Source organism: Artibeus jamaicensis, unplaced genomic scaffold, assembly GCF_021234435.1.
Source record: "Artibeus jamaicensis isolate MK-2021 breed Jamaican fruit bat unplaced genomic scaffold, CSHL_Jam_final contig_354, whole genome shotgun sequence".
In the NCBI taxonomy this organism is placed as follows: domain Eukaryota; kingdom Metazoa; phylum Chordata; class Mammalia; order Chiroptera; family Phyllostomidae; genus Artibeus; species Artibeus jamaicensis.
This window is the reverse complement of record NW_026521803.1, coordinates 33,263,663-33,552,020: the sequence shown is the minus strand read 5'-3', so window position 1 is coordinate 33,552,020 and position 288,358 is coordinate 33,263,663. Positions and strand designations below refer to the sequence as shown.

Sequence of the window (288,358 nt, the reverse complement as noted above, 5' to 3'; positions counted from 1 at the left end):
CTTTTTGTCTGGGGAAGATGCTATTGACTTGACCTTCCCAGAGACTGACCCCGTGCAGAGCATCCTCCAGTCATTACCTCTGGGTAGGCTGATGACCTGTACCCTCACATTTCCCCCAAGAGGTTGACAGCTACTTTTAGCTCATCAAAGAACTAGATTTTGCTGACTTCTCCAGGTTCTTGTTTCTCTGCCCTTGTCACCTGATAGTCAGTGTCAGTGTTTTTGATATGTGCACACCTACATTGTGCAGAATTCCATGCAACACCACTGATCATATTCGGTGTTTTATGATCGCTTTGGAACATGGAGCTCTTCTGAAGATGGCTTTCCTTATTTGCCATGGTTGATAATATGAAACTTCCAGTTGGCTTGCTCTTTCTCATTCCTTCTGTTTTCCTTCAGTAGGGTCTTTCCCCCTTTGCCTCAAATACGCTGTTGCTGTTGCAGTTGTAAACTGCTGTTGATTCCTGGATGTTATTCCACCTATGGAGTCACTTGCATCTGTACTGGTTACTACTGTTTTGCTTGCTCATTAGTGCATCAGGGTAATTCTCAGGGAGTCTCTTCCTTTGGTATTGCTCTAAGTATTGCATTTCCTTTAGCTCTCATGTTCTGTATTCTTTCCTCATTCTTTATATTCTTTTGGTGATCTAGATGTGATAGCAAACTTGTTCTGCAGAGGACCAGGCAGCAAGTATTTTAGGCTTTGCTGGTGAAGTGGTCTCTTAGCAACCTCTCAACTCTGCCCCTGTAGCACAAAAGCACCATGAGCAATATTTAAACAATCAGGCACAGCTATAGACCAATAATATTTTATTTACAAAAAGAGGGAGCATACCGGATTTAACTTGTGGGTCACCATTCTGGACTGCCGCCTGTCCAGCCAGACTTATTGTTATCCTAGGATGGTTTGGACACATGAAGAATTTATAAATGCTTTCATGCACACTTATGTTAATTATCAGCCATAAGAAAACCGTGATAATAATTATATTGTATGAACAATTAATATGCCCTAGATACTACATTAAGCATGGTACATGAATTAGCTCATTTAATTTGCCCATTGGCCTTATAAAATTGATTCTAAAATTAGTCTTATTTTATAGATGAGGAAATCGAGGCACAGAGAGGGTGAGTATGTTGCTCAAGGTTAAGATACTTAAAGTCTTAGAGTCAGTGTCAATGTTTCTGATACCTGTGAAAAAGCATCTCATCAAGAAAAATAAATAAACAAAAAATGATAGACACAGACAACAGTATGGTGATTGCCAGAGGGGCAGAGGATGTAGTAAAGGGTGGACAGGATCAAATACATGGTGAAAAAGGGAGATTTGACTTTGGGGAGCTGACATACAGTGCCATGGACAGATGAGGTATCACAGAATTGTGCACTTGAAACTGGTATAATTTCATTAACCAATGTCACCCAAATACATTTAATTTTGCAAAGGTATTCAACTAGCCTACCACCTACTCAACTAGTCAACTAGTTACCACTAGTAACTAACCACTGTTCAGTATTGCCATCCATACCCAGGCACAAATGACTCCAGGTGTGAAGACTATATGTCCAACGTGGTCATGGCGACCATTTGAGTTTGTTTCAACTAATTATGCTAAAAAATATTAATGCTGCCACCAGTGATCACCTGCTCCTCCGTGACACTACATGTTAGGTCCCACCACCTTAGACACCCCTACAAAGCATTTTAGACAAGACAACTTCCTTTTTTTTGCTGCCTTTTGATTGTCCACAAGCATCAAGGCAACGGTGTAACTACTGGGAGAGAATAGATTTATTCTAGGGAGCACCGACATATTTCTTTAGTTTTCCCAGTCACACAATTAACATCAGCAGCAAACTGGAACACTTCTAGCCTTTGGCAGAAATTTGGGGCCGAAGTAGCATATCCCGCAGTTTACTCAGGTGGACCCCTGAGTGGCAACGGCATCGGGTCCTTGTTTGCTGGGTGCAAATGGAGATGCTGCCCGATGGGTCAGTCCCCCATGTTATATCTGCCAGTAAACCTCTTGGCCTATGTCATCAATGAGTATGTATTTTTTTAAACAATCATAGTCTGTGTAAGAAAGCTATCAAAAAGTAAAATAGTTCAAGAAGAGCTTGTGTGTGGTCATGCCCTCAGAATTTTTTGAGTGAATGTTTTCATGCAAAAATGAATCAATGAATGAATGTCCTCTGGGTGTCTATTATATTAAACCATGTATTTATTACTTAGCATGTAACAGGCCCTGTTAACTGAGGGATAAATGTGTACCTCTCATACAAGTTTAAATACTCCAACGACTTTATAAAAACTTGATTGTTAAAAAAAATGTTCACTGTAGAAACTTGAAAAATAAAAGAAGGAAGGAGGAAAGCATTTAAAATCTTGTTTAATTTCCCCGGAAGAGAACTATGTTACCAGTTTGAGGTGTTTTCTATTTCCCTCACTTGTCCTACATGGGAAACATTTTTAAAATAGATCCAATGATCTGTGTTTCCCTGATCACTGTTGGAATAGTACAGGATATAGCTTTACATTTTCTTCCGCCATTCAGCATCACAGACTGAGTGTTTTCCATACCATTAAATGTCACATGTGTGAATCATTCATGTTGTACAGTACACTCTAATTCCTGCTCACCAGGTAACAGGATTTCCTCTTCACAATTATCTGGTACTCACTTGGAATCCTCATCAGGATGGTTTATTTAAGACATGAAGGAAGTCAGGAGACATGACTTCTTAAGGCATGAGACCTTTCCATTAAAATGGTTCAAATAAAATTTCATTGATTTAATTTTGGTTTCGTGGAAAGGTCACCTATGCAAAAACTTATAATGGTGGGTAAATGAGCTGTTAATGAATGCACATCATGTCTGGTCCAAAAACGTCCTTCTACATGACAGAGTAGGATCACTATCCTTTAAGCTGATACAGAGATGTAGAGGGCATGGTACCAATAAAGATGCACTTTGAAATGAAAACCCAAAGGGCAATAGGTCAAGCAAAAAGTAACTTTATTACTTGGCGAAATTAATTAATATAAATAGTTACAGTAATTCACACATTCAAGATAATTTTTTCCAAATTAACATTTTTATCTTTGCTATTCCTCTTCCCTTCAAAATACATACATTCATACAACACGTCAAACTCATACATGCTCATGAACACATACATGCTCACAAATGCACATCCAGATTCCTGGGTCAGTCAGTCAATTCTCCACTTTGCTATGAAATTTAACTGTAAGATTTAGTGACAGATATCTTTCATATTTTGTCACATCTCATGTGAGTTTCATACACCTGGTGAATTTTTGTGCACGATCAGGACCAGATATTTTTCTAAAGTGCCAGTCAAAACATTTCGATCTTTCACTTAATGTAAGCAATAAAACCCTTTGCTTTACCTTTTTTTGGTAACTTGGTAAAACATGATTTGGAGGGTGGGTAGGAGTTGGTTTCACTATATCAAAAAAAATCTTGAATCTTTCTTCCTTTTTTCCCCTCCTCCTCGAAGGTTCTTCAACTTGGAATGCAGCTCAGAATCTGCATCTAACTAAAATTCAATTTAGTTGTTAATCCCATAAGGGGATACGATAGCTGCTACACATTCTGGCAGATGCAAATATCTACAAATTTTTACTTTTAATAATGTTTTCCCTGTCTCTAATTTCCTGTGTAAGAAAACATTCTCTTGGACAATTACCCTCATAATAGCCTTGCCAGAATCAATTTCAACTTTAGCTGTCTCAGAGAGTTCAGTAGCAGCCTGAGATTTTTTTCCTACAATTTTTGTTTTGTTGCACAAGAAAACTAAGTTTCTTTTTTTCATAGCCTCCCCAAATGCTTTCACATATTGTTAAATACACATAGGACATATATGTATTGACATAATGCATTATTAGGACAATATTCAGGTTGTTTCCAACAGACAAATGGGCTCTTAGAATCATTTTGTCCATTATTCGAAGCATGTTAGCTATACATCTCCCCAGAGAGACAGTGGTAGCATTAAAGGGAAGATTCCAAGAAAAACAAAAAATAATGCAAACCATAATGCATCAGTGTAAAGCACTTTAAGCAATATTTTAATGGCACCTTGCCACGGAGATAATAAGAAATTCGTTCTGAATTTCAGTAACAGATACCAGGAACACTTCGCTCTCCATTCAGTGATGTCTCTGCAGGGGACATACGGAATGGCATGTGGGGTTAGGATAGCAAGGGTGACATAGACATAAATAATCCCCATGCCAATATCTTGTTAACACTCTACAGTTTTGAAAGGAAACACACTTCTCCAGATAAATCACACCCCAGGGGATCCAAAATGAGAATAAAAAGGAGGGATTTATCCAGAAGAAATGGGTGCCGTAGTCTTTAATATATTCATTGGCTTGGTGTTTGTCTATCAGATTCTTTTTTTTTTTCCCACTGGAAACGGGGTAATTTTTTTTGGAAGAACTTAAAGATGTAATGAAATTCAACTTGCATTCCATTGGGAGCTCAGAAGCTAGTCTCAGATCATGGATGAAAGCATTACTTACTTAGTGAACACGATACCATTGAGGGACGAAATCACAACTTTGTGGCAAATAAGCAGCCACACTACTTCTTGTACCCAGTTGGGGTGTCACCCCTCAACTGCCCTGCTGCTGTCTGATGAGACTGAAAGAGGGTTCACCATCTTTTCCTACAATGGCACCACGTTACTTTCACAAATAAAGAACATGTCAAAAATCAACCAAGGTCATCTGCCTGTTATCACACTAAAGAAGAATAGGCACATGATTATAACAAGAGATGAAAAAAAGCATCAGACCGGAGTTATTCATGATAGGAAAGTGCTCTCAGCAAGCTAGGAACAGAAGGGAATTTCCCCAGCTTGGTAATATTAGGAGAGTTTTTCATAGACAAGTACCCAGAACTCATTCACGGTCAGGAACGGGACCTGGTCCTCCGGCCGGACTGAAAAACTCACGGCTGCAAACCTCCTCAAACTGATAAAGGACGTCTACAGAAATGCCACAGGTAACATCATATTTAATGGTGAAAGACTCGATACTTTCCCTGTAAGAGCAAGTAAAAGGCAAGGGTGTTGCTCTCAACACTTTAATCCAGCCTTGTTGCGGAGGTTCTAGCCAGCTCAGCACAACAAAAAAATAGAGAAACAACATCCCAATTTTATAATATTTTTTATTTTTGGTACTTATCAATACCTCAAAATTTTATTTTTTATTGTTGTTCAATTATAGTTGTCCCCATTCTCCCCCATCACTCCCCCCAGCTCTACCTACCCCACCCCCTCATCCAATCCCCCTAATTCGTCTTCATGCATGAGTCCACATCCAGATTTTAAAGACAACTTTATTTGCAGATAACAGGATATCTATGTAGAAAATCCTATGGAATTTATAAAACAAAAGACAATGGAACTACTAAGTAGGTTTTGTAAGGTAGCAGGATAATATAAAAGTTAATTGACAGAGTAACAATGAAAAATCAGAAATACATCACTATAAGACACTTTAAAAGACCTAAGCAATTGGAGAAATATATTAATTGGCTGGAAGACTTACTAACACTAAGATAGCAATTTATCCCAACTTCACTTATCGATTCAATACAATCCCAGTTAACATGCCAACAACCTTAGTAGAAATTGGCAAGCTGGTTTTGAATATGGAAAAACAGAATCTAGAACATTTTAAACTATTTTTTAAAAAGAAGAGCAAATGTGGAGAACTAACACCACCTGATTTTAAGACATTATACAATGTCTTAATTAAGAAGGGTGGTATTGGCATAAAAACAGATATATTGATCAATGGAATACATTAGAGTCCAGAAGTAGATCTGTACATATGTAGGCAAATGATTTTCAACAAAGGCACAAAGTCAATTTGCTGGTGAAATAATCTTTTCAGTAAAGATGCGGTAACAACTGATTATCTGTGTGAAAAACCAAATAAAAAAACACTCTAGTCCATCTCCACACCATGTGGAGATGACATTAACTCCAAATGGACCACAGACGTACATGTGAAACCTAAAACTGTAAAGCTACTAGAAAAAATCACAGGAGGAAATCTTTGTGACTTTGGGGGAGGCAAAATATTTTTAGATTATGAGGCCTAAAACATGACCCATAGAGAAGAAATTGGTAAATTGGATTTCATCAAACTTAAAAATTTCTGCTCTTGGAAAGACATTGTTGAAAGAATCAAAATCAAAATACAGGCTGTGATAACATATTTGTATATCATGTATAAGACAAAGGATTTATATCCAGAATATATGAGGTTGAGCAAAAGTAGGTATGAGTGAAAACATGTAGGTTATGTATATTACAATAGCTCTAGTAACTTAAAGCAATGTCACAATGGCACAATAAACCTACTTTTGCTTATCCCTGTTTAAAGAACTTTTAAAATTTAACTATCTCAAAAAATATTCTTTAATGGGAAGAAGGTTTAAACACACATTTCACTAAAGAAGATATATAACTATAGTAAACTCAAAGAGATGTTCAACATCATGACTCATTAGGAAAATGCAAATAGACACCCTCATTAAGAAATCTCGCTACACATAAATAGAGTGGCTAAAATTAAAAAGTCTTATATACCAAATGTTAGCAAGGTTTGGGACAAACAGGAAGTGAATGCTGGTGGGCATATAATATGGTATCACCATTTTACAGAACTTCGGGGCGATTTTCTAAAAGGTTAAACCTACTCACACCACAGGATTCAGCCATTCCACTCTTAGGTTTTTACTTAAGAGAACTGAAGTGAAAATCCATACAAAGTGCACATACAAGGCATATAGCAGCTTTATTTGTCATAGTCAAATACCGGAAGCAAGCCCCATGTCCACCAACAGGTTAGCGGATAAACGAACTATGGTGTATTTGCACCATAGGATACCAGTTAGTAACAAAAAAATAAATAAGTGCCACGCTGAACATGAACAAATTTTAAAATGATTTTTCTGAATGAAAGCAACAAAGGAAAAAGAATACATACTATGTAGCTCCAGTTATCTAAAGTTTTTTTAATGCAAACTAATCTGGAGTGACAGAAATCAGATCCTTGGTTGCCTGAGTGCCATGGGGCAGGACTGGGGGGAGGAGATTACGAATAGGTGTAAGAAACTGGTGTTGCACAGGTGTATTCATACGTTAAAATGTATCAGACTGTACATTTTGAACATGTGCAGTTTGTTATGTATTGGTTATACATCTATAAGTCTGTGAAAACACTAAAAACTAAGAATAATCAACCTTACCAACTCTTATTCAGTCCTCTGTAGAAGAAGCCAACTGGATGGGTAGTCCATCTTCATGCCAGGATGGAGTATTTGTGTTCAAGAAGGGTTTCTAAACAAATAGGAGGTTAAAGGGCTATTGTAACTGTCCAACCCAGCTACTTTTATCAAACTACATTAATCATTTTTTAAAAATTTAAAAGGGCTATTCTTTGGTACTAGTGGAGAAAAAATAGCAATTGTAGAATGATGTATCTGGGCTTCTCCACTTCTGCTATCAAGATGGAAGCCTCTGAGATTCCAGGCACCCAGCCCAGGGGTGAGTGGTGAGCTCTGGAGAGCTCTCTTGGACCATTTGAAGCTCCCAGCTGGGAAAAGGCATCTCTCCCCTCCCAAACTCAGCCTCTTACCCTCGGTTGGCTAAAAAGTTCATTTGGCTTTTCCCATAAGATGGCTCCAGTAGTACTTCATTGCCTTTAACTTCATTCAAAACAATTGTGTTAGATTGTACTGTGACTGCTGTCCTATCAGCATGCATTTTTTAAAAAACTTATCGAACTTGGTGAATTTTTGTGCAGCCATTTTAATATTGAAGATGGAAGGAAATATGCAACATTTTTGGCATATTGTGCTTTATTATTTTAAGAAAGGTAAAAACACAACTGAAATGCCAAAAAAAAGATGTGTGCAGTGTATGGAGAAGGTGCTGTGACTCATCAAATGTGTCAAAAGTTTGCGAAGTTTCATGCTGGAGATTTCTTGCTGGACAATGCTCCACAGTCAGGTGAACCAGGTGAAGTTGATAGTAATCAAATCGAGACATTTACTGAGAACAATCAATGTTCTACCATGTGGGAGATAGCTGACATACTCAAAATATCCAAATCAATGAAGTTATTGGTGAAAATGAGAACTGTGTCCTTTATTTTAAACAGACTTGTGGTCCACCCCAATCTCTCTCTGGTCTGTATGACCCAGGCCACTCCTAACTGCTCCTTCTTATTTATGGTAAGGGCTCATCTCTTCACCTGACCCATTTGTGGAAAAACTACAGATCCCAGTGCCTTACCCTGTGACGGGAGAGAATTTAACCAGTGTGTGGGATCCCATCATTGCTAATCCAAGTCTTGTTCACCAGCACAGAGTGATAGCTGGGTCACATGCTAGATAAAATACAAAATCCACGCCCAGTCTACAGGCTTATGCCTTTCACTGCTCCTACTTCTCCAGGTGAGAAAATCCTAAACAAAGCAATATACAATGTAAAAAAATTCCTAAAAAGAGCTTAACTCACTCTCCTTTCCTCACCAGTCTCCTTTCCTCACCTTTTCCTCACTAGAGACTCTTCTAAACACGAGATGGCTGTATGAGCGTAGGCACGTCACGACGTATCAGCCCTTGACTTCCCAGCTGTGGGAAGGGAAGATGACGTACACCCACCTGGAAGGCCTCATTCAGTTCTGTGCAGACAGACACATATGTTCCCAGGCCTTCCTGGGTTTGCAGTCTGGGAGGAGTGGAAGACTAACCATCCTGAAAACAAACAAACAAACCAGGAAGCATTACTAGAAAAAAATGCAATTAAGGGCTCAATTATGTGGTACAGACACTGAGTGTTCCAAGAATTTGGCGCCCAGTCATTCTGGAGGCCGGAGAAACAAGTCGGGGCTCCGTGGAGAAGACGTGATGTATTAGCGTGGTGATTCCAAAATCCGTTGGGGCAGTGGCTAATTTTCCGGGCAGAAACTGTGTCTTCATAATTGTACTTTTTCTCCCTAGAGCTCCTTGTCTACACCATGAAATGTCACTCCAAACCCAGTTTGTCTTGTCCTCTTTAGTGGGGACCCATGCATGCTAGTCCAGGCACGCCGTAAGTGCTTTGAGAGCCTGGCCACTGCTCTGTAGTTCTGGGTTCATAGGTGCTGTGTGTCAACACCAGGGCCGATTGTAGTATTTATTACACAGCCCTTTCCGAACTCTTTTCATAGAACTGAAGTAAATATCAAGTGCGTGGTAGGGGCAGAATCCAAAGGAAAAACAGGGGCTGGAGAGAAAGCTCAGGAGACTGGAGAGGAGAGGACAGTGATGGTGGTACATACACACCACAGCACACATGGAAACCTGCATGTGTGCCACTCTTTGTGGTCCTCAAGGCTTTTGGTAGTTTTATCTGCTCATCTCTAAAGAACTTCTAATCTGTTTGCTGTCTTTTAAAAATCCTTCCTTGACTCTTTATAATTTGGGGTTCCCCTTGCTGAGGTCATTAGAAAATTGAGTTCAGCATGGAGTGGGGCATAGATGGATGATTTATAAAATATTTCTTTATCACTTAAATTTAATTTTCCTCGAAATGTTATTCGCCATATTTACTACTGTAGTATCAAAGTTCAGAGCATGGTTAATGCTGGTGTCATAGCTGGCTGAGGCTAGAGGCCCCAGTGAACACAGACCTGCCTGAACAATGTAAAAACAGGGGACGTGATGGCTCAGGGGACTGGAGCTTGGAGCTTGAGTTTGCCTTCTGATTAGGCTCTGTGCAGAGCAAGAAAAATGTAGCATGGCATTAATGACCCCAACCATTCTTCACTGCTTCCTCAACCTCTGCCCTTTGCCGTGTGATTTTGCAGTTTGAGTAAAGAGGTGAACTCTCTTTCCCCTCCGCTTGAATCTTGGCTGGACGTGTACTTGCTTTGGCCAGTTGAATACAGTGGAAATAACAGTGTGCGCTGTCAAGCTGAAGCTTTGGGAGGCCCAGCACATTCCTGCTGGCTCTGCTCTGGCTCTTGCTCCTGCCCCGTGGCCAGGAGGATGTGCCTGGGGCAGCCTGCTGGAAGGTGAGCCATAGAAACAGAGCTGAGACAACTGATCATCCAGACCAAGGCCAAAGCAAGCCGAAGACTCCACGTGTGTGCGAAAACCCAGCCAAGATCAGCGGAGCCCGGCCCATGTCGACCGAATCCCAGAAACTCGAGAGCCCCCTAAGTGCTCATGGGCTCATGCCACTCAGGTGGAGGTCGCGTGTTCTGCAGCACCGTTGTGAGAAGAAGTCACTCATGCTGATGGTTCACGGGGGCCACAGAAGGGGAGGCTGGTGTTCAGCTGTGGCTCCCGGTCACCTTGACACCCTGGCGTGGGGGGGAGTTGTCAGAGTTCACGCTCCTCCCACTTGTCAGTCCTCTCTGACTTCCTGGGAAGCGGAGTTGGCCTCTTGGGGCTGACAAAGTTCCCAGAAGTTCTTAGGTGAGTGGGGGGCACTAAAGTCCTCGAGGTCAAGATACTCTACCTCCTGCTAAGAAGGGATGTCTTTTTAGGGATGAAGTGATTCATTAGAAAAACATAAAAGAGATACAAGTATATTTTATAAGTAGGCTATGCGGGTTACACTGTATTTTCAGGAAACCTGGGGAGGTGTGTGTGTGAGGGGGGCAGAATAAAACAAAACCAAAACAACTAAACCTAGTGTAATTCCTCTCCTAGATGTGGTCACATTTGGGTCTCATTCATGCAACAAGTATTTGTTCAGCAACCACTGTCAGCCAGACAGTCTTTGGGATATTGGAGCTACAACAGGAACAAAATTCAAAAACTTCCTTAACTGTGGAGCTTCTGTTCTAGTGTGGGGAGAGGTGTAATAATCAATAAACATAACAAGTAAATCAGACAATATGCTGGAAAGTGATACATGCTATTGGAAATAAAAAAATAGCATCAGGAGCACCGACTCCCAAAGAGGGTTGGGGTTACAACTTGAAGGTGACCCTTAAGCAAAGACTTAGGAGCTGAGAGATAAGTGTGTTGTGCAGAGATCTGAGGAGAGGGTCCAGGCAGAGGCAGCTGCTGAAGTTCAGGCCATCGTGGGATCCTGCCTCATGTTTACAGATTAGCGAGAGGCCAGTGTGGCTGGACAATGTGGTGGGTGGTGGAGGAGAAAGAAACAAGTTCCCAGGGCAGCATTGTCTCAGGTCTTGAAGGCCTCTATGAGAACTTCACTTTGAACTTGGGGAGAAAATGGCAGTCTTCAGAGGGTGTTGAGCACAAAGACTTCATAACCTGACTCAGCTGTCTGCTGGGGGCAGTGAGACGGCTGCAGGGGTGGGGACAGCCAGTTAGGAGGCCACGGTGGCTTGGTCACTGTACCGATGGAGAATGTGGTGGGAAGGGGCATGGATTACTGGTATATAGTAAAAGTACAGCCAAGAGAACGTGTTGGTGGATGGGATGTAAGGACTGAGAGAAACAGGGTCAAGGACAACTGGGCTCCAGAGATTGGAAAAATGGGGCTGCCCCCCAGCTGAGACAGGGAAACCGTGGGATGAACAGGGTTCAGAGGACAGACAAAAAGGTCTGTGTTATATACATCAGCGTTGAGCTGTCTGCTTGATGTCCAAGGAGAGGTAACTCTTTATCAAGTGACACTGTGCTGGGACCCAGCTTTCTGGATTCAGTGAAAAAAACAAGGTTCTCCTTTTAAAAACATACAGGTGAACACAAAAAGCCATGGCTTCCTTGTATTCTAGAAGGCTGATGATGATTAATAGCTATTTGCTTTAATTTGCCCTTTAAGTTAAATCTCCATTTTATTGACCTAAAGCTTTGCATACACGATTTAATTATTCTTTATCAGGATACACCCAGTTACTTTTTCCAAATTAATTTTATTTGGTGACAAGTTACCCATCAATATCACAAAAATCTCTCAAAGCACCCCCTACATCATTTCAAATGCAAAGTAATGACAGTGAGGAAACCAACATAACATCAAATTGTATATTTAGTGTTTTAATTTTCGTTAGACCTAAATTTATTTTATTCATTCAACAAGAATTTGTTGAATAAATGCCATGAGCCTGGGACTGTGCTAGATACCAGAGTCCAGAGATTTCATGAAAACAAACCAAGCATGTTTTGTTTCCTTTCGGAGCCTGGAGGAGACTCTGGTGGGGAGTAAATGACTAGCCTGAAATACTCACTATGACAAAACCAACTGCTACAAATAGGGGTGGGACGATCGCTGGGGAAGCACTGGAGGGACGTGCCGTGTCTCTCTCCTTTGCTCCCCATGCGAGTCCCACCTCCAGTTTTGTGGTTGATTCCTTGAGTTACGATTTCTTAGATTCCACCCTTCTTCCTTCTACAAGAGGCAGAAATGGGTTCATTAGATCACAGCTTGTGGGTTGCCCTCCCAGAGAGCAACAGCGTTTCACCCCAAACCAGTGACCGCTCAAGCTCAAATCTGGCAGCACCGGTGGTTGTTGGGAGTGAGCCTCCTCAGTTCCACATGAGTATGGCTGCCTTCTCCCTCCCAATACGGATCACACTGTGGGCCTCCTCTTGCTTTCTTTCTTGGACGCCTGGGCCTGCTCCTAGTATTGTATGCATTCACCAAAAACCATGAAATCACCCCCAGATGCCCTACTTTATAAAATGAGGTCCAGTCCCGAACACGTGTACATGGTAAACTGAGGCAGGTGTCTGTTCAGAGAAGGACCTAGGCTCAGCATCCAAACCTCAGCTCCACATCTTGATACCCAGTGCCTTAGGTGAGTTGCTTAATTGTCCTCTGCCTTGGTTTCTTAATATGAAAAAGGGTTTTATATTAGTAATAGGGTGACCTTGGGGATTATAGGAGATAATCCAGGTAAAGTTTGACACAAATAGGTACTCACTAAATTTTAGGAATTTCTATCTTCTGACTTTGATCCTGGATTTTTACAAATCAAAATAGGGTGAATCTAGAGCTTAAGCTGATCGTGTGATACACAAGAGCTGTGTGGAAGGCGTCCAGGTAAACCCCCAAGAGCTACCTTTCATGATCCTAGCTCCACAGTATATGCGGCATCAGGAAACAGAATATCTAGAAATTTCACAAAATGACCACTAGGTGGCAACATGTTGTCGTAGTTACTGTCTTCACTGTCTAAATTTGTGATGAGACTCCTCAGAGGTGTCATTCACCTTCTCTGATAAGTAAGATGTTATCACCAACAAAAATGGACTGGCAATTGTTATCATTTGAAGGGGAAATGCTCCAGTGGCTTGTTGTTTAAAAAATAACATTTTGCACATGTTATTCATGTGTTTGAATCATTTACACTTGCATCGAATGTTAACTATTCCACTCTACCATTTACTCTCTAATCAAAGTCTCTTATGTGTTTGATTTTTAAATGCTCAGATTTAACTTGGTTGCCTAAAAAAGCTGAAGAATTTAAAAAATGTTCATCTACAAGATTCAAAAATTTTGTGGTACGCACTGTGTTCATTTGCCATACTACCAGCTTAGGGAAGACAACTAATAAAGAAGGTTTTCATTTTCATGGATTTTATATTCTTAGGTCAGAGACTCAATAAAGAAAAAAGTCAGGAATAGCATACTCATTATGTAATGAAAAATTGTGGACTTTCCACAAATATCAATCATTTTTCTAAAATAAACTTCTATTTTACTTTTTTGGTTATTCATTACATTGGTAATGTGTTTATTTGGAGAAGCACAAAAATGAGTGAAAAAGAAGTTGATAAATCTGGGAAGCAGCTATCAATGAGAAAATGAGGAGTGAACGAAAACAAGTTTCTGCCTGAGGAAGAAAACATTCCTAGTGATGGGACCGGCATCAAACAACTCTGTCCTCAGGAAGGTCTTACTTAGGTTTGAAAACAATTAATTATATATCAAAACCACCATGGGGACAGAATTTGGGAAGTATTTGGGTGAAATGTTGTTACTTTATTTAATATCCTTTTGAGCGCATTATTGAAAATGCCCTCACCCAATCGGTTGCTTACTTACATTTACCATAAAGCATTTAAATGAATGGGGAGGAGCTGATGTTAACGAGTGAAGTTCCAGAACAAGTGTGCGCCTTGCTCCTGAAATCCCATTGGCTACAACGAAACAGTATACTCCTAATGTACCCACAGGCTAAATCTTTACTTTTTCATTACCACAGTCATTAACAATCCAACTACTGCCTGTAAATTAACCTGGGGCCTATTATGAAATTAGCATTCTCAAACTCCTGTTTTACAGCAACCTTTCACAATCTCTTTTGCTGTTGGTTAGTCACGGTGCTGGGTCCCTGTTGGAAAGGAGGCTACACTGACTACAGAGCATGTTACCGAGGAAGGCCCACCCAGCATAAGACTGCGGTTACACTGGGAGTCACCCTGTGGCAATGTATAAATATTTGTAAAAGTGGCAGAGTAGGGTTTTATCTATTTGTTTTGCAAAGAGTACACTGTCAACACATGAATGGTTTATTTTTTTTTAAATTTTTTTTATTGATTATGCTGTTACAGTTGTTCTATTCCCCCTTTCATTCCCCACCACCCTACCCCCCCATCCCCACCATTACCCCCCCTTTAGTTTATGACCATGTGTCTCAAGTCCTTTAGATTCTATATTTCCCATGCTATTCTTGCCCCCCCCCTTATATTTTCTATCTACTGTCTATGCTACTTACTTTCTGTACCTTCTCCCCCCTTCTCCTCCTCCCACTCCCCTGTTGCTAACCCTCCTTGAGATCTTCATTTCTATGTTTCCACTCCTGATCTAGCTGTCCTTCAAGTTTGCTTTCGTTTTAGGTGTGTTTGTTAATAACTGTGAGCTTGTTGTCCTTTCACTGTTCATGTTTCCTTAACTTCTTTTTCTTAGATAAGTCCCTTTAACATTTCATATAATAAGGGCTTGGTGATGATGAACTCCTTGAATTTGGTCTTATCTGAGAAGCACTTTATCTGTCCTTCCATTCTAAATGAAAGTTTTGCTGGATAGAGCAATCTTGGTTGTAGGTCTTTGGATTTCATGACTTGGAATACCTCTTTCCATCCCCTTCTTGCCTGTAAGGTCTCTTTTGAGAAATCCACTGACAGTCTGATGGGGACTCCTTTGTACATGAATGGTTTAGAACCATTTTCAGGAGAGTTGCTGAGAGCTGGGAGCATAGCCTTAGCAAGGACAAAGTGCATCATCGTTCACCAAACAAGTATTTATTGACTCCGCGACACGGGGCTCAGGAATTCACTGTCGATGATTCCATCAGACTTCGTCCCTGCCCTCGCCACTGCTCACACAGTCCAGCAGGAAAACACACAATAAGCAAACAATTGCGGTGTGTGTGGTGATGACGGGCCAGCAGACAAGTGGAAATTTAAGACACAGGAGGATGGTTTACCCAGAGCACACGCTGAGATCTAAGCCTACTAACAAAATGGCTTGAACATGAAAAACAAGGAAACACAAACAGACCCTAACTTATCTCATGCAATGAATTAAGGATTTTTTAGATCATCAGCAAACAGGTTGCACTACCAAGTTGCTGGCACCCTGCCACCTGCCAGGTAGCACACAATGGATTAAAGACACTCTTTATCTGGACCCCACCTCCCTGACTCACTGAACTGAAGCTCCAGTGCACACCCCGTTGCTCACGCCTGTGAGCAGTGCTCACCACCGCTCGGTGCCGCGGTAGGAGGTACCTCTCTAGAAAGCCGAGGCACTTCTGTGCAAACTAGTGAGTTGTGTGCTTGTTAACTATCAATTGCATTATTTTTCCAAATCTGTTTATGCCAGTTCTAGTCTACATTTTAGTTTTGTAATTTATTTAAATACTATACACACTAATGCAGCACAGAAATGAGTAGTTGTTTTCACGAAAAATATGTTGAATGTTTTGCAAAGACTCAAAGGTTAGTAGCGAAAATATTGTTGCTTTCAAAATAATAGGCAAGAAAACAAATGAATTAGTAAAGATCTAGAAGGGACCTGCACTTAGATCGTTTCACAAGCCTGAGGTTTTCCTTTTCATTAAAAAAAACTGAATGTGGACATTTTAGGCTATTCGTATTTTAGTGTGTTTATCTAGAATCAAGGTGATGCACTAGAGTCAGCCACTTACTCAAAGACCTGGGCACTGCCTCCAAACACTGATGCATAAATGTACACTTAATACTTTACGTTACAGTAAAATGTTTCAAGTATTTACATACCATTTTTTATAATTCAGCCATTTAAACTAACTTTTTAGATTCCACCACAGTTTTTATTCACTGAAAGATTCTTCAAAGAGTGGTCAGACATCCCCTGCTTCCATTTCTTTGCGTTTCTAACCCCTTGACGCAAGACTTCAGCGGCCTCAGACCACTGCCCTGGAAACCTAACCCTGTTGCCTGCTCTCACCTGTCATTCCTTTCCTTTCCATTCCCTGCTCAACCCAAGTTCAGGCCCCACATTTTGCAGAAGCCTCCCAGCCAGCCCACTGCCTCTGGTCTGCCCTGTGCATGGACACCAGACTAATATTCCTCAAGCAGCTTGGTTCAAGTTGTACAAGTCCTACCTGAAAAGTCTATGGGGTCTATCAGGAGTGGGTTTGACTAAAGGGGTGGGCAAGGAAAAAATGATAGGGAGGGAGATGCATGGAAGGGCTTCACAGCCCAGTTAAACGAGCCACGTAGACCAAATCTGAGATGTTAGCAAAATATTCCAAACTGTGCTCAAGGGGAATCCAGGAAACCTGCAGCCACATGTGAGGAATGCAGGTTGAAAGAGAAGAGGAAAACCATAAAGGGAAATAGGATGGGAGGAGGAAATGTGGAATATAGCACTGGATGTAGGCACAGTGATAAGAAGATCCTGAATAGCAAGGAGGAGGGCTGGGGTTGGCTTTCTCTGGGCTATCCAGTCTGTGGCCAGGGGTTGGGGTTGAGTTTAAAAGCTGCAGTGCCTTCTCGGTCTTCTTTCTATCTTAGGAGACTCCTTGCATGTACTCTGCATGGGACTGTTGACCAGGATGCTCTTTCTATCGGCCAAATGATGAGCATTTGAAACATGTAGACCAATGAGATTTTCTATCTTGGAAATCTGAACCTCAGCGGGGAGAGTGAGACTGCCAGAGTCGAGTCACTCCAACATCAGTACCGTGGTCCTGCTCCTCGGTCTCATGTCCAGTAGAGCCACCCGATTTCTCCTCTTTCTGAGACCTGGTTCAGTCTTTCCTTTGATTTGTCACCTTTTGCAGTTAATTGACCCAGTTAATTCTGGTTGGGGCAGTTTCTGGGGCACGTTACCTGAGAGCACGGACTGACTCTTCAGCTTGGAGACCGACCCCGCCCTATGCCTCAGGAGCTTTTCTGTCCAAGCATTCAATGATCCCCTACAATTTGGAAAAAGAACTACACATTCCTCACCACGAAATTCAGGCCTCCGAAAATATAAGAGCAATCGATCTCTCAAGTTTTATTTCCTACCATTTACCTACATACATCCTGCTGTCTAGTCAATAAATTACCATCTGGGGTAAATTGTTATAGTCAAGACTGACAGTGAGTCCTGCCTCCTGGTACCCATGCCTTTGTGGGGTCGCTTCTGCATTGACTTTGGGCTTGGCCATGTGACCTGCCTGGCCAAGGGGACAGACATCGGTCAACATGACAGAAGCAGAAGCTTGAAGAGTCCTTGTGCATTGGGGCTTCCCCTCTTAGAACATTGCTGCCACCCTGTGACGAAATCCGGCCTAGCCTCTTGGAGGGTGACAGAGCGTACCCACCCTGGGAGAGACCCAGCTGTCCCGGCCCCCAGCAAGCCTGCAGCTGAATCTTCACGAGCATCCCAGAGAATCAAATTTTGAGAACTGATAAATAATTGTTATTTTAAGCAACTAAGTGTTAGGGTACTTTGTTCCATAGTGATGGATAACTGAGACAGAAATTGTTCCCTTCTCCTTAGTCAGAGCTACAGGCTCACGAGATCCATTGTTTATCTTCCAGCCACCAGTCTGCCCACCTGTCTCACAATGACAAAACATGGGTCTGCGGCAGCATCCTCCCAACTTCCTGCCACAGGGTCCTTGCTGCCTCTCCAGGCTCCATTAGCTTCCTCACTGCTCCTCTAGCCACTGCCTGCTGCCTGGTCACAATGTCACGGCCACATGGCTTCCTTTCTTCATTATAGCAGCACCTGCATAACCAATTTCCATCTCTTACAAAATACGACCATCATATTTTTTTATGTAAGGCAACATTTCTAAAAGATGACTGTCCATGCCACCTGTTCTGTGAACTTTTCCTCCAGTACCAGATGGGCTTGCTCCCTTGTCTGAAATCCTTGCAGAGCTTTGAGCCTCTCTCTTGGTGCTAATGATCTGCATCATATTCTTCCCTGCCCTGTCGTTGTCTTCTGGGTGGCCTCCCATGTGGCCTTTTACCAGATATTAGGGTGCTCGACTCTGATGCTCCAGTCCCTGTGCGTTCCTCCTCAAAGGGGGTCCCCATACCAGGAGCAATGACATCACTTGGGAGTTTGTTAAAAATGCCAACTCTCAGACTCTATCCCAAAAGTATTTAATCAGAATCTGCATTTGACAAAGGCCTCCAGGTGATGGGAATGCATGTCAAAGTTTCAAAAGCGTTGCTTTGATGCAGTGGCTGATGTGCAGCTGCATATTAGAATAATGGAGGGACTTAATAAAAATACCCCAATGCCTGGGTATCGCACCAGCTGAACTAAATTAATTTACAGTCTGGGTTGAGACCCACTGTTCTAAAGTGGAATTGGCAGATTTAGCAAATTAAAATACAGGACACCCGGTTACGTTGGAATTTCGACAGTAAAAACCTTTTAATATAAGCATGTCTCAGGTATTGCATGGTGCATACTTATAGTCAACAATTCTTTGCTGCTGACCTCAGTGTCTAATTTAATTGAGCATCCTAGATGCTATCTGGCAGCTCTGCTCTAATGCTCAGTCCAGGGCGGTGAGAAGTTTTCAAATACACCGTGCAGCAGAATCACTTTGCAAGGCTGATCAACACAGAACCCTAGGCCCCCATCCTCAGAGTCTCTGGTTCAGGGGAGCTGGGGGGAGGAGCAGAGAGTTGTATTCCTGACAAGTTTTCTGGGTGAAACTTTTGATCTGGGAAGCACTTTTGAGAACCAGTGGTCTAGCATTAGATCTGTCTGAATGGCTGCCTTAAAGGCATGCAAATGAGTGACTGGAAGAAAACGGCTGAGCATATAGTGTGCCTGTCTTCATCAGCGGCAATGAACAGGAAAAACACTGTATACTGGAGATGAGGATTGTGATGAGGTCAGGTATCTGGATGAGAATTTCCCCGTTGTCCATACTGAGCTTTAGGGGCACTGCCCCGCCCAAGGTCAGTCTGAAGCCTGGCTCATCCCTGTCTAAGAATACGACTCTAAACTGGAGCTGGCCCATAGAAATGAAATGTGAGCCACAAGTTGTTTTTAAATGTTAGAAGTTGTATTGCAATATTTAAAGAAATAGGTGAATTAATTTTAGTAACAGGTTTTAACTCAATATGTCCAAAATATTATCATTTTAATCTGTAATCATTATAACTACCCATAAGATCATTTACATTCTTTTTTTTTAATCCTCACCTGAGGACATTTTTTATTGCTTTTTTTAGTGGGAGAGAGGACAGGAGCGAGGAAGAGAGAGAGAAACATCAATGTGAGAGAGAAACATTGGTCAGTTGCCTCCCTCCATGCCCAGACCAGGGACTGTGCGCACCAGGACAGGGGCCTGTGCCCTGAATCAAACACAAAACCATGCAGTTACCTGACGACGCTCCAACCAGCCACACTCTCCAGGGCTACATTCTTCTTTTTTTCACACTAGATCTTTGAAATCTACTGTTTATTCCATGCTTATGTCACATCTCAATCCAGACTAGCCATTTCCAAATGCTCAATAGCCATGTGTAAGCCAGTGGCTGCCTTCTAGGGAAAGGTGCTGCTTTGAACTATTGCCTGACCCTGAACTTGAGGACATGGCCCAACCTCGAACTTATTACCTGGTCCAGGTACCTCACTCTTCTCTGACCACAGGCCACACTGGAAGAAGAAGAGTTGTCTTGGGCCACACATTGAATACACAAATACTAACAAAAACTGATGTGCAAAAAGAAGGTTTAAGTAAAGTTATGATTCCCTGTTGGGCCACATTCATAGCCACCCAGGGCCTCAGGTGGCCCGCAGGCCGCCAGTCGGATGCCCCTGCAACCCCAGAGCTGTGCTCTCTGTTGTGATGTGGAATTAGGTTTGAGGGCCTGAGACTTGGGTTAAATTTAACCAGGATCATTAACTAGATGAATTTTCGGCTAAGATTTCCACTGTAAACAATCTGACAGGGTGATTGGCAGCCTCTCATTAGAGAGGCGTACTGATTAATTAACACAGAGCTTAATTAATTTTGTAAGGCAAAGAACAGTGTTCCTTTGCAGTGAAAATCAATATTGGAATACTTGGAACCCGTTTTCAGAGTTAATTTCACTCAAGTATTTAACTCACTTTAAATTCACAATTCTTACTAAATGTTATCTTCTTCCAACTATTAAGGTAATTGGGAATATTTATGATAGTCTACCTGAAGTTATTTTGGGAAGACTGTGAAGTGTAAATAAATATATTCTTTTTATTCTTGCATTGATTTCAAAAGCATATTTCTATTATTGTATTTATCAGAATGTAAAACTATATCGTTAAAGGCAAAGATGCATAGAGAAAGTGGGAAAATCCCCCTACCAGCACCACTTTGGGGAGGAATTGTCTCAGTGTTGTGCTCAATGAGCATTTAAATCATTTGCCATTGTCAAAGTCTGGAGAATTGTTTCCTTAAATATTGGAGTGAGTCTTAGGGGCTCCCAGAAAAAAGTTCCTTTCTTTGGCATATAATTTAGTGGTAATCTAGACTCAAAATAAAGCAAGAACGGGAGATTTTCTGCAGACTGCAGAAGTAATTTACTGGGAAGGTCTGAAGAAAGCTCAGAGGTTGGAAACTGGAAGGGCTTGGATTCTCCCTTTACCTGGGAAAGAGATGCGATTTCAGCCAAGAAGCTCCCAGTGGAGACTGGGCAACATGGTGGCCTCTTGGACCATCTGAAGTCTGGGCTCAGACAACAAATGAAGATGTCCAGTTCCCAGAGGAAGACCATGAGGAGTGTGATTTTGACCAGCTGGGCAGCCCAGAGATACACAAAGAGTTGGGACAAAATGGGAGTTGTCCTTATAAGAAATGGCACTCTAGGACAGTCCTGTAGAGGATGTAAGAACTTACTACAAGACCAGAAGCCCAGGGAGGACTCAGGAGCATCTTCTTTTTTCCTCTGCTAAACCAAGAGCTAGAACATAGCTTGAAGGGTCCTAGCAGGGCAAAGTGAAGAGAGCAGAAAGGAAATGACTCTGCCCTGAAAGGGTCAGGGCGGGCTGTGGGAAGCAGGCTCCGGACTAACTGAGCGTCCCGCCCCACCTGTAACCCATGACACGGGGACTCTGCATCTGTGAGAACTGTAGTTTACTTTAGCTTGCAGAACAATTCTGTCTAAGGTGATTTAGTAGTTATTTGGTCAACCAAGTGTTTATGTAAATATCACTCATTTAAGACCCTCTTTAAGGCATAGAGAGGGGAGTGGTATCTCCTTAGGGCTCAAGTGTAAGGTAGTCACTGAGCCCCAAAGTCCAGGGAGAATCAGTGATGTGGGACCGTGGAGATGGGGTACCAGAGGGAGAATTCCAGGGTCAGCTGTGGATGCCCGAGGCCCTCTGCCCACTTCTGCCCCTGCAGTCGGCTGAAATGTTACCCCCCAGGTATCTGTGCCCACTTGATACCACACATGCAAATCTCAAGCACACAAAGGGGACTTTTCTTTGCTATTAAAGATAAGATGTGACCTTTGGTCACTCACTGTTTTCAGGAAAAAGATGCAAATTGATTCCATTCCAGATTTTAAACTGATTCACCTGTTCAGCCTATCCTAAATATTTTCCTGTTTGATTTTTAATAAATTTTTATTTCACCCTTCATCGTCATGAAAACATATATATGTACATTTTAAATAGTTCCATATGAGTCATGTTCATTATTTGCTTAGACTTCTGGTTGAATCTTATATCCATGGCAGTACAAAACTTACAAAGGAATCCGAGACTTCAAAGGCTATGTACATTGTTTTTCTCCAAAAAGCTTCCCTGTTTTTTCTCACACTCTGCTACCTCTTCCTTTTCTTTCTATCATCTCAATATTTTATATGTCTACACTCATTCCTTTGCTTATTTCATCCAGTTCTATGATTTCCTTATGCCTTTGATAATTCACATATTTATTTATATACATTTATATCCAGCTTTGAACTCCGGACTCACATATGAAAGTACCTCAATGTGAAACCTCTCCACTGGATATCTAGGAAGCATTTCAGTCATAAAAGTTTGAAACAAAATGCTGCCTTTTCCTCTAGAACTTGATCTTTCTTTTATTATTCTATAAAGTTAAGGTTGGAATTACAGTGGTGTGAACAGATTCAAGACGTAGATAAAGAAAGTTCAGCTTATGTGGCTTGACAATACATTAGGTTTTCTCCTATTTCAGCAGACGCCAAACAAAAGAAAACAAAAAGGAACAAAACAAAACTTGCGCTGCTGATATCGTCCTTCCCAACCATGGGCAGAGCAAGGATGAAGGGGGAGGAGTGGAGCAAAGGGGCTAACACCAACCCCTCAGGCTTTTCTAACACAACCTTCCCACGGCCTTATTCTAGCTTCGCATCCCTTCTCTCGCCATCGAAATACCTGAATGAGGTGTTTAGAACAGACATCTCAGCTCTCACACTTTCCTCTACCTCTATCTACAGGAAGGAAAGGGTTCACAACACAGAGGGAAGTGACCTGTATCATCCCAGCTACTGCTAAATCAGAGTGGACGGAGCTTACGGCAGAGAGAAACGTTATGAAAGTCAAAACATCGTAAGTCCAAAGGAATATACCAAACTGCCTGCTTTCAAAGGGTATTTTTGAGAGAAAGAGAGAGAGAGAAAGAAACATCTGCTTTTGCCCAGAGAGCAGCAACAGTTCCAAAGCATGATGTCCAGGGCTGAACTTCAACTGGTTTACGTTGGCTCATCTACACCAGTTGGTTATGCCTGGCAGCTATTCTGCTCGGTTGGTGCCACTGTTCAAACCAGTAGGGACATATTTTGAATGTCATCCTAGTTTATGTCATAGTTTCTGTATCTATTATGTGAAAGGAGTCTTAGAAAAGATTCATGTGATCGGACAGACTTGAATAGACAAGCAGACACCCATATTGTTCACAGATATTCGCTAAGTACTTTACTAATGAACTTATAACAACAACCAGAGTTTCGTTTCCTACGTCTTCTCCTTTCTCTCTTAGCAGAGATGGACAAGAAAAATATATTACCTGAAACTTTGTCTGCTACACAATTTGCTCCCACCTCTCTGCTTTGTCTCCCTTTCTATCCTGTGGTCCAGCTGGACTGGTCTACTTGGTAGCTCCCCAGTCTGTCTGAACAGGAACTTGCTTGGAGACTTCCTTCGTCTCAGCTCCGCAGGCTCCCATGCTCTCCCAGGATAATGCAGTGCTTATCCTGAAAACCCAGCTCTCCTCCTACCCACTCTGGAGCCTTCCTTAGCATTATCAACCAACTGTCAACATTCTCTCTTAGTCATCTAGTACTTACTAGCTCTCCTGCTACTCACTGATGGTTTGTTGCTGAGGATATTTTAATTTATTATGCAATTGCATTTATCGTTATCTTCTATGTGCACGTGTGATTTAAGTGTTTAAAATACAAATTCACTGAAACTTAAAACTACAAAAGTCAACCCCAATGGCCAGCACTGCAGCTCACATAGAGCAGATGGATTGCTCTCCCAGGAGGGCGAAAGACTGTTAGATACGCTGCATCTTCCCCAGCTCAGAGTTTGGTCTACAAGACTCAAGGGCCCATAGAGGTCCATTCTGTCAAGATCAAATGCCTTGTTTTTCGGATCTGCATTCTCCTCTCAGTCCTACAAGTGCCAGAAAGCATAGGAAGGCTGTAAGTTTGGGGGAGAAGGAAGAATTTGGATGACCGTCCAACATCAGGAATCCTTAGGGTGGCTTTGTGCCACAGGAAGAAAACAGAAAAGAAGAGAAAGATGGGCAGACACATCAAACAAAAGAGAGAGAGAAAATGGACCATGTCATCTTCATCCTTTTGCCATGCCTTCTTGATTTTATGACTTAAACAACGAAATACATAATAATAAAACCTCGTTAATGTTTGAATTATAAAGTAATTGAGTAGCACAGCTGTGGTAGGCAGAGTGAGGGCCCCTCGAAAATGTCCATGTCCTAAACTCAGAGGGGGGCTGTGAATATATAGTCTTACATGGCAAATGGGCTCTGCAGATGTGATTAAGTTTAGGATCTTAATAATCCAGGGAGATTATCCTGGATGATTCATTTGGGGTCAATGTGTCCACAAGGTCTTCCCACAAAATGTTCCTTATGGTGCATGTGGTCATAAGTTAAAAAGGGAGAGGCAGAGGCAGAGAGAGATGCTGCTGGTTTTGAAAACGAAGAAATGCAGGCAGCCCCTAGGAAAGGATGGAGAGAGCGAGAGAACAGGTTCTCACAAGAGCCTCCAGAAAAGATCGCAGGCCTGCTGAGGTGCTGCTGATGTTGGCCCAGCGAGTCCCTGGTCAGACCTCTGACCTATGGAACTGCAAGATATTAAATGTGGCCACTTGCTACAGCTGAGCCGCCATAGGAAACTTAGGCAATGACATGCGCTATTGAGCGTCTTGTGGGAAGACCTAAGTGGGCGTCCAGTGAGAGTTGGGGAGTTCAAGGTAAGGATTCCAGGTGTACACTGAATAAAGTGAGACAGATTTCTAGGGCAATGAGGAGGGGAAAGGGCACTCCAGTCTGTGGGGATAAATGGAGAAAAGAGAGTGGGTTCGCGACACTGCCAGACAGCCCACCCTCTAGCCAACAACACGACAGCATGATGGCAAGAGGCGAAGGGGGAGGGTTGGCTTCTCTACCTTGGGGAGGGGCTAAGGCTTTAAATCTAAGGTCATGAGGTTACGAGGGGGCACTGATGATTAACAAATGGTGGAGGTGGAGCTGTGTGTGTCCATCGTATGTGTTTGTGTGTATATATTGAGGGGCTGGAATGACACAGCAAGATTTATATTTAAAACATGTATCACATATAATTTCCCTTTAGCAAATAACTCCCAAGCAGAAATAAATGACAATAATCTCAAGTATGAGCCCCAGTCTGAATGTCACAAGGTAGAGGCTCTTATGTGGCCCCCAGATTTACAGTCAGGGTTTCTTTCAGCCTGGATGAAAGTGAGCTCCAGGGCGGGAGACTTCTGGGCCTAGGTCCCCCTCTCCGCTAGCCCCTCCAATCAAGAGGGCTTACTCAGGGGGCTGCAGATGGTGGTTGGGGGATGCTTTAGTCCCTGCACAATCTCCACCAGGCCTGCCCAAGCCATCGCAAAAAATGCATAATTTGAATACTTTATTTTAAAATATGATGACCTTAGGTAAAGTGCGAGGAAAAGCAGCTTCAAAGTCTTTGGCTATTTAAAATAATGTGTAGGCATGCTGTCATGAAAATAGCGATCAGCTGCTAGAGTATAAGAGAAATCCATACACGTCAGTCCCTTTTGCCCCAGTTTCCAACTTCTAAGGAACTTCACTGGAGTTTTGTATTGCAGGATGGTCTATGGATTCTCCCAGGCAGCACTGGGTAGGTTGCTAAGATTTCATAACCCCACATTCTTGTTCATCCTGAATAGTTCCCAGTTCCCCTTCATTCAAGATGTACTCAAATTACCTGGGGAGCCGTACATTTGCAGGACTAGGAAACAAGACTTCACACTGATTCGAATTCCTACTTTCAGAGAGTTTTCCATATGCCCCCACAAAAGTGCACAAAAATCTCCCCTTCACCTCTGTTCTTGTCAATTTCTTCCGGGATACGATGGGGTTTAATACAAAAATTTTCACTTAACCATTATTACTTTTAGTAACTTTATCAAAAAATACGTGAAATACCGAAAATCACTTAGTTCTGTGGGGGCTGGAGTACTCACAGGCCATTATCCTGTGTTTACCTGAATTAATGGGGCACATGTTTTTCTCCAAGAGAAGCGCAGGCCAGGCAGAGAGGTGACGGGGTCTGGGAGAGCGGGCTGAGCCACAGGCCAGCTCTGCAGGAGGAAGTGCTGTGTTTATGGGACCAACTTGCAAATGCAAACACAAGCAAACCAAAGCAATGTTAACAAAGGACCCTGGACAGCTTGATTTCTCCAGTGTTTACAAGGCATCCCAAACATCCAGGGCTTAGGAACATGGGCTGTGAGCACACACTTATCTAGTATTTACTAGAACCACAGGGGTAAGTTCACCAAAATTTACCTAAGAAACATCAAGTTTTTCTTCTCCACTTGGGCCCTAATCCTCAAGTTCATCACACACCCACACCATTTCTTTTCCTCTTATGAGCTTGGGACTCAGTAATCATAGGATTCCCGGTAAGATTCTGAAAAGCTATTGGATGATGGGGTCAGCGGGTGGGTTGCAGTTTTCCAACTCTGTTCAATGTAGGGTGGGCAGAGCAAATAATTAGGGAAGTCGTTTTCCTCAGCCCTAAAAGTGAACGAACTTTCAAAGGCACACCGGAGCCAGCCCAGAAGAGTTCCCAACGGTCAAAGCTAGAACAATTTGAGCAACAAAATAATGTAGTACTGAATTCTAGCTCAAAGTATAAAATAAATATACATGAGTCCATACTGATATAAATAAATGATTGAATAGATAAATAGGGGGACAGAAGGAACAAACCTTCCTTGCAGAATAATTCCAAACAATATACGTAGCTACCCCACCCCACCCCTCCAGGAGTTTTACTTTGCCCACCCTCGTCTCTTGAGTGTGGGCTGAACTTAGTGACCTTCCTACAAAGAAGAGAGTAGGGAAAGGGAACAGCAGTGACCCCACCTCGGGGAATCCTAGCAGGCTGTACTTTAACTAGGTGACTAAGGTTAGCATCACTTGTACCAGATCACGTTGTTACCACGCATCCCCTGATAGATGCTGTGAGGAGAAGCGCACTTGACCTCTGTGGTCTTCTTTCCCCAAACCCATAACTACAGGCTAGTCATGAGGAAAACATCAGACAAAACCAAAGAAAGAAATCCACAAAATAGTTTATCAGAATTCTTCAAACCCATCAAACAACTAAACAAACAACTAAACAAAAAGCAGAGAGGGCCAACGAGATGCCACAGACCAGAGGAGCTTAACCAGAAAGGACACTAAATGCAGAGTGGAATCCTGGATGAGATGAACAGAAACATATTAGGGGAAACCAGTGAAATATGTGAAAAGATGAGTTTAGTTAATAGCTACAGGCAATGTTAAGTTCTTGGTTTTGGCAAATGTACCATGATGATAATGGAAGACAGGAGTATCAGGGGGCACCGGCTGAATGGTGTAGGCAACTCTGTACTATCTCTCTCTGCACCTTTTTCCTAAATCTAAAATGATTCCAAAATAAAAAGTTTAATTATAAACAAGAGAAATGCTACTTTACGAACTTAACCATCTCCCTTGTATTTCTCCTGAGAGGCGTGTAGTGCTTGCGACTTGAGTGTTGGAAAGCACGGAGCGCACCCGTGCTGCGTGGGGCAGGCAGCGTGCGTAAGGCGCGGTGGGGGCCCAAGCTCCTCCCTGAGTCACCCGGACGCCGGACTTTTGCCCCAGCGCGCCCTGCGGGGGCGGAGTCCAATCTGTCCGGGACAGCGGAGCTACCAGCGCCCTGCGGGTCCACCCAGCGGGAGAGCCCAGGGTGGTAGCAGCGCCTGGACCCCGCGCGCCCTGAGCGTCCTCCAAGGTAGGCGACCTGCGACCCCGCGGCGCGCGCCAGTTCACCCCCTCAGAGTGAGTGGGCGTCCAAGGTGCCCTTGGAGCCCGTTCCTCCAGCGCAGCTCGGTTCACCAAGGACCTTGCCTTGTAAACAGGTGGGGAGATTATCCCTCCTGGTGAAGCTCTCTTCTGCGCTCTGATTTCTGGGCGAGGAGTTTCTGCTCCCCTGGAAAGAGAAAGTCGTCCCCCGCCCCCCTCCCGCGCACTCCTGGAGAAAGGATCGCTCCTCATTCGCCTGATGCACCCCGGGTTATCTAGGTTACGGCCGTGCAGTCCCTTTGCCGGAGGACCCCACGATTTCCCCTTGCTAAACTCAGGGCAGAAAACTTGCTGTCACCTGTGACTTCCCTCGTCGCGGCTCCGGCCGGTCACTGCGCCCGCCGTGTATAAGAGCACTGACCAATGAATGGATGAAGGTGCTGGCTTCTGTAGCTGCAGGTGTAGCCAGAGAACTGCCGGTTGGCCGTCGGTGCTCTACCGTCGTGGAATGTTAGAGCTGGGAGTTGTGCAAGGGGCAGTGTTGCCTTACTGAAGGCAGGGCAGGGCAGGGGGTGCGGGGGCTGTTTTTAGATGAGATGGTGAGGTCGCTCTGGTTTTCGGCCTTCTTCGTAAGGAAAATAAACATACAGGGGTGGGCAAAAGGACCTTTACTTTGCCGTCGTGATGTCTTTTGAGCAAAGCCTATTGTAATAATCATAATCTGCCTGTCTTTTTTCCATACGAACGAACAACTGCAAACCTACTTTTGCCCACCCTGTGCATATATGTGGATCAGAAGAAGCAGCGGGCCCCGCACGTAACTGAAGCTGTATCTCTTCACTTTGACGCTACCACTGTTTTATTTTATGAATCCATGCCTCCTTTACTTTCTTGGTATCTGTGGCCTAGATGAAGCAGCTAAATACAGAAGGGAATGACTATATTCTGCATTTGCTGTAGGGACTAGATAACCTGTCCTTTTGATTTTACCTAATGCTAATTAAATATTCAATTCTGTAGAAGTCTGGCTTTCCAGAAATCTGAGATGAGCTGAAGTCTCTGGTACCTGGGGACAGACACAATGGGTGCTGTTGTTTCCTGTTGCTAGGCTGTCCCCTCCCCCTCCCCCAACTCAGAGAGTGAAGGTCATTGACCCAGAGGAATTTGTGCCTAAGGCAGGCAATGCCCTTCCTTCCCTTGGCTCCTCAATTTACAGAAAGAAAGAAAACAGTTCACACTTCCTGTGACCCAGGCAAACTTCCCAAGAAGGAGCCTGCCTTTGTGATTTGCTAAATGACTTACACCTGCTCCAACTACAAAGCGGCTTTTGAAATCAATAGACACTATTTAAATTGTGATATTCACCTCGATGATTCCATGAATGTATAAAACCATGTTATTGATTAGCTTAGTAATTTACAATGTGCTGGACAGCGAGTGGGCTTGAGCCGTAATCCAAATTCTGGCCAAAGATGAAAAATGTAGGCTAGGTTTGGCCAAAACTGAAAAAAAAAAAAAAAAAAACAAAGGAGTTGTATGTTTGTCTTTGGAATCAGTTTCAAATATTTTGAACTGAGATATTTACCTCAAAATTATATGGTCATGTATGGACTGAAAAAGTTTGATGGCAAAATGTTACTATCAGTTTAATAACACGATTAAGTGAATGTACCAGTGCATTTCACTAAGCACAAAAAATCTGCCTGCGTTTGGAAGGCAAGAACCTGTGTGTGTTTCCACTCAATTTTAGAAGTATTCGGTGCCCCTGGGTTTTCAGCTTGTTCATGCATTCGTCAAACCCATGTTTGTGGAGCGTGCTTTGCACGGAGCACTGTGCTCTGGGTTGGAGACACAGGGGGATCCAGCCCTGTGTGAATAATGCACACCCCTGTCCTCACCGAATTTACACGACATTGGAGTCCCAAACACACAAGACCGCAGATTAGAAAACACATCAATGATCATCAGTTTGACAGTGACTTAAACCACATTAGTTTCAAACCACGTATTCTCTTACACTGATTTCAACAGTCAAATCCACAATGAAATTGGTAAACAAACTCGTATGTTATTCTGGTCAGTGTTCTCACTTAGGTTGTGGAAGAATTTAGGAGTCCTATGTGTCCTGGGTTTAATATTATGGGATATTGAGATATTAAATTTAAAATAGCTAAATTTCATGCAAGTTACATAAAAACTAAACTTTTAGCAGTGGGTGCCAATAATTTAGAGGAAAAAGTAAATGAATGAAAAATTTCAAATTGAGAAAATTCTATTTGTTATTTTTTCTTATACATTAAAAAAAACAACTGCACTTTCTTTGATCCTGGAGGAAAAAGGTAACTTTATTTAAGGCATTCTTGCTTTTTTTTTTTGCTGTTTTTAATAAATAACTTTACTAGAGCAGTAATTTACATACTGTAGAATACTCTGAAGTGTATAATTCGATGGTATTTAGTAAGTTTACAGAATTATACAACCATTACCACAATCCAGTGCTAAAGCATTTGTAGTACCTCAAAAACATCCACGTGTCTGCCTACCGTCCCTTGCCCTTAGCCCCAGACAGCCATGACTCTACTGTCTGTCTCTTTAGACTTGACTTTTCTGGACATTTTATACAAATGGAATCATACAGCCCTGGCTGGTGTGGCTCAGTGGACTGAGTGCTGGCCTGCCAACCAAAGGGTCACCTGTCTGACTCTCAATCTACGGCACATGCCTGGGTTGCAGGCCAAGTCCCTGGTCAGGGCATGCGTGAGAGGCAACCACACATTGATGTTTCTCTTCTTCTCTTTCTCTCTCCGTTCCATTCTCTCTAAAAAATAAATAAATAAAAATAAAAAAAACAAATGGAATCATACAATATATGGTTGTTAGCATCTGGCTTCTTTCACCTAAAATAACGTTTTGAGGTTCATTCAGGTTGCAGCATGTTTCAGGGGCTGGTTCCTTTCAGTTGCTGACTGATGTTCATTCCGCTATATGGTGGCAACTCGTTTTGTTCCCCACTTGGCGGATACGTCTGTGATTATGTGGAGGTGGTAAGACAGATACATTGGTCTGCCTTCCACAGCAGCATAATGAGAAAATCACTGATGAGAGCCAATCTCTGATTATGTTTATGAAAAATGTATTCCTGGTATGAATTACTGACCTTTTCTGAATGGGTCATAACTGTGATCTCTCTGCGATATTCCCACGAAAATCGTGAATAGTAAATCTCATGCTGATGGAAAGAAGCATCAGTCACTTAGTCTTTCAGGTTGGACTTCGAAGATGTTTAACTCTTCACATTAATATTTGTAAAAAAGATTCATCTCCTTTGCTACATTTTCATCCCGAATGTATACATTTAGAATAAGGGAATTTTGATGATTATTAGGCCCAACAGTGATAACTGAGTTACTCTTCAAAACATGAGCTCTTCTTGGTAACACATTTTAGTGGCGCAGTTAATATAAAGCATGAATCAATCTGTACCCTGCAGCTAAAAATTAAGAGGGAGTGTATCTGAATGAATATGTCTTTTAGTTTTATTACTCTGTTATTTTCGTGACCTAAAGACTGAAACTGATGTAACTATTCATTTATTGACAGAATCAGGCACTAGTTTGAGCTTTTAGATTACAGAAAATCCAAAACCAAAGAAATGCCACACTTTTTTTTCTCTGCGATATTTTTAGGAGCTAGGCCAAAGTTATAAGTTAGCCAGGTTCCTACGAGGGGTGCTGTTCTTCTGTGTGCAGTCTATAGAGCAAATACGCATTCTCTAACACCGCGGAAGCGCTGACTTTTGTTAGGTGTCCCTCTCTCAGCAATCAGGACGCTTGAATGCAGTTCAGTCAAAGCTGTTTGCTTATGCACCCCCATCCACCCTGCTCTGTGCCAACTACTAAGAGGCAAATTCATTTTTAGGAGGTGACACTTGACAGCTTATGCTTAAAGATCTCCTTAAGGAGATTTCTCGAGTTGAGGAGAAACCTTCTATAAAAAAGCTGGCAGATTCTGGGAAACCAAAGAAAAGACAATATGTCTCTGAATGTCTGTAAGTGATGGCTGGAGTTGCAAGTTCCTATAGGGAGGGGGTGCACTAACCGAACTTGGAGGTCTATTTAATCAACAACTCGGTGTGCAAAGGATTTTTATCTTTAAATTTCTAAAATTCAAAACCAAGGGAGTCTAGGTTAAATAACACAGTTTTCCAACACTGACTCTGCTTCTTTGGAGATGAGTTTTCTGTTGGAAATATCAGAACAACTTGCTGGAACTACTGGGCGGGAACGCTCCTCTTTTGATTATCTGTTTGGGTGCATTGATCAGTCTCTGCTGGTAACTTCTTTTTTCTAACTCGGTACAGATTTGAACATTTCCAGGACAGGTGCATTTGTGAAGTTACACATTGACAACTTCATTCCGACTGTGTTCTAAGTCGTATGCCAGTCTCAGGAATCCATCTTCATCATTTCCACTTTCACAGACATTGACATGGGTGTAGACCTAGGAAAAGACTATATTTGCATGGAGCTATAAGCATCTTCTCATTGTTTTGATGAGCTCACTTACCATAAAATTGGTTCACCTGATCCATTCAATGTAAGGAATTTGGTTTTACTCAGAACTAGAATCTACTTCACACCCTTGTATTTTTCTAGTATCACCTGAATTTTGGTGGAATGCTACTCTCGGATAAGTGTGTCATCTTCCTGGAGCGAGAGGGTGGGTGGAGGCTGCCAAGTACAAGGTCCAGGATCCAGGCTGTTTGAGGCAGTGGCCACCTTGAGTGGACTCTAGCCATTGACCTGATTGATGGTCTGCATGGAAAAGGGCAACTGTGAAGAATGGCCACATGCTCTGCTCTAGATCATGAGTAGGAGAGCAATGGGTTGGTGAAACAAGTTCTAGTTCACGAATTGCATTTAAATTTTGTTGCAAATACTCTTATGTGCTTTTTAGATATTTCCTCCTACTTTTCCACCTTAGTAAATAATAATTATAATGAACTTTCTTAAGATGTTTAGATCTCCTTTGTTTCTATCTCCATATTGAATACAAAGCTTCATTGACTATTCTAGTAGCAGTAATAGTTCTGCCTACCTATCGGCAGCTCAGTTACCTGCGTTTTAACAATTCTGATTCCAACACTTTTTTTTTGCCATAGTTACTTGTTTTTTGGGGTGAGGGAGTCAATAGTTTGAACAGAGGAAAACAAATCCAGCTAATCGTAACTTCCTGTTAGTTCTGATAAACTCAGTGAACGTTCTTTGATTCTGGAATCTCAATTGTATTTTGCTTTCTCTATGGTACTCCTGGACTATAATTTTTAAAACAAAAGTATATAAATTCACCCTTTTTTAGTGTAAAGTTCTGTAGGTTTTGATAAATGGTTACAGTCATGAACCGCCTTCACCATCAAGTTATAGAACAGTTATATCACCCATCCCTCCCAAAATAAGTCCCCCCGGCTCCCCTTGGTAACTTCTCCCCAGTTCCTAGTCCCCCAGGTAACCGCTGGTATGTTTTCTGCCCCCACAGGATTTTCTAGAATGTTATATAAGTGGAACTGTAGAGTAGCCTTTTGGATTTGGCTATCTTCAGTCAGCCTGATGCATTTGAGATACATCTGTATTGTTGTATTAGTAGTTCATTCTTTCACACTGATGAGTAGGATTCACCTGTTGAAGAATATTTGAATTTTTTCTAGTGTTTGGCAATCATAAACATTTGTGTTTTATGGAACAAACTCTTATTTCACTTGGGTAGACCCCTGGAAGTGGGATTTCTGAGCTGTGCGCATGTGCCTGTAGGACACTACCCAAGTGGTGCCCTACCTGGCGGCATCTGTTTCAGTCCCACCAGCGACACACAGGAGCTCCAGCTCCACAGCCTCACCCGCACTTGATATTGTCTGTTTGCCCCTCGCTGTATACTTTCTAAACCAAAGTCAATTATGGTAAAGCTAAAATATTCCAGGATGAGTTTAGGAAGTTATTGCTATTGTATAAATTCCTGAGCTTTTTACTTTGAAAATATTTTATAAAGCCACAAAAGAAATTTCCCAAAGGGCAATTTGGGAAATTGTCCTTATAAATGTTACAAATGACCGAGATATATGGCTCTGACATCTGCTTCTCTTTGTATGTTTTTCACTGACAAGTCATTGGTGGCTATTGAGTTGATTGTCAATGGAGAAGGTCAAAGCAGGAGGAATAAGGGACTGATTGGTGGGGGTACAGGAGTCACGTGGAGACAACTGAGCTTATCATTGACACTTTCAAATGGTGTCCTATAAGCACATGTACACAATAAGTTATGAATTTAAATCTCTTAAATTCTTTAAGTGGGTCAGATACTCCAAGTGAGCATTTTTTGTGTTAAACCCATTAGCCCTCATAGAACTCTATGGGGAAGTTACCATCATCATCTGAACTTTTCAGTTGAGAAAGCTGAACCCAGAGGAGTTAAACAACTTTCCCGAAGCCACCCAACTAGTGGGGAAGGAGAACAAAGTCTTGTGGGCAGCACCGACGTCGTCCAAAGCCCCTGTTTTTAAGCCATGATCCACACTACTTCTGCTCATGAAGCAGATCTATTAGGGCAGCAATGTCTGCTCAGGTCCCTGAAGGACACAGCTAGGAGCTCACATCAGGAGGTACTTGACTTACTAAGGAAAACTCTGATGACTAAACTAGCCTGAGCCCAAGAAACTAGGCTTGGATATCCAATCAGAATGCGGCAGGAGGCGAGGTGGTGAGTAGGGAAGAACCAAGAGACTCACTGGTTGAGATCCAGGGCCATTATGAACTGACTGCCTTTGTGTAGTTGTGCTGAGCCTCGTTTCCTCATCTGTAAAGTGGAACTAATACCCTCAACCTCTCAGGCTGTTCGCGAGGATTATTAAAGGGAGCACCACTGGCCTACGTGTGGTGGGCACGCAACAGACCCTGGGCCCTCTTCCCCACCTTCCCAAATGGGAAGGGGTCTATGTGATTCCCTCCAACCCAGCCTTTGCAGTTTAGTTGCTTTAGGAGCACTGGGTGAAACCTTCGGCTTTTTTTTCAAAATTATACCCATGAACTGTGAAGATAGATCATTTTATTACAAAGATACCTGGATTTGGGATCAGTCCATCTGGGTTCAAGTGATGAAGTCAATTTATGACCTTAGAAAACTTGAACCACTGGTCTGTGCCTTGGGTACATTATATATACGTGCATAGGGATGGAAATGGAGATATAGAGATAGTAACTACAGACAGTGTATTATAATGATTGATTCTGAAAGTGTGTGGAAAGTGATTTCTTGGTAAATGACACAGTGCTTTATCACAAGTCTACATTTGTATATTTTTTATACCCATATTTCAATACTTTTCCCCCCAAACTAAATCACTTTTATTTCATATTTAACAACTTTCATAGCACTGGCTATGATATAAATACGTGTGAATATACAAATGAGTAGCATTTGCAAATGAACAAAATTAATTCCACTTTTAAGATTTAGATTATTACTTGAAAACCGTTATTAATTGGTCTCAGCATTACCACGCATGTCTTCTGACATCTCTGCATCACTTTTCAGGTAAAGCGCACAGTCACCTGAGATTTAGCTAGCTGACACTGGATGTCACCATTGTGCTGTGAAATGTGGATGCAGAACAGGTATGCTCTTTACTGTTCAGGAGACAGTCTCTTCATGGGTTTGGAGATGTGTTAGCTTTGTCCCCTTTATAACCTAATTACCCTTGTAGCCCTTTCATGGTAAACTGTTTCAGTTTCTGATGTTTAAGCTCTATATGGTCGTGATCAAGAATGATGAAACAATATGCAATATTGTTTGCTCAGAACTGAGAAGCTGGAAACTCAGGAACGGTGTGCAAATCAATCAGGGCTCTCGGTTGCAAAGCTGAGTAATTGATTCTGGCTAACTTAAGCAGAAAGGGAATTTGCCGGAAGGATATGGAGCAGCATCCAGAATTGGTGGGAAAACTCAGTTTGGAAATGGGAGAGTCTGGTGTGCTGGTCCCTCGGCAAAGATCAGGCTGTAGGAAAAGCAGGTGTTCCTGCCACTGGACTCAAAGTACCACCCTGGGCCAGCCCCCCTCTCCCCAGAATAATCACAGGGCTTTCACTGCCTCCGGCTTCCACAAGCCCAATGGCTGATCCCTTACTGGCCTTTCCAGGTGAGAGTACTCAGTTGGCTGGGTCTGAGGGTTGTACTTGTGCTTCCAGGGAGGGAGGGAGGACAGGTAAGGGACCTTTGCTGCAGAGACTCCTACAGGTGGGGATTCCGTGTATCTGGGGAGGAGATTCAGGTGCCGAACAGTGAAAACATGGGGAGCATCCACCAAGGGGCTTATCTATCAGCACCCATGGAAGTGAGTTGAGAAGGCTACTGTGCAGTCGGCGGCACTTGGTGGCCCTTCCCTGGGCTGGCCTGGAGTCCCTTGTTCTTGCCTTGACTTGCTGAGCTCAGCCTTCCCTTCAGCCCAAAGGCCTCCTTTACCAGCCAGAGTGAGAGCTGCTTTAAATGGCGGTGGAGACAGCTCCTCAGGCAAATTGGAAATCTTACATTTCAAGCCATTTGAAAAAAAATCCCTGCTACATTAAAAGAAAAAAAAAGGTGGGCCAGGCTGTGTTCCTCTTTCTTAGAACACTAAGCAAATTCCAGCCTCTGTTCTTGCTCCTTCCCCCTTTGCCTGGAATCCTCTTCTCCCATATGGCCACATGGCTTTGCCTCTCTTTATTCAAGTCTTTGTTTAAATGCCACCTCTTCAGATCAGCCTTCCCTTATTTAGCACTTCCTTTTGTTCTGCTCCCCTGTTCTGCTTTCCCTGGTGACACTTGTCATCACCTCTCATTGTGCTCCCTGTGTCCTGTATTCTTGTTTTGTTTGATGTCTGTCTCCCAGCCTGTACTCAAAGTCCCTGTACATGAAGGCAGGGTCTCTGGCTCACCTCTGCAGCCACAGCCCTTATCACAGCTGTGTTCTGTGAACACTGACTACGTGAACCACTGAATTAAGGATTAAATAAAGAAAAGAAACACTTTGGTTAGAATCTCTAGGATATAAACAGTGCCTGCATTAGTGTCCTAGGGCTGCTATGACAAAGGCCACAGAGTGCTCTTAACAGAGTCATTGCTTGTCTCACAGTTTTGGAGGCCAGAAGTCTGAGACAAGTGTTGGCAGGGGTGGTTCCTTCTGAGGGGTGTGAGGGAGCATCTGTTCCAGGCTTCCCACGGTCAAGCTTCTCGTGGTTCTCTGGAGCTCACTGGCATTCTAGGGCTTGGAGAAGCATCGCCTTGATCATTGCCTTCCGCTTCACCAGGTGTCTTCCCCAAGTCTGTGTCCTCCCCAAGTCCATGTCCTCCCCAAGTCTGTGTCCACACTTCCCCTTGTAATGAAGACACATGTCATACGGGATAAGGGGTCCACCCTAACTGCGGGATGACCTCATCTTAACTAATCACCTCTATGGTGACCCTATTTTCAAATGAGGACACATCTTGAGGTACTGAGGGTTAGGACTTCAACACATGAATGGAGAGGGAACACAATTCAGCCCATAACAGTGCCTTGTATGGGTTTATGGTGTACCGGGTAAATCATTCTTCTATCATGAAACAGACGAGTAGGTTTATTCTGGGTGACCAGTGGTGTGTTACTTTATCACAATCCACAATAATGTGTGTGCATTGCTTTGTAAATTGTGAAGTATTAGATGATAGGATAATCAGTTGGGGATGTTGATGGATGATTGATCTCTTCTCAAGAAAGAACCAATATCATGCATTTTCTAGTCTCAATTCCCCGAGACAGATTTTCTTTTATAGCCCAGCTTGGTCTGCACACCATTCAAAAACATTACCTGATGCTTCTCTGGTTTCAGCCTAGTCACTCAATTGACAAACACATACAAATCATTTATTATGTGTTAGGCACTCTTGTAAGTGCTTGACAAATGTTACCTCAGATAATTCCATGCAGTTTATTGTTTACGTTATTTGTTATTAATGTTACTGATAGTATCTGAAATTTACTGCTAAGGAAGCAGAGGCCCCGAGAGATGAAGGGCCTGGCTCAGTATCACACATCTTCTGAGCAGCAGGGTCCGGCCACGAAACCAGATAGTCCAGCTCCAAACCTGTTCTTGGTAGAAAGCTCTTTCTTCACAGAGAGTCTCATGGAAAAATTCACTATGTGACTGAACAAAGCCAAGCTGCTTTGGTTCACGAGGAGCCAGCAAAGCTCTGTGGGCTCAGCCCCCACCCCCGCCCCGCCCAGAGTCCTGTTTGCAAAGCCCTGGTCTAGGAAATAACGCGTCTTGGACGGAGGCCACTTGTAAGCCGTCTTCAATCCACTCTAGCATAAAACAAATAAAATTTGTTTCTCACTTTAATTAACTGATTGAGTTTTATTTTGGAAGTTTTATCTGCCTAATCTACTTCTGGCAGAAATAAAATGCTAAGACGGATTTTCCCCAGGATGGTAATGCCATATGGCAATTTGGACTTTGTGGGCTTCCGTTCCCCTTGGGTTTCTTTGTATAAATCGAGGACTGTGGTTGCGCAAGTTTTTCTGAACCAAAGAGAGACAGGGAATTTGATTTTATATGAATAGGCGGGGTTATAAACTGTGCAACCAGCTAGGTATGAACTACACTCCACCGTTATGGGCGGCTTATCTTCTGTGGTCATCAAGGGTTAGCAACAGGGGAGTGGGAGGAGGAGAAGGGGGGAGAAGGTACAGAAAATAAGTAGCATAGACAGTAGATAGAAAATAGAAGGGGGGGCAAGAATAGCATGGGAAATATAGAATCTAAAGGACTTGTGACACATGGTCATAAACTAAAGGGGGGGTAATGGTGGGGACGGGAGGGTAGGGTGAAGGGGAATGAAAGGGGGAATAGAACAACTGTAACAGCATAATCAATAAAAAAATTTTAAAAAAAGAATATTAAATAATATAAGTAGCAATATCAAGTTACTGTCAGCCGAGTGCCTTCTACAAACGGGTGAAAAACCCCTCATGTTTACAACTCTAGGTGTTCCCACCCCTATGTTACAGGTATGTAGTTGAGGCCAGGATTTTATGGAACTTGTTCGAAATGGCCCAACAATGAGCAGAAATAGCAGCGAATAAGGAGGTGCATTCCTGGATATTAAGAATAAAGGACACAAAAGAAAATATATTTTTGGTTATGTAACATGAGGCCCGTTGTGATTTTTAGGTTATGAAAGACTGAGAGAAATCAGTGGGGCCTGTTCTTAAGAGCATTACCTGCTATGATGAAATGCCTCTTATCATTTGTTATATACACGTTATATAACATAGTAAAAAAAAAAACCCAAACGAGGTAAATCCATCCAATGGGACTACAGATCAAGAAGGATTGAACTGGAGAACAAAAAGCAACTCAGACCAAACTGATGTTTTGCTTGCCTCTGTTTTCCCACTGGTTTTGCCCCCACCCCCTGCTGCACCCTCACCTAGGAGATTTAGGGGAAGGACCAGATAATGGTACATAGATGAAACGTCACTTGTCACAGGTATCCTGTGACGCAGCTACTCCACTCTGCCCTTGGTAGTGTTAAAGCAACATGGACAGTATGCAAATGAATGGCCAGGGTGGGAGCACTATATACTTTATTTATGGACACTAAATTGGAACTCTATATAATTTTCATTTGTTGTGCAATATTATTCTTTCGATTTTTTTTCTGAATGGTTGAAATTGAAGAGCCATTCTTATTTCATAGGCTGTCTAAAAAAAGACAGGAAGCCAGCTCGGGCTCCTGGGCCCGGGTGTACTGACCGCTCCACCACTGGTTCCAAACACCTGGCTGATTGTCTCTATGGGTATTTCTGTTTTCTCTTTTAAATTTTTTATTAGCGTCATTGAGGGCACCCTGGTTAATAAAATTATGTAGGTTTCAGGCATACAGTTCTGTAATTCATCATCTGTATATTGTATTGTGCGTTCTCCACCCCAGGTCAAGTCTCCTTCTATCACCATTTATCCCCCTTTCCCTCTGGTTATCACCGTACCTTTGTCTGTGTCTATGAAGTTTTCTTTTTCTTTTTTTTTTTGCTTAGTCCCTCCACTCTTTCCACCCAGCCCCTAACCCCCTCCTGTCTGAGAGCTGTCAGTCTGTTCTCTGTACCTACAAATCTGTTTCTATTTTGTTTGTTAGCTTATTTTGTCCTTTGAGCATTTAAGTGTTGTTTTGGACCAAGAACCTCATCCCGGAAGACACTTAAGAGGACCCAGGAACAGAATTACTTCCACTCACATTCTGCACAGCAGACGTGCAGCTGCCAAAGCAGCTTTGGCCCAAACAAATAGAAGCCATCACGGCTGTCTAAGAAGAGGATTTAGAATAAAATGGAAAATTCTTGGCATAGTCTGTCAATTTCATTGAAGATTAGAAGATCAATGCAAAACTCTGACTTATCCCCAGAAACTCTCTAGTTGTAAAATGCTAGTAAATATGAAAATGCTTTGTGTGTTTTAACAGCACAGGCTATTGCTAAATTTTAAATATTTTTGTTTGTTATTTTTTTCTCACTAGGGAAGCCTGCTTTGTTGCAATGGAAACACCCTTGAACTTGGTGTCTGAAAGATAAAGGTTTGAGTTTCAGCCCTGTTAGTTTTACCGTGATCTTTGGTAAGTTAACATCGCCTTTGGGAGTCTTGGTTTCTTTATCAGTAAAATGAGATTAATAATCCTACCTTGCAGGACTTTTTGTGTTATTTTATTTTTTAGTTCTTTACTCTTTATTATGGAAAATTCCCACAGAAACAAAATAGGTGGAAGAGTAGGAGGAAGCCCAGCTGCCCAGTTGTAACAATTGCTGCCATTTCACCCAAACTTCTTTCATCTATACTCCACCCATTTTTCCTCTGTATTAGAGTATTTAAAGCAGTTTTAAACGTAATATTATTTCACCTGCAAATACTTCAGAATGTATGAGTATGTGATTAACAGAAAAGATTTTTAGTTAAAGACTGTCATAAATTCATTATCTCACCTGGTAAAATTACAGTGATTCTTTAATAGCCTCCATTATCCAGCCAGTGTTAAAACTTGCCCAGTTTTCTAAAAAATGTTTTTATTTAGTTGGTTTATTTGAATCATGAGCCAAAGACGATTTATATATTTATATTTGGTCATTTGTCTCTTAGGACTCTTGATTTACAGCAATTTCTCTTCGCTTCATCTTACTTCACATAATTAATTTGTAGGAGGAAGCAGTTATTTGTCCTAAAATATTTCATATAATCCGGACTTGGCTGATTGCCACCTTTACCCTTGTAGATTCATGAAACGTTTTCCTCTTGTTCAGATAATTACTGCTGTTCAATAGAGGCCTGATTAGATTCAAGCTTGCTTTTAAAAATATCATATTTCATAGGTGATCCTTTCTGTTGGTGAATGTACCCTATGTAGAGGACAGAATGTCTGGCTGTGTCTTTTTTACTTACACGAAGACTGACTAGTGGGGTCCCTCAGGTTAACGCATCCTTCATCCGCCTCTCACCTGGTGTTTTTAGTGCTGGTTGATAACTGTTGCTTAGATATCTGTTGCTTATTTCATAGGAGTTGCACAATGTAGGTTTTCTAGTTCTATCAATTCCTCATATACGTTAGCAGGAATTACAGTCCACACGGTAAAGGCAAGATGAATGCTTGTTGGTGACCCCCCACCCCTTTTGGGGGGCTAATTGTTTGTATAATGGTTGGTCCACCCCCACTGAGCTGGATGGTGAGGACCAGTGTTGCTTTCTCTCTTGTCCTTATGATTTCAGGAATTTAAAAAAATTGAGACAACTCGACGTGAACAATAATAAAGTTAAAAAAATTGTAAACATACTATGAATTTTACTATATAAAAATTATATAAAGATGCATAAAAAAGTAAAAAAAAAACCCAAACTGTTAGAACTAGTAAGCAAATGCAGTAAAGTTGAAAGATAGAAAATAATTTTAAAAATTTAAAAAATTTTCTATGTTTCAGTTCCTTACAGTCATTCCTCTTTAGGTTGGTATTTTCGGTGTTTTATTCAAGCAGGATTTGATTACTTCTTTTGCTTTCTGGTATGACAGGGTATCTCGGGCTCACCTGATCTATTTCTTGCCCCAGATCTGAATCAAGAAGGCCTGGTTTCTTTTTAGTAGAAAATGGTATGCTGAGGCCACAGTCTGGGCACTAGGAGTGTTAATTGCTATTTTTCAGTGGCTAGATCTAGAATATACATTTTTAAAGGAAAAGTAATTATTATTTTGTATTCATAATTTCAGTTTGTTATAAGGCTTTTATGTAACATTTTGTATTCTAATTTGTGTATTTTTTTTACTTACTCTAAAAGTCTTGTTTCATAGTGATGTTAAGCCAGTGACTTCTCGGCTTTATTACGCATTTGTGTGGGTGAGTGCAGGCACATGTCTGCACATACATGTAAACATTTCAAAATAACAGTATCAATATTTCCACTAACAATATTATTAGTAAGTGTAGTTTCAGATCCTTTTGCTATTCTTTTTGTTCTTAGGACCCTGCACACCTGGGACAAATAGTCCCTGGTGTGTGTTTGAAAGTCCCTTCAAATAATACATGTGGATATGCCACCAATTTGATATACAGATATTTCTTATTCTGAAGGATTTTTTTCATGTTCACTTTATTTTATTTTAAAAATAGGTAGAATAATTGCATTGTCCAATGTTAAAACTATAAATCACAGATCATCCCCTTCCATCCATCCCTTCCTTCTTATAGGAATTATGATGCTCTGTATCCTGTTCTGCACCATGCTATTTCACTGAGCAATGCCCCCCAGAGAAGAGTTTGTAGCTGTAGGCAGTCTCTTCAGCCAGTCCGCTTTTTGTGGGCATTTGAAGTTTTCTTAACCTTTTACTATGACAAATAATGTTCAGTAAATGGCTTTCTAGGCTATTGAGAGTTAAATCAAATGTAGTGTATAAAAGCTCTGTGTTAGGTATAAAGTGATATACATGTATATATATATACATGCATATAAGTGATATATGCATGTATATATATAATTTTGTTATATTATTTTAGTTCCACAGATATTTATTAAGCCCTTACTATGTGCTAGAATATAAAGATGAAGAAGACGTGGTCTCTACGCAAAGTTTTATAATCTAATATAATGTGGAATAAAAAGCAAAAAAATTATGTATTTCCTTCCCAGATTATATTGAAGTTTCTAATCAATGACCGTTTTAGCAGGTATTGCTTTCATATTAAATTAATGCCTGGATTTATTGATACACAGGTGTCAATCATTAAAAACATTTTCTACTCCACAGTACGTGACGGCAATGCCAACACAGTTTACACACCATACACTCACATTATCAAAAGAGTCCGTTTGTATAACCCATTTCTGTTTTCCTAGAGCCGGAATTCACGATGACGACAGTAGCCGTGACCACAGAGGCCCCCTCAAGGGGTGAGACAGAAGATAGTTCTTCCCCATGTGAGTCCTCATCAGCTCACGTTATCGAAGAAACCGAGTATGTGAAAATGGTATGTGGGTGCCAGACCTCTTGTGAGCGTGACGTGACGGTTTGCAATCAAGTCTAGTGCAGGTCACTGGGCTTTGCTTCTCCCTCCAGAGAACATGTGAGGAAGAACAAACCGGCTGTGGCAAAGGACAGTCTTGATAACTGAGGCTGAAACACATGTTTGGCATTCTCTGCACCTTAGCATTTGGGGTGAAATTGAAGAAGGAGACAGGGGCTTTGGAGCTCCTAACAGCACTGAGTTTGTCCCACACGGTTTCCCTTGGCACTCCCTATGTTCGACATTGGTTTTTGGTGGTTTCGTGAGTGTTGCTGCCGTGTTCCCTAGTAGAAGTTTGCATTTCTTGCCGAGTTTCTGTCTCTTCTGACCTCATTTCGTCTCCTAGAGCAGGGTTGCTATCTGCCAATGGCTACATATCGGCATGTTCCGTCATTAAAAATGTGAAATCTTCTAAGAATCCAGTGGTAGTGGGTAACAGAACATATATTCTTATGAACTGTTTCTTAGAACAGATAAAAAATTTTGATATTGATGTTTGTAACATTTGTTTCTATTAATTCATCTTTGAGTATCTTACAATTCCAAAGGTCACCAAGACATAGGGTTTATCATTTCATGCATAAATTTGTATGGTCTCCACTTAGTAATTATTCTCCAGTAATGACTAAATAGTAATTATTTTATAGTAATTACTAGGTAGTAATTATTTTGTGGTGATTACTAAATAGTAATTGTTTTATAGTAATTACTAAATAGTAAATTAGTACTAAATTACTATATAGAAGAACAACTAAATAGAATTGAATACTAATTACTAAATAGTAATTATTTTGTGGCATAGTATTCATTCAGATTATATTTTGTTTGACTGAGAGTTATAAAGACCAAGTGCTCATTTGCTACACTCTAAACAATTTAGCCTTAATGCAAGTTAGATTGATGGTAGTTATTTAAATCTGAGATGGGTATATATTTATTACTCTCTGAATAAATCAAGTACACTGCTACTGGGATAGAAAATAAAAGTGATTTGACATTTGGAAAAACATTTTCTTCTCTTCTAGATTCGAACTACCCTGGAAAAGATCCGAAATCAAATGTTTAAAGATGAAGCCGGACATAACAGTACAAAGCACAAACTGGACGCAAAGGTAACGAATTTGTCAACATGTACTGGTTTTATTTCTTCAGTAAATAAGCATAAAGCCATATAGAAATTATTCTCTTTAAAGCTTTGAATGATGACTATTAAATATTTTATACATAGTTAAAGTATTTAAATATTTATATTTAAAGACCTAAGTACTTAAAGATGTTAATGCATGAAATATTTATGTATGAAATATTTAACCCTGGACCAGACCTTACCTGAATATTTGAAACTGGGCTTACTTATCTAAAGTATATGGGAAGATGTCAGCCCAGCCAAGATACATAGCTGCAGCTTTTCCCAATGACAGACAAAGGTCCAAGCTTTTACGGTTGCCTGAGTCACAACATGGGCATGCAGTTAAAGCCATTACCCTGAGTGATAAGACAACTGCTAAGTTTAAAGGAATCCTGCCCCTCCATGGCCAGCCTCATATTCTTAAGGTTGAGGGATCTGCACTCAGCCTTGCCTGGATTGGGCCAAGTTCAACTTCACCTGAGCCAAGCGCACATTGTCAATACCATGTAGGATGGTCATGGAGAACACCAAAGGTAAGGTGTGACACATAAATATAGTCTCCTTTATTATTTTCAGCCCCCCAAAACGAACACAGCTAGCTTCATTTATTTTCTTTAAATTAAGTGTTCTATGTTCTGAAACTGCAAAAAAATTAAAAAGCGGCTAATGTTTGTGAATGATGGGAGAGGTCAAAAATTCAGTTCTGGTTCTGTTGAGTTATTGGACCTTCAAGTGGAGGTTTCTAGTCGGTGAGCTGGCTTTCTGGTTCTGGAGTTGAGGGTAGAGGTCTGGGCTGGAAGGTCCAGGTGTCAGGGTAGAGATTTTGTGAGTAACAGTGGTACTTGCACTTCTGAAACTGGAGATCACCACGCATGTGAGTGCGGACAGAAATGAGGGACAATCTAAGTTCTGAGTCCTGAGATTTCCAACATCGAGACGTTGGGAAGAGGAGAAAGAATCATCACAGGAGACTGAGAAGAGAGTCTAGTGGATTTAGGGGGATGTACAGGACAGAACAGAGTCACAGAAAACAAGAAAAGGTTTTCAGAAAGTGGTATGGGGCCACTGGGTCAAACGGTGTCCCTGGGTGAAGTAAACTGAGGACTGAACACTGACCACTGGTTATAAGAATGGGGAGGTTTGGGGGACCCTGACAGAAATAGCTTCTTGGGAAGGGAGATGAATTGTGTTGCCAGTGTCTCCGTTTGGCCATCTCAAATCGAGCATCAAAACACCAGCCCCTTCCCCGTCAGTATCTGGGTGTTGTTGCAGCAAGATTTAACTATAATGACCTAGGGCTCTGCTGTTAAAGAACGGAAGTCTGTACACCCAAAGCCTTAAAGTGCCAAAACTTCAATCGTCCGAGTTAGGAGTAAGGAGGAGTTTATTGACCGAGAAGGCAAAAACCGAGAAGGCAGAAGACCTGAGGCACCTCAAATCTGTTTTCCGAATGTATGGAGTTCAGGCTTCTTTTAGGTCAAGGGAAGGGAAATGAAATGGGAAGACAAAAGTTCTTCCATCAAATATTCTTTAATAAATTTTTTAAAGAAAGGTATGGCTACTCTGTATATGGAGAGTGAAAAGGTGGCAGGGGTATCAAACTCATTTTCACCAGGGGCCACGTCAGCCTTGCAGCTGCCTTTGAAGGGCTGACTGTAACTTTAGGACTGTATAAATGTAACTGCTCCTTAACTAGGGGCAAGGAGCTCAGAGCTGCCGCTGGGTAGAAACAAGATACAAGATGCCTGGCTGGATGAGACAAGGCGGAGGGCCGGATTCGACCTGCGAATCTACCCATGTTGTTTGTCCATTATGATTGCCACCTGTGCCCTAGGGTCTGAAGTAGAAAAAACAAAACCATGACAGTTACTGTAACTCTTTATATGCACTAAATTATTTTAATCTTTTATTTCTGTAAGTATAGCGTGTTTGTTGTACTAGAAAAGGTATAGGCTTTATTGTTAAACAAACTGGGATTCAAATCCTGGTCCTGGCAATTATTTCGGGTACAACCTTGGCCTTGTTAGTTAAACTCTCTAATTTTCAATTTCCTCATCTGTATAGTGGACATAATACCTTCTACTGTTCTGCGTATTCAGACAAAGGAGTGTATATAACACAGCTAAAAGATTATCTCACACATAATAGATGCTTAATAAATAAAAGTTATTATAATTATAGGGGATATATCCCCTATATATTAAGCATATATATATATATATATATATACACACACACATACATATATATAAGCAATTACACACACACACACACATATATATATATATATATAAAATTGCTTAATAATTCCTTAGTCTGTCTTGAAATGATTTGGAAGAGCAGAAAGAGCCCAGGGTGGACGACCAGGAGGCTATATCCTGAGCTCTCCCACTCACTTGTTATGTGAACTTGGGCTCCGCCCTTCAGTTTTCATATCTGGAAAACGGATGTGATCAGGTTAGATGGTTTGAAACCTGAAACCTTTCTACTTCCACATGTCTTTGATTCCAAGTGAGATTTATTTTGTGCTACGGTTATATTTCCAGTGAGCTAGAGTTTACATAGAGTTACAATGGTAGTAACATTCAATTCTGACATCTCTGATTGGGAATTTAAAAGGATGATTACAACGAAGCATCATTAAACACTGAGTATTGTTAACTACTGTGTCTGATTGTATTAGTTGGTAATGCAATGTAACCAGAATTCACTTATGGATATAACTTAGATTATTTAAACAAAACTTGCCTTATAGATATTACTTATTTCCTAGAAAGGACTTAATGGTAGAATTTATTTAAAACTATATGGAATATAAAAGGCATAAAAGATGTACTCCTGCCTATTCTAAATATAAGAATCTATTCAAGTTTAAGCAAAGACAGAGGCCAGCTGCATCATCTAGACATCCTTACTGATATGTGAGATTCAGAAGATTTATTTGTGCTGACGGGAATCCCCCGGATACAAGTGGTGCGGACCGATCGTTACTGTTGCCAGCGCTTGTACAGGAAAGTCGGGTCTATGATTTTCATGCTTGCTCATTTCAGTGCTGTCGAAACATTCAAAATGGCTCTGGCCCTGCTGTGGACCCCTTGTGTTGCAGTCTGAATCTGCTCATGGAAAGAATGAGAGGCAAAGACCTACAGCTCTTAGAAATGAACAGAGAGAACGAAGTCTTGAAAATCAAGGTATGACCATAAGGAGTCATTTCTAACTTTGTAGTTCAAGCCTTTTTTAAAAAAATTTATTTATTTTAATTGTTTTTCAAGTACAGTTTTCTGTCTTTTACTCCCATCCCAGCCCACCCTAGTTCAAGCCTTTGACCCAACAGTGGAGATTCGTAGGTCCGTGAAGGCAGACACCCACACATCCACAGAGCTGCACCTGTGCTCATGTGACATAGAGAAGTGCTTGACATTTCATACAGTAACTCTCACTGTTTTATTGGGGAGCCTACTTTCACCATTAAAAGATCTTACAAAAGTTCAACAATGACAAACTTTAAGTTGTGCCAGTCGAATGATATCTAGAGATTTGCTGTACAGCATAGCGCCTCTACTTAATACTATATGGGACTCTTGAAAATTTGTTAAGAGGGTTGATCTCATGTGAAGTGTTCTTACTACAATAAATTTTTAAAAAATCTTCACATATTTAATAAATGTTAATTAGGCCATTCATATTCATGTCTTATTATTTTGTTTAATATATTGTTGAATGCTTTATATTTTCCTTTTTACTATATATTATATATTATGCACACATTATATATAGACACATACTATATATTATATAGTCATATCCTGTATATTATGTACAGCATACATTATATTTATGCAATGTATTGTATATGTACAGTCCTGCATGACTGTCTTGTTACGTAAATCTTTGCAGCCATCCTTGGTTATTTCTTTAGGTTAAATTCTTATAAGATTCAGGACGCTTTAGATTTATTGCCCTTAATGCTTCGGTCTTATCTATTTCAAGCACTGCTATTTCAGGAAAATACATCTTACAGTACTGTCATGGACATGGATGATGAAATGTTTGCAAATGACTGTTTACGCTGATGGGCACGGTTCCCTGGGAGCCCTGCATGATGGGCCCTCCCCAGTTCTTGTCTCGCTGACGACAGATGAATTCATGGGAGAGATGATAGAAAGTTTGTTTATGAAATGCACTTGAGCACAAAGCTGCGAGTGGGCACCCAATTAGTCCGGGTGCCCTGACCATTGGGATTTTATGGGTTTGATGCTTGTCCTTGAATATTGTGGAATATTGAATATCTAAGCCAGCTTCTAGGTTCCCCTCGCCTTCCCTTCTCCAGACCTTGGGGTTAACATGCAGTTTCAAAGGCTTTCTTTCCCAGACAGTGGAAATGATACGCACAGAATTTCAAAGGCTCCCCTCCTCCTGTGCTATCATGGTTTTTCTTGTGATTTTTGGAACACCCGGTGACCCTATCTGGCCAGGCTCAGGACAGCTAAATTAATGGGTGAGACATGTCTCCCTTCCCCTCCCTGTCTTGGTTCACTATCTATGCTGCCTAACAGGCACCGTGGAACTCTTTGAAGGGCGAGGTCTATACAGGCAGGGCCCCGATGTGCGTGGAGCTCTGGTTTGGCCTCACAAAATAGCCCCACTGGAGGCGGGGTTTCTTGGTTTACACTTTCCTCTTCCTAGTTAACAGTGTCTTTTCTGCTGCCCATCGTCCCCATCCATGAGAGTGCAAAGGAGACAGTTACGGCCTCTGTGTTTTTAATTGCTCATCAACCTGTTCTGCCTTTAACCCCTTTCACTGTAAATGTCAAAACAGGCACAGTGACCTTTTTTTTTCTCCCCAGTTGGAAGCCTCCAGAGAAGCGGGGGCAGCAGTCCTGAGAAACGTGGCCCACAGACTATTTGAAATCTACGAAACACAGTCTGAAGAAGTTAAAAAGAAGCATGAAGACAGTAAACACTCTCTCCAGGTACTGAGCTAGCAACTTGTCTTTTGGAAAACTGCCCCCAGCCGGTCATGGCCCTCTTTTTGAGGAGTTAGAGGTGAAACAAGTGATGGCCACGTGACTTGATGAGCCCTGGGAAGGGCAGGAACCTGCTGGGGCCCGTCTGCCCCCAACCTCTGCTTGGCCAGCACCCAGGTGTGGCCATGCTGCTGTGAGGCACCCTCACCCAGAGCCCTGCCGGGTTCAGGTGGCAAGTGACCATGCACCCTGCCTGGAAGTCAGGGCTGTCCCAGGGGTCTCTGGCCAGTGCATTCTCTTCTGGTTCTGCCCTTGACCGACTAGCTGACTGAGGTTGCATTGTTCCACCTCGCTGGACTTGGATTTCCTTATGTCTAAATGAAAGAGTTGGGCTAGATAAGTACGGTTTCAACATATTTTTGACCCTAGAATACATCTCTCAGATGAAACAAATAAAAAACACGTGTGTGTAACCTACCTATTTTAACATATATTAAAATGATACATTTCCTATTTTAACGTATAAATTAAAATATAAAAACATCAGGGTGGGTACGCAGGTATATATGTATGTGTCTATCTGTTGCAGACACACACATATATTTTGTTCCTTTTTAAATTTGAAGTACATATCCCAGGGCCCATAAATGTGTATCTGAAGAATGTATCTAGGACTGGAAAAGAAAAAAACTGTGCGTGCGTGTGTACCAAATTGGGAAGCCCGTCCGTGCTGGGCTGGGTGCCTGGGTCTCCGCCAGCTCGGGCCCTAAGGAAACGCACTGGGGAGCACAGTGGGAATCCTTCTGTGGGGAACATGCCTTCCTGCTTCATCTGTGGGAGCTCCGGTCACACACTCCCAGGCAGGCAGGGTGCCACAGGCACCTGAGGGAAGGGAGCAGGCTGGTGAGGAGCCCGGGGCTGTGTGAGCCGGGAGCCCATGTCCCCTGCCCAGGGGACTCAGCCCCAGCCTGGGGTTGCCTGGCAGAGATGCCCACCTGCTGTTTCAAGGGAACCCAGGCACTGGTTTCAAACTGCACACTCTCAAAGTCTTAAATACACACACAGAGGTGAGTGTGCGTGTCAGTTAGGAGTCGGCCGAAGCACGCCCAGGTGTGGCCTGTCGGCGGCCGGTGAAGATGGTCTCCGGCACAACTGCTACCCGCCTGTATGCAGCGAGGATAATTATTCTGCTTTTCTGACCCTTTGGATGAAAAGTAAACCATTGTTTCCTTAGACATACAAGATTTTATTTTTGTTCTAGACAAGTTTTGTGAACAAAAGGTCACAAATGTTGCTTTTCTTAAATCCATGTCTCTCTTTCTCATACCAGGCCAGCTAGTGTGCTTTATAGCAGCAAATGTAAATGTTCCAGGGACAAAATTTGTATGTTGTTAAGTCTCCATTAAATATACATTCTCCATGTATAATATTAATTCTCCATAAAACCAGTCTGCCTGGTTTATGTGGAAGTCAACACTGAATTCAGATAGGAATTCTACAACAAGTGTGAATTATTCATTTGGGGGGTTACTCAGGAAATTGTAGAAGAAGATAATATCTGTACAGGTTTAATAAATTCATAGCCTGACAACTGTTTTTCTGACCACAGGTCAACAGACTGGAAAAAGAACAGGAGTTGAAACAACAGCTTGAAAATCTGAACCAAGCTGCAGAAAAGCTTGAAGAAAAGCAAAATCAAGTCGCAGCGTTGGAGAACCTTGTCCAGAGAATGGAAAAGGTCAGGCTGGGAGAACAGGAGGGGTTTCTTCCTGCAATTTAAAAAACAAAAGCACTGAGATAAATAAGGTGACATGAAGGAGTTCTTTTCTCAGCTCTTAAAACTTTAGGAAGTGCTCAGTGATGTTAACTTCCTTCCTGACACATATAATCCGTTCTGTACTGATAGGAATTGACCTTTACGAATACAGATACTGACGTCATCACTGTTACTTTCTCCTTTTAATACACGTGGGATCGAGAAAGGGGACCCAGCAGAGGCTGTGAATGAAACAGTGGAAACCATCGCAAAGTCTGGCTGTTACTAGTCATGATCTAGTCGGTGGGTCCCTGTAGCCACAGCATTTTTATGTGGGAGAGTCAACCAGGTGCCCATCTTGGGCCACCCCTGGCCCCTTCAGGTTTGTAAAAGCTGGTGGCTTAACCAGGACAGAGAGAGTTCACATTCAGAAACGACATTTTACAAAACTGGAACTTTCAAAACAGGATTTAGAGAAAGTGTTTGATAATAATGGGAAAGGCATATATTAAAAGTTGTTACAGTGTTCCTGCCCTGGCTGGTGTAGCTCAGTGGATTGAGCGCAGGCCTGGGAACCAAAGGATTGCGGTTCGATTCCCAGTCAGGGCACATGCCTGGGTTGCAGGCCAGTTCCCAGCAGGGGACGCATGAGAGGCAACCATACATTGATATTTCTCTTCCTCTCTCCTTCCCTTCCCCTCTAAAGATAAATAAATAAAACCTTTAAAATAAGTAAAAGTTATTACAGTGTTCCTAAATTTAAGTAGCTCTTACTCCAAATATATATAAAAAGGGAGCATGTAAGCTTAGTAATACTTGCCTTAAAAGTTAGAATTCAGAAAAATCAAGATATACTGGTTTGTTTTTTTTTTTACTAGTAGCAAAACAGACTCAGAAAATTGGCATCTCTGAATCTGGCTTGAGGGTAGATAATAACATAGGCACTGGCGTCTAGTACATATTTTCTAATAAATTTGTAATACTTACTATATTAATCCCTTGATTTGCCTCTGTTCTTTTCTGCCTTGTTTTATTTTATGAGCCTTCCTGAATCGGTGCCATTTCAGGAAAGTCACCTTGAAAGCATCCCAATTTGGTGTTCACATTTCTTGATTAATTTTTAAATATGTCTCAAGAATTTAATTTACAACACGGTGTATCTGGCTGAATTTGTAATCTTAGTCAATGTCTTATGAGTCAATCATGAAAAATAAATAAGCCCAACCCTAACTGAATCTAATAACAGTAACATACAGCCACATCTGTGTTGCATAGTGGGTCACTGAGTGATATACTTGAACCCGAGTCACTGGGCTGGAAGGTGCTCAAGTGTGACCGTTTACAATTATGATGTTTTGGGGAAGTTGCAATATTTGGATGAATATTCTGTAGCGTTAAAATATTTACCGTGTCATAAATAGTTGAACCACCTAAGATACACCAAGAATGCTTGCCTTAGCAAAGAAAGACAATTCTGGAATGCAAATAGAGTTGTTTAACCAAACAGCTTGATTAGCTATTTATTTAATTATTTATTTATTTAGTTAGTTAGTTAGTTTTTAGTCTTTTTCATACCTATTGCTTTGATTTACTTTAACCAGTTTGACATTTAAATGGAGACTTGCAGTCACCTAAAATCCAGTTAACACTGGGTCCGATTTAGCAGCCAGCTGGCAGTCCCCCAATATTAACAAAAGAACAATGGAATACACTTTTTATTTCCTAGAAACCCCAGGGAATCTGCACTTAATGTGAGTGGATGTCAGAAAGCTGGAATACCCTGGGGTGCTTAGGGATGCCCCCCTTCCCCCGCTCCTGAAGATAGTGGGTGTACCCCAGTGAAAGATGAAGAGGCTTGGGTATTGGCAGATTTTTTTTTGACAAGCAATGAGCACGCATTTGTCTTGACATTGACCCATCACGGTGGGCCGCCTCCAGGAGTGCTGTGACAAGGCGCTCCACGGTTCAGCAAGGCCTCGAAGTCACCTTCCGGAATCCCGGTTCAGTGACTTCTTAGAGTGCAGTCTATTGGGATGTCTGGGAGGCAGGGATAGGCAGCGAGGGAGTGGAAGGGCAATGTATAGGAATTTTTTTAAAGATGTTTAGTTCAAAGGTACTTTATGTTTATAAAACAAAGATGCAAATAAGTGAAACTTTAAGATGCAAAGCAAGGCAAACAGCCTCTTGGTTTAAGGAGATTCCTAGACTATAGGCTGTGATGAAGGTTTTCTCTGGTGCAGAGCCAGTGTCAGACTGAGGGAAGGGGGTGCTGAGACTTTTGTGCTGATAGGAAAAAGACAAGAGTTCAACAAGGAAATGAAAATTAGAAATGAACACGCACAACAAAGGCTGATAAATATGGCCCTGGTAGCGGGTGTCCCCCTGGAGAAGGACTCATTTTCTACTCACCAGTAAATAGCCATTAGTGGCATGAGGTCTGGTAATGAACACATTACTTAAACCTTCACCATCTGTCCCACTTCAATCAGGAATGCAGCGAGAATGAATTCCATAAACACAGCGATAAGCCAGCAAAAACGCCCAGTAAGAGCCTTTTAATATGGCATATGTTCCTTTTGCAGGCAGTGCAATTCAGTTGCATCGTATTTGTTTTCTAGTGTCATTGATTTAGCCCTATTAGAATTCCGGAGCTCAATGGCGCTTTTGAGATTGCCTAGTTCTCCATCATCATTTTTGTAAATGAGGATGGTGCGAACAATGACCCGCTCCACAGTCGTTCAGTTGCCGGTTTACAGTCCTTTCCATTATTCCCCTATCTTCTTTGGTGCTGGATAAAAATGGCATCCTTGGTTCCTAAGTCACTGAGATGTTAACATTCGGCCAAGATTTAAATCTATTCTGATCAGTAGGGCCAGGGATGCTTCTGCTCCCCAGAGGTGTGGTTTGGGAAGAACGTATTGCCCACTGGGTGGCGCTGTGAACTCCTTTACCTTCCTGGAAGGCACTGTCCCTGAGATGCTGGTCTAGTGCAATTTTCTGTGTTGCCGAAGAGGCAGCATTAAGACCCCTCACCAAGGCAGAACATTGACATGTCCAAATTTCTGGTCTGCTTGCACCCTGGTTACAAAGATCCACTATTCAAGTCCATTAAGAAGGATGCTTGTTAAACACCATTTTCCTCCTTACAAATTCAAAATATACTATTGGCGACGTGTTTCCTAATAGGCTCACAAGGCATATCTGTGCTCCCTCAGAAATAATTTGACCACAACTAGGGCTATACTGGAAGAACTCTTATGTCACAATTATGCTACAGAAAAATTTTTGAAAAAGTATAAATCTTAAAAGTAACTGCACATAAGGTATAACATGCTTGGCACCTTCAGATTTTTATGTATTGAAATCCTAATATGGTCCAGGTAAGTCTGAAGGCCTTTCACATGTATTATCTTCAGTCATTCCAGCTTTCAGTATAGCAGTTTTATTCCTGTCTTACTAACTTCCCAAGAACCGAAAATATGACTCGTGCAAATATAGAATAAATACGTGTCAGGTGTTGAAATCATGAATTAATGAGGGAACCAGTAAAATGGTAAAACTGATGTAAATAAATTGTTTTGAGGAACAGTGCCTAAGGAGAGATGACCAGGGGGCTTGCGTTTGGAGAGGGGTGGAGGGAGGCAGGAGATGTTTATTATTTGATTAGTAGCCTATGTGTCCCTTTGAAAAAAAGGGACATGGGATAGGATTACTAGGTTGGATCCCTTGCTGGTTAATACACTTTAATGCAATTAATCCATAACCTTTGGGATTATCTTTCAAAATGGCAGACATCTATAAATTAACACTCAACTTCAGAGTCTCGGCTCTAATCAAATAAAAAATAATGAAAATCAAATGCAGGGAAATTCTCCAAGAGCATTAAATAATCTTGGGTTAGATTATTAAACAGTGACCCAATATGACATGCAAACCACATGCTGTGTATTACTTTGATTTCTAAGTTTGGGTTGTTTTTCGTTAGCAGCAAGAAGGCCCAGAGTGATGAAAGCTTTTGGCAAAAAGTACACAGCCACAGAGTTTCCAAACCAGCTCAGTGCTTGTCCAAAGTTGTTCCCATGTTTTGGCTGTACAGCCTTGCCTTGTATTTCACCCACAGAAATACTGCAGCAGGAAGGAATTTAAACAGCAATGTAAAACAATTTCTGACTGTCAAATATAAACAAGAACACAGTTATCCCAGTTTGGTTTCTCATGGACTTGTCTCTTTTCCTTTGGGATGGAAAGAGTTTGGCTTAATAATGACATTAAGGCTTATTCTTTCTCAGTGTCATTTCTCTTACATCCTAATTAGGAAGAGACTTTATCATTTGTGACCTTGACCCTTCACTAAAAATGTAGCTACTACTTTTCTACTATTCGAGCAGGTAGGTGTCACGCTGAGGGCAGTGGTGTCCTTGGATCCTGACCACTCAGTCTAAGGGGAACCCCCTGTAATGGCGGGAGAGCCGGTGCGGAGAGATGCAGCGGTGGGTGGGTGGGGGGACTTCAGGGAGGGGTGCATTTGGACATCCAGGCAGGTGAGGAGGGTGAAGATGGCCGGAGAAGATAACCTGATGTTGAACTCCCTGAAAACTACTGGGGCTGGTCGTAACAGCCCCTTATAAAGTTACCTCTTTAGCTGAAGATACATTTCTGTGATTGCAAGAAGCATCTTTTTTGAACAGTTTGCAAGAATGTCTTACCACATACACACATATTGAGAGAGAGAAAAAAGGAGGAGAGGAGAGAAGGGGAGGGGAGGGGAGGGCAGAGTAGGGGAGGAGAGGGGAGAGGAGAGAGAGAAAGGTATAAGCAAAAACTGTATCTTATTTTCCCCTAGGAAAAGAGCACACTGCTAGAGAGAAAACTGTCTTTGGAAAACCAGCTGCTGCAACTCAAATCCAGCAAGACATGCGCTAAAAGGTTTGTGAATGTGCGCCCTAAGCAGTGGAGGTTCCTGGTATCTTTTCTCCTTACAGGCAGAGCAGGCCTGTAAGTATAGGGATGCGGAGAACTCTCAGCATTAGCAGTTGTACGCCTCCCCTTCCCCACCCACTGAGAAATGGGGGAGGGGCGGGGTTCACTGGGGCTCAGGGGAACTGTGGGCAGGTCAATCCTTCTGAAGGCTGAGGACAGCCCCAGAAGGTGAACCTCTAAGAGAGTTTCGTAGCGCTGCACCTTTCTGTAGGGAACGAAGGAAATGCTGTGGAAGACATCCGTAGGTCTTCAGAATTACTTACATATAACTTCATCCTAAATAAATCTTCCACTCATGTTATTTTTTTTCTTAAATAGAAGACTTTCATGCTAGAAAACTCCAGGCTGATATAGTGAGCCTTCCATTAAGAGTTCAGACAGTCTGGGTTTGATTGTTTTCTTTAAAAACATGATTTTTTATTGATAATAAGGTTTTTTGTTAGTCTTTGAGCCGAAAAACTGTAGTCATTTTGAAAACCAAACTGATCTGTTCTTCCTGCTCTATCATGTGGGAGAAATGGTTATAAAGAATCCTCCAGAAGTTCTTAAAGAGGTTTTAGAAATATCTTGAGGGAGATGGATGTTTTGTGTTTACAAAATAGCATTTGAACATCCAGGCTCAGGTACCTCTCACAGATTTGTAAGAATCCCAGGTATTCATCTTACTGCTTTTTCTGAGCTGGTATTCACTTCTCTGAGCGACAAGACCATGAAATCAGTGTGAACCAGCCTCTTCTGGTCCAAGCAGTGGGGACTCAGGGAAGCCACCACAAATGGAGGTGACCCTGCTGGGTTAAGCCTGGAGAGAGGTGACCATAGAGAGCTTATGCCTCTGGGAACACGAGGGCTGCTCTTCAGCCCCTGATTCGGTTTTTAGAAGCCAGAGTATTTTGTTGCTCCCGTTCAAGTCATGGGCATGTGCAGTTTCTCTCTTTTCTCTTTCTTCCTATATGATTCATTAACTTCCCCCCATTTCCACCAGCTGCTTTATAGTCTCTGTATTTTTCTTTCAGAATCCAGAGAAAGAGATGGGCCTCGTACTCCTTCCTGTACTGGGTGGGTCAGTCGTGTTGAACGACCAATAAGCTTGGGCAGGGACCCACGCCCAGTCCCGTGGGCACCTTCTCCTGTGTCCCTGAGCAGGACAGTGGGCGCTTTGGTCTCCTTGGCCAGAGATGGTGGGTTCGGCAGGACTCACGACTTTCTCAAATGGCGTTTGCTTCATTCTGCCATTTTGATGAAAACATTCAGTAGGTTCTAACTTGAAATTTCTAATGTTAAAAAACACCTCTGGGGAATGATATAACTCAACTTCTGTAATTCAGAAGAAAATGACAGGTTTCTTTCTTGCATATGGATATGTCTTTATCATAATGTGTTATGCTAATCCTCGCAGTTACCACCACCTCCCACTGGCACGTGCAGAGTGCCCTTCGGTTTGTAGTGTAACTCTGGCTTCCTTGTTTAATCTGATCCTTCCATCGACCCTTCAGGAAGGGAACAGAGCCTCACACTGGTGAAGTGACTGGTGAAGTTTGCTCAGCCTCTCAGAGCCCGGCTGGAGAGTGGGGAGCTCTGGCTCTCTGATGGTCATCGCAGAGCCTGGGCTTGTTCTGCTACCGGAAGGACTTGACCTTCTTCACCTCATTTCTGGAGGCCTCTGGAGACCTTTCTCAGACTGGTTTCCTCAGTCCCCTGTGTGACTGCCCGCAGACCGCTGTCTTCCACTTGTCTCTCTGCTCCGTGACAAACACACGGGCCCATTTTATGGTTGTCCTCTGGGGAAACACATTGGATGTTTGTAAACATAAGTAGTGTGTTGGCTCCTCCATATATATTTTTAAGGATGGCAAACTCCTTAGAGAAGAGAAAAGGGTGTCTTGAAGCTGAAGCTGCATGTCAAAGCGCATGGTTACTACTTAAATTGTGTGTTTACCTGTGATGGCTTGGATGGCTCTCTCAAGCCCTCCATTTAGGGTCCACTGTTAGTACTGAAAATAATAGCTTTGTTGAAATGTGAGCACTACATCTTAGCTTCTTCTTCCACCTTGATCTTGTGGTTGTGATCCTCAGTTTTCCCCTCTTCCATGGGGCACTCACATTCAGTGACAGCCACCATAACACACCATTAAGCATTAGATCCTAAAGAGCAGGCTATCGGAGTCACTGTAGACTCTAGAAGATTCTTGTACAGCTTCGCAGACGTGCTAGGATGTGACCAACCTCACTATCTTCTCTCTCAGGTGGGGATTCCGTACAGTGTCAGTCATATTCCCAATGCCGGGGAAAGGTATAACGTGGGCAGAAGCAGTAGCATCTTAGGACAACCACGCAGTTCCGCTGCTGCTTTTATGGAGTTCTTGTATCTCAGTACCTAGCCCTTTTCATTTCTTCTGGAACTTTCATTCCTGTAAACATCATAATGCAAAAATCCCTGGTGATAAACGCACTCTGTGAACACTGGGAAGGGTTGTGTTCCAGGATTGTGTGACTATGGCCATCCTCATGCTATCCATCCCCTTTAGAATTCTGTATTTATGTCCTCAGAGTGCTCAGAAAATGTAAGGTTGTCTATTAAAACTCCATACAGTATGACATGATTCGTTCAATGGGAAATAAGTTAGACGACAAAGTCAGGAAGAGAGAAGAACAGGCATGTAACGAGGCTGGCTCACAAAACTGTACCATGAGGCGCTGTGTACCTGCTAAGTCAAGCACTCTGTTTTCAGTTTTCTGGCAGCCAATCCAAAAAGGAAATTATGACTATCTTTGCAGTTTATGGTGTCCATTTGACTAAAGCCAGTCAATTCTTTGGGAGAAGTCCATTTCTTTTTAATATATCTGTAAGGCCAGAGCAAAAATTTTCCAGGTTATTTATGCTCATAACAAGAGCCCTGAAGAATGTCTTCCACTGAATCCTTATGATACACACAGAAGCTGTACCTCAGAAAACCCTTTAAAAAAGGATCGCACAATGCCAGTCAAAGTCATTAGAACTGAGGAACAGCGGACAGCATGGTCAAGCTCGACGGTGCTACCCTCTGATGGTGTCGCTTAGCCCAAAGGTAGATCGTAAAGTGTCCTGACGAGCGGACGGAGAGACAGTCCTCTGTGAACGCAGTCTCCCTTGATCAAGTCTTTACGCAGAGGGATTGCACTCGCCTTTTGCCGAGTGCAGGCTCCATGATCATCCCATGTTACTAGTTAAAGGGAGCCGCTCATTTGCACATTTTTGCAAGTAAAGATATGGTTGGCTTTCTTTCTTGAACGCTAAGGAAGCTGATGGGAAGAATTCCAGAAATGGTGCCCTGTTCACTCTCCCTGAGGACAGAAGGAAGACGGGAGACGCTCAACCCTTTCTTTGCAGGGCCAAGATTTTTCCCTTTGGGGGACAGAGGGGTGGATTTCTTTTGTCTGCCCTCTTGGTATTTCCAGGATTTGGACTGTTTCAGCTCTACTTCTGGGAACTGCAAGGCGAAAAGAAAACTCGTGGAAGTCACCATTGTGTTGTTCTTGGATTCCAAGGTCCCAAGCTGGTCTCCCTTCTCCTCCCCACTTTCCAGAGTCTTCTCTTGCTTGTTTAGATATAATCTCCACGTGAGTGGGAATCATAGGGAAAAATACATCTTCTACATCTTCCCGGAAGAAGTTGCTCAGTTCTACTTTAATTTCGACACTTACTTTATGTGTCTACTGACAGATAAAGCATGAATCCCGGATAAAGATCTTTGTTGGAAGAGCTTGTTCTCTGCCAGGACTGGCCTTTGTTACCTTCTGCCAGCTGTGTTCTCTAGTGCTGCTTTGTTAAGACTGAGTGCTTTCACTGAAAGATAAATAACGAAGACTAAAGGGAGCTCTAATGGCCGCTTACTGAGCTATAGTCTCCTATTCAGAGACCATAAATGGATGATGAGGTTTCATATTTATTCAACAATCCTCAGATTTCCTGCCCCTTCCTCTAGTCCCTGACTAGTATACCAACGCAGCTAAGTCAGGGAGCCCGTGTGTTCAAGAGTGCTTCTACAAATACTTCTCTTCCATCTTGAGACCTATTTCAGGTTTTTATTTACTTACAGTGACTTTTATGGTAATACTCTCATGGAATACACAGGGACATTTCCTGAGCTTTGTATTTGGGGAGCATAATATCTACCCCCTTCCCCACCCCACTGTCCTAAAACCACGTTACGTCCCTTTGGTTCTCAAGTGTTGGGTCGTCACAGGACACAGTGAGATCATTTTGCATACCTGCCTTTAATATTTTTGTGAAATTTTAATTTTTCATCAATGTGTGAATTTAAGAACATGTTGTGAATTCTCCAAGCTGGCCTGCCGTGGCAAAGCACCCTGAGTTCTCTCTCATCATTCCCCGGTGAAGCTCTGGGTCTGGAAATCCTTTCTTCTTTTTCCTTCCTCCCCAGAGCAGTGATTAGCCTCAGCACCAGCAGCGGGTCACATTTCTGTTGGCCTTCTGTGCTGTTTTGATCCTCAGGTCTGCAGTTTATCTTTTTTGTGAAGTGTTTCTTCACATCAGTTTCTTATTTTTCTACTGGGATGCCTGTTTTACTGGTTTGTAGATGTTCCGTGTATAGTATGGGTACTGTGTCTTTATTAGTCATTTGTTTTACCAATATTCTGAGGGTCCCCCATTCATGCTTATTTGATGACTAGAAGTTTTTAATTTTGTCTGGTCAAACATACCATTATTTCTGTTTGTGGCTAATACTACTTTAGTTCTGCCTTTAAAGAAAAACTCTTATTCCAAATTCACAAAGATGCTCTTCGGTATTGTCTTCCGAAAGTCTTTGTGTCCCCAATTGTATTCACAACCTACATGGGGTTTTTCTTTATTATGTGGTGAGGAAAAGATAGATTTTCCCCCTTTTTTAATATGAATATCTAGTTGTTTCAGTACCATTTGTGAAAAGACCATTCTCTTTATAACATTCTGCAAAATCATCTTTGATATAAATCAAGTCTATCGGCCTATCTCTGTGATATATAGGTATCTGTAAAATGAAAATGGCAAAGGCATCGCATGATTTGCTTAATCAGTCTTCTACTGATGTTTATTAGATTGTTTTAACTTTTTGTTCTGTGATAAATAATGAACTATATTTTACATGTATTTTGTGACATATATTGTGTAATCGTACACTGTTCTTACAGTATAAATTATTTCATTTCATAGGATAAATAGTAATGGCTACCATATATCATTTGTACTTATGCAAGGATTTCTATGGTTTTATACAAACTAATGTTTTTCTACAGTAAAACAAACTCTTTTTGAAGCCTTTTCATGCAAAACCAAAGGAGGGAAGAATTAAAAGACTATCTTCGATATTGCAAGTTGGCCACGTTCATTACTAAAGCTATTGAGACAACTTTGGGGTTTAGTGCTGTGTCACTCAGAGCATTGGGGCGTGGCCTGCAGACCAGCAAAATCATTGGCAGCACCCAGAGCATGCTGGGAATGCAGAGTCTCCAGCCCTACCCCTGCCTTCTGGGTCAGAATATGCATTTTAACAAGATCCTCGATGCATATTAAGTCTGAGAAGCAATTTTCAGTGCACGATGTGAGATAAATGGAGACTTTATTTTTTTCTAATGAGAACACGCTCTGTAGAGTCACGTGGATTTCCATGACCTTTGTAATATTTGAGAGGCTGTGAAAATCAGAATTGTGATTGCACTGGATGTTGGCAACTAATCGTAAAACCTTAATAAGTGAAAATAATATTAATATATTACTTTGTAAAGAGCTCATTTTCCAAAAGTACATTCACATTATCTTTCACGTCTACAGGGTGCAATTTTGCAAAGTAGAAGAGATAGGAATTATTACATCTATTATACTGAGGTTTAAAAAGTGTATGACTTCCAAGTCTCAGCGTGCCCAGGTTCGGTGGTCTTGCCACCATGCATGTTGCCTCAAAACTCAAATACTATGGACAAGGAAGAGAAATATTCAAGAGATGTACAATCAGTTTTAGTTACCTAAATAGAGCGTTAGGAAAGTAGGAATGACCTAAATTCAAACATCACTCATCTTTTTTCACAATGGTGGCTGCATACTCAAAATATTATCTGAAATTTAATCTCCTCCCCCCTTTTTCCCTTTGCCCTGCTTATAGGTAGCAGAATTACTAAAAGTAGGAAGCCAAAAAAATAAAAACACAAATATAGGCAATTCATAACATATACCAACTCTATCATTGGAAATCGGTTTCTGATACATATATACATATATGTACATATATATGTGTGTGTGTGTCTGTGTGTGTGTGTGTAAAGTTGTCATTCCCATCCCCATGTTCTGACCCTGCTATCCCCCCTGAATTTGGTGCATCCTGATGGGTGCTAGGTCTGTGGGTGCTGCACCTGGCCTAGTGCAACTTGGCTCCACTACCTGCTGGTAGGAGGAGAGCCACAAGCAGCCAGAAGGGAGCTTTTGACATGAATTGACGTTCTGATTCAAGTTTATATCAGAGCTAATCAGAGGCTGCCTTGTGGCTGCCCCAGTGTGTGGCATGTGGGGCCCTGGGCATCTTACAGGATGCCCAGCAGCAGGGTAGTGAGTGAGGAGAACCTGGTGGCACAGCTGTGAAAACAAAGCCAAACAAACAAACAAAAACAACAGCATGTGATGCGTTAGCGAATCTTTCACTCTGGTTTTTCCTTTGCCTTTCCAGTTGCCAGGATCTTCAGAAGGAGATCTCCGTTCTCCAGGAGCAGATCTCGCACCTGCAGTTCGTGATTCACTCCCAACACCAGCACCTGCGCAGAGTCATCCAGGAGGTCAGGTTACTCGAGCACATTTCTCTGGTAGCTGGTCGGTTAGCAATGAGAAGACTGAGTGCAGGCAGCTGGCCTGGGCTTGATGAGCAGCGAGAATCTCCTCCCCACGGAACAGCTCCTTTGAATTCCCCTCCAACGGGGCTGTGTCCAAAGCCGTGTTGTGCCTGTCATGCCAACACCTGGAGAATTCTCAGCTGAGGAGCTGGGGAAATTGTGTCTAACTGCTCTTCAGATATTTCAGTGATTTTCAAAGAGTGTCCTCAGCCAGACACTGGCTGGGCACTATTTTTTAGAGGATTTTGTCGATTTGGAGACTCAGCCTTTTCTTAAATGTCTTCATCAGTTCCATGTAAATTTACCAAGGAGAAGTGTCAGGACAGGGGTGTCCTCTGGCCCTTCTTCTCTGGGAGCCTCCTGACAAGTACGAGAGAAGACGTCATTGTATTAACAGCAAGATAGATGGTGGAATCTATACTCAAATCGTTTATGCCAAGATACGTGTCGATTTGGTTTGGGGGGTCTGCTTTAGACTTAAAATCTGACTGTCATTCTTTTTTTTTTTTTTTACTGCCTAATAGTTGTTCCCAAAAGGAGTCTTCCTAAATAACTCAAACACCTTCCTGGTGTAGCATTTGTGCTTGCTAGGCTAGGATCTCACCAGGAGAATTGACTCATGGAAAGGACTTAGAGGCATCCTGTGTCCTCATTTGACAGATGAAGAAACTGAGCCCCACAGTAGTTAGATGACAGCCAGTGGTGACGGAGTTGGCCATAGCATCTGCATGTTTCCTCTCTTCCTGCACCGTTCTGAACTGTATCCCGCTCCCCGGCTCCATGTTGCCTCTTGGCTGATGCATTTCTTCCCAAGCAAAGCGGGCTCACCAAATCATGCTGCTGGTTCACCAGCTCTCTGCCTAGGTCGCTTCCCCATGCTGGCAGTGGCCTTGCATCTTGTCCACTGGCCTCGGTATCTGCAGGATGAAAATGTTATCTGGCTGACACATAAAAGAATGAGCAGTCCTGCTTTCCACAGAGGCAGTCCTGCTCATTAGGTCTAAACAGGCTTCCCAGAGATTAAAATGTTTCATAGCACTGTCTGCACGAGCTCATCCCCAGGCGCCAATCTGGTCTGCTCTTCTGTTTGGCCTGCTGAGTCTCCTGATGCTTTGGGATTTAACTTTTTTCTATTGAATCAACATGATTTGACCACAGAAACCTGCACAATTTCTGATTTAAGTAACCATTCCCTTTGGTCTAACAAGATTTTTCCAACTGTGTTTTCTAATTCTTAGATGGAAGGACTAAAAAATAATTTAAAAGAGCAAGATAAAAGAATTGAAAATCTGAAAGAAAAAGTTAACATATTGGAAGCCCAGGTAAGCAGAGAATCTGTTTTGTATGTCAGTGTGAATGTGACTGTGTGAGTGTGTCAGCTCTGAGCCTGTGTGTGAATGTCTGTGTGTGTGCTCATGTGTGGTGGTCTGCCATGGTGACACCGTCTGAGTGTGTCTGTGTGTGCATGGCGTGTGAGTGTGTCTGTGCATGAGTGTGTGTGACCATGCCCAAGTGCTTATCTGTGAGTGCGTGTGCATGTCTTTGTTTATATATGAATGTTTTCTGTGAGTGTGTTTGTGCCTCTTGTGTGCATAAGAAATTACAGCTTTGGGGACAGGTGCTCTTCCTGAATTGTTATTAAAGTGTCAACTATTAAACATTTCATAATGTTATCGAATTATGAATATTAAATATTAATAAATAATTGTTAAAAGTCCATCCTTTATTTTCAGAACACTTTCTGACTTGGGGAGAGAGAGGGCATAGACTGGAATTAGAAGCCAGGTCAAAGCCATGCTGGGTGAATTTAGACCTGGTCAGGTGGCCCGATTGCTGTCCCCAGTCTCTTTTTCCCTTGCAGAGCCGTCCTCTCTCTTCCTCCAAGCTTTGCCTCAGGGCTCACTCAATTCAAGAAGCTTCTTGTTGTTTTCTTATTTTTCAGTGTTTTAAAACTTAGCATAAGACTTTATAGTTTATTGGGATGAGACATGTTTTTCTATCTGCCCACTATTCCCCCTTAATGGGGGAAGCCCTTTTTAGTTTTTCAGCTGCCACCGGGGCCTGGCAGTGCCCCTGCCTCACAGGAAGTACAGCAAAGCCCCCACTGAGGTTGGGGTACCTGCAGACCCCACAGCAGCCTCAGCTCCTCCCCTCCTGCCCAGGGCTACCCCTCCTGTCTTTGTCCAATGGCTGGTGGCTGACTGCCTGGACCTGGTCACCTTTTCTACATCAGCCCTCGGTATTTTGACTTCCTGCGTGCTGTTGTCTCCATGCTATCCAGCACTGTGGACCTCAGATTTCCACTGCAGACCTCCCCTTCTCTGGGGGCCCTGCTGCTCCCGGGACGGGCCTCAGAGGGGCTCCGGGAACATGCTGCCAGCTCGCCCGGCACCACCCCTTCCACCGCCGTGTTCTCTCTGCTTCCCCCATCAGAAGAAAAAATTGTAAGAACAGAGAGATGTTGTAAATAGTTTTCCATCTTGATTTTTGTAGCCATTGCCCTGTTCTGCCCCTTCTACCTTCCCAGAGGACACTGTGCTCTTTACACTGGAGGGTGAACTCTTCCAGTCTCAGGCTTTCCTTAGATTCTCACCTTCGGTGGGTCGTGCGGGCCTGTTCGCTCGAAAAACATGACGCTCACAGCTCTGTCCAGCTGAACATGCGGTGACTGTGGAGTAGTTGGCTCCGAACCAGTGTCCACTCTGGTGCCCAGTAAGGGCCGCCCAGTGTACCTTGGAGGCCTCAGATGATGTGACCCGTGTCACCACTGGGCCTCTTTCTTCTAAGAAATGCCTTTAAAGGCATTTTCTCACAGCCTTTCTTACTGGCCTTTTGCCAAATACTAGTTGATAAAATATTTTATTGTATTCTTTTCACATAGCTAACATATTTATTCTATACAAATTAGGAAATATGGATAAGCAGATAGAATAAGAAAATCATGCAAATATACCGTCAGTGGACAATCACTCAGCACATTTCATAACCAACTGCCTTTAAGTCTTAAAAATCAGCCAGACACTGAGCTGAGTTCCTTGCATATTTTTATCTTATTTTAGAACCTGTGAAGAAGAGACTATGATTACATCTATTACACTGATGAAGAAATCGGGCTCAGGGAGGTTAAGTGACTGAATGAGGTCACACAGCTGGGGAGTGTGTGGCTCCCCAGGTGTTAGTGACTCTCTACTGGCCGAGTTCTGTGTTCCGATCGATAGAATGACTCGGACAGCAGGCTTGCTGCCGAGGACTGATGTAGGGAGGACCAGGAGCACTGAGCATGTGTGGCTGATGCAGGTGCTAGCTGTGTGACCTCTGCATTCTTTTTCAACTTTAGAATAAAGAACTAAAAACCAAAGTGGCACTTTGGTCTGAAACTCCTAGGACAATGGTGTCTAAGGCCGTGGCTACAAGGTAAAGTCTGTTTTCTGTCCCCATGTCCCTTCACACCTCTGTTGAGCCTTCCTGGATCCCACTGGAGGAAGAGTCCCGTGTATTTCTGCTTATGTAGTCCTTTGTTTACCATTGTTTCTCAGCTTTTTATGACTAGGAACTGTGTTAATCTTCTTCACTGCTGAATCCTCAAACCTAGCATATAAATTTTTACTGAGTAAATGAAGTAATAAATTCAGATATCTTTGCTCAATCCTTCGAGGTGAAACAAGCCCAATCTGGGCTTCAGCACTTTCTCCAGACAAAACAGGTCGTCTCCCCTCTTGTCCTTGTTCTTGCACTGCTCATATGTTCTGTGCCATCCACAACTATTTTAACCACGAATTGTATATATTTATTTAAATGTCATGTCTGAGCCCTGGCTGAGCCCTCAGTGGATTGAGTGCAGGCCTGGGAACCAAAGGATCACTGTTTGATTCCCAGTCAGGGCACATGCCTGGGTCGCAGGCCAGTTCTCAGCAGGGGACACATGAGAGGCAACCATACATTGATATTTCTCTCCCTTTCTCCCTCCCTTCCCCTCTGAAGATAAATAAAATCTTAAAAGAATAAGTCATGTCTGTGCCACATATCAAAGGGATTGTAAATGTGGAGAGGGCAGGAGTAGTTTCTTGCGTTTCCCTTTATTTGTCGCATTGCTAAGGACAAGTGCCTTCAATAAGCACCTAATAATGAGTGAACACGCCATCCCTGATAAGGACCCACCAAAGCAATGGAAGGGATAGTTGGCACCATGAAGCTCACTTTCTAGGTTCACAGAATCCAAAGTGACAAGTTGTAGAAAGAAGAAAAGACTTCTGGTCTCAAATCTGCCTTCCATGACACTCTATGAAATTATTACTCAAAAGAAATCACTGCCTGTAATTCCATGAATCATTTAAAACACAATTAAAAACTTTCTGTTCTACCAGCTTTTGAGTTTCCCAGTCCAGTGGCTCTGGGCAGAAGCCCATTTCCTGAAACTCTCTTCTGCGCATGCCTGTGCTGAGCACCCACCCCTGTGATTATTAGTGTCAGGCCAGGAGCTCGGGCCGATGCATCTCCTACTTCAGAAGTCCCACCGCAGGCCGGCTTCCCATGGCTAGTGATATCTGTCATCACAGGCTAGGGAGGAAACCGTCGTGAACAAGTCTTCGAGAATCCTTGGGCCTCAGGCTACATTCTCAACGCTTTGGCCGCCAGTCCTGCAACTTCTAATGAGGGAAAGAAAGTGTGTCCCTGCAGTATTACAGGAGGCAGTGAAATGCTCACGTTTCAGAAGCAGCGAGAGAGGTAGTCAATTCAGAGGGTGGGGAGGAGGGGGGTTGAAGAGTTTGGGAGAGAAAGGCAAACAGAACTTCCTCAGGGAAGGGAGGAGGGTCAGTGTTTTGACCCCTTACCAGGGTCAACTTAGGAAACCTCCAAACCTGTAGAGAATTTTTTAGTTTATTTGAGCCAAACCGGCCACAATGACTGGGGAGCAAAATCTCAACAGATTGAGAAAAGGCTCCCCGGAGAATGGCAGGTTTGCAGCTCCTACACAGAAGAATCAAAGGAGGAGACTTAATTAATTAAGGGGGAACGGGTTACATGAAATTCATTGGTGGTAGATGAGGGAGGTGGGACATAAGCAAAGTGGGGAAATCTCTGACATTGAATAAAGAATAAGACAGAGAGTCAAATTCTCTTTTACATTGGTGGGTACAGGATAGTTAAAATTAATGTTTAGAGCAAAAAAAAGCCAGGATGCAGGAAAACAAGAGAACAGTGAGGGGGTCCATGCCCAGCTCTGATGGGAGATTGTGTCCTGGGGGGTCTGGAAAAAGGCACCAACCCCAACATTTCAAAGGTATGTATGTTACTGTAGATGCGAAAAGAAAATAGACCGGCTGAGTGAAGGTGAGGATCGACCTTTGTCAAGGAAGTCACTGCTCTAGGACATGACTACACACCATGACTCACTTTTAGTTATAATGGTTTTAACTTCGCACAATGCGAATCATTCTGTGGGGTTACTTTCTGCCTCTGAGTTTGTAAGGCCACCGTGCAGGCCTCCTCTGAGCTTGTCAGGGTTCTGTGTGGCCCCTTGTCCATCCAGACCAGACACCATTCCTCTTGGGGTGGTGTGGCCAGCATCCGCTGTTCTGACCCTGGAGGGAACGGAGGTAGACGGAAGTTAATTAATTAGCAGCTGCAGTTAATTAGTAGTTAAAGGTCTTTTAGTTTTAAAGATTTATGTTCTTTCTGTGACTTGGGAAAGATCACATGGAAGCATTTTCTAATTGCAGCAGGGAAACTGGACTAAATATGCCCTTTGTTTTATGATTTTTGATAGAAGTTGCAGTGTTAATGGTATGTTGGTAATGTGGGTATTCTGGGGGGGTGGGGGGCTCAAGGATCCATAACCCACGGTGTGTTTTTAGCTTCACACAGGAAAGAATTCAAATTCAAGTCAGCATAGAGTTTAAAGTGAAGTTTATTAGTGAAGCCTAGAGTGTAAAGTGCAAGAGAGTTTATTAGTGAAGCAGGATGGGGAGCAGGCTTCTCTGCAAGCAGAGCAGCCCCTCACTGGTGGGATTTACTTCTTTTATCGAGGCTCATTTAATCAAGGGGCAGAGCATTCAATAAGGGAGAGGACCCAGGATTTTTCCAGGGTGGAGACTTCTCCGCAAGAGCTCCCACCACTGGCCATGTTGTGTTTTTACACTGGCCTTTTGTTTCTGTGTGTGGCCATTGGGGGGGGGGATGTCGTTTAGCACGCTCAGGTGTTACGATGAGCATTATAATGAGGTGTTACAGTGAGGCTCGGGGTTACTCCAGGTGGGATTGCTCATCCTGTGGGATTCAGCTAGTGGTCTGCAGGTGCTCAGCCGTAAATCCTCTGGGGTTGCTCTTTGCATCTCTGTGATAGTCCTTGCAGTTCTTATTTGTTACAGCCATTTCACCACATGCCCTCTCTCGATGGGAGGTCTCCTGTTTGCACAATGAAATAGGATTAATTGGCTGCTTTCAGAATGTAAGTGGTAGTGTGGTTTGATAAGTTTGTATTCACCAACATACAATGGAATTATAACTCTAAGGAGAGATTGGAGTTTAAAAGGCAAAAAGATATACATTTAAAAATTAATCTAGGCAAGTCTCATATCACCCATAGAATCTGTTTCTATGCTACCTGTCACAGTGAGTACAAAAAAAACGTTTTTTTCCCTTTTCTTCATGCATTAGAACATATAGATGTTTCTTGGGTTGAACACCAGAAGGAGCAGCTTGCTGGAGATTAGGGGTCACATTAGACAATGACAATAACAGCAACAACAACATACACACATATACACAGATGTGTGTATGCACGTGTGCACGGGGAGGAGAGGAGACCAGGCTGTGCAAAACCCGCAGAATTACAACGTCCTGAGGGACCGCTGATGTGTTCCCCATGTCCAAGTCACCATGGGGCGTGTCTTCATTGAGTGGACTGCTAGACACAGGCTCTCACTCTTGTCCTCATACAACTCAGTGAATTAAGTTGAAGGCTTCCACCAGGTGATTCTCCTTTGTTTCTTGGGGAATTACAATTCATCGATTAACTGCCACCTCTTAGATGAAAGCAGTCGGTTCTGATGGGGCCGTATAGGGTGATGGGGATGGTAATGGTGGTGGTACAGCAGTTACATCACTGCAGGTCAATGCACTTGATCTTGATGACTATGTGGTCTTTTCCACAGCGAACTGAAGACTGAAGGCAACACCCCCTACTTCATGTTGGTTAGGCTACGGAAGTGAGCTGGCTGGCTGAAGATCGCATGAGAAAGAACACTACGTGGGTCTTATTTATTCCTTTAAACACAGTGGAAACTTGCATGTTAAAAATGGCTCAATGCCAGTATTTCATGGAATTCATTATACATCAATAGCTTTACAGGAAGATGACATTCCAGGAAATCGAACAAATATATATTCGAGGGAAGGAAATCTTTCTTCAAAACTTAATAAATGGGTGAAGAAACCAGGTGCCTTATCATGATGAAAGATGAATTCTATTTTTAAGTTTTAAAAATCTGAACCTTTTTTTGCCTAAGGGAGTGGTTTAAGGTTGTCAACTTTGACCTTTTGATAGTGTTTTCCATTTATTTAAATAGAAGAAAGAGTTTTTATGTATATGAATGGATGTTGTATTTTAAAGTTGACTTTTGAATAATAAAAATACCTTACCATGATTTAAATTCATCTTCTGACCATTGTTAGAGGAACAGTTATTTTCTATTGAAGTATGAGCTGGGAAAGTTCCTTTTTAACTAATGCACCAACACACACAACCCTCCCAAATTGAGAATCATGGTGAGCTCCCCACACCTGAGGAGTTGGGATGGCAAGTTGGTTGCTAAAGGCACCCCCCCTCCACACACACACACATATAAGTACAAAGGAATGCACTTTACGACTCATTTTCTTTTCCATAGTCATTATATTATCTAATGTTGTTAGCTCACACCTCCATAAAAATACATGTATCATGAGTTCAAAGAGCAGTGGCTGCTGTCTGCAGCCAGGAAGAATTGGACTTCATGAATTAAAATCACGTGTCCAGAGCTTTTGTGCTTGAATTTGGATAGGTGCTTTCATTACAGGTGTAGTTTATGATTGCTGTCGAGCCAAACTCCGACTTGGAGAACTTGCAGATAGTGACCCTCAGGAAGACAGAGTGCTCGTTGACTAAAGGAATAAAGGGAGACCTTAGCCACCCTACAGGCTGAATTGCTCTAAGCCTTTTGATCATCCTCTCTGGTATATAACTACATACATTTTCTCAGGAAAGATGCTGAAATCCTTTCAGTGTGGAATGTGAAATACCAGTATTATCTATGAAATACTTAAGGGTATGCACAAATGAGGTGAAGTAGTGGATTTATAAATTTATCAAAGGATGGTAACCCTTGAAATGTTACATGGCTGTGCACTAGAGAAATTTACCTGTAACTCAGAGATTGTGTGGGTTTCTCTGACCCCTCGATCATTATGCTGGATTATAGTAAACTCGAGATTTGTGAATGAACCCATCTAACTGAGCTAACGGCCTGGATGGTTTCCATTAGAAACCTGTATTTTAAAGTCAAAAATGGAAAGACACTGTTAGATATTTTTTGGGTTTACCTATATTCATTTTTTATACAGAAGGACAGTTGGACGGAATAGAGATAGGACCTTCTCAGGGAGTATCCAGGTCCACTTTGGAAGCAATGGTCATTGGATCTTCTGAGTATGCAAATAAGCAGTTTCAGGTACCTAAAGAGATCTGAACTCTTCAAACACAAAAGTATTATTTTAGTAGCATTGGGATATTTATTGGTCATATGGATTACTTTCTGGAGCCTAATTATTTCAACTTATATCACTTGAAATACTATTAAATAAACATTTCTGAGTCATAAAACAAATGATTACAGTGAAAAAATTTCTTAGTCTAAAATTAGTAGCACACAGGAAATACACAGAAACACTAGTTCAATTGAGTCAACATAATTGTAATTAGAGTAACTAATATTTGATAAGAAGGTCTGAGGTGAGCCTTGAAGTGAATACATGGAAATTTAGTTTCACTTTGATTCCATGTAGTGTTATAATTTATTATTAATAAATGTTTAAACAATTGATACATCTTTTGAATAACTGCTTATACCTTACAATAAACTTATAGTTTATAAAAGTTTTATTTTTATTTCTTTTAACATTAAAATTATTATGCATAAATGAATTGACTACTTTTTATTTGACCATTTGTGGTAATATCATTAATAATAAACTAATTTTTTTATCAGTAAAAAAGATTTATATAGCTCCCTGAATTTTCTGCTGATATTCCCTGGATCCAAATCAACGGCAAAAGTAACCTATTATGTTTTTATTCTAAATGTGAAAAAAAAGTAGTGTCATGAAATTAAAAGCAAACTTCTAAAATTCTTTCATATCTCTTCACTTTGAAAATACAGCGTCCTTTAACATCAAAGTAGGGATCCAGTTCACCAAAAACTGATCATTCATTCCCTCAAGTAAAATCATAATCATTGTAATTCTCTTCCTTTCTTTTCTTTCCTTCTCTTATTTTTTGACTAAAAATATTAAGGATAAATAAAGATTTAAATTATTAAATTTAATTGCTTTGTCATTAAAGTATATACTTATGTGTTTAAAATTGTAGTAGAGCCCTGGCCGGTGTGGCTCAGTGGATTGAGCACCAGCCTCCAAACTGAAAGTTCGCAGGTTCAATCCCTTGTCAGGGCATATGCCCGGGTTGCTGGCCAGGTGCCCTGTTCGGGGCGAGCAAGAGGCAACCAATCAACATTTCTCTTTTTCTCTTTCTCCCTCCCTTCTCCTCTCTCTGAAAATAAATAAATGGAATCTTTTAAAAAATAAAATTGTAGTAGAAATAGTGAAAATTAGGGTTTGTGCTAGGCATGCAAGGTTGACTTAGTCATGTTCAATGTGTTGATAATGGTAATGTTTTCATGGGCAGGTGTCTTCACAAAAATCAATAAATGATATAATTCAAATATTGAATATTTGCTTCAATAAATTAGTAAAAATCGAAGTTAGCACTGTTATTTTGCAGTCCACCCAATTTGTCATACAGGATATCTTAATTTTTTGGCAACAAATATTTATTGACTGTCCCCTCTGTGCCAGGCCCTTATCCAGAAGTCAGGGTTCTAGCCGTGAGGAGGGGGAAGGCGTGCTTGTGGACAGGAATTTTTTAAAAAAGAAAAATCTCCACCTTCATATAAATGTACTCAGTGATGAGGAACAGATAATAAAGTTAAAGATGTTCATTGACTGTGAGGAAAACTCCAGCGGACTCAGGGATCCAGAGTTACCAGGGATGAAAGGCTTTGGCTACAGTTTTGAGTCAGGCGATACTTGCAACTATGGTAACCACAGACTGGTCATTCAGATAGGACGGTCATCTTCAGTAAGAACTCACTTACTATGCTGTACACCTGAAACCAATACAGAATCATATCGAAAGTAAACTAATTAAAAAAATAAAAGAGTGAAAGAACTAGAATGTTACAAAGCATCGCTTCTGGTGCATTAAAAAATATAGAACTCTCTCTTTAAAGATAACGTTTGAACAAAGACAGGAAGAAAGGGAAGCAGGTGGAAGGAGCTGGCATTTGGTGGAAGAGAGGTCCAGGCGGAAGCAGGCACAGGTGCACGTTCTTTGCAGGATGTAGGCCAGGTGTGTGCGGAATAGCCAGGACGTAAGATAGACTGGGAGGTGAAGAATAAGTCTCAATATTTGCTAAATAATTTTCCATGCAGCATATTCTTTCATATATGTTTTTTTTAAATTTCATTTATTTTTAGAGAGGGGGAAGGGAGGAAGAGAGATAGGAAGAGAAACATCAATGTGTGGCTGCCTCTCGCTTGCCCCCTACTGGGGACCTGGCCTGTAACCTAGGCATGTACCCTGACTGGGAATCCAACTGGTGACCCTTTGGTTCTCAGCCCACATTCAATCCACTCAGCTACACCAGCCAGGGCAGCATATTCTTTCATATTTTTTAAATTTATTTTTAGAGGGGGGAGGGAGAGACAAAGAGGGAGAGAAACATCAATGTGTGGTTGCTTCTCAAGCACCCATATTGGGGACCTGGCCAACAATTCAGGCACGTGCCCTGACTGGGAATCGAACCAGCAACCCTTTGGTTCACAGGCCATCACTCAACCACTGAGCCACACCAGGCAGGGCCATTTTTTAAAATAAATCCTTCCTTCATTCAGTCAGTCAGTTTTTCCTCCAGTTCTTCAAAGTCTGAGCAGTGGGAACCAATTGACTCTTAGAAATCTGTATCCCAATCCCCAACTTGGTCTGTGTTTTTCTAATTTACTGAGAAAGCCCATGTTCTCTGGAAGGGCCACTGAAGAGCAAAGTGCTCTTAAAGGTTCAGTTGTGTGGTCTCGTTTTGACCTACCCTCTCTGCCTTAGAGGACTCATGAGAAACTGCTTTTGGCATTCAGGAGCAAGGCGCCGTGTGTTCGTATTTAATACGTTAACTAGCGCTACTCAAGTCTCTCCCCTGTTTCACGTTTTCCATGAGCGTGAATGAGCTCCTGGTGTCCGTCTCTCTGGGGAAGCAACCAAACAGATTGAAATCGCCTGTTGTTAACCTTGCTGTTCTGCGTCTTTTTCTTTTTTTAACCCTTTTGGTACAGACGAGTCTTTCTCTCAGACACCTATGAAAATGGTGCAAAGTCATGATCATCTCAAAGATCTGATTACTATCACGAAATGTTTCTGCTACCTACAATATAGCCTTAGTCAAATTATAACTGGTGTGTTGGTTTCCTAATCCATAATGCAAGTCATCTAAATGAGTTTCTAACAGAACAGCAATGCTCACACTCAGTCCAGATTAGAAAAAAAATTCCTTGGTAATGAGAACAGTGAATAATAATATCATACACAGTTTTAAAACAAGAAATCCTATCAGTCCAGATAGTGAATGTTTAGAAGGTCTATTTTTTTCTCAATACAGGGCACATTATGTTTATGTACAAATATGCCCTGGCTGGTGTGGCTCAGTGGATTGAGCGCCGGCCTGCGAACCAAAGGGTCACTTGGCTTGATTCCCAGTTTGATTCCCGCACATGCCTGGGTTGTGGGCCAGGTCCCCTGTAGGGGGAGTGCGAGAGGCAATCACACATTGATGTTTCTCTCCCTCTCTTTCTCCCTCCTTTCCCCTCTCTAAAATTAAAATATATAAAATCTTTAAAAAAAACTTATAAAACATTAGGAAAAGCAAGTCACTGATAATTTATCTTGAATTATTTAAGATGAAGCCAGACACAAAGATTCTGCCCCTGTGAAACTGCACTACTACTACCAGGGAGGAAAGTTGAGAAAATGGTGCTGAGCATTTATTTGCTTACAATGGGAACGTTGTTTTTATCTTCAAATGAAAAATACATTACTGTCTTAACAACACCTATCTGAGTAACATGTGGAGGGAGACCAACTCTGGGAACAAGGCAGCCTTTGTAAACGAACATTTAAGTGGAAGCTGTATAGTTGTGGTCTTGAATTTGCCTTGAACAATAATGGTCTATTCACGAGCCCGTGACTGAGGGAGACACCACCACGTCTCAGCATTTTGTTATGGGGAAGAAATAGATTATAACGTGAAAATACTGTATACTGTAGAATACTTCAACAATGTTAAGTGCTAATTTTATACATACATCATCTAAAGCTACGAGAAAACTTCCCTTGCAAAACTCAGTCTTTCTTTAAAAAAAAAAGCTTTTATTTATTTATTTTTAGAGAGAGGCTAAGGGAGAGAGACAGAGAGGGAGAGAAACATCAATGTGTGGTTGCCTCTCACACGCCCCCTACTGGGGACCTGGTTCACAACCCAGGCATGTGCCCTGACTGAGAATCAAACCAGTGACTCTTTGGTTTGCAGGACTGTGCTCAATTCACTAAGCCACACCAGCCAGGCTTAAATTCAGCCTTTAAATAAATAATAAATGAGAAAGTTTAGAGAAGTGGATAGAATCACTTGACTGCCCCTAATGGGTGGCTTAGCTTTTTAAAATTGAGATATAATTGACAAAACATTATATTAGTTTCAGGTGGATACTGTCTTTAATATGATGCACGTTTCCCATTTAAACCTATTTACTGTTCCCGGCCCATCACATTGAACTTCAGCACCGAAATAAGGTTGCTCTGACTGCAGAAAATGATCAGTAAAAATGCATTTTTATTTGAAAAGTGTGCAGTAACAATCACTGTATACAGTTCTCAACCGTAGTATTCAAACCCAGACACCACAAAATCATTGGATGCTATGATTTCTGAAGTCACCGGAACTTTGGTACAATAGGATGATGACCCAACAGCATCTGTCAGGCACTGCAGTCTATCCAGGGGCATCGTTTAAAGTTTTAACTTACAGCCAGAGCGCTAGACAAAACAGATCTATGTAGCTGACAAAGTCGCATGAGCTTAGCCTAGCAACGACAGTATCACATGAAGACAGACCATTGGGATATGGTGAAGCACATCAGTGTTATGTCAGAACATTGTCTGCTTTTGACACATTAAGCAGGACAACTAACTTTTATTAAATAATTGCAGATACAAGTATCTTTTACAAGGCCATGGACACAAAAGCCCTATCGGTACAAGGAGTATTTTGACCAAGTTGTCATATACAATCTAGAATATAACTGGACTCCTTGAAGGAAATACAAGTTGACATATGAAATGAAATAGAACTCGTATTTTTTTCAGGAACTTCAGATATATTAAACATTTCAATCAAATACAATAACCTCAAGTCGACTACTCATTGACGGTTTCCAAGACACCTACTAAAATGACTTGTTTCCCTGCTATGACACTTCTATGCACAAATGGTTCAGATGACGACTTTGACTCTTGGTTAGTTCTTAGTCTGTGCTAATAGTGTCTGTGTATGAAGTGGAACATAATGTGAAAACTGATTTCTTATATATGTTCACCACTGAGCCTGATTATTGAGTCCCTCACCTTAGGAGGCACGTGGGGTTGGTAAGTCCCACACAAGGAGAAGCCACTATGAGAGTTAATAACAGACACATGGTCCCCAGCTGGTTCTTTCTGGACACTTTCTATTTCTAGGCTCCCTCTCAAGGAGCATTTGAAACAATAACCTGGAGAACAGAAGATTCAGAATAAGTACTGTATGTTACTCCACATTGCTAGGGACCCTATTTTGAGGTGTCAACAGACACATAGACAACTGCCACTGGTTAAATAAGGGCCCACTAGGTTATTAAGGACAGACAAACCAGCTCCTACACACTTTGTTAAAGATCCTTAAAGACTAAGCTGAGAGCTATTAGCCATGACTTCCATGGTCTGTGAGAAAGAGAACCGGAAAACATTTAAATGACTCACTCCCAAGGCGATTCATTTGTGTTTTTTTTTCTTCAAAAAATGGCACCCTTTAAAATAACCCACCCTTTGGGCACAGGTGATCATTCCCTCTGTTTGTGAAGTTGGAGAATCTCCCAACAACCATAGGCAGCTGGAGCAGCTCTGCAGGAAAGCGTCTGTGAAGCTACTCCAATTATCAGAAAGAGAGTTTCAGATAAAAACATTTGTTTCCAAATTTTTGATGCTAATAATGAAATATTTTAGCTTAAATATTTTTATTAGCTTAGTTTGAAGGCTATAATTCTCTACTGGGTAGATAAAAATGAAGAATAAATATTTGCCATGGGTCTAGTTACAAAAACTCTTTCTGGCAATCTTCTTTTTCCTACCTAAAAATCTACCTTTTGGGGATGAATGCCTCCATGTTCTGTGATATTTAAGAACTCTATTTAGAAACTTCGAACTCTTAGCTCTCCTTGTAGCTCTTGCTCACAATGTCATTGTAGTTGATCTCCACCCAAGAATTCTAAGGCAATAAGTTTAAAAAATTCCTGCTGTATCTAGCAATAATTTTTTTATCAGTTCTACTTTATGAGACAAATATTTTCATAGATTTATAAAGCATCGAGACAACACCCATCTCAGATAATATTCTCTATCTACTTTCCATGTTAACAATTCACCACTCTGCCCAGACATAAGTTCAGATCATCTTGGCCAAAAATTAAGAAAAAAATATAATTCTTGATAGATTTTTAGACAACCTTTTCAAATATAGACAGCATCTTGAAAAAATAATAAAGCTTTCCCTAACATACTTAAATATTCTAGACTTCTCTTAATGCTTTAAAGCTAGGTAGTAGAGGGTAAAAGTGAACTTTCAAAAATCACTTTGGTTAACATCAGTTCTCAGAACTTCCTCTTAAAGGGTCATTCTGTGTCTTAGGAATTAGAAACTTCAATATTATTTCTTTAAAGGTTGAGTTTTAAACTCCAAAATTCTTATGGATGAGGGTTTCCCCCAGATTTTTAGTGTGGTACACAATGAGAACTGAATCTGCGCTCCCCATCTTTTTATCCGTGTGAACAGGGATACAGCGCGGTCAGTGATCTGTCCCACAGACACAAGATTCCAGGGTATATACTGTACCTAGTCCTACACTTTCTCTATTGCACCTATTATTTCTCTAACTGCTGTATTCACTCTACAGGTGAAAATGAGCTTCATCAAATTTAGTGATTTCCAGCAGACTCAATTTACAGTTTAAAGGATATTTGACTACTATTATTTTTTAAATGTAGTCATGTCCTTCTCTATGGTCAAGCTTCTCTCCCTCTCACAAAGACTGATTAAAACTCTTGCCCAGTTCATCTGACCTGTACTGATTGGTAGAGAACACCTTACACTAGAAGTCTAAGAAAGACAGCCCCTTTCCCCCATACACAGCATGGCCCATCTGATTAAAAACAAGACAAAATATTTACTTTAGAAAATGCTGGATTTGAATTTTTTGCAGTGTGGTAGCTGGTAATATGGGAATGGTACCAAACTGACTAGAGTGTGACTTGAAAGAATTTTAAAACTCTTATGTAGAGATCCACCAGCTCAACTCCCAGAATTTAATACTTTCTTTCTCTGCTGATTCGTGGCCTGTTGCCCTCATCATACCAAGACAAACACTGCGTTCTCTCAACTATTTTTGATACATTTTTCAAAGAATTTTTTTCTTTACATTTAACAATAACTCTGTACCTAATTAGTTACAAGTCTCAAGTAATGCTCACTCCATGAGACATGAGCTAGGAGACCAGGAGATGGTGGTGATGACCTCCAGATTCTGATGACGTCCTTGAACCCTTTGCTGAAGACATCAAAGACCTTTGGCTGCATTCGTGTCTCTGGGAGGCCTCCCTATAATGGATTACAGGGTGAGCTATGTGGTCACAGAGGCAGATTTGGCCACAGAGGTCCCCGAGGCACTGGGTTAGAGCAATGCAAACATCAAAGCAGAGTGCATGCCCCAGAAACCATTTCTCTATTAGAAAGGAATTTCATGCACCCTTTAAATAGTTTTTCAAAATGCAATTTGGTTTACTAGAGCCTTTGGAAGATAATTAGCAATAAGACTCATCTTGGCTAAAAATACATGTTACTGTGGATTAGAGGGACTATGCAGTTCTCCAAGGCAGTCTGAATACTTTGTGGCCCAAAATTGGTAAAATAAATAATAAAGAATATTAATTATGTGATAATGAGAGGAGGAATTGGTATTAACGTTTACATAGAATTTGGGGTCAGGTGTCAAACTTCACAGAGAGAAATATTTTTTTAGATCAAGTTTTTATAAGTAGAATACAATTATAAATTACTTTTCATGTCTGCTTTAAGTTTTGTTGTTCTTGAGATTATTACCCAATAATTGTTCTTTTCACAGGCGTAGTTCTATAATTATGGACATCATCACCCTCTGCTTCACGCTGCAACTATCAAGTGACAATCTTAAAATAGACCCTGAACAAATGCTTGTTAAATAAACTGACAATGACAGAATCTTGGCATAAGTAAATCAATCATATAACTGGAAAATTAAAAGAAATAGAAAGACATACCCCAAATAGAATACCTTTAGAATTTTATAAAGGCTCAACATTCCATATTGTGGAAATGCAGGGGAAATCACAATTTGGATCCAAATAAGAAAGTGATATAATGACCTCAGAAGTTCACCAGATTTTGCCTACAGCAATAGTTACGCTGTTTCTGTTCGCTTTTCCAAAAGAAACACGTTTCATGTTAGCTAATAGCTTTCCATCTTCATGGCACAGGTACTGAGGTCATGAGAAGCATCCTGGAGAAAAACACCTTTGCAGGCAGCACCTGCCTGTGATCCATCTTAGAAGCTGGCACTGTGTGGCGGAAGTCAGGGGAGGTGGGCAGTAAATGCCAGGAACTTCATGGAGGGTGAACTCATCAGAGCTTCCGGATTGCTTTCATTCAGGTGCATTTCTGAGCCCAGTCCACACTAAGATCATTATGTCCATAGACATTCCCCTGGATCTAAAAATGACTCGATATCAGGTAGAGGCTGGTAGGCAGAGGTGGGGGACGGGGAGCTGAGTTTAGGCTTTGCAGCATCTGTAACTTAACAAAATAGGCACCAAGTTGGAAAAAATGAAGTTTAACCAACAGTAAGAGGAATTATTCCATTGAAAAAATCATATAACTCCTAATAAAAAAAGAAAGCTTAAAGTGTAATGCCTTTGTTATTAGTAAAATTCACTGGAATATTTAAATAATAGTTTAATAGGAGTTGATTGTTAATTTAGACACAATGATAAGAATAGGCCAATGAAAAATACTTTTTGAATCATTTTTAAAAGAAAAGGCAGCTTCTTATGAAAAAAAAGTGAATTACCAATTTTTGGTGAGATAAAATCCCCAAATATAGGTCAACTATGGGCCTTTTGCCTTAGGCAAAATAAAAACAAATGCTTAATATATTATAATATGGCATGAGTTACCGTCAATTTTTATGTGATGAATGACATGAAAATTCGGAGTTACCGTTAAAATTGATCCATCATTATTCTCAAGTTGGTCTACAAAATGACACACCTGTATTTTTACAATTGATTCAAAGCCAGGGGTAGGTGTGGGTTAAAAGGGAGAAATGTTATTTAGCGTTTCCAGTGCTTTTGTAAATTGAAAAGAAATCCACAATTAATAGTCACCTTTTGTTTCACATCCACCAGCATATTCACCTAAAAGAAATTAGGTTGAAATAGGGTTTTTTTTTTACTGTCTTTAAAGAAAGACACTTAATAAGCAGCAATTTTAATTTATCTTTGTGACTATCACCATTTACTTAGGGAAAAAAATGAAATGTGAAGCTGAATCCTGAACCTATTTCTAAAATGTTGTTTCAAATGGAAACTTCTGAATCTTCTCTTAATCCCCACCGACAATGTCCACTTCTACTTGGCCAGAGTGAAAGCTGCCTGATAACTCTTCCAGACACCTATAACAGATACATTTCGTTTCATTTGTCCAAATGCTGTGTTCCCCCACTTTCATTTTCTTCCCGGGGCATTTCCCTTGTGTTTTGTAACTCACCATCTTGTTCTTGTCTTTCTGACATTTATTTAGAATATAAAAATGGCATTATTATACAATTGCCCACATTTTAGCAGAAGTCTGACATTCATTCCCCTGCAGCCTCATCACTAAATTAGTCTTTCTGGTACTAGTTTATTGGGGAATATCATTCTTAACGATCCATTTAAAATTCTTTATTGTGTATCTATTTTAACTAATATGTTTTCCCAATGCAAACCTAAAAGTAATAATCATATTCTACATAAGAAGTAAACTCAGTCTTTAAAAAAATAATCTTTCTATGTTCTCCCTTTGGTAGCCTGTCCCTCTCTCCAGTGCAACAGGGTAGGTAAGTCTGGCTCTGATTTAAAACTCACTCTGATTTCAGCTTGTGTACTCTCCTGTACCCTTGTCTTCTTTTTAAGAAAAATGAACCGGGCACCCACGTTGGTGAGGGCACACTGCAAAATCTTTGATTTTGTTTGAAGGGGCCTCAGAAACTACTGGTCGATTCTTTTGAATGCAGTTGACTATTTGGGTTTCTTGAAATAGATTTTCTTGCAGGAAAAGACAGACATGCCACTATGCATGGCAACAATGTCCTGGTTTGTCGCTGACCGGGCGGTGATGTCAGGTTGGGGCTCTTGGCGATGAGGTCCTGTGCAAAGTCTAGCAGGCACATCTCTTCTCGGCTGCCTTCTCCCCATCCAGCTTCCCAGAATTCCCACCATTGACAGCGTCGGGGACTTGTGCCTTCTCCACACACTGTTCCATCCGCTTCATGATTAGGTCCAGAAGCATTTCCACGGCTTTCTCAACGTTCTGGCCAGTCGCTGCGCTGGTTTCAAAATAGGGGATGCTAGCATGGAAGAGAAGACAAGTATTTTTGAGAGGAAGAAACTGGAAAAGATACAAGATGTACAAAGGAGTCGCACATACAGGGATGTGGCCAGCAGAGACTGCGCCTGCGCAGTAACCATGGCTTTGCGAGACGCATTGGAAGGCATCCTTGTTCCTCGGAGTAAAAACTGGTGGCCACTCGCCAGCGTGACTATAAGCAACACTGCGGGCAATGCAGGAGGCACTCGTAAACTCGAAGTCAAAGCACTATAACCATTTTTTTCAATTTTAAGTGGGTAAAAATGCCTAAATGGGTGATCAATATGATTTCCCTCCCAATCAAGTATCTGGAAATCTGATTTAGAAATTAGGTAGGTGCTGAAGATGCCATTCCTGTGAATAGTCTACACCCATTTGGAATCAAACATTTCAAGAATACATGTATATTTTTAATGCTCTCAAGGAGAGTCCAAAAAATTGGCAATGTGGTGCTTTGGAAATCAACTTGTCATTGTACAAAGCGTTTTTAAATTTGTAACCGGCCATTTAAACTCCCCTAGGCTAAAGACTGCAACACTGTGTCCAAATCAGGGGTCACCTTTAGAGCAGGGGTGTCGAACTCATTTTCACCAGGGTCCACATCAGCCTCGCCGTTGCCTTCAAAGGGCCGCATGTGATTTCAACTCCTTAACAGTGAAGGGGTCGTTACATGCATACAGTCCTGAAATTATTTCAGCCCTTTGAAGGCAGCCACGAAGCTGATGTGGCCCCTGGTGACAATGAGTCTGACGCCCCTGCAGAGGCTTGTGGCTCATCACTGAGAGGCAGCAGAGTGTGTGGGGGGAGAACACGGGTCCTGAGCTCAGACTGCCGGGGTTGAATTCAAGCTCTGCCACTTACCAGCTATGGGGCGTCCCATCACCTTTCAGTCTCTCTGTGTCTCCGTTCTTCACACATGAAAAGGACGACTCTAGACTCCTACACACGGTTATGAGGGATTCAATGAGCTAAAGTCTAGGGACAGTTGCTAGCACATGATAAGTACTCTGTAAATGTCAGATGCTTTCACCACTGACTGAGTATATCGCCCTTGTGCCTCTGGAAGATCTCTTAGTTCTGTGCCATTCTTCATTCAGGGAGACTCCTCCCAGCATCAGCCCCGAGCCCCTGACCCTTCACTAAGCAGCCGTGTAAAAGGTCAGAGGACATCACCACGTCACCGGCTTACCCGTATTTGTCAGCCATTTCCCGGGCTTGCCGTTCGCTGACTTCCCTTTGGTCTGGCAGGTCTGCCTTGTTGCCAATTAACACTATATCCGGGTTTTCACAATAGGCGTTCGCTTGCAGTTGACCTTAGAGAGAAAGCAGGTGGAACCAGCAAGCTAGTTACAAACAAGTGATGTCGAATGACTGCTCCTAACAGATTCCTAATCTAGTTGTCCATCTCCAGCTTTTTACATGTATTAGCCAGGTTATTGAACTCTTCTCAGCTGTGGGTTCCTCATCTGTAAAGTGGAGATAATGCCTCCCAAATTGCATGTTCTCAGGATTAATGGCAGTTTACATGCAGCGCCTGTATGAAAACTAGTGCTCGTCTCCATCTGGGGAAGTGCCCTCCAGACGGACACACTGCTCATACCACTGGTTTCTCAGACCTACTTGGGGGTCAGAGAAGTGACCGTGAAGCAAAAAAGTCTGCTGCTTCCTTTATGAGACCGCTACAGTTCCATCCCCTGGGAGTCCAAGGTGATGATGTATAAGAGCAGAGCACTTTTCAACCACAAATTCATGCATAAACAATTTTAGGGCAGGAAACTCGGTTTTCTCTTTTCTGCAGGAAATATTGAGAGGGAGGGAGATGGAGGGAGAGGGGAGAGAGAGAGGAGGAGGAGGAGGAAGAAGAAGAGGGAGGAGGAGGAGGAGAAGGGGGAGGAGGAAGGAAGGAAGGGAGGGAGGGAGGAAATGATAAGAAATCTGTCAACCTGAGTTTTCGAGGTCACAGGGATTATACTAATGTTATCTCAAGGCATGCTGCATGCAGTTTTGCCAAGGAAGAGGATAAGGCTTACCCTATAACATGAATTATTCAGGAGTGAGAAATCAAAGTATTATTAGATATAAAAATTAATTATCTTAAATCCCAATAGTATCCTTCTGAAATTTTTTTTTAAAAGAACAAGGGAGAGTCTCATCTGCCTTCATAAAGGATGAAGAAATAATTCTCTGAAAGTATCTAATAATCTTATCTCTTTATCTCCTCAGAATTTAATAATAACACCGAAATTTAAAATATGAAAATATCATAATAAAATAAAATTGAGATAGTTCCTAAGATAAACACTCATTTGGAGAAGCAATATTTTTCCCTGTGGTAGCAACTATATCACTGAACTCACATTTAAAGCAGTTGTATAAGTAGCTATGAATAATACATAATAGTAACTGTATAGAGAATAACGGGAATATATAAGAACACAGAGAGAACATCTTTTCTGTGCCACACACTCGCCCAGGCTTTGGGCTGTTACAATGGAACGCAACAGGCAGAGTCTGAACGTTTCCAGAGCTCACTGTTAGTGGTAGAGCATCAACGTGACAGGAAACAAAGAAATACATAATATAACATAATATCATGTCAGGTGGAGGCAGTGAGGGAGGGCAACAGGAAGCAGACCTAGGCGATATAAAAAGTAACACGGAGTAGTATTTTAGGTGAGGTGGTCAGGAAAGGCTTCTCCCAGAAGATAAACAGGGTTCAAACAGAACCTTGAAGAAGACAAAAGAACTTGCACACTCTGGCAAGAAAGAACAGAAGTCCAGGCCCAGGGATCCGGAAGTGCAAAGGCTCCCAGGCAGGACAAGGCCTTCTGTCCCCTCCTCCAAAGAGCAGCGGAGTCATTGGGCTGGAGGCCTGTGAACTGGGGAGACAGAGCAAGAGAGAATTCGAGAAGAATTTAAGGTCTGGTCACCAGGGCCTTGTGGGTGGATGAAGAATTCTGGGGTTTATTCCAAGTGAAATGGGAAGTCTCAGAAAGAAGGACTTTGAGCAGGGGAATAACGTGACCCAATTTTCAACAAAAATATCACTCCGGCTACAGACAGCCTGACAAATCTAGAAATGATGAGACTGTCACCAGTGCCATAGGATTCCATGTATATCCCATAAGAATCAAAGTTTATATTTGTAATAAGATGCAAATAAAATATTCTCTTTGCTGCTGTATAAATTAAAAAATTTAAAAATCAGATACTACTCTTCTGTGCTGACATATATTATTCAGGCTTTAATGACTGAATAGGTGACTTTTAACTTCATGCTATATTTAAATTGTATAGATTTTTCTATACAAGGCTTCCTCACATTTGAGTATTTTTTGTAAAAAAAAAAAGTAAAATTTCACTGTGAGCGGACTGACTCACACACTGCACCTGACCTTCACGTGGTGGTCGGTCTACTTTGGAGCCGTTTCTTGCCTAATTCACCAGTTAGTTAATTAACCCATTAGTTAACCCAAGTTCACAGAAACACATTTTAGGAGCCAGTGTACCCTCTCAGAAAATGCAGCCCTTTTTCTCTGGGCCCCTCTGTGTTTTTTTAGGAGGTGTAGAAGCTCACACTATTCTAAGTCCTTCAAAGTGAACTGGACAAGTGGAATCAATGACCTTATGATTGCAAAAATAAAGACCTTAAATACAGATGGATAAGAAGCCACATAGGCTTCTCCTAAGAGTGTCAAAGGCAAATACAGTTCCCAGCCACCTTGCGTGATCCACAGAATGGCCATCACTTTGAAGGCGACACAGGAAACACTGAACTCATGACTTCCCAGGGTTCATCTGTGGTACCCAGTCTGGTTCCCTCTTGTGTGGCAAACAGAGCTGTTGGGCCCCAAAGTGGTCAACACAGATTACTCGGTCCTACTTACTCATCCAGTTTCTGACATTTAAGAAGCTCTGCTGACTGGTGAGGTCAAACATTAATAAGAAACCCATGGCATCTCTGAAAAATGCGGTCGTGAGGCTCCGGAACCTGCCAAGTAAGCACAGTGGACAGATGGGAAAGTTAGTCCACAGACACATTACGGTGGCAATACGAACAACAGCGTAGTATTTCCCTCTCAGGTATGAAACCCCCACGGCATTCCTCAGGGTTTACCCCACAGAACGGGAGACTACTCAGCATGACGGCTGCAGGGCCTGGGGAGACAGCTGGTGGTAGATCCACCTTAAGACCATGGCCTGGATTTTTGCTCCGTAGCCCTTACACACATCTAGTCACACACTTGCTCACAACACCCCTTGGCACGTTGGCTCATGGGCCTCCTGTGGTCCGTAATTAAAATGTGAGCCACTGTAGAATACTGGAACTTTAGCTTATACTTTTCAGACATTCTCGTCTGTGCCCAGAAGAAAGTTTGGCACATGGTAGCTGGAAAAATGAGTACTCAGGATCACATGCCAAAAACCGCAACTTTGTCAGCAGCTGGAACGAGACTTCTTTGGTTGGGAAAAAGAAAGTTGGTGAGAATGCTCTTTGATAGGCACTCTTTGCAGTGGAAGAGTAGCATCCATGTGTCCTGAGCAAGAGGGAAGACAGCGAAGAAGGGAGGAAGAGGAAAATGACTACAGGAACCGGGAGAAGGCGAGAGAGACTCAGCCATTGGAGAGAGAAAGCAAGACCCCTCGTCTATTGGGGGGTTTCGAAGAATATGCTCTGTCACGGGCAGTATGTCCTCCCCCTGCTCCTTCCCCCTCCACCTCAACATCCTCAGTGACTTGGAAGATGTGGCCAGACCCACTTCAATGTCAGGAATGGGCAAAGCCAGAGACCACATTTACGGACCACAGAAGGTTGGGTTGTACCAATACAGAAGGGCAACTGGCAATGGATTTGGAGAAAAGCACATAACTTTGAAATTAAGAAGAATATCCCTTCCTTTCCTAAAGGCCCTAATTTCTGGTCCCCTGTTTTAGCCTATTTGTAGATTCTTTGGTTTCCAGGGGGCTCTATTCTCAACCCCATCTTCCTCTATGTGTGTCCACTGGGTAATCCTGTCTACTTCTTCGCTCCATGATCACCGGCGTGTGGAACCTCAAATTTATGAACACAGATTGCTCCTGCCTCACATGTGCACCCAATCACTTGCTGGATATTTCCACTCGGAGGAAACTAATCTACCTGACATCCCACTTGTCTAAAACCAGACTGGCCTCTCTCTCCCCTTGACTGCTTTTCCTGACAGTGGTTTCGCCACCTCCCGGTGGTTGCCATCCTTCTTTCTTCTTCACCAGTTGTACACAGTCAACAACCACCTCCTGACCTTGGCATTTGTGTCCCTCTACCTTGCCACTACTCCAGTGTTGGGTCCAGTACCTTTCACCTGGATAACTGCAACCGTCTTCTCAATCGGCTTCCTGCCTCTAGTTTTGTTTGGGGCCCTCCCCTTCCCTGGTTTCTTCCCACTGATTATAAAAACCCTCCACTAAAAACACATTGGTGATGATGCGTTGCTCTTAAGATAATGACTGATCTCTTTAATAAGCTGTCAGGACGCTGCGTGAACCGACTCTTGCTCATCTAGCCCGATTCACCTCTGGAAGACCCACAGGCGTGCTGATCTCCTAGTTCTTACAAAGTTCACTCTCTCCTCTGGGCTTTCGCACATGCTGTTCCTTCTGTGGGTAACCTCACCTTACTGCTTCCTTCCCCTCCAACCCTCTAGCCGGAAGAAGACTCACTCATACGTTGTGCATGAGTGTGTGTTTACATATATAAAATGACATCAAAGGAAATATCGCCTCCCTTGGCAGTCTTGCCAACAGCCACACCTGGATGATGGGCTCCTTGTGGTGCACCTGCCTATCACCCTTTGGTTTCCTGTTACTGTCCTAAGTCTCCAAGAGCAAAGGAGCTGCGTTTCTAACTGGGTGTGCATTAGGTTTTCATGGCCCTGAACACAGTGATTCCTTACTAAATGTATGTCAAATTCAGGGAAAGAAATAAAGAGCATAGCCAGGAATATAAAACTAGCAAAGACTTGAATGACTTCAATAAAGAATAAAACTTTTAATACTAAAGCAAGGGGAAGAGATAGTTAAATGACTATGTATTTCCAAATGAGTATACTTTTGATGGTTATAATCAACATAATCATGATAATTATGAAATAACAAAAATTGTCCTTTTTTTTTCTTGTGGGTTTATTCCTCCCAGTCACTGGAAGAAAGCTCACGGAGATTATAGTGCTTTCATTGAATGAATCCCTCTCTTTAGGGACAAGTTGTCCTCACAAGATTGTCTCCTACTCAACCACAATAGTATGGCTAACTCAACCACAACAGCCTGCTCTCTTTCTGTGTGTGTGTGTGTGTGTGTGTGTGTGTGTGTGTGTTTTATTTGAAAATAAGAGTGTGCTGCATTCCCCTCTCATTACCCACAGCACATGACAAAGTCACTTAAAAACATGCTTGTTGTGTGGAGCTGATTGGGGCAAGTCCTTCTGCGTCCACACCATTGGGGACAGGACACTCTAAGTCTGCAGCTGGCTCTTCCCCTCAACCATTCTTCCCCAGGACCCTCGCTGTCCTCCATTCTTCCCAGGACTTATTCCAGGGGGAAGGCAACTGATTTCCAGCTTCGTCCATCAGTCTCATTCTGTCCACAGGACAGAGAGAGCGGAGACCCCATACACACCAACAGATCCCAGGAGCACGTTATGCCTCGTTCTCCCTCACTGGGAACTAAGGCTGTGTCCTGTACCTCTTATGCACACATAAGGGGTGTTACTTTCACCTCTTTTCCATCACATCATTAGCAACCATTGTCTTGTACGAGTTATGCCGCCAGGAGTCCTCACACAGGGTGGAGGTGTGAGGGATTGTTTATCGTGTGGCTTAGTGACACCTTACCTTTGCAGAAGGCAAAATTCTCCAGGGATGAACAACCCCATTGTCACCAAGACTGTCCCTAGTCTTCCCCATTTCCCTCAGAGAGCAGCTGTCGGGAGGGGACAGACGAGAGAAGCCTGCCATCACGCGAGGCTGACATATCATGTGCGAAGACATATGGGAACCACATTTTCTCATAATACTTCTTCAAATATGAATCAAACTGGTCTATAAAACACACATCTTTGTGACAACCAAACTGACATATGAGCAGAGATTCTTGTGAGGAACGACTGTGGCAGCGCGAGCAAGCAGTGTTGAAGGATGTGTGCAAATGGGATTCACAGTCAAAAAGCTAACGGAGACGGCGGCCCGGCACCTCTCCCGGCGCTCCCACTCACTGAAAGCGAGAACACTTTGGACGCATTTCAAAACCCACAGTGTTTACAAGCATAAACAGTCAAAGACATGCAATGTAGGATTTGGAGGTATGTGCCTTCTAAATATCTCATCTTGTCAATCTATTGCCAATTTTCATTTAATCTAATATTGAAGAGCTTCATTAGCTTGGGGTCTTGAGCACTTTGAAATCTTGCATCTCAAAGAAATACATTTTCATCAGATAAAATAGCACCTCCATCTCTCAGCAAGCAGCACTGTCGTCCACTGAGCTTCTCTTACCTGTGCTCTCTACCAGATACGACGCGAAACCAACCACAGCCTCGGCTCGTATAAATCTGACAGTTTTGCTGTGGTGACAGGGCCACAAGTGAATCAAAGAGCAGCAGATAGAGACAAAAATAAAAGATCTCCTTTATTACAGGTGGTAAAAATTAATTAACTTAAGGGATGGTAGACGAGGGTTCGTAGGATGCCAGAAGGAAGAGGCGGCTTGTTGATGTCGGGGTGTCCAGAAAGCCCCAGGGAGGTGGAGTACAAGCCAGGCCTGGTAAAGGAGAGGGGCAGGGAGGCGGGGCAGGGGTGGGGCATCCCCGCTGGAGGGCAATGCTGTGTGCAAGGTCTGAGGGAACAAAGTCGGTCAAGTGGCACAGGACAGAGAGGCTGTGAGGAAGAATGGAATCTACACACCGCTTCCTTCAACTCTTTCTTTGGGGAACACTTGCAGCTGTATTGATTTCTCACCTTAATTCAATTCAATTCAGTTCTGGGGAAGTTTTTATTTTTCTCCCTCTCATGAAGTACAATGACGATGTAAAATAAGAATCTTTATAGAGATTTTTGAAAATCTGATTTTTGAAATCTGATTTTTGAAAACCCAACACGCTAGTCATGGTTAATTAACTACAAACAATTTATTTTTGCTTCAAGGTACGAATGTCTATTTTGAATCCAGAGGAAGAGTTGCAAATAGTGTGGTTCAGTTCTTCCCCATATACCGGAAACCAATATGAAATACTGAAAGCAAACTACAATGAAATACGAAGAACTATACAACAACGCCAGTTTTTCTGAGCTACTTGTAACTGGAAACAAAGAAATGCACGTTACCGCTCTTGTCCTGCGGTGTCCCAGAGTTGCAGGTGCACCTTGAACGTTTTCCCTGATGATTCACTGGGCCCCTGCGTGTTGTAAACCTGAAAGAGATGGTTTTCATCCGTTGACAGTGCCTTGGGTTTTGTCAACATTCAGATTCTCTGGGTTCGCTCAACATGTTTTTTTCTCAATTACTATAATCAAAGTTCATAGTGCAGGATAAATATTTGCTCTGGTTTTTTTCCCAGCAGTATCACATATACTCTCACTTTTAAATGTCAAGTACAAGTATGATTTTCAACACAATTTAGGCATACTGCAAACTTAAATTAGACACCTTCTGTCACTTCCTCGGAGAAGCAGCAAACACTAGATTTAGGACCCCAGTTCTGGGTTCAAACATCAACTCTTCATTTAACCTCTCTGAACCCTGTTTTCCTACCTGAAAACTGAGACCCATTCTTTCTCCCTGCTTTACAGAGTCATTATCAACTTAAATGAAATAGCAAGTGTGAAGGAATTTTTACAACAGTACAGTGATTTACAAATACCTGCACATATTTTACTGGGCTCTGGACTTTCAACATGACTTAGCCATGAAATATGCGCAAAAAATTTTAGTAAGTTTACACAGGACATTTTAAGTCTTTCTTTATTAGTCATTCCTTCCAAGGGATTTTAAGAAAAGCTTAATTTTTTAAAATTGTAGTCTTTGGACTGCTGATTAGGCAAAGCATAAGAATTTTCATATTTCCTCAGCTCCCTTGAGCACAGCTCAGTGAAAATGTTTTAAAAGGAACATGGCAAGGACTTATACATAGATCAGTAGAGGGTCTAGGGAGGGAAGACTGCAAGAAAATCCGGTAGGGGCTAGAAGCGAGTCTGCTAAGACTGAATTGCAGTTTATCAACTTCCAGGTAATGGACAGGATAGAATGATAAACCATGGTTTAATTTCTCAACCCGTATTTTCTTTGTTGTTTTTTCCTCCATTCTCAAGGAGTGAATAGATCTGTGACATCAGTTGGGAGCCACAGCCATGTTAACAACCAAGAACACCTGGGTGTGTGGCAGTAAATCTGGTGAAGCTTCTGTGCCTATGTTCCCCGTCTCACATGTCACAATATCTCCATCCCTGTCATTAGCGTCTAGCATAGGAGAAGGAAGTGGTTGCGATTCTCACTTAAACTCCCTTATCTTGGAAAATAGCACGGATCGGTCTCACATTCTGCTCATAATCAGCCTGTGATTGATGGCTGAGTCTACACATAAATAAAAATGCAGCAAGAACTTACAGAGCTCATGTTCCAGTTATTTGCCAATCACTCTTCCAGCATCTTTCCGAGGAGCAGGAAATGTACACTGTTCTTACTGAGAAACTCGACTCTGATTAAGAGTTAATGTTTTTAGAGCCTGAATAATTCAAGTTTTCAAAGATTCCTTAAGAATTCATAGAAAACACACTGTATAAACCCATAAATTATTTATTTTAGTGGCCCTGTATGCTTTTGGAGACAAGCAATCATGTCACTCAACATTTTCCTATGCAAAATGTTATTTACAGTTGAGCAAGTAAAAAGTAATATGACAGGTTATGAATTTTACGTGATAAAAGACAGATGACTTGAATGCAATAAACATAGCTTCTTAATTCTTATTTTATCTGGGGGTGGGGGTGGGGGGTGGGGGCTGGGATCAGCTATAAATTAAACAGTATGGGTAAGAACTCACCACACGTTTTTCCCGAAAGTCTATTCCTACTGTCGTGATGAACTTGGGATTGAATTTATTGTCTGTGTATCGATAAAGAAACGTCGTCTTCCCCACCCCTGAGTCTCCAAGGGCCAGGAGTTTGATCAGATAATCGTAGTCCCCATCGGTCATAGTGATGGTCTTGTGGGGCCTGTGGAGAAGAGGAAGAAGAGTTGTCATGATGAAAGCTGGGTTTCCTTCGTATTCCTTCACAACACAACATAAATGTAGGTGTCGAGGTTAAAAAAAATTGAATGGGCTCATTCTGCCAAATTCTCAATTAACTTATTCAAGCAGCTTCAGGGGTAAGGGCACCTCTATCCTTTCACTCAGTACAAATCTTTTTACAGCAGGCCCATCAATATAGAGCAAAACCTATACAACAGTCACACTAGCCACGGCCCCAGCAACAGGAGAACTTACGAAAGTCATCACTTTTTGTTTAAAGCCAGTGCCCTTTGCAGTCAGGAGGATGGTGCTGGGAAGAGGAAAGAGTCATGGAGGGAACAGAGAAACCCAACCAAGGTGGTGCAGCTGCGCCAGAGAGACACCGGGTGCGTGCCTGCGCGGTGGCAGGGAAAAGCTGAGAGGGCTGCCCTGCATCTAATCATACAAAATGAGTTTTCTATTATGTGTGGACAAAATATCCCTTTCTAATCTTAAAAAATTAACAACTGGTGTGACAACCTTTAAAAACACTGATTGGAAGTCCTTTCAAAAGCTATGGTTAAAAATCTCCTGTTTTGGAATACCAAAGCCTCTCTGTTCTCTAACAGAAAAATTGCAATATTGGGCAAATCGACTAAATATTTTCCGGGTCTTAAAAAGGAGGAGGAGGCCCTGGCTGGTGTAGCTCAGTGGATTGAGTGCAGGCCTGGGAACCACACGATCACGGTTTGATTCCCAGTCAGGGCACATGCCTGGGTTGCAGGCCAGTTCCCAGCAGGACACTCATGAGAGGCAACCATACATTGATATTTCTCTCTCTCTCTCCTTCCCTTCCCCTCTAAAGATAAATAAATAAAACCTTTAAAAAATAAAAATAAAAAGAAGGAGAAGGTATTAAGAGGCATAATTATGGTAATTCTGCTAATGCTTTTCCTGAAGGAAAGAACAATGTCACTTACCATTTCTTTCAGAGCTCTAGCCTCTCCTGCCTCAATCTTATATATATTTTTGTTGTTACAGCAACTAAGAGCCAAGGGCCAAAGCCAAGTGCAGCTACTCTGGTAACACTGAGAACACTGCTGCATGCATCTGAATGTTGCCATCATTACTGAACTCCTGGCGAAGCTTCCAATCCTGAGTTTGGGACAGTGCTTTGCTATTCTGTATAACTTTCTGACTGATGGTTATAGACATGGTTTTGCCATGAGCTTGTATAGAGGGAGGCCTATAAAGGCTTTGCTGGCATGGGAGTGTCTCTTCCTTCACTACGTGAGAAGGAGGAATATTTTCCCACCTCTGCAATCCCAGAGTCATTGCGCTCTTCAGGGGTTCTGAAGTGGTTAAAATAGAATTCATTAAATTTCAACTACAAGCTATTCTATGGCCAATCTAAAAATAGTTAGATAATCCTAAAAATGTTCTACATGTAAGAGAATGATACACATGTTCATCAATGCAAACACATTTTTTTACATTGTCATTTTGGTTAGTAGTCAAAACTGAAAGATTTTTTGTCTTTGGATAAATAATAGTAAAGACGATAATCAGGTACTTAGCAAATCAGTATCATTACATCATTTGAAAGGTTTGCAATTTTTTACATTAGAGTTTTCTAAAATTTGAACTGTAATGCTGCTAAATACTACTACATTCAATATGGATTTATGTTTTTATCCATAAGGGTATGGATTTAATCCCTATGGGTTTACGTAATCAATGCACGTTTTTTGAGCAATGGTGTTTTATGAGTTGCCAATACACAAAGTTTGGCAACTTTGTGTAAAGTTTTCTTTCCCTATGTTGCGCCTTCTTCACTAAGTTAGGACTCTCAGGGTGGCTGTTTACTGACCATGAATGCTTACTTTTTCTTTTCTACTATCTATACAAAACATAATCATTGCTCATGAGGAGAGGCCATGAACAACCAGCCTTCCTTAATAAGAGAAAACAGGTGTCTCAACGACCGAGATAAAATTCTTCTTTGAAAACATCTGCACTGGCTGACCGCCTGGCAGCAGGTAGTTCTGAGCATGGGTGGTTCCAAACATCTCACCGGGGCTTTAGCTGAAGATGCTGCGGCTTCCAGTCTTTGTGTCCAATGGGCAGTAGAGGATGTTGCTGCTAGAGTCGTGATTCCCCCATTTAAGGTCTATCACCTGACCCACCTCGCTATGGTTGGCCCCATCCCCCAGACTTGCTCATGGAAAGCTCCTTCAGGGAGTGAGAGTTTGTCATTGCACTGGTGGAACTCGACGAAACTGCTAATTCTCGTGGGAAGAGAGAGATTAATGTTTACTCTAAGACATAAATGACCACAGCCAATTTTTCCCTGGACACAAACATTAATAATCCGAGGAAGAAATGAAAGCCTCTGGCTGCCTAAATACAAGCTTCAGTTGGACAATACTGTGGCCTGCTGGAAAGGTGAAAATAATGTCATCAAGAAGGTGTGTGAGCATACTTTAAAATTGGGCTGCAAGTTAACTATGTATTTTTGCATTATTTTTGTGACTGTATCAGGGAAGGCTGAATCTTGAGCAAATCTGATTAAATATCTTCAATATATAGTATCAGGTTCAAAGAGAAAAATTCAAAAAGTATAGTTCATAATCAAGTTCCAGACAAGGCATGCATATAATTAAAACTTAAATAAGGATGCAAGACAAAGCAACATACCTTTATAAGATGGAACATGATTAATTGATAAATGTGTTTTTACTTTAAACAGAAAGGTGGACTTCGGTGGTTGGAGCAGATTTTGTAGAGGACTCCAGAGCATCACAGCATGAGGAGAGATTACACAAACAAGGGGTGGAGACACAGGACCATGGAGGAGACATTAGCTCCCACGTGTAGAATGAAACTGTCATTAGTTGCCAACTGCAAGACCACCAACCACATGTATTCCTGATCTGAGTCCATTTGTTCTCTGTGGTTTGTACATAAACCTGCCTGGGCAATACAAGGGTTGCCTCCCAGTCAGGCTTCAGTGCAGAGGAACTAATCTTGGCCCACGGGCATCAGTTCCACCGTGGCCCACACCAGCTCTTGCCTGCAGGTAAAGGGGTGTGGACACAACCCTTCACACAAAGTCCACCTGAAATGAATGCAATGCGTGGCACTCTGGAAAACCTTTATGTAGTGTCTCCAAATGACTAAAGAAATTGGCCTATTGGATTATCCGTCTCCAAGTTTCTTTCTAAACAAATTTTAGTTTTCATTTTCTATGACGACTCGTATCTATATCTATCTATATATAATTCTTTTGAATTCAGTTTGGTTCCTATTTTATTACCCTGTGGTTCTCTGAGTCCTAAAATCATATGATCACAATATTCTATTCCTAGCACAGCAAATACAACACCGCAAAGGAAAATAAAAGTCTTGGCAAGACTCCCTCTCCCAAGAACTGAGCTTAAAAAAAAAACGATCTGGGAAGGATCAGAAAGCCGACAAGTTCAGCAGCATTGCTTATTCCTGCTCTTGACAGCTCTTGGTTCTATGATCTAAAAGGGAGGAAGGGGCCCGGAGACCACTGTGTTTCAGGAAGTGTGTCGGACTCTCCCTCACTATCACTGTGTCACAGGCTGTACCACACAAGCCAGGAGGTCTTTTAGATACAGAAACTGAAGCATCATCCCGAGAGGCCTTCTTGGGATGGTATGGGTTGGTTATGGGGCTGGGAAGAGTAGGGAAAATATGCAAACACCCATAAGGCTCTGTTTAATGAAGAGTCTTAAATGTACAGGGAAATCTGAGTAAATCATGTGGGCTAAGCTTCAGTTTGCAGATAAGGCATGTGATCTGTGGCATGACAGTTTCTAACGAAGGGAAACCCAAGACTATTGGTCATTACAATTTGAAATGAAAAGTGGATTAGATAGGTAGGAACTAGAAATATTTTATTCTATGGAAGAAAGGAACTCCCCCCTGGGTATTAACAGGAACATGATTCTCATTGTTAGAATGTCTCAGGGTTGTTAATAGTTTTTTTCCATCCCCCCCCCCCAGCGATGCTCCATTCTTGTTCAATGTAAATTCCATTAGCTCAGGAACTTAATAGCCTCTGTCCACTGCTGAATCTACAGAGCCCAGGACAGCGACTGGTGTATAGTCAGAACTTAATATGTGTATGTTGAGTGTCCAAATGTATTTAAGCTTCTCAGAGCTGTGCAAATGTCATGATTAATCAATTCATCTCAGAGCAGCCGGTGGAAGGGGTGTCCTTCCACATTCAGGACTTGTATTCTCCTTCCTTCCTCATTTGGAAGTGAATGTTTAGATTAAGTGATTACTTGGTACTTCCCAGGCCTGGCTTCCTGAGCTCATGTTTCAATTTTTGGTTGCACAAGAGTACAAAGCAGCCTCTCAAACAGAATATTTATTTACGTCTTCAGAGGAGCTATTCCAAATAAACTGAGAAAAGATAAAGTACAGGAAACTATAGTTTTTGAAAGTGAGATTTGTGCTGACAGAAGCAATGAACTTGTAGTTGTGCAGGTCAGGGCTCAGAAAACAGAGGTGATCCATGGAAGCCTCCACTCACCCATCCAAGGCCCACTTGTGGGCCCCTCTTATTTTGCACGACATTTGCACGGTTCTGAGGATACACTCTGCTTTCTCCAGGAGGAAGCTTAACAAATGCTACAGATACATATGGATGACTATTACACAAATAGTCATCCATAGGTGTAAAATGGGCAGAAGTTTAGTATGCCCTCACTTATCTTTGATTGGTTTGTGTTGGGCTCCAACACAATGTATTCGTACATGTATTTAAATGTATTTGTAAATACATTTCGAAGTCTGGGATTCTCATAGCAAGCACTTCCATTGCCTGAATGACAGCCTGAGCATGGTTCTCATTTCCTGACATTGAAACACTGCTTCCCAAACCACATTCATGTTCTGGGGTTGGAATTAAATTATAAATGGCTGAAGTCTTCTAGGGGCTTTCAGGCTGTGTATCAGTAGAACAAAAGGCATTTTCTGGAGGGAGGGGATAATTTTTTTAAAGAATATTTTTGTGTATTATTTACCATTTGGTTCTGTTAGACAGGTTTATTGAAGATATTTTTCATTTTGATTCTTCTTAAATGCTATTTAAGACTAATGGATCTGGGCCCATATGGAAGATTTAATCCCAATTGCATATATAAGTCAACATCAAGTTAATTGAACAACTTTTATTTAAGCTCTGACCATGCTTAATGTATCTACTAAGGCAATCAAATATATTTTAAAAAATAAAAGTGTCCATTTTGTTTCATTCTGTGAATCTAATAACATAGAGATAAACCAAGTATTTGTTAAGCTAAATTTCAGCTTACTCACCCTGAAAATAAAGTGTAAAAAATCTAACACAGGTCGGTTTTTAATTGATTTATTTCCACTGATATAACATACTCACACTGTGAAATTCTAAGCCAATAAATATGCTTATTTCTTGAAAAAAATTTTCAAAACTAACAATTTTTCTTTGGCCAAATTATGTGGTATCTTTGGAAACTATATGAAATTTCTTTCTTTTTTCCTTTACCATTTATTGCAAGAAATTTCAAACATACACAAATCTTGAGGGAATAGCAGTGCACCCTTCTGTACTGCTCACTCAGCTTCTGAATTACTAGTGTGTAGCCAATCTTATTTCAAGTAACCAACACTCTCCCTCTACCAGATTCTTTTGAAGCAAACTTGCTTTTCATAGAAAATTTAGTACATGTTTTTAAAGATTATTCAATTTAGCTTGATTGATATTGTGCCTTTCCATAGAGAAGGTGGTCAAACATTTCGCTGTTCAGGTATTTGATAGGTCAGAAATCATATGTTAATAATGTTCCAGCCTCTGTTGCTCTTACACTGATTAAGATCAAGCATATTTTCCTATGTTTAAGGGTGATTTGTGTTCTTTTTCTGCAAACGAAAGGCTCATCTCTCTTGTGCATTAAAAATTGGTGTATCTGTTCTATTTTTAGAAGCGATTTGTGTATTAGAAATATTAAAACTTGGTTATGTAAGTTGCAAACTTGTTTTCTTATTTGCCTCTTTACTTAGCTTGTGGTGTTTATACCACCCAGAAGACTTATGGTTGTTCTTGACATTGCATTGGGGAAGGAGAAATCAGACCCTGAGTCACAGTTTTCAGAAGGTTTTCCTACCACAGGTTGGAGCAGAATTGATTCATGTGTTCTTCTGGTACCTACACAGTTTCAGTTTTACACTGAAATATTTCACTCAACCGGAATTTATCATAGTGCATGTTATAAATTATGGATTCATTCCACAACAACTTACATGCAAATTCATCTTTTTCATCACTGATTTGAGAAGCCACCTTTATCATACAGTAAAATTCCATATAGAATTGGACCTATTTCTGGAATTTTCTGTATTCTGCCAAGCTGTCTTTTTGTGCGGCACCATTTTAAATGTGATTATACATAAAATATTTAACATCTGAAAGGGTTATCACCTCCTCATTATTCTCCCACTCTTGACATCTCTGTGATACTGACTTTGCTGTCCAAACGCGCACATCTTCCATGTGGACAAGTCATCTCTTGTGACTTTCAGGATAACTCGAAGGTTTTTCTCATACAGGTTTTAGATATTTGTAGTATGCTTACCTCTAAGTTTTTTTTCATTTTTCTTTATTTGCTTTTGTTACTTGGGACTCATCTGTCATCTACGGTTTGCCATTATTTTACTGTCTGCATGAAGATTATTTACTTTGGGGTAATGGTTTTATTATCCAACACTGTCAAATTTTCTTATTATAATGGTTTATCAATTCACTATTTTAAATGTTTTGAATGTGTGATCATATTGTTCATTATGAGGTATGGCATTAATTCTCCCTTTCAAATTTTCATTCTTCTATTCCTCTTCTCTTGTCTACTTTTGATATCTAATACTCCACTATACAACTCACGAGCCATAGACAGAGTGAGTATCCTTGTTTTTAGTTGTAAATCCTCTATCATTTCCCCACTAAGGAAGGTGCTAGCTGCCTTTAACACTGGTGGATACTGAGTTTGCCAATAACCCTTTCTTCTTCTATTGAGATAATCTTCTGATTTCGCTCCTTAGCTTGACTTTTTATTAATAGATTTCCTTATGTAGCAGCCTCTTCACATTTATAAAATAAAATTCACTTGTTGATAATGTATTATCTTTTAATGTGCTTCTGGGTTCTGTTTCATATATTTTATTTACTGCATTTTGCCGTGTATAATGAGCACCCATGGTTTTAGTGTTCATTATACATGGGATTATTATAAGCATTATTATACTCATGGCATGTAAGCATTATACCCACATATAACGTGCATCCTTATTTTCCTCTCAAAAAATGTGGGCAAAAAAAGTATGCATTATACATGCCAAAATACAGTTAATTTTTTATCAGTTGAATGAGATTTGTGTTGTTGAAACAATCTTTGCTTTTGAGCTTTACATTATATTAATTTCATTGGAAGAATATAAAAGATTTTCTTATTTTTCTGTGCTCTAGAGTAGTCTAAGTATTATTAAGATTACTTATGTTTAAAAGTTGGAAAAAAATTCCATGTGAAACCTTTGTCCTGGTGATTTTGTGTGGGGGTGTTTTTAAATTATGTTCTCTGTTTCTTCTTTGGTAATTGGTTTATTTAATTTTGTCCTCACTAGGATCAATTTTGCAAACCTATAATTGTAGAGCATTAATCATTTCATCTAGAAATCCAAATGTACTTTTTGGAGTTGTATAATCTCTTTTTATATAAATGTTTAGATTTCTTCGGTTTTGATATTTACTTTTCTACTTGATATTTCTAATTCTATGTCTTTATACTTATTTGTAGAAGGTTTTAGAAAAACCAGCAAAAGTACTAGTCTTATTACCTCAAGAGTTTATTTTAATTTACACACTGTAGCCCACAAGCCAATAATACTGTTTTTTACTCTAATTAATTTTCCCCTTGGAATGTTCTCTACCCCTACTCTTTATCTTCTAAATTCTACCAGATCCACAACTTCCCTATTCATGAATTCTTCACCAATTTTATTCCAGTTTCAATATACCCATAAGGGACAGGGTGCTGTAGAATCAGTTCTAGTCGACCTTGAGATTCTGAACTTGAAATTGCTGAAACCCAAATTTACCCAAGGAGTATTCTCACTGAGAGCCCTGTAGCTTGCCAATAATCCTCATAATTAGGGTCAGGATAGAGCTACTCCCTGAGCAGACATTTTTACCTGAAGTGGAAGACCTTTTAAATTACTCTGCTTACTACCATCGATCCATTCGTGTGTTTCCTGACTATTGGATTATTGCAACTCAGCAGCAGCCAGCGAAGCACAAAACTATTTGTCTCCAGTTGTAACAATATTGACAGGTGCTTTAAATGGAATCTTGCTGAGAAGAACATGAGAGCAACGGCCTAGCATTATTCCTGAAGCTTGGTTGAACCCCTGGATAGAAAGAAAGCCCCTAACTGGTATGTGCTCAAAAACAATGTTTAGCAGACATGCCCAAAGTCTCAGGGTTAGTGAAAAAAATGCAGGCGTTTGGCTTCAGATGAGTGAAATGATCAGTCGGAACAAAATGAAGCAGCTGTTTCAGATTCTGAAAAACCTCCCCGAAGGCTTGAACTTATAGGTTAAAGGTAATTGAGGAATATTCCTAAATCCTTATAAACTGAAATACCTAACTAAATGCATTTCACAGCCTTCTTGGAAACTTAAATGTGACTAATGCCAAAGTATATCCAGGAGGGTCATGCTGTAGGTGCAGGCCTCAGAGCTCACATACGTTGCCACTGACCTATCAGCTCGCCTTGTTGGCACAGGAAGAAACGATGGATGTGCAGTTTCTCCAGCTCCCACAAGACCTCCCAGTTTAGCTTCTCTGAATCCTAGGAAGGTGTGTGTGCAGCTGCATGGTAAAGGCACAGCCCCTTCGACAGGTCATTTGTACCACAGAGGTCAGAGGTGGTGAGAGGCCTAGGCAAGTTCCAGGGGTCCTCCTGGATCTCAGCTTGTTTATGTGGACTCTTGTGGGACCTTGCTCTCCCCCACTTCATGCCCATCTTTCCTTCCTGGTTCTGCTGACTCAGGCACAACACAAAACAGAAGAGCAACAGGCTTGCACAGACTGCCTAGCTCCCACAACTACATGGGGTGGACAAAAGTAGATTTACAGCACAGGTGGCAGACACAAGGCCCGCAGGCCGAACCCGGCCCTTCACCTTGTTTTATCCAGCCCAGCACCTTATTTCTATCTGGCAGTGGTGCCAAGCTCTCACTTAACTGTTAAGGAGTAGTTACATTTATACAGTCCTAAAATTACATTTGGCCCTTAGAAGGCAACTGCGAGGCCGACATGGCCCCCAGGGAAAATGAGTTTGACACCCCTGCTCTATAGTTACGAGCACATGAAACACAAAGTTTATCCTTGTAGTATCATTTATTAATTATTGCGTTACTTTCCATACCTACTTTTTCTTTACCCCTGTACATCTCATGTTCTGTAACATAAAGGGATTCTCCTTTTCTTTTATTTTTGTTAAAAACTTCACTGATATAAAATGCTAGAATGTTAAGAATCCCACTTCAGGGTATGCCTTTATTTTTTAATGTTTACTAAATTAAATAATAGACATAGTTATAGCTAAGATAGTGCCATGAAAATATACCTATTTCATGGCAGGTTTCCTACATAACGTAATTCATCTCTAAATTCCAGTTTTGAAAGAGACCTGCACAACACACACATGGAGGATATAGCCCAGATGCCCTGAGAGCCAGCTGAGAGGACCTTACAGTGAACTGGCCTACGCTGAAGTGTTCGTGTGGGTTCCATGGCAGTATTTCCACGTCCCTGCAAAATGGTTTGCAAGTAACCAATGAGCAAGTAAATCGAACAACTTTCACTTTCCATGTACACATCAGCCTTCAGCTCAGATGGATGGCTTGCTTAAAGGGGGAAAGTTGGCTTTTAGCCCGATTTACAGTGCATGAAGCCAATAGGAGAATAATTTTTTTATGGCTTGGAATAAGAGCATCTCTAGAGAGTACTCATGAAATTCAGAAATAGGAACTAGAAACTTCACAGATGCATCTATACAATGTTACAATCTAGGATTTTATGGTTGCTTCTTCAGAGAGGTAAGAATTACACTCAGGCACTTCTAATAGAATGTAGCAATTAACGAAATTTTCACATAAATATAACAACCTTTACCAAAGGAAAAAAATCTGTGATTATGAAAGGAAACATGTCACATACAAGATAACTCAGTTAAAAACGACAAAAGTATCAAATTATTAGGATGGGATATTTGAGAGAACTGAAAGAACAGAAGGATCACTAACAGCACTTACATTGCCTTATTATACATCAGTAGCTGTTCTAAGCACTCAGTACTAAAGACTACTGCATTTCATCTTTAAAAAAGGCCAGAAAAACCTGGGTTCAACTCGGTCTCTATCAAAATCTAGCTGCCATTGGGCAGAAATTATAAACCGACCCTAAAATTCTTATGTAAATGCAAGGAACACACAATAGCCAAAATAACCTTGACCAAAGAAGAAAAAAGTTGGAGCACTCATACTTCTCAATTTCAAAACTTACTACAATCACAGTGACCAATGCAGCATATCGCTGGCCTAACGGTAACCATGCAGTTCAATGGAATCAAAGTGAGAGTCTAGAAAATAACTCTAACATTGATGGGCAATTATGACAAGCATGTCAAGACAATTCAATGGGTAAGAATAGTCTTTTCAATAAATGCTTCTGTGGCAACTGGGTAGCCACGTTAAAAAAATAATTTTAAACTGCTGCCTTACACCAAATACAAAAATTAATGAAACATGCATTATAGATATAAATGGAAGAGCTTAAAATATGAAACTCTTAGAAAGATAAAAATATCCAGAACCTTCGATTGTGGGATGGTTTCTTAAATATAACACCCAACAAGCCAGTGACAAAAGAAAAAATAGATAAATACATTTCATCCCAATGGAAAACTTTTGTGTTTAAAAAGACATGTCCAATAAAAAAAACATGTCCAATACAATGTTTGGCCATGTACAATGTGCACTTTTTGCCCAAATTTTTGAAGGAAAAATAAGAATGTGCATTATACATGGGCGGTACTAATTCCATAGCTACATAAATAATTTTAATTCTTTCATTTATGTTTATGCATTAAAAGTGTAACTCGAGAAAGCAATAATGGTATCTGTATGTAAAATAACACCTTAGAATATGATACTTGTTCAATTGTTTCTAATATAAATAAGTTAAAAATTGAGTTAAAAACTTTAAACAAAAGATTGTTTTCCTGAAAGTTTGGGCTAATAACATGGGTGCACATTATATATGGCAAAATACAGTAAGTGAAAATATACCCCCAGACTAGGCAAAAATATCTGTAAACTGTGTATCTGATAAAGGACTTGAGTACAGATTACATCAAGAATGCTTACAACTCAAAAATAAGATGACAAATAACCAAACTGAAAAATGGGCAAAGGATTTGAATGCATTTCTCCAAAGACCATATACAAATAGCCAATGAGCATGTGAAAAGATTCGAAGACAGCAAGAGTCATCAGCAGAGTTCAAATCAAAACCACTATGCGATACCACTGCACACCCAGTGGCATGGCTGTGATCAAAGTGTGAACAAAGCAAGTGCTGGCAGAGGTGTGGACAACCAGTGCTGTCCTATGTCGCTGATGGGATGGAAAATGGTGCGGCCTTTTGGAAAACGGCGTGCAACTTTCTTGAGAAGTTAAACACAGAGTGACCCTACGACCCAGCAAATCTACTTTCTCTATATCCAAAAGAAATGAAAACATATGTCCACAAATGCTTATAACACACCCACTATGGAAATCACCCAAATGTTGATGGACGAATATGCAAACAAATACGTATTCATTCATTGACACGTAGCATATCCACACAACACAATCATGTACGGACACGTGCTATAATGTGGATGATCCTTAGAAACATTGTACTAAGTGAAAGAAGCCAGAAGCATCGGGCTACATATTTTATTTTCCTATTTACACGAAAGGTCCAGAATAGACAAACTCATAGAGAAAGAAGGCAAACTAGTGCTTTCCAGGGGATGTGAAGAAGAGGAGTGGGAAGTGACTATTAATGCATATGAAGTTTTTTTTAGAAGGATTATGAAAATGGTGTGGATTCAGACAGTAATAGTAACTTATTTTTGTAAAAATACCAAAACCCACTGAGTTATAGATACTTTACCGTGGTGAATTTCATAGTACATGAATTAAAACTCAATAAAGCTATTACTTTTAAAGCTCAACAATGTAAGAATGCCACATTTCATTTTAAAAGGAATTGATTTGTCCCAGAGAGGTGTTAATTCATACTTCTTTACAATGAAGTCTCTTACCAGTGTTGTCCTCAGTATGCAAACAACACCCACCTAAAACCACCCGAAATGCATGCAGAATATACTCTGAGCCCCATTACTACAAATAAAGTAATTTATTATTTGTGAAAATACTTATTATTTAACAGGGTTCTGAGAGCCAATGCATACTGAGCTAACGTGCTCACACATCAGGACGGAGTAATTGAAAAATCTCTGAGAAGCAGCAGGGCAGATGGGTAACCAGGACCCTGTGAAATGACACTGGAATGAAACTTGACCACACACATTATCTCTGGGGACCCAATCCTGGCTGACCATCAGTGTTCCCTGCTGAGCGGTTACCAATACGAATTCCAGGGCCCCTCCAGAGTAGCCTACAGAATCTCCACGGGCAGACGCTGGAACTAGGTGTTTATTCTTCTAAGTGACAAGAGAAAGCAGCCAGGGTTGTGAACTACTTCCTCCATCCTCATTCCTTATCTCGTGGTGCATCTTCCTGAAGGTTGAGACTTGTACCCGCCTGCAGCAACCCGACTCATTCTAGGACAGAAAGACCCACTGGTCAAGAAAGGAGGTAGTTTAGCTTATTTGATGCTGTTACAGTTAAGAACAGCGGTTTCCAGCCCGTGCACCGCAAGAATTGAAACCTGAAACGCCTGACTCCTTCCCCAGGTGCACTGACCTCTCTTCCCCTAGACTGTCAAATGAATCAGGACAGCAGCCAGCACAACAACAGGCAGCCAGTGTGAATGAATCAGTTATACCTATTTTTTTCTGTGTGTCAGATTGGCAAAACACGTATTTTTTGGTGTACTGCAGAGTTTTAGTCACAGTTTATGTGTGCCAGGAGATGGAAAAGGTAGAAAATCGTGGGTTCAGAACAATTTCCTCTTGCTCATTGCCACCAGCCAAGTTTGGCACGCAGCTTGTGGGTTTCTTCTGCTGGAACCCGTTAGGACAATGCACTTAATGGGCCTTCCCAGCTACACAGAACTTTGGTTTCCTCGCGTATCATAAATTTTGTTCCCCTGACAATTAGTAGCTCCCAAAAATGTTGTTCTACTCTAAACACATGCACAAAGGTGTTTCATGAATGGATGGATGCATTCGATAAATTAAGTTTCAAGAATTTTTTTAAAAATTGAGTATTTGACCTGAAAAGCTTTTCTGCTTGTTTTTATAAAGGGGCTGCATGACTTACTTTTTATTTTTTAAAAATGTTTTCCTAGGTTCTTTTAGCCAGAACTTCAGCTAGGGAACAAGAAAAAGAAATGCAGAATTCTTGAATTTCTGCAAAGCCTTATACCGAAAGAATCTTTGATACAAATCATATCTCTTCAAGGCTGGAAAATCTTCTGATGGAATAAAGCAGATTAGGAAGTCTCTACAAAGAGGCCAAGGCCTTCTTGAGATCAATCAGTTAGAACAGAAAATGGGTTTTTCCAGCTTAGTATTTCTCAAGCTTGGATGATTTTAAAACTCCTTAATGCCCAGGCCACACCTCCAACCAAGTACATCTGAATTCTGATGGGGAGGCAAAAGCACTAGTAGTTGTCGACGCTCTCCAGATGATTCCAATATGCAACCAAGTTTGAGAGCCATGGCCCTATCTCCTAGCCCAGATAATCCTCCCTGCTAATGATGGCTCCTAGTTTGAACAGCTGGAGGCAATGTCATTTTGACATTATAACTAATGGGAGTGAAGAATGGGCCACATGCATGAAGACAGCTTCTCCTAAGACAGTGGCGGGTTAGGAAGATAGTTTTTTTTTTCCTGGCCATAGTCACCTGCCTCAATGAGCCAACCAGCCCAAGTTCCTGGACAGGTCCTTCCCAGCCCACCCATCTCTTCTGTCTGCAGAGTTATGTGATACACGCAAGGATATTAAGTGTATATAAGAAAATGGAAGCATCTACTCTTAAACAATGTCTCCACATAAAAAAATGTTTTAAGTTAAAGAGATGCTTGTTTAAAATATGTTTTGCTACGTTTTCAGATGTTGATCTAATCATCTTGCAAACTGGGTTCAAGCTCCCGCTGGCTGCTGCTTTGAGGAAGTCATGCCAACTTCTACCGCTTTGTTTCATTATCTGAGAGAAGACATATGAATCCAAATATCTGCCCACGAAGTCTGCCTCTCTGAGATGTAAGGAAGCCAAATTAGATAGCATCTATGGATTGATTCATAGGCACATGTCTGTGAAAATAAGATGAGCATCATATATTACAATGTTCTCAGTTACACATAATTTTATGTAACTCCAAGAATAAGGAAGATAAGAAATCCAAGACCTCTTTGGGAAAAGAATCTTGGCTGGTTATTGTTTTAGCTGATATTTAACCTCCAAAATATTTTATGAGCTTAGCAAATGCTGGATAAGAGAGATTATTTCTACCCCAAAAATGGAGTTAGTCCAAAAAAGTGCTTATTTGTCTCACAGGTCTCTTTCTACATTATGTAGATGCTTATGTTATTTGAAATTTCTAAATTAGAATTGTATTTCTGTAATATGCATGATTGAGGGGGAATGAAACATAAGGAAGGCTATTACACAGGCTTCTAAAGCCTTGTGTGGTTGGGGAGAAAACAAACAAATGTTAAGTTATTCTGATCAGTTATTTAAAATGGGCTCTACACCAGAAATATAGACACCTTTATGTATGAAAGGTGTTTAGAGGAGAAGAAAAAGCTCATAAAGAATGAGCAAGTGGGAACAGAAGTAATCAGGAAGGCTTCATGGAGGAGGTGAGATGAGGGCTGGAACTTGATGGGGAAAGGGAAAAGGAGAAACTGGGAGGAGCAGAGCAGTGCCACTGGCTATAGGCAACTTGGCTTAGATGGAAGCAGGGACACACTCTGCAAGGCCTTAGCAACTGAGGTTGGATCTGCAGCAACAAGGGTTGGCAATGCTACCATGGTAAGAGGCAGCTGCTGGAGCCCATAGCCCTGGGTTTAGACATTCATCTTTAGTCATTTACCCAACATGTGGCCATGGGCAAATTACTTAACCCTTGATTCTTGGGCTCTTTATCTGTCATTGTAGGTATGTGAAATACTTGGCTCAATGCATTCTATCAACATGGATTCCCCTTCCATTCTTAACTTGCCAAGAAATAGAGAAACATTTTAAAAAATTGTAATGAAAACACAAAATAATTAATCAATTAGCATAGATTACTTCATAGTCTAAAATGAAGGTACCACATTTATCAGAAAATAAACAGGTGTTCTAAAAATCCAAAGGAAAAAGAATGGCTACATTTTTAAAAGTTGGTTTTACTTCTTCATAACAAAGAGCTACATTATTTTAGTCACTTTTGTCCCCTCCTGGAGCCCTGATTAAAAATAAAACATGTCAACAATGACTAATTACAGCTTTAATGAGTCTACTGTTTACTCCTTGGCAGTAATCTAATAAATCGACCGTGTCTTAAATTCACCTAGCATTTTCCAATATAAAACATTTATAACTTTGTCTTTGACAACTTTCACCCCCAGCTGTTACTGATGAGGAAAGAAAAGTCATCATTAGCACAAAGACATTTATAGCTGTGCCCACCCTTCCCTGCTGCTTGGTACATTTTAAAGTCTAATCAGAACAGGGCAGAAGACAGCTTCTTGGTGCCTCAGGAGGAGCTCACTAAGGTTGCGATAATGGACAGAACCCCAGCGTACAGAGTGTGGTTCTCCCCACGACAGTATTCTTTAACTGTAGAGCTGGCATACAGTGTCTGCTTAATAACAGTGTGGGGCTGAGAAAGCCATGAAATGTTCAAAAGTGTGCCTCGTTTACTGAAATTACACTTACATAAGGCTGCTACATAATCACGCATTATGCTCTTGTCCAACTTTTCCGTGAGTTGTAAAAGGGACTTGCGCGTGGAAACGTCCTCTCTTTGACTGCTCCAACCCACAGGGACTGTTCTTACCAAAAAAGAATCATGAGTTCAGCAAAGAAATGAATGCCAAGACTTGGAGTTTTTTGTAAACTAAGATTTATTATGTGACAGTTCTTACGAAATGAGCATTGTCTGTATTTTCCAGTTGATCTCCATTGAGAGGAAAGCTTGTGGCCTGCTGTTAAAGCCCGGTTATATAATGCGTTTCATTTCTGCAAGAGCACCTCCCTGCACCCTGTTCCTGTCCACGGAAAAACACCACATTTTCCATTAAAGATTTACATCTTACTTTCCGGTATTTTGCAACAAATAGACAGAAAGCAGAATTTATTACATTAAGTCAAAATACCGGGAGGTAAATGCTAAGACCTTGGTGGGAAAAGAGTCACAAGGTATCTGCCACAGAGAATACATTTGCTATACCTGCCACTGTTCACTTCATTAAGGTCTGCATCTCACAGGTATTCTTGGGATCATTCCATTTGTTTGACAACAGAGAATGCTCTTCCTATATCATTTCATCCATTTTTAAAAAGAAAAATCTAAATATCTTTCACCGTCTTGTTTCCTAAGGTTCTAGTGACCTTAACTAAATACAAGACGGAGTTTCCTTGTGGCCAAACTGAAGGTTTTCCTGCCAAAATCTGGGCCCATCTTGGTAAATATTATTACAATAAGAGGCAAAAGTATGAAAGGTAAATGCTCACACATTAACTGTTAGGAGATAGATTCCAGTGACACAGATAAACAATATAGAAGTTTGACATATTTCCTGTCTATATATTTCGGTTAAATACATTAAGGTAAATACACCTTTGACTATCAGGGAGTTTATACTTCAGAATAAATTGTCTTGCCCCTCCTCTGATAATGTCTGCAGTTAATCTTCTAGTTCATATTCACACAACGACAAACAGAGGCTAATACTAAATCCATTTTATTTCCCCCAATTAAGCAGAGGGTGGGACTATGATATTCTCCACCTGAAAATCTTCCAACGTCTGGAAGAGCTGACTCTCCCCGGGCTCTAAAACAGAAACTGGCCCTATAAATCCAACTACAGGAGGGTCTGTGTGTTGGACACTTGGATAATTTTGCAAATGTCAGCGAATGACATACTGTTTCTCGTGGTGGAGAAGCTTACATGTTCCCAAGCAACCCAGGTAAGTAGGATAAGAAGTGAGGAAGGAGTCCGAGGGTGCAAACTGGAGCACTTTTCTCCAGCGGAACAGCCCTGACTGGCAAACATCAGGCACTGATCACAAGTGATTGGCAAGGTAGGTCATAGCGAGCACACAGGCATAGTCATGTGTGCACACACGCACACATGTGTGCAGGTACCTCGAGCATGTAAAGGTCTTTCGGCTGTGCATCCCCTCCCGAAAGCCAGTCTTTTATTTAACCCGATCTTATCAGAAGATGAGTCTACTTGAATGCTCATGGAGTCAGCCAGAAATATCTATAATTTACAGTACAAATTTTATAAAAATATACACTCTTGAATTTTCCTATGCCCATAATTCAAAGTAGGAGAATGAGATTCTCTTTTTCTGTTGGGAATTGGATGCAAGTTTTGCAACATGCCAACGCTACTCTAACCTGTAAAGAGTGGGGTGGGCTCCTTCAGAAATGCTGCCAGCTCCCTTTCCCTGGGAGTCAGGTGGTCCCAGTTTCTTGGACGGGCAGAAGAGGATCCAGAAGAAAGTCTTTGTGTAAGAAGTGAGTGGTAGGCACATTTAGCGCGCCACATAGCATCAGCCTTGTTAAATGAACACTGACAGAACACCCAGGCGGAGGCCTTCTGAAGTTGGGCATTAAATGTGGCCCAGGGTGCCTCAAAGGAAAGATCAAAAAGTTGCCTGGGGACTCTACACTGTCAATGACCTCTCCGATTTTTGCTTTTGATGAAAACTAGTACAGCAAACGCATTTACAGAACCTCTGTATGTAGAACACTGAGCCCAGGAGAGAGGAGGAAATGAAGGGAGAAAATGGAAATACGTGAGGGACAGCTTAGAAACGTTTAAAAACAAAGATAATGAGGTAGCTTTAGGTAAGAAATTTGAGCAACGGCATGAGTTTTATAATCAAAATTAGACCTCACGTTATAGCTAGGTCTCAGTTAACTTGCAGTACAGCTCCATTGAGAAAACAAGGATGCTAATCTCCTCCGGGCTCATTCATCTACTCACTCACCCAGCAAACACTTACCAGGTGTGTAGTATGCACTGGGCACATAGGGTTTATTGTGGGTCTAATGAAATGGCATAAAAGGTTCCACTACCCTACCGACAAGTGGAATGACTAAAGCAGCCCTGTATGCTCACCACGGGCCCAGTTTTTACCTCCTATTCTACAGATAGCGTCTCCTTCCATTCTCAGAAGGCTCCTGAACTGAACAAACTGTAGGGTCACCGCGATTCCTAAGAGCCTCCTAACTTGTCCTCATGCCTCTAGTTTTCCTCTATCCATTCCCCATGTAACAAGCAGAGGTATCTTTTACAGATGTAAGTTAGACCACATACTGCTCTGCTTACTATTTTACAGTGGCATCTCATCACACTGAATGAAACCCGAAGTCCTGTGTCTGCCTCACGAAGCATGTGACCCGGCTGACAGTTCTTTACTAACTCTCTGTTCCTTGAAGCCGTGTTTCATCCTGCCTTAGGGCCTTTGCATTGCCAGGTCCCTGCCTATCACCCTTCCTCCTCCCCAGTTTTCACAAGCCGTCTCCTTGTTATCGTTCAGTTCTGAGTTTAAATGTTCCTTCATCAGGCAGATCTGGTAGGGCCCCCAAACCTAAAGAAAACTACTCACTTTCTATGGCATCACCCTACTTTAATTTTTTTGTATTGCCCTTTTTACCCAGCTGATATTTGTCTTGGGCAACCTGTTGCCTTAGACATCAACTTTGGAGGATCCATATTTTAAATAACCTGTGTTTCTACTAAAATCAAGAATCATATTTTGAAATGCATAAAAAATGACAAGTGTTTTAGGAAAATTCCAGAAAGCATCATCACCATGGGATGCAAATAAAATTCACATTCTCTGTAAATTGAAGGATGAAGTTTGCTACAGATCCCATGTTTTCATGTTGCACTTGACCCCTGGACAGAGGGTAATTAATTGCTCAGTCAGACATGGGACTCTGGAGGCAAGTCTGCCTGGGGACAAATTTTAGCTAAGGCAAATTCTCAGAACATGCTTTACAGAGATCTTATAGAGGATTAGAAAAAATTTTAACCTATTCGCTTTATTTTTCAACCTCTCTACATTTTAAAAATAAAGTTATAGTTGATCTTCCCCTATGTGACACAAAAACAAACTTCTAGAAAACCTTTTATTTTTCCCTGTATTTCCCCCCATAATTGTTCTGTAAAATGGACTCTGTAGACAGTTTTTTTAAAGATTTTATTTATTTTCCAAGAGAGGGGGAGAGAGGGTGAAAGAGAAAGAAAGAAACATCAATGTTCCAGAGTAACATCAATTAGTTGCCTCTCTCAAATGCCACCAACTGGGGACCTGGCCCACAACTCAGCCATGTGCCCTGACCAGGAATCAAATCAGTGACCTTTTGGGTTGTAGGATAATGCCCAACCTACGGAGCCACACCAGTCAGGGCATAGACAGTTTTGTTTGTTTGTTTGTTTGTTTGTTTGTTGGAGTACACAGACTTTCTGGATCCCAGCATCTGCTCAGCCACAAGGCCTGAAGTCCTCATGAAAGCCCCATGCAATAGACATTCCTTATGGGTCTAGTGAACAGGAGTAATGTTAACTGTATTAGGGGAAGATGTTACAAATTCATTACCTCCCAGCCACCTAAAACTAAGTCTCCAAAACAAGTTTTCATTAGTAAAGCAGGTGGTATTTAAAAAGACAACATATTTTTTTGACTGGATTATGAAAAAAGGCAGAGATTAGAACAAGGCATATTTGTATTCATGACATTCCTGAATGGGAAGAGAGTGAAGAAACTTCATAAAATAAGGTCAATGAGCAGAGGGAAGGACACTGACAAGTGGGGGGGGGTGTCCAAAGTCAAGCCCCACCCCAAGATGTCATAACACACTCTAAATACCCATATTGTGACTGGTCTCAGCCCACACTTGTCAAGCTCTTCAGATTCTAAAAGCTATCATGAATAATTAACTTGGACAAACCACTCTGCCCTTTCCCAGTGGCATTTAATTGAATATATAATAATCTGCATGTTTGCTAATACACCAAGTCTAAAGCTTCATGTTGAAACAAGATGCAGTAAATTGGTGAGGAGTAAAGGGGAAATAACAAATTGTTCAGCTAGAATTTACAAAGACATATTTGCATCACTTGATTCCAGAAGTAAAAGAAGCCACAGGCAAAAAGCTGGCAAAAAAAATCAAACGAAAGTGGTCTAGAGAAAGATGAAATAAGGTGAAAATATTAGGAGATAATGAAAAACCTGGGAAAGATAAAGGGGAATTTTATAGACTCCTGACAAGAGCTATGTATCTTTCTGAGCTTATGAAGGCTAGTCCTTCAACCAAGATAAAGTGCTCACAGTAAGACCCTTGAAGAGAAGCCATGGTCTGGTCCAACAGGCTCAATAGTGATACTTTGGAAAGAGGCAGAATCAAAACACTTCAGACCAATTCACAGACTTCAGTAAAAACATTAAGAGAATTAATAAAACATCAAGAAGTTGGCCTGGTTTCCATTCCTTTTCCTTCTTTCATAGTCTTTAGAGAAAACTATACTTACAATTTTTTGTTGCTATCACAGCATTATTCTTTGGATCCTGGGCCAAAACCCAATTCCAAACTGCTGGAATCACTCAAATTGTGGGTTCATGGATGTCTCTTTTTTTAAAGTGAGTTCACTTGCCTTGGACTGCCAAGCATGAAGCTCTGTCTGAAAGTCACTGGACCTTAGAAAGCTCTTTCTGGTCAACTTTTTACTGAAAGTTAGGACTTCAGGTTAGTCAGTCCTCTACAAATGCTCCTAGATGAGTTGACATTGTCAGAGTTAAAAGATCCCAGTGAAGCTCTATGGTCTCTGAATTCATGAAAACTGTGCTGGCAGACTCACCCATGGACACACCACTTTGCCAAACTACTCAGAACACAGCCTAGCCTCAGTTTTAAAAGAGAACATCCAGACAGTTCAACAAACATTTACTGAAGATGAACTGTAGGAAAGAAATTCTTATCAGTCTTATAAATATGGAGACGGATGGAAGAAGCTAAGCCAGGAACAGAATCCAGTTTCTACTCTGTGAATCAGCCCCAAATTTACTGAGAGATCTGATTACCAGGAAATCACCTTGAAACAGATACTCACATTGTGTTCTCTGGTGCAGAAACTAGAATGGTTTTGTGGTCTGTCTCTAAATCATGCATTTCCTAGAACATGTCCATAGAGAAAGAAAATATTTGGCATGTGCAGGAAGAAGATATCCACCGCTAGTGTTCCAATTCAGTTCCTCTTCTTAGTCACACACCAAGACATGGGTATGACAGACACACAGGACTTGAGCGGAAAGACAAGGGTAATTAGCAAAAGACACTGCTTCCCTTCCTCCTAAATAGAAACTCGTAATTAGGTCGGTTCAACACTTTCTTCATAAGCCCTTTTTGCTCAGGTGATCCAAGACAGGTGAACAAATACAAAACCCAGAACTATCTTGTAAGGGCTTCATAGAAATTAAAGAAACTTGAGCCCAAAGGGTCCTTGCCTGTTTGGTTTCTCTTGCTGGTTCTCTCTACAAGGCATTTTGGCTGAGAAAGTCGTCCACTGAGAAACAGAAACAGCTGTCCTGAATCTTATTCAAAAGTAAAAACAGAGTCTCTGGATCTTGTTGCAAAAGGTGGATCCTAAAATTAGGCCAGATTGGGATGTAACCCTAGCAAGACTTGGGGTCAGACATGGTTCGAATCCCAGCTCCTCTAATTTCTAGCGACGTGGCCTGAAAAATTTATTTAACGTTGGTTCCGGATCCCTCTTGGATAAACAGGTCATACACTATATATGTGTAAAGAGCCTGGCTTACCATGCAGCCAATGCATGTGCACCTGCAGATAATTTCTGGGTATAAAACACTGTTGGCAACAACGTCTTTGCAATGTCCGAATTTCTTTTTAATTAGTGTTGCAACCGCAAACACTCATTAGTAACATTTCTCAATTTGTACATTAAACCTACATAATGACTGCAATAAATGACTCTGTTTCTACTTAACCTGTATTTATCTGAAACACTTATAAAAGGGCTCAAGTCCTATGAAGAAAAGTAGCATAGAACATAATGCGTGCTTTAAAGGGTTTATACTTTAAGAAATGTTTCTTGGTGAGGAGTACAGGGGAAATAACAACTCGTTCAGCTAGAATTTACAAAGTCGTGTTTGCATTACTTAATTCCAGAAATAAAAGAAGCCACGGGCAAAAAGCTGCCAAAAAATTTGAATGAAAGGGGTCTAAATGTGGCCAAAATATCTCATTAAGTAAAAACAGGTATATGCATTTGTCAAAGAGCATTGGACTATGTACACTTAAAATAATGTGATTTTTTGTGTAAATTATTTCCCCATTAAATCACTGAAAAAATCACTGAAAAAATGCTGTTGCCCAAGTAGAATCCCTAGACATTCTGATGGAACTGGACTGGAGTGTGTGGCTTGGACAAAGGAGGGTTAAAAGCATCCCAGGTGATTCTAATATGGAAAAAAAAATCAAAAACAAAAAGCAGACAAACAAGATGCCAAACAGTGGGAGGGTAAGTTAGCGATGCCAGAATTAGCAAATAAACTTCAGGGTACTCATTTAAACTTGAATTTCAGATACATCACCAATTAAATTCTTAGTGTGAGTCCCAAATATTGTGCATTTAACTGAATGTCATAGTATTCATTTGACAACCCTAAATAGTATGCTAACTTTTGTGGGGGGGAAAAAAGGACAGCGCTGGCCGGTGTAGCTCAGTGGATTGAGCATGGGCCTGAGAACCAGAGGAGTGTGGTTCGATTCCCAGTCAGAGCACATGCCTGGGTTGCAGGCCAGTTCCCAGTAGGGGACCCACAAGAGGCAACCATACATTAGTATTTCTCTCCCTCTCTCCTTCCCTTCCCCTCTAAAGATAAATAAATAAAATCTTTTTAAAAAGGACAGAAACAAGAAACTGTGTATCTTCTGTTTATATATGTGTAAGTTTTGAAGATTTTCTTCTGCGGGGGGCAGGGGGAGCTGGACAGGAAACAAGGAAAGGAAGGATACTTTTCACTATATACTTTTGTGCCTTTTGAATTGTGAACCACATAAATGTACTATGTACTTTCAAACAAATATTAAATTTAAAAATAAATCATTTCAAATAGGAGTGAAGAATCGCCATAGGGAGACAAAACTGATACGTACGGTTCACTTAGAAAACAAAGCTGATAGGAATTTGCCCAAATACTTGACTCTGCTGTACGCTGGTTTTTTAGTGTAATTAGATGTAAGTAGAATATTAACAATCATTTGTTGAGTTGCCAGATTAGAACTGGAACTGATGTTAACAACCTCCTGTGTTGTTGCTATTATGCTAAGCCAGCACTTTTCAACCGGCGTGCGGCAAAACTTTTAAAGCCGGAAATACCTGACTATTTAGTCAGGGGCACAGACCTCTTCTTCCTTAGATTGTTAAATTAAAAAAAATAAATAACAACCAACACAATAGCCTTCTGGTGTGAATGAATCAATACTATACCTATTTTTGTCAGATCGGCAAAATATTTATGTTTTGGTGTGCTGCAGAATTTTAGTCATTAGTTTATGTGTGCCACGAGATGACAACGGTCGAAAATGGCTATGCTAAGCCCTTTACATACATTAGTTCATTTAATTCGCACACAAGGCTTTGGGGGTTTTGCAGATGAAAAGTCTGGAGCACAGAAAGGTGAGTCAACTGGCCCAGAGCCCCACAGCTCCTCAGTGGCAGGCCTGGAGTTTGAACCCAGGGCTGTCAGAGTCCCCGGCCTGCTGCTTTCAAACACCACAGCTGTAGTGTCATTCAGAACATGCATGTCTAAAGTCAGAGAATTTGTGTTTGGGCATGGAAATCAATGCAAAAAAAGGCGGGGAGCAGTGAGGAACCGCTTTTCTACACGAACATCAGTCACTGAGCTGTGATTCATGACACACTGGGAAGCACTTTCTTCATTTTTAAGCAAGTGACCAGATGTACTCGCTTTATGTGGCACTTGTGTTCCAGATCTGTTTTCATAAATGACACTTACGCAAATGTACGTGTGCTTAGAATAAACTGGGACTCTTCTTTGAAAGCAAACCACTGAATGCTGTTTTAGAAGAGAAGACGCCGTTGTAATATGGCTGAGCTCTATACCACTGTTGGCCAGAGTACAAAATGAGGCAGCCCAGGAGCCTGCGAATTGCCCTCTGGAGTTGAGGGTCTTAATAGAATAAGTGACCAATGAAGGCCTCGGTGTGAAGAAGACTCTGCTAAATTACAAAGGATGGAACTAGTTAAGTTTCTAGCTTGAGTCTACCTTTAGCTAATTTATTATTGAAAAAGTATGAGTACACATTTGTCAGGGAGAAGCAGAATGTCACTTAAACCAGTACTATTTTCATAGCGTATCAGAGACAGACTATTTAGAGGGCTGTTGAGTTTTCTTTTGTGAATGGTTTTTTAAATATTTCCCCGAAACTTATTTCGGCCCAGCCATTCTATACATTCCCAGTGGTCCTTCTGCCAGGGGTGGGGAGTGAGAGGGCAGGGGATTGATTCTTTGTTCGACACGACCATGGAAAGCTAATACTCCAAGAGTCTTTAAAATTAGTAATTGTGAAAACAGTGGGCCAGAAGCTATGTTCACATCAAGAAGAGGGCCTCAGCCTCCCTGCGCAGGTGGTGGGGTCTCGGTCAGACGTTGAGACGTTGGGAAGGGAGTGGCAGAAAGACAGGGAGCCCCCTCCCCCGCCCAAATGCACCCAGAGCAGGGCATACTGAGGTCAAGGCAAGCCCTGATGCCCCACATTCAAATCTCCCGTTACACATCAAGCCCTCTAAGAAGCCAGTAACTACAAGTCCAAATTTACACTTGTCATAAATCGACCCAAGAGTGAGGTTGAAAACCGAGCCCCAGAGACGCTGTTGGCCAGGCTACGGCCCCGTTTGCCAGCTTCGCATAGTAGGGTTTGTACCCTCACCTAAACATTCTACGTATTTTCTTCCCTAATCCTTATAAAAGGAAGCATTTTCTGTTAAAGAACAAAATTAAAGAATGTATATAAAATACTACCTCTACACCATCAAAGATTACGTCTAGAAAGCTGTGGGTTATTGAGGACTTACACCATGTTTGGCTCCCCCCCCACCCCTTGTCACCCCGCACCAGGCCATAACAGCTATTTTGTTATATTTTCACATATACTTGGTGCAAACGATATTTTCCAGAATGTGTTACATTCTGGTAAGTTACTGCCAGCATCTGCATAAAACTCATATTATATCCAATAAATCAAACTGCATCTCCATTTAACTGGATTTGTTACATCTGAATCAAGTTTTTTGTTTTCTCTTCTTAATTTTGAAATTACAGAAATTGAATTGTTTATGTCTTTTATAAACTCTGATGGTTAAAAAAAATTTCCCTCAGTTTCCTCAAGACTTCCCTTTTTCCCTATAGGTTGCCAGCCTGTTCTTAGTTAAATGTCTCCTAATCTAGAGTCTGTAGAAATATATATACATTTATTTATTCATAAGTTCCATGATTTTCCCATTTAATATTTTAGCAATATGAAGACCCAAGACTCAATCTAAAAATCTCTGTACAAAAGTTGCTGATAATGCAGATTTACAAAACAGCCACACTTATTTTTATAAATTCCAACAAGAATTGCATTAAAAATCAAATCAATAAAAAAATCAGGACAAATTAAGCTCAAGAATTTGGTTATTAACAATCAAACCACAAAGTGGGAAAGTGTGAAGGAGTTTATAAGTTTTGCTGAATATTTTTTTCTTTACATTTCTATATTCACTACAGTATTAGAATGCATACTTTATATCTTCCTCCAAGTCTCATCAGAACATTCTTAGTCCCAGTGGGAGGATAAGTTATTAACTGAACATGAGCATGGGCTTTCAAAAGGGTGAAGGCTTGCAGGGGGCAGTTTCAGGTCCATCCAGGTAATTAAAGCTGTCGGGTGTGCACAGGAAGCTACAGTCTTCCTCATTCATCTGGGCAGCCCCATGTCGACTGTCCAACCCACAGGCAAAGGTAGACGTCCTCTTCCTGCAGGGATTTTAGGGGCAGCCAAACAGCAGCCTGATCAAACGTATCTCCCCCCACAAGGTACCAGAGGACCGGGTAGTCCCACCATTACAGTAATTTCATCAGAGCTCTTCGGGAATGTAAATGTGTGCACAGTGTCAGAGCGCTGCATTCTATGTTGGCGTTCCAGCAACACACAGACTTTGGGTCCCTGCAGAAATCCTCATAAAACACCACAGGGATGCTATCGGTGCCTTGCGCTTCGCTGTTCTCAATGTAAAGGCAGTCACGTAAGGGCCACTTCTCCATCATTTCTAAAGCTCTAATTAGGAACATTATATATTATATATCATGTGCTTCATGCTATAAAGTTACTCTAAGAATGATAGAAAAAATGTCTCTCCCAATATATTAATACACTATTTTAAATTTGATAGGAAAGGCTATCATTCGTCTGTTTTTGCCTTTGCTACCTGGAAGGTCAGAACTCAGAGGTCTGCTTAAATGTAATAGGCACCCAAGGTTCTCTGGTTAAGGAACTTGACCTTGTCTACTTCTGGACAACATCATTCCATGCTTGCTTGCTTATTATTCTTCCTTTAGTTACCTGACTACATTTTTATTTCTAAACTATTCACAGTTGACTCTTCTCAGCCACAGCACTTTTATTCTGTAGCGGCTGCAAACACTGATTCAGGGAACGCTGTGCTCCTGGGGAACGGAGGGCGAAGTTCCTGTGAGACCCTGGTCACAGAGTTTGCACCACCTGAGCAACACAAACCTGGTTTTATGTTTTCAGTTTAAAGGCACATATTTACTGTGCACTGTTGATTCATAAACACTGAGCTCATGGCCAACAGCACACAACCGTGCTTGAATGAGCTTGCGGAATGGAATGCACACCTATTTCCTCCATCAGGCCCTCCGCAGCATTCCTGGGCTCAGAACCACTGAACTACCACTCAGAACAGCACTTCGGTGCCACCGTGGGGGGCCATTTGAAACAGAAAAAAATGCTTCGAAGTAAAAGCACAAAAATGTACGAAGTGTGGCACGAAATAAACCGTGGAAAGAACACTTGTTTACCGTATGAGCTGAAATAAGAAGGTAGGGTAACAGCTTGTTTGACCTCAGCTGGAAAACTCAGAAGTTTCCCCACTTCCACACATGTCTGTGAACAATGGCAAACACACCAGGGTGTTGATTTAATGGTTAAAAATGAATTTTACCCAGTAAGCAAATTCACAAATATGCATTCACCAAGTCATGAGGACTGATGGTAGGGTTTCCCAAAATTAACACTATTACTCGTTGGCCAATTAGCACATTAGCAACAAGTTGAATATGCGATTATGGAGGAGAAGGGTGGGCCCTGAGGGCATGGAGCCAGGGACAGGTACACTTTGACAACCTTGTGGAAAGGTTGGAACACAGCCGCAGCCGAGAGGGGCTGATCCCACAGGACCTGTCCCACGGGGGACTACAGTCCAGGAGAAAAGGAGAGGAGAGACAGGTGAGCCTCAACAGGACACGACATTTTACTTTTTCCTAATTGTGGTAACCTTTTTATGACACCCATTATTGCTTAACTAGAGTAATTCAAGGGGACTTCTTTTCTTTCCCAATACATTTCTACCCTACACTTATAAAAACTACACCAGTCTATACGCCCGAGTACTGCAATACTAATACATCGGAGGGAAAAACAGCCTAAACATAATGAGTTAATTTTGGCTAAATTGTTAGTAGGAGTTGGAACAGCAGGTCCTGAGGGGAAGCTGCTCTTTCTAATGTTGATGACAAAAACATTGTGAAACCTAGAACAGCCACGCCTCTCTCTCCCACACCATCATATTGACAGTAAAACTAATATAAAGACACACACTACTAAAAAAAAAGGGGTAGAAAGCATGTTGGAACAGATACATGTGAATTTTGTAGCACTAGTATTAAAGCAGATCAGGCCGTTCAATTAGGATGTTGCACATAGTAGGTCCTCTAGGGATCAGCTGTGTAAGATGTAGCTCTAAATGATAACTATTGGCTCATAAAGAGAAAATCCACTCTGGTTTTCTGTCCGTACTTGGCTTATTACCAACAGGAATTAACCCTCTTGGATCTTTTCTTCAGTGAAAATTATGGGAGCTATTAACAGCATGGAGCTCTGAAGGTATTTTAACTCAAGGCTATTTGTCATGGTTGATGGCTGATTCAATGTCTCTTTCCACAAAGTTATTTCCTGTAGAAGATATTAATATATAGATAAACTATAATTGTATGCTGTGTCATTCATGAATGAGGCTTGGTTCCTGAAGCCACACCCTTGTTATTTCAGACTCCACCCTAATTACCATGCTACTCCTCCCCCTTCGCTGAAGCCGGCTCAGGGTTATGCAATGACTTCTCTCCAGTTCTGTGGCATTCATACTTTCTGTCCTTCATTTGGATTCTGGTTCTAAAACTATTTGGATGAGCACCTGGCATAGAGAGTCCAGTGTATGAAGGACGGTGCCGTAATATGCATGTTTTTTTAAAAAATATTTTAATCTTGATTATCTGAAAAGGAAGAAAAATACATAGCTCCAGTTCAGCCAAACTTTATAAAATTTGGAGAACTATTTCAAAGAAGGCTTTGTCATTCACATTTCATATTTCAGAAGAATAGAAATAATTCTGCTGTTACTATCTGTTATCTTAAAGTGTTACAATCAACTGAATTGAGTTGAAGGTTAAAATGCATCTAATTTTCAAATAAGCCAGTTTACTCTGACTTACTTTGTAACAGTTTGAAATTGGTCCTTTGGCCGAGCTAATGTGCAGCAGGTACAATCCAGTGTGGCTTAAATGTCCTGGATTTTCTCATTGGTCAGCAGGTGTGATGTTATTCAATATGTTTACTATCACCTCTGGTTCTTGGGGAATCAGGAAAGAAAACAGAAGAAAAAAGTGCAAATTTGTCCCTGACCTATTTTTAAAACCAGTTCAAGTGCAAGTTCTTGGTACAGTGAGTCAGAAGCATCTTCTTGATACAGCATAGATTACCAATGCTAAGGCAATGAATGAATTGTATTGAAAATTTAAGAGTTTAGATATGCTATTACCATAAAGCTTTAAATAAATAGCCACTGTACAGGGTGCTAATTTATTTTAAGGCCTTCTGAAACTTCAACCATCAGAAAGTTTTACCAGAAACTTCAGTCTGGCATGTTACTTGCTGACACAAAAATTCCCAGTGACAATGGTACAATTAATTTGAAAAACAGCAATTGACCTTCAGAGAGGTTTACAGTTTCTGCTCATTAAAAAAAATAACACAATTGCACAAATTCAAATATTCATGCATTTGAATACAACAAATATTTTTCTCTGAAACTAGCAAATCTAAGGGGAAATTGTTAGTTTTAGAAGACCACCAAACTAAGAATAGTTTTAAATAGGCATTTTGGCCTTAAAAGACAAGACAAATAAAACCTCATGAAATGGGTATCTTAAAAGATATTACAGTCAATATTTTGAATTATGCTTTCACCAAAAGAAAAAGTAATTTTACCTATCCATCCTATTGATATCTTCCCAATAGTTATTTTCTTTGTCTTTTTCAATATTATCATCCAAGCTTTGAAGGATTTGACAATGTCCTGATAAACCATAGTATGCTTAAAATTATTTGAAAATATATATCCACATTTCCTTTCACACATAAAGCTTTATAGAAATCTTATTCTGAAAAATACTTCAAAAACCTCAGGTCATCAAAGAGAGACCAGAAAGGATCTCAGTTTATTTCATTGTGTTCTAGTGCTTCTGCAAAGAAAAACCCATAAAAATATTATTTTAAAAGTTTCAGTAGTTATGATAAAATAAACAAGAAACTGCTTACTTATCCCTTCTTGCAAACAAGTGTATCAATCACTTCCATGTCAGTTTTCTAAATTTCACTCACGTGAAATGAAGTATTAGTTAGAAATAAGCCAAGTACAGACAGGAAACCAGGACTAAATTTCCCCATGATGGACTAGTCAGTTTTCCTCGATGGCTCTCTCTGACTGCCATTAGACATCTAACCTAACTTGTCACTTGGCAACACTTCCACATACGCTTATACAGCAAAGGCTGAGCTCCATTTTGCTTGTTGTAATCAATAAGGTAAGATTTTGTCTCTAAGTCAAACTGTTATCTCTTTGTGATTCCTGTGAATTGTCTAAATCCTCAGCTGGGAACTGTTTTATTCTACATAATAAGTAGGTTTTTCTAGGCAGGCAGGCTGGAAATTGGACTGACATATACTGGGGTCTATTTCTAAAGATTAAAACTCAAAGGATAGTAATGCTGTTAACAGTAACTCTAAAATTACCAAGATGCAAATAACCAAGTGATCTTTTGATATCATGTATCTGTGAGGTTGTCCATTCAGTTTGCAATTGTGAACCCAAACCTGTTTAAACTACAGTTGTTTGTAATCCCACCTCTGTTACTAGCAGTTGGCTAAAGTTAGCTAAGAAAAATGCCACCATTGCTGATGGAATGATACTCCGGCATTTTGGTCAACTACTATTACTTTAGTCTGCGGACTAACCACAGTGTCTGCCTGCTTATCAGCAGAGTCTATTTACATATACTTGTACTGTTCCCCCACGACACAGGAAACCAAGAACTTCAGCTATCAAGGACACACAGGCAAGGGTTGTGGACAGTATTGATGATCAAGCTGCAAACTCCGTGCAAGGCCCTTTCCGAGGATGGCCTTAAGTGACTACAGAAAGGTCTATGAATGGGCGTGACCATACTTTCAGAAGGGAGGATCTGAATCCTTCTATAACCCAGAGTCTGCCCTGGAAATGGGAAATTTTACCTGGTGGCTGCTCCAGAAATTCCAAGCACTAGCCCACCATTCACAACATTAGCTTTAACTGATAAAGCTCTTTTTGCCCCAAACTGTTCCTCTCTAGAAATCTACTCCTAAGTCTAGAACTTCTAATATTAGGCAGGCCTTTGGATCTTTCTACATGTTACAAAGCAAAATGCTTACTGGGAAGAGTAATTTATTAGCTGTTTTCATTAGCAGAAATTAATTCATCAGGAAGACTGATAAAAAAAAGTCATTGATTTAAAAAAAAGTCATTGATTTTCCAGCTTGGGAGCAACAAATTGGTACCCAGCACTGTAAAAAAAATATTGAAAGAAAAGTGGGCTTCTAAAGTTCTGAGAAAAGTCAATTTTACCTATGATCTACACTGAAAGGAAAGTTGTCTGCTTGGCTGTCAATAAAGAAAGGTCAAAGCCAAAGAAGATGCCAGGAGACAATCTTACCTCCGTGATAAAACAGACATGTAACAAAATTATTTGCCCAGGCAGGAGTTTAGGAGCCCCAGGAAATGTTTGGCCTTATAGAGAAGCTTGATATTTCCAGTTATATAGGAGAAGTGGAGAATACATCATTTCTCTAAAAATCTCCAAAAGAGCATCTTTTGGCTTTTTTTCTTAATAAAGCTTCAAGATAAAAACAACTATTTTAATATAACATGGCTTTACTCATAGACACCATTATCAAGGTATAAATTTAGATCTGGAAACTCACCACTGGAATGAATATCATAAAAATATTCCCTCTCCTCTTTAATTCAAGTATCAATTCATTCTAGATCCAGTTAAACAGGGTAATTTTAAAGTAATGGGAATTAAGTGATATTTCCTACTTAAGAAACAAAAGATATTATTCAAGCTCTTATCTACTCCATAGACTTGTCTTATTAGTGCCGGCTTAGATATATGCTTTTAGTGTCTTGGGGTATTAGGTAATAAACTAGGCAAAGAGGATGGGCCCAAATAGATAAAAACTTTAACTTTTGCTTTCACATATCCTTTTCCTTAGAATTCTGTAGCTTGGAGAAGATTTTATTGTCACCTGAATCACAAAGTCCAATTTTGCCTTAAAATTGTTCCATGGGCTAGTTCTTATGTTAAAAGAAACTGAACTCACAAAGATTGTGGCTAGAATGGGAGAGATTTTTGTTTTTAACTTTTCATCTTTTTCATACCCTAGCATATACGCTGTATGAATGCTCTGAAATCTCTACAAGTTGCATGTAAAAAAAAAGGTATTCCAAACCAGAAGCAGTTATAAGTAAAAGCAGAATCTGTGAAACTTGTCCCACTAAAGAGAAAGTGATCAAACTTTCCATTTTCTTACATGATGTCCTGGACCTGAACCTTAGTGCCTACAATGAAGTATATTCTTTCAGTGATAGTATTTTAAAGCTGAAAATGATGGCACTTGTCAGTTTGTAATCAAGGTCTCATTACCAATGCCAATTTTCAGCCTCGACAACAGCCATGTTGAAACAGCCATAATTTGTAGTGATCCACAGATGCTCATCCTAAGTTATAGGAGGACTTTTTAAGGTGAGAGAATGATATTTGGGCCTTTCTATTACTGTTACTATTATTTATTATTATTATCATCCCACAAAAGTCCAAATACTCTGCAAAACAAGACGAGATTTGAGTTCAGAATGTTAGTTTTCCTACCTCAACCTTCAAACAAGAGAAAAACAAACTAATATTTTCCATGAGAATATGAAATATGGATGAATTTACAAAGGGAGTAATCTAGAAGAATCATAGTTAGATGATATTGATAGCTTAGTGAATGACATAAGTATGCAAATGCTTGAGTAAAAAAGTACAAGAGGACCAAAGTCAATATGATTCTAATTAGAAATCCTAACTGGGGTATTTCTAGACATGAATTATGTGTCTAACTCATAGACGAGTCATTAAAAGTTCTTTCGGATTTTGCTTTTCCACCCATAATAGTCAAAACACAAATAACTGGGCTATTGGCTTATTATAAGAAGTTTTTATGACAAACACATTGTTTGGAACAAGATGTCTGAAATGATGCATCTATACCAAAGAACGCTTTGCACACCTGGAATCCATCCAGAAGGAACAGAGAGAACAGCTCGGTTGGACAAGTGGACATGCAGGATGTTCATACTCACTATTCAATAATCAGAATGACTTGAGGTGGGGACTGAGAGGCAGTAGGTGGTTGTATAAGGAATATTCACCAAGGCAATCAAGTATTGCAAACAATGAACTGAAAGGCTTATTATCATGGGGACTCAGGGGTAGGATGAGGACAGAAGAGAGAATAACTTTCCATAAACTTAGGCATTTGCATCGACTTAGAAGCCAATCATTTAACAATGTTTTACATAGTATAGGAAATTGCTAAAGCAATTGTTACAAAGGAGTCATTCTTCAAGCCTTTTAGAACACCGCAATACATTCTGTTGCGCTTTAGTAAGTAGCTCTTGAGGTTGAGTGTCAGAGATTCAGTCATAGCAGAGCTGGAAGAGAGCTGCTGAGTGAAATGAAGACAATGGGAGTCGGTCTGTTCCTAGTTACTGTGGACTGTGTGTCAGTTATTAAGCCATGACATTAATGAGCCCAAGTCAATAGATTCAATCACTTTAGGCATCTATTAGGTTTTCTGTTCTCCAGTATTAGAACTCATTCCTAGCTGAGATAGGACTTCTCATTTTTCATAGTTCAGCTGGAAGAGAATATGGGTGAACAGGGTTGCAGGGAAAGAAACAGTTACTTAAAATGTCCCACAAAAAAAGAAATAAATGATGTCATACTCACAAACTGAGCTACAGACATATTTAAGCTATCCTCTCAATTTAACAATAATAGTGATGACTATAAATAATTAGATATGACCTCACATTTCCCCTAAGTCCTTCCAGAACTTAAATGTCATTATTAGCCAAAGCAGATCAGTGTTTACAGAAAAGAAAAAATAGTGAGGCCTATGTCATGGCTGTATTTCTCTCTTCCCAGGGTTTCCGAGAGATGGTTTTAGTTCTGGGGAACTTTAGTGATTACCTGCACTCCAGCACTCCCCATCACTATTACCAGCCTGACTTCTCTTAGGAGGTTTAAATGCCTGGAGCCATTTTTCTACACAAATCCAACCACATGTACCCCAAATGCTGTATGTCTTCCCCACTCAACACGCTTCAGCATTTTTATACCTCATTTCAATTTGGGGGACCACTATTCACCCATCTATTGCCTCCTAAACTAACAATTGAGACTTTATAAACATTTCTCCTTTCTCCTAATAGCTGGGTAAAGTCACTCATCAATTTCTCTAATCTGACTTTTCTTCTCTAACGTTACAATCACTTGACCTAATTTCAGACCTTTTTTATTATCCACTTCTAACTGACGCCTCCACAGTTGTAACCCCCTTAAATTTATCTTCCTCTATTATCACAATAGTGCATTCAAACCACCCATTTTACCAGATTTCACTAAAATTATCTGCTCAGGTATTCCCTGTACCACACCAGATATTAAGTCCTCTGAGATCAGGAACTATGTCTTATTCATCTATAGAACCCAAGTACCAACTATGATGCTGATACGTAAAAGGTACTTCAAGAATTTTAAATAAAAATTCAGCTATGTAAAATTATACCAGAGACTACATTGCTATTATGAGTTTTAATATGCTGAGCAAAATCTTTTATTGGGATTAAATAGCACTATCATCTTCCACATAACTAACTTGACATTTTCTCTAAATCTGATGCTATCCAGGTAGAATTAGTGCTCTCCAAAGCATATTGATAATTCTTAGATTTCTTATTTTTATCTTTTGGATCAAGAGACCATGCAGAATAACATGTCAATGGTAGGAAAGACAGTTTTGAACTATTTCTTTAACCCTCCTCTTCTAAGTTCTACACAATTTTAGAAAACTTGGTTCCTGAAAAGTAAGACAAATAAAACATGCTAGTCCTGGTTATAAATACAATGATGTAAACACTTCATATTTCTTTAAATATAGAGTTGACATTTATAATTTTGTCCTTTTCTCTCTTGAGTTAGTTGGATGCCTATCCTTGTAGGTTTGCAAATATTTACTGTATTGATTTGAAGAATCAACATTACTACTTGAGACTAATTACACTCTACCTTGAGGCTCTATTTTACTTTCGCCCTAAGCCAACACCTTCCATGAACTAAAGGACAGGAATCTCGTGTCTGGATCCTATCATAAGCCTACTTTAAAATGCAAATTGTACTTTCAGAGAGTGAAAAACTCTGGGTGGTCAGAACCATGAAAACCACACTTGATTACAAAAACTGTGGGGCACCAAGAAGAAGAACACTATAATTCAAGGAAAATTCTTCTTCATGGCAACTTAGTCATTATCCTATAGTTGTTCTGCAGAGAAAAACCACAACTTAGAACTCAAAGACGTCCTTACAGCTGGCCACAGAACATGTGCATACCAGGCCTTCTCCGAGTTTGCAGAGGGTACCAAGCGCACAGGTTGGTGTTGTCTATTAGAGGAAAAAACCAGACAGGGGTCCTTATCCTCCATGTTTCATCAGGCCCTCCCCTTTACCCAGGGATACCCTTTGTAATCTCAAACGGAATGAATTCCCATCAAGTATGGAAATTGCTGGGGAGCGCAGGGCACAGCTCGATTAAGGAGGTGTCCAGGAGCAGTACTACTGAGTTATGCGTTCTACTTTGTTTGCTTGGTTTTTCTGGTAGGTAAGTGAGCAATTAAAACCTAACAAGGGAGATATGGGGAGATCTTGCAGGTCCAGTTCGAAACAACTAGCACCTGATGACAATCTAGTGCAGTCAGAGCGAAGAGAAAATCCAGGTTGGTCATTTCATTAGGTCACCACCATGCGGTCTTCACCCACCAGCACCTGTTTCCAGCTGAAGATGAAAGAATTGGTCTTTCTCATATGATGTGCCTTTTACTGAAGACTGTTTCATTATGGATTAACCCTTAGTTACAGACATTAGAGTACTTGCATTCAAGCAGTTTTTCTAAGGTATGGTTACAGTCTTGTTTTCTGTATTGTTTCTGATAGAAGCTCTTTCCTCCAAACCCCGAAAGGCAGCACTTGACACCAGGTATTGCCGACCTGAGAAAGATTGAAGTCAAAGATGGAATTGGGGCAGGAGAGGAACAGAGGCTAGGAATAACAGGTTCTGCATAGATAGTTGTGGTAACTAGCTTTATTTTACTCAAGGAAATAAGAAATTAGCAAACAGGTTCACCAAGAAATTAAGCAATGAGCAAAGGCTCCTGCAATCCCCAGCACTCAGGAGAAAATGTTCACAGGCTCAAGTCAGTCCAAGCAGACACCTGAGTCAATATTCAGAAGCTCTTGATCTTTGAAAAGGTCTCTATTTTTTTAAATTACTAAGAGATTCCTAGTTTTTCTTTTCCTCCTTGAAAATCTAATTTTCTCCTATATTTTAAATATTTTGACATGTCAAAAAACCATTTATCAACGGTACATTTGTTTATGAAAAAAGCATATTTTAAATAATAGACCTACAAGAACTGAATAACTTTTTAAACAAAGCTCAGGCTGTAAGCTCCTTGCCTAAGTTAGACTGGACAAATTGAATACGAAGCAAATTTTGTTTTTTTCTAATTAGTTTTGTTCTGGTGTCTCTCTCAGGCCAGACTGAGGACACAGTTTCATTTTTCTGAGCAAGTTAAAGAGAAAGGCAACAAGAAAGCATATTGGGTTGACCCCAAGATTACCATAAAAATAAATGTGTGTGTTACAGAAAGAAGACTAAAATCTCGTACTTTCCCCCTAAGCCTTTTAAAATAAAAATGTTCCTCTTTTACTGTCTATATAGTATTTGTATATCTCTCTTTTTCCTCTGTGAGTGTGTACATATATGTGTATATATGCACACCCACATCAATTTCCATAGATCTCTCTCTCTCTATCTCTCTCTCTCTCTATCTATATATATATATATATATATATATATATATATATATATATCCACTTACTGACCCAAATGGGTAAATTGGCACATAAAGGGAAGGAAGAGAGGAAAGGTACAAAGAAAAAGAAGAAAGAAACTAAATATGTAAAAAGAATTGTAAATTACCCAAGTCTAAAGCTAGACAACAGGGATATTGAGATAATCAGCATCTTTTTCTTGCACGTAGGAGAAAATCGAGCTTTATGGAGATGAAATGCCATACTCAACAGCTGTATTACTCAGCACTAAGAGTGTTATATTAGCAATGGACTTCTTAATGTTTTGAGGTAAAACTCACTAATTTATGACATCTAATCTGCCTTCTTTGACATTATTCCCAAAATTATGTGGGTGAGTCTTAATATCCTTGACTACAGTTTCACCTAGTGAGAAAAGTAGTTTCCTCCTGACTTTCTATACATTAGACATTTGGTGTATGTGGCAAGCTACAACTTAATTTACTTTGATGTTATTTTTTACAACTGTATTAACTACACGTGTACTAGTATCTCTTAATTCGTGATCCAGAATACCCATCAAACATCAAACAGATTGCGTGTCTGTATTTGTAGGATCACAGTTTAGAAAGACAGCTAGAAGGGTGTTTTGAGCAACCTCCCAGCACTGGCCTGTCCCTACAACAGCCCAGATGCTGCGCTGGGTCAGCTGTGGTCCCACCCAGTCCCTGCAATGGCTTCCCGTGTGGTCTCTCTCTCTCTGGCCCCCCTTCCCCTCTCTGAACTCTTCTGCCAGCTCTCTGAGAGCACAAGCTCTTTCCCAGGTCAGGCACTTGGCAGGTGCTTTTGCTCGCTGGGACTGTTCTCTCCCAGCTGTGCACCTGACTGGCCCCAGACACCCTTCAGGTCTCAGGTCAGGTACCATCTCCCCAGAGGGGGCCCTCTTCACTGCCCCCACCACTCCTGGTTTCCATTTAAAGAAGTTTCTCCCAGTCACAGTAACTTCTCTTCTTTCCTTGGTTTTAACTTTCTTTCAGTGTTGTCTTCGCCTTCCTGGTTTCGAACACTATTTCTTTTCATTGGGAAGAAGGAGGAAGCAATAGACACTGAGTAATGACACTTTCTCTCCCATCTGCTAACTTCCTTATTCGCTGCTTTGCTCTAAAGGACTCTAGAAAAATTTTTGGCTCTCCTCAGCATTTTTCCAAGTTTCAGCCAACTCTGGGTTTTAGTCTTCCTCACCCTATACTTTCAGCTCATCTAATCCTTTGTAAGTATTTCTAATTATGCATTCCTTTGTTCATTCACTCTACAAGCCATTTTGGAAATTGATTTTATTAAAGTCCCTATGTAGTATCATGAATTTCTCTAGTGGTATCTCTCTTAGGATAATGTGAAATGCTATCTCCAAATTTCTAAAATAAGTTTACTTGAACTTCTCATTTTTAAGAACTCCATCCCCTATCAAAGCTGCCAGCGATTCCAAATTGCCACCTGCAATATCCCTTCCGGTCCTTATCTCACTCATCATCCCAGCAACATCTGACACAACTGCCTTCCCCCCACCCCCCCTTTTTTTTTGGAAAGGCTACCTGGATTGGATTCCACAACAACACTTCCTCTTGGTTTACCTCCCACTGTACTGACTTTTACTGGCTCCTTCCATGCAAGATCTCTCAGTGTTAGAGAAGCCAGGGCTTGGCCCTTAGGGCTCTACTCGCCCCCCCCCCCCCCCCCCCCTTTCTTTCTCCTGTCTCTCTAGGTGATGTCCTCAAGGCCATGGCTCTGAGTAGCACCCATGGACACTTGAGTCCCAGCTGTCTCTATTCGCCTGTGACTTCTTCCAAGTACTCCAGATTCTTACAACCAAAAGCCCAATCTGACCTTTCCACTCGGATACCTAAAAATACCTTGAAGGGCTGGAAATGAATTCTGCATTTTCCTTTCAGAGTGGCTTTTCTGCTAGCTTTATCCGTCTTAGGAAATGGCTTTACCACCTACCCAGTATCTTCAGTAAAAAACCTGATGATCATTTTGGTTCTTCCTTTCCTTCATTCCTGCCCCTTATCCAATTAGTCAGCAAGTGCTATTATTATCTCTGCCTTCAAATACTGCCTGGCTCTCCACTTCTCTCTGGGAGCACATTGTTTCCACCTGTTTTTATGTCGCTGTCATCTCTGGTCTACTGTAGCCTCCTAACTGGTCTCTTGTCTACTCTGGTCACCTTATAATATACTTTCTCTTCATTGAGGCCATGGGGCTGTTAAACAGATGGGCTTCCCGAAGGCTCTCCCTGACCACTGAATCCCACGTACCCTTCCACCCCCTTCCAGGTCACTCTCCTAATTACACTTTAAGTATTTTTTATCGCACTGAAGCTTGCATAATTAATTACTCATTTGTTGATTGATTTAGGTGTTTAATTGGGGATACTTTTTAGCTATGTGCTAAACAGAGTTTTATTCTCATTATCAGCACTCTGGATAAGTTTTCTTCATGTAAGGAGGGCTTATGAGAAAAGCTTAATATTTAGGGAACATGAATAATGATCGCAAAGTGCATAAAACAAAGTAATACCCTTTATTCCATTTATGAGGTTCACAATAGGACTTTGTTACCCTTAGTGATATTTCTACTTCCTACAATTATGTAATAAACTTCGTCTCTGCATACACCTAATAATGAGTAAAAAATCATTTCCTTTTAGCTGCCATCTTTAGAAAGTGACATAGTCACCATGGGAAACAACTTGTTTGTCCTGCTTTTACTGTAATTGTTTTCCCTCATCTCAACATTACAATTACTTGCTCAAAAGATGAACTATTGGTTAACTCGCCTTGATAAATCAACTCAAGGTCCTGGGTTCACTGTGAGCTGAGTTTTACTTGAATAGTTGCTCTATGTTTCATGCTCTGCTGATCTGAAAATACATAAATAAATAAATAAAATAACTAGTCCAAAATTTCCCAGAGGTGGGAAAAGAGCAGATTTCTGTTCTGAAACACCTGGGGCTTTGGATGAGTTCCACTTTTCCAGAACAGTACTGAAATACCTGAAAAGCAAGTCAGGCACGGGCAGATAACTTTAGTGTAAGCTGGTGTGCTGAGGAGCTGAGACGATCGATTACCCTAGGGGAACGTTCCTCATCAGGTCGAATGCAGAATTCTGTGCCAGGAGTGGCCTATGAGAGAGCTGTGCTTGGTGTGCATCTGACAGATTCCCTTTACACCTTCTTGGCAACTGTGAGAACAGGCCCATCCAGTTTCATCTGCAATGTTTCATTTTCATTTTGAAAGTGATGATGGTAACATTTTATGGGAGGCCATAGTTAGTTCTGAAGCAGAAAAGCCTGATTAATAGCAAACTATCTCTCAAGAATACCCTTTATTGGTCATCCTAAGACTCCCCTCTTGCCTTCAAGAAGGACTGATCCCATCTGGGTAGAGGATTAGGCTGTGATATTATGAAAAATATTTATGGGAAATGGCTCTCACATCATATTACAATTTGGACTTGATAAGAACTTGAAAAGTCAATAAGCTTAAATACCTGAGGCTATAATGCTGAAGTCTACCTTTCTGTTAACTTTGCAAATTTAGAAATAGGCAACCATATATATATATATGAATGTATATATAAATATATATTTGTATATATTTAAATATATATACTTTGAATATACATATACCACGATATATATATTTGAATACATATTCAAATATGCATCAATGTAACTAAATAGTAAAACCAGCACACGTTTTTCTTTTAAACATATCTAAGTCAAAATTCATAGTTATTACTATGTTAAATAATAATTTTGTTGCTAATCCTGAAAATGACATGCTATTAATTTGGGCTTAATCAAACCATTTAAACAACTGGAATCTTATGCCCTTAAATTTATATCTTGAAATTAAAATTTAGTCGTAAGCATGTTGTAGGTATGTGATTACAGCCATCCATACGTTTTTCCTAGGAAGGAGGTCTCTAGTTGCAGGTAACATTCCACCTGCTTCAGTAGTTTTCAGTTAATGCTGTGTTGGCTGGGAAATTCTTGGAAGCTAATACCTTGTTACCACTGAAACGCACACACTCGCTCACCCCCTAGTAGCTGCAACGCTTGGATCGAAATTTGGGGGGGAGAAACTGAGCAAAACATTGGAAGACACGAACTACTTTTGATTTCTCTGCGGCTCTTTCACCTGAGGAAGTGCAAAGAAATGTCCTATCACCTGCCTGGCGTGCCTCACTAAATTACTTCTCCTTAAATGAAACTCTAAACATCTTGTTATCATGATCATCATCATCGTTATTATTATTTGGTGGTTGTTCGAGATACCAATAGAAGGAAACTGCTCTCCCAATGCCCAGGTTTTTTGTTTTTTTTTTTTAAATCCCAACCAGCTGTTTGAAATGCAAATACCAACAGGCAGCCCTCTGATGCCACCCGCGCGCGCACACACACAAGACATCGGTCCTCCGACCAGGATTTGGGCTGGAGCTGCGGCTCTGAGAAGCTCATTCACGCAGCCGGGCTCCCCTCGCCCCTGCGGGCCTGCGGCTGCTCGTCCACGTCTCACTTCCTTTTCCAAGGCCGGCCGCCGAGAATACCCTCAGTGGGTGGGAACATATTCCAGCAATAACAGCCCGGCTTCCCCAACTCACCAGCCTGCGAAGTTTCCTTTGCGAGGGCTGGGTGTCAGGTTTCAGAGGCTGCCTTCCCGGTCCCCAAGCCCTGCAACTCCTGAGCTTCCACGCCAGCAGGGACACGGGATCTGCTCTACAGGGCGACCATCACCGGGACAGCTCCTGATTTTTCCAACCTGTGGCTCTGGCTCGCTCCCCGGCCCCTGCCCGTCGGGACGGCGAATGGCAGGACTGGAGCACCACCCCTGAGTGCGCACATACGCCTGGATCTGGAGCGAGTGTGTGAGAAGAAGGCGTGTCTCCAGCCCCAACACGGATGTGGATGTGCGGAGCTCACCTCGGGCCCTCTCTCGGTGGTGACTCAGAGGCACTGGGCTCCTGGTTAAATTCTCCTCTGTGGAGCTTCAAACCCTGGCAGCAGCTCATTTTTACCCCTTTATTTCTTGGTGTTTTCTTTGATATCTTTTATTGAAAGAGCCCGGGGCACTGTGAGAACTGCTTCCAATGTTTTGCATTCTACACCCCCACCCCGCCCCACCCCCCAGGGATGTCTCATTAACTACAGAGAGGGAGGAATTGCCGGTGGAGAACAGAGAAAGGCCTCGGGATGTATGTAGAAGGGCAGTTCCAAATTCATATTAAAAGTTAGCATCTGTAAGTATGAATGCATTAATCTAATGCATAGTATGCACCATGCTAACTTTGCCTCCTAGTCACTTCAGAGACCAGTAAGTTAGTAAATAGAGATCCTATTAGAACAAAATAAACGAGGAGGATGCGCTTCCCTGAACAAATATTAAGAGCCTACTATGCGTCAGACCCTGTTCTAGACACTTGGGGTTGGTCCATAGCAGAGATCCTGGCTTGCTGTCTTGAGGTCGTGTTTCAGACAGACTAAGGTCTCTTGAGAATCCGAGGTTTACACTTGGTAGCAGCTGGTTCAGTCCTCTGTGTGAAATCTAAGTTCCAAACCTGTTGCTTACACTCATGTTGGTAAACAGTCAGAAATGACTGCTTAAATTTTCGTTGTTTGACAGGGCACCTCGGAGAATCAGCTGGGAAGTCTCTGGGAAAAGTGCTGGAGGAAGGGGCAGGAGTAGACCCCCAAACCAAAAGGAAACATGAAGAGTAGCAAAACAGCAGAGAAGGAAGGTGTGGAAGAAAACCCTTGATCCCACAGGAATCTGTCTATTCTATTAGGGAAATGTGGAAGAAGTCCTATATTCTGTGCCTCGATGTTCTGGTCTTGAAAATGGGGATAATAAATGCCTTCCTGGGGTTATTGTGGGTAAATGAGTTTATATCCGTGAAGTGCACAGTGATTCTATGCACTGGTATTACTTTGGTAGCACTTATCTACTTCATTCTCCCAAAGCCAGGTCCACTACATAGAAATTATTCTGATCTACCAGAATGAAGTACAGGATGCTCGGGCTGTAGATTTTCAAAATAGACGTGCTGGGGTCTATATTTGTGATGTCTATTCTGCATCCATCAGCAATATCTAAGCACATAACAAACGTGTGTCTACTGGCCTGGAAAGAGATAAAAGACTGAACATAACAAACTTAAGCTTTTTCTACCTCCCATAAAACATGGATTTAAAATAACTCTCTGTGCTCTGCAATTATAATCTGTGTTCTCACCTAGGTCACGTGTTTACTCACATTAATCCAAATAGCTAGTATTTCCCGTATGTGGTGCAGTTTCTAACATCCTTTCCCATGTATCATTTCATTTGACTTGCACAACATCGCTTTGAAACAGGCAAGGCACCTACTATGTTTATTGTCCCCATTTTAAGAATGAAGAAACTGAGGCTGAGACGGTCCCAACCAAAGTGCCCGGAATGAGGAAGGTCCATAAACGGAGAGCTCAGGTCTGCTGGGTCCTGACTGGCCAGGCTCGTGCTGGTCCCAGCACAGCGCTGCCTCCCTGCTGTCCCCAGGAAACTTTCTCTGTTGGGAGAAAGTCTAGCACATTCCGGGCCTGCTGGCCTTGTCCCCCTACCCTAGATAAGTGTGCCAGCTGCCTTGCAGGGTCAGCTCTTTTTTAAAATTATTTATTTATTTATTTATTTATTTATTTATTTATTTATTTATTTATTTTTAGAGTGGGGGGAAGGGAGGGAGAAAAAGAGGGAGAGAAACATCAATGTGTGGTTGCTTCTTACATGGCCCCCACTGGGACCTGGCCCACAATACAGGCATGTGCCCTGACCAGGAATTGAAGCAGCAACCCTTTGATTTTCAGGCTGCGCTCAATCTACTGAGCTACACCAGCCAGGGCTCTCAGGGTCAACTCTTGCAGGATCAATCCTCCTGCAGTCACTTGTCATGTAAGTCCTGCCTTTCAGGTTCTGAGGCTCAGAGACCCTGGTGTCACACAGTGACCAGATGCTGCAGAGCTACTGCAGGGCAGGGAGCCCATCCTTCTTCCAGGAAGAAGGATGCGGAGGAGGAGAGGGGAGTGGGAGGGCACGAGGCAATGATTTGGGGCCACTTCATGGAGGCCCCTTGGAACAGAGACAGAGCAGAGGAAAAGCCCCATGAAAACTCGTGATGGCGTCACGTGACGTAATAAAAAACAAATGCCTTCCTGTGCCTGGAGTTTATTGTATCTCTCCACAAATTGGAGAGATACAATTTTTGTCAGTAGGTTTATCATTCAGTACATATAGGAGTGAGGTCATCAGATATGCAGGTAGATGGGAGGTTTCTAGTGGAAAATGGCCAACTGATCACATGTTTCAGCTCCCTTCCCTAACTAAACTCCTCTAACATGAGAAGAAATGAATATTTTAAATATCGATGAATCCTAAAGACAAATAAAAGGGAGAAGAGAAGTAAAGCAACAAAACAAACTGCAATAGATGGTGGGAGGAGCTAAGTCAGATGGAGGCTTGGGTTAACCCGCCGGCACATCTGTAGGAAGGGTGACGGATAAGACGCATGACATTTCGCCCTGCTTACTGCTGAGAGGCACCACTGGAGTGGGCCACTGGTGGGGTGAACACCAGGGTTTGGTTAGATGTCTGTGTACGGAATGCTTGGACCCTCAGTTTCCTTCCCCACGACCGTGCAATCAACCAACCATAACTTCATCCATCTGCTCAACCCAGCCTCCAGGAGACCTGAGGTTTATTTTCTGTAGAAAATAAACTAGGTTCATTTGTGGTTTAACAAGATGAATGGAACACATGCATTTTTACTCTGCTGCTACAGAAAATGAATTAAAAAGAAATTTATATATAAGACAAAAAGCCCTCTTGAAATTGAAAATATTCTCAGCATTTTAAATATTCAATAATTGACAGATGGTTTATAAGATTAAATTGAAAACATCTCCAGGAAAAATAGAACAAAAAGATACAGACATAAAAATTTGGAGAAAAAGAAAAACTTTTCTAACAAATAAAAATTCCAGAGAATTCCAAAAAAGAAACTTTCAATTTTTATCCAGAAATGGACCCCCAAAAACAATTAAATAAATAATGCAAAATCCACTCCAGAAGAGAAGGATCTTTGACTCTTTAGGATCAAAACTTCCCCTAAAGGCCAGAAGAGTATCATTTTTTAATTAGTTAATTAATTAAACACACCAATATACATCATTCTGAAATATTAGAAGCCCAGGAATAAAGAGAACAATCTAAAACATCTTCCAGAAACATAGAGCAGATCACATGTAAAGGAAAAGAATGAAAATTGCATTAGATTTCTCAAGAGCAATAATGGATTGAGAAGATTCTTGAAATGTCTTCACATTCTAAAAATAAAATTACTTTGAACTTAGAGTTGCATACCCGGACCAAACGCTAGCCAAGTGTGATAAAAGATATGTTCAGACACACGAGGATTCAAACGTATACTCCTCATACCGGTTTTAAGGAAGGGTCGCCCAAACCAACTTATGAACCAAGAAAGAGGAAAAGAGGGAACTCGAGAAATGCAGAACCAACAGAGAAGGCAATCAAGCGAATTCTCCTGAGCAACAACTGGGAAGCAGTCCCAGCGAGAAGCAGAAGGACGAATCACAGCAGGAAGGCCTCCAGGAAAGAAAATAATTATTCCGCGTACACGTCCATCTGACCAACCGTTGAATGCGTGTGCAGAGGAGACTGGAAGTGCTCATCCAGTTCCATGTCCCCCTTTTCCTAGGTACCCCACTAAGTTTCACTTCTTAGCCCTTGTAGGTAGGAAGGCGTGTAACTGAGTGCTGGTTAGTAGTGTATGAGTCACAGCGGTGGCGCCCGCCTTCCTGGCCATTCCCATAAAATGACCTGTGAGATTCTCGATGCTTCTCCTCTTGTCTTATTAAAACCGGACACAAAGACTCAGTGAGGAGCTCCGTGGCCCTAGAAGACATTAAAGCCCAGAGGAAAGAAGCCTGTGACCCTGAGTGTCTGTGGACACACAAACCCCAGTGGCCACACGTTACACTGCGACAGGAGGAAGAAATAAACCACACCACATACACTCGCCGAGACTTTCTGGGTTGTTTGTTATGGCAGTTAGACTATTCCGACTGGTACGACTTGAAATGTCATTTGGGCGGGGGCATGTGTGAATAATTGACAGTAGGTACAGAGGGTACTAAACACATACATGGTCGGGGGAGGGAGTTATTGTACTAACTCCAGGAAAAACAAAAGGCCATGAGAAAAAAGAAACATAATAATAACATTGCTAAGAAGTGGACATAATCAGAACAATGGGAACACCGGCAGGAGAATAACTATAAATTATGGTATAACACTCTGTAGAGGGTGGGGATAAGGCAAGACAGGCCCTGCCCCAGAAGCTCGGTTGGTGAGAGCACTGTTCCCATTGGATCCCTGGTTTGGGCACGTACAAGAATCAGACAATGAATGCATAAATAAGTAGAACAACAAAAATCGATGTTTCTTTCTCTCTACCTCAAATCACTTTAAAAACCTTTAAAGAAAAAGAAAAAACAGTCTGCATATACGAGTGTGGGTGTGTAACACAACTAAATCCTCAACTGTCGTAACACAGAATCAATAAATAATGTTTAATATTGCTAAATAAAGAAATAGCAGGCTAAGCAAACCATGTATAAATATGTAAATAAGTACCATAAAAAAGCACTAAAAAAGTCTAATGTTTTTCTGTGGGGTTTAGGACTTAGAAGGAAATCTGCACTAGTTTATTAGAAATTTAACACCCTTAAAAACTACGACATGTATTACCTTAAAAAATAAAACTAATATTAAAGTAGTCTTAAAATATACATAGAAAAACAAAAGGTCTTTGTTCAATAGCGAAAACATTACAATTTATTAAAGTACTTGCATATCTTTTTTTGCATAATAACCTATATGCAGTGAAAATGTGAATTTGGGGTATAGACTAAAGACAGATTTAAGAGGTTTGCACGCTCATTTGTTTATACAACAAGCATTTGTTGAGTGGCACGTGCTTGATACTGCGCTAAGCTCGCAGCAGATAAAGCAGAAACATGAAGGAAAAACTACAAAGTGCTCTAAGGGGAAATGAGCATTCTAAAGCTTTCGACAACACACAGATTTGGTGTCTTCTCTCCTGCCCTTTGTGACATGAGCCATGGACTTAATTGCTTCTCATCCTTCAAAATACTCTTCAAAATTGCCATCTCATCTCCCTACTTGAAACTCACACTGATGAGATCAGAGGTTTCCCAACACTCCCTTCTCCTGGGATGGCTTGGTCAGGTAGTTATGCAGGGGTGTGCCTCCACCCACTGCTGATTTTAAGTTCATATGAAGTTCTCCTAATCACAAATAAAAATCAACCCCTCCCCAGTTTGAGGAAACCCCACAGCATGACTCAAAGTCACAGAACTGGGCTTCCAAGTCATGCTGGTTTTAGTAACTACTTTTTAAGATGTTACTTCAAGAAATATATAGGCTTAAGTGGATTTATACCAGCAAATCACTTTCAATGGGTAGCACATCGAGACTCAACTCTAGGCATCAGACTAGACTTGTTCACATAATTGTACGTAGAATACCTACTCTGTGATGAGGTCTTACCCTCCAACTTCTAACTACATTTTGCCTCAGTTTCTCAGAATGTGAAATGAAATCAAACTGTCACCTCAACTGGAAATTATTGTAACCAAGTTTTCTTTAATGTTTTAAAAGAACTCATAAAAGAACACATGATCAGAATGAAAATACCACAATTAATAAGAGCTCATTTTCTTGCATTTCTCCACCTGTAAAATGTGGTGAATATTAGTCATCTTCTTGGTATTAGGCATTCAAATCCCTTCCCTGTTTGTGGGTCTGTTCCAATGCATATCTTGAAGGAATTAGAAAGGCATTAACCCATAAGAACAATAGCAAGAGAAAGGTGCAATAGATATTCTAAAGTTAGCAGGGAGAAAGTGTGCTAACTGCCTTTTCAGAGCAGAGGAGAGTCCTTGCACAGGGACACAGAGGAGAGTGGCTGATTCTCTGGAGACATGAGGTCCTACAAAAAGTGCTGAGTGTGTAGGAAGCTGAAATATAAAGACTGAGGGAACATCTCTCTGCAGAGTACCTCCTCTCTTACCCAAAGGTTAATAAAGGAAATGATCAACAATATGAAAAGACAACCCACTGAATGGGAGGACATATTTGCTGATACATCTGATAAGGGGTTAATTGCCCCAATTTATAAACAACTTATACAACTCAACACCAAAAACCAAACAAACAGTCCAATTAAAAAATGGGCAAAGGGCCTGAACAGACACTTCTCCAAAAAGGACGTACGGATGGCTCATAAACATATGAAAAGATACTCAACATCATTAATCACCAGAGAAATGCAAATTAAAACCAAAATGAGATTCAACTCACACCTGTCAGAATGGTTATCATCAATAAATCAACAAATAACAAGTTAGCAAGGATATGGAAAAACGGAACACTTGTGCACTGTTGGTGAGAATGCAGACTGGTCCAGCCATTGCAGAAAACAGTATGGAGTTTCTTCCAAAAATTAGAAATGAAACTGGCTTATGACCCAGTGATTCTACTTCTGGGAATATATCCAAAGAAACCCAGAACATTAATTCAAAAGAATATATGCACCCCTATGTTCATTGCAGAGTTACGTACAACAGTCAAGATTTGAATGCAGCACAAGTGCTCATTAGCAGATGAGTGGATAAATAGGTTGTGTACATTTACACAATGGAATACTACTCAGTCGTGAAAAAGAAGGAAATCTTACCTTATGCCACAATGTGGATGGACCTGGAGAGTATTATGATAAGTGAAATAATCCAGTTAGAGATAGACAAATACCATATGATTTCACTTCTATATGGAACCTAATGAACAAAATATACTAATGAATAGAAATAGATTTATAACATAGACTGACAGTTGTCAGAAGGAAGGGAATGTAGGGAGGCTGTTGGGTGAAGAAGATGAAAGAATTAAACAAAAAAATTTCACACACAGAGACAACAGAGTGGTGATTGCCAGGAAGAAAGGGGTGTGGGGGGGTGGAAGAGGGCACAGCGGTGGATAATGGTGGCAGAAAGAGACTTGACTAAGGATGGTGAGCCCACAATGCAATGTGTACAAATGATGTGTTATGGAATAGTACGCCTGAAACTTGTATGGTTTTATTACCCAATGTCATCCCAATAAATTCAATAAAAATAAAAGGAAATAGATATTTCTGAGTGATTCAACAGGTTGAGGAAACACAAGAGACTGAACTGAAAAGTATTTTAGCAATCTAGATTGTTATGACGCTTCACTTTTTTCATAGGAATCGCTTTATTTTTGGGTAACACGTATGGAGCACTGACTATATAAAATAATGGACTGGATTCTAGGGATACAAACATTATTTTTTTATTTCTATTTTTACAATGATTATTTAACTGTAAAATTTATATGAAAACCATGATTCCTGGTCTTAAGGAGTTTACAGCTTTGTAGGGTTGGGGGGCAGGGCTCACAAAGTATTTCCCACCCTTTAGCCATTCATTCAACAGGTATTTCACAAGCAGCTTCAAACTTTTATGAGGTCCTGGATTTTAATTTCATAATAACATAGTTCAGATAATGTCCATAACATCCCTAATCCCTTGTTTCCCTTTTTATATAAAAGAATAATGATAATAATATTATAACAGTAACTACTTACATGCCTGAAACACAGATAGATATTTCTGATAAGATACCAGTAAGAAAGCACAGTATTCCCTAGAATTAGGTTTTTTTCAGCCAAAGTTATTGGGAGCCTACTAAGGGACAGGCCTGCCAATCGACCTGAAAGTTTGATTTTCCCACGAATGGGCAGAGATTGCCAAGGGATTACGGGTGGGCCGGAGGAAGCGTGGAGATGATGAAGTTCGCTGTTTTCACCAGGGCGATGGTTTCTTTTAAAAAAGAAACAAGTTATCTTTTAAAAAAGGAACAAACATGAGACTAGGTTTAAAGATCCACCCCATAAGGGAGACGCCATCATATTTCATTTAACTCCTCCCCCACCTTCAGCTCTCACCTCCTCAACGGGGGGGGGGGGGGCACAGGTGGGCGCTTAGTTTTCTGTTTTATATTTTGAAGCTGTTTGCTTCTTCTCACGTGGTCTATTTTCAATAATATTTTCAGATCAACTGTTTTCAAAACGTCAGTTTATGCAAATGCTGAAAAGCTGGACAGTTAGAAGAATGAAACGAAGATGACTTAGATTCTTAATAGTGAAACCTGACTGCTTCAGCTTTTTAAAAATCAGTATACTAAAAAATCATTATCTGTACATGAATAGGCATGAATTTACTCTCTAAAGGAATTTTTAAAAGATGGCTGAATTTTCCAAGAAATTAATCTTTCTGCAGGACCTATTTAATAATATTTATACAGTACTTCATTTTTGAATCATGTTTTACATGGCATGTTGGTATTCAGTAAGTGTGGAATTGTATTGAAGTGAATAATTATTTTATAATATATAGCATCTATTCAACTGATGCATTTCCAAGTGGTTTTTTGCCCCCAAGCACTTGGTTTTTATTTTTTATTAGTTAAGCTTTTACTGCAACAATGTATGCTAATCAATCACTCCAAACCTCAGTGGCTTAAGCCAAGGCTTTTCTCTAAATGGGAAAATCTCACTCAATAGATTTTATCAGGTGCTAATTTTTCAATAATTGTCTTTCCATAGGAAAAGTCCTTCTGTAGACCCTGAATTGCATCTTTTCACTCTGGCACCATCTTGGCAACTTCTCATAGTTCCTAGTTTTTTAAAGGCTATTCCATTTTGTTATTACAGCTAGATATTAATTGACTATTTTCATAGATGCTGTCATTTTAATTAATGTTTCACATTGATTCTGTTATGTTAGTGAGGTAGGGTTATTTAATTGTGTATTCAGTGCATCATCTTGAAAATTGGAAACTTTTCAAGGTAGATGTATATGTGTTTGTATACATGGTGATCATTTTATATTTCTGACTATAAGAATGCATTGATTTAGACTGCCTAGTAAAGAACTGCAAAACCCATCATAAATTAATATATTTTCAAGTGTATTAACCAGTATGTTGGCTTGGTTTGAACAGTGGACACTTGGCCTTGGACCACTGGGCCAACTTGTAGAGGCCACAGCCCTGCAGAGCTGCCTGGATCATTCATGAATAAGAAGCAAACGGCTCATACAGGGTTGCTGTTTGTTACCACGCACTTCTGAGCTTTCTCAGATGAGTCCAAAGCCCATATGGTATCGTAGTTAGTAAACAATGAAAAACAGTTTAATATTTATAAAACACAATATTTAACCAATTTTGTTTGTTCTTACAGGGTGTCTTACTTTTATTATGATGGAAACTTATCTGCCTTTTGGTGATTTTTTAATTCAATGCTAAGCATGTCATTAGTGTAAAATTAACTCTTATTTTTAAAGATGCAAAGAGACTGGAGCCAAGAATCAGCTAGAAAAGACCAAGACCACCTAGCATGGAACCCTGTGCTCAGAGACAGGTGATTTCCCTGTGGGGGCAAAGCAATAAGGCAAATTTTAACCTCTCACTTGTTTTCGGAACTCTTTTTCCCTCTAGCTCAGACATGAGCTGTTTTCACAAGGTGCCCCCCATGCTCCCGAGCATGGAGGCAACCCATTTTCAGAACTCACCTGTGATGAGTGCAAGCGTCGATGAAGGGCTTGGTAAACTTGGTCACTTCCTCACTGGGTGTTTAAGAACAAAACTGTTGTACCACTAACAAGACATTCTAGGTGGTACTTACAGCCCACAAAAGTATTGCTACGAATGCACGTTCTCCATTAATGTAATAATGGTAATGTAATAATGGGTTTGTTTCCATAGCTAGCAGACTAACGATACGCATGTTGATAGAATTAGGAAATTAGCTGGTTTTGTCAAAGGCTGGAGAATCAGAGGGGTGGTGAAATGATTGTGATCGCCCCTGTAAAGCTCCAGGTTCCTGGGGAGATTATGTTCTTCGGGCAAAAATGTGCAGAAGGCTACAAAGCCTGCCCACCTCTTCGGCCTGTTGCCAACTCCTGAAGGAAAAGGCTTTGCCTCAAAATCAGTGCCCATAAAAATGTTCAGAAACATAGAGACATTTTTTTCCCTGAACATTCAGGGACTTTTATTTTCAGAGACAAAGCACATAATGGGTGCTTTCTCAGAGCAAGAAAAGAAACGTTAAACTAAAACTAAATGGCAGTTAATTTAACTAAACCTCAAAGAATGGCCCAGCATTTCAGAATGAGCTTAGTATCTTCTAGTAAATAAACCTACTCATGTTTGCTTTCAAGAGATTTAGAATGTTTGTTTCTGAGGTTGCACAGGTTGCTACTGATGTAATTCTTTACATTTTTAATGTTACTTTGGCTAGTTTAAACATGGCGTTCATGACTCATGTGTCTTATCCGCTTAACCATCACAGCTCGATAGTAACTAGCAAAACATCCTGAAGGCTAATCTAACTATGCTATTTATATCTAAAAGGTGTTATAAAATTACAGGTATTGAGTCCTCACAGGTGTAGTTATATTCCATGTATGTTATCTTCTTTGATAGGTTTGAAATTTAAAAGATTTTAATTAATATATCAAGGCATTAAATATTAACAGTTGTTACTCCTACTAGTTCCTGTCAACATTCATGCCCATTTCAACTCATATTTGGGCTAAGGGCCAAGGTTACCCACAATGTAGGACATAGACAAGGCTGTGTGAGAGGCTCCCATTTTTTATGGTTAGAGGCTCAATCCACAGATGCTTTACATTAGTATTAGCAGTCATATTAATCAATTTTAAAGAGCCACAGATTTTAAAATTATAGTATTTTAATGCTTTTAATTCCATAGAAAATCCATGCCCTAAAAAATAGGCCCTACTAGTGCTCTTTTTACCATTTTATTAAGTAGGCAATTTTAGAAACATTGAGGGTGAACAAATTTCAAATACTTTTTCATATACAGTTGGCCTCTGAGCAGCACAGATTTGAACTGTGTGGGTCCACTTATGTGTGGATTTTTTTCCTATAAATACATATGGTACTGTAAATGTATTTTATCTTCCTCAGGGTATCTTAGAACATTTTCTTTTCTCTAGCTTCCTTTATTGTAACAATACACTATACAATACATACAACATGCAAAATTCATGTCTGTAACCATTTATGTTATGTTAAGGCTTCCACTCAACTAGGATATTAGTTGTTAAGTTTTCAGGAAGTCAAAAGTTAGATGTGAATTTTTAACTGCCTGGTGGTCAGTCTGCCTAACTCCTGTGTTGTCTGAGGGTCACCTGTACGTTAAATAAGCAGCGACTGCCCAGGTGCTGATAAAAACATGCCCATCAGACACTGCTTCAGTCCCTCATAACTTCTCCCCTCTTTGATGGAAGTCTTAGCTTAGCGTTTATTTTAATTAAGGCCCATGCAGGTGAAGGCAAGTTTGTACCTGGCACGTTGTCCATGTCTAGGTCACACTGGAAGTGAGAAACATTGCTAGTGACTGGTAAAAAGAAAGCATTTTCTTTAACATGTGCATTGTGATCTAATGGGGGAAAAAAGAGCCTGAACTAAAGGATTATTATTATGATGATTTCATTGTGATAATTCCTGCAATAATAACTTTTAGATCAGGCCTAAATTTAAGCTCCTAAAAATATGAATGGAAGAGGAATGAGTGCTTGAGAGTGTTGGAAAGGCTGTTTTCAGTTTTCATTCGAGTGCTTTTACACACTTGAAATACCCAGTGCTTTTCAATACAGTTTCAATACCCAGTGTTTTTATACTTGAAACCTAAATGACTGATGCAAAAAAGATCTAGAAGGAGAGACTGTTCCTCTAATCAATGTCTTACATGCCTTCAACAAAATTTGAAGTCTGTTTGCCCTCTATGTTTCTAAAATTTCTTAGTAAAATAGTAAAAAGAGCACTGGTGGGCCTATTTTTAGGGCATAGGTTTTCTATGGAATTAAAGGCATTAAAATACTATAATTCAGAAATCTGTGGCTCTTTAAAGTACCCAACAGTCTCCATGTCTGCCCAGGCTGCATCTCCCAAGGAAGAGGTGGGTTCTGAGTCAAGCAGATGATTCAAACTCGAGCCACAATCCCCAGTCCTTGATGTAAGGTTGAGTCCACAGCTCATCTGTCTACAGATTACAAAAGTGGAGACTCTTCACAGAGCAGGATATGAGGGGAAGAAAGGAAGCAGCATCAGTGTTTCCTGTCTCTGAAGGAAATCCCACAGCTCACAAGCACATCCAGTGGGCTATTGTATCATTCACTTTTATCCCAATAAAAGTGATGTCACAATGGAGCAGCTGAACCGGATGCTCTACAACAGCGCTACGTGGGAAGAAGGCGCACATAATTTACTATGAAATGTGTTTGTCCCAACTTATTAGTAATAAATGCTTGATTTTGAGGGAGCAGTATGTACTTACTGAATCCATACTCTGAAGACCTAAACTACATTTTTCAATGGACAAAGAAAGGAAATGCATTTCTGAAGCATTTTTATTACTCAACAGAAATCCAGTCTCTTGAAACCTGATCTTTGATTTAAGAACTTAAGTTTCAGATGACAACTCAAGGTACCTGCTTGGTAAATGGTGAGTTAACTTTGACATTATGTTCAACTCTTAGTATTTTCTAAGAATTATCTGACCTTAGTTTTTCGGGGCATGAGAGCACATGATCTCAAAACCCACAAATTACCTAGGATGTTCAGTCTTTTCAGAGAAGAAATTCTTCAACCATGTTAGGTCAAAGACCAACCTGCTCACAGATTCTCTAAGTATACAGAGCAAGTTATCATTGCCTGTAAAGGGCCCCTAGCAGTCAACACTGTGAAACAAAACCAGACAAAAATCAAAACCTTCAAATATTATAAGTGACCAGACAGTAAGAAACTCCCATACACGCTTCACCCAGAGACCCCATTCAAGTTTGGCCAGCTGTCCTGAGAATATTGTTTAAGACAAAACAATCCAACTCCAATTCAGGATTATGCGTTGCACTTAGTTACCACCTCACTTAATTTTTCTCTAATCTAGAACAGCTCCATAACCCTCCTTGGACCTTTGTGACTTTGACATTTTTGAAGGTTACAGATGAGTTATTCTGTAAAATGTCTCCCAGTTTGGAGTTGCTTGATATGTCCTCACAATTAGATTCAGTTACTCTTTCCTACTGGAATGTGCATGGGAATCTCAAGAATATATTGAAAAAATGCAAACTCTGATTAACAGGACTATGGTTAGAGCTATGGTTCTGCATTTCTAACAAGCCCCAAGGCCACTGAGGATCTGACCACACATTGATTAGGGAGCGCTCATAAGGTGTCAATCAAGAAGAGGAGGATATAGTTAGGATGTTTACCGCAGCTACAGAAGAACTCTCTTCTTCAGGACTAATCCTCCAGCCATCGAGCCTGTTTAATTTAGTAACATCCAGAAGTCCAAACCTTTCCAAATCTGAACAGGCTCCATGAACATCGATGTTAGACCAGAATGACACTGAGTGACATGCAGCCTTTGGACCACTCCTCTTGCTGTGTCTAGGAGCTTACTTCAAGCCATGCAGAATGATACTAGCCCATTTAGACTTTATAATCCTCAGAGAAAGAACCCCAACACCCCCCATTCCATCCAGGGGCTTTCTTCTGACTTACGGTTTCAAGATGGCAAATGAGCGTACACTGCTGAACTCCCTTTGTCCCATACGCCATTGAAATAACTCAAGAATTTTAAAATAAGAAAATATCTGCTGTGGTTTAGAAAAACAGGAAAGGGTAGCAAAGTCACTCAGCAAGAAATGGGAAAAATGTCAGAAGAATATAAAGATGATGGATTTGGCCTGAGAAAATCCATCTGTGAAAAATCTGATTCGTGCTGACCAGTCGAGAAAATAAAGGACTCACTTTGGCCATAAATAAAGAGGTTTCCCCAACAAGCTGTAGGGGGAAAAGCTGAATCTCGAATCACTACATACCAGAAACAAGACAGGCACTGAGCCCCTGGTGAAGTCCAGCATAAAAACCCAGAGAACAATGATGGAGCCCCTGATGCCAGCTAACTTCTTAAAGCAAAGAAATGAAGGGTGAAGCTCAGCTCAGCCCAGGAGTGTCACCTCCACAGTCTCCCTTGAGGACCTCTTCCCTTACCTCCCACTGGCCCTTCCTGAAGGAAAGAAAAACACATCCCCCTGTGACACCGTCAGAAGCAGCTGGAACTAAAAATCCTGTGAACCCTGCCATGGACTTTCAGTAACTTTGATTCCTGGCTTTATTCCTTGTGGTTGTCCTGAGGACAGAAACGGTGGCTCTGCTGTTCAGAGAACCCCACAGTCAGATCTTACTCCAGGGGACAGGCAAAGGTGCCCGGACCCCTAATTGGTGATGGCCCCTGGGCTGTGTGTTCGGAAGAAAGTCCACCTGCAGCTCCATTTCCTGCCACTCACAGGCCCCAACTTCGAGCTTGCTCCCAGTTCTCTGCGTCCCTCCTGCACACAGACACACAAACGGGAGAGGTGGTTCACAGGGGGCGGCACAAAGCCACCTTCCCCATGCTGACTGAGCCCTGATTTTCTACAGGGTTGAGTGCATCGAGATCGGGGTCCTTCAGCGGTGGTTGTCATAGAGGAGCTCTAGCAAGGGCGACGGCCATTTCCAGTTGTCACACCAGTGGTAGAGGGTGTGCTATTGTCATCTAGCAAATAAAAGTCAAGGATGCTGCCAATCATTTTTAAAATCACTGGATAGTCCCCCAGTTCCCAGCAAAAAAAGTTTCTGGCTCACAAAATGAATGGTTCTGAGGTTTAGAAATCCTGCCCCAAGGGCAATGGGTTGGGTCCAGACGGGCAACAGTAAGTGTCGGGCAGGTGGTGAAATGGGGGGGCATCATGGGGACAGGGGTGAGCCAAGATGCAGCAATGTGGGACCTGTGATGATAGGTTTTCTCATTTTTGAAGAGAGGGAAGGCATTTGGGTTTTTAATGGGTAATTTATATTGTTGCAGACCAATTTCACCATGGTTTTTATTAATGTTGGAAATCAATTTTATAATGTTGAAAACCAGTCCAAGTTAAAATACAGAAACAAAACAAGTTAAAAATAAAGGCATTCCATAACCCCCCCAAAATATAACTTGTCAGTGGTCTGGACCTGGCCCGTGGGTTGCTGGTTTGTCATCACAGATTTAGTATTCTGTGTATTCCAGATGAGCTGACTATAATAACACGATTAATCTGGGCACCTAGGGGGACAGACAACAGTGTAAAAGTGAGCACTGATCTGAGCAATACAACAGAAAACGTGCACCACTGAGAGATGTTAATATAAACAAAAGTTAAATTTAAATTATATCCCATACTTGACACAACTGCAGAAGACGCTGAAGAAGTAAGCAGGGTCTGAAGTCTTAATACGTGTAAACTTGAACACTATTTAAAATAGATGATGCAAAGAATATGCGGTGGCAAGGTTGGCAAAATAATAATAACAATAAAAACAGATAATTCTTCAAGGAAAAATTGCAAGCATTTGCAAAAGATGCTCAGTTGCAATGAAGATCAAATGTATGCAAATTGAAATGAGATGCTTTTCATCAACTGGGATGAAAAAGAAAATAGTGCCCACTGTTGCTAAGCAATGGGGAGAGAACGAGAGGTATGCTAATGTACTCTTGGCAAATGGAAACTTTCCCTGAAATCTACAATTTGTATCAAATTAAAAGTGTATGCGAATATTCATGTACAAGACCACATGTAGGAAACTTTTAAGGAAAAACCAAATAGGTGGATCCAGATGTGCATACAACTCTGTTCATTCTAATATAGTTTATAATAGCAAATAATTGGAAATAACCAAAATGTCTATTCCTAAAGGTTTGATTAAATAAATTATACTAATAGCCACACGATGGAGTATTATATAGCAGCCAAAGAGAATGAGATATCCATATGTAGAAAGCAATGATAGCTAAGGTCCCTTTAAGCCCTAACCCTTTTTGATTCTACAAGCAGATATAAGAATAAACTGTAATCCCGGGTCCGTGGGGGTCTTCTCTTAGCAGCTCTCCTCCTTGGAGGAGGATTGTCCGTGTATTTAGCTTGGTCTGTGGTGAACAGTTGCATCCTGGGCCTTTGATGTTCTCAGGGAACAGGAAGTAAATTGATAAACAACAGGAAAGGAAAGTCAGCCCTCAATACGAAACATTAATGGGAAAGAGAAGTAGAAAGAAGAGAGAAATGGGAAGGGAAGTCAGTTGTTAAGTCTCAGAATAGATCAATAGCTTTTACATTAGAGCCACATGGAGAATTGTGAGCCAAATACTCAGCTTTAGCCCAATAGATTAAATCAGAATCTTTCATGGTAGGGCTGACACTGATAGTTAAACAACAAAAAAATAGTAAGACTTCCAGGTAGGTCTCTTGCACAGACAGTATTGAGAGTCACAAGAGAAGATGATAGCGAGAGTATCATTTGAGAAAGAGAAGAAATTAATTCAGGAATATCCTTATGCAAGTGGAGATTTAAAAAAATTACTTACAAACTCTTCTTGACTTGTTAAGAAGAGTAAAAATGTTAACTCTTCTTGACTTGTAAAGAAACCATAAATCACTGTTTTAATGAGTCAGTGGGGCAGCCAAGGCTGAGAATCACTGGAGCATAATGCACTTTGTAATGTTGTGATATTTAATCCTTATTGAATTCCAAACTTAGGCCACTGAAAAATTATTTAATCTGTCCCCATAAATGAGAAAGGCTTTAACTTACACTCAAATAAAGAAGAAAGGAATTAATGTTTTTGCATTTTTTAAAAGCTCTGGTCTAAAGCTCCATAGAAGATTCCATTTAAGCAGTATTCAACCAAAAATAACCGAACTTGCAAGGCTCCTAGTTGTCACCTGGAAGGTGTGACTCTGGGATTCATGAAGAGGCCTACTTCGAGTGTGTTGTCATAGCTGTTATGCACGTGTGTATTTTTGGTGCCTCTCTGCCTGTGTTCTTCCCTAAGAACAGGGAATTCATACCTAAGCCATAGCTTAGAAATTAGTCTCTAGATGTAACCAAACTAGCATGACATGGGAGACTCCTTATAGATAACTCTCTGTTTGTTTCTTTGTTTCTGGGAACTGTTCACCATCTTTGTTCCTCTTTTTTTTGGGGGGGGCTCGTATTTTCATTTGGGCAAACATATTTGGATCACGTAACCCTGCCTTTGTCATAAGCGATTGTTCCAGGGCCAGGCATGTGACCTGAGCTGGGACAATGGGCTACTTCCCCGGGGTATTTTCACTCTGAGAGTCTGAACAGAGTCTGATGTTCTCTGGAGGAGTGGAGGTGTAAGGTTGGAACATGCTATTGGCATCCGTTTTCCACCATGAAGATGGAACTGGACGAACTCGGTCTGGAGAGAAGGGGAAGAATAAAGCTCAGGACCAGAGGGAAGCGAGGGGATGAGTGATCCGGGAGAGATCAGACAGCAGCTTCTGGGTGAGTCCGTGGTTTCTGTTAGACCCCCTTGAATCCCCACAATAAATTGTTCTTTTTCTCCTGACCATGAGCTAGAGTTAGTTATGTCTGGTATAACAACTAGACCTAAAAGTACAATAATCACTGTGTATACATGCATACATACAGACTTATCTGTAAATATATAAATGTGTGTAAATGTATATAAATGTATATACACACACATTTCCACCGGCTCCATGGTTATCATCATAAAGCTGAAAGCAAAATATTTACTAATTCAGCCACCACACTTGAAGTGCTTTTTAGAAATGGATATCAGAGAAGCAAAAATCACAGCAGGGGAGGTGATAAAACACATTCTTCCAACTCTGAAAGGGTTGTGGTGGTGACAGTCATCAGCCTGGTGTGTTCCCAAAAACTGTTTAAAATGTTTTCTCAGCATCTTGTCAACGTTATCCTACGGAATCCATAAGGACCCCGGCATGGTGTCCATGGCACATTTAAATGGTTCTGGTTTTCATACAGAATTCTGAACTTGATCTCATACAGTAGCTTGGAGTTATGTACTGCATGGTGTGGTTCCAGTTTAAAAAAAAAAAAAAAAAAAAGGATGTTGCCCTGGCTATTCCCTGATTTGTTATTATGGTCTCCTGAAGTTACACTAGATTCAACATCACCCCATTCAGAAAATGTATAAATAGTCTACTTCACAGTCAAATTTAAAGAATCACTTTAGTTTTAATAACAATTTTGAAAATTACTACAGAGGTTTTGCTGGAATTTACATCACTGTCAAAATACATTAGAATAGCCATAGTTTTAGCTTATGTTGTTTTATACAAGAGAAATAGGAAGGGACCAGGGAAGGAAGAAAAGGTTGTTCTAGTATTTAAAACGCACTGAACTGTTGCTTGTACACAAAGCATTTTCTTAGCATGGAGGGGTGAGAAAGGCTGTGTACATTGTCACCTGGGAGTCTGTACGTTTAGGCCAAATTCGTATTCACGTTGTCAGTATGGCTAATGAGTGGAAAAATATTCATACGCTGTTGGTTATTTATTTATTTTGGTTTAGCTTATACCAGCACTGAAAACCTAATTTAAGTTCATGACAGTGGAGATTTTTTTTAAATGTCTAGATTCTTTCTAATGAACTTCCAGGCTTACTGAAAACAGCAGCGGGATGGATGGTGACCGCCTGCAGCTCAGGAGAGGGTCCGTAGAAAAATCCCGCCTGCAGACAGGGCATCCGGCCACCGGCTTCCAGTGCCCATACGACATAAATGCCCCGTGTGGCTGCTCCCCCAGCTGCGCTGTTGTTACGTCGGCAAACAAACATGGTAGGGCTGAGTGGGAGTCAGGAGTGACCTGTTTCTTTATAAATGCTTTGGGGTGGCATTGGTTCACATGGTTATATAGGTGTCACATGTAGATTAACCAGTTCCCAGTGGCGATGATTCGCTTGTTTTAAGAACCAGACTTTTGGGGTAGGCCGAGATGGGACTAAAAGACAGAAAACTGTACTTAAACAACAATTAAAATAAATTTTTTAAAGACCTTTGGTAAAAAGAAAAAAAGAACCAGACTTTGGGGGCCACTTATCCAGTCTTCCCAGCTGATGGGATGGCTCCTCAGTTCTGGACCCTTGTGCTTTTCTATATAGGGTCTTTCCTGGCTGGGCTGAACTTGGCTTTGACTATATCCTCATAGCAAGAGTCCCTAATGTTGGGCTTCTGCCTGTGCAGTCACCCACTAAGCAGCCTTGGTGGATATGACCAGCTCCCCTTAAGTCCCTGGACCTGGAATGCTCAACAAGAGAATAGAGATCATGTTCTTCCATGGGTGTTACTCTGCATGTGTCCAAAGCTTGTGATTTTACCTCAACTCTACAAAGTCTGGAGGACAACCTAGAGTGTGCGGATTGCACCATCAAGAAGGTCCCTAAGGTGATTTTTCTCTGGCTAAATGGTGAGGACCATTGCTACAAAACTTTAGAGGAGGAAGAGAGAATTGCTGCCTACACTAATCTAGAATAACTTTAAAGGGAAAAAAGATAAATTTTAAAAGGTTAATAGTATTTGCACATATAGAAAGTAATGAGAGAGACCTCCAGGTTAGTAAACACCAAGGTGAACAAAGCAGGGAGATGAGAACGGACAGGTGTATCCATGGAGCATGCACAGATCAGCCTCACTGGGAGAATAGAGAGGAGAGAAATTAGGGCACTGAGCTCAGTTAAACAAGAATGAGATATCCTTGAGTATTAGGTAATAATTACTTATGGCCAATAACTTCCATTGGTTGAGCATTTACTAAATGCCATACTATAAACTATAGGACATAGTCTTTTATCACAAGGACCAAGTACACTGTCTGGTACAAAGCAGGTGCTCAATAAAAATAGGTTGAATGAAGGAATACAAAGCCTTATCCTACTTAATTGGTTTATGCAGGTGTTGTTACCTCCTTCATAGGTTCTCCAAGGTTAACCGGCTTGCCCAAATGTCCAGGCAGACCTATGTTGTGCTCTCTGAGCTAAGGAGTTTATTTCTGAGCTGCAGAAAATGAGGGAACAGTGGCGAGTTTCAAGCAGGAGAAATAGGGGATCAAAGTGGCCATTTTGAAGAAAATATGGCTTTTAGTGTGTTTAGTGGGAAGTGAGAGCAGAATGCCCTAAAAGCACACCCAGGAAGCACCTGAGAGAAAGGAGTGGCAATGGTGGAATTCGGGAAGCACTCACAGAAAGACCATGGACTTACTGGCCTGTGGAAAGCTAACGGGGCTCTCAACATCAGGATGAAGATTTCTGGGAGGAAACCTACATATACATTGATTGTTCCCCAAAGTCACAAACTGTTATAGAAAATAGGCAAGGAAGGGACTTCTTCACTTGTATGTTGACTTCTGTAGGAAGTTGGCTTTAAATTTTTCCTTGTCTGACACATTCTTGTTGTTTCATATCTTTACCAGAGTGCAAGTGAGAGCTAGATGGAGAGTGAAAGAAAAGAAAGAAAGGCCCCAACCGGTGTGGGTCACAGGGTTGGGTGTTGTCCCACAAGGTTTCTGGTTCAAATCCCAGTCAAAGCACATGCCTGGGTTGTGGGTAAGCTCTCTGATTGGGGGCGTGCAAGAGGCAACAGATCAATGTTTCTCTCATTGATGTTTCTATTCCTGTCTTTCTCCCTCCCTTCTCCCTCTCTAAAATTAAAAAAAAATCTTTAAAAAAGAAAAAGAGAAGAAAGCAGGGAAGGAAAGGGAGAGGGAGAGAGAGAATGGCCTGTTATATCCAAAGAAGCCCTTAAAAGCCAAATAGCCAATTCTTAATTAAATTTGTGAGCAACCTTATTTTCGATTATGTCATGAAGGAAATAAGGAAGCATACTTTTCTATTTAAATCTATCTTTAAGTAGGTAAAGGGGGGAAATTAAGACAAATGGCAAACAAACTAAAGTTAATAGCTAATGTGGAATGTACTCACCCTGAAGAAGTAGAGCCAAGAGCACATAATATGCCTCTTGGGTACACAAAACGATAGCTGTGTTCTTTTTTTCTAATTACTGAAATAAAATGAAGTTACCTACAGGTTGCTTTCTAAATTCCTCCCGAATCCTTCCAGTTTTCATGCGAGCACTTTCCACTGGATGTCAGTGCAGGAAGAACACGGTCTGCACAGAAACGAGGGCTGTAGACACACCTCCCTCGTTTCTAACCCTGTAAAAATCAGTTTTCGTGTCAAAGCATTTCTCGTCACATTTTCTTGTTCAGCCCCAGCCCCGACTCATCCCCACCTGCAACTGACCTGTGAGCATGGCAAGTTCTCTCTTCTCCTTTCCCCCACTCACCGTTGCTCATTCATTCGTGAGCCCTTTAACAGGCTGGAGCTCAAATTTTTCAATGCTACAGCACTTCATCAAACTTATACAGGTTAAAATTTGGAGAATGACTCTCACTTCTTCCAAGTTGTACATGAACAAAGTGTGTTTCTGGACACTCTATTTTTATATGCAGTTTATGTTATTGTAATCAGAGTCATTCATTCACCAAACATTCCCTGTGGGAGTGATTGGAGGCCAGGAGTCATTCTAGGCACTGTGGACACAGAGATGAAGACTCCAGTGATTTTCACAGCCCAGGAGATGGCCCAGAAGCTGACAGCAGCAGAACGGCATTGAAGGGCCCTCTGAAGGATCTACACAGGGTGTTACGGCCACATCTGCAAGCACTGATCCACTGAGAAGGCCTGTCTCCTTCACTGCTGGCATTGCAGTCTTCTGAAACAAGCAATGCTGCCTCTCTGTTGGGTTGCCCTTGCTATGATTCATTCAACCACAGAGGATGGAGGTTTCAGAAAATCAAGGGACAGAGGTGGGCTGCTTGAGCTTACTAACCCTGTTGCCTGTCTCAGGCTGGCCCCATGCTCTCTTTCTCAAGTCAAGGGGCTGATTTTATGAATGACTGAGGCCTGGGAGCAGCCTCCCTTGGCTTTGAGGCAAAATACAAAGGTGTGTAGGCACTTGTGGGTTGGGCTGTGCCTGTAAGCTGGCCTTGACTGTCTGAGCAGAAAACCATTCTGAGTAGGAGAGGCCTTCCTTCCTTCAGAGCTGAGAGTTTGGGCAACTTTCTTTCCTCATTGGAAACACCGAAGGGCCAGTGCCTCTCTGTTCTCTTAGAAAGCTTCAAACAAGTTCAACTTGCAAAGAAATAGGACTCATACTGAAGGATTTGCAAACAGGAGACGTCTGTTCTGTGTATTACATGTGGCCTGTTTTCTGAGTAAGCAGCACATAAATCTTGGAGTAACTTGCTTAAGAGCTGTGATGACAGTCTATTAACTCTTCCATCTTTTCCACAAAAAAAATCGTCTGTGGACATGCCAGAGGGTATTAGCCTTTTCTGTTGTTACCTTACAGCGTCACTATGCCTCTTGGCATCCGACCTACTAAAAGATGCTCAACAGGCATATGACAGTGGGCAGAGGCACCGAGTCTAATCATGTCCCTGTGGGTGGTGGGTGAGCAGGGAGGAGGATAGAGAAGAGGAGGACATGGTCTAGGTCACAAAGAGGAGGGGTAAGGTGGCCATTCAGGAAGAAGGGACAGCAGGGGCAAATATGGGGGGCGGGCAGCGTGGCTGACATAGGAGATGGAGATGAAGGAGGAGACCAGGGCTAGACTGCAGGGTACACTGTGTGTCAGCTTCAATTCACCAGCACTGTTATTCTGGGGTCAGACTCCATGTGTCCACACACATTAGCAGTATCCCAAAGGCCAGCATGCACAGCTTGGCAGTTAAGAGAGATGGGAAGAGTTACCGGATGCTGAAAGGACCACATTATTATTGCCCGGGGCAGCAGGTTTTTGGAGACAAGTCCCTAGACACGTTTGCCTTGGCAGAATGATACCAACAGGACAAAAATTAGGCCAAGAAATTCAGCCTGTTCTCTGGAAGAGTAATGAATGGAATATTGTTGACTTGGCATCTGTTCCTGACTCAAGGAAAAGGTCTAAAGTGCAACTGCTACATTCCGTCATTGAGCTAATGGGAGCTTGAGGATTTGCCAGACATCATTTCTGGGCTTCACATGGTTCCAGAGCTGCTTTCTGCTGACACTGTGATTACCGCCTCCTCTAGGCAGGGTTCAAGCCAAAGGAGAACAGCAAACACACTCTCTAGTTGGGCCTTGGTTAGAAGCTGAATTGCCTGCTCCAAGGTCAGGCTTTTGGAAGAAGCAGTGAAAAGGATTGAGGCCCAGTTCCTCCCATCCAGAGGATGCTATAGCAGAAACTGGTTGCCCCCAAACACACAGGGCTCTCCTGTATCTGGTCATTCAGCCACTGAGCAGGTAGTTGTTATGTGCATAGTGTGTCTAAGACCCAGTTCTCGGCTCTGAATGAAACCCAAGGAGTCCCTGATCGAGTGAGGGGAGACTGACAACCAACAAATGAATACAAAACTGTCAGATGGAAGTAAGTTCTTTGGGGAAAGGCAGGGTAAGGAGATAAAGAATGAGAAGGAAAGGGGGCTTTTTTGAGGTCTTGAGCAATTATCAAACAATGCTTCTTTTCCATAAAATAGAAATGAAAATAGTGGTGAATCCTTTCAAATTCCCCAGGTTGTAACAAGAACTAAATGCAATGTACTTAGGAAAGACTTCGCCACCTCTCTGGAATAGAGCAAGTAGTCAGTAACCAGTAGCTTACATTATTACTGAGAGTGAAACCATTACAGTAGCTAAGTTCTCTCAGAACCTAGAACTCTGTCAAACTTTTGTGTTCAAGTTCGGTTCCGCTCTTTAAATTCCACATGGCCTTAGTCAGTGATTTTAGATGTGTCAGTTACAGACACATCTCTCTGTGCCTGTGTTCCTGTCTGTGAATGGAGTCAGAGTAGCACCTTTCTTGTTACATCGTTGGGAGGATTATTGAGGAAGTACATACGAAGTGCTTAGCTCTGTGCCCATCATATACAATAGATACTCAATACAAGTTACCTGTGCATATGGTAACCTCTTCAAGAAAGAGTTTCCCAGCATGAAAATCAGCCTTCTGGGATTATAATTGTTTTGGCAGAGCAATGATTTTTGTCTTGTAGCACCCACTTCTTTTTGAGGAGAGGAGGACAGAATTTAGAACAAATTGGCAGTGACACTGTGTGTGTGTCCTACCCATTAATTCATTCACAGTTTCTTAAAGACACCTCTCCCCTTGCTACTCTTTGAAGACAATGATATGTTTTAGAAAACAGAAGGTGTATATCCTACTGTTCAAAACTCAAATGCATTGACGCCTTCTGGCCTCAGGAGTAGCAAATATCCTGCTTAGTGTGTCTGTATCTTCTGCTGCGGTGTGCACCCACACGTTAGGAAATCTTCCTTCCTGGCGAGTATCTGCAACACCCAACACAGTGCCTGGGAAGTTCAGTGCTTGGAAGATAAGGTGAAATTGACCCAAGGAGCCTGAATGGAAAAGAATACATAAACATAAACAATAGCCACAGCGACAGAGCACAGGCCAGCATGCTAAGCCACACTTGTGCCGAAAGGAATGGGGTTCACCACCGTGGCAACACCCCTTTCCCTCCCCCTGCAGAGCCTCCAGGAGCTGTGTCCTCTTGGAAGAGTCAGGCCACAGCCATCGCCACCACTGGTGCAGTCCCCTCCTCTGCCTCCTCAGCCACTCCCCAGGGACATGTGCCATGGGTGCTGAGCTTCCATTTGGAAGGTACATCCTGGAGCTTCCTTGATGAGGATGGACATCGCTACATCGAATCATGGCCTTGGGGACAGGAAAATATTGGTCCCTCTGTTTACTCGAATCATAAAAACGTTCTTCTTTTGTGTTGTAGAAAATGAAATTTCAAGCCAATGTTTGCTCCATTCAATTAAATTCACAATAAAATATGAGATGATCTCAGCCAAATGAATCAAAGATGATCGGTGAAGGAAATACAGGTATGACAGTTAGTCTACAATTTTTTTAAAATTCCAAAAATGTATTGGATTTGAAATTTTATGCAAATAAAGTAATCAAGTACAAAATGCATGAAAAGAACACAAAATTAAATTATGAAGGATATTGTAGTGTTCCTCCAATCAGCAAAGGGGAACCTTTATGAAGAAATGCGGAAACAAATGAAAGCAGTGAGAAGCAAATGTGATAAACATCTAACCTAGCGATGGTGCATAGTATATCCTCAATAAAAGCTTGTTAGGTAAGGGAATGAATAAAAGGAATGGTTTGCAACATTAAATGTGCAACAAATTAAGTACAGCATACAATATCATTATGTGTCAATAAATCATAAAGAAGACTAGGGTTAGAGTAAAGATTTTAACTGTCCTAATTCAACATAATTAGGTCAGTGGGAAACATCTCTGATTCTCAACTGGATGTCTACTTGAAGCTCGGATGCATGCAACTATTAAAATGCAAGTTCTCACAGCTTTTATTCAAATCACTGCATGGAAATGAAGGCCCAATCAATACTGATAAGTCCAGAGGCCAAGGCAGAATTCAGGATGAGCCACCAAAACAGTCCCCCTTCTCCAGCAGAGGAAGGAGAGAGCTCGCACCCGGCCTTTATTTGCACATGGCGCTATTCGCAGATGAATAAAGCTTGCCACTTTGTTATTCACCCCCTGGGTCCACAGCACGGAAGCACAGAGAGGAAGTGGTCCAAGAACCATTGGCATCCAACCTGTGATACATTATGTTGCTAAGTAGCTGGCATGGCTATTGGCTCCACCTCTTCAGCTAGTTGCCAAATGTCATTTAACAAAGCATCCTCATCCAGGACCTCTATGTGACTCTACTGGAGACATCATCCCTGGAGGTGAAGAGACACATTCCCTGAAGAAACTCCTCATTAGAAATAAACATGGCAGGGCATCAAGAAGCAAAAGCAATATGAGGAAATTGAAGAGGAGCCTTTGAATAAACCATGTTTGTGGGTTTGCATGTGTTTTAGTGAATGTGTTCAAATGGGAAAAGTCTTTATTCCATCAAGTGATATTTTTTCTCCCAATTGCCTAAACTAGTCACTAGCCTTCCCCAGCTCCATAAATAAATCAAATATTTACTCTTGCCAGCAGGGTTTAGGTCACAGTATCTGCGTCTGCTTGGGTTTTAGCTCTTCCTTCTAAGTATTTTGGGAAAACTGAGTAAAGATTTCTCCTTCGCCTGCCTTCTTTCCAAGGGGAAATATCCTCTGTCACTTTGCCAAGCTAAAAGTCAAATGGGATGTTTTAAAGAGAGAGTGGAAGAATTCCTTTAATGAACTTTTATTTTCTTACTTTGCGTGGTGTTTTTAGGTAACCTCACCCCCTGTACATGTGTGCACACACCCAAACGCACACATTACACACTCCTAGATGGTCAGCTCCCCCACTATGCTGCTCCCTGTGCTTCTCACCAGATCTCCTACCTCAGCTCCAAATTCATGTCTATCACCAGGCACTTAAAAATGAAATGTGTTCAATATTGAGCTTACTGTCTTGTCTACTCCTGGAACTATCTTACCCTGACTCCTCTTTATGAATGGCTATACGCGTGAATCTGGTCACAACCCCCAAGTCATTAGATACTGCTTGCTATGTCTCCTTCAACTTCTGAGTCAATTTTGCTAAGCACTAATGTTGACCATAGTAGCAAAAGTATTCTTTTTTTTTCAGCCCCCTCTTCAGCAACCCGACCATCACTTCTTAGCCTGGCTGCACTTGGCCTTTCCCAGAGGGTGGCAAGAGCCACACGACAGTCCTGCTCGTCCAGCCTCACTGCATTGTGACCCATGCTCCCCATTCTGGTGCTGCTCTGCACCTTCCAAACAGACATCAGATCATGTCTAGCCACCGCTGAAACTCTCAGTTTAACAAGAAGGGAACAGCACCTGGATGAGGAAAACTACAGTATCTTTGCCCTGAAAAGTAATATATAAATTTAGCACAATTAGAACTCCAATAAAATTATTTGATTGGATTGAATGATGCTAACATTGATATGAAGTAGTAAGTTCTGAAGAAGTTTTTGGGACAGAGTGTTTGGGGATAAATGCACTTTACTAGGTGGTAGAAAGTATGATAAAGCTGCTATTACAAAACATAGTGTTGGGACAGGAATGGAGAAATTAGTTACTGAACCAGAACTGAGAACCTAAAACTAGATCCCGGAAGACAGAAAAACTTGGCGTATAATAAAGGTAATATTTTCAATGCAGGGAGGAAAGGTAGTTTATTTAATAAATAGTGTTGACTCAATGGGCTATTTAACTAGAAGAATATTAAATTGGACCCTGATATACATTATATGCTAAAATAAATGCCATGTGTATTAGAGATTTCATTGTAACCACAAAATCTTGAAAGAACATCTCAGTAAATACATGTGCAGTGTAGGAGGAAGGAAGATCTTCTTAACCACAACCAGAAATCCTAGTGCTATAAACAAAAAAAATCATATAAATATTAATTTTTTATGTAAAATACACTATTAACAAAGCCATTAGACAAATGATAGATTTTGAATAAATATTGCTATTGCAGAAAATAGACAACTCCCAAATATTAACAAGAACAAATAAAAACAACAAAATATGGCAAAAAAAATTAGAAAGAGCCTATTTCCAAAAGACACAATTCAAATGGTGAAGAGACATAAGAAAAGAAGCTCCCAGGAAACAGTAAGATGGCATTTGATACTCGACAGCGTGTCCAAAACAAAACAGAACTCTGTCCTCAGTGCTGGTTGGGGACAAAGAATACTCTTCTCCTGTGCTCCTGGCAGAAAGGTTTGTCTTGGCAGCCTTTTAGGAACATAACCTGGCAATTTATTAAAATCAAGTCTTTACCCTAGAATAGCAGTACCAGTTTGTAAGAATATATATGTATATGTGTGTATATATATATATAAATTGGAAACAAAAAATACCATATCAAACATGAATGGGTGAATTATTAAATAAAATATGAAAAGTATGGCACATTTACATTTTGTAGTGTCTTAAAAATATAAGTTGATTTGGAGCAATTTCTAAGAGGCATACAGTGAGAAACACAAGAGGTAGAAAATATATATAATGTAAACAAATTCTTGCAGAATGATCACAACCCCATGCCCATGTGTCTGTGTGCTTTTACACATTGGTGCATGAGTATATGAAAATGGGGAGAACACAACGTTTAGACTAGGTTGTTAATGTTGGTTACATGGAGTGGGCAGTTTGGTAATGAGAATACAGGGGACAAGAGGCAAATGCAAAATCCAATGTGGAAAGCCTGTATGTGTTCACTTTTATATGCAATGATTATATATATTTTGACTGTAGGAAAGGTAATTTAGAAGTCATCAATGGCTCTTTATTGGCTTTAGGCAATAATGTAATAAAAGTTTGAACTTGTTTGCCATCCAAGAGCTGAAACCACATGGCCCTGGCCTGTTAGTCCCTTTGTCCGAATCCCTTCATGCTTTATCCCAGGGGGACAGATTTCCATTCCCACAACATGCCCCTTCTTGCATTCTACATTTTCTTTGGATTTGCTAGTATAAGGATTTCCTCTTCGACTAACTAATGAATTCCCCCCCCATCCCTCAATGGCCAACTCAAGTTTCCCCTCTTCCAGGGCACCCATTGGCCTCTCTGCACCTCATGGCTCCCCTCCACAAGGGCCACTGCCAGACAGGACTGTGGTTGTTCTCTGCCTGTCTTTCTACTGCAACTCTCTATTGGCTCAGGATTCTTGGAAGAAAGGACCACACTTTTTTTCTTCCTGTTGCATCCCTGAGTCGTTTAATCTTTCCACAATCTCCCCCAACACAGACATTCCCTGAAACTATTCTAGGTCACTTTTACGTTCCTTTACAGCCTGATTGCTTTATTGGAGGTAAGGCTGAGCTCTTGTGTCTACACAGTGAGTAGAGCTTGATCACACAATAGCAACATCCCCTGTGCGGAGGGTGCGGCTTGGGCTTATCTAGTGTGCAATGGTGGGACTGCAGGGAAGCAGGCAAAAGGGCCACTGTCTGACTTTGGCTGGTTGAGGACGGGCAAGATGGAATGAAATGAGTGTACATTAAACAAGTAAGTAGTATCTGAACAGCATTCACTGACTTCATCATATGCAGGGTCATTATCTAAAATACAAAAGTAAAATGATTGACTAACTGTGAACAAACAGTTCCCACCTATATTATTTTTAGTTGTATTTGGTTTTAAACAAAGATCATTAATCAGCCACCATAGGATTGGTGGGTCTCAAAAACATGCAAAGAGCTAAATAAATGTAGCAATGAAATGCCCTCACAATTATGATCTTACCAGAGAACTATCCTATGAACTCTAAGAATTTAGTCTGAACAGCTGGGCGACTCCCGAAAAATCAATAACTATCACCACACACCACTGTGAGCCGCCAGGTAAACCTGGGTTGTGTGCAGAATTATGTACTCTTCCAGATTCTTTACCCATTGGAAGAACCTGCTTGGGGAGTATTAGAGCAAACACCTCAGAGCAAAAATGGAGAAAGTAGTTCAGTGTTTCATTTCCTTTAGGTGATATGATAAAAGTGCAGGATACATGAAAAGAAAACTTCTGTTTCCAGGATGGGAAAAAACCTTCGTAATTGGCTAAAGTTTTTCTTCCTTTCTCTGTTTGAATCTAGACTTCAAATTTGTATCCATTCACAAATTAAGTGAACTGGAGAGTCTTCAAAAATTCCTCGTCAGTTGTGGCCAAGTGCCTACATTCTTGTCATTTGGCCACAATTAAAGGAAGAGCCAAAAATTAACCAGTAACCACCATCTAAAGAAACCAGTAGGAGAGTCACACTACAATACAATAGGGATGATTTACTTCTGTGATTCCCATTACAAATTCCCTAGGCAGTGGTGGCTTTTGCACTTCAGAACGAGTAACTGAAACAACACTTCAAAACTAACTGAGTTTATTATTTCCAGGGAACCAGGGCACAAACTACCAGAGGGGGCTTGAAACATATGCCCATGACCTTCACATGCCCTGTTCCAGTTCTAATACTTCCTGCACTGTGTCTATGTCTCTAGGCAGATTTCAGGGCTCTGTATGAAGAGTTAAAAATCCACCGAAAATGTAAAGAACCCACACTACAGAAACAGACATATAACCCTGGATGGGATTTCAGCATTTACTGAGTCTAACCCCTTCATTTTATAATTTAAAAAAAAAAAAAAAACAGGACCTGAACACATTAAGTTACCTGCTCAAATAAGAAAGCAGTTGAGGGCAAAGCCGGGAATGGAACCCAGGGCTTCTAAATCCTCACCTGCTGGTCTTTGACACACCTGCCTGCTTCTACTCAACCTGCTAAGCAACCTCCGTGAACTATATTTATAGGGTCATCACTGCCCTTTTACTCATCAGTAATGACCCCATGCATAATGGCCCATGTTTGCTCACAGTGCTTTACATTTATTTTCATTTTTTACTGCTTTTGATAATCCCTGGAGGGCCTGCCATGAAGATGATTAAAGTAGCAATGAAGCGGTGTGGTACTTCGTGTGGTCATTATAAACCTGGAGCTGAGCTCCCGGGACTCTGAGGTTCCCTGCGGTCTGGCACTGGCAACTCTGGAGCTCTGATTGTCGAGCACCGATTCTAAAAATGTGCCACCATTGAAGCAGTTGTGGCTTGGCATTAAGTAAGTTTGTGAAACTACAGTTCCCGATAGAACTCATTGTTTATCAGCACTTTAAAGGATCTGAGAGACCCTGCTGCCAATAAACTGGTTGAACATTATTGAACCCATTCCTTCCCAATCATAGCTGAGTATGGAAGCTCTTTCTAGCTCCAATCTCTGACGGAATTAATCTTCCTTAGAACAAACACTAGCAAGTTGCCGTATCACAGTGAGTAATGGGGTGTGGGCCTGTATCCCACCTTTCAATGCTTCATTTTATTGTAAAGTATCTGCAAAAGGTTCATTTTAGGCAGCTCGTTGTAAAGTGGGGGTGGGTACAGGGAGAGGAAAGGGGAAAAGGGATATGTGAAGTTAACAATAACTTTAGACTCTTGAGCTTATAATCTCATTGTGAATAAGCAAGATCAGCACAAGTAAGCCAAGTCCTGAGACTGGGAGTCTGCATCCAGTGTACCAAAAAAATACAGTTAAAGGCATTCGGATTTCAGGTTTGGGTTCAACTGGGACAAAGGACATTTACGTCAGGCCCTGAAGGACATGTAGAAAGGACAGTGCTCTGCACACAGTGATCAATAGATGTTTGCTTAACAGGCGAAGGGCATTCTGGGCTGGGGAGCAGCATGAACAGTATCTGCGGTCACATTGAATGTAGCGTGTTAGTCATGGAGGACTGAGCAAGCTAGGCTGCCTGCAGTGGTACATATAGTACTGGAAGGAAAGTAAATTAAGATCAGGGCGGAAGGGTATATGCGGAATTTAAACATACTTATTCGGATGAGGATTCAAGAGTCTTCCTAAAGTTGTGGGTCTGTTCTTTTTCACCCATAGCCTTTTACACATAGCCTGGGTATTCAATAGGCATTTAAAGCATGTTAGTTAATTAAAAGAACAAATGAACGAGCACGAATAGCACAAATACAATGGAGAACACCTGGGGGATTCGGTCTGGAAAGTAAAATGACGCGAACAGCCTGTGGAGCGGTTTGCGGAGGTGCGACACCAGACACCATAGACCGTAGAAATCAGGCAGAAGGCAAAGGCAGGAGTGTGGGGAAAACTTCTCTGCGGTAGACAAACTTTTTAAAATGCACGTTGAAAGAAAAGGCAATAAGGTGAAAAAGCAGCTAAATAAAAAAAATAAAAAGGGGTCAGTGAAAGACAGCCACTAACTTGAAACTGAAGAGGGTGATACTAGTGTCAAGAGACAAAGGAAAATTCCAATGAGGGAGAAGACTTAGGGGAAGATGCAGGATTGAGGCAGGATGGCAAATATTCAATGGGAGACGTTCCGTCACCATAATGGTGACACAGGACAGCATGACCACTTGCAAAGCATGTTCACAGCCATCTTAGCTTACTTTCCAAATGATGCATAGATATGATTATTATCACCCCACTTTGCAGATGAGAAAAACGAGTAGCCGAAATATCAGCCTGGGCTGTACATGCACACAGCCGGGAACACAGCTAACATTTTAATTCCTAGCTCCTAATTTTGTATTCAATATACTTCCATGATACAACATTTCAGGGGATATAGGATTGAAAGAGAATGCCTGGTCAGAAAGAGAGAGATCTGAAATGTACTCATGTAGACATGAGAGCTGGAGTAATGAAAAGGAATCTATTCCATGAGAATTGGGCTCAGTTTGATGAGCTTTGACTGGGTGCCAGGTGTGTGCTCAGTCCTGTGGTCCTTGTGGGGCTGTGGGAAGATGATCAGTACAGCCTACTGAACTGATATCTAGGGAAAACGAAGAGGAAGAGAGAGGACTCAGTAAACAAACCCAGTTAAACAGAAATCAAGTGAACTGTTGTTCTCTGGGTACCCACCACCCCACTGAGACAAGCAGGATATGTGTTATGGACCAAAAAAAAGACTGTGCATGGGACAGAGTACAATGTTTCAGATGCGGGGATGGCTTGATTAGGGATGAGACGTGCCACAACTGGCGAATAGGAACTTAGGCAAAATGTCTCTTTCAATACTTCTCCCCTTTGGGCAAACCAAGAATGAAAAACAGTCTCAATTAATATGAACAGGCTCCGTTTCCTTCATTTTGCCAATTTCTACTAAGACCAGACTCTTGCTCAAGTCCTGGATTGAGTACGGAGCTTCGGTACTTAAAATAGTCGGGGTCAAAGGAAAAGAAATCAATGGTGCCTAGGGGTTTAGGGGAAAACCTGAGTCAGAAAGTTCTTCAGATATATTTGAATGACAGAGAATGGTATATTCTGCCCATTTCTCTCTCCCTCAAGCAGAATCAGAGAAATCAAATAAAATAGTACCATGGACAGGATATTTCAGCCATCGCCCTCTTGTCTAGGCTTCCCTACCACTGACACTGCACGCTCCACACATCTGGCAGATCAGTGGTGTTGTTTGCCACCTTTGGAGCACACTCTGAAACCCCCTGCCTACCAAAATCGTGCACAGGTTCATAGCTTCGCTCAAACACCACCTCAGCCAGGCAGCCGTCCCTGAACAACTTGGCCTGAGGTGGCCTCTCCCTTCCTGAGTTCTACAGCACTTTGTGTTTTGTGTTATAGACCACTGTCACTCACTGGTCTATGATGTGACTTTTCAAAGAATATCATCTGTAAAAATATGAAATAAAATATTTTAAACACCAGAAATAACAGCACAGTCTGTGAACCGTGGTACCCTCACTTACTCTTTTTTGTGTGTGCATATTATTCGTTCTTTTAAGTTTTCAGTTCCCTGCTGGCAAGGACTAAGTTTTACACATCATAATATTCTTCAAAGCCTTGAGCTTAGAGACCCAATAAATAGTTAATGGGCGGGTAAATTAATTAATTAGACAAACACGTGTGAAGTAAAATAACTTTCTCCAGTTTAAACATTTATTCCTCTATGCCTGGGTAGGCTGGGACATACAGCGTGAGAGATGCTGAGAATACAGGTGGGTGTGAGTGAAAGAATAAAAATCCCCACCCATAATGCTCACAGACCAGATGGAGGAGTCATATAATTTGCAAATAAAGGAGTAAAATATTTGCCAAAGAGTGTTAAGTGCTAGAAACAATAACCAGGCAGAGGCAAATGATAAGGAGTGGGGTGGGGAATGTGTTATTTTAAGTGGATAACCAGAGAAGACCCGGAGGAGGAAGTAAATAGTCTGAGCAAAGCATTATGGAGGGGCCAGGGTAAGCTGCACATGCGTCCCAGGGAACGCTGTTCCTCAGAGATGATGGCAAAAGCGAAGGCTCGAGACAGGAGTGTGTCTTGGTTGTTGAAGGAGCAGCAAAATGGCGGATGTGCCTGGAGCAGAAGGTGCAAGGGGAGAGTAGAAGGGAAAGAAGGCCTGCAAGGGAGTGTAGGAGTTCCTTAGGGAGGCCAGAACCAGTGGTCACAACTGGGTGGCTTAGAACAACAGAAATTTACCGGGAGTTCCAAATCAAGGTGTTGGCAGCACTGGCTCCCTCTGGTGACTCTGAGGGAGGCACCGTGCCATAGGCGTCCCCCGGCTTCTGGTGGCTGCGGGCGATTCTTGGTGCTCTTTGGCTTGTAGGTGCACTGCCCCGGTATGTACCTCTGTTTTCACGTCTCCTTTGCTGTGTCTCTGCATCTTCTTTTCTGTCTCTTATAAGGACACGCTCGTGGGATTTAGGATCCACTGTAATCCAGTGGGATTATATCTCATCCTTGCCTCAAGGCCATCTGCAAAGGCCTTATTCCCAATAAGGCCATATTCTGAGATGCTGGGCAGGCAGGACGTGTGGGAAGACACTATGCAGCCCACTGCAGGGAGCAAGGGTGGAGACCGAAGAGCAGTTAGGAGGCCATGCAAGTGTCAATGGTCCACCTGCAGGATCATGCGGTTTGACTCAGTAGCAGCGGAGGTGGTGGGAAGTAGTTCTGCCAGATCTATTTTTATAGAGTCACTGGGATTTACTGACACATAGGACAATTGACTTACTGGTTTTTCTTCTTCATAACTTTATACATAAGAGAAAGCACTGGCGTTTGGCCTAGAAGGGGTTCTGTGACTGCTCGGTAGTTGTTACTGCCTGCCCAAATCGACTGTGCCGGCTCTTTATAGAGAGAATAAACCTACATGAATGATGGTTTACAAACAATGTAAGTGGGGGAAGTAGGAGCCCTTTCCTGGTTTGAATATTTGGTGTTTGCATATTAAGTATGTCTACAACAACACATTTTATTGCAACTGCAGTAGAGCAAAATTGTAAAGAAAAATAAGTTGTTCTGGGGATAGGAAATACATTTACAAGGCAGGAATGAATGTATCACACATTTTATGCAAACCCTAGAACCAAAACAACTCTATATTCTGATTCACTGTATCTATTTCTTTTACTTCTTGATTGATTTTTAGAGAAAAAGGAAGGAAGAGAGAGAGAGTGGGAGAGAAAGATCAGTTTGTTGTTCCACTTACTGATGTATTAATCGGTTGATTCTTATACATACCCTGACTGAGTATTGAACCCACAACCCTGGCATATCAGATGATGCTCCAACCAACTGAGCTACCTGGCCAGGGTCTCACTGTATCTATTTGAATGGAAATATTTCTCTTTAGGGAAGGAAACTGATCTCACTCATCTAAGAAGAAAGCAAAGACTTGCATCTTAAGGAACCTCCAGAGTTGAGCTCAGCTGGAAAAATATTACAGAATCAACATGAACTTTTAAGCTCTTGGGTAACAGTTTCCACTGAAATCTTGATTTACTTCCCAAGTTATAACCTCAGGGAGACAGGACATGCAGGGAGAGTAAAGGAAATGAGAAACAATAAATTATCCTCATTGCGATGTCAGATCCTCAAGCAAATTTCTTCGTATTCAGTTCAAAAGAAAGACCAAGAACACCCCTCATTTAACAACTGCCTCTCCATGGTCCCTTCCCAGTGATTTGACAATGATTTCATTATTTATCGATGGTACCTAAGGAATAGTCTCCATAAACTATTCCTTATGGGAATAATAGACTACTCCTACTTCTAAGATAGGCAGTCAAAGCCCTCTCAACTCCCTCTCATGCTTCCTTCTCCTTCCACAAGAGAACTCAGGGTTCTGATTAATGCCACTCAATGTTCTTCCAGACATGGTGTTTTCCTGACTGTCCCCAGGTTCTTCCTGCTCTGGCCGAAGAGGTCGCCATCCCTCTCACTCAAAGTTCTGGTTTTCATGATCCAGTCTGAGTCTCACTTCCTCTGTGATACTTTACCCTGGGGCCTTCATTCAGACACCAAAAATGTTTCCTTTTCCTAAACTGTTCACAGTCCTGCCATGGCCAAGGTCAAGTCATCATCTCTTGCCCGGACTAATGCAATAGCCTCCTAGCTGATCCCTTGATTCTATCCTTGACTCCTATAGTCTATTCCCACACAGTAGACAAATGATGTTTTCAAAATGTAAGTTAACTCACATTATTCCTTCCTCAAACTCCTTTAAGTGTTTTCCGTCCCATATACAGTAAAATGCCAAGTTTTCTCTCTCAGCTGCAGCCCATCTCCACCTGCAACACGAGACATTCACTCACCCCGGTCTCCTGTGTGTCTGCTCGCACCAACCTCATCCGACCTGAAACAGTAATTCCCTTTCCCAGTTTTGCTCCCTTCGCCCTTTAGATCTTAGCTCAGTCATCCCATTCTCAGAAGCGTTTCTCCTTTCCATGAGGCCAGGTATCCTACTTTTTTCTGCTCATCATGCCATAGTATATTTTTTCAAAGCACTTATCACAGCCTACAATGTAGGCTTCAGTGATTATGCAGTTCAATTCTGTGCAGATAAGGGGTCATAGCTGAGTTGTCAGGACTGTCTTCAATGTCTTGGAGGTCAACTTCAACAGAGAAGTAACTAATTAAATGCTTGTTTAATTAATGAATCTGTTACTTGTTCTACCTCTAGTCTGATATGTATTCTATTTTACTCAGCATTCCCAGTTATGTCCACATTTACATCCTTTTGAATACATGACATCTTGCAAAGGACTTCTCAGCACCGGTTAGTGACTTGTCATATCTCTTGACACCACAGGTGATTAAACATGTACTTGCTGATCAAATACTGTGTGCAAAGATCAGTGCTACCCGCTGCAGAACCCACAATTTACAAAAGAAAAGGACTTCTTTACTTCTGGTAGGAATATGCATAGAAATTGGTACTTGGTTTCTGTTTAACTAAGCAACTCCAGAGCTACACAAATATCACAGTCTTCTGAGCCTAGAAGGTCATTTTCAAAGGAGGCATCAAAGCCTCAGCAGGTTAAGTAACACAAAGCTAATCTAGAGACCACTCAGGGACAAGCCCCCCAATCTCCCGTTTGCTGCTCGGATATCTCGTGCTACTTCAGCTAGCTACAAAGCACGTTCGAATCATCATCTGTCCAACATCTTTGTTTTAGGGGAAAAAATAAATGAGAGTAAGTGGTTTATCCAGAGTGACAGAGTGTGAACTCATCCCAAACACTACTGTTACCTCTAGCAGGGTCTCTTCTCTCCATTCTCGTTCCTCTGTTTTTTTTTGCTTGATTTTGGTTATTTGCAAACCAGAGAGTGGTAGCTCCACCTATTGACTATCCAATATTTGAAACCCATCTCAGTTGGTGTTGACTCTTAACAAGTTGTTTATAACATATTTTGGATATTTCTCTTATTCAATTTTATACTATATTTACTTGGATGCTCAGTTAATTTCTTTCATTGAGTCTTCAGTGCTATGAAGGTAAAACTTTTATGTTCTCTTTTCACGTCACAATTCTGTGCACACCATGGCTCTTACAAGTACTTGGTAATTGAATGAAATTAATGAGAAATGACCACCGATTGTACTTGTTCTATAAATGACCGTGAAGGCAGTTTCTGAACCAAAAGACTAGGAATTGGCACCCATCTTCATCATCCAACTTTCAACCACCAATTGTTTTAAGACGACTTGGTTATTTTATTTTATTTTATTTATTTATTTTTAGAGAGAAGAGAAAAAGAGGGAGAGAAACACCAGCGTGTGGTTGCTTCTCATGTGTCCCTGAGGAAGGACCTGGCCTGCAACCCAGGCATGTGCCCTGACTAGGAATTGAACCGGTGACCCTTTTTTTCATAGGCCCATGCTCAATCCACTGTGCTACACCAGCCAGGGCATAACTTGGTTATTATTTTAAATGAGGACAAAAAATTTCTTGGAAAACACAGGAAGAAAACCTAAGTTACCAAATATTTATACCTAATATTTATCAGGCTATTTAGAAACAGTTCTTTAGTTCTAGCCAAAAACCCTCTTATTCCCCAGAGAAAGGAAAGATACCAACCCCTCTCAATGAGTCCCAACTGGTTTCATGAAAGAATGTCTCTCTGTTCCAAAGAAATGACAAGATTAGTGCCATAAAGGTGCAGTTCTTGATTTGTGGCTGGTCTCCTGCAGCCTGCTGTCCTTTGTGAGGAAGAGAGAATTATTTCTCTGTGGTAGGGTCTGGGGTAATGGGAGAAGCCAGTAAATAATTCAAATGAACATTTCGAGAAGAGAATTCCACAAGCCTATAGAATGTGTAGGACAAGATACAATTAAAATAATAACTTGAGCTTTTAGAAGCTAAATTTTCATTTGGATCAAATTATTCAACAAGTAAGCCACATGTAGAAATTCAGAGTTTTGCATTTACTGGCACAGGGGCGGGGGCAAAATTTGAGTTAACACAAAATCTAACTTTATTTCTAACAGATACAAAAATGTGACTATAACATTCAACAACTTTTAATCTCCTGAACTTTATAAAAAAGAATTCATTCTTGGTTAAGATGTGATTTACATGTTATGTGATGTGAATAGCCACCTCCATTGACTTCAGGTAACTTGAAACAATGCTGAGCAGTTGGAAGACGTGGAGAAAGAACAAGGACTGAACTTTCGAGAGCTTGGTAGTAGGGGTCAAGTGCATGTATGTAAACTTGGGGAAAAAATGAGATTCCAAGTCAGATTCCTACACAGTGACATGCTTGCTGCCCTTCAACATAGAGGATGGTGCTTGAATACAGTACTAATTCAGTTAAGATCAGCAAATGTTTGTTGGGATTCTGATCTGTTAGGGTTCAATCTGGAGAGCTAGTTACCAATGATAGAGCTCAAAGGAGAATCATACCTTCTTTCTGATTCATCGCCCACAGGAGAGTGGACCTTCCTAGGTATAACCTGGCAAGCATGCCCGGTAAGGTTTAGGGAAATGCTGAATTTGGGGGTTAGGAAGGTCAAATTATGATTAGCTTGTGTCTCTCTCATCAAATTTTGCAAACATCATACTATTTGGATCTAAAAATAATCCTTTGTAATTCTCGGCTTGCATACATAGCTTTTATTTCCCTGTTTTGTTTTTTTAGTACCTCTTGCAGCCTTGTATTTACAACAGACACTAATGTAAGGTAATTGCTTGTCAAAGAACTCTAAGGATCTTGTCTGCCTCAACTGGAAATTATAAGTTTTTGTGCATTAGTTTGTGCCATGAAGATTATATTATAAATGATTGGGTCATATTTTATGCTTTCATATGCAGACAAATTATATAGATATGTTAAGGGTCACCCATAAGAAGATTCCCCTTACTTGCATAAAATAATCAAAAGGGCACGTTTTTTTTACTTTAAAAAATAAGGTATTTTAAGTCCATTTCCATTCTGACTTTTCCTCTGCTACATCTCCTCTCGTATCAGATATGTGTGTGTGTGTGTGTGTGTGTGTGTGTGTGTGTGTGTGTGCGCGCACACCCACTGGTATTTTTGTGGCTAAGGGAATGTTCAGTTGAAAATCAACCATTTTAACTACAAATTGAACAGTTGGAGAATTTACAAACTCCTGATTGAGTATGCACTAAAAGTAGCTTCTTTCATATCTTTAACAGCACTCATTGAAGGATTGAGAGAAAAATGCAAATAAAAATTAACGAAGTCATGACTAATGTGGTTCAGTTGGTTGGGTGCTGACCCGCAAAGCAAAGGTTCGGCTTCCAGTGAGGGTACATGTGGGTTCATCCCCAGAAGTGGGACACATACAAGAGGCAGCCAATCCATGTTTCTCTCTCACACTGAAGTTTCTCTCCCTCGCTCTTCCCCTTCTTCCCCCTCTCTCTAAAAATACATAAATAAAATCTTTTAAAAATTAACTGAAAATGAAACAAGAATGGTAAATGATCAGTGAAGTCAGCCTAATGTCACAAAGAGGATTGTAACAAAATCATCACATAAAAAATTACCTACCAACAGCAATAATTTATTAACAGAAGGAAATACATTTTAGAGAGAAGTAATGATTGACCCTCTTTTATAGTTTAAAATGTAATTAATGAAGGGGAGCAAGTCTATAATCAGTGGGAAAGATTGAAATTTCTTTTGGATTTCACACAAAATGTGGCTTCCAGTAAGTATAACACAAAATTCAAAATACGTTATTACAAAAGAAAATACAGTATTACAACAGGTTACTGATGGCAAATTGACAGATAAGCAGCATCCGTTTACACAGCACTAACAATTAGACAGTGCACAAGAAAGCCTGAAGGTCTTTAAAACCCACAGCTCATACAGGGGAGAAACCCAATAAGGTTTACCAAATTTGTCTGCAATTCTGTACATATATATGATACTATTAAAGAAAGGTGTAAAATGAAAAAATCTTTTCTACTCAATCAACAAATTAAGCACACAAATACACATGAACCCGCACACACAGCTGTGGATCAGAGAGACTCAGTTACCCTTCTGCTCCATCTCTAAAAGATGATCTTACTCTTTAGCATATAAGTAACATGTAGGTAAAAATAACATAAAACAAGATGTTTTCCCTGATGCTTTCCCCGATGTTGGCTTGTGTGTATCCACCGGTATCCACGACCCCTGTTCTGTTCTGACTCTGGTGTCCTTTGTGCACATGCTTCATGTGTCAATGTTTGCTATGGCCCCTAGATGAGATTTTGCCTTTCCTGCTCCTAAACCAAGACTGTCCAGGAATCATCTCCCCACAACCTGTTGCTTGGAGCCTCTGGGCCCTCTGCCCATCTGGTTCTTGGCTCTATCCTGACCTCTAGCGGCCACTGCAAGGATCACCCTATCTGAAGTACTTGACCACTTGTGGCCCTGTGGGTTGAACAGTCTCAATGAGGATTGCCCTAGGAAGTGTCTACTTAGATTAAGTATGAAGAAACTTCAGTAAGAAGTAAAGACCTTGCTGAAAATTAAGGTGATACATACAGGAAATAATCATGCTTTAAGCAAAATGAAGTTTTTCATCTGACCTTAGTAATTTATTCCTGTGTCTATCACCTTCATTCTTCATTCAGTCATCCATTCATTTTAATGTTGAATATCTGGCAAACAATTAAGGGAAGCAAGAAAATTTACATCACAGTTTGGCCCGGGGCAAGCCTTATCCAGACTCACAGATACACTGAGCCCATAATGGAGCAGAATATGTTTCTGTTCAACAATAGTTCCCAGGTGAACAGCCTTAGTTTTAGTATTCCCTTATTCACTACACTGAACAGGAAGTTTCATGATAAAAGTGTGGTTGGTCCCCTGGCCGGGTAGCTCAGTTGGTTAGAGTGTCACCCTGATACTCCGAGATTGCGGGTTCGATCCCTAGTCAGGGTACATATGAGAATCAACCAATGAATGTCTCAATAAGTGGAACAACAAATCAGTCGATCAATCTCTCTCTCTTTCTCTCTCAAAACCACTTTTTAAAAATATGTTGTTGGTTCTCAGGGTCTGGAGGAGGAGGCTGAGACAAACCATATGCTAGGAGAGCAGTATTTTAGGGTCTGGAAAAATTGAACCATCATTTAGGGTTCTGAATGAATGTATGAGTTAGGTGCACTACTGAATCAAAAGGAAAGGCTCCCAGGTGAGAAGCAGATTGTAGACATCAAGGAAAGGCAGAAATTGTGAAAATGATTCCAAGAAAATGTGAAGTGGTGCTTTCGTGTCGTTGTTCTGTTACACAAGGCAAACATCCCTGGGAGAGAAGAGGCAAGGCTTTGGGTGATTCCTCGGTCATTCCTGTTGATGTTCTTTTAGAGTGGGCCATGCCTAATGGAATTACCTGGCCGACAGGTCAATTATCCTATCATAGTTTTTTTCAATAGACTAATGACACTGCTCAGTTATCATTTCATGTTACTCAGTGGTAGGTGTTTTCAGTTTTGAATAGAGACACAAACAAGCTGCAGACAGAGCACACCACTCAGATCCCTCGTGAAACGACCTATCAAAGCAGAGTTGCTCTAGACGGACCGAGGCCTCCACGGGTTAATTATGTTTTATGTCATGCAGGGCTTAGAACAAATACAGACTGTTATCTGCTTTCCATGCAATGTTCAGCCTCCTCTGGTGAAATGTTTCTGCACGGTTGTTGCCCACGGACATCGAGATTACTACCTTCTGACTGAGCCGTGGGGCTGACGGGCCCCGAGGGCTGTGCTAGAACAGGGTCATTTGCTGCTGCGGACTCTCCCTCCCGGGAGCGTTCAAGTTCATGAGGGTGGGGGTGGGAGCTCACAGCAGTCACTGGCACGATGCCACGGCTGCTGGGTGATGGTGCCGCGCTGTCCACACTGTCGGCCTGGTTTATTTGGGCTCTTCTGAGGTCTAAGGAGGGTTAAATGCCACAGTGTCTCTAAGGAGAAGCCACGTGCTTGTCACGGAACATGTTCTGCAGTTGTAGGGATGGCTTCGTCACATGGGGAAGCGTCTTAGAGACTCCCATAAACCGACCATAGCACAAGGCCACAGAGAAACTCTTAGTGGATCCCAAAACCCTCTTTTCAGTGAAAGCTTTCAAGCGATCATTTTCAAAGCAAGGAAACAAGTATTTCCAAAGTGCCAACAGAGCCATAGGCCCCGTTCAGCAAAGGTTCTATTTATAACATTTCTTTTTCACAGCAGTCAATACTTCATAATAACACAGCAATAACAATAACTGATATTCATGTAGCAAATGCAGTTTACACAGCTGTGTAGCAAGGGTATGCATCCAAAGAGAAATTGAAGCAGGTAGAATAAAGTCCTCCCTAAACTGCCCCACCGAGTCAAGCCCTGCCAGGGCCAACTGCTCCACCAGGTAAAGGGCACTAAGCCCGCTAGAACTGCAGCAGTTGTCACCCATTGGTTATCAGACAATGGTCCAGGAACTGCCCTGACTTCTTCTAAGTTTGCTTTTCAGGTCTAAAGCCCAGCCACCAACCACAGAGACCATCTCAGTCCCGGGTTGGTAAAGTCCCTCCCTGTGTCCTGCAATAAGTCTGGCTTGATCTCAGAATGCCTCACTTTATGAATACATACCCAGATGTCAGTGGGACCCCAGTGTTCCCTTAAAGGGAAAAGCCAGCCAACCTACACCCTGATTGATTAACCTTACCATCTTCCATGTTCCCAAAGAACACCCCCCCCCCAAGCCCCACTCCCCGAGCTCGGAACCTGAGGCCCTGTCTCCCTGTTCTTGCCCCGCTGCAGAGCCTCAATAAATCTGCCGCCTCTTCATCAGTGTCCCTGGTGTAAATTCCTGTAGGTCAGGAGACGAGAACCCAGACTCGCTGGTAACGAGATGTCTCATTCAGCCATCACTCTGTAAATACAAACTATTTTCTTTCTCTAACCTCTGTAAGTGGCATTAGAGAATCTACAGAAGCAGCAGGACTTGCTGTTAGAAATATTCCTTCTGAACACCAAGTGTGGGAGCATATAAGAGGTTGGAAGTCTGGGAATTAACACATTTCTTTATAAAATAGCCAAACTTTGGGTGTGAATAACTGAAATAAATTATGCAGTGAAATCAGTTATGTACAAATTGCCAAACAATTCACTCACACAGGCGTATCACCTGACTTATTCTTTCGTTGCTCTTTACATCAAAAACACCTGTGAAAGCTTATAAACTGTTTTTGTTTTAGAGACAGAGCTAAATGGAAGAAAAGATAAATAAACACACAGTAAAATAAATTGCAAATAATGGGTAGAGCTACAGTGCCATGTGGCTGGCAATTTGTCTAGTACCTGGCTAAGCTCCTTAGATGTAGTCCCTGTTTTAAATTTCACAGCCAACTTGGATACAGACAAAAAAAACAACTGGAGGCTAAAGAAATTCAAATAGTTCGCTCAAGGTCAAACAATCATTAAGTAGCCAAAGCTTCTAAGTAAGAATACAGGTCTAGGAAGGTGCTGCCTGGAGATAGATAAAGTGGAGAGAAGAGTGGATAGCTTAGCAAACAGCAAAAGGCACAATTGTAGGTAGCAATTACGAATGTGTAGCTGGCACTGCTACCCCATTGGTGAGAGTCACAGGAGGGCTTTCATAGACCACCGGCTGCTGGGAAAAGTTCAGGGACCTCCAGGCTGCCCACAGCCTGAGTCAGGTGTCCACCCCGGCATAGGTGCATCTCAAGGTTAAAAACAACGAACAGACAAACAAAGTGAAGACCTCCTTCTTGCTGCTTTCTTTGGACCTTGCTGTTCCATTCCTCTTCCACAATCCTCTCGCAATTCGGTTACACTGCACACCCAGTATTTACCTTGTTTGATTTCTTCCCTGCTACTCTGATTTGGCGAAGCAGGTGTTTTGTTATTTGACAGGGGCGACTCTCAATCTCCTCTTTTTTTATGACAATGCACTCATGTTAATAGTCAAAATAACTGCCCTTAATTAGACATTTCAGTAATTGGTAACATGCACAGTTCTTCCTGATAATCACCAGATTTTAAAATGACGTATGACAGCCCTGGCTGGTGTGGCTCAGTGGATTGAGCACCAGCCTGTGAACCAAAGGGTCAAGGTTCGATTCCCAGTCAGGGTACATGCCTGGGTTGTGGGCCTGGTCCCCAGTGGGGGCCACATGAGAGGCAACCACACATAGATGTTTCTCTCCCTATCTCCTTTCCTTCCCCTCTCTCTAAAAATAAAAAAGAAATAAAATTAAAAATGACATATGACGACTACAGCCCATTCAACATTTTTCCTGCTGACAACTTTCCTCAGAATGAACTTATAACCACAAAAGAGCAGGATTATCAATAAATGTCACCAGGATTTACTTTCTTTTATTTATTGTTATTATGATTATTCCTAATCAGAAATTAGTACAGGTTCAGAGGCATTAGTTGTTTACACATATTTTTTCACTTCTTTGCCGATCCCTTCCATAGTCATTTTTTTTAAAGATGCTTTATGTTGCAAGAAAAAAGAATGTACTGGACGCTGGAAGCCTTAGTGTTTCTTCCTACTGCCTGCACGGCTTTTAGAAAGCTACTCGGCCTCTCTGAGCCTCAGCTCCTTTGTCTATTAAGAGGAAATGAGTCTACTAGAATATCTCCGAGTTCACTTCCACTGCTGACACTCGGGGGTGGCCTTCCAAATATAGGATCTTAAGAATGGACAGGAAATTTGAGAAGCCGTTTCACTCAGCCACCTGAATTTAGAGAATAAACACTCCTGTGGTGCTTACTGTCTGGTCTGCTCTAATGGAGGGTGTGCTGCCTGTGTTCTCCATCCTGTCTGCACATCACAGTCACTGGGGGGACCTAAAAACCTGTGCGCGCCTGAGCTCCACCCCACCGCAATTAAGTCGTCCTCTCTGGGGGAGGCGGTCCATGCTTGTACTTTATAAAAGCTCCCCAGCTGATTCCAGTGGGCAGCTAAGGCTGAGCTGTTGCCCTTCAACCTGAATAAACGGAGGCTCCTGGCTTAAGCGGACGGTATCAAAAGTGGGCCAACCACCCATGGTGTTCCCCAAGCTCAATTTACAAATGAATACAGCACTGAAAAATACACCCTGGTGTGTTATGAAGTGTTAAACTTAATCGTTTCAGGCAGTAATAACTTCTTTAAAGAACCGTGTTCTCATCCTAACCTCATAATTTGGGTCCCAGGATGTCAGCCGGATGAGGCCAATGGGGACAAAGAACCCCCAACTAGTATGCACTGTTACTTCAGCAGCCCCAGAAAAGTAACAATCAGAGAAATTTTAATTTCAGGAGCTATTTTCCCAGCTCAGCCCTTTCTCTAATTACTGTTTTACTTCCCCAGTTGCTTTCCTAAAACCTAACTAGGTGCAATACTCAGTTTTTATGGATCTTTTTTATTCTGTTTTTGTTAATTTCCCTCCATCTTTACATCTCCCCTCCAGCACCTGGGTATATTTAACCACCTCATTAATCACAGTTTGTGTAATCTGAGAAAAATACAACCCACACACGTGCCGCTGGTTTGAAGCTATGTCTCACTCCACCACGTTTCTGCGTGTTCAGACTCACTGCCACATTCCAACAGGTCCTTGTGTTTGCTCATCGTGCCCAAGGTTGAACTCAGATTTTTTACAACTACCCCATAACCTTTTGAGCCCCAAATCTACATGTCTGCTTAGGTCAACTTTCTTATTTACTGATGCTTTTTACAGAGGAGAGAGACATGGAGAGGGATCTAACCCACAACAGGACAATGCTCTAATCAACTGAGCTACCTGGCCAGGGCCTGCTTAAATAGACTTTCACATTCAAATATCTAACTACCTGTGATGCCCGCCTAAGAGTGACTAGACATCTCCAACTCACTGCTTCCAGGGCCAAACTGATTATCTTCCTCTTCAAACCCATTTCTCCCTTGAATTCTCTCCATCAGCCGTGTCCCCATCCATGCAGTCAGCCCAGCTGGACCTCTGGGTGCCCTTCTTGACTGCTCCCTTTATCCTTCCTTCCCACATCAATCCATCACCAGGCATGGCTGACTTGACTTCCTCCATAGTTTTCCTGCCATTTTCTCCCACACTCCCACCCCTGCCCTAGCTCAGGCCCTCATCCCTCACAGGCAGCACGGCCTCAGCACCCTCTGCCTTCACTGCCAGCTTGAACACTTCCAAAAACTAAATGCACGTTAGTACATAAAAAGCATTACATGTAACATTTCTTTACCTATGAACTCCTGTGATCTCTACAAAATAAGGTCACATTTATTTTTAAACCTCCTCACAAACCAGGAATGCTTTCATAGATTAACACATGACCGGTGTGGAAAAACTGCAGAACATATCTTTAAAAATGAATATCACTGAGGGTTTCTACCTACCAGGGATCTTCCCAATAGCAGCTATATCGAATACTGGGCAGGCTAAAAAGTTTGTTTGGTCTTTCCCATAAGATGGCTCTTGTAGCACTTAGTTGTCTTTAACTTTATTTGAAATACTTGTGTTAGAGTGTATCGTGACAGCTGTAGTATCAGTATGCATTTAAAAAAACATCAAGATTGGTGAATTGTTGTGCAGCTATTTTAATATTGAAGACAGAAGGAAATAAGTGACATTTTGGCATATTATGCTTTATTATTTAAGGAAAGGTAAAAACACAACTGAAATGCAAAAATATATATATTTGTCCAGTGTATGGAGAAGGTGCTGTGATTGATCAAATATGTCAAAAGTGGTTTGTGAGGTTTCGTACTAGAGATTTCTCACTGGACGATGCTCCATGGTTGGGTGGACCAGTTGAAGTTAATAGCAATAAAATTGAGACATTAACTGAGCAGAATCAATGTTAAACCACACAGGAGAAAACCAACTTACTCAAAATATCCAAATCAATAAAGCTATTGTGGAAATTGAAAACATGTCTTTTACTTTACAGAAAAAAACTAGACAGGGTTTTTGGCCAACCCAACAACCGTTTTGCCATTCAGAAACCAACGTCAACCCCTAGTTTTTATCCCATCTAATTGCCAACTAAGAGTCTCACCTCAAACCTGGGACTTAAGCACAGGATATATTCTTGCCATCTGATAACACTGGTATCATCTTTCTTCAAATTCTTCCCCAGTTGGAGACTACTTCTTTTCTTATAACGAGTGGCTACAAATCTCACTCTTCTCAGAGGAGGACAAAAGCTAGTAATGGGCTTCCATGTCTACCCGGCAGCCTTTTCCTAGATTGATCTCACTCACCAACATCTGACACTCCTCTCCCACCCACAATGAGATGCCTCCCTCTATCTGCTCCTGTAGCTTTCAGCACAGACTTCTCCTTGCGGCTGGTGCATCACACTATGTGTGTTCTATACAGCTGTGGCTTGTGTACCATTTCATCAGCCACACTGCAATATCCATCTTTGTGTTTATGAGGACCAGCATGGTGGCCAACTCAGTGCCATGTCTCAATAAATATTTGTAAACTGACCGACTGAATGAATGCTTCCAGTGACTCCTCCTCAGATGACACGGGTCCCGACATTCTTTATTCCTCTTATAAAAAGAAGCAAACTAAGGGGTCTAGGAAGTGGGTGACAAGATACAGGGCCACCTCTGATCTGGGTCTCACAATTCTGGTATTATCAATATGGTCCAAATTATAAAGGAAATGGTTTGAATCTTCCCTTTGAAGATGTTTTTATCACACTTTTGAAATAAAATAAATAACAAAAGGCCTTGTCCTAACATGAAGTAGGAGATGTAAAAGGAATGTTAGAGATCTCTGTCCACCCATCTTCTTCTCTGGGTCCAACATGAGCTGCCTAAGAGACGTAAATGCAGCCACGGCTCCAAGACCTTCCAATGAATGAAATCTATTTGTTTTATTGATGTAACATTTACTCACTATTGTATTTTAAAAGAGGCAGTTCAATGGTTAAGAGGACAGACCAGTCACTTGGCTTGGCACAAATTCTCTCAAGAAATGTTTACTAGATATCAATTACTCCTCTAGCCCTTGGTTTTTGCCACTGTTATCTTACATTTGTATTATTTTGACAACCTTGGGACTGGTCTTTCTGTTTCTTTCCTTCTACTTATTCTAATAAAGCTTATAATTCAGTTATGTTAAGAGGACATAAGACATCATGAACAACAGCAGAGAACAGCTAAATAGCGGGGTATTTGAATGAAATGGCCAGATATGCCAGAATTGGCATAGACAATGAATTTGATGTCCTTGCATGTTTGAGATTAAGTGGTACAGGGAAAAATGATTATGTTTCTATGCAGGTGACTAAAAATCCCATCCCAAATTGGAAGATGCACTTTTGAGGATAGTCAGGCTTCCAGAAATAGTACAGTTCTGAGCATCCAGTCAGAAGTTTAGGAGTTGACAGGGTTGTGAAATTGACAAGGTCATTTTACAAACTTTTGAGGAGATGAGACCCAGCACCGATGTCCTGGGATATGGCCACCAGAGGAAGCCAGACTGTCATACAACTGAGAGCCTGGGGTCTTGATATTCCAGTTGGCAGTCTCCTGCTCGTGACCTGACTCCAGCTGCGTTCTCTCCTACCCAGAATCTGTGGAAACCACGTTGGCTTACACCTACCACTCATTTATCCTCAGGGCACCTGCTCTTATAATTACCTGCTTTGTTCTCAGAAAATGTGAACAAGCTTGATTATTAGCAGAAGCAAAATACAGAAATTAATGTAAATCTATTGCAGAAATAGCTAATGAATTCTTAGTAAATAAATTAGGAATGATTTTTAAATATTTGTTTAACTGATTCTAACTTCTTCCTGCCTTTTCTTGTTTTTCTTTTTTAATATATTTTATTAATTATGCCATTACAGTTGTTCTATTTCCTCCCTTCATTCCCCTCCACCCTGCATACCCCCTCCCCCCTTTCCCCCTTTAGTTTATGACCACATGTCTCAAGTTCTTTAGATTCTATATTTCCCATACCATTCTTGCCCTCCCCCTATCTATTTTCTACCTACCATCTATGCTACTTATTTTCTGTACCTTCTCCCCCCTTCTCCTTCTCCCACTCCCCTGTTGCTAACCCTCCATGTGATCTTCATTTGTATGGTTCTGCTCCTGATTTAGCTGTCCTCTTAGTTTGCTTTTGTTTTAAGTGTGGTTCTTAATAACTGAGTTTGCTGTCCTTTCAACTGTTCATCTTTTTTATCTTCTTTTTCTTAGGTAAGTCCCTTTAACATTTCATATAATAAGGGCTTGGTGATGATGAACTTCTTGAATTTGATCTTATCTGAGAAGCACTTGATCTGCCCTTCCATTCTAAATGAAAGCTTTGCTAGATAGATTAATCTTGGATGTAGGTCTTTGGATTTCATGACTTGGAATACTTCTTTCAGCCCCTTTCGCCTGGAAGGTCTCTTTTGAGAAATCAGCTGACAGTCTGATGGGGACTCCTTTGTAGGTGACTGTCCCCTTATCTCTTGCTGCTTCTAGGATTCTCTCCTTCATTTTAATCTTGGGTAATGTAATTATGATGTGCCTTGGAGTGTTCCTTCTTGGGTCCACCTTCTTTGGGACTCTCTGAGCTTCCTGGATTTCCTGGAAGTCTATTTCCTTTGCCATATTGGGGAAATTATCCTTTATTATTTGTTCAAATAAGTTTTCCATTTGTGGCTGTTCCTCTTCCCCTTCTGGTACCCCTATAATTCGGATGTTGAAACGTTTAAAGATGTTCTGGAGGTTCCTAAGCCTCTCCTCGTTTTTTTTGAATTCTTGTTTCTTCATCCTTTTCTGTTTGGTCATTTTTTTCCTCCTTCTGGTCCACTCCTTCGATTTGAGTCCCAGTTTCCTTTCCATTATTATTGGTTTCCTGTCCATTTCCCTTCATTTCAATTAGTTTAGCTTCCATGTGTTCCTCTAATTTGTGACTAATCAACCAGTTCTGTGAGCATCCTGATCACCAGTGTTTTGAACTGTGCATCTGAAAGTTTAGCTATTTCTTCATTGCTTAGATTTATCGGCTCTGGGGCTCTGAGTTGTTCTTGAGCCATGTTTTGATCTGTTTGTGCCTGTTATGTATGAGGAGTGGAGCCTTAGTTGTTCACCAGAGCAGGGTCACCCAGGTAACTCGTTTGTGATGCTATATGTGGGGGCAGGGTCAGAGAGGGACAATAGTGGTTCCCTCTGCCACTTTCTGCCACTGGGGCCTGCGCGGTCCGTCTCACCACCTCTAGCTCCTTCACCGGTTTATCTGCACGCGAATGTGACCACGGTCCACCCTCAGTGGGTCCACCCACTACTCCACACCTGGGACCCGCCCCCAGCTGCTGGCGCACCTGGTTAGCAGGCCCGGGTAGGTCCAGTGGATCTTTCCTGCCTGACCCCACTCTGCTGCTGGCTCTGCCCCTCTTACCGGTTTGGCTGAAGGGTTCGTTGTTGTCAGACTTCCGTGTAGTTCAATTTTCTGTGGTTTGGCTGCATTTTTGTTGCTAAAATTTTATTGTTTTTACACTTGGTTGTGTGAGAAGGTGCAGTGCTTCCACCTACACCTCCATCTTGGCAGAAGTCCCTTCTTCCTGCCTTTTATTGTTATACATAAATTCAGGGAACTGTAAACATGTATTTTTAGTTTTTGTTTTTCAAACACGCTAGGATGCTTATAAACTCAGAAAGATGAAATGCATCCAGAAATTTTAGCTACAAAATAAACTGCATTAATGACACGAACTCCAACACGATGCTCCACCGCCCACTGTGACCCGGAGAATGGCCTCTTGAGTACGTACCTTCTTGGGAGACAGTGTTCCAAGAGGCTCACAGCTTCCACAGGCACTAGAATTAAGTCACCTTCACAAGCAGCTGCCTTAAAAAATCTCCTCCCAGCCATTTCCCCTGATCAGAAAATAAGACAACTTTGGATTCCTTTTCCAGCTTTACACGTGAAAACATTCACTCTTCGATGAAAAGCTGCATTAGCTTTTATGCTGTAACACACTCTTATTTGCAGCCTGAGCCTTCAGGCTGGAACAAACCCCTTAAGACTTATTGGCCAGAACGAAGAATGTCAGAATGCCCAGAGCCTGTTTTGATGGGTAGTTAAACTCTAGAAGAGGTGTTCAAAAATTACAGGGCCACTGTGTTCTTACCTGCTGCCACTTCCTGCCTCTAAGCAGGGGAGAGTCTAGTCATTAAGGCTGAGATTCTTTATTTAGCAAAAGGACTCTCAGGATTTCTGTTTCTGCAGCAAATTCCGTAAGGTTGGAATGTGACACAGAAGCTTTCGCCTGGTCACTCCATAGGCTGACATGCTAATTCGTAAGACTTCCCCTACAGCTCTTTATTTTTTTATAGGCTAGATGTACAATCTTGTAATAGGTGTAAGTAGTATACTAACTTCTGTGGAACAAAGAGGCAGGTAAGGCTATGTATTCCTATTTCTCTGCATTGGCATAAAGACTGAGGATGGAATAAAAGGATGAGCTTCAGGGAGCAGAGGTAGGGACTTGATGGGTGGGGAGAGCCATGAAGGTGAATCTTGTTGATGAAGGCTTATTGTTTGAGTTTGGAACTATGACAATTTATTACTTATTCAAAATTTTTCAAGGTCCCATGGAGAGATATGGCCTCCCTTAATAATAACATTTAATTCTGTCCTATCTTTGAAAATAATTGGGATACCCTTGGCTCCCTGGTGTTGTATGCCAAGGATATTACTCAATATCCATTACTTCCACAGGAAGCTTCTTGTGAAAGTTAGACCACAATTAGATTATTATCGTGGCCAAGAACCCAGGTGAGATTTACTGACAATATAGACCAAATTTTTAGTCTTGTTGTCTTTTTTCCTAATGAATTTCTCAGCTCTTCATCTTCTATTACTAAAAATGCATGAGAAGTAAATTTTCTCTCTCTTCATTGCATCATTTATATCACCAATCAATAAAAAATGACCATTTAGTAAGGGCCTACTTTATTCTGGGGCCTGCTCATAAATCCTACTCTTCACAGGCGACAGAAATTGTGACACAGGCCATTTCAGTGCCTTGTTTGTGTTGCTACCCCAGCATACCTGCCTCTGCCTGATTCAAAAGCTCGCGTTCTGCTCATATGACCAACGGGGTTTAGCAACTTCCAAGGCAGGACCCTACCTGAAAGCGGTACACTGAACGGGAGATGCTATATTTCTGAGTTGTGGGCCTGAGGCAGGCATCCCATACGTGAAAAATGGGAGAGATGCTCCTTGTTTCCTTCCCTGTCCAAACATTCAGATGAGTGATGATGCTACACTGCTGCCTCTAATGAGAACAGGTCCTGGAAATGTGCGTTAGAGAAATGATCTGACTGCTAAAGTGTTTACCCAATGAATGGAAAAATGACTTATTATTTCCTTCCAAACCCTGAAGCTCTATAATTCTTTCTATTTAGACATCAAAGGATTAGGAGGAAAGTGTTTATGAATCATTTAATTATCCGGGGGACTAGTTAATAAAAAGTATTAGATAAAATCACCCTTATACAAAGATCCTTAATATTACGGCCTTACAAAGAGTCCATTAAGTAATTAAACTTTAATAATAGCCACTGAATGAATTCCTTTTCTAGTCCTGTGAACTCATCATCGGCCATGCATAAACCATAAAAGACAAAAAAAAAAAAGGTAAATGGGCTATATCCAATTTAAAACTTACTGCTCTTAGTAAAGCAACTGTTACAAAAGTGAAGAGACAAACAGAACTAAACATGCTGTTACCACACGATCCAGCTCTCGCGGTTTTGGGCATTTACCCACATGAACTGAAAACTTATGTCCACAGGTAAACTTGCACCAGGGTGTTTATAGCAGTTCTATGCATAATTGCCAAAGCCTGGAAGCAACCAAGATGTCCTTTTATAGGTGAATGAATAAACTGTAATGCATCCAGAGAATGGGCTATCATTCAGTGCTAAAAAAAATGAGCTATCAACCCATGAAAAACACAGAGGAACCCTAAATTACCAAATGAAAGACGCTAATCCGGAAGGCCTACATACTGTCTGTTTCCAGCTAACTGCCGTTCTGGGAAAGACAAAGCTATGGAAACACTAAAAAGGCCGGTGGTGCCCAGGGGTTCCCAGGGAGAGGAGGGATGAATAGGCAGAGCACAGAGGACTTTCAAGGCAGTAAAAATACTCCATATGACACTCTAACAATGGATACACATCATTATGTACATTTGTGCAAATCCATAGAACATATGACACCAAGAGTGAACCCTACAGTGAAGTATGGACTTTGAGTGATTATGATGTGTCGACATAGGTTCATCAGTTGTAACGAATACATCCTTTTGGTCAGGAATGTGGATAACTGAGGAATCCATGCATGTGCAGGGGCAAGTGCTATATGGAAAATCTGTGCACCTTCCTTTCAATTTTACTGTACACTTAAAACTGTTCAAAAGTAAATAAAATCTTTTTAGAGAGACAGGCCACAGATTGAGAGAATACATTTGCAATACATAATATCTTACTAAAAATTTGTATCCAGAATATACAATCTTACAACTCTCTGAGAAACAACTCAATACAAAGTGCTCAAAAGATCTGAATAGATACTTCTCAAAAGAAGACAAAAATGGATAATAAGGCTAAGTAAAGATGATCAACATTTGTCTATCAGAGAAGTGTACATTAAAGTCACAAGACACCACCACACACCCACTGGAAGTCCTAAACATAAAAACATTAACATCAAGTGCTGGTGAGGATGTGGAGAAACTAGAATTCTCATACATTTTTGCTGGAAAAGTAAAATGCGACAAACACTTTGGAAAGAATTTGGCAGCTTCTCACAAAGGCAAATGTACACTTGTCACATGGCTCAGCAATTCTGCTCTTAGGTAGACACCAGTAAAAACAAAAACTTATTTCTACACGAAGACTTGAAAATGAAGGTTAATAGCAACTTTATTTATTCATAGTAACCAAAAAGTGGCAACTACCGAAATGTCCATTAATAGGAGAGTGGACAAACAAATTGCAATGCAACCATAAGACTAAATACTACTCAGAGTTTTTTTAAACTACTGACATAGGCAAGGACACCAGTGAACTTCAGAAACATTCCACTGAGTGAAAGAAGCCACACATAAGGTGTACATGCTGCATGATTCCATTTACATGTAATTCCCAGTAAGACAAGTGAATTTATAGTGGCAAATAGCACACCAGGAAGCAGCCTGTATCCGTGGTTGACCGCGAAGGCACATAAGGGAACTTGAGGGGTGATGGTAATATCCTCTATCTCTATTTTGCTCGTGGTTATAGAGAAGGATACACTTTTCAAGATGGACTCAGTTGTACCCTCAAAAAGGTGTCATTTATTGGATGTAAAGGACAACACAACAAAGTTGTTTTATGAAGAAAAAGTGTTCTTGTCCAGGTCAAGTTCTGTCCTACAGTTGGCAAAAGACATATGTCATATTCTAAAAATCCTATGAATATGTTTGTGTTCTAAAAGGTGTCTTAGGTAGAAATACATTATGTAAAAATTTGCTTACAATGCCTGGGATAAGGTAGGGGGTCAACACATTTTCATTTCATTTTTTTCTTTCCAGTTCTTATGTGGAAAATATTTCTTAATATCGTCAAAGGCAGCCAGCTTTAAATGAATGGAAACTGTACGCAAAAGGCCAAGATTATGAATCAATGGTTAGTCATCTAAGAATAAATAAAGAAGTCTGAATTATAGAAAAGTTCTTTCCTTTTTTGTGATTTATGAAATGATCTGGGCTTTGGAACATCCTTACTGTTAACCTTCCTAATTCTGGTATCTCTCTTTTTATTGTACTCATTTGGCACTATATACATTTCCTATATTAGTCATCAATTTTTAAGCACATGCTTGTTTTTAACCTTGTCATAATTTCTAGAAGGCAAGGACTATGTGTGAGACCTCTCTTTTAGGCATTCAGTAAAAGTTGAACATATTATTAATGATATTTATATTCTCACTTTTGAAAATCTCTTTCCTCATCCATAGTAGTCAAATAACAGATATTATTGCTTTCATATAAAATGAAAAGTTTATTTTAGCCAGGTCATTTAAGGTTTTTCTTTCTTTCTCTTAATATATTCATAAATCTAGAATCCTGCATTTATTCACTTGTGTAGTCTCTCAATAAACATATATTGAACATCTCTTTTTGCCAAGCAGTATGTTCAATGCTGGAAATAAAGAGAGGATTATGTGCTCACATTCTAAAAAGCTTGTCAAATACAGCAACAAATTTGTAATAGTGGGATAAATATATCAGGAGAGGTGCATGTGGAAAGGGAGAAAGAAAACACCAAGATAATGTTCCAGGTAAGGTTCAAATATAAATTTTCGACCCATCTATTCATTAGCCAATCTAAAATCCTGCAATCAAATTTACTATCATTTAGATACCTGAATGTAGATTATCTATAATTGATACTATAAATAAAGGTTGAATTATTCAAGCACGAAAATTGTGGTTATTTTTTCAGGCAAGGAGAGTAGTAACTCCCCTTCTCTGATTACTTAGGCACCTGCAGCTAGGCCTTCAGCCTAGGTTTGACTCTGACTTACAAGAAAGAAACTTTGACGGCCCAGAGAGTTAACAGTGAACCAGAAACTGGGATAAGATTCAGAGCTGACCTTTCCAATTCAGACCTGACCTTATTGAAAGGTCAAGGTGACTTACAAGATGGCAGCTGCTATCTTCCACAGAGGGGAACATTTTTGGCAATTTTGAATGAAAAGATGGTCACCAGGATTTGGTCTACTGATCTATTTCCTTGATTGCAATTTGATATAAGAAAGTATTCTGTGTCAATCTACCCTTTCTTTTCCCCCCCAAAACAAGTAACAATTAAAAACAGTTCTTCGAAGTCATTAAAGCGTCATCCAATCAAAAGCTGAAGTGCTCATGGCCTTTCCCTGGCCAAGGACCTTCCCCATGGTATTTCCTACCTCATGCCCTCCACAGCTCTCCGTTACCTAGGAAACCTTTATTGTTCTCCAGACCCTAATTTGCATGTCACTTCCACAAAGGTGCCCTTATTGACTATACCCCTCCAAATATGCACCTAGCCCCTATCTGGACAGACCGGTAAAACACTCCCCTCATGTGCTCTCTTGTAGAACTTGGTCATAAAAACTCCATTTGTTATTAAGTAGTTACTTGTTTATTTTTGTCTTTCTTACCAGTCTGTACCCCTCCATATGGGTAGACACTGTTCCTATCTTGTTTGTATAATAGGCACCTGATAGCTATTTGTTTAATAAATGATAAAAATGTATAAAGAGTAATGAAACTCAGAGAAAAAAATGCTTTTATTTTGTTAATGAGAAATCCAAGCTAAAGTAGTTCTCTATTATAATGTTCTATTTTCTTACCGCACTATTGAATGTTATTACAAAATCTAAAAGTTACTTTTGTGGCAGTAAGTGTAATTCCATTTTAGCATAATAGAGCTCAGAAAAATAAAATTCTGTGTTAAGCATAAGGCTATACAGGTTTCCTTAGGTACTCTGGCTGCCCCGACTCACATCTGCTCTGTTTTGACCCACTCTGGCTTACCAGAGCCATTTCCAATATCGTGCCCCTTTGGTTTGGGGAGAGGGCTGATTGAATCATCTTGAGTAAACCAAATAATACAAGTATGTGCTTTGGGAGTATTATATTCTTTTAAAGTGTGTATTGCTCTAAAGTCATTCATATACAACTATCAACACATACCATGCGTCGTTTGGTTTTCTGGTATAATTACCCTGTTTTGACATAATCATGATGCACATTAAATCTGTTCAGATACCAGGACTCACTGCCTAAAATTTTACTTTGGGATGGTTATAAATTGTATCACAATTAAAACTGTCAGAAAAGTCCTCTGGAACTTGGAAATAAGGCAGGGAGGTGGGCAACATAGCCTTTTAATGTTGTACAGGGTCCGTGGTCCCCTGAGGATGGTCCAGGGAAGCACAGGACTGTCGCAGGGAACTTCCTGTGAAGACGAAAATGCTGCCCAGTGTGACAGCTACTAGCCCAGTGTGGACGCTGAGCTTGTAAAAAGTGGGTAGTGTGACTGAGGGGACTAAATGTTTTATTATATTGAGTTTTAGTTAATTTGAGTAGCCATATTTAAGTAGTAATGGCTACCTTATTGGGGAACACAGGTCCAGAGGGATGTACTACTTAGTTTGTCCCAGTTTTGTTATTAGAGATTTGAGATTTACTAAATTGCTTGTTAGTCTGTAGAATTTTGCACATTAGATATGCAGGCAATTTTTGCTCAGTGAGCAAATGACCCCAAAAATTATCTGTTTGATATAAGCAAGTTTTAAAATTTAACTCAGTAATGTTATTCTAGCATATCATTGAATTACCTATATACATATAATTTCTCATATTTTTCCTCAAGCAATCATAACATCTGGCTCCCTTATTAATTACTAAGTTACAAGAAATTGTTTACATATGATCATTTTATACCTGCCAGAGAGTCGTGATTTTAAAATTAGACTTTAGCAGTTTGGGAGGTCACCCCCCAAAAGCTCCTAAAATTCACTCATAAAATTTCTTTTGAGATTTCACAGACAGCATCTAAGAAAGCATATTCTTATTTTGTTTAAAAAGTGATAAAAAAGAAAGAAGATGCTAGAAATAATTGGCACCTTCACAGTGACCAGTTAGATACATATTTTTTTCACAAGGCCCTGGAGACTTCTTGGTGCCTTCCATAATATGGTCTCACCCTCAGAAAAAAAAATGCTGGTCAAGCAATTATGGGAATGAATTAGAGAATTTTACTCTCTTCTGACATCCCTGGTCATCGTCATAAATTGAGCACATTGATTCTGTCATCAAACATCTCTTTGTTTCTTAATGCTCTGCTGTAGACTACAGGCTAGACCTGGTGAACTCAACAAAGGACAGTCCCAGAATCTCACAGAAAGAACAGTACCTTGAACTCTTCAAAGAACAGGCCTCTGCCCACCCCAGTCCCCCCACAGCTAGGACAGCTTTCAGCCTAAGAGTCAGGATTGCCTGGTGCTTCTAATCCAGAGCCAGGCTGCATGTAATGAAATGCTGGCCCTAAATTCAAGGTCACGAGGAATGTTTACCAGGACTAAATGAGTTCACGAGGAGTATTTCATTGTGGTTATTCGCCTGAAGTATGGTTGGCATTATTTTAACTTTCCACTGTTTAATAAATATAGAAGAAAAACCTTTCTCTTTCTTCTTAATCTGCATCTAATTCTAACCTCAGAAGGCTATGCATCTGTAAACTGAATTAAATGTTCTAAATTGTGCCTGAGTCTCACAGACCCAGTTGGAATTCTGAAGAAAATATTTTTACGGAGTCTTAGAACACTCCATGGCAATAGGTGATTTGCATAGAATCAATAAGAAACTGCCCCTCTTTTTACTAGGATATAAATGCACAAACCAATGTCGCAACAAAGTCTGTGCTTGGAGTGTCATATTTCAGATGGATTCTTATTTAATCGAGTATGGCAGCTCATGGTTGAGAAATGGATGAACGGGGGATGCCCACAGAGTTTTTCTAGGAAGCTGCTCGGTACCTGCTTGGAAGTCCCATCCTTTCACAGAGTAGAGAGGTTACTTCCAGCAGGCTGGGGATCTTAGCAAATTTGAGGGAGCTTAGACAAGCAGAGGGAGCTCCAGTGGAGAGAGTATTGGGGGGGTCAGTTTCTGAGCCCTAGAGTAGAAGAAATACTAAAAGAGCATTTCAAAAAACCAGCTCCAGATTCCTTATGAAAATTTTCAGAGGGAGTAAATTTTGTGGCCTTAGAGGTCACTCCATGCTGCATGTAGGCAAACTCCAGGAGGCCTTGGTTAATTAACACTTTTGGTGAACCTGTGGAAATAATCACATCACACCTGTGTCCCAAAACAGGTGATGAGCTGGACTTGGTACACAGACTAAGTTGTCAACTCCTGATTTAGTCCATGAAAATGAAGTACAAACAGAGGCAGAAAGTACTTCCCATAGCATAGGGGACAAAGGCCACCCAAAGATGGTCTAAGGGAAGGAACTTAATTCACCTTACTATTTACTGCTTATTAGAAGTCCTGGATTCAATGAAGTTACCTACAGGCTTTTGTCCCATAGATATGCAAATAATTTTTGTCTGATGGAACAGATAACCCCTAACCTTTTTTTGGAAAGTCCCTTACAAATTCACTTTACATATTCTAACTCTGAAAAGGTTGAACAGATTAAATTTATCATTGAAACAGAATACTGAGAGAAAAAGACTTGAACGTTCTGAAGAGAACCAAGACTTGGAACCCACTGCCCTTGTATTGCGGTAACAGCCAAAGGCATCCCTTCAAAATGAAGAAGCACCATTTATAGGATCACCTTGCCAGGAGCAACGGCTCCTGCATGGAGCCATTTGTTCTTCAGATAGATAACTTTCGACAAACACGTGGAATGATGTAAGATTGGTATCTTTCCTAGAGTTTTAGCCTTGCCAAGGCATAAAAGGGGGTCATTCTTTATCAGACCACTTATACTATGCTCAGATGGTAAGTCTCTCCTCCCTTCTCAAACTGAGAGCAAAGTTGTTATAGACTGGAAGTAGAATTCTGACCTATTTTAAATTTAGACAAATGAAAAATTGTAAATAACTAAGAGTTTTATAAAGAAGGGCCTTGAAATGGTCTGTTGAGAGTCACAAACAGTTCTCTATTCTATGGGTTTTAAAAATAGTTTATAAAATAAACTGAGCCCTGGCTGGTATCTCCCAGTGGTTTGAGCCCTGGCCTGCAAACCAAAGGGTCACCAGTTTGATTCCTAGTCAGGGCACATGCCTGGGTTGTAGGCCAGTGGCTGGTGGGGGGACATACAAGAGGTAACCTCACATTGACATTTCTCTCCCTTTCTCCCTCCCATCCCATCTCTCTAAAAAATAAATAAAATCTTTAAATAAAATAAGTGAAAAGCAAGATAATTAAAACAACATAGGTAAAAATATAACACCTATAATACTCGTGATGCATATTTTGAGATTCCATCAATAATGAAATTGGTTGCTATTTCTTTTATGCAGTGATTAAAATATTTTCTGTATTAAGAAAAATCTAGGATATTGCAGTACAGATATTGTAATATAGACCATCTTAAATCCAGTTATGAATTGATTCAAATCTTGAAAATAAGACTTACCCACAGGTCATGGCAGTTATCAAAGTAGGGCCCAGTAGAAATTTGGTCTCAGAATCAGAATCAGAGATTCGTTATAAACCAGTAATTTATTTATTTGGTTATCATGCAGATGTGGTTGAATGAGAAAATTTCAAAAGTGTTCATTTCAGAGATCTCATTGTTTTATCTAAACCCTTACACAGTACCCTGGGGTACAAGGTGAAAAGGGGCCTGGTTAGAAACTGTCCCAGGAGATGCATGAATGAAAGCAAAGTTTCTTCAATGGGGTCAAATGAGATTTAATAACTATTTTTAAGACTATAGTCTAGATTTTCAAGCATGGATTATATTACCTTTGATATTGTATATGGCTAATTTGAACTGCGTACATTCTAATTAAATAACACTTATTATATTATAACTATATTATAATTATGTTATAACTATATATTAGTGATTTTCATCATTTGTTGAGACTTGTTTCATATTTTGTATTTGTCAATTTTTATGCGTAAAAGGAATGCTTATGTATGCTTAAAAAGAATAACTTTATTGGTTGCAGTTATTAGATAAATCTATTGGATTATGATTGTAAATTGCATTGTTCAAATTCTCTATCCTTTTCCATTTTTGCCCAGTTTCTAAGAGAATTTTGGAAAAATTATTCACTATGATCATGGGTTTGTCAATTTCCCTTTGTTTTATATATTTTTATACTATTTTAGGTTATGTTATTAGGTATATACAGGTTCAGGATAGATATACCTTTCTGGTTAATTGTATGTTTAATCATGATTTAAGAACCCTTTTAAATCCTTGCTGTGCTTTCTGCTTTAAAATGTATTTGCCTACTATGATTATTGCTACTCCAACTTTCATTTAGTAATTATCTGCCTGTTATTCATGTATTACACTTATTCCTCATTTAACAATATTAATTTATTACTAAAATTCAGTATATTGCAATAAAGAAACTAAGACCTAAATAGATCAAGTTATATTCCCAAGGACACACAGATGGACATGACAGACTGCAGACAGATTTAAATGCCAGCAACACAAAGTCTCACAAACTTGAATTTTACCTCCTGACCTGATCCTCTCCGCTGCATTTTTCACCCTCAGTGAGGACCTTTACTTTCTCCTTGTTCTGCACAAGAACAGATTGTAGTCTGAGTTTGCCAGTTTGCCTGCGGCTGCCAGCCTGGAGGATTCCATCTTCTTCTACAAGATCGGGAACTTGGCCAGATCTAGACCTATCACGGAATCATTTCTCGTAGCCACACCTTTTTTCAAGACCAGTGCCTTGCTTGGTTTGATTTCAGTTTAAGTTTCCTATTTTGGATTTTCTCTGATAGGAGCTTCAAGCACATCTAGTTGATAATCCAGGATTAATGTCTTCCTTTGAAATGACTAAGAAAACATATTGTTGAACAACTTTGCCATTCTACTTAGCTGTATTGTCAAGAGCAATAGGGGGGAAATACTTAGAAGAAAATTAGCAATTTTCCACTTAAAGTTTTTAAAAATATATAGAGTACACGTGGTTGTTTGTGTGCAGGTATATATTTGTGGCTATACGCTGATGAGATGATAAAACTCCAAAAGTGTTGAGATGTGACTCATTCGACTACCTTCTTCATCAAGGAACTTGCTTCTTCAACCTGAGCCTGAACCCTGTGCTGTGCACTGTAAGGGCGCATGTTCATCTCACTCAACTTCTCTAGAAGCTGTGTATGACAGGCCAAGCCCAGTTAGCACAGTCCTGCCTGGGAACATGGGTCTAACCAACCCTTTGAAGGCAGTAGTCTCAGTCCAGCATCCCCTGGGGGCAACAGCATCTTAAGTAATCCCCACCAACCACGGTGCTGGTGGTTTCTCAGGAGGTGATCAAAAATCTACCAAGATGGCACCAAACAAAGCTCCTAATTGAGACTTGGTCTTTAGAAGATTCCAGAACAATGCTCTTTCTTTTGACTGTCTGTGGGAGTGGCTTTCTTCTCTCCTTCAACTGTGTGATACAGAATCAACCCCCCCCCCAAAAAAATTCAAGAAAAAGACACAGGAATGACAAAAATAGGTTAATAGGTGTTTCTTTGACAAGGTGTTCAAAGGAATGAAGTCATAAGTTGCAACAACACTTTATAACTCATCATGGACACTCAATTTATTATTTTTTTCAAAACTTTGTAAAGCTCATTATTCTCAAAACTCTGTAAAGGGAATAAAATGCTCCAGATTTCAAGGTTTGGGAATGATGTCGAGTGGGTTTTGAAGAGCAGCAGGTTAGCACAGAGTCTTTCCTCTTTCTATCAGGTCACTCACTAATTAGCCGCCTCTTGCATTGGGGTCCCCGAAATGTCATTTTTTTCCTCAAAAAAGCCACTAACTCATTCTTTACTATAGCACTCTCTTCTAATATTCAATTTGTATTTACTGAATGTATTCTGGCTGGTTTCATTTGCAGTAAGTTAAATAATAATTTTAAAAGGATTTTTTAATAACAATGTGTTTGGTTTAGAATAGTTGTCTGTAGTCTAGTTCCCTTCAAAAATGATGATGACCATGAGTGGTGGGATGTATCTTGTTTACTGTCTAACTTCCAAACCTGCATACAATTAAAAATCAATTAATACCTATTAAAAGAAGAGAATCCAAAATATTAAATGCTATATTCATAAAATGTACATGGATTCCAAAGTACAAACTACAATGATTGCATTATATTTGGGGGCAAAGCAAAGCTTGTTTGCAACTTAAACATCTATGGAATTGTGATTAATATTTAGCAGCAGTTTCCTTAGAGTTTTTAACTTCTTCCATCTTAAATAAAAGGCCTAAGTGAAAAGAAATGAAAGTATATTAGTGGTTTTGGTGTCCACATCAGTTGTAGTTGTGTGAGCCAGGAAAGATGATGAAAACAACATTTTGGGTAAACCTACTTATTAATAATGCATGGCACACATTTCATATTGTTAATTGGGCTTTTATACCCTAAGACTAAATCTCATACATTTAAAAGCTTTCTGCTTTACCTACAAACTTATTGCTTTATAACTAAAATTAAATTTCTGGGAAAAAGAACTTTGCTTTTGAAAAAACCTTCTTCCCCAAACTATATGAATAAGAGCTTACCCTTTTTGCCAAACTTAAAATAAAAGTCACAACTGACTCCTCCTGCTTCACACAACTATAACCGATATGGACACGGCATACCACTAATAAAAGCTCTTTCCCTCCCTCTAAGTATTTCACTGAACGAGAGAAAATCATAATTAGATTTCAAAGAAATTCTCCAGTTACATGTAATCCTCATTTATTGTGGCCTGTATATGTGACCACAGGTTCTTAAAAACTCATGTCAGCATGATAATCACCTCTCAGGACAAACCAAGGACTATTTGTTATTTCTTTACAAGTTGCTTCTTTATCCCTCAATAAAACAGTGCTTTCCTCAGGCTTACTAGGAGGAGTCAGCCCCCAGCTGACTTACTGCATTTTCTGGGGCTTCTACCAGGAGACATCTTTTCTTTACCCAAAGCATGGGCACTCAGAAAACCAAAGTAGAAGCAAACCGAAATGTTAGAACAAGCGTGGCTGACACCCCTCTTCCCTCTTTACATTAGCTCCTTCCAGCTGTTGTAAGAATGTAAAACTTATCTTTCCCTGTCTCTTCCTGAAATGTCTTACTAAGGACTCTATTTGTATGAAAATACGTTAAGTTCTTCAGAAAAAAACATATCCCTGAGGGTGAAATTGATGTAACCAGACTGGCTATTTGCTGAATCTCTTTTAAATAAAAGTGTGTATATTCAAACCAATCTTTTAGAAATATCTAGCTTACTCCTAGCCATTAAATCTAGGTAATAAGAATACTCATGAGGATCTCCCAGGTACGAAAACTTTTCAAGGACTAAAGGAGTTATCCTCAGGGATAAAATTACCACATAATCACTACTCTCACACTTTAACAAATTAGTTTTAGCTTCTCCATTTTATTCTTCAGCTTAAGCCCTAGGTGTTTGCCAGCAGCTCAGGCTTAGGAGGGATAGGGTTCCAACTGTCTTCAGTCAATTAGGTCTAGCCCAGTAGACTTAACTTTAGGAATTAAATTCGGGAAGAAAGTTCATATTCTGAGGAGAATATCAAATTCTCAATAGCTTCTATGTTCTTGGAACTTTTTTCTCTCCTACCATCCTTGAATTCAATGAATCTTTCCCTCAACATATAATGAAGTTATTCTGAAATGATTTATGATGACACCCATAAAACAATTATGATGGACAACTTGATGCCAAAGGCTGCAAATCATATGTTTGGCAGAATGTCTAAAACTAAGTATTAATTTGAAGAAATGAATCACCTTTCAAAACTTGGAATATAGAAAAGTTTTTTGAAAGAGAGGGCGAGAAACTTGATTAACACAGTTCGCAGAGTTGTAGTACATTGTTATACCAACTAAAAATAAATGTAAAAGATTTCTTTTGCTTCACAAAATATTGAAATTCTATTACTACCCCCAATCTGATTTCCCTAACCTCCTCCAGAAGCAAGGCCTCATCTCCAACAATAATTTCTGTCTGCTTGAGATATACTCCACTGTAGTCTTAATATGTTATTTTTGAATACTTACATTTACTTGCTTTTAAAAGTGTTACAAATTAATTGCTATAATCATTTGTAATTTTGTTACTTATTTCTAAATATAAGTGGCATATTTACATAGTAAAAATTCAGTGAGAATGTCCAAAGTATTTAAAAAATAGAACAATAAAATAAGACCCAACTCTCCCTCCCTTATCTCCTCTGTCCCTTTTTCCTCTACAAACAGTTTTAGAAGAATTATAGTTATATTTTTAAAAGTTTAATAACTTAAAAAATTTGAAATCTCATTTAGGGTAATTCAATATATCGAATATAATGTACTTAAACTATATAATTTTTGAACCATGAACATAATTTTAGAGGTTATTTTAAAAATACTTGTCATTAAAGTCACGTTTTCAATATTGATGCCTTTCCTTGAGTCTTAGTTTGATATTTTATTTCTTGAAATAAATCGATAACACTGTTTATCTTAAACTTTATTATGAATTGCCCATTAACATGACTCAACATTTTATTCATTTTGAAATGTGTTTACTTTTATATTTTGGTGTAAGATACCTAAGTTTGATCTAATCTCTAAAGTAATAATCTAACCTAAAAGTTTGACAAGGCTTTAAAGTTTTTAAAGACATTTTAATTCATGAAATTAGTATTAAGATCCAAAAAAAATCTTCAATTGACTCGTAAAATACTTAGAAATGTTCGATTTTTCTCTACAGAATCTTCTTTATTTAGGTTTTCTAATAGCAAACTACTTCCTTATCTCACCTAACCAGATTTACTGCTGAACAGTAGATTTACTGCTGAACGGGAAAGGAAATCTTAAATTATTAATTTTTTCAAATGCTTTTGTGTGTAATCTACTAATTACAGTATTGAGTATAGTTTGGCCAAGAGAAAGCAAACTAGGTTTTTCTTCAATGGCTTTACACTGAGAGGTACAGAATGGTTTAACAGCTTTCTGGCAGCCCACGTTTATGATAACAGCATTTGGAATGCAGAAATAAAGAAAACATAAAAAGACTCCTACCCTGCACCACGGCAGTGATTAGAAAGGACATTCTTTGAGCTTTGGAAAACAGAAAGCAGAAAGCAAACAACCGAGCCGTCTGCAGCCCTGAGCAAAATCTCTTTCCCATCAGAACTCTGCTGCAAATCCAGCTTCACCTCTTGCAAACCCACACACAGGCTAGCAGAGGGAACCACAGCTACTCCAAAGTGGAGTTTCAGGCCCATCATTAGTGGCTTCTGTCACCGTCTGTCTTGGTGCTTTTTCCTTCATGAATGAAATATGCAAATGGCATCTTACAGTGGCTCTTTCAATGAGGAAGAAGAAGGTCAATAGACACAACTACCACAGCCAGCACGTCAGAGATTTGGGACCAATGTACTTACACCTCCAAATGCCTTCAGATTTCAGCCTCTGGAAATATCTAGCCCATTTCTTTATGGCACTGTTGCTTCCATCAGCTGTGGAAATTAACATAAAATAATATAGTAACCCAACAAGTGCTGGACAGCATTCAGAGCGTCAGACTGAGTGAACACTCAAGGCACACTGGCAGTGCACAAAATCTGAACGGTAAATAGCGAGTAAATACCTTCCAATCCACCAGAAGGGGGAAGGATGCTGAGCTGCTACAGCTGCTGCCTGTTCTCTTGTGTAACAGCAAAGGCGGCTCAATCCCGCTGACAGGCTCTGTGAAGCCTGGCTGCCTATGGGCGTCTGGGCGGTCCTAGTGCCTGCCCCAGGTTTGCACAAAAGGTAACTTGGAGGAGCCTCCGGTTTGTTGGGATAGCTCTGGGGGTGTCACCAAGGGTTTCAGGAATGCCAGCTGGTGAAGAATCAGGGCAGTGGGTTTGAGTCTAGGAAAAACGAGCAGTGAACAGGGTCTGCTAGTGCTCCCAGACAGCACTGTTGAAACCAGAAAGGATTATGGATGATCTCGTCTGTTAAATAAATAGTGCTCTTGAAAATGTCAAAACCAGAAGGCTTAAAGGAAGAAAATCAATTTGTACTTTATTGGCTGCAATCCATATATTTTCCCCCCACATTTAAAACACACAGGGAAAAGGAATAAAGAAGTAGGGAATTTTAAAAGTTTGATTTTTGCTTTTCTTATGTTTGCAAGGTATTTATTAAAGGCCTAGAAACTCTATGGTTAGCATATTCTGTCCACAAGTAACAAAGTAAATGCAAAAGCAAATAAAACAGAGACCCCCAGAAGCTTATTTTATGAGGCAAAATGTACCAGATTCCATATGAACACCTCCCTTCATCTTTCTCTATTTATTTACTCCCCCTTTTTTTCTTTGTAGCACCCTTTCCCATATAACATGAATGTTTTTTACATTTAGTTACTGCCTATAACTGCCCCACTGCAATGTAATCTCTGCAAGGGAATTCGTTCCATTTACTCTGGTAAAGTAATAGTTTGAGAGCCTGGAAGATTGCTCAGCACAGAGTAGGCCTTCAGCAAATAATTGTGGGAAGAATGAACTGGACACTAAGCTAAGATATTACACTAAAGAAAACAAGTTCGAAAGTTGATCTCTTAACTGACTCAATTCAATTAGCAGAGAGCTCAGGGCAGCTATTTTAACTAAGGGACCACACGCTTGCCTTTAAGGAGCTTATAATTTAAATGTAGAGAAAAGATACTAATAGATGAGGTCTGTCCAGAAAGAATCAGCCATGTAATATGAAAAATAGAGATGTCTATTGAAGAAGATACAAATACAAGAAACCTCAGTCCACTAGGCACCTTGGGACCTCACAAAGTTCTCCCAGTCACCATCAGCAGTCCCGAGTATTTTCCTGAATCTCACTGATGCTCTGAAACCTCTTCCTTTTCAAAAGCGATTTTAGTTTGGGGAAAAGCCAGAAATCACATGGCACCAAGTCTGGGCTGTCGCAGGGCTGAGTCACCTGGGTGGTCTAATGTTTCACCAGAAAACTCTGCATGAGATGTGATGCATGAGTGGGCACATTGTCAAGGTGAAGCTGCCAATCACCAGTCGCCCATAGCTGTGGCTTTCTGAATCATCCAAATACTTTCCACAGAGGAATGTTCAAGCTTAATGCAAAATTTGAAGCAGATTCATTGCTCTCCTCATTCAGTCTTTTTGAGTGCAACAGCCACACAGTACACATGCTCCACTCAACAGCATCTTCTGTCCTCACTGACTAATACAGTGAAGTCATCATTGTTCACACATGCACATTCCAGTCCACTCTCCTTGGCTGCCAGGTTACATTGATGTCGTGCAGATCATTTTCACTATATTAACAACGGCTGGGCATCTTCCAGACAATTTGTATGTGTGTAATGAAACAATTATGTGTACATGTAATATTTGCTGTAAGAGACTGAAGGCGAAAAGCCAGAAGGTGCTATATTTGCTATGTTCTTCTTGTTTTGACATTATGGGTATAGAAACATAATATTAAATAAAAAAGTAAATCCCAGATGACTAAACATGACACAGTGTTCATAGAAATAAAAAATAGCAGAATTAAACAATATGTTGTTCAAGCATACATGTGATAGAACTATATATTTTATAAAGTAAGGAATTCATAATCAGGCCAGTGGTCACTTCTGAGCTGGCGGGTGAAGTATGACATACAATCTGTCAGTAATGATCTAATTCTTGAGTTTGTGGGCAGTGATTATATTATGCTTTTTATATTACAGAGTCTTACAATAACCCTTTGAATATAGCAAGTACTATGTATGTTCCTAAAAGAGAAATAAAGGAGAGAAACATCCTACCCCACAGGGTGGAAACAGTATGTGCAACGATATTAGAGCAGCAAGTTGAAACCATAATCTGGAACAATGAGAAACAAAAGGAAAACTACTGAGGCCAGATGAGGTTGGTAGGGGAGGCGGGCATGGTCCATAGGCATCTACATAGGACCAATACCAGTCCTGTTCATCGTAGCTCACATTGTCTCACCTTGTTAAAAAGATGGTTTTGCAAACTTGACCTTGCTTCTCTTAGCAAGTGCTGATTAGTCATGCTACACTGCAGATTTCCAAACAACACAATTCTCAGAGAGGCCTTTCAGGTTACTCACCATTAATTCAGAATTCATGTGTCAATGGAATTTTCCAACTGGGCATGAAGACCTGATAGATTTTTCGCTCTGCAAACATGTGAATCTTATCTCACTTCACAACTTTAATTTCATACAAAAATAGCATCTTTGCTAGTTACAAAAAGTAATGCACTGTTATGGTAGCAAAGGTGAAACTACAGATAAGTACCAAGTAGATAATAAATTTCTCCATGATGCTAGCACTCAATGATACATTCTGTTGAAAGACTGAAGTATGGACACATACCCAGACATATTTCACAAAATTAGAAATAGTGCAGATATCATTGTAAGGCCTGTCATTTTCCATATTATTAATTATTTTTGTTAATATCACCATACTGTCTCTTAATTCATTTCACAATATTCAAATAGAAGGATTGACAAAACTCATCCTGCAGGAAAATCCATCCAGTCTGCCGCCTGGTTTTGTAAATAAAGTTTTATAGGAACACAGTCACGCACATTGATCTACACATTGTCTACAGCTGTTGCAGCAGTTCAGTAGTTACGACATAGACAGTCTGTAACACAACACTATTCGCCTTTTGCAGAGCAAGTGCCAGACCTTGCTGAAAGATACACTTTAATGGCTATATAATATTCCATTTTGTGAATGTGTAATAAATTAATTTCTCATTAGTATACATGTTGACTATTTCCGATTTTGTCCTGTTCTAATCATCTTGAATCACAACTCTTTTCAGCCATTCTAAAAATAAAATCATGGCATCAAAGTAAATATACTATATAAAGGTTTTGAAACATGCAGCCAAACTTTCCTCCAAAACATTGCACCAACTGACATCACTACACGATTCACAATAAAACTTCCGGATGAAGAGCCCCCCACTGTATAAACATTCTTACCACCCACCTTCGGTCACTTGCTCTGGTGATTGCTGATCATCTCTCAGTCACAATACCAATGACTTGTTTTCAGCCTGTCTTCCCTGACCTTTCTCAGGTCTCTGACATCCTGACCCCCTTTTCCCTTGGGTTTGAGGCCCTTTGGTTTTTTGCTCTGTCTTTGCTCACTGTTTCCTTCTTCTTCCTCTTAGCTCTTCTTCCTCTGGTATCTTCCTGGTGGAAATTTTCCAAAAATGGGCCTTGGCTCGTGCTTAAACTCACTTTTCTCTCAGTATTTGCATTTGATCTCTTTTCTCACACCCAGCTCCATAAGATTCTGCCTCCCATGTATACCTGGCGTATTCTACCTGTATGCTCCAAGGCTGAAGCAGCCTCCTTCCTGGTCTGCTTCTTAAGGTTGCACCTGCCTCAGTTTTTCTTATATACCCCTAACAGATGGTTTTTATTTTAAAAGTTATAATTACATTAACTCCTGCTCATAATCTGCAATGAATTTTCAATGCTTACAGAATAACGTTAAAAAGCCCTTTCATTGTTATTTAATACTTTTGAAATTGGCCCCAGTTTGCCATTCAGGACTTAATTTATCCTTAATTAGATTGTTTGCCAAACTGTTAGCTTTAAAAATATTGAATTATCCCCTATTCATTTATGCTGTTTTAACACGTATATATTTTTGGTGAGTTCTATGCGTATAATGTGTCTTTTTATCACTTACCCTAATGCCATCCACTCAAACCCATCGAATCATACCCATTCTTCAAGGCCTAGATTTTGTGCACTTCCTTTCATAGAGTTTTTGCTTCATACCATCAGCCAAAAAATGTATCTGCATCCCATAAACTCTCCATGGTGATTATATCTATACCTGTCATATAATACTTTCTACATAATGACTTCTGAAAGCATTCTTTTGCTATTTTTTACACTAAATTACTGCATGCTTTGTGCCTTCTTGTTCTTTGAATCCTCACTGTGCTGAGAGATTATTATTTAAAAAATGAATAATTTTTTTGAATGAATGAATTGATCATTAAACCAATAGGGGGAAAAAGGCTTGAGGTAGTTCAATACTTTGTGAATCATCTAGCATTGGATTGGTAACCAGAAAATTGTGGATTCAGACCTTCTAATAGTATTATTCAAAACAAAAGCTACCACATCAATGTTACTACCAATTACTTACCTAAAAAGAAGTACTATTAGTCACAATACCTATACCTCATAACACATCAAGGTAAAATACTAATACACCAAGCCAACCGGAGATGAATCTGTTTCTTTCTACTTAGATTTCACTAGGGTAGTCCCAGCTGATCCATTTCCATGTATAGGGGGTGTGTGCTGCGGTAACTTACCAACTTGAGAAGCAGTTGGAGAAGCAATACTTAAGCCTGAAGACACTTTCCAGATTGGAGACAGTAAAGATTTCTCATTATCCTGGTTCTTTGTATTAGACACAGATTAAGATGGTAGGTTTTATTTTGTCCTCTTTCTATAGTACGGGTGGCAAACACAAGGCCCGCAGACTGAATCCAGCCCAGCACCTTGTTTCTATCCAGCAGCAGTGCCAAGCTCCTTGACTCTAGTTAAGGAGTAGTTACATTTATAGGGTCCTAAAATTATATTCAGCCCTTTGAAGGCAACCGTGAGGCTGATGTGGCCCCTGGTGAAAATGGGTTTGACACCCTGCATCTATACTAGTAAAGATTTATTTACTCCCAAATGTCCAGATGACAGAAGGGTAAGACCAGTATAGTATTCATTCTTTGTATTATTTGTAGAATGTAAAGATATCAGATGACAAACATTTGTTATTGTAGAAAGTAAAAAAAAAAATCTCTAGCATAGTATATTTGCATATTTGTGTATGTTTTGCCAAAAAGCTTTATCTAGGTTATTTTGTAAGATGTGGAGCAGGAAATACTTATGTCGAAGTCAATTTTTATCTATGGCCCTTCATTCTCCAATTGTATAACCTTGGGTCTGTTACTGCACTTCTCTGGGCTTCTGTTCCTTACCAGTAGAGGGAAGGGGCTCAGCTGGCGATACCAAGGACCCTTTCTATCTCTAATGCCTGGGAATGGAGAGCAACATCCCAAACAGACACACTGCTGTTACCACGGAAAAGCCCAAGGTGTGTTGTGCCACAGCCACTAAAAGTTTTTGTGTTTGGAGACCGCCAAGGACATCTCCTTTCTTACCCAAAACTGGACTCACACTGACACGCTTAAACGGAGCTTGTGTTCTGAGAAGGACCTAGATCAGCATCTTGGGAATTACATCATAGGAGCCACTCAGCTGTAATGGGGTTCTTTAATGTGGAAAAAAAAGGCATTTTCTACTTAGAAATGGCTAGGAGGTCTGGTCTACACGGCAAGTAGACCCAATGTCCTGGTCAAGGGCGTAAGTAAATGGTGTTACAAAGCTCTTCCTATTTCAACGACATTGTCGGCAACAGTTGCATGTCTTGCATGAGTTTTTACTTAATTTTTCTTTTTGCATTTATGTTTATAATAGTGCAGTCTCAGCAATGTTTCTGAGAATTGTGATTGCAGCATCCCCCTTTTTAGTAGTTATCAGACTAGGACAGCACTTTTAAAAAAATGCTTGTTCTTCCTATTTTACTTTAACTTATTTTCCTCATATTTCTAAAAACCCTGGCAATGCTACAAGGGTCAGCTTTCTGCCATACGTCCTTGGTCAAAAATTGTACTGATTAAATTATAGGCATACTAGAGCTTTAAAAGATCATAGCAATAATTTAGCTCAATTTCCTCATTTTCCAGTCATTAAAATAGAAGTCCATGGAGATTTAGTAGTTTAAGGTCACTGTACTAGCCTGGATTTCCTAGAAAACAGAGTCAAGTCGGGACTTAAATGCTAATGCTACATTGGGAGCGAAAACCCAGGCTGCCGAGAGTCAGGGAGAGGGCAAGCGAGGTAGAGGAGGATGAAAAGCAAACATACAATGATGCATTAGTGTGCTGACCACTGACTCCCACACTCCAAAAGCCAAAGCTGGTTACCCTGAAGACACACGTGCTCAGTCTGTCAAGACAGCTCCAGATGTCTGTCCCATGCCTCCTCACAGCCTGAGAGAGAAGGAAGAGAGTGTCCCGTCCAGATTTTCTTGTTCTCCCTATTGCTTTTCAAAAAGTTCACCCCGTGGGGAGCTAACTCCCTCACACCTCCAGGTTGAGTTCCCTGGCCACTCTGGCATCTCCTGGGAAAGTCAAATCTCACGCTCTGTGGCAGGTTGCCTGAAAGTGTTGGTAGAAGCCAGAGACTCTGGGAGAGGCGCTAGTAGCCTTGTGGGCAAGAAACATGAGCACCCACGTGCGGGTGGTTGCTGCTGTAACTGTCAAATCAAAGCAAGTGAGTGTGTTGGAGGCAGGTAAGCCCAAGAGAAAGCTGAAGATGGGCTCAGTGCTGTCACATAGCTTCAGAGTAGCAAGATCAAGACCACGAACCAGTATCTTTATACACTAAATTTAATACACAGGTAACAGCCCAGTTTCTCAACTTATCCTTCCAGATTCTCCATAATCTAAATTTACCTGTTTAGTCAGCTTATTGCCAACCAAACAGCATCTGCATCCAAGCAACTTAGCTACTGGGGCTCAGAACTGGGAACACTTGTGTTGACATGACTGTTCATTCCAGAAAATTCTTGCCTAGAGGAATAAGAAGGTAAACTAATTTTTAAAAATCAGCGTTTGCTTTAGAAAATTTGTGCAGACCCATTTGTTCCATAAAAAAGTTGTCTCATCTGGGAAAATAGCTTGCTCTTCAAACAACAGTTTGCTTAACAACATCATCTTCAGGATCCTCCCTCAATCTTAAACTGTTACTTCACAAATGCTGCCTAATTCCAACCATGGCCTTGAAGGGCTTGCTTCACATTCTTGGACCATGGTCTCTACCTTTTGACTTAACTATTTGACCTAGTGACTCACACCCCCTCAGAAAAAAACCCTAAAAGGAGAAAGGAAATTCATTTACTTCATTGAAGTTTAGGGACAAATAACCAACTGATTCACACAAATAAGGAAATCATAGTCTGAGTTCCAAAAATAAAATCAGAAAACACCCCACACAGAAGGAATCAGACCAATTATCTATTTAGCTCTAAAAAATTAAAATTCTACAATGCAATAGAATTAAAACATATCTATTTAGGCTCTTATGAATACCACCCAATTTCATGGTACATAGTCCCACGTTTTATATCCATTCATATATTTTACACTATATTCTTCTCTGCTTGTAAAATAGTGTGAAATTTTTCTTCAAATGTGGATGGAATTGAATACCAGCCAGTCTAGCAGTGCACCTGTGGGTGATTTTAGTGCCGACTCTTCCATGGTAATTTGATGATTGCAAGGTTTGTGGAAGCGTCTTCTCTGACAGACCAGCCGACATGCCTGCCAAAGAATCCCCCAGACTACAGTGTTCAACATGCCTTTCCCCAGAAACACTCCTCTGGTCACTGAAAGGCACCTGTATTAATATGACACCAAAGCAGCCTTAAAGAATATGGTTTTAAAACAACTACCTGAGTAAGATAAGAGGAAGTTATGCTAAGTGTCCCAGGAGGCAGTATGGTTCCTTAGGTAAGATTCTTTCTGTTCAGGTCCCGTTCCTTGTGATTCTGAAAACAGCTTAAAATAATTTTGCTACAACAAAAGATTTCTGGGAATATATCCTAAGAATCCAGAGACATCAATAAAACTATTTCTTTCTTATTTGCATTTTTAAAATCATGCCACTTAGTTACATGCTAAATATAAAACAAATGCTTCAGACAGGAAGAGCACCGTGGGCTGAAGTGGTCTAAGGGGAATGAATGAGAGAAGTGGGGCCGAGGTGCAACTTAGCTTGAACAATGGTCGCAGTCAGGTAAGTGTGCAGGAGGCCCCACACTCAGAGTTACATCAAATGACCAAGTGCAGGGAGAAAAGAGGAGTTCAGAAGATATGTAAGTAAGCCTATAACCCTCCTATAACCAGAGGTAAAACCATTATTTAAGACTGACATTCATAATAGCAATAATACCATAGGAAATGCCTGCATATAATCCCAATTAAAAATGAGTGAACTACATGAAGAAAACTGTAGATATTTACTGAAGGACATGAAGACTTAGGAGAGAGAACATAGGCTAAGTTCAATTCTGAAATCATTCATGTAAAGGCTAAAGAGTCTCACTAAATTCATCTCTAAATGTAATGTCAATAAAAACCACCAAAGGAATTCTTGTAAGAATGAACAAACAGGCCTTGACCAATGTGGCTCAGATGTTTGGGCGTCATCCTGAAAGGGTCACATGCCAGGGCTGCAGGTTCAGTTCCCAGTCTGGGTTTGTGTGGGAGGAAATTGGTTGATGTTTCTTTATCACACTGAAGTTTTTCTCCTTCTCTTTCTCCCTCCCTTTCTCTCTCTCTAAAAATAAACAAATAAAAAATTTAAAAAAGAATTCACAAACTGATTTGGAAAAAGTAAGTTGCTCTTCCTTGCCCTATTAGCTATGAGAATACTATAAAACTAGATTAACTTGGAAAACTGTGGCATCGGTGCAGAAATCTATACATTGCACAGGGCATAACTGAGCATGAAACAAAGACATGAATCTATGAAAATGTAACATGATAAAGGTACATTCAAAATCAGTAGGGAAATGACAGACTACCTAACAAATACTATTGTTAAAATTGGCCATTCATTTGGGGAAAAATTTCAGATACATCAGTCCATATACAAAAATAAATACAAATAGATTGAGTTATTAAAAATCTAGAGACAAATTAAAAAGTAATTATAATGTAATATTTTATAATCTAAAGAGTTTTCTAAGCAATATACTAAGCCCAGAAGCCATAGAAGTAATACCTCATATTTTAAAATATATATAAAAATTTAAGTATAAACCGTATGTCAGGGTAAAGATTTATATCTATAATTAATTAAAAAATCAAATTAAAGAAAATAAAAACAAGCCACGTTATAGAAAAATGGTCACGTAAGGTCAACAGAAAATTTCCAAAAGAAGATACACAAATGAGACAAATGAAGAGATGCTCAACCTCATTGCAAATCTGGGACATTCTAACTAAAATGAGTACTCATCTTTTGTCCATGGCATTGCCAAAAAGTCAACAGGTTGATCCCATACATAAGCGACAAGAAGGTATATGACATTATACATCGCTAAATATTTTAAAAGAGACATGATGTTATTGAGCAAGAAACAATACACACAATATAATCCAACTTATAATTTCAAAGTATTATTTGTATGTATATATGTGAGTAAATGCCATTTTTAGGGATGGAAGGACGATGCATCATTTATATGATTGCTTCTAAAAACAGAATAAAAAAGAGAAGAGAAGTAAAAGGGACAATGACATGCCTCATATTATTTCTTTATTGAGTGAGTTTTTACTAAAAATTTTTAGTCACATCCTACTTGTCTAAGATATTTTTAACTTTTTCCTGAGCATAATGTATGTGCTGCACACACAGATTTAGATGCACTGAGGGAAGTACACCTATGTATATATAGCTTAATGAATTTCCACCAACTGAGCAAATAATAGCAGTGAGATTATGAAGCACTCTCCCCTCACAAGGCAGTCATTATCCTGACATCTGACAACTAATATTATTTTTACCTACCTTGTTATTTTATATAAGAGGAATTGTGTGGTTGGTAATTCTTTTGGCATCTGGCTTTCTTGCTCAATATTATGATTTTGAATCATCTTTATTATAGCTGAAGATTTTTCATCCTCAGTGCTGTTGAACATTCCAGAATGTCTTTATCCAGTCTATTGTTGATGGCCATTTGGGTAATGACCGAAATTAGGACTAATATAGACAGTCCTGCACTGACCATTCCTCTATGTGGCTTTAGGAGAATGAACATATATACGTGTTTCTGGTAGGTACACACCCAGAAGTAAACTGCTGGCTACAGCTTTGCACATGTTATTCCTGAGAAGATGCTGCCAAATAATTTTCAAAAGTGGTTTTTACCAACTTCCACACCCACCTATGGCATACAAGAGTTAAGTTTCCTTTACAGTCTTGCCAACAGTTGGTATTATCAGTGTTTTTCACTTAACTGTTCTATTAATAGTATTTATTTAGTGGTATATGGTTATGTTTAACTTGCACTTTAAAAAAATAATTAGTAAAGCTGAATACCTTTTCATAGATTTACTGTCATTTAACTATTCTCTTGTGAAGTGTCAGTTCAAGTCATTTCCCCATTTTCTGCTGGGTTGTTTGTTTACTTCATTCATATATATATATATATATATATATATATATATACTTGTATAGTAAGTACCTGTTCTCATTCAGTGGGTTACTCTTTAACTTTTAAAATACATCTTTCTAAGAGCATTTTTATTTTAATATAATCTAATTTATCATTTTTCTTTATAGTTAATTCTTTTGGTGACCAGTTAAGACATCTACTACTCCAAGGTGACAATATTGCTCTGTGCTGTTTATTACTTATCTGATTTTTGAAGAGGAATACAAATATAAAATATTAGTAAAATCTGCCCTGACTGGTGTGGCTCAGTTGGTTGGGCATCATCCTGAAAAGCAAAATGTCGTCTGGTTCGACTCCTGGTCAAAGCACAGGCCTTGACTGAAGGTTCAGTCCCAGCAGGGGCCTGTGCAAGAGGCAACCAGGTGATGTTTCTCTCTCACACTGATGCTTCTCTCCCTCTCTTTTTCCTTCCCTTCTCTTTCTAAAAATAAATAAATAAAATCTTTAAAAAGTATTCTAAAAAAAGATGAGTAAACTCTTTTTTAGTCTGATGATACCTAAAAATTAGAGCACTAACCATTGATAGAACATTAGAATGAAAGTCAGTACTTTGATTGGCACGATCTTGCTAGGAGGGAACATATTGGTTTCACGCAGCATTACAAATGTTTAATGCCACTTTGATAGTAATAAATGAAATGCATTGCCTCTTGACTATACAACTGATGATGACAGTGAATAGATATATTAAAAAAGTATAGGTCAACTCACTGAAAAAAATAATGCCTTAGGTATCTTCAGATTACTATTCTTTATTCTTCACCAGGTAGACTCTCAAAAAGGACTTAAAGGATACTATGTGCTTTCAGTGCTAAATTGAAAGTGGTTATTAAATTTAGCCAGCATATATAAGAAAGCTCTTTATCTTATTTTAAGCACTCTTTTTTTTATATCTTCTTATAAATTCCTCCTGTCTCATTTTCTTGGATTAGCAAGAGAAATCTGATTAAAGATGGACTTTACTGAAAAAAAATCAAGATTTTCTCTTGTTAGTCTATTCCTCTTCTTCCTAATTCTTGGTGATACTTTTGTTAGAGGTTCACAGATTTATAGAGCTCAAAGAGATTTTAAATTCTTATTCTATCCATCTTTCAATAGCATCCAAGCAATATGACAACTAATCCTGATTGTGACAATTTGCCAAGCCTTAAACTTTAGGAAACATAATCATTTGGTTCTGGTTTTTTTATTTTGACTCAAGAAAATATAAAGACTATAAACAATACTGAAAAATCACTGAAATAAACTAGAAAACTTGTTCTATTCAATGTCAGTTTTTTCCTAATTCCTTTTACTATTCCAAGTTCTTAAATGATTGTAAAGTGTTACAAGATTAAATATATTCAGTGTTATAATGAGGAAAATGGGCTGCATTATTTCCCCAAGGGGTTGGAAAGAAATGATTTTGATTTGCTTGATTTCCCATGTATACTATTTTGTGTATGTATCATCCCTTTTTAAAAAACTCCACTTTTCACCACTTGAATGTGAAACTTGCCACTTGAATATTTGTCACTGAAACAACTTCCAACTGCTCTTAATCTCCTCAGTCTCCTAAAACTCCAGCCCACCCCCTCTTTATTTTCAGCTTCATCTTCTTACCTCACCCATTTTTCATGTTGTTCCCCTTGCACTGGCTTCCCACTATTGAGGAGATAAAACTCAAAGTACCTCAATCAAGCATCAAAGGGTCTTTTAAAAATTGACCTGGCTGCAGCCAGTGGGGCTCCATCAGTTGGTCATTGTCCTATAAGGCCAAAGTTCGCCATTGGATTCCCTATTGGGGCACATGCCTTTTTCCTCGACTGCTACCTCTTTCCATGCTACCACCAGGTCCGCCGCCTTGGCATTTTACTTATCATTCTTTTCCATGGGTAAACATTTCTATAGAATACATCAGCTTTGTCATACATTTGATGACTACCAAACACTGCCTACCTTTCCATCCATCCTTTCCTTCCTTCATGCATCCAGTTATTTAATGAATATGTTAGAAACCTACTATTACTAAACATTAATTGAGGCGTAGGTAAGCAAAGTCCCTGCTCTCATGAAGTTTATTTCCATTCTAGAGAGACAGAAAATGAACAAATAAATATTTTAGGTGACAATAAGTATGAAGAAAAATAAAGCAGAGCAAAGGCATAGGCCTAAGTGGCAATGCAGGTATGTCATCTACTTTATAAATAGTGATCAGACTTCGCCACTGAGGCAATATTTGAGAAATAAACATGGGCTAGGCACAGTAGCTTTGACCCGCAATAAAAATTTATTCACATATTCCCACTGAGGGAGAATATCATGGGCACATCTCCAGCAAGATAATTTGTTGACTAGGATTTTACAGAATCATTGTCTAAAATATTTTTCTAACAGATTTCTATAAGAGAGACTTGTCTCTTTTTCTCCAAATAAAGTACTATATCTAGTGGGCTTTCACCTGCACAGAGGTCACAGCCCTGGGATATTTCAGCACTGGATCAGAGGGTCTCCTGGGATTATTATAAAGGGGGTATAGACCTAGACAGACTCCTTTGTGGGCAAGAAAGCAAACCATTGGTCTTCCTCTAAAACTCTTTTATGGGCAATCTATGACACTTCTGGATATCAAGATGATCCAAACATGTGAAGTTCGCCACCTTCATATATAGATCAGATAACAATGAGAGGAAAACTTAAACATGCCTTGGCCATTACTCTTAAAAAAGAATAAGGGAAGGGAGACACACTTTAAGATCATCTGACTCCTGTTGTCTGAAATTGCCTTCTCATGTGATGAAGAGCTTCTCTCTGGCTTTGGCCAGATACTAAATTCCCAACAAATTAATATATGAAGTCTGTCTAAAAAAGTCCAACCATTGTTAATATAAAGAGAATGGTTTCTGTGACATTGATGTAACCTGGCAGCCCAAGGAGAGTGGACTGGAATGCACATGTGTGGAAATGATGACTTCACTGTACTAGTCAGTAGGGATGATAGACACTGTTGAGTCAGCATGTGTACTGTGTGGTCCTGGCATTCAAAGTGACTTGAGCTAGTAGAGCAATGAATCTGCATCAGATTTTTTATTAAGCTTTAACATTCCTCGGTGGAACTATTTGGATGCTTCAGAAGGCCATAGCTATGAGCAAGTAACTGGTGACTGGCAGCTTCATCACAACAATGTACCCATTCATGTGTCATGTTTTGTGCAGAGTGTTTTGGCAAAACATCACATCTACCAGGTGACTCAGCCCCCATACAATGCAGATTTGCCACCCTCTAACTTCTGGTTTTTCCCAAAACTAAAATCACCTTAGAAAGGGAAGAAATTTCAGATTGTCAATGAGATTCAGGAAAATACTGCAGGGCAGCTTATGGTGATTGGGAGAACTGTGTGGGGTCCCAAGGTGCCTACTTTGAAGGAGATTGAGGTGTCATTGTTTATGTATGGTATTTCTTATATTTTGTATCTTCTTCAATAAATGTCTCTATTTTTTGTATTCCATGTCTGGATACCTTCTGGACATATAACTGTTGAATGAATAAATAAAATGGTCCATTATCCTCAGGTGATTAAATATTAGAAAGGAATTATATGCAACAATGGTCAACCCAACATATATCAAGGAAATATGTAAATAAATTAAGTTATGGAGCTAATCAATGCAAGAATTTTAATCTAGTCTCTTAGTTCATATTTGTTCTAAATTCAGTATTTTTAATTTGACTATAGTATAAATTATAGTATAATTTGAATATAGTATAATTTGAATATAGTATAAATTTTTTATATTTAAAATCAGTCTTATTTATCTGGCATAAAACATTTTGTTATTAGCAGGTCTGTAGCATTTAACCTTCAAAAGCAATTGTCTGTCTGATACTTTTTAAAACAAGACTACTTTCTATTAGCTGAAGATGTTTAAAAACTAACAGTTTCTGTAATTACATCATTAGAAGTCATTGAAATGAGATTCTAAAGCAGTTTGAGGAAATTTGTAAAAATCAGAGGTATTTTTTATCTCCCATATTTCTTCTTGTTTCTTTCATTTTCATATTGAGTCAGCAGGCTTGCTCACATCCTGAATTAATTCCTTTTCATCATCCTTGTATATCGAAGCTCTCCGTGTAACTGTTAGTACGTCACTCACTACTCCACCTTCCTTTTTCAGATGACTAAACTGAGGGTGAATGACTCGACTTGGGGCTAAGTTGTTAGCCTGGGTATAGTTGAGCTCTCAGCTGGAAAAGCACTGTCCGCTGTAAGATGTAATTACAATTTACAGCCCTTGATTCTGCAGCACGTTGCTTAGCTACTAACTCTCCCTCCATGTATACTGATCAACACTTCCCCTCTGGGGCTATTTCTCTTCTTGCAGAAGCTATCATTTGGATACACCTCACTGTTACTCTTGTCTTCTCCAGATATGAATATGAGTAACTGTGATGACAACTTTATTTTCTAAGTGGAAAAAATTCACAGAAGAAAGTTTCAAATCCGTTTTAGAACTCCTTATTTTTTAACTACATGTCTGCTACATCTTTACTATTACTGTAGCGCTAGAAAATGTTCCCCACAAAATGATGCACGTATAGGTTTGAACTCACTGTCGTGAGTAAAGCTTGAAATTAAATGATTATAAGTGGCTTTAGAATGTACCAATAATGTACTGACCATCTGTCTTTTAGATTGCATTTTCAGTAACTGACTCATAAAAAGAAATTCCTCTCAAATTCAGCAAATGTGTAAATAACAGTTGATAATGTTTTTATTTCTAAAAAAATGTTCAGTACTAAAATATGTTATGGTCTCATCTGTTTTCCCTCATTAATATCAAAAATAAGAGAATTTTATGAAATACATTTTGTGTTGAACTAGAAACAGACTAGCACTGTCATTAAGAAGACTGAAATCTAAATGGGGAAATAAGATTTAAAGAAATTATGTAAGTGTATGCCACTATATTATTAAGTGAATAATAGAATGATTCATATCCTCGAAGGCGTGAAGCACTCAAGATTAGAAATAGACTCCATGAGGTCAGGTTAATGGGGTAAGGCTTCAGAGAGCAGGAAAATGAAAAATTCGCTGTGAATGAGATGTAGAATGAGGAATGGCAGGAAGTGATGGCAGCGGCAGAAAGCAGAATTTTACATAGTTGGACAAAACAGAAATAAGCCCAGGATGATAAAGAGAGGAGCGATGTGAAATGAAGACTTTGTACCAGGATGATGAGAGATGAAGTCAGCTGATGAAAATGTTTAGCTACCAAACAGATTAAAGAATTAAAAATGTAAAGTTCAAAGAAAACTAATAAGGAAAATGTAGACATTATGACCCTGTGACAGTGGACATGATTTTTGCCTGAGCATGTTAAGTGACATGCAGTACTCATGGAAAAGGTTTTTTTTTTGCTTAGTGAGCTGTCGACACGGAGAGTTTCTATAATAGGCTGAGCATAAAATACAGTTTCTATAATAGGCTGAGCATAAAATACACATTTGGGCATTTTATAATACATAATAAAAATAATGGGGGAGGGGAGGGAGGTACATTGATTTTCTCTCCCTCTCTCCTTCCCTTCCCTCTAGTTAGCAGAAATACTACCAAATAATTTAAGAAAATGTGAATGAATTGAATTCTATCTTACATCTTCATTAAATTTGCTATCCTACTTCTATATCCATTACTTTTACAGTAATATTACTTAGGGGGAAGTTTTCTGAGGTTATATGCTTCCAGCTGTGCAATGAAAAATAAATAGAAATGCAAAAAATTAATATGTATTTGTTCTATTGCCCTACATATAAATCATTGACCACAATCTGGTTTAATGCTGCAGCATAGATTACTGCTGTTTACCATGTATCTTGTATCTTATATCTGCTGCCCTATATTCCTCAACTTCTCAGGTGATTAGGTTAAGATACTGTGACTGGTTTTGGCCAATGGTTTGTAAAAAGGGATGTACAATATGTGTCACTTCTAGGTCAAGACAATTAAGCATATATGTGCTCTTCTCATCCCTCCTTTTCCCTTGCTACAGCAACCATGGAAGTCACATGCTGAAACAGGGACATGACAAGATGAAGAAAGTGTGAGTCTCCAAGTCACTAGATAGAAGGGAGTCTTCCAAAGGCTTCATGAAGAGCTCTTCTTGTGCTAAACCAAGAGTTTCTAAGTATGATCCACTGGCCCAGTCTGGCCTGCAGCATGCTTGTGCAAAGCTTTCAAGCTAAGGATGTCTTTTACATTTTTAAATGGTTGGGCGTAGGGGCAAAACAAGAATAATACATTGTGATGCATGAAAATCAGCGTTGGTGTTCATAATGTGTTATTACAACACAAATGCTCTCATTTGTTTATACAGGGTAGGAAAAAGCAGGTTTACAGTTGTTTGCATGGAAAATAATACAATAATTAAAAATAATACGGGAATAAACTGTGTGTTTTGTATACTCGCAACTGTAAACCTACTTTTGCCGCCCTGTGTACATTGGGCATGCATGCGTCTGTGCTATACAAGTTGAGCATGTGTGACAGAGACCGTGTGGACCGCAGACCCTGAGATGCTTACTCCTTGGCCCTTTATAGACACATTCTGGTGCCCATGCTCCACACAACCTAGGCAGGCACCGAGGAGATGGATCCCTATCACGCTGTTGTTACTGGCTGATTCCTGCCTTCTGCCCAATGATAGCTGATCAGATGACAGTTGAAAACTCAATGGACACTAGAGAAATAAATTGATCTCTGCCATAAAATTGGAGTAAAATTTTGAATTCAAGACATTAAGATAGATATATGCCTGATTTTTCTAATTGCCAACAGTGAGAACAAAATCATTTGAGCAGTGAGGTTGACCTCTGTCCCACACATGCTCAGAGAAGCAGAGGTAAGAGCCCGGAAATCCCAAAAAGGAGAGGGGGAGAGGCACCCTTGGTTCCCTGCTCCCTCACCTGTCCTTGGGCCTACGTGTTCCTTCCATGTGCACATCCTTTTAACAATTTCCATGAAATACCTCTTTATTTTCTGTTTTAAAACTCTAATTATTTGATTCATTTATCTGCTTGAGCCTGTGGGACTATTTTTTTTCACTTGAGAATGGAAAAAAAAAATCCAGATACTGATGTCAAGATACCTTTAATTAAAATTCCCAGAAAGATTTTTATCAATATTTAATAGGGAAAATCTCTGGTGAAAAAGAGGCAATCTGTCACAGAGACAGCAATAATATCCTAGAGATATTCTACAGTCCTTTGCAAAGTTTCTAATACATTTCTGTATGATTTAATATGATATTATAAGTTTTGGGCTTTATTTTATAGTTTGATTACCTAGAGATATATCTTACATGTAATGGAGAAGGTGTTTTTAGAGCCACTTAAGCATCTTAACTTCTAAGAGTCAGTTTCATTCTTAAATGAGAAGTAATGCTCCATAAGTTTAATAACAGAATTTTAAAGCTTGAAGTCCATAGACTAAATTCAGCAGTCCTAAGATCTCCTGAATATTATAAGCAAAATATATATGTACCTATTTTCATTTTTTTAATTTAGGAGGCCCAAAGTTTTCATCAGATCCTCAAAAGGGTGCAAAACAGAGTTCAGAAACATTAACTTAAAGAATCATCCTCAAGATCAAGAAAAAATCATATAAAGTTATTAGCATACCTAAAACATAGTACATAAATAGTACATATAACATGGACAAATGTTTGTGCACTTCTCCTTCTCCTACCTCATTTATGCAAACTTCTCACTAATATGAGCTTTGTCCCCCCAGTTATATTACAATTCCCCTAAGGATAAAGACTACCTTACAATTCCCCCTTATATGGCTTCCATTACAATTAAGCACAGTAGAAAGAGGGTACAGATTGAATATCTGCATCTCCTCAAAATTCCAGTGTTGAAGCCTAATCCCCAATGTGAAGATGGTACTAGGAGGTGTGGCCTTTGAGGTGTGATTAGGTCATGAGGGTGGCGTCCTCAGGAATGGGATTAGTGCCCTCATGAAAGAGGCCCCACAGAGCTCCCTCACCTTTTCAGAGATGTGAGAACATAGGGAAAAGACAGCTGTCTAGGAGCCAGAAAGTGGGCCTGGTAAGATATTAGATCAGCCCACACCTTGATCTCATACATGTTCTTCTTTTTAGAGATCCATTTTTTAATAAGTAGTGCATTCACATGAAACAAAATTCAAAAGGTACACTTTATGGTGTCATTGAACTTTGCTAAGAGAGTAGAACTTAAATATTCTTGACCAAAGAAAAATAAATAAATAAACATGTATAGTGAGTGAGGTGATAGATGTGTTAATGAACTAGATCTTGGACTTCTTAGCCTCCACAACTATGAGAAATGTCAGTTGTGTATAAGCTACCCAGTTTATGGTATTTGTTATAGCAGCTTGAATGGACTAAGACAGAACCTATTAAGTATCTATTGAACAAATTGCCAAAATAGTCACGTTGGATGTGTGCGTGTGTGTGTGTGTGTGTGTGAAGAATTGTTTTCAATATCAAATGTTTCTTTTCCTTTTCATGCTTTTTCTTGTAGCCTTTTAAATGTGAAATAAAAGGTTTATTTAAGATTAGAACCAAAATCCTTCACCGGCTTCTTCTGGTCTTCCTTTGTCTTCATAATATTTCAAAAATACTTGTATTCTGGTATTGAGAATATGTTTACACAAATAATCCTATGACCTACCTTTTCCTCAAAACTATAAAACTTTCTGGAAATGCGCCCTGGCCAGGTGGCTCAGTTGGTTGGAGCATCATCCCATGAGCCAAAAGTTTGTGGCTCCAATTCCCAGTCAGGGCACATGCCTGGGTTGTACATTCAATCCCCTGGCTGGGGTGAGTGTGGGAGGCAACCAATTGAATTTTCGAAATAGTCACAAGCTGTTTCCCACAGCAGCTGCACCATTTTACAAACCCACCAACAAAGCATGTTCCAGTTTTTCCACTATCTGGCCTACACTTTATTTTCTGATATTCAAAAAGTATTGTTATAATCAACCTAAGGGTCATGGAGTGGTAACTCATTATGGATTACATTCTCATTCTCCTAATGACATTTGAACCATGTCCAGGGTTCAAACGGAATGTGGTCTCAATGGAAAAAATGCAGAATAAGGAGAGAGAGAAAGAAAGGAAAAAAGGAAGGAAGGCAAGAAGGAAAAGAGAGAAAGAAAGGGAGAAAGGGGAGTAGGAAGGAAGAATACGAAAAACTTCAGGAAGACATTATGGAAATTTTCTAAAGTCATTGTCGAAAATATGGAAAATGATCTGATAATTGATAAGGCTGCACAGTAGGTACATAAGGGTTCATAATCTGTTGACTGTTGAGTATATTTGAATTTTTTATAATAAAAAGTTTTAAAAAGTGACTTGTTATTATTTAATTGTTTTTAAGCTGGAGTAAATTTGTGGGTATGGAATTTGGGAGTGTCTGGCCAAGAAAAATTAGAACCATTAAGCACGAAATTATATACATTTTCTTGGGTCAACTTCTTTTACCTGGATACACACTTCTAAAATTACTGATGTGGTCATTTTGCAAAAATGTGTCCAACATTTTATAACTAATTTACCTTTGCAAGTAAAGCACCCTTTTTTGTTTGTTTTTAAGATGAGGTCAGAAATGAAGATATTACTGGTTATGTGTATTTTCAGATAGTAGAAAACTTATTGTTGAATGGTTTTGGTATACTTTCAGGGCACTTTGGGCCCTCCATGCACCTGCCCAAAATAAAAGGTGCAAATCTGCATATCATTGCTTCTCTGAACCCACAGACATCTGTGACTAAACACGCAGAACCGTGACTGAACTGAAGCACCACAGAGACATCTACTGGTTGGTTTCTTTTCTTTTGCCCTGACTTTTAAGAGATTTACTTCTTGTCATAAGGAGTTGAAACTAACCAGCACTATGCAGTATTGCATATAAGCAATGCATATAGACTATACAGACAATTAGATTGCCTAATAACCAGGGACAATTAATTGGAAATCTGGAGAGACCAATGTGCGCACAGTCCAATCTTCCCACCGCATGCACTTCACTGGTTTCAGTGGGGCTTCTGACAACCAAGAAGGCAAAGAGCCAGCCCTGTTAAATCCATTCTGGGAGGTGGGGGGCAGGTACAAACAGGGCAATTCCCAAATTTGGCCCTGTTGGAAAAATATGCATGTGCCATTCTAGCCTTTTCACAGATTATTTCCTGTATAGCTCAGTTGAAGGCAATAATTAGGAAAATAGAAAATGATTAGAAATACTTATTTGGGACCTATTCTTAGACTCACATCAGAAGCTGAGAACCTAAGGTGTACGTTTAAGAGGGTTGACCTGGAAGAGGCTGACCCCTTGGACAGAGACAGGTGGCAGCATTCACACCCCTGCTTTGCGATACGTTTACGTCTTACAAGCCTACTTTTACTTTTGTAGAATGTTTCAACTGTTGTTCTGTACTTTTATATTTTATCGACATCTTTGGAGACAGATTTGGCTGTTTAGTTTCACTATGGAAAATATTTCACCTCAAATACAAGTGTGGAGGACAATAACGGCACTAACAGCAGCGCAATGCTTGACTGAGTTTTTATTTAATCATAGAATGCACTTGGCACATACAAAGTGATTCATGGATCTTACGTCACAACAGAGCTAGGTGTTTGACATGAAGAGTTATGATTTATCCCCATGACTGTCCTCTCTCACTTTCCTATATGAGGAAAAGGCACAACTTTATGCTAGAACCAAAAACAAATATTAACTGTTGAGCTGATTTCATATAAAACATATCTCCATTAATATAGAAGAGAACTACATTGATATAGATTTGCAAAAGAGAAATAAAGTGGCACATAAAGGAAAGGTACATTTCCTTTGTTTTATTAAACTTGATTTCAGAACTGATCGCTTGCCATAAGCACCAGCTATGAAGTAGGATTCCTACTGTTTTCAGTGATTTTGAAAGCAACACAGTTCATTGTAAAAATCCAAACCCTTCATTGTCTCATCATTTTGCAGAGCAAACCACCACCCAGTTGGCTATATGTATTTTTGGTGTTTATATGCACTGGCAAACATGAACCTACTCACAAGCATCAACATGAAAACATACCACAGCACTGTTTTGTTGCCTGTTTTTCCTAAACTAATTCCTAGGATCTATTTCATTCACCATACATATATATCTACTTTATCTCTTTAAAATGCATTCTATAGTCACTCAAATATTAGCTCTCCTCCAAATTTCCCCTTAGAGAGGACAGGGTTCTTTCACCCGCCGCATGGTCAGAAGGTTTGATTTTCCCACTGGGATCCTTTCTCCTGCTTCTTCTAGCTCTGCTATGGGCCTCCTTCTCCTATTATCTGTGGCCGCCTGCAAATTTTTCTTTAAATCCAGCAAGTAGATGGAGAGTCCTCACTTCTTGGCACAATGCCGTGATTCCTTCTGTCCCTTCTCTTAGAGAGTTATTCAGTAAGCGTAGAGTGCTGACTGTATTTCAACCATTGTATACACATGAGTCATCAAAGCAGACGTAAGTACCACCATCTTGGAGCTTATACTGGCGTACACATTTTTTGATTAAAAAAATGTATGACAAAATCAGAAAACCGAAGCCGAGAGGGAGTAAGGCACATGCCCAGAGTAACTCAGCTAGTACATGGCAAGCTGTCATCGAAACCACTCTCAAAATCACCACACTCTACTGATTTAAATACCTTTGTCTAAAGTATCTTCTCATATCTTTTTGGGAAAACTCAAAGGGAGAGATGGATCTTTCTGAGTCTCCTGAATACCTGGACTACGAATTTTCCTTCCAGAACCCTGTTGACTTTGGCCATCTGTTTACTGAGGCTGGTGGCCACCCGAGTCTCCCAGAACAGCTAGAAGAAGGGGAAGTATGATGGGGCAGGGGACAGTCCCGTGTCTCCACTTCCGAAGGACACAGAGAGCAGCAGAGTTCTCTGATGTTTTATGTTTTAATATATCTTTTTAAATGTGCTTTTCTTCAGGGATGCAGGTTTCTTTTTATAGTGGACCAGTTTAATCAAGCACATGTAACTCTCCTAAAAAATACATTGATTTTCAGACATAATTTCCTAAAGTGAATAATAGAAATATCTCACTGATTTTGTAGTTTCTATGTATTCCCTCTCTTCATTTGGCCCAGCGAGGCCAAATGTCTTCCCTCTCTTCATGTTCATTAGCTGTTTTTTCTTTGACAAGCACATTTGTGTCCTTTGCCCCCTCTCTTTCTGTGCAGCTATAAGTATCTCATTAACTTGTGAATACTTAGTATACGTAAAGAATATTTTTAAACTTTTACCATATGTTGAAAATGTTTTTCCCAGTTCTTGTGGACTTTGGTTTATTGTGCCTTTTCTGCGTTACAATTTAAGGACATTCATGCAGTGCTATTTGCTAATATTTATCTCGACAGCTTCTGAGTTTTGACATGGGATATACAGTATCTCTACAGGGATGTAAATTTAACTTGTCTCTAATTTTTAATGAAGAGAGATGATGTAATATGGCAGCATATGTTTACTTCAGTGCTATTATAATACTTAGAAATTGCTCAGGAAATTTCACTTTACTTCTTTCTTGAAATTCTTACAGAGGTACATACTGTCAGAGGTGAATGTGGGCCACAGCCTTAAATCTAGAGAATATAAAAAGAACTTCATGGAGATCTAATGTACAGTATGGTGACAATAGTTAATAATATTTAGTTGTATACTCTAAATTTGCTAAGGGAGGAGATCCTAAGTGTTCAATGCACACACACAATAGTAACTGTGGGAAAGGATGAATAAATTAAATTGCTTGATTGCGGTAATCATTTCACAAATATATGTACATCAAATCTTCCCATTACACACTTTGAACACATACAACTTTCATTTGTCAATTGTACCTTAATGAGACTGGTGGGGCCTGGGGTGGGGCAGAGAACTTCCTGTGTTGGAAGAAAAGTTGAGTAAAAGCTCAAGGTAAACAAGGAAAGTGGAGGGATAAATGGAGAATGTGTAGACGCTATTCTCTCCCACTTTCTCAGATGGTTTTGGTTGTGTGACTCACAAAGACAGCCCTGTGGGTGACCCACAGATCTCCCAAGGCATTTTGCGGTCTGTGTTCTAGGCCGTTTTGTTGGCCAATCAGCACATGATTGATTGGATTGAGCATGCAGTCATCTAAACTAGAGTTTTAGTAATGTGACTGACCCCAGTAGACCCTGTGCAGAGCAGACTCCCTCAGGCTGATGCTGGGACTTGGACAGATGAGAAAAGAGGCCAAGCACTAGCAACACAGCCTTCCCCAGGACAGAGCCAGACAGCGATGTGAAAGGCAAAGGCTCCAGGAAAGCGAAGGTCAGGGAAGGAGGATTTTGCTTGAAGCTCAGCTCCATCCCTTGCTGCCTCTGTGACTTTAGAAAAGTTCCTAAAGTCTATGAGCCTTAGTGTCCTCTTCAGAGAAAATGGACACACTAAGATCACTATTTTAGGATTGCTTTGATTAAATTAAGTAATAATGTCTGTAATGCTCCTAAATCATAACCAAACGTGAGGCAAATTTCTGCAAGTTTTCTTCACAAGCTTTGCTTTCTATCTTCTGTTTTCTTCTCTTGTTTCATAATATCAAGGCCTCATGGTCCTCTTACCCACTCAAAAACTATTTCTGAGTGCCTATTTTGCATAAGGCACTACCCTTGAGCCACTAGACTAGTATACCATTGACTAAGACATGAGTTTTGCTCTTAAAAAGCAGTTCATGGATTAATTAGAGAGTTAATAATAATAAAAGGCACTATTCACTGGAAAATTATCTGTGCTAGATGCCTAATGCTCACTTAATTTTCACAGCTACTCAAAACATTACATGCTGGCTTTACGCCCATTTTACAGATGAGTAAATAGAGTTAGGAAACATGTCCACGGTCACATAACCTGTAAGTGGCCAAGCAAAGATTCCAACCCAGATTTCTAGAAATTCAGAGCCCAAGATTTTAACCAGGCTCAAGTGCTATGTTACAATAAAAATAATAACTAGAATGTGGTGAGTGACATGAGAAATGCAGATAGATTTGCAGGGAAATTTAGAGGAAAGGCTGATGGTGTACGGCTGCAAGAATCAGGGAAGACCCCACATAGGAGGTACTGGAGATACATCTTAAAAAACAATAACGTATTAGGCTGTGCTCTGCCAGGATTATCGTTCTCCTTTCTGTAGGAATGATTTCAAGTGACACACAGGGCTTAGCCAATGACAAACCAACACGAGTAAAACACAGCCTTCAAAGTCAAGTGCCCACTGCTGTGAAATAAATGGTCTTGTCTCGGGCCTCCAAATGCCGAGCCTGGGAAGTGGAAACTTTCCACGGGGGAGCAAATGCTATTTCATCCTTGACTAGCCATGGGCGGGGGCCAATCTGTGATCTCTGTCAACATTTTAGCTGTAAGATGGACTACGCATGAGCTGGTAGTTTTGAGACAGCCTAACCGCTGTGTGAGCAGACACCGTGTTGCTCTCGGAACCGTACGAAGTCATCTCTTTGAAAGCTGGGTTTCCTAGAGACCATGGAATTACGTTATCTATGCCTGAGGAAGGAGAAAAACAGGTTTTCTCTAACTGGTATAAGCTAACATTTCTGTGAAAAACATGTGTCATAAGACTTTTTATCGACCCTATTAAAACCAAACACTGTGGCCCTGGCTGGTGTGGCTCAGGTGGTTGGAGCATCGTCCCATGGACTGAGGGGTTATTATGGGTTAGATTCCTGGTCAGAACACATACCTAGGTTGCAGGTTTGGTCCCCAGTAGGGGGTGTGTGAGAGGCAATCCACGAATGTTTCTCCCTCACGTTGATGTTTCTCTCTGTCTTTCTGTCCCTTCCTTCTCCTCTCTAAAATCAATAAGCATGTCCTTGGATGAGGATAAAAAAGAACAAAACCAGAACAAAAAACAACAACCACAAAGTCACTGAGATGCTGTTTTTTAATGTAACACATTTCAAAGACTAAGTCCTATCGGGTGACTGGTAATGAATATGTGAAGGGAACTCAGTGGAGTCCTAATCCTTCCCCTCCCTGAGCTGTGGATTTTTACTACCGGCCAGAAGCCATGCCAGGGCATTCATCGCTTTTGGTTTTCCTCTGTTTCTACCCGTGACCGAGTCCTGTAGATGCTGCAGCTACACTTGCCAAAGACTGACTCTTACTAGGCTTCAAGGTGAAGAATAGGGAAAACGCTTATCTACTGGCCTTCCCTCTACTCCCGAGGCCCTTATCTTGCTGATCTGAAGCAGACATTCATGGCTGACCTTCACCCACTTGACCGCCCAATGGACGACCTGCCTGGAGGCCACACACACACACACGCCTGGCTGAGCCCTGCATCATTTGTTGACTCTCTCATTGACTTGGACTCCTTGCTCCTGCGGCTGCCACTCTTGGGAGCACAGGTTTCCTGCCACTGCTGGTGTTTGTCCCCTCAGCCAAGAGATGGATGGAAGATCCAGCTGCTCACCTGTCTGATGCTGAAATCAAAGTTGGCTTCAGTGCAAATAATATTATTTTCTACTTAAATACCTACAACTTTTATGTTGTGGCCTAGAGTACCCATGAAATGGGCATCATTTTACAAATGTACACTCCGATGAGCAAGAAATGTCTTATTTTGTTTGATTTGCATAAAATAAATAAAATTTTATCCTAAACCCTATTAGCACTTGACAGTTGGGAAACGTAATTACATCACTACTGGGCTTCCTCACTTCCCCCTCTTCATTGCTGCACTCAAAATCTGAAGGAAATGACTGAGAAAGCTATTATATCTGTGGTTGAAATAGAGTATTGTGAGCCAAGGATCTGCTCAATAATATGCAAAAAAATTCCAAGACCAGCTTTTAACCCCATTGAGAACAATGGGCATAAAGACAGGCCCAATGGGAGGAAGAACACAGAGTGGCCAGTGAGAGGATCTCAGAAGTCAAGTGTGGATGTTCAAACTGCATCCTGAGGTCGTAAAATTTATACCTCAGGAGCTTTTGGGAATGCAGATTCCTGGGACCAGTGTCCAGAGACTCTAATTCTGTCCATCTGAGCTTCTCCCCAAGAATTAGCATAATTAGCAGGCATTTCAGGTGACTTGTCTGTGAGCCAGATGAGGACTGCAGGGGCAATGGGAATACTGAAGCGCTCTTACCCTAAACACAGGAGACAGCTGCGTCCTAGGAGGTCAGTGGAAAAGTGTGTGTAAGGAAAGTCCGAGCTAGAGATAGAAGAGACCAACTACACACAATAGAAAGAATTTAGACTGAAACTAGGATCAGGGTGGGGGCTGGGTGAGACTGGCAGCTGAAGCTTGTTTCAAGCTTTGTTTTTGCTGCAAATGAAATAAGCCCTTAAGTGTTTAATGGCAGACTAGCTGCACAGTTTTTCACCAAAACTTTATGTGTAAAACTCTCCTTTGACATCATTTTATTCCAGGTCATCGCTTTTGTTCAGCAAGGGTTTTAAAGAAAAAAAAAACATTATTTTTACCGTTCTAAATTTTTAGTCTTTTTTTGTACTGAAAAATGACTTTTTATTCTCAACTAATTTTAAACTTAGAGAGAAGTCGCAACAATAGTACAGAAAGTTTCTAGACATCCTTTATCCATCTTGCCATTTTGAAATAGAAAAAGGGTATATATGGAAAAGCTGGTGAAGTTCAAGTATGGTCTTTGATTAAGAATATTGTACTAATGTTACATTTGGGTTTGAAATTTATACCTTTTCACTCTATCTTATACTAATTAATGTAAATAGAAGAAATTGAGAGTCTATAGAGTCCTTAGAATGTTATGCTACAAAATACCAGGTTACTTTACTAAAATATTTAGTTGTAGTAAATTGTATGCTCTCCAAACTAAGTAATTTTGTAAAAAATTTCATCCTCATACACTTAATAGCACTATTAACTCCTTCTGAATAGCATAATTTAAATTTTTGATTAATTAGAAACATGAGTATGGAGATTTAAATTCTTTAATTTAATTTTAACTTTAATTTTAATTTAAAAAATGACTATAACCTATTTGGGCAATATTAAATATATTTATCAGCTAATAAAAAAGCAGTTAATGCAGTAATAAACAGTTTTAAAATTTGATGGCTATATCCCAGTGTATATCCTAATTTATAAAACTTGAAATTAAAATTATATACATTCGGTGGTATTATATAATAAACAATAAAATGCAACAGCCCTTTTTGTTGAACAAGGTATTTTGAGGTTTTGTTCGCAACAAATTGGCCACTAGATGGCATTAAACAACTGCCAAAATTTTTCTAACTAGTATGTATCCAGGTCAAGAAAATAAACCAAGAATCCTAATGATTGATGGAACAGTTGTTTCAGACAGACAGGCCTAGTCTCCAGGTCCACAAACTGCATGTAAAGGTTACATTTAAAGTACAACTGGGACTTATTTACTCAAGAGTTATTACTCATGACAGTCATGTAATGTATACAGTAGTCGCTCCCTTATCTGTTGGGGTACGTTCCAAGACCCCGTGGGTGCCCAAAACTGGGGAGATATAAATATCATAGTTTTCCTATACTACATTGATACCTATGATGAAATTGTAAATTATGCACAGTAAGAAGTTAACAACAACTACTAATAAAATAGAACCATGCACTATAATAAGTTACATGAATGCGGTCTCTCAATATACCTTATTCTACTGCACTCACCCTTCTTGTGATGACGTGAGATGATGTAATGCCTACATGATGAGATTCATTTGCAGGTTGGGGTGCAACAGCAAAACTAGCACACATTTCTCTCTCTCCCTCCCCCTCTTTTTAAGAGGGGGATGGGAGGGGGAGACAGAGAGAGAGAAGCACAGTTCCTGTTGCTGGCCTGCAGCTCTGGAAACTTCCTTCTCCCTCTTCACAATTCCATGGAGAGAAGATTTGTTCTGACTGTAGATCTTAGCAACCTCAGCATATGACTTCTTTTTCTTTCCTTGAATTGAGAACTTTCACTAGCTCACTTAAAGAAAGCACTTGGTGGCTTCTCATTGGCATATCTGAATTGCCAGCATCACTACTCTTACCTTTGGGGACCTTCGGTAAAACGAAGGTTCCAGAAACACAAGCACTAGGATACAGTGACTTTGCTCTGATAACCAAGGTGGCCACCACGTGACTACCTGGGGGACAGCTTACAGCGCATTGGAGATGCATTGGAGAAGGGATGATTATCTGCCCAGCCTCATGAGATTTCATCGCACTTCTGAGAAGGGTCCCCAATTTAAAACGTATGCCTTGTTTATTTGTGAATATTTCCTTTTATTAGTTGTAGACTACGGTTGGCCACAGGCAAGAGAAACAGTAGAGAAGGGGGGACTACTATACAAGATTGATAACTAGCTATTCAACACAAATGGTAAAATGTACTGTATTTTGCCGTGTATAATACGCACCCACGTTTTTGTGCTCATCATACACAGGTGTATTATACCCAAGGTATATAATCATTATACCTGTATAGAATGTGCATCCTTATTTTCCCTTAAAAAATGTGAGGGGGGGGAGTGCATATTATACATGGCAAAATACAGTAATGATTCTTAGGATTAAATTGCACTCATTTGAATCCCACCAAGATTCCACTCTCCAAACAAGGCCTAAATTTTCTCAGTGCTGATAAGGAAATCAAGTCCAGTAAACAACAGCAACAAAAGAATGATGAAAGGAATTCCAGGAGCAACAATTTCCATATCATTTAGACTGATGATTATAATTACTGTAAAACAAGGGCTGGTGACTAAATATACAAACATTTCCAGTTCTTTAGGATATCCTATTTAGACTAATATTTTCCTAAGGAACTTAGCTTATAACCCAGTTGTAACTGAATCGTCATTCAGTTCTCAAAATTAGAAATATTATGACAAATCTGTACAAGGCCAAACCTTTAGATGAAAGCTCAAAGGTTTAGGAAATTTACAAATTTGAAGGTGCGTGTCATACTGTAGAATTCCACTCTCATATCGGTGCTGATATATAATAAACCACAAAATGCCTAGTCGAACGCTGTTGGCTTTGAAGGCAGTTCATTTAACCATCTCGCCCCATTCTGTTGCATACAGACAGAATAATGTCTAATGGTGTCTAACGGCAATAACTTTGATGCACTTCATTTTACCTGCAGTTGTTCATACAGGGCCTTAGCTCCCTGAAGTGAGGGCTCCCCCTAAAGAATTCGTGAGGATCAGGAAGACCTGTTACTGGTACAGTAACCAGGCTTCTCTATGTTCCTTCGTTTCTCCCCTAAGTTCACCCCATCTCTGCTGGGAACCTAGGGGTCTCCCAGGCGCCTCTGCCACTTCCCCCTTGTACAGCCACAGATACCTGCAGTTCACCTTTACGATTGAGCCACTGAGGCCATGGGAACACCGAGGCCTCCTGTTTTCTCAGCAGGTCATTGTCACTAGGCACTGGGCTAACTGCTGGGGACACAGCAGGGAACCAGATGAAAGCAGCTCTTGCCTCAAGGAATTTACTGGTAGTCATTAGGCCTTTCTCTGGTTCTCCAGCTGCTTAATCAATTCTAAATAAAATTCCTAACAATGTGATGACTTCCATTAAATTATCTCACTTGCATTGAGAATATAAAATAAATGAATATGGGGTAAATGGTGTGTTTGACTCTAGATTTAAGTTTTGACTGTTTAAAATTTTATGTATTTTTCTAATTAACACATAAAATATATATATTTATTTGCAGCAGAAATTGGGGGAAGCACTTAAAAATACAAAAAACACAACAATCATTCATAATTCCACTTACTAGTGATAATTGCTGTTAATATTTTGGTGAACATTCTTTAAAAATTTGTATGTATGCATATATTTAATTGTATTATTTTTTACTTATATATGTCTATTTCCAGCCCCAATCAGTTTATTATCTTACTTACAAAATTGTGATAAACATAGTACTTACCTCATAAAGTCTTATGATTTTAATTAACACAGATAAAGCAATTAGGAAAAATCTGGTATAAGACATCTTTCAGTCAATACAGAAATTTTTCCTTCCAGTTAGTTCTGTTAAAAAAATCAGGATTCAGCTAACCAAATTTGAAGATCTGTTTGTGTTTATTAAGCAATTCACGAATCGAGCAGCACCTCACCCAGGAACTGAAAGGAAACTCCAAGGGGTTGTACGAATAGGGTTTTTATAGCAAGAAAGGGAAAGAGAGCTATTAACAAAAGACAAGAAAGGTTTATTTTTAGACCAGGTCATCTTTTGGGGGCAAGGAAACAATAGGGGTTTTTATCCAGCCAAAAGGATTCTTGCCTCGCAGAGAGAGACTGCAAAAATTGTCTGTGGGACATTGTAGCTTCTCTGGGTGACAAGTCCCAGTGGCAAGTGCCACCCTGAAAGGAGCTCTATACTCATTAGTAGTCGTTACCACTTTGCCTCCCGACCCTACCAGCCCTAAGAAACAATGAATCTACTTTCTGTCTCTATATAATTGCCTATCCTGGACATTTACTATAAATAGCATCATAAAATATTATTCTTTTATAGCGACTTCCTTCGCTGAACATAATATTTTCGCGGTTCATCTATGATGGAGCATTACTTCTTTTTATCATCAAACAACATTTCCTTGCATAGCTATTTCCAATTTTATTTTTCCACTCATCCGTCGATGGACATTTGGATTGTTTCCACGTGGGGCTATTATGAACAATGCTGCTTTGAACTATGTGTGCAGGTTTTTGTATGGACACATATTTTCATTTCTCTTGGATATATACCTAGGAGTAAAATGTTGGATCATATGGTGACCCTTTATTTAACCTTGTGAAGAACTTCTGGACCGTTTTCCAGAGTGTCTGCACTCTGGAATCGTTCCCCATTCCCACTGGCACTGTAAGAGGGTTCCAATTTCAACACTGTCTTTCGATGAGAAAAACAGTGGAGGTGCTGCAGGTGTATTTATTAACTGCTGTAAATGAGGTGAGCTTTTTCTACTTACCATGAGAGAAGGTATTGGAATTCTCTCGGTTCATCAAGAAAAAGACTGCGCCATACTGAAGTTCTTAAATTGCTATCGGGGAGCAGTTTAGATCTTGAAACAATCTGGCTCAGACGCAGGGAACAAAGTGAACACTTTCACCTGTTTTTTATTTGTAATTTAATTTAACTTCTATTCAGCAGTTTTGGTTAAACAAGGACAGGACAACTATCTTTATGTGAATAGCAATGATCATTTGAGTTTGCATTCTTGTGAGGATAGGCTATCAGAAGATGTGGCCTTCCTTTGAAGTTAAACTTGGAAAAAACACTGCTTGTGTCTTAAGGCACACGGTAGCAGTATCCACAGGGTCTAATTCCTAATGGACCCTGTGCCACTGAAAATGAGTTTAATCTAGTGCCGGTAATGATTTTATACTGTTCAAAAGGGGAAATCAAATATAGCATCTTATGTTCCAGGACATTAGAAATCAATATAAAAGAAGATATCTGCATATTACATAAATGAATATGAAAATTATAAGTTCATTTGTCAAAAAAAGATTACCTGTTCACGAGTCCTAATGGGCGATCCCATTGGCGAGCATTTGGCTAATAGCACAGCAGCTGCGGAGCGTTATCACTTAACCTAATTATTTCTGAGGAGATGTGATCTATGTGCTACAAGTAAAAATGCACACAGAGCAAAGAAATAGGTGTTTATGTTTCTAACTATTCCAAATTAACCACCGAATGCATAAAAACAATATTTACCTATGGGCCACCTGTGTTCCCAGTGTAATGCTAAGTTTACAACACCAGCATCAAAGCATCTCGGAGAATGAAAGCAATTAGGCAGCTAATTAAAGGGAAAGCAATAATCTTTCCCCCCTTTCCTCTCTATCCCTCCAAATATAAGAAAATTAGCAAGAAATAGATTTTTCTTTAAAAAAGTGAATTATATGATTAATTGTTTTAATATTCTGCTTGCTTTTTCTTGATAGTCCTATCAAGTGACAATTCAGTTTGGAAGACCTTCCTACCCAAAATGATTAATTTTGGGCTTGATGAAGCGCCCATTCTTCATGTGGAGTAAATGACAGCAAGAGCCTCTAACTTCGCGGGATTCGAATCTGGACTGGAGCTACCGTTTTGCCCTCCACCAGCTGATGGTTTATTGATTGCTTTCCAGGATGAAAATAAGAGCTATGGAATCCAGTTTTATGACAGTTGGGAGAATTTAAAGATTAATTCTTTTATGGCAGTATTTTTAATATTCTTGGGTAAAATAATGACATTGCAATTCTCCCTTTGGGGAGGCACGGCCAAAATGTCAAGGGTGATGTGTCAGGGTGTCTGCATTTTCTTTTCAATAGTTCAACCTCCAAAAAGTCTGAAGATAAAGCAAATGTAATAAAACAGTGACACTGGGAGAATCTAGGTCAGGAACAAATGGGTGTTGCTTTTTTCCCATTCCTTGCAGGTTTGTTCTTTTTTTAAGAATAAAATACAATTCAGGGAAGGAATGTAAAGGGGACACACTTGCTATAAGTAAAAAATCTAAATATCCTTTAAATCCTGGATTAAATGCTGTGTGTGTGTGTGTGTGTGTGTGTGTGTAAAATCTTACCACCTACCTCATTGTAAACTATTCCTCTCTGAGTTACCCTGCCTAGCTATCCACTGAATTAGGATTGAGTCATGTTCTGCTCTAAATAAACATGTTAATTTGGTTGATGTAAGCTTGAGGTTCAAACAATCAGTCACTAAATGAAGGATTTTTGTAAGAGCCGATAATAAAAACAATGGTGACAACAGCAGCTGCCATTGACCACACAGCTATTGCCTGCCTGGCGTAGGGCTAAACATTTCACACAGAGCACATCACAGTATCTCGCTTGCTCTGAAGGCCGAATCCTGGATTTTCTGACAATTCAAGGAAACAAAACCCTGATTTACTTCAGTTCCCTGCAGTGCGTGGGACGAGAAATAAATGAAGCCCAGGATGGCTCTTCTCCTGGGGTACCACCACAGCTTGGAGAGGTTTCATGGAGTTTGTGTGGCTCTGAAACCCAAGGATAAGCCATCACCAGAGCAAAACCACCGAGAAACGGAGTGTGGAGGCCCAGGCAGTGGTGCTCTTTGCGTGCAGCGAGGGCAGGACGAGCTGCAGTAGAATAAACTGAGGCAGTCAGCACGCCAGTCCTTCGGGGCCTGGGCCAGGTGCTCTGTCTCCTGAATTTTCCCAGAGCCTGCTGAATGGTTTTTCAAAACCATTTGGTTTGTCAATGGGTAAGGATAACTAAGAGGAAAAAGCCCAAGGTCTGTTTCTGAGATGGAAGGTTGTCTTTTCCCTCTACGTAAAGCTGTTTAAGTGATATCCCATGGCCTCGACTCATGACATTCAGCAAAAATTCCTGTAGGCCAGGCATTGTGCACAAAACTGTGAGAAGTCTATGGAGATAATTATACAAGTAATTACTGGCAACATAGTTTGTCACGGCAGCACTGAGGCTAACCCAGCAGCACAGATCCCTGGACGTTCACCTCTAACTGGGCTGGAATTAGGAATGAGGACTAGACCACTTAGGCTAGGTCAATTCCCTCTTTGACCAGTGTTAGTGTCAGCTAGGCCACACTAATATATAGGCACAAGCATATTTTGGCTTAGCACAACACAAGTGCATTTCTCAGTCACAAAACAGCAGGAGATGGTTCTAAGTCAGTGGGGGGTGGGGGCAGAAACACTGACCCCACAGCTCTGCCATCACACGTGGCTTCCAAGCCCACACAGGGAGCTGATGACCTAACCAGCCACGAGGGAAAAGAGCACCCAGGAGAGCACAAGGGAGAGATCCAGAAGCTCAGTTTGCAGGAGGCACTTATCAGTTCCTCTTGCTCCAGTCAGCTGCAAAGGATACTGGGAAACACAGCCTAGCTGTTTTTTCTGCAAGATTTTGGATTGGCATAAGAAACATTCTTCTACTCATTTATCCGATTAGTGCCTGTTCTTTAAACATAAATAGTCCCCTTCCCAGAGGAACTTACAGCCCAGCAGGAAAATATACATGTAAATAACGAATAAGAGTGTGCTATGAGCCATTTTATAACAAAGATCCCTATGACTGCCATGTGGGCACACAAAAGAAACAGAGGACAACTTCAGAGAAGAGTTGAAATTTGAGTCAGGCCACGAAACATGAACATAGCTTGCCAGTTAGAACAAGGCTGAATATAATATCGTGTAATTTCAAACTGCAATGTTATTGGACTGAATAACATTATCATAATTTTTCAGATAAGTATAACCAATACAAAGTAAGCATTAAAAATTGTCTCTTTATTACTGTAAACATAATTCTTCAAGAGTATGAAGTTCAGAAAGGATGAAATAGAGTGTTTCAAAAAAATTGAACCCCATGGGCAAGGCCAAAACCTATAACCAGGATGGCTAAAATTAAAAATGTTCTGAATAATATTTATTCTACATTACGGGTTGTTTCTGTATCCTTGCTCATGAAATATGTACTAGTACAACTGAATGCACTCCTTTCATTCTCAAATATTTATTACATCAATACTAAATTCTAAGTGCTTAAAAAAAATAAGGGGAAACCAGATAAAAATTACCCCCACTGATGAAAAAATAACTGAATTTGTGTTGCTTTCAAGATATGGATCTGTAAGGGTCAGAAGTCCAATTACCAACAGCCCTGTCAGATAAAAGCCAAGACAAAATGTCTTGGTACTTTCTGAGTAATAAGGACTCATGAATAAAATCAAGCTTCACTTATATGCTAGTGAAGCTGAAGAATAAAACCAGTGAAGTCATCCTGGCTGCTGTGGCCAGTGGATTGAATGCCAGCCTGCAAACCAAAGTGTTGCCAGTTTGATTCCCAGTCAGGGCACATGCCTGGGTTCCTGGTTAGGGGTGTGTGAGAGGCAGCCACACATTGATGTTTCTCTCTCTCTCTTTCTCCCTACCTTTTTCTCTATCTAAAAATAAATATTCTTTTAAAAAAATTAACTGACTATATTAAAGAAAGCCAGTGAAGCCATAGAAATATAATACAAGATTGTTGAGTAAAATAAAACTATAAGACAAACATATGCCGTTCATAATTGTGGGGTTTCTACAATGCCCCAGCAGAGCAGACAGGAAGAGGATAGAGATAATTACATAGAAAAAAATACAGATAATAAATGCCAGAGAAGAAGGAAGATACATGATGCTAGAGGAGCAGAAAGGAAAAAGAAAATGCCCATTTGGCAGCTCAAGACTTTCTCGAGAGAGTTACAAGTAACTTTCCTAAAGTCTCCAGTGTTCTGAAGGAGAAGCAGGAACTAGGAAGGTGAAGCCCTGGGACAAGGGGACATTGGCGTAGATGAGTGCTGGGTGGGGGACTGTGTGCACTTGGAGAGAGAGAGAATTGTGCTGCATTTGAAGAACTGAGACGTTCAGTAAGCCCAGATTAATGTGCTGAGGTTGTCACAACAAAGTACCACAGACTTGGTGGCTTAAACAACAGACATTTATTATTGCACAGGCTCATAGTGGAGGCTCATAGTTCAAGATCAAGGTGTCAGCAGAGTGGGTCTCCTCTGACCCCTCTCTCCTTGGCTTCCTGAGAGCTGCCTCTTGCTGCCCCTTCACATGGTCGCCCCTCTGCACATGTGGGCTTCGGTGTGTCCCAATCTCTCTTCTCACAAGGACATCAGTCTAATATATGTACGTACAGCATGATCATCCATATTGTTGCACAGCAGTGTATGTATGCATTATCTACTTATTATAAGTACATCCTGCAATTTTAAGTAGGATGTATGCATCCTACTTATTATAAGTACATCCTGAGCATTGATTTCAGTTAGACTTTAAGTCTTTCAAGATAAAATTCTACGTGAGAATACTTCAATAAAGTAAAAGGAATATGCAAATTTCACTGCTTCAAAATTTCTTGATAACAATTCCAAAATCACAAACATCACACTTAATGAATCCTCTTCAATTAAAACACAAGATATCAAAAAGTCTAAAAAAATCCAACATTATAGAGAAAAATAAGACCTCTAAAACTTTAACTTATTGTTTTCTGTCTTCAAATTTCAAACCAACAGACTTCATGAAAGAAAGTTTAAGACAATTCCTTACAGTTTTGAGTATATGGCACCTAAAATTTATCCAAGAATGTTGTCAAAATAATTAATGTGACTTTTAGTTATAATACCCAGAAACAACATTCCATCCAAAGAATGGACTAGCTAACTTGTTTCATCCCAAATTAGATTCTGCTGTACAAAAGTTAAATGACATTATCAAAAGTGCCATTTGAAAATGAGTATCTTCTTAGTATCACAGATGTGCAGTGAAGCGAACCTGAGAACAACTAAGTTGTGTCAAATACGGAGGACCTATTTCATCTCTACTATAATATGAAACTTCCAATATTTTCCTAGTAAATTTTTAATTACCAAAATTTTATTCATAAAGTTGAGAAAATTAATCATTATTATATTTAATAAACTATCAGATTTCTCTTTTATCTTACTTAATGGTGATTTTGGATTTGGCCTCAGCATTAGCTGAATGTGGATTTAACATTCAAACACTCAGCACTCAGTCAAAATGTGTATTCTGTGAGCTTCTAAATAAATATTTACAAAAGCATATACTTTTACATAAATTATTTAGAACTAAAATACATTCAGCAAATAGCTTAATGATAATATAGATCTGTCTTATCTTTGTAACAGGTATGCTTCCTTATACTGACATCTTCTCATTTATTTAAGCAAGCGCTCCCCTAGAATGAAAGACCAAGCTTCTTCTAGGTTTTTGATTCTTGCAAAAAATGTTTTTAATAAACACGACTTTACATGTATCTTGTGTACTTTTGCCAGCGTTTGTGTGGCGTATTTTCCTAAAAGTAGAATGCTCTCTCTCTCTCTCTGTGCATTTAAACTTTGATAGCGATTGCTAATAGCTATACAAAAAATGGATTAAGAGAAGACTTTCTCTTCATAACTTTGGATTGCTTGTAATTGTTTTTACTTCCCCTCAGAATGTATTAATACCTGCAGCAGGGCTAAATGTGATATATTAAAAATTTAGAGGAGCGTGCTTACTAGCTAGAGGGAAAAAATCTAAATTTTGAAATATTCAGTCATTTGAAATAATTTTAACTGTTGCTAACAAAGGCAAAGCGGTAAGCATGAAGAGCTTTAACATGCTTTCCTTCTGTCTTTTTTAGGTATTCATTATTGTCTTATGAGACATATAAAATTAGTAGTAATGAAAAGTCCTGCTATCTGGTGACTTCTGTATTCTTTCCAACTGGCATCCACCAGAGGTCTCCCCTCCCCCGCTCAGGTATACTTTTCAGGAAGTCCATTGCTTCCCCAAATACCTATTGGTAAAATAAAACTTAATATATTTCCTCATAGAATTTGTTTTTCAGGGTATAGCTTATCTCTTTAAAATAAACATGGAAATGCTTCTTTTAGAATAAGTCCCTGACATTATTGGAACTGGCTTAACGCTAACATTTCCTTCATTTGGAGGGGGGGAAAAAGGACTGTACCCATAACAGAAAAATACTTCTGTTTTTTAAAGAAAAATATAATTACATATGGGGGTAATGTGTACCTTGAGTATACAAAACTGATATACTCGAAAGAGTCCACCAAGTGAGCCAATTTGCCCTGGTAGAATAAAGAGAAACCTCTCACAACTGAAATAGATTTAACCCCACCTACATTTTTATGAAAGCCTCTTAAAATATTTCCAAAGTTTCTCAAGGAAAAGCTCTCTCTGATATTGCTAAATTATATAAATATAAAGTATAAAAAGTGTAACATTTTTAAAACTCCCTCTATCACTCAGCACAGACAGGTGATGGATAGACACAAAACAAAAACCCCGTTTATGAAGGAGCTGCCCCAGCAGGACAAAGGCCGGAGAGGAGAGCCTTAAGTGAGACAAGTGAGAACTCAGTGACTCAGTTCAGGGTGGTGTTTGTTCACTACTGCCCAGCTGTGGCAGACTCACTTCTATTGTGAAACGCACAGGCCAAAGATCTTGTAAGATGCAGTCAAATCAGTTTCTTGTTCACAATAAGGAAGTAGAAGAGGAAAAGAGCCCTGACTTGTTGGTTTTTTCTTAACCTGAATCTCCCATTTTCCTCCACCTTTCTTATTTCCCTGGACAGGTGTTCCTTAGAATCAAGCTTGAAAAAGCAAAGTAGGATTCCAGGATGCCCCACACTCCCCGCCACCCAAATCTTCTAATACAATACATATAATATCGGTACCCCTTTTTTCAAAGTTGCATTTCCCCTCATCCTCATAGCAGCTCTGCAGACATTGAAATCTGGAGCAGGCAGTTAAGGAACTTGCGGCCACCTTCACCTGGGGACACCTGACAGAGGCTACAGCACAGAGCTCACAAGCCTTCCCACCCCTAAGCTGTCTTTTCTCCACGTGCAGAAGGACTGTCCTTTTTCTTCGGGAACTTTTCACACACTAACACTGCAAGTGTTTCACGAAGGTCTCTCGGGGTCGGGGGGGGGGGCTGCTGCTGGACTTTGGATGAAGCACCAGCTCTGAAGCGAGAGGGGTAGTCAGAGGGCAGCCCATGCTTGCTGAAACCTGGTGCCTCTGCAGAAAGTGTCACCTATCAACCAATCATCAAAGCTGGGCCCCTGTCACCTTAGTGCTTGTGTTGTTTTAACATTGTCTAAACATGTCACCCAACACTAGCCAATGGTTTTTGGTGTCCTCTTTTGTCATTTTAAAAAGACACAGTGCCAAAGTCAAAAAGAAACAATCTATTCATCCATAATGTTTTCTCGAAGATCCTTATTTTCATCTTTTTACAAGACTTCCTATTTTTTTCAACTATGAGGATTTATAGGAGAGAGATTTCATCTTTGTATTCAGACTTTATTTTTGTTGATATCACTGAAAATTTACTACCATTAAAGTACCCGTGTTGAGTAAATTTTGGATGTTTGGAATTAACCCCATAGGTTTGACACAGGTTCCAAATTTTGCCATACCTGTTGGGTAAATTAAGGAATAAAACCTTCCGGGTTCTCAACTCCCCTTAATTCCTGCCTTGGAGGGTGGCGTGTTCATGGTACAAGGTGTCTGAGTGGATGGGTCTTTTCAGCATTCACTGTAACAGGGGAAATTCAATACTCCTTTCTCTATTTCTTCCCATTGTGTTTTCTTCTTTCTCCACTGCTCTGAGTGAACATCAGGCTGAGGAAACCCTCTATGAGTTTGTATTTAAGTCAGTGAAAAGCAATCTTGCCCACATTCGGTGGTGGTGCATGGTCAAGGCCTCCACGACATGATGCTGAACTCCCCAGGCAAGCTGGGTCTACCTGGACTGTTTTGAGGATGAGCACGGAGGTAGGTGGAGCCCAGGACAGGGTAGTGCAGGGCCAGAGACGAAACACACACACACTCACACACCTCTCAGGTATGTAACTTCAGGTCCGTGGAAACTCTCATACTTATCTGTGTGTCTGTCAACCAGACTGGAAGGAAAGTAAAATGCAAAAAATCCAAGAGGGCATTGTGAGAACATTCCCCTGCCCTCACTATAACCATAGTAAACTGTACGGTGGCTTCCCGCAAGAGCCAGAAAGAAAGCATCCTTCAGACTGGATTATTGTGTAGTGGCCAAAGGGCTCTTTGGTGCGGTGGGTAGGAGACTGAATAATAGCCTCCCAAAGATGTCTACATCCTTACTCCCCCCAAATCTGTGATTACATTACCGAATATGGTACAAAGGATTGTAGATAGGATTAATTTAGGATCTCGTGATAGGGAGATAATCCTGGATTATGGGGGTGTACTGATGTAATCACCGTTGTGCTTATAAAAGGCAGCAGGAGATGAGAGGGGAGACGGTAATGTCTCGACAGGAAGAGGTTGGAGAGACGCAGCCACGTGCTGGTGGCCTTTACAAGTTGGAAAAGGCAAGGAACAGAGTCTGCCCTGGAGCCTCCAGAAGGACCAGTCTTGCCAACACCTTGAGGTTTCAGCCTGACAGGCTTTTTGTTTGTTTGTCTGCTTTGTTTGGACTTCTGGCCTCCAAAATGGTAAGAGAATAAATTGCTGTTACTTAAGCTGCTAAGTTTGTCACCACTTTTATTTACAGTGGTAACAGGAAACCAACACAGTTTCTCTGCACAAACAATTTAGGGTGAAAATTCACATCTGAGCCTGGAAAGAGGAGAAACACTAGCAAGGACGAATGATGAGTCAGCTTCATCTTTGGCTGTACTGGGTTTAACATAATTATGAGGCTGTCGCATGGAGATGCTTCCTCATCATTAAGTCCGCTGGGGAAAGGCTCCTAAGAAAGCAGAGCTGACATGTTATTGTAAGCATGCATACTGTTTATCTGTGAAATTATTCAATAATGACAAGTCAAAATAATTTGTGTTCCAATTCTGGAAACATGAATATCTAGAACCATTGCGCAGGGCAGGAAAGCAGGAGGAAGATGGCTTAGGTATGACAGCGGACCTTCCCCCCGAAGCCAGCTCTCCAGCTGCCCTGAAGCACCATAAATCTCACACCCGAGACACAGAGTACTGCTCATGAAGACAGTACTCTACTTCCTCACCCAGAAATCTTTTCACTTTCAGGAAAAAATGCCCCTTGGGCTGGGCTGTAACCAAGCTCAGCTCGGGTGCTGAGAGAAGCCAATTCCCCTGTCTTGGTGGAAGCCTGTGTACTCCATGTGACAGCTCCTTTTCACCCCAATTTGGGGCCTGAAATTAGACCTGCCTTGTAGGTAAGACAGTCAACTTTGTTAACTTGCAATTATCTGGAAGGTGCTTTCTAATAATCAGCCCATCATCATTCCCTTATTCCCCACATACTCAATACTCTATGGTAATCATGTTTTTGTTTGTTTGTTTTTTTACCTGGAAATTCCAATCCCAAATTTCTGCCTGTAAAAACTCTACCCAACTCTCAGAACAAGATTCAAATGGTCACTTTGCCAAGTAACCTCTTGCATCTGCCTAGCAGCTGACCTCTCCTGCTGGGTGCTCTTGGGCACTTTATCCATAGGTCATGGTGTCTCATCTTCAGCTCTACTGAGCTTTGAGGGTAATTTCATTGGGGAGCAGGGCACTGCACTATCCATTATGAAATGTTTAATGCCATCCCTGACCTCTGCCCACTAGATGCCAACAGTACTGTCTGCCTATCATGATAATCAAAAGTTGTCTCCAGATACTGCCTAATGCTCCCCAGGGGGCAAATCTGCCCCAGGTTCAGAAGCACTGATACAGATACAGCGCTACAGTTAACCCCACTCTGGTGCAGTCGGTCATTTCTAGATCTTTCCATCTCTGAAGGCTGCCAGTTTTTTTAAAGGAAAGCGCTATACCTAATTCGCTCTATGTCTACACTCCACTCTAACTTCACACGAAGTGACTAGCACATCCCTTATGTATAACATGTATTAAATGATTATTGAATGTATGAATGCCTTTACTGCTATGACTGTGTCTCCTCATTTATTCCACTTGGGGAAGATATATCTAAGAAAACACAGAAAGATAAAATGCCTACCTAGAGGAAAAAAAATCTAAGGATAACCTCACTGGTCTTAAATCTTTGTATTCAGCTCCACTACCTGCCCCCCGAGAGAAGACGGTGGCAGTGACAGAATCTCCATGTGCCACGAGCAAACAGACAGCATTAATGCACATATCTTTGCAATGACTCTTTACTTTAGTCCCCATTAGTGTGGAAAACTACCAAGGAATTCATCCATATATGGAGAGAAAGTCACATTAGAGTGGTTAAGAACATTGTTTCTGCTTATGGAACACCAGCAAGCTGACCAGTCTTCACATTATAGGGGTCCCAGAAGGAAGAGAGGGTGAGAGAATGAGAGAGAGAGAGAGAGAGAGAGGACAAAAACCTATTTAAAAAATAATGGCTGAATGTCTCTAACCTGGGGAAGGAAACAGACACCCAGATCCTGGAAACCCAGACAGTTCCAAATAAGACGAATCTAAAGAGCCCCATGATAACACACAATGTAATGAAATTATCAAAGAATAAAAGAAGAGAGAATTTAAAAAGCAGCAAGAGAAAAATGATTTGTTACATACAAGGGAACAGGTGTAAGGCGATCAACAGAATCTTTAGCGGAAACTTTGCAGACCAAAGAGGAGTGCCATGATCCATTCAAAGTACAGAGCGGGGAAAAAACTGTGGCCCAAGAATAAATAACCTACATGGCATATTCTGTCCTTCAGGATTTAAGGAAAGAGTTTTCCAAGCAAAGAAAAATTGGAGGAGTTCATCAGCACTAGGCTGACCTTAGAAGAAATGTCAAGGGCACTTTTTCAAACTAAAGTGAAAAGATGCTAATTTGTAACAGGACAATTTATGAAAGTATATTTCTCACTGGTAAGGGTAAATATATAGTCAAATTCAGAAGACTCCTATGTCATAATGGTGGCCAATAAATCCCGTATAAAACTAGTATGAAGTTAAAGGGAAAAAGTGTTAAAATACAGAACTATAATAATTTGTTAATGGATAAATTAGGTAAAAATTGTGGCACTAAGCGCGTATAAACAGAGTAGAAAAGTGATTGCCAGGCACTGGGGGGAGAAGAAAATAGGGACAAATTGGAGAAAGGATACTAACTTCCAGCTATAAGGTAAATTAGATGCGAAGATATAAGGAAAAACAGTTACTGTTGTTGAAATGCTGTATTGTAACATTGAAATCTGCTAAGAGAGTAGAACTCGAATGTTCATTTTAAAAAAAGATAAAGTGAAGTGATGGGTGTGTTAATTAACTAGACAGGGGGAATACTTTCACAATGTATATGTCTATCAAATCACCGTGACACACACAGTGCTGAATAGCACCTGCTGCCCGTGGAGAACAAACCCAGGTTCAAGGCAGGACGTTGTGTGGAGTCCAGATGGAAAGGGATTCAGAGGAGGGTCAGGTGTCAGTGAAAACAAACACCACCTGCTCCAGAGTTTGGTCTAGGAGGAGTCCTGAAGCACAGTAGGAATAATCCAGGCATTTAAAATGGAAATCGTAAGAATATTTTACTACTACTGACCCATGGCAAATGCTTAACTGTAAGGTACAATTATCCTACTGAAAAATACGATTCTATTTAATCTTATCTGATCAATGTTATACCCCCCTATCTCCAACGCCAAGATTTGGATTGGGGAAAGGCCTACCCATCTTACACAAAGAACTGATATTCAAACCTGTCTCTCTGCTCCGAAAGTCCCTATTACTAACCACATTGGATCATAGCCTCATTTGTCTAGAAGAATAAAACCACACTGCACCTAAAGTTGAAAATCAACTAGTTCTTCATCCCCAAAGAGGAGCAAAAGTAATAATACCACTCTCTTTTGGTATGATCTTCTATAGCTGCAAAGTGCTTTTATGCTCAAGATGTCACATTGTCTTCAAAACCACCTCGGAAACAACAGAGATTCTCTCTCTTTCGTAGACGGAGAAGCTGATTTCCCGTAGGTGGGAAGAGTCTACCGAGAGCACACAGCTGGCTGGTGAGTGGCGGAAGCAAGGCCTCCATCCCGCCTCAGGGGTTCCCTGTGCAGTGTGTGCTCTGTGCCCCTTGCGCCGTTCTAGGGCCATGCTCTCTTCGCGAGGCCACCATTTCCTCACGAGGAATCCTGGCATGACGAGAACACTTTCCCAGACAGAAGAGAGACCTGTGGAAGTAACTGCATTTACCCTCCTGCCCTGGATCGCCCCCTGGGACCAGGATATTCTGGCTTATTGGTCAAGAGCAATTGGTTTAAGTTCATATATGTTCTTAAGAAGGTCTTGGGGAAGGGTCAGTGAGAACCTCAAGTACTGTAAAAGCTAAAATATACAAAAATAGATTTTATTCTCTAAAATACTTTAATTAAATTTATTGGGGTGACATGGTTAATGAGATTATATAGATTCCAACAATTCTATAATGTATGCCACCATCCAGAGTCATACCTTCCTCTGTCACCACATATTTGACCCCCTTTACCCTTTATTTTTTTAATTTAAATCTTAATTTTTGATACTAAAGTGGTTTTAACTGGTTCCCAATTTTTGAAACATAGCTAAATATGTTTGGCAACTGTTTTTTTCCTTGGAGGAGATGCCTTAACGTGGCTTAGCTAGCTAAAAGCACATTCGCCCCACTCCTCCTGCAGGAGGGGAGGGGGTCCTTTCACCCCCCACTCGACCTTTACCTCCAACCATTGCAGGTGCCCTTTAATTCGACTCCACCCAACCCCAAGCCTCCACTCAGCTTCACATAACCACATAGTAAAGCTCTCTCAGAAGCTTCAACGATGTTGTGACATTTTTTCTTAGCTGAATGTCAATATTGGTTGTAATTTTCTAAATACGTATAAATTATCAATTAAAGGAAGACCAATGGCTAGAAATATGCCAGGTGGCAAGGGTAACACTGTCCTTGACTTAAGAACTCACCAGTATCCTCGGATGACATTTATTGAACATTTGCCAGGTGCCAGGCTATGTGCTTCATGTGCATTAATTTATTCACCCTTCACAATAGACATAGGAAGTAAATTTTTTTATCTCCACTTCCTAGATGAGGATACGGAGGCACAGAGAGGTTGGGTAATTTATCAAAGGTCACACAGTAAGTAGGGAAGTTTGGTTTTAGACCTTGTACACTTCAACTACTCTATTTACTATATTTAGAGATAAACATAAAACCCTTTTAGACCTGAAAAAAAGAAAACCTGGTTCTCAGGGAAATGTAAAAGTAAAATTGAAGACATGATGAAAAATATGAAGAGTAAAATTTCATTGGTGTAAAACGATTTTCTTCCAACTGGAAATAAAATACATAAAAATGAGGTATTAACGATTCTACTGACCATCTGTATGTCCTCTTTGGAGAAGTATCTATTTAGATCCTTTGCTCATCTTCTGATTGAATTGTTTGTTTCTTTGGTGTTGAGTTTTATAAGTACTTTATAAATTTTGGCTATTTACCCCTCACTATATGTATTGGCAGATAAGTTCTCCCATGCCATAAGTTGTTTTTTACTTTGTTGACGGTTTCCAATATGAAAAGATGCTCAATGTCACTAATCATCGGGGAGATACAAATTAAAACCACAATGAGGTATCACCTCACACTTGTCAGAATGGCCACCATCAATAAATCAATAAATAACAAGTACTAGTGAGGATGTGGAGAAAGGGGAACCCTTTTGCTCTGTTGGTGGGAATGCAAATTGGTGTAGCCACCATGGAAAACAGTATGGAGATAGCTCAAAAAATTAAAAATGGATATGCCTTTTGATCCAGCATCTTCACTTCTGGGAATATATCCAAGGGAACCCAAAACACTAATTCAAAAAAACAAAAGCACCCCAATGTTCATTGCAGCATTATTTACCTATGATACTCACCAAGATATGGAAGCAGCCCAAGTGTTCATCAGTAGATGAGTGGATAAAACGATTGTGGGACATATACACAGTGGAATACTACTCAGCCATAAAAAATACATTTTATCCTTTGTGACAGCATGGATGAACCTGGAGAAAATTATGCTAAGTGAAATAAGCCAGTCAGAGAAGGACAAATACCATACGACTTCATTCATATGTAGAATCTAATGAACAAACTGAACTAACGAGCAAAACAGAGACAGACTCATAGATGAGAACAGATGACGGCTGATGGGGGGAAGGGTTTAGGACAGGGGTGTCAAACTCATTTTCACCGGGGTCTACATCAGTCTCTCAGTTGCTTTCAAAGGGGCAAATGTAATACCAACTCCTTAACAGTTAAGGAGTAGTTACATTTATACAGTCCTACAGTTATTTCTGCCCTTTGAAGGCAACCATGAGGCTGATGTGACCCTTGGTTAAAAATGAGTTTGATACCCCTGGTCTAGGAGGTGGAGGGGATCAAGGAAAAAGAGGAAAGAGGACTCAAGGACAACAGTGTGGTGATTGCAGGAGTAGCAGGGAGGCATAAGGGGGGGGGGGGGGTACGTGGTAAAGGAAAAATACAATAAAAATAAAGTTAAACATGAAGCATTAAAAAAATGTGAGTTAAACACACTAATACACTCAGGAAGACAGTCAGAACGGAAGTCAGCACGTATAAAGTGCAGGGTTTCTCTTTAGTGCGGAGCCGGAGATCCAGACCGTGTCATCTCAGTGTGACCACTAACGCCGCACTGCGGGAGAGACAGGGCTGCAGGGCTGCAGGGCTGCAGGGCTCCAGTCCTCGGCGCTGTGCAGCACTTCTCGGCGAACCGCTTTATTCCGGCTCAGGATCTTCATCTCAAACGTGGAGAGTTTGCCCGAGATAATCCCCACGGTCTCTCCCTGCTTGACGCTGCTGGGCTGTAGCCCGGCCTAGTTGTCCTGGGTTTCCACTCCAGGCCCGTGGAGGCGAGTTCTGTAGGGATACACAAAAACAAAAGGCGTGAACTGCCTCCTTCAGCGAGGGGTGCTCGATGCTCACCTGTGCCCACTGAAACTCCTAGAGACCTTAATCCACAGCTGGTGTGCTTGGCACCTGAGGTCATCTCCCTTTGACCCTGTAATGGAGTGCATCTGACTCATGATTATTAGGCACTGTTATAATTTCACAATGTGAGAATGTTTATAAAAGAGTACCCGGGGTTCATAGAAGGATTAAGAATTTGAAGTGAAATGCCCACTTCTTCCTCTAAAAAATATCGGATTTAATTGTGGCAAGAGGCTCTGCATTGTTTCAGAACATCCGTTCTCTCTGTTTTTCTTGTAAATGGACCTGCCAGTGACCACACAAATATCCAGTCATCCTTCCATTCCTCAGTCTTCCTTCCAGCTAGGTGTGGCTGTATGACTAATTTATGGTAATGGGATATAATAAAATTGTTGGGTACAACTTCTGAGAAATATGCTTAGAGGAAAGGATCCATCTCTCTTCCTGTCTGCGGGCTGGAATGCAGACAAAATGACTGGTGCTTATGCAACCATTTTGAACCGTGAAATAGAAGCCAAATGCTTGGTACATGAAGCAATGAGATAAAGGGCTCTAGGTCTCTCTTGGCCATGAAGTTACTTTTTCCATCTCTGGACCAACTACCTTCAGTTTCTTCCCTGTATGAGAGAGGAACTTCTGTATATTATTCTTCAATAAGTTCTACAACGTCACTATAATTCAGGAACATCTGTCACAAATTCATAGCTGAATTTACCTTAACTAATACAGTGGTCCTTGGTGTAGTAAGTAGTAAGTAATGAGTTGGGGCTTCTGGTTTTATTTGTAAGGTGTGCCCACATCTTTCTTTAGGACAACTGCAAATGTAGAAATAATGCAACTGATACAGAAGCACAGGTGCTTACAGTGTTACTTAAAAACCGAACTACACTTGGAGCAAACACATCCAAACTGCTGCTGGAAAACATTAGTTGTTGTGCACAATTATTTCATGTTATTAATTTTTCCAGCTTTATTAAGATATAATTGGCATAAAGCATCATGTAAGTTTAAGGTGTACAGTGTGTTGATTTGATACACTTAGATGTTGCAAAATGATTTCCACCATAGCTTAGCTAAAGCTTGTATCAGGTCACATAATTGCCATTTCCTTCTTGGGTGAGAACATTTAAGATTTACTCTCTTCTTAGCAACTTCCAAGTATATAGTCTAGTGTTGTTAACCATAATCACCATGTTATACATCATATCTCCAGAATTTAGTTATCTTATAACGTGTGCTCTTGGGCAAACATCTCCCCATTCTCCCCACCCACCCCTCTGCCCCTGGTAACCACCACTCAATTCTGTTATTACAATTTTGGCTTTTTTTGCATCTTACATATAAGTGATATAATAGAGTATCTGACTGTCTGGTTTATTTCACCTAGCACAATGCCTTTATATTTTATTCATGTTGTCACGAATGTCACAGACATGGCTTTACAGTTGTGAGTACATAAAACAAAATTTAATCTCATATTGTTATTTATTAATTATAGTATTATTTTCCATAGGAACAACTGTAAACCTACTTTTGCCCCACTATGTATGTATGTATATATGTATATACATGTATGTGTATATATAATACATATTATATAAATCTGCCTGGGAAAAGTCCAGCCATTGTTAATACTACAAGAATAGTTCATGCGATATTGACAAAACCTGGCAGCCAAGGAGAGTGGACTGGAATGTGCATGTGTGAACAATGACGACTTCACTGTACTAGTCAGTGGGGGTGGCAGATGCTGTTGAGCGAACATGTGTACTGTGTGGCCGTCACATTCAAAATGACTGAGCCAGCAGAACAGCAAATCTGCCTCAGTTTTTGCATTAAGCTTGAAAATTCCTCCACAGAACTTTTTGGATGATTCAGAAGGCTGCAGCTATGAGCAACTGGTGATTGGCAGCTTCATCACGCCAATGTGCCCACTCATGCATCATGTCTCATCCGGAGTTTTTTGGCAAAACATCAGATCACCCAGCCTGCCTAACTCAGCCCATGTTTGGCACCCTGAGACTTCCGGCTCTTCCCAAAACTAAAATCACCTTTGAAAGGGAAGAGATTTCAGACCATCAGTGAGATGAAGGAAAGTACGCTGGGACAGCTGATGGGGATTTGGACAACAGTATGAGGTCCCAAGGTGCCTACTTCTAAGGGGACCGAGGCGTCATTGTCCTCTGTACAATGTTCCTTGTATTGTATCTTCCTCAATAAATGTCTTTATTTTTCATATTACATGGTTGGACACCTTCTGGACGGTATGTGTGTGTGCGTGTATATATATGTTGTCTTCTTTAGTCATTCATCTTTGACAGATACTTGGGCTGTTTCCATATCTTGGCATTGTGAGTAGCACTGCATGAGAATGCAGACATTTCTTCCAGATTCTGTCATCATCTCTTTCCAATGGAGACCCAGAAGTGTGATTGTTCTGTCATCTTTTTAATATCTTGAGGACACTATATTCTGAGGTTCCCACCCCCCAGGCTGCAGACTGGTACCAGTCAATGTGCAGGCTGAGGGGAATAAAGGGGACAAAAAATGGGACAACTGTAATAGCATAATCAATAAAATGCACTTAAAAAAAAAAAGAACTGGGCCACACAGTGGGTGATGAGTGGTGGACAGGAGAGCTGGCGAAGCTTCGCACGTATTACTGCCTGAGCTCCGCCTCCTGTCTCCTCCTGCCATCCCCTGTCCATGGAAAAACTGTCTTCCACAAAACTGGTCCCTAGTGCCAAAAAGATTGGGGACAGCTGCTATATGCAGTTTTCCATAACAGCTGCACCAATTTACGTTTCCACAAATAGTGCACAAGGGTTTCCTTCTCTTCACATGCTCACCAACACTTACCTCTTTTCTTTTTGAACATAGCCATTCTTACAAGTGTGAGGTGACATCTCCTTGTGGTTTTGGTTTGCACATCCCTCATGATGAGTACCTTTCATGGACCTGTTGGCCTTGTGTATGTCTTCTTTGAGAAAAATGTTTATTCAGTTCATCTGCCTGTGTTTTAATCAGACTGTTTTTTCCTGTTGTTTGAGTTCTTTATCTATTTTGGATATTAACCCCTTACCATATATTTGATTTGCAAATATTTTCTCCCATTCTCAGGGTGCATTTTCATTTTGTTGATGTTTTCCTTTGCTGTTCAGAAACTTTTTAGTTTGACCACAGTTTATGATCTTTTTAATATGCTGTTGAATTTGGTTTGCTAATATTTTTAGAGTTTTTGCGTATTTATTAATTAAGAATATTGGCCTATGATTGTGTTTCCTTATAGTGTCCTTATCTGGCATTGATATTAGCATAATTCTGGCCTCATAAAACGAGAGATAAAGACTTTCCCAGACAACCAAAAGCCAAGTTAATTCATCACCACTAGACTTGCGTTAACCAGAAATGCTGAGTCTTAAAGCTGAAATGCAAAGATTATGGCTCTTTACCTTTTTTTGACAGTTTTATTATAGGGTGTCTTGGAGAGAATCCTTTTTATTATTTGAGTTTCTTTACTGAAATGTGAGTTTCATGAACTCTGATGCCTGAATACCTTCCAGATTTGGAAAGTTCTCAGCTATTCTTTCTTTAAATGAATTTTCTGTCCTCTTTTTCCTCTCTCCTCCTTCTGGAACTGTAGGAAATTTTCAACTGATTGTTCTGACATATCCCATAGATTACACAGATTTTTTTTCACTCTTTCTTCTTTCATTTTTTTTTTCTTGTTGGATAATACCATTAATCTCTCTTAAGGGTTCCCAATTCATTGTTCTGCTTGGCCAAGTCTATTACTGAAGCTCTCTACTGAATTCTTTAATTCAGTCATTGAATTCTTTGGCCCAAAAATTTGTTTGGTTCTTATTTTTATGGTTTCTGTCACTTTGTTGAACTTCTCATATATTGTTTCCCTGATATTTTTGAAGTGTTTGTGTTCATTTGTAGCTCTCTGAGAATCTTCATAAAAATTATCTAGATTTTTTTGTTGGGTAATTCCTGGAAATGCATTTACCTTACACCAGCTGCTGGGAGTTTGCTGTGTTCCTTTGGTGGGCTAATGTTTCTCCGATTCTCCATGACTGTGTAGCCTCACATAGGTGTCTGCACATTTGAAGAAGGAGTCCACCTCTCCAGACTTTGCGCAGGAGTGCTTCTATGTGGGGATGCGGGCATGCCGTAGCACCTGGAGGACCCAGTCTAGTGGTGCAGGGCACAAGTGTGGCAATGGGTCCAAGAGAACATACAGAGTCCCCAACATTGGCAGCCATGTGGTACTTGACCAGCACAGTGAGGAGCCTGTGGTGGCTTCAAGGACTGTTGGGGTCTTCAGCAGTACCTTCGGGTCCAGTAACGAGGACCCCAGCAGGTGGCAGTCGTGGTCAGTGATAGTGGTGTACCACTCTTGGCTGCAGGGCCAGCTTCGGGTGCCTGTGTGGCGTGACGGCAGGGGCCTTTCACCACACACACACTGTAGTGGGGGCCAGGGCTAACTGCAGGCACAGGGGCAGCTGTGGGGGTCCTGATTGGCGGTGTGCACTACTTAGGCCACTGCATTTTACTACATGTACAAAGCAGTGGAGTTGCTCATGACGAGTTGGGCTGGGGGCCTCAAGGCACAGCTGGAGTGGCTAGCTAGGGGTAAGCACAGCAGTGCAGGCCAGTGACAGAGACAGGTCTTGATCTGAGCCCACAAGCAGCAATGGACCCTTGGCTTTCACCTGCTCTCTTGTGGCTATACCATCTCCCCCAGACACGAACACAGCAGTGGAGGCCTGTGGTAGGCATTAGGCCTGCAGAACACAAGGGCGCAGCTGGGGTGGCTATTCCCGTGCATGCACACGGTGGTGGACATCTGCTGTGAGCGTCTGTGCTGGTATCTCACACTCTGCAGCCCAGTGGCTTGGGCTGCCTCCTGTGCAGTAATCAGGGTCCAGTGGGGGTAGGGATGGAAGGGAGTGGGGAGGGACTCTGACAGCTGGTGCCAGCAAATGCAAGTACTGCAGAGGAGCAAAACCTGGTGGAATCTGCAAGTGATCCTCCGCAGCTGTGCTGGCCATTGGTTCTTTCTTCAGTAGCAAAAGCTGCTGGATTTATCTGTAGAACAGGGACGACTCCAGCTGCAGGGCCACCACTGGCCACCGCCTTTGTGCACCGTTCTTAGCCATTTCTGCATGCCTCAGCTTTGCCAGTCTGGGTGGGGCAAAATGAAAGTGGGAGTCTGTGTGATGCCCTGAAGGGCTGGGCAGGCCGGTTGCTCACCCTGCTCATCTTCTCCTGGCAAGCGGAATTCTTTCTAGCTGGGACAATCCCTCTTGGTGCTGAACAATGCTTGTGTGGGAGATGGGATGATTCAGACAAAATGAAGCGGTCTTCCTTCTCTTTATTTGCAGTTACTCTGGGTTTGCGTGTGTGTGCTCTGCTGTGTTGTTGAAGCGTCTTAAGCAGACTCCAGAGTTCTCCCAGGGCTGCTTCATTCATGAGTAGCTTTCTAATTGTTGATCTGGGGGGGCGGGTAGGTGGTGCAGGAAGGCTGCCGTCTCATAGGCTGTCATCTTGGTGACAGACAGCCTGCCCCTGTGCATGGCTATGCCCCCTTTTCCTTTTGGTTGTTAATCTACTACCACATGTGTTATTTTGTTTGTGTTTGCCTTGAGGTACTTTATGGACATTTTAAAACTCATTCTGTCCGGTTGAGTTTTAAAATATCATTAAAAAATATGAGGAGGAAACCTCCTATGAAGTCAATGTAATTAGAGAATCTAATTAAAAAAAATTAAAGTCCCAGTGGGGGGAAAATGATGAATGTTGGATTTGATTTTAGAAATAAACTGATGGCAGGGATCATTTTGAAGGACAAAGAGAGAGTTCTACCAAACTTCGAAAATGCTCTCACGGTGCCATGACAAGAGTCAGCTGGAGAAGGGACAAACCAGAAACATGTTTGCCTTGATCGTGACACTGACATCGGAGCCCATCATTCCCAGGGCATCTTAATAAGAAGCTGAGGAGGTTACTGAAGAACTAAGGACTAACCAGGTGAAAATTCACAGATCACGTGTTACAAAGATGCTGCCAAAGTTAAAAAACCTTTGGCAATTACATGAAATCGAAGTGAGCGGCCTTAATAGTTTGCCTTCTGAATGGGTCCCCCAAATGTCTGTGAACATCGTCACAGAGCCAGGCTACCTATTACAGTGTATTTTCTGTGTAGATACATGGAACTTCTATCTGTACAGATAAATTCACTTCTTTGGATTCCCTTTTTAATAAAGCATCCAAAGGAGTGAAGTACACATTTATTTGGTAAAACATATTTGAAAACTTGACATTTTAATCCCACATGAATTACTTGGAATTTAGGAGCAAAACAACGGACTTCCCAAAGTGCTTGTAGAAGACGTTTTAAATAGAGAAGCTTCCTGATGTAAAATATATTACCGTCACTTAAGGAAAGTGAACACATTTTTAAAACAATAATGTTAGAACATGTATTACTATTTTTACTATTTTATTAAACTGTGAATGTCTAAAGCAATAAAAGAATCTGTGAGCTCATTCACATCTCTACTCTGCAAAGCACAGACACTTAATGGCATGAGTTACAATGTCCTCCAACCAAATACTCAATGCAGGGATTTCATTGCTAAGAGAAGGTTCTCCTTACACATGAGGAAATTATCCTTCCTGTATCATCCCACTGCTTCTGTATTTCCTAAGAGTAAAGGAAGAAAACAGCAGGTCTTATTAAACATCTAGTTACTTAGAATGGCTTCTAGAATACAAAACTTAAAAAAATTTATCAGTAAATTAATCTTTTATTTAAAGCTCTTTTTTAAATCACAAAACAAGGTTTAAATTGTCTAAGGAAGGAAGCACATTTTAACACAGTAAATTGAATCTTTTTCACAAGCAATTAAGACAAAATTGTAGAGAAATGAATTTACTTACTACTATACTGGAAAGAAATTCATTCACACTTACTACCCTTGTGGAGTTTGGAGGATGGGGGTGGAATGGGCAGATTGCTTTACTCTGAAGTCTTTTCCAGATTGAAATGTTTGTGCTTGTACTAAGTACCAAACACTTAGAATATAAGCAATAATGGACAAGAGTCTGTGTTTCATAGCAAATTATAAGCATGTGCTCTCAAATTTACAGTACAAAGTATGACACAATTTAAATGTTGAAATTTTATAAGTGTAGTTTATAGTGGTTTCAAAATTAAGCATCATATCAAATATGGAAAATAATATTGATAATGTCAGTGAAAAAGGTGTGGATATAGGAAATACATCCCTTGTACATTTAAAGTGTTTCTAAGTGTACTTTTCATTTTAAATCTATTATGCCCCCTCAGCCCTATCATTTTCTGATTTAATGATCTCTACCCAAGTCCAAATTTTCACCCTTCTTCAACTGTGAGCCATTCTCTAAAATCCCCCTTGATTATTCCCGTCCTCACTAATATCCCCCTCTTTTCTCAATTCCCCAATAAGAACACTTATGTAATGATCAATAGGTATTTAATAATCAGTAAGCAATAATCACTTTGCTTGCACATTTCTTTCTTTCTCAGTTGGGATACAAATGCTGAAAATAGATTGGGAAATAATCAATAACAAATGACAAATACTAGCTTAAGTAGAGCAGGATCCAAGCGGCAGCCTCTTCAGCAGCCTAAAATCTTCATGGGTGATAAATGAGGTCAGTTGTACGAAAGGGGTGTAGAGAAAACTCTGAACCCCATCTAGATGAGTCTACCAGGCGCGGTCCAAACTTTTTCTTTTCTGATCATTTGAACACTGCCAGTCAAGGTCATTTGAACGTTGACCTGAGACTGAGTCATCACCATATGGGAATCCAGCCAATGATTGAGCAAGAGAGGCAAGGTCTCATGAAGTCAAATGCATTGGAATCTCTTGGCAGGGAGGACAGAATAGCTCAGATGTGCCTCCTTCAGCATAAGAGTGTTGACCTGGCTTGAGGAAGGCTGAGGGCTCAAGGACTTCCTTCTTCTTCTTCAATGATGACTTCGTGTTGCGTTGTGGTCTTCATGGCAGATGGAGGCACCATGGTTGAAGAGCTTTGGTTGGTCACGGGGGTAGAAGGCAGGGTGCTCTGAGACCCAGGAAGGGTAGATGGGGCAGGAGATGGGGTAGAACGTGGGGCAGTAGATGGGGTAGGACATGGGGCAGAAGATGGGGTAGGACATGGGGCAGGAGATGGGCTAGGGCCAGAGGTGCAGGCCACATGACTGCCCTTCCCATCTCCGTGAATGATGACGGTGGGCTTTCCAAAGTGAACAAAATACAAGACCAGAACAACAAGGGTCGTAGCAATCAGACAGGCCAGCAGACACACCAGAAATGTTTTCCAGAGTGACCATTGTTTTGCTGCAACCTGCAAAGGCTTAACATAAGGAGATATTTCAGCAAATTATGTAGTGGTAACTTAGGGAAATGGTTGCAACTAGAATAAGGCCAGCCTTTTCTATGACTTCAAATGCTGTAATTTAAAGCTCAATTTATCAACCCCCCCTCACTCTGTCTCTCTCTCTTTCAAACAGGTACACCCCCCACATACACACATACATACACACCCCTTACCCACATTCCACGAGAACATAATGCCTCCTCCTAGTTACCCTTTCATACTAAAGCAATAAGGTGTCATCACAAAGGCAAGTAGACCCCCTCAGGGATATACTTGTTAGGTTATTACTGGCTACTGACATTGCAGTATAAATTAAATTCTCTTATCAGCCCACACGGGCAGAAAAATAATGAATAGACACATCAAAACATTTGGACTGGTCATCTTTGGGTAATGAAAAATTGCCAGTATTTTTTTTGTTTAGCATTATTTCCTGTTTTAACCTTATGTACTGAGAGTTTATAATTAGAAAAGTATTTATTAAATACATTTTTATCTGTTAAACATAAATAAAAGGACTTTCAATGAGTTTGGAAAGACATCAAAATAGAAAATCTCTGGTCTGGAGGGGATCTTAAAGGAACAAAATACAATAGTGATAAACGGCTGGGAGCCGTGGGCTCTAGGTTTTGTCCGGAGATCATGGAGTGGCAGCTGGAAAGAAGTGTAGACTAGCCAACGGATGAGTGGCAAGTGAAGGGTTAGAGGGGAGCAGAGCCCTGCAGAGAGGCTGTGAGGATAGGCCTGCTCGCCCCATTTTCTCATCGTGCCAAAGGACTACTAAAGACTCCCCATGCCCCTACCCCACCCTAGCCCACCCCACTCCAGTTCTCAAACCTTACCCATTGTGGCTGGAAGGTCACATGAGGCAATTTACAGCCACAGTGCGATCCCTCATTGGAACAGTAGGGATTTCTGGGTAACTGCAGAGAAAGAATTTAAAACAAACAACCCTGGTTTTTAAGGCTAAAGAAAGTTTAGGTTATGCAGAAACATAAATGTATAAAATATAGGAAAAATTATGTGACTCTGCCTATATTAAATAAAGAACTATCCAACTCTAGGAGAACCTGAAACTCTAAAAGTGGTTCATGGGATCTAAATTATAAAATGCATTTTCCCATCAAAGGATCAGCAAAAGAAAATAAATAATCATTTCAGTAGATGCCCAAGGATCATTTAACAAATTTCAGTACTTGTCCCTGACACAAGCAGACCAACAACACAAATCTTGAAGAAATAAAAATAAAAGAATAATTTCCAGTTAAAACAAGGAATACTGACTTCAAACCAGTGGCCAGGATAGTGGTGACAGCGATGCATCAGGCACCTTCCTTTATAGCCAGAGATGACGAATGTCTCTGACCACCAATATCAGGCAATTTTTCAGACATTCTCACCAATATGTATCAATAATGGAAATGTGAAGGTAACACTAACATTGTTTGCACGTGATATGATTGTGTTCAAACTAAACCCCATGTGATCTATTAAAAAATAATAACTCACTGAGTTATTAGTGAATCGAAATAGAGCTGGTTGTTAAAATATGAAAATTATGTGTAACAGAACTTGCTTTGTGTATATGCGTGTGTATTAGAACTGCTGTTTGCAGTAGTAATAAAGCACATGAAGTGGTTAAGCAAAATGCCATAGGACTAATACAAAGAAACTTTACAATGAAACTTTACTAAGGAACAAAAACACAACTTAAATAAATGTTCTCTTATAAAAGTTTTCAGTAGCATAAACTCTTGATTCCCTGAATTTTAATTAGGAGCTTTATGAAAAAATTTAGAGGGAAAGAAATAAGTAAATTGATGGAAAATTCAGATGGTAAAATAAGTCAACTAAAACAATAAAATTACATTAGATGGGGTGGGAAGGTAAATGAAGCAAAATATTAGCAGTGATTTTCTTTGGGATGAATCATGGGTGACTATTTTCCTTTGTAATTTTCTACATTTTCTAAATGTTCTAAAATAAAGTCATAGAATAATTGTAAAAAAAAATCTCATGTCCTTTGCTTTGATGGATTGTAGAGATTGTCATCGGATTACTAAAAACGGAAAATTCTAACTATTCCTTTTCTTAGTCTTAGAAGTTGATTTTACTGTTTGTGTTTTTTAACACAATTAACTAATTATTTGACTTAATGAAATAAATTGCATAAATGTTTTCTGTATATGGGAACAAACCATAGTTCACATTTACTATATTATGAAATGGAGGCAAAACGATGTACAGACGATGTTAAAGCAATGACATTTTCCAGCTTCTTTGACACATGAGGCATCCTATGAATTAATGTTATGGGGGTATAGTTAATGAATCCCAAAACTGATTAAAAATAGAACCTTCAAGTTGTAAAGCAATTTCAATGTCAAACCTTATCTTTGTATTTATTTTGTTTGATTTGTCACTTGGCTCTACAACCTCAGGTTAGTTATAAAATTTATTTTTCTTTGTTAGGAACGTAGTTGTCAGAGATTTTGAAAAGTAGTTTCTTATAATGAAATGATTGTTACGTGAGAAACTTGAGTTCTCAACTGCTAGTTCTGCTGCTGGCTAGTTGGACTTCTAATGTTTTCATAGCTTCATTTGTAAAATAAAGGGACTTATTCGAAAGGTGAATGAGACCCTTTATATGTTCTAAGAAATAGAATTTTCACATTGCTAGAATAACACATTTTAAACATAAATTCCTCTGCCATAAGACATTTTTCACAAATTACCAGTTTAAATACAAGTAGGAGAAAGAGAATAAATATTTTCATTGAATAAAAATATGCACAGATATAAATAATATTGTTAATATTTGATATAAACACACATTTCAAATCATCTACTCAAATTACATCTACCAGTACCTTATTATAGGTTTCTGATATAAATGTCAAAATTTAGGCAAAATGTCTAATGCAAAATTCCCCAGGGACATGAAAGTACTATTTGGCAAACTAAATAACTCTCTTAAAACTTATGATTACTGATAATGAAATCTTAGATTCTACTCATCCCGTAAAGACCAAACACCACAAAATGCAGTTAATTTTGTTGAAGGGTTAAATGTTAAAAGTCAAAAAGCAAGGCTGGGGTGGGGAGAATGGTGGGGGGTAAACGCAGGCAACTGTAATTGAACAATAAAATAATTTTTTTAAAGAGTCAAAAGCAAGAATGTTGGACACGAAAGGATTAAAGAGTATTTACTCACCAGCTCGGCCGTGTTTTCTTCACTATCCATAGTGTGCTCCAGTTGTTGAGGGTGCTGGTATCCCAAACACAATTCTAAAGATGTCTGCACTCACTCTGTGGACTAGAAGTTAGGAAATACTGAATTTATGTTAAATAACTGTGTATTTATTCAGTCTGGATTATGTAAACTAATTGACTCCTATTCCCTGAGAAAAACTATTCAACCCCAAAGTACAAATTTATGCAGTTGGGGAGAAATAAATAGAAGAAAATTGCTTCCTTCTAAAAATGTCACATAGGAAAGTATCTGAACTGTAAGAATGACTCTAGGATTCTGAGCAGATGTGAACGCTTGCTCTCGTTATTTCGCAAAACTTATTTAAAATCCCAGAAACTTGGTTTCTAACTGGTTAGGAATTTAGTTCTTGCTTCTGAAAAAAGCCCACAAAGCCACTCCTTAATTATAAATATTGCAGAGTTTGTGACTAAGCACAGGGATTACAGTGATGACTAAGTACAAAACTGTCCAAAAATAAGACAATATTGAGCTTACTGGATCATGATAAATTTAGATGAGTGGCGATTAAAATCTACTGCACTATGTAAGTCAGTAGCTACATTGAATTGAACAAGGAGGAAAACATTACAACAGCTTTAGCTAGAGTAAAAAATAAAAATAAGCTGTAAGTATACTTCAATAGCTCTTCATTGTATAAATCAAGGATTATCCACAGTAAACCTTGCCTGCTTTTTAGCACATAATATCTTGATCTAGGTCATGTAATCATCGTCACTGTTTCTGAAGACTCCTAATCTTTTAAACGATCAGGGACTGGAAAGGAAAGAATGTCCTTGGTTTCTTTCTACTTCTCGCCAAGGGAGGTGTACGTGGCACAGCACGCAAAATTGAGGTGGGGCTTCCAATCAGTCTGAGAGCCGATGCTACCTGACCCTTTGGCAAATTGGCGCGCAATAGAGAATAGAAGGGAAACAATGACTTTTTCTTCCTTGTCACACATTTTCCATAGGCCAACAACTTTGGTTGGGGGTGCTTAGTGACAAGAACTTCCAAAATATCAGTAAACTTACACATATTCTAATCGAAGAGAAGACACGTCTTCTTGTGTGTAATAGGTGTGTTCATGAAATGTTATGTAACTGAATTTGAAGCCTCTGTACTAATTCAGCAAATAATACATATGGTTTAAGTCACTGTTAATGGCTAATTCCTTCCTTCCTTTTTTCCTTCCTTTCTCTTTCTTTTTTCCCTTGTAGCCAAAACAAATTCTATCTCATTAACCCAGTGTTGTTCTGATGGCAACTGAGCCCATTCTTTTGTAATGGTGGAAAAACTTGAGACCTTCAAATTATAATTCTAAATTCCTCAGTGATGGTATAAACATTTGAGTAGCAAATAATGAGGGAAAGTACCTTAAAAAGTTAGCATTAGGAACCTGGCTTCCAACTGTGTTTTCAATATAGCCTACTACATTTTATTAGAAAGACATGACCTCTCTAAAATCAAAAGTGAAAAAATCAGAAGACGGTGGAAATGGTCTTCAGTGTACTGAAAAAGCAATTACTGGCAGGCTAGAATTCTGTGCTCAGCAAAAATGTATATCAGTAAAAAGTTTAAATGAGATTATCCGAAGTCACCATCAACAGACACTTACAAAAAGAAAGGCAAAAGAGCCGAGGGAAAGAAGTTTCAGTTGAAAGGGTTGAGATGTAAAAAGAAAAAATGACAGGACAGAATGTTTACCCTGACGCCTGCTCCTGAGAGTCGTACTGAAGTTCCTGTCCAGGGCAGTAAAATAAGAAGTCAATAATACGAAGATGCTAAATGTTCCTATTTGCATATGAGTACATACATAGAAATCCAAAGAACCCACAAGCCAACTATTGGAATGAGTCACAGTTTAGCCAGACTAGTAGATACAAAATTAACAATATACCAACAACAAATATCCAGAAAACTAAAACTTAAACAGATATTCCTGGAAATCTTCAAGTATCTAGCAATAAACCTACCAAGAGACATGTAATACTTTTTCTGGAAAAATTGTGAAACTTTATTTAGTAAATCATTAATGAAGTCCCAAGTAAATATACTGCTGGCAACAGTGTAAATTGGTAAGACCATTGACAAAACACTTGACATTACCTAGTAAATTTGAAGACATTCCTATGCTATGAGCTATCAATTCCACTCCTGGTAAATTCCCGAGAAAATGCGCAGACACTCACGTGCACAAGAAGAGGGGATTGTTCAGAATCCTCAGAACTGAAAAGATTATGGTTCTGTGTTCTGTTGTAAATATCTCTGAGATGAAAAGTTGATCCATATGTCGCAGTCACAGTGCCAATTTTAAATCCCAGAAATGTCAACTTTTGACATTTTTTGACAAATATAACATGAACATCCAAACTTTTATGCTTTATTGGCACTTTAGGAAATTGGTCTACATATGTTATATGTTACAATATTTGGTTATTATATTTGGTTATACATCTAGTTGATATCCAGTGATACCCCGCTGTCTATCATCCACAGTCATTTCCTAATTCTCACCAAGTAATGTGGACAATTGGAACATGACGCATGTCCTTGCTACTGACAACGCCTTTTTCTGAAAACAGGTCCCCCCTTTAATTACCTTATGCATTTCTTTCTTTTAATCCTGCAACTATAATGGTCTCTTTGTATATAGCATTGTCTCAGGTGAGCTCTACTGGGGCACTGGGTACAACCTACTGTTCTTAAGTATATAATGGCAGTTTCTAAGATGGCAGGGACCAGGCCAGTTTTTAAAGTGTATTTCCTGAGCGATTAGTATTCAATAGCACAGTTTACAAGAACTTAATCAATACTGGGGGACTAATGGGTAAATTACTGGTTGGGGTTACAAACGTCTGTAAAGAACTAGTTGATAATAATTACTAAAGAATCACTTGTTTGCGAATACAGGATGCCCAACAGACTTGGAGAACATGAGCTAATTAGTACACCCAAGTACTGGGCGTCACTTTTCTAATCTGAGAATTCTATCTATGTACTCTACAAAAATGTTTCATTACAATGAAGGTTTCCAAGTTCTCATTTCAGCCAACTTAACAGAACCAGTCAATCCTGTGTCCTCGTAGATGGCTATACTTCAGTACTTCTGTTGCTTTGTCTTGAGCAGCAGAAAATGAAGAGTAAATTTGCATTGAAATGAAGCCTAGAGCCTTTGTGGGCATTGTTACCACTACCTCCTAAAACTGAACTCTCGGGATTGATTCAGGCAGCCCATTTTGACATAGTGGCATGAGTTGGGGGAAGTAGAAGGATGGCTACATTTGTTAACACTGTAAAATATGTCCAGACATTCATTGAAAAATAGACTTAACAATAAGAAACATAAAGAGTAATGATTCAGATGCCTACCTATGTATCTATAGCCCATGATAACACATACAAGTCAGTAATACAATCGAAGCCCATTTCATACTTCCCTGGAATATCCCCTATCCCCAGAAATATCCAGAACTTTAATTATGTGGTTATCACTCCCTTGGTTTTTGTTAGAGTTAGATTCCACATTCCTGTAGCTTTAGTAACATAAGCTGTACAGGTATTAAACCGTATGCTTCTGGGCTTGCATTTATTTCTTTATTTTATTTCTATTTTAAAATTTCTACTTCAAACTCTGCTCCTATGAGCATCTCATCCATGTTTCCTGGCACATGTCTAGGAGATAAACAGTTGGCCCTCAAACAATGGGGCGTGTTAGGGGTGCCAAACTCCTGTGCACCCCCAAATCCAGGTATAACTTTTTAACGCCCCCAAAACTTAACCACAAACAGCCTACCATTGACTGAAAGCCATACTGATAACATAGTCAATTAATACATATTTTGTATTTTATATGTATTATATATTGAATTTTACACTAAAATAAGCTTGAGAAAAGAAAATGTTATCAAGAAAATCATAAGGGAAAGAAAATACATATGCAGTATTTATTTTTTTAAATCTGCATATAAATTACTCATGTAGTTCAAACCTGTGTTGTTCAAGGGTCAACTGTATATGGATAGATAGAGCAAGAGGTAGAGATAGTAATAGAGATAGAAAGATATAGGCACATACATCTATATCTGTTGAAAGGGAGGGAGAGCTTGCCATGTTACAGGGCATGCATATTTTAAATTTGTTGGAAAATGCTAAAATATTTTCCTGAGTGTTTATACTAGTCCGCATCCCTATAAGTCATGTATGAGAGTGACCATTTTTCTCGATCACCGTCAATGCTTGAAATTTTCAGACTTTTAAAAAATGTGTTTCACCCTGGCTGGTGTGGCTCAGCAAATTGAATGCCAGCCTGTGAACTGGAAGGTCCCTGGTTCAATTCCCAGTTAGGGCACACGTGTGGGTTGCAGGCCAGGTCCCTGGCTGAAGGTGTGCAAGAAGCAACAGATCAATGTGCCTCTTGCACACTGATATTTCTCTCCCTCCCTTCCTCTCTCTCTAAAATTAAATAAATAAAATATTTAAAGTAATAAATAAATAATAACAAGTGTTTTCCAATCCAGTGAATATAAGCTATCTCAGTGTGCCTTCGATCTGGATTTCCATGTTAATTAATGAGGCTCAGTGTATTAGGATGAGATGTTTATTGGCCATTTATAGTTCCTTATAACAAGAGACAGGGGATATATAACGGCCAGGAGACCTCATCTGGGTGACACTGCCCGTTATTAAGGAAAGGAAAGCAGTGGAGGAGAAGAATCTAGTGGAGAATGTAATTCCAAAATCATTACCCGCTGCCCAGACCTTTCTCTGGAGTCTATACATCTGGCCTCTACTCAATGTCTTCTCTCGTACATCCCAATAACACCTCAACACGCACTGGGTGAATCTGGGTGGGACTAAGATTTATGAACTTGGTAATCTCGATATGCATGGTCACGGGGTTTTTTCCCAAGAACAGTCATTGCAGGGGAGGAGTACAGAACACAGATTGTTCGACCTAACCTGTGGCTTTCTGCAAGGACAATGGAAGAAAAGGAGGGACCCAGTTATGCTTAAGGCAAGGGTGCCGGTGTACAAGAGAAAGGCAGGGAAGTAATGATGCCCACAGGATGCTGCATTACTGGGGAAAACAAGGCTGGAGTAGTTCCAAGTTCCAAGAACCAGTATAATGGAAATCAGAAAATGAGATATCCAGAAAAGAAGGTGTTTGTGGTGGGAGTATAAGACCGACAGTTAAACTTTTAGTGGGGGAGTGGCTCTCATAAAGGATAGGGCCTGTGAGTTATTGGAGGCTGAGTGACCACTGACTATATAACATGATGGCCACTGGCATTGCAACAAAGAATTATGAGGTGGCAGAAACTGAGCAGAGAAAAGGACTGAGCAGATGTCAAATAAAAATGGTCAGGAACTGAATAATGATGGTCACGGGGAGTATGGAAGGGAGGCTAGCAAAACAGCAAGAGCCTCAAATAATGCGTGTTTTAGTGAGAAAAGATAAGGAACTATTTGCCAGCAATGATCGGCAATGAGAATATTCACGTTCCTGTCACCCCTCATTGCCATCACCAATTTTGTCAAAACACGCTACAGATAATACCCAGTAATGAGTCACTAAAGAAGACAAGTAATAGTCACTAAAAAAGACAAAGGGACGGGTTATCCTATTGGAGGTGGAGGAAAACAGCATTAAGGCAAAAGGATTGTGGAATAAGTGTTAGGAGAGACTGAAAAGGTAAGTTCGTTTACTCTGCAACAGGTATTTCATAGGGCGCAGGTGAGAGAGTTTAAGAAGAAGAGAAAAAACAGACAGTAAGTAGAGGGCAAGACGTAGATGAAAGCCAAGTCCAGGTTTCCTGATGAGAAGGGGTTATCTCCACATGAATCACAGGCCAGGTGGAATCGTCAGATTGCACTGTTCCAAGGGGCATTTTGGGTAAAGCAGTTTCGGTGCAACACAAGCCAAGGCCTGATGTCTCCGGGTTCCAAATTGTGAGACACTGACAGAACGAGCCAAGGTCTGATCCAACACTTTCAGCAAACATTTCGGAGCCATGTACTAGGAGCTTGGCGCAAGACTAAAGCCTGGGGATCAAACATTTGTACAGCTTGATTGTAGAACTGTAGGCAGAATTAGCTTATACAGAGTCCCAACATGTTCGGTAAACACCATCACTAATTCTTAAATCTGGTGTCATTCCTAATCTTTAGAGGTTATTCGATTTGCCAAGGGGTGGAATGTCTGAAAAACAAACTTAAAGTACATCATTTAATAAACAAAAAACCTCAGAATCTCTGAGCCTGCCTTGTTTTGCAGAATCTTCCTGCCCAGTTGGAAGTCTATGTCTCAAGAGCAGGCTACAGAAAAAGGTCCAGAGAAAGAAAGGTACAGAGCATCCATTGCTGAGACATTGCGTGAACTGGTTTTTTCACATCCTCTTATTTCAGCTCTTGGAGAACAAGACTACTTCCACCTCAACTCCTGACCCTTCCTGAGTGGTTTACGTGGGAACTGCAAGTACAAATCCATTCTGCTACTTCTGCAGAAGAAAATCTTCCAGAAAAAGCAGTGGCCTTTTAGGGTATATATTGTGTGGGGCACTATTTGTAACAAACTGGTACTAGACTCATTGTTTCTTCTAAATTTTCTCTGTAAGCTGCAAAGACTATGTTTACTTTTAGACTCTGGCCTAAGAACTTAGCTAAGTCCTAAAGAATCATCCAGAAATTGTTGTCTGAAATCATGTATTCTATCTTCTACCTGGCTAGGCTTGCATAGTTAATATTGTGGAAAAGTGACATTGAATCTGGATCTGCAGAAACTGGTTTCTCAAGTGGCTGAAATTGAAAAGCAGTTGAATTCTGTATTGAAATGATTGCCATTTGGTCAGCCCATGAAAGGTATATATATTAGAAATGCCTTTATGAAATTGTGCCTATTTAGTCTTAATATAGGTGAAATAAACACTGATGCAAAACACTGATTTACCTACAGATATTTCATCAAGGTGGAGAGCTCCAAATGTAAGTCAAATGGAAGAGTTAAAAATATTTCTGCTGCTCACTGGATTTCAAGTTGCTCAACATCTGTAGTTTGTCTCATATTTTTCTTCTGCTCCATGGCAACTGATTTCACAATCCCAGCTCTAAAAATATTTTGCACTTTGTTTGATGCCTTTTGTAGCTACAGATTTCAGGAAATACTGGACTTAATTAACGATAAGTGAACTATGATCCATCTACCCCAGGGTGAATTCAGCTCAATAATTACGATTTCATATTATAGCCTATACCTGTTGGGATAAGATGTTTAGACCGTACACTTTCTGTAAAACAATAATATAACCATATCATCACTTGAAAATACATATAACTACTTTTTATGTGCCTTCTTAGCAAGACAATGACTGACATCCAGTGTACAATTTCTTCCATCAACATACTAGTCTATTCATATCAACATATTAAAATATCCAAAATGACATAGGCCATTTGTTTTAGCAAAAGTCCCAATCCCTTTGTGTTAATTATTGGAAAACTCTACTGGTAACTGCTCAAATCACTTTAAACTGGTAACTGCCCAAATCACTTTAAATTCTATACTTGCTTAACTTCAAAACATGGCTTGGATGAGGGTGTCAATTATCTCATAGAGAAAAAAAGAAAACAAACACCTAGGTTTCAACCTGTCATCTCCTAATTAAAAACCATGCCTCCAGCTTATGTTCTTGACTTAGGGAATTACTCACCTGTTTTCTTAACTGAAACATTATCTGGCCCCATTTCCTCATTTAACAGATTCACAGTTGTGGAGAAGCAAGGTTCCCTAACAACCAACTTCATCCTCCATGATTTCTGCCTTTTTAATTTAGTTTGAAACCTTCGCTAAGGCAGATGTCATTTCTTTGAGATGTCACAGGCAAGTAACCAAGCTACAAAAAAAAAAAAAAAGAAATGATCAGAATGAATTGAGAAGCCAGCCTCGCTAAAAGGAGGAGAGAAATGGAGCAGGAACATGGTCTTCTTAATTAGAAGTAGGCTGGCTTAGAGAGTCAGATCCTGTATACCGTTTAAATATATTCTGACCAGTAAATACATTCGTGTTTATCTCTTTGGCTATGTGAAAAAATCTAAGTTATTCTTTGAATTGTATACCTGCTCCAGTTTTAAAGGATGGGTAAGAGGTGAGCCAGGTGGAGAAAGAAGAGCAAGAGCTTCAGCAAAAGCCAGCCGCCTGTGAAGACACTGGTGGAATCGTAGGAAATGCATTTGCCGCAGGCTGGAGAGGGGAGGAGGCAGATCTGATGTAGGAAACTACACGCCATGCTGAAGCCTGTTTGAAGTTACAGGATTCACTTAGTAGAACAACACAATCAGCCAAGGAACATACATGCATAACCCGTAGACTCAGATCACAGTTTGGCGATGGCTTGAGGGAAGGCGGCAGAGGAGGCTCCAGCTGGGTTAAGGTGGGCGAGAGGGGAAAATGGGGACAAGTGTAATAGTGTACACAATAAAAATATAGTTAAAAGTAGAATTGGTATTTTTTGAAAGCTTCCTATAGCTGAGGCAGGGGGAATGAATTGAAAGGGCAAGAAGACAGAGGAAGTCCAGGCTGGGAGTTGAGTGAGATAAGGGACCAATGTTGAGACCTAGTAAAGGCATAGAATCAGCATACTTTATAAATTTAATTATGGGTCCAACCAACATCTAAAATTAAAATTACAGCTGGCAGGAATTTTAATATACATAGCTTTTGGGATTGACCTAGGTTATGCTAATAGCTAAAAATATCCACTAGTGTATTTAAACAGCTTATTGGGAATTCTGAGCTTGTATAAATATAAAATAAGCATATATTTTACAAATGCTGTTTTCAACTCTACTCTATTGAACCCTCCTTGCCAATGCATAGCAGACTGCCTAACGACGCCTTTCCTGAGGCGGCGTTCTCGCCCTCCTCCCTGCCTGCATCCCGGAGACCCGTTTCTCCAATGTCCTGCACCATCCTCTTTCTCACGAACACCCAGTGTCCAGCCACCGAGAAGACCCTGTTAGCAGGTACCAAGTCCCCTTCCGCCTGTGGCTCCCCGTGTTTCTGGGTTCTCACACTAGCCCACACTCGGCCTTCAGCGACTGGAATTCCTAACTGCCATAGTGGTGCGACCCTCCTCCTCCTATAGGGTCTGCCACAAGGGGACCAGCGCCCGGGCCCCACCTTTCCGTGCAGACACCGTCTTCACTCCTGTTTCAGGCTGGAAGCTTGCCCTGTGCTGTCAGTTCTCTGATGCGTTCAAAACGTCATGACTTCGCAAAGTAAATAAATAAATAAATAATTTTTAAAAGCCCTGGCTGGTGTAGCTCAGTGGATTGAGCACAGGCTGCATACCAAATGGTCGCTGGTTCGATTCCCAGTCAGGGCATATCCTGGGTTGCAGGCCAGGTCCCCAGTGGGGGCCACATAAGAGGCAACCACACATGGATGTTTCTTTCCCTCTCTTTCTCCCTCCCTTCCCCTCTCTCTAAAAGTAAGTAAATAAATAAATAAATAAATTTAAATTAAAAAACTCATGACTTCATGGATTATCTTTTTTTTTTCTCGTTAGGGTGAAATGGATGCCCCTCCCACCTCCCTACGCCTTAGTGTACTGATGCTTTAGGCAACCAAATGCCCTGAATTGCCATATTGTCCTCTGTGAAATAAGGACATTCACAGTTACCTCACGGACTTGGCACGAACCTTTTCTGAGATATAAAGCACCTTGTCCACAACAGGTGCTTATCAAATGTCCTCCCACACTTAAGCTGCCCCCTAGTGTTTATTAGGAACTCATTAAAATTCTGCTGCATAAATTATGTCCCTCCACACACTTTAATGACTGGGTGGCAATTTTGGTGCCCCTTTTATACAGCCAGTTTCAACACAAATTTTCTTTCTTTTTTAAAGAAAAAAATAACTATATTTTTTATTGTTGTTCAAGCACAGTTGTCTCCATTTTCCTCCTGCCACTCCCCTGCCCCACCTATCCCCACCTCCCACTCTCGATCCTACCTGGCTTTGGCTCGGTCAACACAAATTTTTATACTTTCCAAGATTAAAATAGTTGATAGAGGTAACAGAATGACAAAACTTTCCAATGGAATTGATCAAAACAGGTCTAAGGTTATAAGGGAGTCTACAGCATTTCCTTTTCCTTTTAGTCATTTAATCGACTCATTTACTTGACATCGGCTTATGAGGCTCTTACTGTGTGTTCACCAGATATTATTCCAGCCTGGCCTTTGTGCTACCATGGAGCTCAGAGGATGGATGACAAGGTAGGAAAGGTTCACTGAGACTGGAATTACACACAGAAGCAGACTCCAGTGTCAGGCATGTAAGAAAATGCATGCTGAAAATGCATGTGAGAATGAAATAATAAGGTAAAGCTCTCCCTCTACCGCGGAGAAAGAGGGGGAAGCACCACTGAAGAGCTTCTCAACGAAGCAGGGCTGTTGTGAACTCTGTGGGCGCTGCTGTCCGCCTCCTGCTTTACCCCAGATTCTCTTCACCACGGGACACCCCGAGCAGCCCAAGCCGCTTCCCTGACACTGTCTCTCCTTCTCGCTGCACCCCAGGCACCGGTCTCTGCCCACAGGGTTCCAGCTGGTGTCACTTAACAGAATTCATGAAACTATTTTCAAAAGAAAAAAAAAGTGTGCTAAATAAGTGATCTGTGTTTGCTGAAAAGACCATCTAAATGTCTTTAATGCCACTTTTTCTGAATGATAAAAATATAATAGAAGATTTAGAAAATACATAAGCTACAATCCACCAAAAAAATTGTGTAGAGCCTCACTATTTGCGTCATTTTTAGTATATTTCATTTAACCTTGAAATTGCACTATTTTATAATCCGTTCTTTTACAACCTTTTTTCAAGATGTTTGAAAGTATCATGACTACATTATATTTCGTCAGGTAGCCCTTCTGCTTTTCAGACAATTTTTTCAGTATTTTGTATTTTTGAAACTACAAAAATCTTATTTGTACCATATTTCAGGCATTTCCTTAGCATATACTCCAATAATCAGACTTACTCTGATAAAGCACATGACATTTTCAAGTTACCAATACAATTTGCCAAGTTTCTTTCCTCAATACATTCCCTCAAACACACAATAAAAACATCCCGTGATTCAACAACTCTGTCACCAACCAAATACAAGACTGCTTATTTCACTTCATGCTCACGACAACTGAGTGGACTTTATTCCCAGTGAAACAAAGGAAAACACAGATATTTGTTATTTTATTTTAAATTATTTATGTCGAAGATTGTTTGTTACTGAGTTGTTATTCTGTTTCTTCTTTTTTTTGCTATCATTTATATATGTAATTGAAGAGAGCTCAGTGATTTTCTGATAGCATAATTATCTTTAAGCTTTTATAATTAGTTTCTCTTCAGGGAAAAGAGTGTACCTCAGCCTACTCTGAAGGTGATAGGTTGTCCCTCAAATTCCAAGGAGTCCCAGCTATGGGAGGACAGCTCTAACCCTTGGAGAATAGTTCAGGGGTCAGAAGCTCAGAGTCCAGATACTGCTATCTATTGCAGGAACAGGTGAATGATTCAAAAATCTAGTTTCCTTAAAAGGAAGATCAGAGTTACAAAGGCCTTTCTTGGTCCTCTTAGAACGACTTAATCCCAGCACAATGCTGACATGATGAAAATATATCCCAAAGCAGCCCTAATAGTTGTTATGTTTTACTGGGATAAAATCTGAGCCTTATGAAAAGAATCCCTTGCTGCACCAAGCTGTTTCTAAACACCTGTATGTCAGCCAGCTTTGACAATGACCCAGGAAGTGGTTGCTTGAGTCTTTACTTGAAATTACTTGCAACATCAATTTACTGAAAGGAAGCTCTTAATACTAGCTTTGAAAAAGAAAGTCCTAGCAGCTGTTGAGCAATCTTTTGTCCTGCCCTAGATGGAGTTGCTCTGACTCAAGCAAGGACAATCCTAAATAAACAGAATTATATCTTTAGCCAAAAAGTCACTCCACCTTTTACCCTACAGAGGGAGCAAAAGTGCTAACCAAAACAGAACCTTAGATTGTCAAGTTCCGATGGCAGTCTGCCCCTTCTCAACGGCTGAGGAGTCATCTTAGATTAGTACATAGAAAGGACTTTAACTGTGTCGGCCAAGGTTAAGGGGTAGAGGTCATTGCAAATCTGAAGGGAAAACAAACAAAAAAAGGATATCAAAGGATATTCAAGAATATCAAAGAGAGCTGCCGTAAATATAAACCCAAAGGAGAAAAACAGAAAACCATGCTGAGGCAGCTAAAGCAAAAGAGTTAGGGGCAGCAGCCAGGAAAACTGGAGCTAGAAGATCAGTGTCCACCAGGTGTAGTCTTGAAACAAAGTCAGATAGAAAGTGTTTGGCCACAGTTTTTAATACTAGATTTCTATGTTCCTAAATTTACCTGGGAAGTGGCGCTTTATCTGTCCTAAGGCAGTGTGTCTTTGGAAGAGCTTCCTGAAAACTAGCTGCAATCAAACTAGATATTATCTGTAATGCTCCCACAAAAAAAGTTTTCCATTTCTGGTAATATTGTTAGGAAGAGAAATGTACTATAAAGTTTCAAAGTAGTATATGCTGAGATCTGAAAAAAAAGTGACAAAGATACGGGAAATATAGGAAGCAAGTAAGGTGTATAAAGTTTCAGCAGGTATAGGTAAAGAATGGGAGAACATTCCAGAAGTGTGATTAATCCAGGAACTAGATCTGCCTCCTAGAAAGGAATTTGTGTTGTTTCCACCCCCTGCCACCTCTGAACCCCCTGTTCCCGTTCCAACGATTGACACTCGGTGCTATGAGAACTAAGCAACTTCACATTTATGGAAACAGGGAGCATTCAGAAAATAATCAAGTACATTACTAAAGGGTAGAAAATAAGTCTTATAAAAATTAAAAGAATTATCATAATTCAATTTAAACAAAAATTGGCTAAGGTGTTTCATTAATACTGACACTTAAGAGCTAAATGTTCTTACAGCATCATGTCTTAAAAATTATCTTTCAAACACAAATACTGGAAATTTGAAATAAATACTTATTGGGGTCTATTAAATGCCAGGTGGTTATAATAATAGGTGATACAGAGGATCTATTCTCATGGATCTTACGTAATACGAGTCAGCTATCATTTATTCATTTATTCAATGCATATTTTTAAGGACCAATTTTGTTACAGGCTGAAGAAATCTTAACATTCTATATAGAATAGGCTGTACATGTGTTTATTTATAAGTACAGATAAACTTCAGACCATTTATCATTCTGACGATTAGCAGATCTGTAAAAGAATTGGAAAATGGTAACTCTAAATCAGAAATTTAATGGTCTAATCAGAGATATTTTAAATATCTCATAAATAATCTTAACTAAAACAGCAAGGAGGAAAGTGAAGGCCAATGCGCATTATTAGAAATGTAAATTATTGTATTTACTAAAATGTCATTACTTCTAAGCACATACTAAAATGTCATCACATATAATTAAAGTAACACAACCAGTGAAATTTAACAATAAGTATGTAGGTCCAACATTAGGTCCAAGAGATTTTAAATTATTTAAAATTTGTTCAGGAGCTTTCATTTTAAAGTTTTACTGGTTCAGAAGAACCTATGCACCCCAATGCTCATAGCAGGACAATTTACAACAGCCAAATGTGGGAAGCAACCTAAGTGCCCAGCAGTACATGAATGGATAAAAAAACTATGGTACATTTACACAATGGAATACTACACAGCAGAAAGAAAGAAGGAGCTCCTACCCTTTGCGACAGCAGAAATAGAACTAGAGAACATTATGCTAAGTGAAATAAGCCAGGCAGTAAAAAACAAATACCATGCGATTTCACCTATAAGCGGAACCTAATCAACAAAACAAACAAGCAAGCAAAATATAGCCAGAGACATAGAAATAAAGAACAAGCTGACAGTAACCAGAAAAGAGGGGGAAGAGAGAAATGGGGGAGAAGAGGAAAAGGCTATCAAAGAACATGTATAAAGGACACATAGACAAAGCCAAAGGGGGCAGGTTCTAGGATGGGAGGTGGAGGTGGGTGGGGCAGCAGGGTGGTGTCGTCAGCGGAAAATGGAGACAACTATACTTGAACAACAATTTAAAAATTAATTAAAATTCTATTTTTGTTATTTGATAAATGAAACATTCCATCTTGGTAATACATATAATCTGTTAAGTAGGTTTATTTTGTACATAGCGGGTCTGTGATTCTTTTTCTTGCATAGGTAAAACATGATTCTAATTTCTAATATTTTTAGTAAGAACTTATATCACTGTACCTAGTCATTCTTAGGCTGTGGCCTTTAACCAGCAAGTCTCAAGTCTGCCCAGACATTACAAACATCATCCTCATCATCCCATAAGGACAAATAGAAAATGCTGGAGTCCGGACTTCCCACTGTTAAGGCCAGAGTACCCTTCATTCCAGTATACTATATATGGCATATTGTTATACTAAACTGTGGTAATATACTCAAATAGTGTATGCTTTACTACACTATACTAATAAAAAATTCTCATATGGAGACTCTGCTGAATCCATACCACACTCTATGCATTGGGACTTGCAAGTCCATGACAGACACACAGAAGGCAAATCATTTGTCCCGTTTGTGATGTGACTTTGCTGGATACCTCTGGGCACACAGCAGGGTAAAACCGGTTCTCAACAACAGCAAAAACAGCCTCCGCTCTGTGAGTTTATATGCTAATATTACCAGGAAGCAAAACAGATTCATGCATAATTAACAAATAATACAATACAACAATCGCAAAATGTTGAGAAAAAGGCTTGATGCTGATTGAACCTGAGTGAGTTCAGTGGGAAGTGTTTGGGGGAAGCCATATGTTAAAAGAGGCAGAAGAGCAAGATAAAGCGAAAATGAGAGAGGAATAGGTTCAGGAATTCACTAATCTTGGTCAAAAGTTTTGTTACATCTCAAAAATAATACGGAATTGCCTGGGGCTCTCCAACTCATGGGATAATTATGCTCACTCTCTATCTGTGAGTTAAGAGCATCTTTGCCACTCCTTGCTCATCCTCACAAGGAGGACACTAAAGTGACTCACTGGGAGACTTGCTGTGAGGATTTATGAGTCAATAACTGCTGAGGAGTAAGAACAAAGTCACTCATAGTGCATGTGCTCAGTGTTAGCTAACACTGTTGTTTTATTCCTGCTGTTACAGCTACTAGTTATCTTTGATCATTTTGATTTAGTAACCTGTTACTAGATAGCTGTGAAATTTCTGGCCCATCAACCAGTAAGGTTCATAAAACTGTCAAACTAGAACTGTATGTGGTCATTTGTCCATTTGGAACTAACATTAGCAATGCAAAAAAATAAATCATTTTTATTAAATATAGATAAAAAGGAGTATTCTTGGCAGTAAAGAGTTTGCTAAGCTAGTTTTTTCTAATGTTATGTCAAAGAAATAAAGGGAAAAGTTCCATGCTTTATCGAGTAAGATTTAACCACATGATTCTACGTGATTCATGAGGTAAATTCAGCAAAGTTGGACTTACCTTTACTAACAATCTTGCTTATTTCCTTAAGTGCTGATTCCATTGCTTTAGTTATTACCCAGTTTGCCTGAGGCTGATGGTATTTTAACAAACTTTGTAAACAAAGTGAAACTCACTCTGGACCTGTTGGAATACCAACCCTTTCAAATAAGAAAGATAGCAAGTGGGATCTACACTAACAGTAGGTAACTTATGATCTAGACTCAGCTTCCAAGAAATACTGCAGCCCAAGTAATGATTTCCTACTGGGTTAGGTTGCTCTGACTCAGCACAGGGAGTGTCTTTATACAAAACCGGAATAGCGGAGGACTGTGAATGATGTTTAATCCAATAAGAAGCCTTAGCTAATAATGGCCACAGGCAACTGAAGTACATTAGTTGTAGTTACCAAAGAAAGTGTTATAGGTTTCTCCCGTAACTTTATTAGTACAAAATACCAGAATTTATTTTCTTCTGGTTTACAATCTTCCAATAATTCTTAAAGTTCATTATTAAATGTCATCTTCAGAGAAAAATATGTTTACAACTACGCCCTAAATGTCCACAATAAAGTAAAATATTCAGCTAGCTCTCCAGATACACACTGTAAAAACTACTTACAATATTTGTAAATGTTGTCAAGTTTGGTGCCACCTAGAGAAACTATAAAGTTGATGAGTATTTAGCTAAAGGGATTTTTTTTCCATTTGCAATTCTGGCATCCCAAAGATCCAACTTCACTGTCTCAAACTCAGAAGCAACAAATGGAAACATATGACAAACCTCTTCTCTTTTGGTGAACTAGAAACTGTTTATGGGATGCTTTTATTCAATCAACACTAAGCAACAGGGCTTTCCCCTTTGGCTTATGTTACAGGCGATTAATACAGGCTGACAGACACAGCTCCAAATGGCAAAGACGAAATTTCCTTTATTCTTCAGGCAGTGAATTTTAACTTACCATTTTAACTTTTAGCACATTTCCATCCTTTGTTCTGATATCAAAGATTACTAGGTCAGACATAAATCAAATACATAAGAAGCACTGCATAACTATATAGTGCTGGCTTGGTCCTTGGTAGAAAACATTTTAAAATAGACAAAAAGATCATGTTTTTATACACGTAGGATTTTTTCTTACACCTAAAGGCAATATGAAGGATTAATATCAGGATTCCTGGCACATTTATAAATCTGAGTTCTGACAGGTTTAGAAATTATACAAAAATCTAAGGCTCAAATTGTGAAAATACAATTGAAAGCTAAACCAAAGTTGATGAAGGAAGATGATAAATATAGAAAGTTATATTGTCACGTGTTTCTGACCCACCCCATGATTGGTCCGAGACAACAAGCCCTTGGTCACACAGTGAGAAACAGGGCCAGTGAGGGCAGCATCGTGGTCTCTGGGAAGTTCTGCGGACTCTGTCCTCTGTAGACTTGGAAATACCCAAGAGACAACATTCTCAAGTGAAAGGCACGTTGCTTTATCTTTTATGTCCACTAGGTCAGTGGCATATTGCTGGGTGAGACTTTTAAATTTTGTAGGCAACATATACTATTGTTTAATGCATTTCCCTGGCTCATTTATTAACCCATTGGTAACCCATTAGCTGTCAGATTGAATGCCTGTTACCTAATCCACCAAGTCACTGATGCTACGCAAGTGAATCAGTGCACACCTGCAAGAGAAGGTGCTGCAGCTGTTCCAAGTGAAGACTAGTTATCTGCAGGTGACGACATTCTGTGGTACAAAATACTGGGTTCTCTGATCGCAGCTTACCGGAGGGTAGGGTCCACACCTCGGGTTTCCACAGTCTCCTGGGCCTCTACTGGGTCTGCTGGGTCCTAAGGCCCACAGAGCATCTCTGCTTTCACTGACACCTGGGGCAAGTTCAGTACCTCCTCCTGACAGTGTGTGCTAATTGATGCTCATGCCCAAACTCACACCTTGGTGGATAGCTCGTAACAGAAACCTGAGGTCATGCAGTTACTTGATGTCCCGCGGCCAGACATTTAGTCTCTCGGAGCCCAGAAACTATTGTGACACCCTACACAAGTCACAGACATAGCGCTGAGTTAAAGAAATCAAACACAAATACAAGCTGCATGATTCCCTGTGCATATAGATTAAATTATTACTGGTTCAACTTAATTGTTAGTAATTGGTCTGTTCAGATTCCTTCTTCCTCCTGGTTTAGTCTTGGAAGGTTGTATATTTCTAGAAATTTATCCATTTCTTCTAGACTGTCCAATATGTTTGCATACAATTGTTCATAGTATTCTTTAATGACGCTTTGTATGTCTGTGGTGTAGGTTGTAATCTCGTTTTCATTTCTGATTTTGTGTTCTATATCTTCTTTATTATATGTATTGGGGTTATATTGGTAAATAAAATTTTATAGGTATCAAGTGTACAAATGTGTAACACATCATCTGTGTATTGCACTGTGTTCACCACCCAAAGTCTAGTTTTCTTTCACTATTTATGCCCCTTTACCCTCATCTGTCTTCCCCCAGCTTCCTTTCCCTCTGGTCATCACCACACTGTTTGTGGGGGTAACTTTGCCTGCAAAGTTCCCCCATCCTCCACGGATGAAAGTGAATCTACCAAGACATGATCTGCTTGGGGAGGAGAGGTGACCAATCTCTTAGAGGAGAAGGGCCAAGAGCCCCTTCCCAAAGGCGCTTTTATTGGGTTCACTTGCACAAGAATACAAGTAAGGCTCAAACAATAGATAGCACTCAAAGAACTATGAGGGCTTATTCTCAGTCAGGGTCAGATAGCTAAAGAGCCATAAAACTTTGTGGAACAAACTTCTTGCTTGGACCCTTCTCATTTAAATGAGAGCATTCTAAACAAAGCAGGTTTCACAAGATTTTACATATTCTTTCTTAGGCCTGATCACCCAGGAAACCTGCCCTTTCCAGCACAGGGCTGCACCGCCTTCCCCATCACAGGCTTTCAGGCTTAAGTGGATTAGAGCCAGGAAGTGCTTCTCCCTGAGGACGTGGGGACTTGGGCCAAGTCAGAATAGCTGGGGGGCGAGGGTCCATCACTCCCTCTTTGTTGCAGCCCTCAAGTCCTTCCATCATGGCCTCCCAAGTGATCATATCTGGCTTAGGTTGCCCCTTTCTCTGAGGAGTCTTACCCGTCTCTGACTAGCTGACCAAACTTTGGGGGCAGGGGAATAAGCTGAGGCAGCGTTTGCTACCAGAGACAAGCTTTGTCTCCTTAGTGGCTTGAATTCTGGAGGTCTCTCACTCAGCCTTAGGCATGGGAGACGGTTCACAATTCCTGAAACCAGGCAGAGCAGTCCCCAACACATATAATATTGTTTGTGTCTTTCGGGTTTTTTTTTGCTTAATCCCCTCCACTATTTCACCCAGCCTCCCTATGCCCATTTTTATTTTGTTTATTTTTGTTCATTATACTCTACATATAAGCGAAATCATTTCTTGATGAGTCTTGCTACAAGCTTGTCAATTTTATTTATCCTTTTAAAGAGCCAGTTTTTATTTCCATAGATCTTTTCTACTATTTTTCTTATTTTTACTGTTTATTTCCTTACTTCTATTTACTTATGGCTTTGTTTATACTTCTTTATCTCATTTCTTTAGGTATTAATTTAGATTGTTTATTTGGGATTTTTCCTGCTTCTTGAAGTAGGCTTTTATAGCTATGAACTTTCCTTTTATAACTATTGCTAAATGACATAAATTTTGTAAAGTTGTGTTTTCATTTTCATTTATCTCAAGGTAGGTTTTAATTTTTTGTTTGACATTCTCTTCGATCCATCGATTGTGTAGAAGAATGCTGTCCAGTCTCCAGATATTTGCATTTTTTTCCATTTCCTTCCCACAGTGGATTTGTAGTTTCGTGCCATTGTGGTCAAAGAATAACACGCTGGATGTAACTTCAATCTTTCCGAATGCGCTGAGGCCTATTTTGTGGCCTACTGTGCCTTTCCTATCCTGGAAAAGGTTCCATATGCTTGTGAAAAAAAGATGTGTAATCTGCAGTTTGGCAGTGAAATGCTCTGTAAATGTCTATTAAGTCAAAACGATTTAATGTGACATGTAAGATCATTATTTCCCTGTTAATTTTCTGTCGGGATAGACTATCCATTGAGTTAAGTGGAGGATTAAAGTCCAATTATTATGGCATTACTGTTAATTTTTACCTTTATATTCATTAATATTTTCTGACTTTGGCAATTCTTAGGCAAAGGTATTTTATTTTATTTTTTATCTTTATTGTATTTTTTCCATTACCATTTAGTTCCCTTATAGTCCCCCTCCCCCCAGCATTTGCCACACTGTTGTCCACGACCATGAGTCTAGGAAAAGGCACTTTAGTTCATCATTTCTACTGTTTGATTGACATGGTAACTAACAAGCCAGACGAGAGGTCTAAAACTACAGTGCTGTTAGTGATAATTATATTTCTTATATTATTCTGCTCATTTATATGTATGAAAAAATCATTAAAAAATACATAGAAGGTGCAAAAAAATTTACAGTGAAAATTGATATCACTATCAGAATTGATATTAACTTAATTAGTGCATAAAATAATTAAGTGTAGAAGTTTTAAAAGAGGGAAGTTTCACACATTCTCTTGTAATTATCATAAAAAAATAAGCACGGTTCTTTTTTTACCCAAGTCAATTCCTAGTGTCTACAGGAAAATGTCATATCAAAAATAAAATTAATAAAAAAGTATTAAAATTCAAGAATATTTAGAATTCATGAAGGCTTATTTAGATGACACTGTGGAGCAACATTAAAGCTTAAAATGGAAAAAAAGCAACATTTGATCCATATTGGTGATTTTTTTCTAATTCCAAATTATATTAAGATTCCATTCTGAGTCCACTTAAAAATGTCAAATGTGCTTTTATTGATAGGATCATTTTCTAATTCATCGCGTAAATGTTTATGGAGAGTATAGTGCATATCAGACCTTTTTCTGGGCAATAGAGATTCATACAACAGTATGTAAAACAGGCAAGCACTTGTTTTATTGGCGTTTACAGCCTAATCTTATTACAATTTCTAGTACATGTAAACTTTGATTTTTAATTAGACATTTCAAACTTCATTTAGGTAATAATTGTGTTTTACTGTGGATAATGCTCTGTTTTTATAAAAAGATATAATTGTCGAGGTCAAAGGCTCAATATTTATCTACTAGTTGCCAGGTGCACACAGCGGTGAAAGAGAAGCCAGGTTCCTGCAGAGATATAAAACTTGAAAGTAGTAAAAGTTGTGCCTTTTTTAACAAACAGAGGAGAGTTCAGTCAGTGATGTGTTCAATAAGTTACGCAAAGATCACTAGTCTGACACACTTAGGTCAGACTCCAGGAGATGAGAGTGAACTCTTCTCACTGTGGCAGCCTGTGTGTGTCGCTTGTGAGCAGGAGTTCGCCCAGTTGGAGGGGCCAGCGTTCCTTTCTGGGCCGGCTCTCCTGCTGGATCGCTCTTCTCTCTGCTGAGGCAAAGTTTTCCTCTTAGAGTCTGCAACCTGACCCTGCCTCCTAGAGCAATACACACAGTGAATCCAATTCTCCCCCCGCCACCCTTCCCGGTATTGTTTTGCCACCACAATCACGTTCCTCACTATTTAAGGTTCTTAGAAACCCACTTCCTCAAAGACAAAAGTTGGTCATTTCACTACCTAAGTTCAATAATTATTTTTTCAAATATCTATATTTCCTATTATTTTTTAAATTAAAATTGTATTTTGTTGTTTATGCTATTACAATTGTCCCTGTTTCCCCCCACCCCCGTTCCCCTGCAGCCCGACCCTCCCTCTCCCTCTGGCCATCCCCACACCTTGCAGCTTTGGCGGTACAGTGGTGAGCATAGCTGCCTTCCAATCATTATTTTTAACCGGTGAGGTTAAATAAGAAGGAATACGACCATAGCGCCATCTGTTGTTATAAACTGTCACTTCAGCCTCCTCGATGGTGTGACACCTGAATATGCACCACGGCACTTCTAACAGAAGGCTGGTTAACGAGGCTGCCAAAATCATGTCGGTGAGAATGTGCTGTAACCGGAACTCTCATATGATGCCGGTGAGAGGGTAGTTTTCAATCCTTCTGAAAAACTGGGAGTACCTCCTAACACTGAACATTTTTTTACTCTGTGATTCAGCTATTATTTTCTAGTAAAAGCCTGAAGTGTGATAAGCATACCAAAAGATACATTCAGCAAGGTGGCACAGAGCAATAATTTTAGTAATATCCCAAACCAGAAATACTGTATTTTGCCATTTTTGCCCAAATTTTTGAGGGAGAAATAAGGGTGTGCATTATACACGGCAAAATACGGTAACCTGAATGTCTACCAACAAAATAATGGACCAATAAATCATGGCATGGCAATGTAATGAATTGGCAAAGTACAATGATAATGAAGCAGTCATTAGTAGAAGCCAAAATACACATTAATCTCAAAAATAAAAGTCTGAGCTAAAGATGTCTGACACAAAAGAGTGCTTTTCCAATTCTACTATGTTCAGGATAGAGCAGTCCGCGGTGTTAGAGCAGTGTCCGCTTTGGGGGGAGGAAGAAGGAGGTGGTCATTGGGTGTGGGCACAGGGATTTCTGAAGTGCTGGTGATGTTCCACTTGTTTTTAATTGGGTCTGAGTGAGTACGCTTGCTGATAATTCACTGAGCTGTACCTTACGACTGCTGCACTTTCTGTCATATTCGTACTGAGCTGAAAAATTTTTAGAAAAATACTAATTAGAATACTCTTGGTGCAGGTCAGAATAAAAAGTATGTTAAAAGATAACTTAACAGTATAATTTCAATTATAAAAACATTATTTGGTAATAAATTCTTACAATTGTCATTATTTTCACTCACTGAACAAATATTTATCTACTAGTTGCCAGGTGCACACAGAGGTGAAAGAGAAGCCAGGTTCCTGCAGAGATATAAAACTTGAAAGCAATAAAAGTTGTTCCTTTTTTAACAGAGGAGAGTTCACTCAGTGATGTGTTCAATAAGTTACACAAAGATCACTAATTGAAAAAAAATCGTGAAGGAAGGGATTAAAATGAAAGGGTTTTAGTAAAGTTTTATTACATTAGTTGCATGTAATTACAGTAAGTAAGGTAGCAAGGTAGGAGGAAAGTACCTCTTTAGAACTGAATTGAAAGAAGAGTTATAAGTGGTTTCTAATTGGTGGCTATTAAAACATTTGTTTTAAATTGATCAATGCACACTTTTCCTTTTGGGTCCAAGGGCATTTTCTGCCAGCTCTCAACCTTGTGCTCTTCACATTATCCAGCCTTTGTTTACAGTTACAATTAATACCAACATATGTCAACTGACTCTTATTACTGCTTAAAAAATGTAGTCCCTAATTTCTATCAACCTCATTAATATCATCCAAAAGGTGGAACAAATCACAATGCCCTTCTGAGTTTACTGCTTCAACTAGTAGTTATCAGTCCTGCCTGCATACTTGTCGAAAAGTGCAGATTGATGGCTCATCCTCAATAATCCTGATTCAGTGGGACTGTGGTGGAATGCAAATACCATAATGTGAACATAAACCTGTCAATTACCAAGAATTCTAAATAACAGAACTCAAATTGGTAGTTGTATTACCACCTGCATTGCTATTTTCTTGTTCTGAATATTCTCTGAGATTTCAGCAGGAACAAGTAAATGTTTACTAAACATATTTAATTGAGTAGGTTTTATAAGATTACTACAACAAAATAGAAAACTAATTTATCACATTGAAAATAACATATTTATAAATATTTAAAATCAAAATAATTTAAAGAGAAAATGGAATAAAACTAATTTTACACAAACTTAAGTGTGGTAATACATAAATGTATTTAACACACCCTCACCATATATAGTATTCATTTCCTATACATATTGAATTTGTGTATTAAATACTAAAACTTTGGAATAAAGTGACTATATTCATATTCAGTAACATTTTTTTTTATTGAAACACAACAAGTTTCCAACATACTTAAATAGACTGGATTTTCTTTGCATTAAAACTGTATTATTGAAAACCTCACAAAAATACAGACTCTTCATGTTAAATGGTCAGGTCAAATTAATGTTACTGTAAAATCTAAATGCTATTTTAGTGGTAAAATTCATTATTGTTATGATGACAGTTGAACTGGTCATTAAGTAAATCTCACTTCAGAGTGGATACTTTGGTAGTGGTTATAATTACATGAGGGCAGTTGTTGGCCACAGTTACCAATAGTAGACAATGTTTACTGGTGTGAAATTGATGATAGTGGATGTCAGATTTGATTTGCAGGCATCCTAACTACCACAGCAGTGGAAGAGGTCATTAGGAATTTGTCATTTATGTCAAGTGGGAGTGATGATATGACTCACTGAATTTACCATTAACAGAGGAAGCATTTGGTTCAGATGAATACGTAATGGATGGCCTTCAAACACATACCATCAAAAGTTATAGCACTTACTGATTCAGGGGATAAGGTATTGAAGAGTTTAGTGAAGTTATGTCTGTTGTAGCACTAAGTAGGGCAATGACGATGCATAGAAATGGTACATGATTGTTTGATCGGTCAGGGAGGTGTTCCTTGCTGTAAAATACCAGAAGTTATGGTGCTAGCATGTATTCTTAAACTAATGTGGCTATGCACTCATTTGAAGGGAAAATACAATTGCTCACTGTATTGTTAGATTACTTAGAAGGTGATGCGTACTTTCTATGAACAAGAAATACTGGTTTGGAGATTAGAAATTCAACTGAAGTCATTATGCTGTTCTGATTATAAGTCAGTTGAGCTGGGAGCATATGCGCGGATTTTTTACTTGAGGAGATGATGGTGGAGGTTGAAAATGTATTTTAGTTGAGTGAGAAGATAGATTCATTCACTAATTTAGTTACTAAATTCAACATCTACTGTGGGTTATGTATATTCAGTTGAAGAACAAATATCACTATTCAGAGATTCTCCTAAACAGATGCTAATACAAATTAATGTAAAATAGAAATGTCACAAATTTGAGTTAATTATTGAGTACATTTTACTTATACCTAAAAGTGAAGTGATGGGGGTGGTTGATAGTGGATAAGAAAACAGTGAATTTCTATAGTATTCTAATAAAAATATGAGTAAAAGATATTATGATCATAGAATCAGTTGATACAAACCTTCAACTCATGTCTATAAGCGGATAGAAAGCTATTTGCACTTGTAGTGATGGCTGCAGCTTCCCTTGAGGTGCCACCTGTTGTTGCAGTGGTTGCAGGTTCAGTACCAGTGGTAGTGATGTCCAGCGTACTGGTGCCTTCACCTATCCTTCTGGAAGTCGAACTGGCCATGGTTTCTCATGAGGTGATGACTTCTGTGGTGGTTGCAGATTCAGTCGAGGTTGTACTGGTGGCTCCTGTGGTGGTGGCCACAGTGGTACTCACTTCAGTGGAAGTGGGGGCTGTTGTGGTGGTTGAGGCCTCAGTTGAGGTGCCAGCTGTTGTTGCAGTGGTTACAGATTCTGTAACAGTGGTGGTGGTGGTGTCCAGCGTAGTAGTGGTGGCCTCAGCTGTGCTGCTGGAGGTCGAACTGGCCGTGGTTTCTCCTGAGGTGGTGGCTTCTGTGGTGGTTGCAGATTCAGTCGAGGTTGTACTGGTGGCCCCTGTGGTGGTAGCCTCCGTGGTAGTCATTTCAGTGGAAGTGGGGGCTGTTGTGGTGGTTGAGGCCTCAGTTGAGGTGCCAGCTGTTGTTGCAGTGGTTACAGATTCTGTAACAGTGGTAGTGGTGTCCAGCGTAGTGGTGGCCTCAGCTGTGCTGCTGGAAGTCGTACTGGCCGTGGTTTCTCCTGAGGTGGTGGCTTCTGTGGTGGTTGCAGATTCAGTCGAGGTTGTACTGGTGGCTCCTGTGCTGGTAGCCTCGGTGGTAGTCATTTCAGTGGAAGTGGGGGCTGTTGTGGTAGTTGAGGCTTCAGTTGAGGTGCCAGCTGTTGTTGCAGTGGTTACAGATTCTGTAACAGTGGTGGTGGTGGTGTCCAGCGTAGTGGTGGCCTCAGCTGTGCTGCTGGAGGTCGAACTGGCCGTGGTTTCTCCTGAAGTGGTGGCTTCCGTGGTGGTTGCAGATTCAGTCGAGGTTGTACTGGTGGCTCCTGTGCTGGTAGCCTCCGTGGTAGTCACTTCAGTGGAAGTGGGGGCTGTTGTGGTGGTTGAGGCTTCAGTTGAGGTGCCAGCTGTTGTTGCAGTGGTTACAGATTCTGTAACAGTGGTGGTGGTGTCCAGCGTAGTGGTGGCCTCAGCTGTGCTGCTGGAGGTCGAACTGGCCGTGGTTTCTCCTGAAGTGGTGGCTCCTGTGGTGGTTGCAGATTCAGTCGAGGTTGTACTGGTGGCTCCTGTGCTGGTAGCCTCCGTGGTAGTCGTTTCAGTGGAAGTGGGGGCTGTTGTGGTAGTTGAGGCTTCAGTTGAAGTGCCAGCTGTTGTTGCAGTGGTTACAGATTCTGTAACAGTGGTGGTGGTGGTGTCCAGCGTAGTGGTGGCCTCAGCTGTGCTGCTGGAGGTCGAACTGGCCGTGGTTTCTCCTGAAGTGGTGGCTCCTGTGGTGGATGCAGATTCAGTCGAGGTTGTACTGGTGGCTCCTGTGCTGGTAGCCTCGGTGGTAGTCATTTCAGTGGAAGTGGGGGCTGTTGTGGTAGTTGAGGCCTCAGTTGAGGTGCCAGCTGTTGTTGCAGTGGTTACAGATTCTGTAACAGTGGTGGTGGTGGTGTCCAGCGTAGTAGTGGTGGCCTCAGCTGTGCTGCTGGAGGTCGAACTGGCCGTGGTTTCTCCTGAAGTGGTGGCTCCTGTGGTGGTTGCAGATTCAGTCGAGGTTGTACTGGTGGCTCCTGTGCTGGTAGCCTCCGTGGTAGTCGTTTCAGTGGAAGTGGGGGCTGTTGTGGTAGTTGAGGCCTCAGTTGAGGTGCCAGCTGTTGTTGCAGTGGTTACAGATTCTGTAACAGTGGTGGTGGTGGTGTCCAGCGTAGTAGTGGTGGCCTCAGCTGTGCTGCTGGAAGTGGAACTGGCCGTGGTTTCTCCTGAAGTGGTGGCTTCCGTGGTGGTTGCAGATTCAGTCGAGGTTGTACTGGTGGCTCCTGTGCTGGTAGCCTCCGTGGTAGTCACTTCAGTGGAAGTGGGGGCTGTTGTGGTAGTTGAGGCTTCAGTTGAGGTGCCAGCTGTTGTTGCAGTGGTTACAGATTCTGTAACAGTGGTGGTGGTGTCCAGCGTAGTGGTGGCCTCAGCTGTGCTGCTGGAGGTCGAACTGGCCGTGGTTTCTCCTGAAGTGGTGGCTCCTGTGGTGGTTGCAGATTCAGTCGAGGTTGTACTGGTGGCTCCTGTGCTGGTAGCCTCCGTGGTAGTCGTTTCAGTGGAAGTGGGGGCTGTTGTGGTAGTTGAGGCTTCAGTTGAGGTGCCAGCTGTTGTTGCAGTGGTTACAGATTCTGTAACAGTGGTGGTGGTGTCCAGCGTAGTGGTGGCCTCAGCTGTGCTGCTGGAGGTCGAACTGGCCGTGGTTTCTCCTGAAGTGGTGGCTCCTGTGGTGGTTGCAGATTCAGTCGAGGTTGTACTGGTGGCTCCTGTGCTGGTAGCCTCCGTGGTAGTCGTTTCAGTGGAAGTGGGGGCTGTTGTGGTAGTTGAGGCCTCAGTTGAGGTGCCAGCTGTTGTTGCAGTGGTTACAGATTCTGTAACAGTGGTGGTGGTGGTGTCCAGCGTAGTGGTGGCCTCAGCTGTGCTGCTGGAGGT

At 40.4% G+C, this 288,358-nt stretch overlaps 3 protein-coding genes across 11 annotated transcripts; 1 reads left to right on the top strand and 2 right to left on the bottom strand.

Moving 5' to 3' along the window:
* Window positions 1–27,869: 27,869 nt before the first annotated feature.
* Window positions 27,870–72,391, top strand: CCDC68 (coiled-coil domain containing 68). Of its 4 annotated transcripts, XM_053664274.1 has the most exons (14): window positions 27,870–27,993; window positions 35,589–35,668; window positions 39,767–39,866; window positions 40,580–40,675; window positions 43,435–43,565; window positions 44,627–44,713; window positions 47,781–47,921; window positions 49,578–49,703; window positions 51,307–51,435; window positions 56,297–56,379; window positions 63,129–63,234; window positions 64,527–64,610; window positions 66,626–66,702; window positions 70,443–72,391. In XM_053664274.1, exons 5-14 carry the CDS (start codon window positions 43,449–43,451, stop codon window positions 70,498–70,500), a joined length of 1,008 nt encoding a protein of 335 aa, XP_053520249.1. In that variant the 5' UTR covers window positions 27,870–27,993; window positions 35,589–35,668; window positions 39,767–39,866; window positions 40,580–40,675; window positions 43,435–43,448; the 3' UTR covers window positions 70,501–72,391. The 4 variants fall into 4 exon arrangements, with proteins under 4 accessions (XP_053520249.1, XP_037007879.2, XP_053520250.1 ...); XM_037151984.2 differs by lacking the exon at window positions 39,767–39,866; XM_053664275.1 differs by lacking the exons at window positions 35,589–35,668; window positions 39,767–39,866.
* Window positions 72,392–76,458: 4,067 nt separating this feature from the next.
* RAB27B (RAB27B, member RAS oncogene family) lies at window positions 76,459–202,136 on the bottom strand. Of its 2 annotated transcripts, XM_037151980.2 has the most exons (7): window positions 202,074–202,136; window positions 201,868–201,942; window positions 92,687–92,858; window positions 90,972–91,057; window positions 86,501–86,604; window positions 83,803–83,926; window positions 76,459–82,593 (listed from the first exon to the last, which is right to left on the bottom strand). In XM_037151980.2, the coding sequence occupies exons 3-7, from the start codon at window positions 92,837–92,839 to the stop codon at window positions 82,404–82,406; spliced, it is 657 nt and encodes a 218-aa protein (XP_037007875.2). In that variant the 5' UTR covers window positions 92,840–92,858; window positions 201,868–201,942; window positions 202,074–202,136; the 3' UTR covers window positions 76,459–82,403. The 2 variants fall into 2 exon arrangements, with proteins under 2 accessions (XP_037007875.2, XP_037007874.2); XM_037151979.2 differs by lacking the exons at window positions 201,868–201,942; window positions 202,074–202,136 and adding an exon at window positions 134,896–135,180.
* A 54,051-nt stretch (window positions 202,137–256,187) lies between these two features.
* Window positions 256,188–276,708, bottom strand: DYNAP (dynactin associated protein). Of its 5 annotated transcripts, none has more exons than XM_037151934.2 (5): window positions 276,607–276,706; window positions 268,761–268,943; window positions 261,016–261,117; window positions 258,644–258,724; window positions 256,188–257,777 (listed from the first exon to the last, which is right to left on the bottom strand). In XM_037151934.2, the coding sequence occupies exons 3-5, from the start codon at window positions 261,043–261,045 to the stop codon at window positions 257,367–257,369; spliced, it is 522 nt and encodes a 173-aa protein (XP_037007829.2). In that variant the 5' UTR covers window positions 261,046–261,117; window positions 268,761–268,943; window positions 276,607–276,706; the 3' UTR covers window positions 256,188–257,366. The 5 variants fall into 5 exon arrangements, with proteins under 5 accessions (XP_037007829.2, XP_037007830.2, XP_037007831.2 ...); XM_037151935.2 differs by lacking the exon at window positions 276,607–276,706 and adding an exon at window positions 269,167–269,416; XM_037151936.2 differs by lacking the exon at window positions 268,761–268,943 and having other exon boundaries at window positions 276,607–276,708.
* Window positions 276,709–288,358: the final 11,650 nt, after the last annotated feature.

Coding starts and splice junctions, on each gene's coding strand:
- RAB27B (XM_037151980.2), bottom strand. CDS start 92,839: ATGACCGATGGGGACTACGATTATCTGATCAAACTCCTGGCCCTTGGA. Junction 91,058..92,686: donor ACTTTCGGGAAAAACGTGTG/GTGAGTTCTTAC, acceptor CATCTCTTTCAG/GTTTACAACACGCAGGGGCC. Junction 82,594..83,802: donor GAAATGGCTGACAAATACGG/GTAAGCCGGTGA, acceptor CTTCCATGCTAG/CATCCCCTATTTTGAAACCA.
- CCDC68 (XM_053664275.1), top strand. CDS start 43,449: ATGACGACAGTAGCCGTGACCACAGAGGCCCCCTCAAGGGGTGAGACA. Junction 56,380..63,128: donor AGCAAGACATGCGCTAAAAG/GTTTGTGAATGT, acceptor TTGCCTTTCCAG/TTGCCAGGATCTTCAGAAGG. Junction 63,235..64,526: donor TGCGCAGAGTCATCCAGGAG/GTCAGGTTACTC, acceptor TCTAATTCTTAG/ATGGAAGGACTAAAAAATAA.
- DYNAP (XM_037151936.2), bottom strand. CDS start 261,045: ATGGATAGTGAAGAAAACACGGCCGAGCTG. Junction 258,725..261,015: donor AAGAAAACACGGCCGAGCTG/GTGAGTAAATAC, acceptor CTTTCTCTGCAG/TTACCCAGAAATCCCTACTG. Junction 257,778..258,643: donor TGACCTTCCAGCCACAATGG/GTAAGGTTTGAG, acceptor CCTTATGTTAAG/CCTTTGCAGGTTGCAGCAAA.